Below are 288,358 nucleotides of genomic sequence, written 5' to 3' on the forward strand. Positions count from 1 at the left end.
ATTACGTAGCTATTCGAGCAGCCCCTATGGAGAATAAGTTTTTAAATTTAAAAAAAAGAATTGAGAAGGAAGAAGAGAGCAATGGACTGGACGTTGCGGTGACTCAAATCAGTGTCTCTGCCATCTGTGGGAAACTCGCCGGCCCTTTTAATCAAAATTGTTATTGGGGTCAGACACTTCCCGAGCTCCACTCCCGTTTGCACCCCAACATCGGCTTCTAACGACTTCATTTGTTAGATGGCGAACCTTCTCAAAATTAATGAACATAAGGTTGTCATGGTTGCCACAGCGACAACGCATCGCCTTGGCAACCGGAGCGATGCAGAGACGGCGTAGTTTTAATAAAGGGTCACGTTAGCAAACACGGGGAGAAGCGAGAAGAAAAAAGAGAGCGAGAAGAGGTGGGAGAGAGAAGGAGTCAGATCACTCCCACGGAAAAAGCGGCAGCAGCCGGCTCAAGGCCTGGAAATTGCCAACCGCCTCCCACATCCATCAGCCCTTCCGCGCCACGCCGAGAGAGTGGAGAGGAGGATGTGCACCTTGCTCTAAGCGATGGACTCTCTCCACATTCAATATATGTTTCCTTCTGGGGTCAGCTAATGGGTTCTGCCGTCCACAGAGATGAAGTAGAGGTGGGCATGGGTGTGTGGAGATGAATCTCGCTATTATTTTTTCTTCCTTCCCATTCTCTTTCTCTTTCTCTTTCTTTTTTTGCTGTAGCTCATCCCTGATTTTGCAAAGTGACTGCTACTAAGCCCTGCTGACTAAAACAAACCTCCATTTTCAGAGTCAGTCGACCTCAGAATAGCAGTGCTAGGAGGCATCATCAAAGAGAAGAAGAAGAAGAGGAAGAGGAGGAGTTTGGATTCATACCCCACCTTTCTCTGCTGTAAGGAGACTCAAAGTGGCCTACAAGCGCCTTTCCCTTCCTCTCCCCACAACAGACACGCTGTGAGGTAGGTGGAGCTGAGAGAGTTTCAAAGAACTGTGACTAGCCCAAGGCCACCCAGCAGGAATGAAGGAGTGCGGAAACACATCTGGTTCGCCAGATAAGCCTCTGCCACGCAGGTGGAGGAGTGGGGAATCAAACCTGGTTCTCCAGATTAGAATCCACCTGTTCTTAACTGCTACACCTTGAAGGCTCAAAGAAGACAGATCTGGGTTGGAGATCTTAGCTTTTGCTGGTGCATGAATGTGACTGGTTGGTGGGGCTGCCTACTTCCAAGTGATCGCTGAAGATCTGCTGGTGTTTCAACTGATCTCCAGGCAATAAGGATCTGATCCCCTGGGGAAAATGGCTGCCTTGGAAGGTGGAGCTTATTATATTATACCCTGCTGAAGTCCCACCCATCCCCAAACCACACCCACCATCTCCAGAAAATTTCCAACCCAGATCTGGCAACCCTACTGATTGTCCACTGTGTAAGACAAGATGCTAGTCCAGACTAGATGGACCACTGGTTGGATCCATCAGGGCTCTTGCAGGTGGTAGAAACTGCCTTCGAGTCACAGGTGACTTAGAGTGACCTGCAGGGCTTTTAAGACAAGAGACATTCAGAGGTGGTTTGCCATTGCCTGCTTTTGCATCATGACCCTGGTATTGCTTGGAGGTCTCCCACCAACATACTAAAGGTACCACTGCAACATACTAAAGGTACCACCGCAAGCAGTGATTTCATAGGCAAGCCGTTTTTGTGGGGTAGTTTGCCATTGCTTTCCCTGGCTATTCTTTACCCCCTAGCTATGAGCTAGGTACTCATTTACAGACCAAGGAATGGATGGATGGCTGAGTTGACCATGAGCCAGCTGCCAGGATATCTGACCCACAGGGGGCTCGAACTCCTGACCGTGTGAGTGGCAGTGCAAGCACTTAACCACTATGCCACGCGGCTCCACGCCACATACTAACCAGGGCCAACCCTCCTTAACTTCTGAGATCTGGTGAGATTGAGCTATTGAACTCTTATATTCTTAAAACTGCAAAGAATAAACGCTGATCTCTGGACCCTTCTGATATCATCTGCTCTCCAGATCCATGGACCCCATCCCTCATTAACCTGTCTGTCACATCATGCTGCAAAGGATTCTGGGGCATGTTCTGGAGTGTGTGACTGGTTCTTAGCAGATGTCAGCCACATGGGCACAGGGTAGCCAACCTCCAGGTAGCACCTGAAGATCTGCTATTACAATTGATCTTCAGACAACAAAGATCAATTCCACTGGAGAAAATGGCAACTTTGGAAAGTAGATTCTATTGCACTGTATGCTGCTGAGTCCCTCCCCTCCCCAGATTCCACCTCCCAGATCTCTGGGAGCCAGGGCGGTGTAGTGGTTAAGAGCAGATTGATTCTAATCTGGTATGATTCCCCACTCCTCCACCTGAGTGACGGAGGCTGATCTGGTGAACCAAATGTGTTTCCACACTCCTGCATTACTGCTGGGTGACCTTGGGCCAATCACAGTTCTTCGGAACTCTCTCAGCCCCACCTGCCTCACAAGGTGTCTGTTGTGGGGAGAGGAGGGGAAAGGAGCTTGTAAGCCACCTTGAGTCTCCTTACGGGAGAGAAAGATGGGATATAAATCCAAACTCCTCTTCTTCTGTTTCCCAACCCTGAGCTGGCAACCCTACATTCAATTTATTATTAGACTTGGGAATTATAGGTTACCTGGAAAAAACTTCACACTTTTCTGCAGTGGCACTTTGAGGGGAAATAATGGAGAAGCAATTTTCAGAGATGCTTGTCTGTTGTTTCTGACTTTTTTTGGCAGATTTTAATTGTTGTGCTGTCTGTTCTGCACCCTTTTCTTTACAAGATGTGTTTTATTTGTTTCACTTACGGGGCAGCTGAGATGTTGCCAGGAGCCCCTGGTAGCTTTGATGGAGCAGTTCCAGTTCAGGGACTGATTTTAGTAAGGAATTTCCTGCCCAATCCCGAGAAGGCAGACAGCAATTGGTAATAAAACAGCCTTCAATGAAAACCATTAGTCAAACATAAAAGTCATTAGCAATAACCATTAAAACAACAATTAACTCTCCCACCTCCCGGTAAAACAACTGGCAATTCACAGCCAAGAAATTAATGAACATACCACCGGATCAGCAAACAATGAAAACCGAAATCCAGTGGAGGAAACAGATCCCCACCAAAAATCTTCCCACTACCAACATAACCCATCTAAACCGATCAAAATCCAGAGTGAACGAAAACGTTTTCACCTGATCCCCCAAGTAGACACGCTAGATGCAGGTGAACAGCTGCGCGGGGAACAATTCAGAATATGGGTTGCAGTTAATGCCTGTGCAATTTTTGTTTTGGAGGGTAGTTTGATTGATCCGCAGTAGAACAGCTAGATACAAGTCCAGTAGTACCTTAGGGGCCAGCAAGATTTTTTTGGGGTAGGAGGTTTTTGAGAGTTAAATCTCCCTTCAGATACAACGACAATGTCAGATACAGTCTCATCACATGCAAACTCATATCTAACCAAGAGAGCTTTGATTCTCAAAAGCTCTCAAAATCTTGTTGAGTTCCTTAAGGTGCTACTGTATCTAGCTGTGGAGCTTAAGGAGGTTTTGGAGCAGCAGTGGCGTAGGAGGTTAAGAGCTCGTGTATCTAATCTAGAGGAACCAGGTGATTTCCCACCCTGCCGCTTGAGCTGTGGAGGCTTATCTGGGGAATTCAGATTAGCCTGTACACTCCCACACACGCCAGCTGGGTGACCTTGGGCTAGTCACAGCTTCTCGGAGCTCTCTCAGCCCCACCTACCTCACAGGGTGTTTGTTGTGAGGGGGGGAAGGGCAAGGAGATTGTAAGCCCCTTGTCTCTCCTGCAGGAGAGAAAGGGGGGGATATAAATCCAAACTCTTCTTCTTCTTCTAGGCTGGGATGAGGTTGTGCAGTTTTCCCAATGCTGCTGTAGCTTCCAAAATGGTGCACTGACAACAGGTTTTCTCAGTTTCTTTGACCCAGTATCTTGGCAGCAGTCATCTCTCCTCACCCAAACCACCAAGGATTGTCCAGGGTTTTTAAAAATCAGCAATTGAATATTGTTGTATAACCAGAGGTGGGATCCAACCAGTTCTCACCACTTCTCTAGAAGTGGTTACTAATTTTTTCTGAGTGCCGAGAAGGGGTTACTAAAGCAACCTCCCTGCCCAATAGGGACTGGAGGTGCGTGTGTGCAACGGCGCCACTGTTTGAATCCCACCACCATCAGAACCCGTTATTAAAAATTTTTGATCCCACCACTGTGTATAACGTTATAATAATCTGCATATCAGGTTGACCGAATTCCCAAATCTCATTTTTAAAAAAACCTCTAGCCATTTTTTGTTGCAGAGATGTGCCTTTCCCCTTCTATCTCCGCACTGAAAGGGGCTGGAAACTTTTCTACTCACATGGCAGCCACTCACAGTTTACTGTGATCTCTCTCAACACTTTGCAGCGATATGCACTTGAGAAAGATTGGAGAAAACTTTTTCAGATCTTTATATTTTCATCTGAAAATCTTCCAGTAAAAGAGGCGGGGCGGGGCGGGGGGGGGGGGAAAGAAAGAGAACGATTGGAGAAAACCTAAGGAGATGCACAAATGCTCCATGGTGCTGGGAGAGAGCAAGAAAACCCTCTGCTTCTCATCAGTACTAAACCCTGGGTAAATTACCTGTGTGGAAAAATGCATTCCTTGCTTATCTTTCACTTCTTCTATTAGACTGTTCTCCAATCAGGAGCGGACTGTGGAGGGAGAAACAGCACTGGATGAGAGCTGCCTCCAGCCTGCCCTGCCTCCCCAAAGGAAGGAGGGGAAACCTGCCTGGCCCAGGATGCACCTGACTGAATTGTGTGACTGGGTGGGATAAGTAGGAAGTTTCTGAAAATATTTAACAAGAAAATTCCCAGAAGTGACATCACATGGCTGCCATGACACAGAAACAACGCTCTAGGATTCAGCCAAAACTCTATGGTAATAGTATGGAGCAGTTCACCGACTCCTGGGCTGGGACCCAAAAGTGGGTCACAAAACCTCTGACAATGAATGGGTCGGGTCAGCCCTCCCTAATGGCAGCTCCTTCCCTTCCCTTCGCATCCTCTTCTTTCTTTCCTCCTCACCAGCTTCACACATTCTCATCTCCCCCTCCTTCTTTGTGACAATTATGAGGAGACAAACTGACAGGCAACTAGTAACTTCACTGCAGTTGCTGAATGAAGGAGTGGAAGGGTTGGCGAGTAAGTGGGAGCTCTTCATCACACCATGGAAAAACAGAGGAGGCTAGAAATACACACGGGCGTGCACTGGGCTCTGTCTTGGTGTCACTCTCTTTCCCAGCTCCCTGCAATGTTTTACAGTCCCTTACCTGCTGTGGAAGATGTACTGCACCAAGTCCTTTGCCTCCAACCTCTTCGCTGCTATTTGTCAACTTCGTGTATCACTTCAACCCCATGCCCCCCTACCCCCCTACCCCCCCATAGCTCCTCAAACTCCGGCACAGGAGAAGGGAGTTGGGTTCATCAAGGGGGCTGCAGCCCCCTTTTTGTGATGCATGTTGGCTTCTCAAAAACATCTGGTTGGGCACTGTAGAAAACAAAGTAGGTGAGTGCTAAGGACATAGGGCACCGAAAAACCATGGGCTTGATGGGTCACCATACAAAGTAAAATTGGACACAGGTCACCATCCGCAAAAGGGTGGGAACCACTGCCAAAGAGTTTGTCTGAATCCTAGAGAGGTGTATCTCTAAACAACATGAGGTTACTTCCTGGTATTTACCCTGCCCCACTCTCCCTGAACCTCGCCACTGCCCAACACTGCCAGCTGATTGGTAGCAACCCTAGAAGATGAGGCTGGATCTGGGCTGTTGTTGACAGGAGCCGGATGACATGTTCTTTGCCATGATGAGCCCAGGGCCAGGTGTATTTGCCCCTTGCTGCAGCGAGCACAGGGAATGACGGGTGTGTCAAAATAAGGTGCAGTGGAGGATGGGCTGGTCCAGTCCTTAGCCACACTGGGCGGGGTGAATCTGGGATGAGCACCTCCTTTTCTGTGCCTCTGGGTTACAGAAGCTCTCTTTGGGCTAGGGTGGCCACACTGGAGGGTGGCTCCAAGGCGGGAATAACCCTGGAGAGCCTCCCAGGTCATCAGTCTAAGGGGACTTTTCCCAGAGGCCTTAATGGTCGGTTTGCCCATCTCTAATTTTGCGTTCCAGCTTTATTCCACTGTTTATTGTATGAGTGGGAAGGTGCCCTGCAATCTTGTTGTCCTGTTTTTCAGCCTGTATTGTGCTTTGTTTTAGTCCACTGCTCTCTAATTTGGCTGGTTGTATGTATTATACTGTTCCTGTATTATACTGTTCTTGCTGCATTATTATTATGGTAGATTTCACAGCTGCCAGATCTTTAGCTGGTTGTTGGCCTTCATTACAATTCGAGCCTCACCCAGAGGCCTAGGAAGTTGTAATGTATTGGCGTAGTATTCGTGCGGATCCCAGCAGAAGGGCTGCCTTCTGAATTTGACCGATGTTAATTTTGTCAATTCGAAGATGTTTCAAGTGCTGCCCTAGTGTTTTCGGGATGGCGGCACCACCACCACCACCACCACCACCACCATTATTATCATTATCGTTATTGTTGTTGTTGTTTTGTAATCTGCCTTCAAATAGAGCTGCCAGGTCTCCCACTATAGCAGGAGGCATCCTGCTAGCAGCCCCTAACACCTGCCACTTCTGGGTAAAGTGGTGGAGGGGAAATGTGGGGATAATTGCTGTTGGTCCAGTGACGTAATGTCACCTGTGGGGCAAAACCAGAAGGGATGCCATTGCTCCAGGGAGTCACTAGGATTCAACTGAAACTATATGGTAAAGCACAGAGTTGTAGTGAAAGCCTAGCCTAGAACTTCACCCCAACACTATGACATTACTTCTGGGGTCATGCTGGAAGTGACATGGCACTGTTGGAATGATGGCGAATTGCATTCCCCCTCACCTCCGGCCAGTGGCCCGTGTGCAGCTGCCAATCTTAGCTTCAGTGAGAAGGGCCAACTATAAATGAAGTAGGAGTCACAGTCTGCCAACCCAGCACTGTGTGATGCTCTAGGAATTTCCAAAAACTCCACGCGAAAATCCATAGAAACTTGTGAATTCCTATAGCGTCACATGATCCCATGACATCACTTGGATATACACAACAGGAAGCGACATCACAATGTCAGCAACATTTGTTTTCCTAGTCTCCCCCAATACTGCTAAAATGAAGTAAATAAATAAAAAATGAACAAGGTACCACAACAGGAAAGGCATCTAGTTATCATGACCGTTAATCTAAGGGTTCACAGAGCAGGGCCTACACCAGAAGATCTTAACTGGAAGGCAGGTTTGTATGAAAGCAAGTTTATCATTTAGGATTGTGATTTTAACAATTGTGCAAACAAGCCAAGAACCTTTATGGGATACTTTGCTGGGATGTCGCAAGCCTAGCTCTGATAAAACTGAACTTAATGGCCAGTAATGGGGGGTTTAGAAAGAAGTCGTTTGAACGCCTGGGACATCATAGCTTTTTCTATCAAAGGCTGCTGGCAGGTCATTTTTTAAAGGTCTCTTGCACTCTGCTCTGGCAGGGGGGGTGGGAGGGAAGATTGGTGACTCTTATAGAAGGCAGACGTCCTGATGGACCGCTCCTGGGCGTTGACGGATCTTTCACCGTAATTAAGCCGGCAGGGAACCAAAAATAGCGCTGAGATCTACTGAATGTAGGCAGGATATTGAAGGGGAAAGAGCGGCTGGGGGGGGGGGGGGGGGAGAGACCATCTTCCTCTTTTTTCTCCCTTTTTTCTCCTTTCCTTGTCATGAATTAAAACAGCCTGTCATTTGAGAGGAAGTATATTTTTTTGCTAGGTTGCAGTTAAAACGAGTTGTGGCTTTTGGTTTGCTGCTGTTTTAAAAAATATGCAATTAGTTCCCGTTCAGGCTATCATTGGGAACGAAAACTACCAGACCACGGCCACCCAGTCTGGAAGACTCACAACAGCCAGTTGATTCCCCTCCCCACTCCCCCATGAAAGCCTTCAACAGTATATTTATCACTGACATCATTCACATTTCATGAACCATACTGTTATGGGGGGCTATTTGTTTATTAGGTAGATTTGCAGGTTAATAGCCTGGGACAGTAAGTTGGTGTATGTATGTGTGAGAAAGCAAGACAGCGACAGCTGTTAGTAAACTGGGAACAGACAGATGTAGGAAAGTTCCTGTCAACTCTGCGTTGGGAAATTCTGGGAGATTTGGAACCTGGGGAAGATGTGGTTTGGGGAGGAACATCAGTGAGGTATATTTCAATAGAGGTCGCCCTTCCAAGCAGCCATTTTCTCCAGGGGAACAGATCTCTGTGGCGTGGAGATTGGTTGTAGTTTTTTAGGCCCCACCTGGGGATTGGCAGCTCTAGATATAGGACCAATTCACCTCAGGTTAGGTATACCCATCACTTGCTCAGTCTGTGCCACTGGTGACTTGGCCCAAGACAAACCCTCAGACTAGACTAGAGCAATGCCATAAGAGCTTGCCTTGGACGAGGGCAGGCCAAGGAGGAAGAGAAGAAGAGTTTGGGTTTATACCCCACCTTTCTCTCCTGTAAGGAGACTCAAGGCAGCCTACAAACTCCTTTCCCTTCCTTTCCCCACAACAGACACCTTGTGAGGTAGGTGGGGCCCAGAGAGTTCTGAGAGAACTGGGACTGGCCCAAGGTCACCTAAGCAGGAATGCAGGAGCGGGGAAACACGTCTGGTTCACCAGATAAGAATCCGCCACTCATGCAGAGGAGCAGGGAATCAAACCTGGTTCTCCAGATTAGAGTCCGCCTGCTCTTAACCACTACACCAAGCAGGGATCCCACAATTTTAACTGGTCTCCAGGGATCAGTTCCCTGGAGAAAACGGCTAACTTGGAGAGTGGACTCGATGTGATACTCCACCGTGGTCCCTCCCCACCTCAAAACTCACACTTCCCAGGCTCCACCCCCAAATATTCAGGAATGAACCAACCTGAAATTTGTAACCCTGAGGCCAGTCACCTTTTCTGTTACTCCAGCGCTATAGCTGCTGCCCCACCCTGGCTTTCATTTGAGAATAAGACAAATATTACAAAGGTGCCCTAACTCTCCAGTGCCGCACCCATCCACTGCCACTGGTTTCAATATCAGCCATGGAAACTTGGTGGGTGACCTTGGGTCAGTCACACATTCTCATCCTAACCTACCTCACAGGTTCGTTGTGAGGATAAAAGGGAAGAGAGCAGTGGTGTAGCGCCCAGGGGACAGGGACGGGTGTCTTGCACCAAACGCGCGCCGGGGCAGGGGAGTGGCAGGGGCGAAGGGCACACATGTGCCCCGGCCGCAGTTCCCTCTCGTTGCAGCTCTGGAAGAGATCAGAATGATGTAAGCTACTCTGGGTCATATTTAAATAGTTGGTAGTGTGTTTCTTCAGACCTTTTGTCCATCTTGCTCTGTAATCCACACAGGTATAATCTCCTGGTTGCTAAACCTCTTTCGCTTCTAATACATTGCTGAGAAAACTATACCTCTGCCTCAGAAAAAGAAGTTAGCATAGTTGAGGTGGCAGCAGCCAGCAGTTGAGAAAATTGTACGTTTCTGCATTAGAATATAATGCTGAACAAATAGGAGAATTATCATTCATTTTTATGTGTTGCCTTTGTCAAAATCATTACTTTGTGCATTATTGAAGATGCTACTTTGATACAGGAGCATGTATTTTCACTTTCAAATGAATGCAGGGGCGAGGGGGGGGGGGAGTAGGGCTAGGTAGGCACTAGGACCCAGGTGGAGCATTCTACAACAAAGAAGGTCTGGCATATTGAGTTCTGTGCCGGAGGAATATACAACCCTACTAGCATCTTTTTCTGAGACAGACTATAAAACAAGTTAAGATCCTGAAAATGGTGTTCTATAACTGTTCACTTTCCCCAATGTAACTGATATAAGAAGAAGCAGAAGCAGTCTTGTCAATGCAGTCTTGTTAATGTAACTGCAGCAGCAGCAGCAGAAGAAGAAGAGTTGGATTTATATCCCCCTTTCTCTCCTATAAGGAGACCCAAAGGGGCTTACAAACTCCTTTCCCTTCCCACCCCCATCTCCCACAACAAACACCCTGTGAGGTGGATGGGGCTGAGAGAGCTCCAAAGAACAGTGACTAGCCGAAGATCACCCAGCTGGCATGTGTTGGAGTGCACAGGCTAATCTGAATTCCCCAGATAAGTCTCCACAGCTCAAGCGGCAGAGCGGGGAATCAAACCCGGTTCTCCAGATTAGCCTTGTATGTATTCTGCCCATTAGATGTAACCACTCTGTTAATGGAACGTTCTTGCTTTGTTCTTACTTTCAGTCTTTCTCATGCTTGGTAGATAAACAAGGCTTATCCCTGATACTTTCTACTCCCAAGAGAAACGTTGCTCTGTGGGGGCAGATGGCCAGGTGGCATTATCTCTATCTGTCGCAGACCTTGGGGTCTTCCAGGCTCCGCTGTAACTCTTTCTCACATTCTTTAAGAAAATGGGAGGGAGGATTCATTTGGAATAAAGAGGGGTGCAAAAGCCAGGTCGGGCAGAACTGGCTTCTCACAAGCTGGGTACTGTGTAACTATTTTGCCCCCCAAGTGAATCTATTTTTGGTGCCCTGTCCTTGGCTAGGACAGAGTGGAGGAGACACAAGCCAGGTTTAACAGTTCAACAATAAGTTTATTACTTGAGAGAATTAAGACCCTAACTCCTCCCTTGGGTCTATCTAAATCAGAGTACTTGCTTGTCTTTAGTAGGTTTGAAGATGTAGACTGTGTCTTCTCTTGGCTGCTTTCAAGAAAGTCCACTGTGTCTAGCTTCCTTTTAGTTCTTTCAGTCTTTGTCTAGTTCTAATTGTTGTTAGCCTTAACTTGTGCTCTATGGACCACCATATACTAATATGTACGTCACGAATATTCCAGTCTCCAACTACCCTTAGCACCTCACTCTGACTGACTGGGCTAGAACTAAAACAGGGGATAGCTGGGTAAAGAAAGGAAACTGCCTATTGGGAAATGTCTTAAAGGGACAGGGGCTAACTGAAATACCCTCCCTTAGAAGAATTAACAATGAACTAAAACCATGCTAACTATGGGGAAACTGAAGCTTAATGGGGAAATCACAAAAGCCTCTGTGGGGGCATGATAGTAACCTTTCCAATAAATGCTTTTGATCAACAATCCAGAGCCTGTTTATTGTTTCAAGGATCGAGACCTACCACGTACTTCATCCCTTTCATGGGAGATGCTCAGGACTGAACCTAGAACCCCCTGAGCCACAGCCCCACCCAAATGCTGGCATACGGCATCACGAACATATAAGACTACTAAGATGGCTAGCTGTAATGAGCATAGTAGTAGCTCAGCCTTGGAGGTCTGAGGAACTGGAAACGAGGTAGAAACCAACAGGGTGTCACGGACAAGCTGGGGGGGGCGGGAAGAGCCTCTGTCACCCAGAGCGAACCGGAATCCCTTGTCCCCGTCTCCCCTCCTGACCCAGCCTCCTCCTCTCCAGCCAAAGAGCTTAGCCACCATATTACATAATCGCGGAGCTGTTAATCAGTCTGAGAATGGCCACCAGCCAGTGTTTGGCATTAAGCTGGGGCAAAGGATGCCGGGAGAGGAGCTCGTGCAGCCGGTGGGGCAATCTCATATTGTCAAACGAGAAGTGGAGCAGACTGAACACGCAGGACGAATGCTTAAAAAGAGAAGCGAAGGGGTTTTTTGCCAGGCAGCAGAACCACACAGGTGCCCGTTCTGACTTTTGCGACCTCCCCACAGGGCCCCAATACTTTCAAAACCCATCTCAAGTGCTGGAAACTCTCCCCCCCCTCCCGCCCCTTTAAAACTGAACAAAATCTCTCCGTGCTGATTTCTGCCCCAATTTCTTGCCTTCTTGCATGATGTGATTGCAAAAATCACAAAGGGTACGGTGTCCAAACGGGTAATCTCAGGGGTCACCAAATGTGAAAGAGACACAGTAGAGATCCTATAGCTGCAATAGTTGAGAAAGAACTCTGGATAGTGCGATGGGGGGGTAAGAAAAATGAGGCAACCCCCCCCCCCCGGCTATTAAAAGGACAGCAGCTCTGTCTGGTTAATTCAAGTTTCTATAGGCCACCCTTTCATAGATTTTGCACTGGTACAAATTGAAATCACGTTTGTGCTGCAAAGAACAATACAAAATACATGTCGGAGAAGACGCACAGTCCTCAGTAAAGCCATTTTAAATCATATCCAGGCCTTGATAAAGCACGTTTTATCCAAGCCCTAAACAAAGGGCCGCCCCTCCTGAGTCAAATATCGTTTTTATGACTGGCGCAATGAAAGTTGGCAAATTGATTTGTTCCCCCGAAACGACGGTCTCTTTTGTTTATCCATTTTCTCCGTTTTAGGGCTGGTCGGAAAATAAACTCGAACAGGACTCTCCTCTCAAGACACCACCACAGCCTGGCATGCCTTGAGAAAGCCTGGGAGAGGTGAGACCCTTCAGACTGAGGGGAGGAAGAACATTCCAGAAAGGATGGAGCCGGGTCTCGGGCAAAACATGGCAGTACATACTGCATGCCATGAGGGGGCACTTCATTGGAAAAAAATGGTGTGTGGCAGGGTTCCTACAGGGAGAGGCAGCTCTGTTGCTCTTTCAGGGCAGCGGCAGAATTTTATGTCTTTAAATATTTCTCCCCCGCCTTGGCTCAAGGTGGCCAACAGTACACACACCACAGTAAACACAATTCATTTTAATCTTATACAAATGGCTTCTTCTCATTTTATCCTCAGAATAGCCCCGTGAGATACATTTGGCTGAGGTGAAAGTGTAACTAGGTCAAGGTCACCTAGATGTGGTTGCCAACTCTGCCCTGGGTAATTCCTGGAGATTTGGAGTGGAGCCAGTGGAGGAGGGAAATTGGCCATTTTCTCAGTGGTTGGGAGAGCAGTTGTAATTCTAGGAGATCGCCAGGCTCCACCTGGAGGTTGGCGACCTTGGAAAAACCTTCTCCAGCTGAATAGAGATCTGAACCTTGATCTCCATGTGTGAGTCCATCACTATAACCACTACATTGTCTGGTGGCAGTGGGAGGGGGTGGGGGAACATACGTCTTTCCTTGGGCCGTATCTACGCTTTCAGCATCATGCTGTTAAGGAGATATAAGAGGATGCCAAATATAAGTTATCTCCTGTCTGGACTGGACTGAAAACAGGTGCATCTTTTCTGCATTCAAATTTATTAAATTGCCTTTTAAAGAGATGACATCTGTCAAGTGTCTTGTGTCCCAGTGTTTGATTGGGACAGCTCCTTGCTTTGTTTTGTCTCACTGTAATGTTTTGTGTTGGAAAATAGGAAGATTTTTTTTTTTTACAATAAGAGTAGTCCAGCAGTGGAATTTTCCGTCTAGGGAGGCGGTGAGCTCCCCCTCACTGGCAGTCTTCAACAATGGCCGGATGGACACTTGTGTGGGATGCTTTAAGCTGATTCTGCATTGAGCAGGAGGTTGGACTAGATGGCCTGTGTGGCCCCTTCAACTCTATGATTCTACGAATATGAAGGAAGCTGCCCCAAAATCATTACTTATAGATTTACTTCATTTAAACTCCACGTCTTCCCAAAGAGAATGCAAAGAAGCTTACATCGTTCTCCACTCCACCATTTTATGCTCACAGCCCCTTGAGGTAGGTTAGATTGAGAGTGTGACTCACCCAAAGTCATACAGCAAACAAGCTGAATGAAGATTCAAACCTGCATTTCCCAGATCCCAAGCCATTATACCCTACACCACACTGACTCTCATCATGTTTATTATTTGATTTAAACTGTCTTGAGGATGCTCCTAAATAGAAAGGCAGGATGGTTAGGAGGTCAGACTAGTATATCTAAGAGAGCAGCAGTGGCATATTGGTTAAGAGCAGGTACACTTTAATCTGGAGAACTGGGTTTGATTCCCCGCTCAGCCACTGGAGCTGTGGAGGCTTATCTGGGGAACTAGATTAACCTGTGTACTCCAACACAAGCCATTTGGGTGACCTTGGGTTAGTCACAGTTCTTTGGAGCTCTATCAGCCCCGCCCACCTCACAGGGTGATTGGGGTTTTTTTTGGGGGGGGGAAGGGAACAGAGATTGTAAGCCCCTTTGGTCTCCTTACAGGAGAGAAAGGGGGTATAAATCCAAACTCCTGCTCTTCTTCTTCTTCTTCTTCTTCTTCTTCTTCTTCTTCTTCTTCTTCTTCTTCTTCTTCTTCTTCTTCTTCTTCTTCTTCTTCTTCTTCTTCTTCTTCTTCTTCTTCTTCTTCTTCTTCTTCTTCTTCCTCTTCCTCTTCCTCTTCCTCTCCTTCTCCTTCTCCTCCTCCTCCTTCTTCTTCTCCTCCTCCTCCTTGACCCAGGTTTGAATTCCTGCCATGGAAGTAGTGTGGCTAACCTCCTGGTGGGGACAGGATTTCTTCCAGGGTTACAACTGATCACCATAATACAGAGATTAGTCCTCCCAGAGAAAAAGGCAGCTTTAGAGAGTAGACCTTCAGGCATCACATCTCTGCCAGAGTTGGCATTACTACACAGAAACTTCCTGGGTGACCTTGGGCCAGTCACACACACTGAACCTAACCGACCTCATAGGCTGGTTGTGAGGATGAAATGGAGAAGAGGAATAGGATTGTCAGGCGAGCGGGGGAGAGAGTTGCCAGCCCCTGGTTGGGAAACTCCCGGACATTTGGGTTTGGAGCTTGGGGAGGACAGGGACCAAAGTGGGGCACAGGGCCCATAGGGTCCATTCTCCAAAGCACCCATTTTCTCCAGGTGAACTGATCTCTGTAGTCTGGAGACGAACTGCTATTCAGGGGGATCCCAGGGGCCCACCTGGAGGTAGGCAACCATAGAAGAGGATAGGATATTAATTCAGGTTTTATAGTTTTATATCGGGTTTGCATGTCGTATGTTCTTATGGAATTATGTATTGTATTGTTAGCTGCCCTGAGCTTGAGTTTTGTTGGGAAAGAATGGGATAAAAGCTGAATAAACAAAAAAGAATGATGTAAGCCACGTTGGGTCCCCATTGGGCAGAAAGTAGGATACAAATGAAACCAATAAATGAAATAAATCCGTGAATAGATTAAATCAATCAGTGAATGATATCCAACCATGTGCTTTACAGAAGAATAAGGTGGCCGGTCCCTATTCCAAAGAGCTTGTGATTTAAAAAGAAAAACTGGTGCAGGGAAAATAACAAAGAGGGGAGAATAACAGCGGAGGTGAAAACTGCCCAGAAAATGTTATGTCTTATTCTGCTTTTTGGCAGAATGCTTTATGGCACCTTTACAGCAATTTTGCAACACTGTGTTGCAACCGTCCACATTCTGTTGGCCACTTTTCACCTGGACACAGGGAGGAGTGAGGCCTAAAAAGGACAAGCCGGGGAATTTTGTTGTTTGTTTGCACAGTCTTAAGATCCCACCCGCCCGCTCGATCTTCCAGATCGTTTTGTAAATAAATAGTTAAGTGTGGCAAGAGTCTTTACTTGCACAATGCAACAAAACAATAAACAGTTATATGAATGTACGCGCCAGTGGGGGAGGGGGGAGGATGGAGAAAACTTTGCCAAGAGATGTTCAGAGAAGGCTCCCGGGGAGTGACATAGATGAGTGAGCAGGCAAGGCGAACGTCCCGGTGAAGCACTCTGCGCAACTCAAAAGTCTGCAGACTGTACCCCCAGCAGAGCCCGGCCCAGTCCACTGTACCGTCTTCAGTATTCTGTTAAGATTGTTACTTAAAAAAAAAACAAAAACATTGTTGCAGCAATGTTCTTAGATGGGATGGCGGTGGCTTCAGTGTGCTGGAAACACCCCCCTCCCCAATAGTTCAAGAAAAGCAGGAGAGGCGGAGAGTGGGAGAGACTTTGTTGCTCACCAAAAAAGGCAAACTCGGAGAGGCCAGACTGCAGGATGTAGGCAGCCGGAGGGGAGAGGGGAGAGAGAGCGAGAGCCGGTTCATTGGAGATTTAAGACACTGCACATTTTTATTCCGTGAGAGAGGCCTCTTTTGCAGCCCCGCTCGCTGATAAGCGGCACCAGCGCTGGGCCGATGTCCTCGAGAGTGGAACAAAACTTTCCGGGCCAATAAATACACCAGGGATAGGAATGGTGGGAAAAAACAAGCGGCGAGGCCTAGAAGAGCGGGGGAAAGGCACCAGCCGTTGTGTGGGGTTGCCAACTCTGGGTTGGGAAATTCCTGGAGATTTGGAGGTGGCGCTTGGGGAGGGGAGGGTTTGGAGGAAAACGTCAGCAGGGCATAAGGCCATAGAAGCCAGTGTGGTGTGGTGGTTAAGAGCGGGTGGATTCTAATCTGGAGAACCGGGTTTGATTTCCTCACTCCTCCACCTGAGTGGCAGAGGCTCATCTGGTGAACCAGATGTGTTTCCCCATTTCTACATTCCTGCTGGGTGACCTTGGGCTAGTCACAGATCTCTCAGGACTCTCTCAGCCCCACCTACCTCACAAGGTGTCTGTTGTTGTGGGGAGAGGAAGGGAAAGGAGGTTGTCAGCCACCTTGAGTCTCCTTACAGTCTCCTTATAAATCCAAAACTACTATTACTACTTTAGCCATTTTCTCCACGGGAAATTATCTCTGTCTTCTGGTGATAAATTGTAATTCTGGAAGATCTCCAGGCCCCGCCTGGAGGCTGGCATCTCTAGCCTGCTGATACTGGTACAGTGCAATGTGGAGCAGCTCTTGGGTGGCTGGGTGTGAATGAAAAGTCAGGCGTTCAGCCTTGAGCCCCAGATCATTTGAACCCCTCCGTCAATCGACATCAATTTGCTTAGTCATGCATCTCCCACCTTTCAGGGTTGTTCCAAAGTAGGCCTCACTGGACTGGCATCTAGAGCTGGGACAGATAATTGCTCACATATAAAGCTTCTGATATTTTTAGATAGAGTTGACCCTGACTATTAAAGTGAGGTTTCTGTGAGGGTTTAGAGATCCTTGCTTGGGAAAAGCACCCAAGATATTTCTATAAGAATGTCAAGAAGGGAAACACAAGGATATAATCTTGGGGGTTTTATATTTCCTTTCTTGCCCTCTTCATCCACTAGGAAATGCTCTCCAGTTGGGGCCTATTAACTCTAGATTGAGTCTATCACCTAATCTCCAGTTTTCCTGGCATTTGTCATGTCTGTCCGAGAGTTTGGTTAGAACTGGAGACAAATCCAAATTACTACTAGCTTTTCTATTTTCGAATGGAGAGGAATTATTCACAGGCCTATGCATAGGCTTGCTAACCTCCAATGGGACTGGGTGATCCTTTGGAATTGCAACTCCAAACAGAGATCAGTTCTCTTGGAGAAAATGGCTGCTTTGGAGAATAAACTCTATGGCATTATGCCCTGTTGAGGTCTCTCCTCTTGCCAAACCTAAGGTGACCAGATTGTCACCTTTGTAAACCGGAACCCGGGCGGGCGGGTGGCTGCGTGCATGCGAGCGCAGCCGCAGGAACACACTGCCTTCTGGGGTGCTCCCGTTTCCCGCCCTGTGACAGGGCAGGAAACCAGGGAGCGCCCCAGAAGGCACTGCGCTTCTGCGGCCACGTGTGCGGGAGGCTGCCGCACTGCCTTCTGGGGCGCGCCCCAGAAGGCAGTGCGGCAGCCTTCCAAAAATCGGGACGGTTCAAAAAACCCACGGGACGCAGGACAAATTGTTTTAAGGCGGGACTGTCCCGCCAAAAGCAGGACGTCTGGTCACCATAGGCAAACCCGCCCTTCCGTTGTAGTGTATTGGATAAGAGCAGGTGCACTTTAATCTGGAGAACCGGTTTTATTCCCTACTCTGCCACTTGAACTGTGGAGGCTTATCTGGTGAACCAGATTAGCTTGTGCACTCCACCACATGCCAGCTAGGGTGACCTAGGGCTAGTCACAGTTCTTCGGAGCTCTCTCAGCCTCACCCACCTCACAGGGTGTTTGTTGTGGGGAGGGGAAAGGGAAAGCCCCTTTGAGTCTCCTACAGGAGAGAAAGGGGGGATATAAATCCAAACTCTTCTTCTTCTTCTCCCTAGACACCATCTCCAAAGTCTCCAGGGAGTTTCCAACCCAGAATTGGCGACCCGACAGTATTTCTTGATGCAGGCTGCAGCCTCTGAACTTTTCCTTCATGCCCTGAAACAGCATTTATTTTGCCCACCCCTTTTTGTTTTTAGAGTTAAATATCACACCAGAAAAAGAGTTCTGTGAAACTCGAACGCTTGCCACTGCTCGGGAACATTTTAGTTGGTTTTAAGTGAAAGGCTTACCCTACGGCTATTTTTAGCAGGTGCTTTAAAAACTGCTTTATTGTGGGTTTTTTTCACTCGGGCAGAAAGCCAGGATATAAATATAATCCATCAAGAAGTTGGCAAGCTGAGCGTGGTGGCGTCTTCAGAATGTCAGAGTAGGGCTGGGAAGAAATTTAGGGTTCAGATTTCTGCTACTTAGAGTCAAACCACGCAACTCTGAAGTTGTGCGGTTGGAACTCCAGGTGGGTAAGCTGCTACTAAAAACTGCCAGCTCCCCCTGTGGATTGGGGAAGGGAAGGGAGGAGTTACTTCACTTGCCCCTTTGCTGCTCTCTTGAGTGAAAAGGAGCAGCAGTGGCGGAGTGGTTAAGAGCCGATGCATTCTAATCTGGATAACCGGGTTTGATTCCCCGCTCTGCCACTTGAGCTGCGTAGGCTTATCTGATTAACTAGATTATCTTGTGCACTCCAACACATGCCAGCTGGGTGACCTTGGGCTTGTCAGTTCTTCCGAGTTCTCTCAGCCCCACCCACCTCACAGGGTGTTTGTTGTGAGGGGGGGAAGAGTTTGTAAGCCCCGTTGAGTCTCCTTACAGGAGAGAAAGGGGAGATATAAATCCAGCTCTTTTTCTTCTTCTCAAGCTGCTTTAAGCCTGAGTAGGTAAGGAAAAAACCAAGCCCTCTAGAGGTAAATCCCTTCCCTCTCCATGGGGGCTTCACAGTATGGGGGAGGTATTTTTGGTTTCTGGTGAAGAGGAGGTGTGGCTCAGTGACAGAGCAACTGCCTGGCATGCAGGTTCAATCCCGGCACCTCCAGTCAAAAGCATCACTTGTAGATAATGTGAAGGACCCAGCCGGAGACGCCAGATAGCTGCTTCCAGGCTGAGCGGACAATACTGAATCTGATGAACCAGAAGCCCGCTTTGGTATGAGGCAGTTTAATGGAATAGTTAAGCCCCGCTCTCTTCCTCGGTGCTTAGGCCTGCCAACCTCCAGGTGGGGCCTGGAGATCTCCCCAAAATCTCCAAATTGCAGGGATCAGTTCCCCTGGAGAAAAATGGCAGCTTTGGAGGGCGAACTCTGTGGCATTATGAACATAAGAACATAAGAACAAGCCAGCTGGATCAGACCAGAGTCCATCTAGTCCAGCTCTCTGCTACTCGCAGTGGCCCACCAGGTGCCTTTGGGAGCTCACATGCAGGATGTGAAAGCAATGGCCTTCTGCTGCTGCTGCTCCTGAGCACCTCGTCTGCTAAGGCATTTGCAATCTGAGATCAAGGAGGATCAAGATTGGTAGCCATAGATTGACTTCTCCTCCATAAATCTGTCCAAGCCCTTTTTAAAGCTATCCAGGTTAGTGGCCATCACCACGTCCTGTGGCAGCATATTCCAAACACCAATCACACGTTGCGTGAAGAAGTGTTTCCTTTTATTAGTCCTAATTCTTCCCCCCAGCATTTTCAATGAATGCCCCCTGGTTCTAGTATTGTGAGAAAGAGAGAAAAATTCTCTCTGTCAACATTTTCTACCCCATGCATAATTTTATAGACTTCAATCATATCCCCCCTCAGCCATCTCCTCTCCAAACTAAAGAGTCCCAAACGCTGCAGCCTCTCCTGATAGGGAAGGTGCTCCAGTCCCTCAATCATCCTCGTTGCCCTTCTCTGCACTTTTTCTATCTCCTCAATATCGCTTTGAGATGCTGCTTTACCCAGAACTGGACACAGTACTCCAAGTGCGGTCGCACCACTGCTTTATATAAGGGCATGACAATCTTTGCAGTTTTATTCTCAATTCCTTTCCTAATTATCCCCAGCATAGAGTTTGCCTTTTTCACAGCTGCCATGCACTGAGTTGACATTCCCGTGGAACTATCAACTAAGACGCCCAAATCCCTTTCCTGGTCTGTGACTGATAGCACTGACCCCTGTAGCTTGTATGTGAAGTTTGGATTTTTTTTTTTATGCTCCGTCCTCAAACACCATATTACCCAGGTTTCACCCTTGAATCTCCAGGAATTTCCCAACCCGGAGCTGGCAACCCTACTTGCTGCCCATCACCCTGCAGCTTCTTGAAACCACCCTTTTGTGTTTTGACTCATGGAACTCCAGCATGGTGAGCTGTTTGCCCTAAGCAATGCAGCTCAGTTGGTGACCTCAGCCAACCCCTCTGTTTTCGCTTAGCCTACTTCAAAGGGTTGTTGGGGTCAGACGCAGCAGGAAAGAACCACAAGCACCACACCAAGTGCTTTGGAAGGCAAGGCTAAAATGTAAGGAAGGGACAGTCCTAAGTGAAACAACGCCACTGCCTCCACGTATCGCCAGATATTAGGTTATTGCTCTTGAGCGACCATCCATGTCTTGTCTTGGCTCGTCTGAACAGGAAGTCATCCTGGTGTAATGGTTAAAGTGCCAGACTAGGATCCAGGAGGCCTGGGTTCCAATCCCCATTCTGCCAGGGAAACTCATTTGGCGACTTTAAGCCAGTCACTGTCTATCAGACTAACCTTCCTTACTGGGTTGTCGTTGCAGGGATACAGTGAAGGGGAGGCTGTATGCCATTTTGGGTCCTGACTGGCATGGAAAGCAGGGCATAAATAAACATAATCTGTGTATTGTGCGGTTTCCGACTTCTGCAGACCCTATAATTTTATGACCTCCAAAATGTCCTGCCATTAACAGCCTTGCTCAGGTCTTGCAAACCGAGGGCAGCGGGTTTCTTCACTGAATCAACCCATCTCATGTTGGTTCTTCCTGTTCTGCTGAGGATGCCTTCAACTTATCCTAACATTTAAAAACAGGGGGAGGAAAACCCAGTCGGGAATTATTCTATAGGGCAACGATGGCACCACATCCAGTCTGGAAAAGGAAGCTTTCAGCATCGCTTGTGACAAAGCGGCCACCAAGCAAGCAAGCTCTCCCCCCACCCCTTCCCATTTGCAGCAGCAGCAACAGCAGCTGCTGGCCGGCGAAACAGCTGCCTGCCTCTTTAAATCTCTGCTTCCCACGTGCTGTCTGGTTGTGCTGGAGACGGTGACGCACTTGCGACGTCAATGGGAGCTATGGGAGAACTGAAAAGGGGGGGGGGACGAGGAAGAGGGAAACTTATTTGCAATTAAGGGCTGAGTCGGGGAGGCCTGGAGCTGGACCTGGCGGGGGAGGGCGTTGCACCCCAGCCGCCCTTTAAGCGGGCGAGAAGAGAAAAGAGCCCCAATTTGCACGATTTCTCCCCCCCCCCTTCAAGTTTAGATCCTTCCTCCAAACTCTGGTCAAACTCCATATTCCTTCTCCCTTGCCGTTTCTTCACCCCCTCCGACCTGCTGTAAACAGTGTGTCCCTCCGCCGGCAGGCTGAAATAATCCCCGGCTGTCACTCAGTCACATGCCCTGGTTGGCACCAGGAGAGGGAGGAGAAGAGAAACGTGGGGAGGGCGCGCTTAGCCTTGCCAAGCAGGCTAGCTGTGCCGTCCCTGGTTGCTGGGTCATCCCCATGCAAGGGGCACCAGTGTTTTTTTTCCTGGCTGTAGTTGTGTGCTGTGGGTTCCGGGTAGAGCATCTAAGTTGGCATGCACATTGCACAAGGTCCCGGGTTCAATCCCCTGCTTCTCCAGTTAAAAGAACTAGGGAGGAGGGGATGTGAAAGACCTCTGCAGGAAAACCTAGAGACCGCTGCCAGTCTGAGCAGGAAATTCTGACCTTGATTCGCCCATGGGCTGGTTCAGTATGAGGCATCTCCGTGCATTTGTGAGGTTTAGCCTTAGCGGCACCATCAAGATGCCCAGAAATGGAACAAAAATGCAACAGAAGACGTTTCTCTAGGCACAGAGCAGAGAAATGTCTGCTACTGCACTACTCCACATCTGTTAAAAAGGTTAGCTAAGGCTGTTTCCAAAATCTTCCTCGTCCAACTTTTCTCCTTGGATTTGCAGTCCCAGATGGTGGGATCTTGTTTCTGGTGAAACTAGCGTAGAATCTTCCATTGTTCCTTATTTCCAAATATTGTGCTGAGATCGGGCCGTGCGCATCATTGTCCTCTTCCTCATGTTCATTTGTGTATCACCCCGACACACACTTTGTATTCCTAATGAGCAGGTCTGCATTAATAAAATACTGTGAAAAAGTACTCTGAAAGTGAATACCTGGCTGTATATCATGGTTCTTTTGTGTGGAGTTTTGTCAACCCACAGAAGTGAGTGTCAGTACAGCCACATAAAAAGAATCCTAAGGTAGACATTGGCTCTATCATTAAAAAAAACTTTTGGGGATAATTGGTTCTGGTGAGTTTTCTGGGCTGTGTGGCCGTGGTCTGGTGGACCTTGTTCCTAACGTTTCGCCTGCATCTGTGGCTGGCATCTTCAGAGGCGTATCACAGGGAAGTCTGTTACATACTGTGTCCAGAGAGAAGGACAATGTTTTACCATCGTGTGCAAGGACATCAATAACAGAGAGGGGAAGAAGATGCAAATGAATGGAAAGCTAAAATCTGTGGCCATCTGTGCAGAATCCAATTCTGGAATTTGTTTAGAAATTATCCTAGTTAAACTACAATGCAGTGTACAGAGAAATCCCAGAACAATATAGGAGATCAACTAACTGTTGGTGTCAATTGCTTCTCATATCTAAAACCAGTAATCCTAACAACAACCCGTATGGTAGGTCATGGTTAACATTTCAAAATCATAACAGGATGTGTTCAGCATGCAGGGAAGAGAAAGCACCATTTCCAAGACCACCCAAGCGAATCTCCCAGGGTTTCAACTGGCCTCTGATGCTATGCCTAACAGTCATGAGAGCAACAAACCCAGCATGAGATCCACTATGGAATATTGGAAAGTCTTTGGAAAGCCATATTCATATCCTCATGTAGTCATGGAGCTCACTTGGTGACTATTTACTAAGTGGGGCAAAAGAGCTTGGGAGAGCAGTGGAGCATCACACTGGTATGTTTGCCCCCTTAGCTGGCGCAGGAGCAAATGCACTGATGTCTGGCCACCCTTCAACTCAGTGGTGGCGAAGCACAGAAATCAGGGCCGCTGCAGACCAACGCTGGCATCCAACCAGACACCAGTGCAGGGATGAGGGTGGACAGGGTCGTTCCAAGGGTTGGAGCTCATGTTAGTTGGTTTTCACCTGGGGTTTAGGGCCAGAAGTGCAGTGCCCAGATCCTCAGATTTAAGCCACCCCAAAGGCGGATTCTGCATGGGCCAAAACAGCGGTGTGAAAATGGTGTAAAATGGTTTAAAACAGTGTAAAAGGGTCTACACCCGTGGTTCTCAACCTTCCTAATGCCATGACCCTTTAATACAGCTCCTCATGTTGTGGTGACCCCCAATCCTAACATTTATCCATCTTACAGATGGAGAACACTGATGCAGAGAGTCTTAGGCGACCCCTGTGAAAGGGTTGTTCGACCCCCAAAGAGGTCCTGACCCCCAGGTTGAGAATCACTGGTCTACACCGTTTTCACATCGCTGTTTTTGGCCCATGCGGAATCCACCAAAGGGTGATGTTAAGTTCATTTAGCCCTATGGGGGGTTTTCAACAGTTTTTTTCCCTGCCTCCCCGCACTGCTGGATGGCCCTTTGGACGCAGCCGGGTGACATGGCAGTGGTGCCATCCCTGGCCACCTTGGGCTTTGGATGGGGCTGTCAATCAGGTATTCGTACTCTGCTTTTCTCCACACTAGAGACCCAAATCAGCTTATAACATTATTTCCTGCTCCATTTTATCCTCACTTTAGCCTACACCTCATACAGTTGCTGTGAGGATTAATTGGGGAGTGGGGAGCCTTTTGCCACTCCTCAAGGGGATGAGATGCAGATGGACAGAAACAAATAAACTGCAGATTCTGGTCCTTCAAGCACAAAAGCAGGATTATTTGGCAACCTCACCTAGATGGGGTTAGCAACGGACAGCCTCAGAGTTAAAAACTGGCCATGAAGTGGGATCCATATCTATGGGACTGCCTTACCCCATATGTCCCTGTGCGACCTCTGCGATCAGCAGAGGCCAATTTGTTGGTGGTCCCCGGCCCCTTGATGATGCAGCTGGCCTCCACTCGGGCCACGGCCTTTATGGCCCTGGCCCCTGCCTGGTGGAACATTCTTCCTCCATCTGTCCGGGCCCTGCGGGATCTTGGTGAGTTCTGCAGGGCCTGTAAGACTGAGTTGTTCCACCGGGCTTTTGGAGGGACCAGCCGCTGATTGGTGTGCGCCTCCCTCCGTCCCTCTGTCCCTCCCTCCTTCTTTCTTTCTTTCTTTCTTTCTTTCTTTCTTTCTTTCTTTCTTTCTTTCTTTCTTTCTTTCTTTCTTTCTTTCTTTCTTTCTTTCTTTCTTTCTTTTGGGTCCCTTTAACATCTATGGGACCAGCATTCCCCCTCTTTGAGCGGGATTTAATGTTGGATGCTGAAATAATTTTGTATTGTAATTTGTACTCTGTTTATGTGCTTCATTTGTTTGTGGCTTTATCTTATGCTGTGTAACACCCAGAGCCCTTCGGGGGAGGGGCGGTATAAAAAACTAATAAACAAACAAACAAATAAAACAAATCCACCACCAGCATTAAATCCATCAAGGGTTAGGATCCAGCCTTCAGCGGGGTTTTGGTACTTTTAGCAACCTCCTATATTTTATTTATTTATTTGTTTGTTTGTTTGTTTATTTAAAACATCCACCTAATTCACGGCCCTAAGGCCCCTTCCACACATGCAGAATAATGCACTTTCAATCCACTTTCACAATTGTTTGCAAGTGGATTTTGCTATTCTGCACAGTTGCAAAGTGGATTGAAAGTGGATTGAAAGTGCATTATTCTGCTTGTGCGGAAGGGGCTAGGGTGATGAACATTAAAACCTTTCAAATATTAAACAGCATTATATGAAATATTAAAAAAACATAAACATAAATGCGTAAAAATGAACTAACATAGAGGAGGGCTACTAGGACTTGTAGAACAGCGGGCATGGTGCCAAACCATTTTGGTGTATTGGTTAAGAGCAGGTGGACTCTAATCAGGAGGGCCAGGTTTGTTTCTCTGCTCCTCCACATGAAGCCTGCTGGATGATCTTGGGCTAGCCACAGTTCTCACAGAACTATCTCAGCCCCACCTACCTCACAAGGTATCTGTTGCAGGGAGAAGAAGGGAAGGAGTTTGTAAGCCACTTTGAGACTCCTTATGGTTGAGACAAGTGGGGTATAAATCCTAACTCTCCTTCCTCTTCTTCTAGTGTGGGAATGCCAAACAAAACAAAAACAAAAAACTCTTCACCAATGGCACAAAACAACGACAGAAGGAAAAAGAAGAAGAATCTGCTTGGGGAGGGAGCTCCAAAGGCTTGGGGCCGGTGCGTAAAGAGCAGAATGCTGGACTGGATGGATCCCATTAAATTAGAAAGATTCCATGGCAGTAGCACCTCAGAGACCCACAAGATTTTGGGTAGGTAGGTAGGTGACCAGATGGTCACCTTTGTGATCCGGGATGGGGAGATGGCCACGTGTGCAGGCTAGTCGTTGGCGAGGCCATTGGGAAGATTACGGGCTTCTGGGGCTCACCGGTTGTCAGCCTCTGTCAGCAGAGGCGGCAAACGGTAAGCTAACCTTAGAAGCCTGTGCGCTCCTGTGGCCGGGCGCATGGGAGGCTGCTGCAATGCCTTGCGCCCCCAAGGCAGTGCAGCAGCCTCCCCACAATTGGGACAATTTGTTTGACCTCAGCGTGGACGCAGGAGACAAATTCAGTCTCAAAGGCAGGACTTGGTCCCGGCCAAAAGCGGGGATCGGCTGAGATCAGCTTCTATGGTGATGTCCCAACCCAGAGTTGGCAACCCGACTGGCAGATTCTTTCCCCACCTGCTGAGCCCCATAGTTCCCTCCTTGACATGGGCCCCATAGTTCCCTCCTTGACAGTGAGCCAGGGCCCACCCAGGAAGTCAAGCCCATGAAGACTAGAGATGTAATGGTAATGTAATGGCTGGGGCTGGAGCCGATCCAAGAGATTGTGGAGCGCAAGAAAACAATTAGCCCAAAGGAGGGGAGTCTGGGGAATGCAACAGATTTGCTGGAGCTGCAGGTGTGTGTTTTGTTTTTAAATGCAGCCAAGGCTCGCATGGGTAGCAAGGCAGGGAGGTACACGCAGGGAGGGTAGGCAGGGAGGTACAGGCAGGCAGGTTTTCTTTGTAGGGCCAGTCATCTTGAGACCACTATGTGAAATAGGGCCACCTTCCTTCCCTGTGTCGCTGCGATCTGCCTCTCACAGCAACCCTAAACAAGGCTATGAGTGATTTCTGGTCCCAAGGAAGAGGAGGGTCAGAGGCCGTTCATGGCTGAAGTTTTTTTTAATGGTCAATTCTGCAGTGCGGTTCTCTGTTGCTCTAGGTTTTCACCATAAACTTTGGGAAATATGATCTTCCAGAAATGATGCACACAACTTGTTTTCCACACTGGGGGTAGTTCTTTTCTTTCAAGTTTACCTACCTCACAAGGTGTCTGTTGTGGGGAAAGGAAGGAGCTTGTAAGTCACCTTGAGTCTCCTTTCAGGAGAGAAGAGGGGGTATAAATCCAAACTTCTTCTTCTTCAACATCTTGTTTTCCATAGAGGCCGGCCTAATGCTCCATAAATCGCAAACCAGAGTTCACTCTAGAGTTGCCAACGTCCAGGAAATCTTCCAGAATTACAGTTGATCTCCAGATGTCAGGGATCAGAAATCCTTGGAGAAAACTACTGCTTTGGAGAGTGGACTCAATGGCATTATACCATACTGGGGTTTCACCCCACTCCACCCTTCCCAGGTTCTACTCCAGATCTCCAGGAATTTCCTTGCTTGGAGTTGGCCACCCTAATAGGATCAGAAATCATATGATCCAGCAGCTTTGCTGAAGAAAAACAGGATTGGGTCTGATCAGTGCCTGGATGAGAGATGTATTATATCACCTTGAGTTGCATAGGGGAAGACGGGCAGCTCTTTCCAGTAAATTACACTTCAAGGTACACTGCCTGTGGACATGGAGGCTCAAATGAGTCATCATGGTCAATAGCGAGTGACCCTGTTATCAGTACCTGTGTACTTGATTGCTTAATATTAAAAAGTCAGTCCGTGTATAGTAATGTACTGGCCACTGACATGGGTGTTCCTTGTGAAATAATTATATGGGACTGAAATACAGGGTTGCAACTGACTGAGGGAAGGCCTGGCTTGCTCTTATACGTTGCACGGCATCATTGTGGAGAAATCTGCCTGTGAAGCTTTTTGTGGCATGGGAGTCAACACAGATTGCTGTTTGCAGTTTGAGCAACTGTTAAAGATGGAGGACAGGGGCTGGCAATGAACCTGTGGGCCTTGCTTGAAATGCAGCAGCTACAAACAGAGGTGGGATCCAGCAGGTTCTCACAGGTTCCCGAGAATAGGTTACTAATTATTTGTGTGTGCCGAGAGGGGGTTACTAATGGGTGATTTTGCCACGTGATTTTTGCCTTAGTTACGCCCCTCCTCTCAGCAGTAGCGCGCAGAACTTGAAGCAGTCTAGCACAGGGGTAGGGAACCTTTAACACTCAAAGAGCCATTTGGACCCATTTTCCATGGGAAAAGAAAACACTTGGAGCTGCAAATAATTTTTGACATTTAAAATAAAGATAACACTGTATATATTGGGGTTTTTTACCTTTTACTCCACTCATTCTGAGAAGTGCATGGATGCATCCACCCTGCTGCCTGCAGGGCGGGCAAGGATGGGACCAGCGGCTCGGCCTCACCGGCCACTGGGAAAGCGCCCGCCCCGCTCCAAAGGGGCAGGTGAGAGGGGAAGCCTGCAGCGCAGCCCAGCTGGCCATGGGGAGTTGGTGTGCCCACCCTGTTGCCTGCAGGGCGGGCAAGGATGGGACCAGCGGCTTGGCTCATGGAGCCGCAGTTCAAGGGCAGAAGAGCCGCATTCGGCTCTCGAGCCGCAGGTTCCCTACCTCTGGTCTAGCAGGAGGTGCACCAGCATGTGTGGCAGCCTGCGCCTGCATGCATTTGTTTCCTGCCCAAAAACCGGCGCAGCGGCTGCATCCTTGCCACAGCCCCGCCCAGGAATGCCCCGCCCTGGAATGCCCGGCCACACCCCCTTGCCCAGCCCCATTGGCGCTATGCCACAGTTTGAATCCCACCACCATGAGAACCTGTTACTAAAAATTTTGGATCCCACCACTGGCTACAAACCCTCCAACACGACATCTCTCATAGGGTCAGAGTGCCTGTGAGTAATAAGCAGAGCTAGGCTATTCAGCTCTGGGTTGGGAAATTCCTGGAAGTTTGGGGGGTGGAGAGTGGGGGAGGCAGGATTTGGGGAAGGAAGGGAGTGGGGCCTCAGTTGAATATAGTGCCATACAGATACAGTCCATCCTCCAAAGGAGCTGTTTTCTCCAGGGAGCTGATCTCTGTCATCTGCAGATCACTTGGAATTCTGGGAGATTTCCAGGCCCCATCTGGAGGTTGGCAACCCTAGCTCTGACTGAAGCCTTGTTCTTACCAAAGAGGTAAGCCTGTGTGAAGACACAGCTGCTTCAGAGTATGGAGAGAGGGTAAAGCAATAGAATGCTCCTGCACAAAAAACAAGAATGTGAGGGAGAAGCGGAGGCCAAAACTCCTCTGCTTTTGTTTTCCTCACGCAGAGACCTCTCACCAATATCCTGCAAGCTTTTGCCTGCAGTACTAAGCGGTTCCCATTTACCACGTAAGAAAAATCACATAATCAAAGGGAATGACCAGAAGAACAAGGCAAAATAAGTGAATAACATTAAAAACACTACCTCTTGCCCCAGAGATACTGACCGAACTGGAAATCTGAATAGTGGAAGAATGCCAAAGAATACTGAAGGTAGCTTGTGACTTCCACATAGAAAGTTTTATTTTTAATCGAATGAAACAATCACAGCAGAACACACAAAGCCTTTTAAATTGTGGTTTCTATAAGACCGTAACATTTCATCGTAGTGAATTACACCAGGGTCTCCTGGTCCATGTTTATTGTTGAGAGAAATCATGTCACTGTTTTTTTTAAAGCAAGGTGGAAAATTTATTCTACCCTTTGCCGACCCTGCTGTGACATGTTTATCAGTATGCTGGTTTTCAGCAAGGAAGCACGCAACCTTTGTGCAGCACAGAGAACAGAGGATGGAGTGGCGAGTTTTTTGTCTTATTTCCCTCCAACCTTTCCAGAGGAACACTTTTCCCCAAATTAAAATGGGTACACTTTCCCTCATATACGTCAAAAGGTTTACTTTTTGCATGTGGAACACTAAAACACACCAGCCCCCTCTCTCGCCAGCCCCCTCTCCTCCCAGTTGCTCTGGTTTGTGCCCCCACAAAGTAGGCGATTTCCTTGCATCTCTAACACCAGAAATGACTGAATTATGTAAGCCCACCTGGGGAGAGGACTAGCCAGTTTATATACCCGTCCTAGTCAGTTTATACACCTGTACATACTTCTTTCAGTCAGCATTTGGAAGAAGGCCAGCCCAAACCAAATGACATTTCTGAGATACTGCGGGCATCCTCCTTGAAGGGGTTCACAGTTCTTACTGCATCTCTGCATCTGAGTTTAGAAGCATTAGGTCTCACCTAATGTAGCCACAAGATAAGAGTGGAAAGCTTGAACGGTCTCTCATGCAGAGAAACAACAAGCAGCCTCCTTTCAGCACAACAAATTCTACTGCTTCTGTGTTGGGAGTGATCCCATGTCACACCCAATTCAGAAAGACCCATTGAACGACTTCACTCCATGCTCACTATAAGGAGTTGTTAAAAATAATAAAAAGGACTTTTTTGGTTATGTCCATAGCAAAAGGAAGAAAAAGGATATGATGTGGAGTGTGTGGATGTGTGAAGAAGATGGTGAAATTCTAACAGGGGACAGGGGACCTCTGCCACTCAGGTGGAAGAGTGGGGAATCAAACCTGGTTCTCCAGATTAGAATCCACCTGCTCTTAACCACTACACCACGCTGTACAGGAATACCTGAATACTTTAAACAAATTCAAATCTCCAGGGCCTGATGAACTACATCCCAGGATATTAAAAGAACTGGCAGAAGTAATCTCAGAACTACTTGCTATAATATTTGAGAACTCCTGGAGAACAGGAGAAGTCCCAGTGGACTGGAGAAGAGCTAATGTTGTCCTCATCTTCAAAAAGGGGAGAAAAGACCCCCCAATCAGTCTGATACCAGGAAAGATTCTAGAGCAGATCATTTAGACAGTCTGTAAGCACTTGGAAGAGAATAATGTGATCACTGAATATTAACATGAGTTTCTCAAAAACAAGTCATGCCAGCCTAATTTTATCTTTTTTTTGATAGTGACAAACTTGGTGGATGAAGGGAATGCTGTGGACGTAGCATACCTTGATTTTTGTAAGGCCTTTGACAAGGTGACCCTTGATAGTCTTGGAAGTAATAGTCTTGCAAGTAAGATGGAAAGATGGGGACTAGACAATGCAACTGTTAGATGGATTTGTAATTGGTTGACTGGCCGAATACAAAAAGTGCTCATCAGTGGCTCATTTTCATCCTAGAGAGAAGTGAATAACGGGGTGTCACGGGGTTCTGTCCTGGGCCCAGTGCTGTTCAATATTTTTATCAATGACTTGGATAATGAAATAGAGGGCATATTACTCAAATTTGCAGGTGATACCAAATTAGGAGGGGTAGCTAATACCCTGGAGGACAGGGACAGGATTCAAAATTATCTGGACAGATTAGAGAGCTGGGCCAAAACTAACAACATGAATTTCAACAGAGATAAGTGTAAGATTCTACACATAGGCAGAAAAAATGAAATGCACAGATATAGGATGGGTGACACCTGGCTTGACAACAGTACATGTGAAAGGGATCTGGGAGTTTTAGTAGACCACAAACTGAACATGAGTCACCAGTGTGGTATGGCAGCCAAGAAAGCCAATGCAATTCTGGGATGCATCAATAAGAGTATAGTGTCTAGATTGGGGGAAGTAATTGTACCACTCTACTCTGCATTGGTCAGACCTCACCTGGAGTCCTGTGTTCAGTTCTGGGCACTGCAATTTAAGAAGGATATTGACAAGCTGGAATGTGTCCAGAGGAGGGCAACCAAAATGGTAAAAGGTCTGGAATCCATGTGCTAAGTAGAGCGATTTAGGGAGCTGTGGATGTTTAGTCTGGAGAAGTGAAGGTTAAGGGGGGACATGATAGCTGTGTTTAAATATTTAAAGGGACATCATTTTGAAGAGTGAGCAAGCTTGTTTTCTGCTGCCTCAGAGATTAGGACATGGAGTAGCGGCTTCAAGGTGCAGGAAAAGAGATTTCACCTAAACATTAGGAAGAACTTTCTGACTGTCAGGGCTGTTCAGGTGGACTTCACTGCTTTGGAGAGTGGTGGAGTGTCCTTCTTTGGAGGTTTTTAAACAGAAGCTAGATGAACATATGTCAGGAGTGCTTTGGTGGTCTGTTCCTGCATGGCAGGCGGTTGGACTTGGTGGCCCATGTGGTCTCTTCCAACTATGATTCTATGAGGCAAAGCCAGTGCAGGAATTCATTCGGAGATGCGATAGACAGCCTCCTCTGGGCTCCTTGTCACTATTTAGTATATGGCTTTTGTAGCTCCCCAGCATAACATCTGGGAACAACACAGGCGCTTCAAAGGGACCAAGAACAAGCCCCGTTTTAAAAGATGGCGATCCTGAAAAGGAAGGAGAGGCAACCCCCAAAAGCGTCGCTCCCCGCCAAAACAGCGGTTGGGCTTAAAAGTATTATGGAAAGGGAAAGAGTCCCTCGCTCGGTGCGTGTCTCTTTAAGCTCCGCTTCTGCTCGCTGATCCCAGTTCCTCCGGGCGGAAGGATATAGAGCAGGGTGCGCTGCAACCTAGCTTGGCGATCAAGAGGCGGAGGCGAGTTTTTATTTTTTGGGGGGGACCCTCTCTGGCCCCGCCCTCCCTTTGCATGGGCCCTGCGATTGGTCCTTGGGTACCATCTGCTGGCTTCCTCTCCCCCCCACCCCGCTCCACTTCCCAATAGCTGGGTTGCACTCAGATAACATTGTAGCTTTCCCTCCGGGTTGTGCAATATAGCTCACTGCCTGCCTGGCTCTCTCTATTAATTTATTTTTTTTTAATTGTATCCAGGAAAAAAAAAGAGGGGGGGAGAGAGTGGAAGAAATCAAAATAAGACAGCCCAGTGAGATTGCAACACACAGTTGCCAAAGGGGAAGAACTTTAGCTAAGAGAGACTGAGATTGTATCTTGGTTGCATTTTTTTTTGGAAGGTCCCCCCCTTCTTTTATTGGAGGGGGTTTATTATTCTTTTTAGGAGGCCATTAAGTTGCCCTACAAAAGCCTCCTTTCTTACGCACCCTTTTTCTCGGCGATCTGCTGGTTTGGGAGGGGGGAGCGCAGAAGGAGGAAAAGAGGCAAATAAAAACAAAGGTAAGTGAAACTTAATGGCTTGTTTGGGGTTGACAGTTTCTTGATGTTGATGTTTTTTTTCTTACCTCTGTCGCGGGTGGCGGCGGGGGGAGAGAAAAGCACAAAACAGGATGTTCCCAGCAAGATCTTTCCTGGGGAGGGGGGAGAATCGGATGCATCAAGATGTTGTGGCGTTGCGTGTGTGTTAGGTGGTGGGGGAGACTGGAGCCGAAAGGTTACAATCGCCAAGGACTCTTCGAGTTCCGCTTGTCATTGCTTTTTCCAAAACAAAACTAGTCACCAAAATGGTGCAGGAAGGGGGGAAATGGATCTGGAAGGCAGATAGGGCAAAAGGGGATCTAATTTTTTTGAGGGGGGGGCAGTTCACTGATTAGGAAGAGGAAAGACGAATGAGAGCAGATGAGCAGTTTCCAATGGAAAAAAAGCTATCCATCTAGATGGGGGGGGGGGGGGAATATTGAGAGAAAAATGTACTCTGGAGAGAAACGTGTGTGTGTGTGGGGTGGGGGATGAGAAATGTGTCCTGAAGAAGGAACACATCGACTCAAACGATGCTAAGTATTAGATGAAAGTGTATTGCTATGGGGAGGGGGGAGCCTGCAGGTTTGGGGTGGTTTAACTGGAGAGGGGAATCTTAATTTTAGGGCATCTAGGAAGAGAAGGGAACTTTGGAAGAAGTGGGAGATGGCGGGGTAAATGTCAAGGGCGGGTGGAGAATGGTTCCAGCCTCAGAGTTTTTCAGGTGACACATCTTGAGGGATCCCTGGAGGGGTCTTGGGTGACCCCAGGGGAGCAGAAAGTGTCTTTTGGAAGAACAGTTCCACCAACTCAGTGCGTGTGAACTGAGGATGAAGGACTCGGGTGCCTGTGATTTCGTCCCTGTAGAGAATGGTATTTATAGAGGAAGGAAGAATAAAACAAAAAAAATGATTTATGGACCTGCCTTGAGCCGTGAGAGAGGGAGAGGGGTTAAGAAAGGCTGGAGAAGGCATGAGAAAGAGGAAACAAACGAGTGGGTGGGAATTAGATGCTGGAGCTACTCTGTAAAATCAGTGCAAAATTCATGGGAAGCAAAACTTGGGGTTCAGCAGGGGGAAGGAGTTGATAGGAATAGGCCAGATGTGTGGGGTTTTGAGGATGTGTGTGCATGGGGAATTGTCAGAAGCAGCATTTGTGTCCTTACAGGCAGCACTCCTTTGATCTTGACCTTGGAAGGCATAGTTGTTCCCATTTGACAGGTGGGCAGCTGAGGCTAGAAAGAAACGTCTGAGGTTAGACAGGAGGTAAAACTTGAATCCAGATCTCATGGATCCATCCTGGTGTTCTGTTTTTTGCTGGCTCCTGGTAGGGATGTGGGCCAGGAGAAAGAGAGAGCTTGTTTGTGGCCAAGGAAGATGACTGTGGCAACCTGTTTGCTTTTAGATGTAAATAAAAGGTACCATCAGAGAAAGAGAGATGGGGAGAAAGGGGTTTCTGATGTTGGCACATCAGAACAACCCTTTCCAAATAGTGCATGGGGTAAGTTGGTGTGCGGCTGGTCCTTTGGAGCTGTTGGAATGGGTCAGGGAGTTAGCCAAGCAGGCCGAAGATCTTGCTGTCCGAGGCAGCCTGTCCTGGAGCACAATGGTAGCACAGCTGCAGAGGAAATACAAATTTGCCTGGACTTTATGTATCAGCAGAGACATGTGTATGTGTCTACATTTTATAGCTCTGTCCTGTGGTCTTTTATTTAAGAACTTTGCGAGTCCCTAACGTTTTATCTTGAGAGAATGTTGTGCGGTGGAAGACCAGAAACATCCAGTTCCAATCTCATTTTGTCAGATGACAAGATATTTGTTGTTAAATCAGAACCCCCCCAACATCTGTGCTATTTTTTTTTGATCTTTTGAATATTTTCAAAATGGAGCCAAACAGAGCCCCCATAATTCAAAGTAGCACATTCTCTGATTTCTGGGGAGGAAACCTAGCCAGGGGGATGTTGCCTTTTTAATTTATTTAGCACATCTAAGCCTTGGTTTCAGGAACTTTTATGCAACATCTACGCCTGTCATTGGAAACCAGTTACATTCCCAGCTGTATAACAACCTACTTTGATCCACAAAAGCAATTCTTAATATTGGTCTACCTTCCAGGGCTGTTGCAGTAATTACCAAAATAAGGGTTTTGAGCACTTAAGCTTTTTTCTATGTAAATAATCATGATTTTTAATGGAGAAGATCCTCCAGAGCTCCAGACAGATCCCTGACTTCTGTACAATAACACTGTGGGCTGTCTGTCAGATCTCTGACACTGTTGACCATCTCTTGGCTTAGTTTGTTGCTCTGAATTGATTCCCCACTCCCGTTTCTCTTGGTGTCCAACTATGCAGGTATCTGTTTTACACGGAACTCTTCACGGACTAGAGTGTAACCCTGCTGGTTTGCAGGTTCTTCCACTGTAATATGTCAGTTCTGTAAACGCTTTGTGTTACTTTAGTTGGTTTTTTAAAAAATTTTTTGGTAGTAACCCATCTGCTTGAATACAATAAAGACATTTTGATGAAGCCTGACTATTATGCCCAGGAGGCCACTGCTGCTCGCTCCCCAATGAACCTCTCACCTCCCCAAAATTTATTCTGAGAGCTGACAGGGCTGTTGGCTTGGTTCCTGGCATTTGAAAACCTAATAAAGAAACGTCGCCTGTGTGTAAGCAATATTGACAGCGGTGCCTGCTTTTGGTGAAGGCAACGCATATGGTTTATTCAGCTCGGATGGGGCCACGGACAGTCAAGACGACAATATTTAGTTGGCACCAACCAAATATCACTTGATAAACCAGGATTCTGGAGTGCAGCTGTCCTGCCTCAGCGTCTGTTGTGGAGACTGACGGCTCTGGTTGTTTGTTTCTTCTCTAGTTAGAGAGAAGGTGGTTGTGCGGGATTGTGGGTGGCTGTCAGAGATCCTTCTGCCATTTGCCAACAGCTGGAACCAGGCGCCAGGCTCAAGAGGACAGACGATAGCCGACAAGAGGGTGTTAGAAGGGGCCAGTTCTGACAGAGATCTCTGCCCAGGTGGCAAGTGTTTTCCCCTCCTGCTCTGAGGTGTCTTTGTCCCTCTGGGTGCCTTTATGGGAGGCAAGGATTGTTCGTGTTTTTTGACCAGGCTTCCCTGTTGGATGCTGGCATTGTTGTGGATAATAGCAGGGGGTAAAATAATATTTTGAACATTGCTTGTTGTAGCAACGGGATTTGCTGCGGAGGCCAGGCTTTGAAACGGGTGAGCAATTGTCTCGATGTCTTGGGAGCCGAATGATGGAAACTGAGGCCTGCCTTGTAGCCAATATGTCTACAGTTGTGCGCACAAACGCTCTGTTTCCCTTCTGCGTGGGGTTGTCGGCCCCCCTTTTCCGTCTGCTGTCTCGGTCATGTGCTTGCAAATACAGATACACACTCACACACTCCCTTTGGTCTGTTGTTGTCTGCATGTTTTTGTTTTCAAACTGTTTCCTCTCTGTCTCTCTCTCTGTGTTGTCTGTCTATACTCACTTCCCTTGGGTTTTTGGAACCCTCTTGCACACACAAACACACTTGACAAGCACAAATTGTTATCCAGTCAGCTGTTGTTCGTCTCTGGTGTTCAGTCCTGCTTTGGTTCTTATTAGCTGTCTCTCAACAATTACTGTGTTTCTGTACATGTATGGTATACCCCCACCCCCAACAGTAACCAGAGCTTGCCTTCTGCCCATTTACATACATGTCGCTGGCTGTAACTGCAGGTGCATTTGGCCAAACTGAAATGGAATCAGGTATGTGAAACGAGAAACAGTTTCCAGGTTGGCTTCGTGTGTCTGTCTGTATTTAAACACAGTAGCAACTTGAGCATTCTTTTTGCTTACATGCACATTCCTGACTGCTACTGACGATGCCCTTTCCAAAAAGCGATGCTCCGTTCAGGTGTAGGAATTCGCAACCGAGCTCCTACAGATCACCTTTCGGACCTGGCTTTTGTGCATTCTCACAAGAGAAAATTCATACCCTAAGTTTGAACTGGTCCAATGCTCCGCTTCCAGATTTATTTTGCAATCGTTTTGCGCCTCCCATGTACCGAATTTCATTTTCCTAGGAGGCCTGGAAGTCTTTTAACCATTTTGAAGCATGCTTCTTTCTAGAGAACATCTTTTTTTCTAGTTCTTGCAGCATTCTGGACTGTGTGAATGGACCAAAATTACAGATTTGTAGGCCATGTGGAAGTGTCCTAGCCAACTGAAGTATAGTTTGTGTTGCCTTTTCTGAGGGCACAGAGTTCTGTTGTCCCACTGTATCCTTCCTACAACCCCATGTAAGTTGGATGTATTCAGCTGTTATACCAAATTTCTGATCTCCATCTCAGCAGGAAGTGCAATAACAATGTTAAGACCTGAGGAACGGAAATTCGGCATCTTGTTTGCAGAATGACATCATAGAGTCCTTTACTGGTGGCATGATGAGAGGGATCACATTTTTGAATGTGTGTTTTGAAGGGCAACCTTTTGCAAACAGAAAACAAAGGCACCTACCCGGGAGAGATCCCCCAGCAAGTTTCTCCCAGTTGTTATTTGTGTATTTACTATACTTCACTTATATCCCGCCTTTCTCCCCAAAGCGACCCGAAGTGGCTCCTCCCTTTTATCCTCACAACATCCCTGTGAGGTAGGTTAGGCTGAGAATATGTGGCTGATCCAAAGTCATCCAGCAGAAGGTCCCAGGTTCAATTTTGGGAACGTTCAGTTGACATATGAGACAGTGTGGTGTAGTGGTTAAGAGTGGCGGACCCTAATCTGGAGAATTGAGTTTGATTTTCCACTCCTCCACATAAAGCCTGCTAGGCAAGCTTGGGCCAGTCACAGTTCTCTCAGAACTCTGTCAGCCCACACAGAATCAGGCAGCGGCGAGCTCCTTTTTATTATTTATTTATTTATATATCAGATTTAATATGCAGCCCCATCCCCAAAGGGCTCTGGGCGGTGCACAACCAATAAAAACATCACATTCAATCATGATCACTAAAACATCATTTTCAGTTACGCGCAATTAACAATCAGCTTCTACCTCCATCCTAAAATCAGATGGTGACATAAACAATAGACTCATTGGGCCGGCGGCAAGCCCCCAAGGTGGAATATGGGGCGCAGGGGATGGCACCTTCAACGACCAACCTCCCCAAAGGCCCAGCGGAACAACTCTGTCTTGCAGGCCCTGCAGAACTATTCTAGGTCCTACAGGGCCCGGATGGCTGGGGGGAGAGTGTTCCACTTTTGTGTATCTCATGCATTGAAAACCCTACAAGGTTGCCGTAAGTCAGCTGTGACTTGACAGGACTTTCCACCGCCATCAATTGAAGTGTCTCGGGGAGCAGAGTGGGGATAGGCTTCATCTTCTGCCAGAGACCCTGAGAGGAGCATTTGGCATTCAGAGTAGGCAAACAATACAGAGCTTAAGAGGAGAAGAAGAGTTTGGATTTATATCCGCCCTTTCTCTCCTGCAAGGAGACTCAAAGGGGCTTACAAACTCCTTTCCCTCCCCCCCCCCACAACAAACACCCTGTGAGGTGGGTGGGACTGAGAGAACTCACAAGAACTGTGACTAGCCCAAGGTCACCCAGCTGGCATGGGTTGGAGTGCACAAGCTAATCTGGTTCCCCAGATAAGCCTCCACAGCTCAAGTGGCAGAGCATGGATCTCCAGATTAGAGTGCACCTGCTCTTAACCACTGCACCACGCTGGCTCTCCTTAAGGGCACATAAACTGCCTTATTTTGAGCCAGATCTTTAGTCCATCTGGGTCGGTATTGTCTACTCTCTAACTGGCAGTAGCTGTATAGGGTTTCAGGAACATTGCCTACTACCTCAGTCGTTGAATTGGAGATACTGGGGATTGAACCCAGGACCTTCGGCAAGTGAAGCAGATGCCGTACCACTGAGCCACAGCTTCTTGACCAAGGGGGGGGGAGTGTTTCACATGCATGTAGCTGTGTGCCCAGATAAGAAGGTTCAATGTGATGTATAAATCATGCCAGTGACTTGCCAAGGGAGAAGAGCATCACAGCTGAGGGAGAGCGATTTGAATTTGGGTCTTTCCTTTCTGAGTCCTGTTATTCCCTATTGGTCAAATCCTTAGTGAAAGAATATAAACAGAGTCTGAACTCACTTTGTTCCTATTCTCGCTCTTGGAAGCAAGCGATCCATTTCTCCTCAAGGCAGGTAAGGCAATTTTGGCTGGCTCCTCTGTTCCTGCGAGAGTGCCGTTTTTGTTTATACAAGGGATGCTTTAGCTGCTAACGTGGTTTTAAACATATAAACTTGGTATAAACTCTAAATCTGGAGCGTCTGGATTTCCCGCTGGGACGTCTGTTGCAGTCTTTCTGTTTGTTCTTCTGTGTTAAATCTGTTGTCGTCTTTATCTCTCCATCCTTCCTTCCATCCGTGAGGTTGGACTGGTTGCCTGTCATCGTCTCTAACCCCGAGCGTTGCGCTCCAGCTTTCTCTCTGCTCTCCTCCTTGTTTCCTTTCCCCACTGTTTCATTGCCAGCATCAAAGTATTGTAAACTATACGCAGAAGCTCACTCGGTTTGGCAATGTTGTTGTGAAGACATTCATCCGACTGCTTTTGTTGAACGCTTTGGGAGTCTCACTTCCTGGTGTGGTTGTAGCCAGAACAGAATTCCTGTCCAAACAATGATGCATTGGGGAGGCTGCAGTAAGATTTGTTGGTGAAAGGTTGGTGCGAATGTCCCAATTGAGGGCCTTGTGGGAATAGTGAAAATAAATGAAGCTGTTTTTGGGGGTATCTTTGGCAAGATCTAGCAGATGATAACCCAGGTTGCCGCTATGGTTTGTTTGTCCGTCCACAAAGAATCTTGGGTTAGTGTATGTGGAATGTTCTCATGCTAGTCCTAAAAGATAAGTTATTGTGAGACTGTGGCTAAATTCAGATGTCATTATTAATGGGGTAGCCCTTAAAAGTTCCCATGCACCTCTAGAATGAAAGACTTTGACATCCCAAGCAAACCATAGTAGGAGTTGGAGCAACTGGCAAACTGTGATTAGTCCTTTTTAATCCTGTTTTGTATACAAGGGAACAAACCATAGTCTTTTATTAAAACAAACAAACCTCACGAAAGCCCCAGGTGTATCATTACATCGGACTTGGTTAAGGTATTCTACCAAATCTTCATTATAGGGTGCTTAACAATGGCGTTTTATTTCTCATATTTTACTTTTAGAAGTCTGTCCTTTCCTCCAAGTAGTTTGGGGCAGCGCATGCTGTCCTCCCCTGACACACAATTTGCAGTCTTACAACAACCCTGCAAGGTAGGTTAGAAAAAGTGACTTGCTGATGGATGCCCAGTGAATTTCATGAAATACTGCGGATTTGAACTAAGGCCTCTGTGGACATAGTCTAATATAAGAAGAGTCTTGCATGATCAGACCACTGGCCCATCTAGTCCAGCGTCCTGTTTCACACAGTGACCAGCCTGTTGCTCTGGAGGGCCAACAAACAGAGCACAGAGGCGAAGACCTTCCCTTTAAGTTGCCTTCTAGCATTATCAGTCAGAAGTAAACGGTCTGTATAACCACAAATGCTTTAACCACCACAACTCTGGCTCAGCACTGATCATAATGGTATGGTGTGATGTCTGAGGTGACAAATGGTAGTTTATGGCTGAGATTTCCAACTTCCAGACGGGGCCTGGAGATCTCTTGGAAATACAATTGATCTCCAGCATACAAAGATCAGGTCCCTGGAGAAAATGGCTGCTTTGGAGAATGTGGCGTTGTACCTCACTGAGATCCCTCCCCTTTCCAAATCCCATCCTCCTCAGCCTCCTATTTCTAAGAATTTCCTAACCCAGGACTGACAACCCTATTGGTGACTGACCCGAAAACCATGCCTGAAGCGTGTTTGCAAACTGCAGTTTGTACTAACTATGGCGTTGTTGAGGTGTCTGAATTGACAAGCCACACTATCACTGTCATTTCCCCTCAGGAGTAATATTGAGAAGGTGAGAATGTAGCAAATAAAAAAGCAGGTGAGCAGCTCCGAGCCAGGGTCTCCTTTGTCTATTTGGAAACTCAAACCATCGGTTTGGTGAGTGGATGTCTCAACTAGGCCAGTTAGCTTCATGGGGATTCAAACTCAGTCCTCCTCATGCCCAATTCACCGTTCCCTACCTAGTAATACTAGTGCATTTTTTGGTAAGGGAAATGTTACCCCCCCAAAGGGCCATGCTGTAATAGTAAATTCGTATGCCACTTGGCAAGTTAAATCATTGTGGTTTAAAAACAAAGTGCTGTCTTCTTTCTTTTGCTTTTTTTAAAAATTAAGGATTACCATTTATCCTTTTAGTACACTATTAATGGCTTAGAGCCTGTTTTTGATTGCCTTTATGAAATAGCATGTATTTCGAGGGGGGTAACCCAACAACAGGCAGGCCTGTAAGGGGGGAGAAGATAGACTTTATTTTACTAGCTTTTATTTTTAATTTGATCCTCCTTACAAATTGGGCATCCGTGTTCCTCTTCTTCCCTCTACTTTATCTTCACAGCAACTCCGTGGGGCAGATTAGGCTGAAAGATGATAACTGGCTCAGGGTCACCCTGTGGACTTTGTGATAGAGCTGAGATTTGAGGCCTAGCTGGGCCTGGCCTTAGTTTGACACTTGGACAGGGCATCCTGCTGCCTCTCCAAATGAGGTAGCTGCACGTCTGGAGCTTTCTGGCTAGGTAGTGATTTGGGGGAAGCGGGGTGCACATGGTGATGAGTTTGGTCTGCTGCCATTGTCAGGGGCCTGAAACACGTGGATGGTTCCGGATCTAAGCAACTTACTAACCAACTTCCCCCTAGTCTGTATGTTTCGCTTGTCCCTGCTTCTCAGGGCTGTCTCAGTTTCCAGTCTGCTTTGGGTCTATCTCAGAAGAAGAAGAGGAGTTTGGATTTATATCCTCTTATCTCTCCTGGAACGAGACTCAAAGGGGCCTCCAAACTCATTTGCCTTCTTCCTCCCACAACAGATACCTTGTGAAGCAGGTGGGGCTGAGAGAGTTCGGAGAGATCTGTGACTAGTCCAAGGTCACCCGGCAGGAATGTGTAGTCGTGGGGAAACAAATCTGGTTCGCCAGACAAGAGCTTGCTGCTTATGTGGAGGAGTGGGGAATCAAACCCAGTTCTCCAGATTGGAGTTGACCTGCTCTTAAACCACAATACCATACTGCTCTTAACCTTTACTGTGGAAAAACCACTGTCCTGAATTTGCCATTTGTTTATCATTTAGTATAAAGTCAAGGTTGCATTGTGGTTGGACGAGGAGCAGAGGGGCCCGGGTTCAAATTCCCTGCATGAATCTCACTGGGCGACCTTGAGCCAAACACTTGCTCTAGGCCTAAACATATCTCACAGGATTATTGTAAGGGTAGAAAGGAAAATGAGAATACACTGCCCCAAACTTTTTTGTTGAAAGGGTGAGGTAAAAATCTAATAGGTGACATTTGTTTACTGTGTCCTCTGGGGCTTTTAGTCTTCTGTGAACTGTTGGCTCTGATCCCTTAAAAACATCTCACCTGTTAGCCGTATCTTGTGGTGCTGAATTCCATAAGATAATGGCAAAGATAATGACACGCTGTGTGGAGAAGTTATTTTCTTTTGTCTTTCCTGAACGTGCCACCTACCAAATGTTCAGGTTTTAGGCCTTTCAAGAAGTCTCTGAAAGAGGGGTGGATGAGAGAAAGCTGGTACCCTGTTTTCCCTAAAATAAGACATCCCCTGAAAATAAGACAATAGTAGAGGTTTTGCTGAAGTGCTAAATATAAAGCATCCCCCAAAAGTAAGATGTAGCAAAGTTTTTGTTTGGAAGCATGCCCGTCGACCAGAGCATGCAGCTGTGGAGCGGAAAAATAAGACATCCCCTGAAAATAAGACATAGCTCATCTTTGGGAGCAAAACTTAATATAAGACACTGTCTTATTTTCGGGAAAACACGGTATCTTGTATCAAGAATACATGCACGACTCCTAAGGTGGTCATGTCCTAGATAGCCTACCCTTTTATATGCTGTAGCTGAAGAAATAAATTTTCAGCAGTCAGTAATATGAGTCAATTATGTTTGTTTTTTAAAGTATATCCTTGGGCAAAAAAAAAAATTCCCAAAACAAACACTGTCTTTGCTTTTAAATTAGAGCGAGGCGCAAGGACGTCGAGCGAGCCTGTCAGGTTTCCCAGCTGGAACACAGAATTTTCAACACAACAAGCTTTAATTGCCCAAATTAACATATTAACAACTTTACCAGCACCATTAATTTGATTATTTATTACACAAGTGGGGTTGCCAACCTCCAGGGAGTACCTGGGGATCTCCTGCTATTACAGTTCTTCTTACAGATATCGGAAGCTATTACAGTTCTTCTGGGGATCTCCTGCTATTACAGTGAAACATCAGTTTCACTGGAGAAAATAGTTTCTTTGGAGGGTGGGCTCTGAAGCATGATCCCCTGCTGAGAGCCAGTGTGGTGTAGTGGTTAAGAGCAGGTGGATTCTAATCTGGAGAACCGGGTTTGATTCCCCACTCCTCCACCTGAGTGGCAGAGGCTTATCTGGTGAACCAGATGTGTTTCTTCACTCTTATATTCCTGCTGGGTGAACCTGGGCTAGTCACAGTTCTGTCCGAACTTTCTCGGCCCCACCTACCTCACAAGGTGTCTGTTGTGAGGAGAGGAAGGGAAAGGAGCTTGTAAGCCACCTTGAGTCTCCTTACAGGAGAGAAAGGTGGGGTATAAATCCAAACTCCTCCTCCTCCTCCCCTGCCACCCTCTCAGGCTTTGTCCACTTAATTTCCAGATACTTCCCAGAACTGGCAAGTCATTACTTTCAGAGTGATTTACAGAGCTTAATTCATCCAGTTTTCCAGCATCCTCTGCACGGTAGGTTATGAATAATATTCCCATTTTACAGATCAGACCCTGAAGCTAGAAGACAGCTCCTTGTCCGTTGATTTTTTTTGTTTAAGATGTTATTTTAGCCCAAGGCCTGCGTTGTTTGTTGGGCCGCAGCTGGCTCTTGTGAGTAGTAAAGCTCGTAAACTGTTTCAAGCAGGTCTTGTAGAAATTCTAATATCAGAGGTTTGCCATATTCTAGTTACCTTAATCCAGGACAGTCTGCATTTGCACATGACATGGCTGCCATGCTAATTGTGCCAATTGCACACAATTTCTGCATTTCTATCTGTCTCTTTGGGTCTTCTCCTGGAAATTATCAGCATCATTCTTCTCAGAAATCGTCAAAGCCAATCGGGTTAGAAATCTAACGGGAGTGTCAATCATAGCGGTGTCTTTCCTTATTGGCTAGAACAATGGATGGCTTCATTTGGCTTATTTTGTAATCTGGAAGACTGCAATTTTATTTTGTATCATGGGATCCAAAAGGCCTAGAGACGGGATTTGAAAAGAAGAGGGGATGTGGAAATCTGGTCCGTCTTACCCAGAATCTGAACAAAACCGGTGCATTTGGTTCAAAAGGCAGCCCTACGTCTGTAGACTCTGTAGGGATTCTAATAACAGTGGTTGTCTTTTTCAAAGCAGCCTGAACTCTTTATACATGAACTTCTGAGTCCATTTTCACGCTGCTCCTTTCTGTTGTGGGGCCCTTTGAGGCAAAGGGAGCTGTAAAAGCATGCCAATCAGCCTTTTATTACAAGCGTGCATTATATAACTATCTTGGAATGGGTGTCTTGAATCTAAGCATCTAATAAAGGGTGTTTTGGATCTAAGCATCAGTCTGAATAGATAGTTATTATACGAACACCAGTAGTTATGAGTGACCTTTCAGCAATGGCTTGGCCATTTCATTAAACTGCCACCTAATCATTAATTTAACCCTTTTTATAAGCTGTGAAATGCTCCGTGACTGGAAGGCTTGGAGCGGCTGGTTTGGGCGGCCACATGAGCCGAAAAACCAAGCAACATATTAAAGGGGGTGCACTGAAATCACAAGATAGCTCTAAGATTCTAATTGCAATTTGATCTTCGAAATATTAGTAGCTGAAATAATAGCCATGCTGTACTTTTGATACGCGTGGAACTGCACAAAGGCATGCAATTCCTTGCCCTCAAGAAAAAAAATACATAAGAGCCATTTTTGGCATAATGATGATGTTAGTTTGCTAGAAGCTAAAGTATGTACTAGTTTTAAATTGACCAATTTAATCCTGTAAGTTGTGTTATGCCATTAAAGGTATTTGGAATTTTTGAAGCTAAAAGGTCAGTAGATGGACACTGCCTTTGTTCATGGAGGTTTCCTTTCATCTGTAACGCTAATTGCAGATTCTTTAGAAAAGGTCTAAATATGGCCAGATGGATCGACAACCTGTTTCTGAGAGCTGCCAGAATGCACCCTTGGAAAGCCCACAAGTACATCATTCAGGCCGTTGTTTTGCCCCTCCTAACAGCCGCCGATGCAGGAGGGATAACCGTATATGCTGCTAGGCTATCCTGGTGTTGAGTGTCAGAATTCGGGAACTGAAGCCCAGCACTTTAGGTTCTGTGCGTTGCCTCTGTGTGCTTCTTGGTTAGTCTTATCACTCCACGGTTTGAAGGCTAGGCTATGATATTCCCATCCGTAATTGCTCCTCCGCGTGTGTGTTGTTAGCCTGACTCAAGATGTGGCCTTGAGTTAAGAAACACAGCTCCACCTTCCAGGTTCTTGGAAAATGTCTGGTACTTGTTTGTCCTTTTCTGATTATACCGGTTCCTCCTGCTTAAGGGTGATGTCAAGAAGAGGAAAATTGGATTGCCTCTTGAGTAGCGAGGAGAGTTTGAAATGAAAGGATATGTTTTCCCCCCTAAAATATTTTCCAGTTTCCATCCCCTCCCCTAACCTAAGGGACATCGGGAATGACTTGACCGCAACCAGTCACGGTAGATTGGAGTCCGAGAATGAATTACAATTTAGTCCAGCCGTCCTGTGCAAACAGTGCCTTTGCGGGCTGTGTTCTAACGCTCCTTCCCCTTTGAAATTATGAGCCTGCTTGTGCTATAGCTAAATTTGGAACTGCCTGAAAGATTTGCTGGCAGGGAAGGCACACGCTCAGAATTTGGGTTCCCTTGACATTTCCGGCTGTCCTTCTTAACGCTACCGGGGATCACATTTTGTCGTTAGTCGCCATTACGGCAGCGGGCGTCAACGGGTCTGCGGCCACCAATCGGCTGCAGTGATGCTCAGAATCTAATGATTGCTCCCACGACTCTTGGGATTTCGCACAGGGGTCAGAAACAGGAGAGCCACCACTAAGAAGATCTGAAGATCAGCCTTCCAGAAAAAGACGGGGTAAAAATGTAATGCAATAAATAAATAATACGTTAACAATCGCACGGCTCCCTTAGCCTTTCACTTTAAACTCCAGTCTTAGGCGGGTTGTGGTGCTCTCTGTGCCAAATGTGGTTAGTGTGGGTGTCAGGGATTTGTACAGGTTTTTTGATTCCCTTCCCTTCCTCCTGCCCAGGCAAGCCAACTGTGAATGCCTTGCCCTCCCTCTATGCCCCAGCTGCAGCTTAAGCCAGGTTCTTGCTGAGGCGGTCCACTGGCATCAGAGCTGGGCTAGAATGCAGGGGCGGCCTCTCATTTGTCTGGTTGATCTTCTGTATAAACAGTGCCCTTCACAGAGAAATCTAGGTGCTAATGTTCTTGTTACTGACGCAGGCAAATGCCTGACTAGCATGTGGTTGTTTCTGTGCTTTTGAATTAGAAGAAGAAGAAGAGTTTGGATTTATATCCCCCCTTTCTCTCCAGCAGGAGACTCAAAGGGGCTTTCAATCTCCTTGCCCTTCCCTCCTCACGACAAACACCCTGTGAGGTAGGTGGGGCTGAGAGAGCTCCGAGAAGCTGTGACTAGCCCAAGGTCACCCAGCTGGCGTGTGTGGGAGTGTACAGGCTAATCTGAATTCCCCAGATAAGCCTCCACAGCTCAGGCGGCAGAGCTGGGAATCAAACCCGGTTCTTCCAGATTAGATACACGAGCTCTTAACCTCCTACGCCACTGCTGCATGATATTGTTGTAAGCCGTCCTGAGGTTTGGAAAGGTGACATTTGAGTGCAATACAGTGTCAGGGAGAAAGTTCTTGCTTAGTTTTCTCCCTGGCATTTATGCATGGGGATTTTTATTTTCTGCCGAGCGTCCGGCCACGTTGACTCAGCGAGGCCTAAGCCCTAGTGGTTAAATGAAAGCACTTTATGCACAGAGAGCGCTGAGCCAGTCGGGGGGCTTGAATATGTACTTGGTGGTGGGCATAGTAGCCGTTGTGCTATTTGGCAGTAGGCATACATGGATTGCCACTGCCACTGTGTGGACTTTTTTTAGAGACGTGGCCTTCACCCTTTGAGACCCAAAGCACATTGAACATGTGGCAGGGGGTTGTGGGCATCAGAACCACATGATAGAGGGAGTCAGACTTGTGACCTGTGACATCATTGACATTGGGGTGGGACCACGGGCAGCAGGCCAAGAGAGCCAAGGACAGGAAAGAGAAACCCAAACCAGGAAGTGTATTGTAGTGAGAAACATGCCAAGGGGCGGGGTCACAGAGAAGCCCTTCCCACCACAGAGTGACTGTGCCTTTCTGTCTTTCAGCTCCCTTGCTGGGCATGCAGAGACAGAAGAAATGACAACGTGTTCTCTATGCCTCAGTTCTAGTAGCTGATCCTGCCAACAGGTGTCAGAACAGGTGGCTCTGTAGGGGTTTTGGACATAGCAAGTCAGAGTTTTAGAGCAGGGGTCTGCAACCTGTGGCTCTCCAGATGTTCATGGACTACAATTCCCATCAGCCCCTGGCAGGGGCTGATGGGAATTGTAGTCCATGAACATCTGGAGAGCCACAGGTTGCAGACCCCTGTTTTAGAGTCTTCCTTTAAGGGAGGAGTCTAAATGATGAACTTGGTGCCTGGAAGGTCGGAGTGGAGTCTGGTAGAGTAGCAGACCGGAGAGCCAAGAAGTGGTTAGCGTGTTAGACTAGAACCTGGGAGACCCAGATTCTGTCCCCATTCTGCTGTGGTAGCTCACTGGGTGACCTTGTGCCAGCCACACACTCTCAGCCTAACCTCCCTTGCAGGGTTGTTGTGAGAAAAAAGAAGAAGAGAAAGGAATGATGCAAGATGCTTTGGGTCCCTATCAGGGAGAAAAGGCATGGTGTAAATTAATTAATAATAAATGAATAAAAAATGAATTCAGAATAAATAAATAGTTATGTGTAGTGGGAACACTTGCTGGTTGGAGAATGAACCTGGCTGAAGCCTCCTGGACAAAGACCCAAAGTTCTTCAGCCAAGTGTAGGATGGTGTTTTCTTTGTGATTCTGAACCCTCCCTGAGAAGTTTCACATTTTGTGCTAGAGGAGGCACTGAGAGGAGGCACTGAAAAGGTACTGAAGACACTGAAAAGAAAGCTACAATCCAGAGTGCTCAGGTCAGATTCTGTTCCCTGCCAGCCAGAAGGAATTACAGACCAATCCACAGGGAGGAAGGGAGAAAATGGTAGAATGGCATGCTGCAGGACTGTCCCCAAGTCTGTGCCACTGGAGGGCGACCCTGGTCTGAAACTCCTTTGGGGGCTGACTAAAATCAGCTCCACCTAGAGGCGGAGCGAGGGGAAACTGCGCCTGGGGGGCGCGCGCACCCTGAGCCCCTGCTGCAGCGTTGCCGGCTACGCCCCCTCGACGGCCCAGCCACGCCTTTGCCACTGCTCCACACAGAGCGTTGCGCCCTCCCGCCCTGTGGGCTCAACGCCACTGGCTCTGCCATTGGGAACGCCCCAGGGACACTCCCCTTCCACACCGGCACAGCCTCCTGTGGTGCAAAAGGGACAGAGGTGGGGGAGGGAATTTCTGGGTTCTGGCGCCGCAGCACAACCTGACTTTAGCCCCCTTTTGGATTGCACAGAGTCCATGTTGACCAAGTAGTACCAGTCGAGGTGAGGTCATTGCTGGTTTGCCGTTTTTATTTATGACATATCCCTCTTCCTGATTAAATGCTTTGAGGAATTTACAAATAATTACCAAAAAAAAAACTTGGTGCAGAAAGATCCAGCGGATTGTTCCGTACTTCAGAGAGCCTTTTGCTTTTCACCGGGAAAATTCTTGTACCAGAATCAACATATTACTTTACAATTCAGTTTTTATCCTGTCCTTTCCAGGAGCTCAGATTGGTTTATGTGGTTTCCCAGTCCCGTTTCCCATTCCCATAACAGCCCTGTTATAACATAACATCTTCGGTTCATGCAAGCATAATTCTGATCTGGACCACTCTATAAACTCCTTCATCCATTCTAGTTGGGGTGGCCAAACTCCATGGGAGACTTGGGGGGGTGGGGATTTCTAGAAATTAAAGCTGGTCTCCAGACTGAATTAAAGGCTGGTCTCCCCTGGAAGAGATGGTGGCTTCCGAGGGTGGGGTCTGCTCCCCAAACACTGTCCCCTCCAGACTCTGCCCCCAAAACTCCAGGATTTTCCTGAGCTGGAGTTGGCAACCCTGTTTCCAGTTTCCTGACATGGAATGCTGCCAGGAAGTCACAGTTTAGGGAAACTTACCTTTACCGATTGGCCATACGTAAGTTTTCTGAATGAGGAATTAAATTGCAGCCCTTTGGGTTGAGAAAACAGCACTGAGACCTAAGACCCTTTTCCTTGCACGGTTGCAATTGGAATCGGGCCCCAGTGTGCCTGTGAATGAAGATCTTCATATGTTCTGCATACAAAACTATTGATCCATCCAGCCTTGTATTTTCTATTTCTCCAAGAGGCAGAAACAGTTGTTTCTCATCAGGGGCTAGTTTCGATTCATTCTTCTCCCTCCCCCTAAAAATCCCCAAAGGTCCTGGGGATTGAATCTGGGACTTTATGGTCGATTCCGCACTTGCGTAATCGACCTAAGTTCAAGCTGTGTTCGACTGGTGCTCCGCATTTTCAACCACCTGGGACTTCACACTTGGATTTTGTACCATGTCACTTCCGGTAACGGCCACAAATTTCTCTGACTCCAGTTGGGAACTACTACCTTTTCAGGGAACCACGCTCAAACTCAGCTCGATTCCAGTAAAGTGCGGAATCTCTGAGGCGAGGAGTCCCCCATTCAGCCAATCACAGCTGAGTGTTTCGGGCATGCGTACAGCTGGCCAATCAAAAAAATGCCACCTTCATCCCTCCATTCCTGTGGCAGTTTTTTTTTATAACGTGTGTGGGGATAGACGGAACATGGCCGTAGAACAGTAGCTAATCGGAATGGAGTGGCAAAGAGGCACAGGATGATTCCGCCCTCCGAGCTGGGATCAAGCTGGTTGCAGTGGGGAACAACAATGGCTTCGACCTAGGTCAGTACCCTTCTCAGGGAACTAGGTTGAACCTATTTTACTCATGTGCGGAATCGCCCTATGTGTGCACAGCAAGTAATCTGCCTCTAATCCATAAAGGCAGAGGTGGAGCGCTCATGGGGACATGTGGGGTCACATGTCCCAGGGTGCACACCAGCTGGTCATGTGGGGAGTGGAGAATCACCCCTATGCCCCTCCCCTTGGCCCTGTCCTGCCAGGCTGCTCCTTCAGCCAGCGGAGCTTCCACTGGCCAAAGGAGCAGTCTGGGTGGGCCGCCGCTGGGTGCCCCTCAGTTTTTCCCCAGGTTTTGTCCCGAGTGCCATTTTCCCCCCCTTACGCCTCTGCATGAAGGCCATAATACCATGAACCTCAGATGGTGCAGGTGGTGACTCTGAAGATGTGACAGCAGCATGGTTATCTGAGAAACTGTTGTACATTTCAGTGCCTTTGGAGAGCAGCAAACGGCTTTCTGAAAATTCCGAATCGGTGCCGATTCTTGCTGGCTGAGAGTCTCTTGGGATCGCGAAGCTTTGCCGTTTTTGTGTTTTCTGCTCGCCAGGAATCTTTGACCCGCGTGCACAAGAAGGTTCTCTCACGGAGCTCTGCATATCATATCCATAATAACGGCTTCTCACAGGACCCTGGGTTGACTGGAAATTTTGAAGCATTAAATCACTAATTTACGTTACCAGTTGAGACCGTCTGTAAAATTCCCAGGCTGCCTAAAAGGGTGGGGGGACTTGGCACGAGGCTGTCGGCGAGTTCAGCCATCTCTGAGAATCGTGATCCCTTCCCCTGCTGGAAGCTTGCCCCGGCCATTTTTATTTAAAGAGAAAAAGAGTCAATGTTTGTTTTGGTTTTGGGTTGATCAGCAGACACAAATGAATCTGCAGCAATCTGTACTCTTGTTGAAATAAGATTTGGGGCACCTGGTTTTGAAATGTTTTCCTCCCCCCCCCCCTTTCCTTTAAAAGGCAGAAATGGAGATGCCTGCATGTTGCAGTGGGGCGAATTTGGCACAGTCGAAGCAGACGTTGCGGGAGCTTATAGGAAGGGCAGAGGGAAGGGAGATTGCCACTAACTTTTAGCCCATAAAGAACTGGCATTGCTGAGTCACCCGATGTAGGTGTGACATCCTGGACGGTCTTATTTTGGTTTCAGAAGGAGGGGGAGGCAGGATTGGATTTGTCATAGCGGCGTGGCTGAACCATCAATCAGGAAGTCCCCTGGTTCAAATCCCCCCCTCTTCTTACAAGGTGGCCTGTGTTTTATTTGATTATTTTAAATCAGATTTAATGTAAATAAAAAACCAGAAACAAAGACCAGAAGAGAACCAGCTGAATCTCCTGTGGCAAAGAGTTCCGCAGGTTGGGAGTAAGGCTGCCAAGTCCAGGTAGGGAAATTCTTGATGGGTGGAACCTGCGGTTTGGCAAGGGGAGGGACCACTCAGCACGGAATAATGCCATAGACTGCACCCTCCCAAGCAGTCCTATTCTCCAGGGAAAATTATCTCTATGAACTGGAGTTCAGTTGTAATTCCAGGAGATCTCCAGGCCCCACCTGGAGGTGCGCAACCCTCACTGGGGGCGCTGTTGAGAAGGCACTGACCCACCAGACCTCTGAGGACAGTGGAGGTACACAGCAGAGCCAGTGTGAACAGGTTGTTGGATGGGCTGGTTGATATGAATAGAGGTAAGCCTTATGCAAATAAGACCCTGTGTCCATCAAGGCCAGTATTGCCTACTCAGATTGGCAGCCGCTCTCCGAGGTCTCAAGCACTTTCACATCACCTGCTACCCAGTGGCTTACCACCTACGGGGACAGGTGGGGTCAAATTACTCCGGGAGCAACAGCACCCATCATCGCGAAATCACTTCCCCACCTCCCTCCTCCCATTGTCAACCCTCGCTGCAAAAGAGCTGGGTTGAAAGTGCAGCATGGCGGTGCTCTAAAGACAGAGCTTGGCTCTGCTGCCATGTATGCCTGGTCTGAGCCTCCTTGGGGCCGGGGCTCGGGAGCGCTGCCAGCCTGCTGCTGCTGCAGTGCCCGTCCGAACCGCTCCAGAGCCCCACCCCCAAGCCCTGCCCCGAGCCTCCCCAAGCATGGGGGGCACCCAGAGCAGGTGTTGTCCCCGTGTGCCATTTCCCCCCGATATGCCTCTGCTGCTACCTGATCTGTTCTGCTGAAGGTTGATCCTGGGGCCTTTTGCATGCCGAGCAGATGCTCTCCCACCAAGCCACAACCCCTTTCTGTCTCAGCTTTCCTTAGGGAATAAGGCCTACTTCACAGGATTGTTGTGAGGACTGGAACAAGGTGACGCTTGCGAAGGACTTTGACCGTTCTGCAGCATTACATGGACGCCAATGTACTGTTGTTACTGGTTGAGAGCCAGTGGCTGTCAGACCCTTCAGGGGTCTGCAACCTGCAGTTCTCCAGATGTTCACGGACTACAAATCCCATCAGCCCCTGCCAGCATGGCCATGGTGGAATATAAGTATAATTGGCCATGCTGGCAGGAGCTGATTTGAATTGTAGTCCATGAACATCTGGAGAGCTGCAGGTTGCAGACCCCTCTTTGCAAAGGGCTGGAATGCTCTGGAGATATTTGTGGACTCACACAATGATTACGGGAGTGTCTTGGGGGTATTTTAAAACTGTGCAAGGATAAGATGATGCACGAACTGAAACAGGAGAGGGGGAGAGGCAACTTTGTGGATGTCTAAGGCAGCGTCCCTTCAGTTAAAACATTTTTGGTTTTGGACTGAGATTGGGAGTGGGCTTCATTCTTCCAGCTGAAAAGCTTTCCTTTTTTTGGAGTTCGTAAGGGCCGGCATTGCCTGCCTTCAGACTATCCCGTGATTTGCTGTGTGAGTTCCTGTGCATGAACCAGTAGGAAGCTAATTTCGTGCTGCGGCTCATGAAGAGAAGTAATGCACCGTCTCCTGCCTTCCAGAAGCAATTTCCGCTGTCTTCGTGCACTGGGAGCAATTAGATCATTCAGTAGCATTGGAGACTGATCGGAGGGAGGTATGGCCCGAATAGTAAATCATTCAGGGGGGCAATGGCAGCCTCCTCTGTGTTTCTGCATGGTTCCCTGTACTGAGCGTGCTTCCGGACTGGAAGAGCCAGAACAGTGGCTCGCATTAAGACACCACAGGCCGCCTCTTCTGAGGGAAGATAATCCTCTCCCGCCTCTGCTATCAAAAGTGATTGACTCGATCATGGCTGTTGAAGAGATTGAATTGTTGGAGGCCTGCTTTCGAGATGGGTGCTTTGGGGTTTCTGGAGCCTTTAATTAGTTAACAAACTTATTCCTCATTGCTTGCAAACGGTTCTCGTGGGAATGAATTCCTGAGGAGAGCGGGGTGTGTGTGTTTGTCTCAGGAAGCTGTTGCAGCGCTGTGTGGGAACTTTCTTTCCCAGAGTGCTGGACATTTGTAAGCCCCAGACCTGGACAGTTCGGCTGTGGGAGCCCCAGGTTTTCCCACTCTGCAGATCTGGCAGACTCCGCGGACCGGAAACGTTCCCACACGGCCCTGCCGTCCGATATAGATTGCTCCTGGAGAAGGTTGACCTCTTTCAAGAGTGAGCCAACTTTGCCTGGTCTAAAATGCCCAGGGGTTGCACAGTTACCCTGGCTTCACCCTGGCATCTTTCGCAGTGAGCTCGAAGGCACCCTTTAAAGTCGAATATCATCAATAACAGGGAGTGCTGACGGACTTATGTAAGTGTTGTAGCCACGGGCCCCAGAGCAAAAAAAGAGGGAGGGAAGGTGAGCTCATTGGCCACGGTACACCTTGTCAACCGGGCCCGGAGGAAGGTGTGGATGACCTTTGGTAAGGTCACTCCCCCAATAGCTGTGGGAAGCTAGAATGAAAATCCTGAGGAAATCTAGGCTGCCGTTTGCCCGTCCGTTGAGGACTTTGCTTCCGTGGTACAGAAGAATGATTTTCTTATTCTACAGCCCTACGGATGGGTTGGGAAAAGAAAGCGGCGGAATCCACCCCTCTCCCGTTCCCTCATCTCCCTGGCAATTTCTGTCTTTTAGAAATTGCAATAGCTGTTTCCTTCCTTTTTGAGACGTTGGTAATTCAAGTAAAATTATCTGATTTCCACCCCCCACCCCCCCCCTCTCAGTTTACTGTCTTCCCCCTTTCCATCATCTTCAGCGCTAGAATTTCGGTGGCTGATTACTTAGCATCCTTACAGTTCCCATGGCAACTCTTTGGAAAAAAAAATCCAGAGAAATCATGGGATTTTGTTTTTTTTTAGTGGGTCATTTGGCAGTAAAAGTGCGAAGAGGGAAGGACGGGGCGCGGATTCCTAACACCGCGCTTTGCAAAAGCTATGAAAATAGTATCATTTCACACGCCAGGGATTTTATTTATATATATATAAAAGAATAAATACCCTTTTCTTCGGTTTCCTTGAGGGTGAAGGTATTACAGAAGTGGGTTTTCTCAAGTGTGTGTGTGTTTTTTTAGTTGACCTTGGAGACTTTTGGAAGGCTGAGACACAAAATGATTTGAATGTGTTTGCCTCCTGACCCCAGCCCACCCCTGCAATCCCCTGGCCTTGGTTTGCCTGGTAGTTGGCCAGTCCTAGTTTTTCATCTGTGGCTCTTCTCCTTTAGGAGGATTACAGGCAGGGTAATTAAAGTAAATGTGTGAAGATGGAATTATCCTGGGCACATCGCCTACATTCATGTGCCCTAATTTTGCACCCAGTGTTTTTTTTCCATCTTCCCAGTAAGATTCTCCTTTTCAGGAGATAGCGTAGAATCATAGAGTTGGAAGAGACCGCAAGAGCCATCCAGTCCAACCCCTTTCTGTGCAGGAACACACAATCAAAGCACCCCTGGCAGGCTATGCGGCCCCCGTTTAAAATTCTCCAAAGAAGGAGACTCCACCACCCTGTGAGATATTGTATTCCACTGATGAACAACATTTACCCTCAGGAAGTTCTTCCTAATATTTTGGTGGAACCTCTTTTCTTTTGGTTTGAATCCCTTTCTCTGCGTCCTAGTCTCTAGAGCAATGTTTCCCAACCTTTTTGACATCACGGTACCCTTGACCTCACTCTACATATCTGACGGTACCCCTGCCATCCTCCCACCTTCCCCTCCCAGTGCCCCTGCTTGCCACCCTCACCCCCACCTTCCCCTCCCAGGGTGAAGGGAAGCACTGGGCGGGGGACAGGACGGGAATTGGCTGCTGACCTTGCGGCAAGCCCTGCCTCCTGGGCCAGCTCCATGTCCTTGCTGGCACCGGCGGGAGACACCACAAAAGTGAGGGGGGGCGGTAGTGTTGCCGCGGTACCCCTGGGACATGCTCATGGCACCCCAGGGTACCACGGAACCCTGGTTGGGAATCACTGCTCTAGAGCCTCAGACAACAAGCTTGCTCCCTCTTCAACATGACATCCTTTCAAAAGCACGGCTATTATGTCACCCCTTAACCTTCTCTCCCTGTCCTCACAGAACATGGATTCCAGACCTTTTGCCATTTTGGTCACCCTCCTCTGGACATGCTGTAGCTCATAGGGGTCAAACTCGCGGCCCTCCAGATGTTATGGACTACACTTCCCATCATCCCCTGCCAGCATCATGTTGGCAGGGGATGATGGGAACTGTAGTCCATTACATCTGGAGGGCCATGAGTCTGAAACCAGTGCTGTAGCTTGTCAATATCCTAGTTGAACTGCGGTGCTTGGAACTGGGGTAGGGGAAAGCAACTTTTTTGACCCACGCGCTGACAAAAAATCGGTTCCACCTATGAATATGTTAACTCGCTGGCAAACAAAATGGGGTGCCGGGAGATGAGGGCTGGATTTGGCCAGACATGTTTGAAGCAAACAGAGCTCCGGAATGGCTTGTATTTCAGGATTCACCTTGATGCTCAACCAGGGCCACCCTTACGGTGTTTGGGAGATGAACACCTTGAAGCAAAGGGCTAAAATCAACAAGGGCATTTTGTTTCCTGTGACTTGGAGTTATCCCTGGGCTACAACTGAACTCCAGATTACAGCGGTCTGTTCCCCTGGAGCAGGGGTCTGCAACCTGCGGCTGTCCAGATGTTCGTGGACTACAATTCCCATCAGCCCCTGCCAGCATGGCCAATTGGCAGGGGTTGATGGGATTTGTTAGCCATGCTGGCAGGGCTGATGGGATTTGTAGTCCATGAACATCTGGAGAGCCGCAGGTTGCAGACCCCTGCCCTGGAGAAAATGGCAGCTTTGTGGGTTGTATTCTGTTGTCACATCCCCTCCGATCATCTCCCCCGCCCCGTTTTTTCCTCAGCTCCGTCCTCAGATCTTCAAGAGCTTCCCAATTTGGAGCCTAAACTTCATCCTATCCTACTAAACTCCACCCTGAATCAGACAGAGGCCACCATATTGTGTTCCCTGGCCTTCATCTGCTGATCTTGAGCCTGAGCAATTCAGAGGCACAGGGGCCAGTCGGTCTTGCAGGCCTCTGTTCCCTTCGGCAACTGAAAGGGTTTCGAGGCCCAAGGGTCTGCTTTCCCAGGCTAAATCCCAGGCTTGGATGGTGATGCTTGCAGTTCAGATCCTAGAGTCTTTTTTTTTTTTGCCCCCTTCCTAGTTGCACTTTCCACAACAAGTCAGCAGGGCTTTTTGTAAGTCAGGCATTTGATGTACAGGGTAATGATTAGAGTTGCCAGCTCTAGCCTGGAAGATACCTGGAGATTTGATGGTTGGAGAAGGGTGCAGTTTGGGGAGGGGGTCCATTGGTGTAATTTAATGCCATAGACTCCACCATCCAAAGCCGCCATCTTCTCCAGTTGAAATCTCCATTGTCTGAAGATGAGTTGTAATCCCAAGAGATCTCCAGCCACCACCTGGGGGTTGGCAACTTTGGGAATGATGTTTTCCGAGTTATGTCTGGATTCTGTGCATACCCTTTAGAGCCTGTTTGGGCCAATAGCAACCCTGGATTACCAGCTAGTGAATGTCTAACCTTGTAGGTCCAGAAATAAGCAGCAAAATGCACAGGCAGTATTAGGCCCATCTTTTAGCGAGAAATAAGGCCAACTTGCCTTCCATTTGTTCTAACCAATGAGTAGAATCACAGCTGTGATTGACTTGCTTGCTTTTGCCCCGTTCTGCCCTGAAAGGTTTTTTTCAGAAGCCAGCCTTCAAGGGGGGAGGGTGGGGCTCGGTGGCAAGCAACCGTGGTGCCCACCTGGGTTGCCCGCCGCAGCGCCCTGGCCTCCTGGCACGGGGGGGAGCTGGGCGGGGAGGGGGGTCGTCAGGAGGCGGTAATGCCCCCGGGTGCCATTTAGGCCCAGTACGCCCCTGTATATATGCCTTTTTGTGTGGCAAAGATATATAGTATTGACCGGAATTTTCAGTTGCCTCTCGGTTTTGTGGACTGCTCAAGTCCCCAAAATACATACTTTTATTTTTTGCTCCACGCCCTCAGAGCTGCTGTTGTGGATGGCAAGCGCCCAATTCTGTAGATTTGATTCCCTCTAATTCTGCTTGTGTTTATATTTGGCCCCCAGGGGAAATAAAATAGGAGAGGAAAATTTTAAATTAATCTTATTATTATTGTTTTTATAGTGGATTTTTTTCCCCCTTTCAGGAAACAGCAGGACAATCTAACCTCTCCAGTAGATTTCCATGTTATGGAAATTTTGCTAATCTCTTTTGACTGGGTGTTTAGTGTTGGATTAGAACACTTCACAGGGCATTAGTAATGGTGATATTTAGGAACAAGCACTTGCTGGTATTGTAAATACTCGTGGAGGTGATGTAGATCAGTGGTAGAAGATCTGTTAGCATGAAGGAAGCTCCAGGTTCAGTTTTGGGCATCTCTAGTTGAAAGGATCAACTAACAAGTGTTGTCAGTATCACAGCCCGATTAGCCCAGTTTGGCCTGAGCTTGTCAGGACTGGCCATGGTCAGTACTTGGATGGGAAATTATCAAGGATGACTGGGTTTGCTAGGCCGAGGAATGCAATGACAAACTACCTTTACTCAACTCATGCCTGGAATGCCTCATGGAAGGTGTCACTGTGGGAGGGTTGTGACTTAATGGCACCTTCTTAGTTGGTATTAGGCGGATTTGTGTGATGTGCTTCTTATGTGCAAACTTTACAGCAATTGGAAGAAGAAGAGGAGTTTGGATTTATACCCCACCTTTCTCTCCTGTAAGGAGACTCAAGGTGGCTTACAAACTCTTTTCCCTTCCCCTCCCCACAACAGACACCTTGTGAGGTAGGTGGGACTGAGAGAGTTCCGAAGAACTGTGACTAGCCCAAGGTCACCCAACAGGAAAGGAGGAGTGCGAAAACACATCTGGTTCACCAGAAGCCTCCGCCATTCAGGTGGAGGAGTGGGGAATCAAACCCGGTTCTCCAGATTAGAATCCACCTGCTCTTAACCACTACACCACACTGGCTCTAAGGGCAGGCCAGAGTTAGTATCTGCATTAAAGATGTGAGCTGAGGCAAAATGGCTTGCCCAAGACCTCCCAATGACCATGTGGCTGGAACAGAGATTTGACTATCTGCTGTGCTCTTAACTTCAATGCCATAGTGACACTACAGTAGTTTGGTGAGTTTGATTTCCAATGTGGATGTTTTCTATTCAGATGGTTATCCTGAGGCCACCTTCTGTCTGATTGGATCTGATTTATTTCCTATTGGGAAACCATCATTACTGGCAGCTCAGTGTGCTACCATTGCACAATCTAGCTAGAAATTTACCAATAGGGATGATTGTGCATCTCATTGAATGTGCGTGAGAGCGTCCACATTTGGTTGTGAGAAAGCACAGTGGAGCATCTGGAGGAAATAACTAAAAGGGATGGAGATCGGAAATTAGAACCTGGGATGCTTGTAACTCAGGTAACATATGTATGAGCATTAATAGCAGGACCCCCCCCCCCCTAGTTTCAGTCTCTGAATTTGGCAGATGCTCACCTGGATACAATTGTGGGTTAATTAATCTTGCGCATCCCGACAATCCCAATTTACTGGGTACAGTCCCTGTTTTTGGGTGCTTGTCCTTGATGAATTGTTGTCACGGCGCTTATACGGTGTGTATGTGTGTTTTTTCACAGCAATGCCTTCTTAAAACTATTACTAGGAATTGCTAGTGTCGCTGGTCTTCAAAGTTCAGTTGTCTCCTCAGGGTCTATAGAAGTTCTGACTGAATGACTCTTCTGGCTTGCACACATGCACATAAATCTGTGTGTGGGACCACTCATGCGCCATGGCAGGCACAGCCTTCTTCTACCGAGGTACATTTTAAACTGATCTTAACACGTTGAAGGATACAGATAAAGTCCCAGAACAGCATCCGTCTCTTGACTTTGAGATCGGCAGAAGGCTAGGCTGTTGTAGAGGAAACGAAGATAACTATTGTTGCTGTGATAATAGGGGTGTTTCACACTCACCTTGTTTTCATCTGTGGAAGGCTGAACATAAAAACTACCTTGCAGAATCTGAAGAAGACCCACCTACTCCAGAACGCCAAATCACTACCAGGCATTGCTACTAGAAGTTGCCTTGTGGTCCACTAAAGACTATCCTTTGTTCTCCACAGTAGAGGCTTCAAGAATCCTGACATTTTACTTCAAGTGGTGCTCATAAACCTGGCTTATTTTTCCCTTTCGCTATTTCCCCCAGCTCCTTTTGAGCTCGTGATTCTCTCTCCTTCCCCTCCTGCTAGTCAGAAAAGAAGTTGTGTTCTTTTTTTCTTTTCATCAATTTGATGCGGCCAGCAGTATTAACCCATAGGTTTTACCAAAAGAAACCTGTTATCTCTTGGATGACCCGCTGGGCTAGATTTTTAGCAGGATTCTTGGGGGGGAAAAAGTTAAAAACTTCTCAATGTCACCCATTAGCCAGCCCGAACAGTGCAAGAATCTGGGTTTCAGACGAGGCCTAATGGGTTGTCATGGCAACCAGGCCATTCCTCTAGTAGCCAAAAGGTTTTGGTTTTTTTTATTGCTCCTGCCCAAATGTAGGGCAAGTGAAGTACAAACATGCATTTATAGGCTTTGAGAGAAGCGATGAGTCTTCATGTTTTGTTTTGTTTTTTAAAAAAGTTTTAAAATAGCAACCTCAACCGGGCTGGCCAGATCGCCCTGTATGATCTCATGCTTGGAAGGATAAAATGGAATGGAGGGAGACAGGGGTGGGATCTTGTGACGAAGAGCTAAGAAAATGTAAATTCTCTGAGCAGGGCTGGGCTTCGACAGAGTCGGGGAACTTATAAATAAGTGTGTTCTCTGCGGAGGGCTAGAAGCTGGCGAACAATAGCTACATATCTCAAAAAATTGTTATGGCAGAACTGAGAAAGGCACAAGAAATTAATTAAAACAACCAAACTAATCAAAGGCTTCAAGCCTCTTCCCTTTGGTGACAGGCTAAAAAAATGTGAGGATTTTCAGTGTAGAAAAATGATACTGAGGAGGAGGATGTAAGAGGTTTGTTTTAATTTATGCATAATATGGGGAAAGTGGATGGAGAGAATATTTTCTCTTTTCCTTACAATCTGGGCGCTTATGGGAAACCAGTGAAATTGAGGAGCGACTATAGGTCAGTGGTCGATAGGGTTGCCGAACTCAGGGGGGGCCTGGGGATCTCCTGGAATTACAACTGATCTCCAGATTGTTTCTCCTGGAAAAAATGGTTGCTTTGGAAGATGGATTCTATGGCAATATACCCGTGATGGCGAACCTTTTTGAGACCGAGTGCCCAAATTGCAATCCAAAGCCCACTTATTTATTGCTAAGTGCCGACACGGCAATTTAACCTGAATACTGAGGTTTTAGTTTAGAAAAAATGGTTGGCTCCAAGGCACGTGTTACTCAGGAGTAAGCTTGGTGAAGCAACCGTGCAACGCTTCAAATGGGTGAATCACGATCCTAGGAGGGTTTACTCAGAAGCAAGCCCCAGCAACCGAGCTTACTCCCAGGCAAAGGATCATGCCCAGGCCAGCCTAGATATGTGTGTGTGGGGGGGTGATTTTCCACCCCCTCCCACATGATGAACTCTGTGCACGCGTGCCCACAGAGAGGGCTCTGAGTGCCACCTCTGGCACCCGTGCCATAGGTTCGCCACCACTGCAATATACTGTGCTGAGGATCCTTCTCTCCCCAAATCCTATCTTTCTCAGGCTCCACTCCAGATCTCCAGGATTTTCCTGGCCTGAGGTTAGTAACCCTAGTGGCAGAACATTTGTTTTGTATACAAACAGTCCCAATTCCACCCCCACCCCCAAATTCAAGCAGACAAATGTAGGGTTGCCAGTTTCCAGGGGCGTGGCTAGGGATCTCCTGCTGTTACAACTGATCTCAAGGGGGTAGGGTTCGGTTCACCTGCAGAAAATGGCCACTTTGAAAGGTGGATTCTATGGCGGTATACTCCACATGTCTCTTCTCTCCCCAAACTCTTTGAGCTCTAAACCCAAAATCTCCAGGCATTTCCCAACTTGGAGCTGGCAACCCTATCCCTGAGACACTTTGGGTATGGCCTGGTGAGGTCACGGAGTGAGACTTGGTGATGTCACTTTGCATTAGGGTTGCTACAAGTGATCTCCAGACTACAAAAATCAATTCCCCTTCAGGAAATGGAACAGAAAAGGGACTCTATGGCATCAGATCCCTGCTGAGTCTCTTTGCTTTTCCTATACCATACCCTTGATGGACACCAACTCCAGATCTCCAGGAATTTCCTAAACTGGAGGTGGAATAACGGTATTAATTATATACACTTATACGTGGAACACTAGGATGGAGGGTAATGGTTTGGTATGAAGAGCTGAAATAGATTTTACATGTGTACTAAGTACCACAAGAGGTGGGAAGAATTAGCCTAAAAAGAATCCGACAATGAGTGTTCCTCAAAACTAGAACCTCAAGGACAAAGTGTGAGTTCTGGCAATGCTGTTGATACAGCATAGCTGCCAGCTGAGGAATCTGAATGTGAGCCAAAAGAATTTAGAAAAGCTAGTGATATTCTAACGGAAAGTGCTGGATTTTACCTTCAAGAGAGATAGTATATATGGGACAAAATTGTCCCAGGCAAATCTCCAGAGGACCTTCAAGGAGAATTTCATCATAGTAGTGTTTGTCAGAGATGTTTTAATGTGTCTCCAAAGCACAAAAAAAAATCACACATTTATTTGTAGGGCTCGATTTTTTTTTGTCAACATGTTAATCTTTAAGGATTACTTTTCAGTAGTTTTTGTTTTGAATAAGCATACCATATCTCTCTCCAAGACTTTGTTCTAGGTGGATTAATTGCACCATATATTGCGCGCACACACACACACACACACACTCAGCAGAAAAAGCAAGCTTCTCCTGTAAAAGATAGTCCAGTCTTTTCCAACAGTGTACAAACATCCATCAGAAAACAATAGTTGTCCACCGGGGAACACCCTCTGAAATAAATCATCCCATTCCTTCTCCGTGGTGTCTGGAAGTGGAGTTTGAGTAGGGAATGCAAGCGTTTTTTTTCCTTCAGTGTGTAGCCTTGTCAAAGTATGTGTTCAAACATGGAGCCATTTCACACCCAGCAAATGTGGAGATGTATTTTCAACAGTTGATGACATACAGTAGAGCAATCCCCTGCCCCACAGTGTATAACAGTAGCCATAATTCCCTCACCTTTTAAATGGGCAGAACACACTGCAGTTCAGCTCAAGATGCAATACAAGGATAAGTGCAGAGTTCTACATCTGGGTAATAAAAATGAGAAGTGTGCATTCTGGATCATAGAATCATAGAGTTGGAAGAGGCCCCAAGGGCCATCAAGTCCAACCCCCTGCAATGCAGGAACACACAATCAAAGCACTCCTGACAGATGGCCATCCAGCCTCTCTTTAAAAAACAGAGAACAAGTTTGCTCCCTCACCAACATGACATCCCTTCAAATCACCTCTTAACCTTCTCTTCACCAAACTAAATATCCTCAGCTCCCTAAGTCTCTCCTCGTAGGGCATGGATTCTAGACCTTTTACCACTTTGGTTGCCCTCCTCTGGACCCTCTGGATGTGGGGATATACTTCTGGACATGATATTGTGGACTTGTGTGGGCGAACAAGATCTTGTCTGTAAGCTAAATATGAGCAATCAGTGTGATGCAGCGGTGAACAGGGCTAATGTGGTCTTGAGGGCTATCAGCAGAGGCATAACATCCAAACTGCAACGTGTCATAATCCCACATTTGCTCAGACTGCTCCTGCTGTACTATGCATTTCTGGAGGTCTCACTTCGAAAAGATTGTGAACAGAATGGAGCAGGTGCAGAGGAAAGTGATGAGGATGATCTGGGGCCTGGGAACCAAGCTCTACGACGAAAGGCTGAGGGACTTGGGAATGTTTAGTCTGGCAAGGAGGAGATTGAGGGGGGGGGGAGTGATTGATCTCCTGAGGTATTTGAAAATCTGTCACTTAGAGGAGGGCAGAGAGCTGTTCCTGTGGGCCGCAGAGGATAGGACTTGTAATAATGGGTCTCAATTGCAGGTGGAGAGGCACCATCTGGATATGAGGAAAAATTTATTTTACACTAAGGATAGTTCGGCAGTGGTAGTAAGATCTCAGGTTGCCAACTTCCAAATGAGACCTGGACATAGGGCTGCTAGTTCTGGGTTGGGCAATACCTGGAGATTTTGGAAGTAGAGCCTGAGGAGGAGGGAGTTTAGGGAGAGGAGAGACTTCAGTGGGGTATAATGCCACAGAGTCCATCTTCCAAAGCATAGGTGTCAAACTCGCGCCCCTCCAGATGGTGAGGACTACAGTTCCCATCACCCCCTGCCAGCAACATGCTGGCAGGGGATGATGGGAAGTGTAGTCCATAACATCTGGAGGACCGTAAATTTGACACCTATGTTCCAAAGTGAACTTTTTCTCCAGGTGAACTTATCCCTGTTGCCTGCAGATCAGTTATCATAGCAGACGATCTTCAGCTACCTCCTGGAGGTTGGCAACGATGTGTAGAGATCTCCTGCTGTTACAGCTTGTCTCCAGATGATAGAGATCAGTTCACCTGAATAAAATGGCTGCTTTGGAGGGTGGGCTCTATGCCATATTGTACACTACTGTGTTGTACATCCTCCAACCAGTAAGTAGCAACCATACCTGACACTGGAATAGTCCAATGAACAACAGAGTTGCAGGCAGAGGTGGGATCCAGCAGGTTCTCACAGGTTCCCGAGAGTAGGTTACAAATTATTTGTGTGTGCCGAGAGGGGGGGGTTACCCCAATGGTGGTGATTTTGCCAATGTGATTTTTTGCCTTTAGTTACTGCCCCTCCCTCCTCAGTGCGGCCAGTAGCTGCAGGAACTCTTGAAGCAGTCCTAGCAGGGAGGTGCACCGGCTGGCGTGGCAGCCTGGGCGTGCTGCAGACTCTAGCTTCCCCGCCTTCCAAGGATCTCCGGTGCAGCGGCTGCATCCTTGCCACAGCCCCGCCCAGGAATGCCCCGCCCAGGAATGCCCCGCCCCTGGAATGCCCGGCCACACCCCTGTCATGCCCCGCCCAGCCCCATTGGCGCTACGCCACAGTTTGAATCCCACCACCATGGGAACCTGTTACTAAAATTTTTGGATCCCACCACTGGTTACAGGCTTCTAAACCTTAAAGCAAGCAATTTTCCCCTCAGCTTCTATTACTGTCTGCACTATGAAGATGAGGATGAGACTGCCCTATCTTAAGGGGTGTTGTATGGGCCTCTGTGATTAATATGTGTGAAGCATGTTGAACACAAAGCGCGATATAAATTTTGACTCTCACAGATCTATGAGACGACAGGAACTGTGGAGTCTTCCAGCAGCCACAGAGTTCTAAACTTCTCCTCTTCTAGGGATCTGTCCCCCAGAGCTGATGTTGCTTTTGGTCTTTAATGCCTGTTGGTTGTCGAAGATTAGAATCTTAAAATTCCTAGCTGTTCGTATTTTGCATCTGGTGATCTGGAGCTTTTGTTTCTGCTTTTGTTTTGGGGATGGTGGGAGTAAAGGAGGAACAGGCTGTTCTGGATCTTGATTTGATAAAAAAAGAAGGGGAAAGATGCCTGCGTATAAAAAAACAACAGGCGAGATAATTATTTCTACACCCGTTTGCGTCTCCTGTAAACAGCTGGACGGTCTCCAGACGTCCTCGCTGGATTTGTTCTTCAAGGCAGATGCTTCTAACACCGTCTCCCTCCTCCACTTTGGTTGCACCTGTTTATTTTACAGCAGTGTGGGCTGGAGGGCTGTGGGGTGTGGATGTATGTTTTGAAGGGCTTGTGGGAGTTAGAGGTTCGGAGCAATCTATTTCTGCCTTGGGCGGGTTGCTCAGGTCCGTCTCTTTTTTAATAGTAAGAAAATGCATGCGAGTTTAATGGCCGAGATAGGGATCTGGCCAAACTGCTCTTCTTATGCTTGGTTTATATGGCCTCCTGTGTTCTTTATGATCCTCCACCCCCAGCTATACCTTTTAGAAAGCAATAAGGAGTGGGGTTTGGACACAATTGAGGGTGCCTCGTCTCTGCCCAGGGTTACCCGCCTCTAGGTGCAGCCTGAAGAGCTCTGGGAATTGCAGGTGATCTACAGCTGATCAGTTCCTCTAAAGCAGGGGTCTGCAACCTGCAGCTCTCCAGGTGTTCATGGACTACAAATCCCATCAGCCCCTGCCAGCATGGCTAATTGACCATGCTGGCAGGGGCTGATGGGAATTGTAGTCCATGAACATCTGGAGAGCCACAGGTTGCAGATCCCTGCTCTGAAGAAAATGGCTGCTTTGGAGGGTGGATTCTATGGCATTATACCCCACTGACTCAATGGCAGGGGTGTCCAACTCTGGCACTTCAGATGTTCATGGACTACAATTCCCATCAGCCCCTGCTGGCATGGCCAATTGGGGCTGATGGGAATTGTAGTCCATGAACATCTGAAGCGCCAGAGTTGGACGCCCCTGCTCTATGGCATTTTACCCCAAACTCCAGCCTCCCTAGAATCCACCCCCAAATCTCCAAGAATGTCTTGAACTCCTTATTGGAGTACTGTTTTTATCAAAGACAGTAGAAGTAAATCTGCAAACATCATAATGCAATTCTGTAAATCTGTGGAGCAGGTCCAGGTGGAATGTTGTGTACACTTTTGGCTGTGCTGTCTCAGAAACAATGGAATGGAGTTTTAGGGGTTTCCAGTTCAGGAGTGAGGACCTGAAAGGATAGGATAGAGAAAATGAGTGTAGTAGGGGAATACACTTTTAGGGATGATCATAGAATCATTGAGTTGGAAGGGACCCCAAGGACCATCAAGTCCAACCCCCTGCAATGCAGGAACACATAATCGAAGCACTCCTGACAGATGGCCATCCAGCCTCTGTTTAAAAACCTCCAAAGAAGGAGAGTCCACCACACTCCGAGGTAGTGAATTCCACTGTCGAACAGCCCTGATGGTCAGGAAGTTCTTCCTAATCTTTAGGTGGAATCTCTTTTCCTTCACCTTGAGCCCATTACTCCTGGCCCTAGTGTCTGGAGCCGCAGAAAGGAAGCTTGCTCCCTCACCAACATGAGGTAGTATATGTAAATGAGACTCTCTCCCCTCCCCGAGTTCTTGTTTGGTGCGGTGGGTTTAAGATGGTTTAAGAAAGCTGTTCCTCACACAAGATGGAATTGGATTACTCCCACAAGATGCTGCTAGCTTAGGTGGAATGTAAAAGTGGGCCAGGCTTCTTCAGGGGTGTTTGCTATGACAAGCTTCTGTGATCAGAGGCAGTGTATCTTTGATTTCTGGAGGCAAATAATGCAGATTGTTGCAGCTATGCCTTGTGATCACCTTTGAGCCGTTAAGCTGGCAGCTACTGGAAGCATTTTTTTTTCCTCTTGTGATTTTTGGTTTGGTATATGGGCAAAAGGTTTGGCGGATGTGGGTTTGTAACTGGAACTGCATCGGAATAATATTACACTCCATATTGCCCGGGTGACATGCTGTGTTGAGAACGTTCCACATGGATGATCTGTGCTGTAATCCCCACAATAGCCTTGTAAAGTGGATCTCTATTGTTATCCCCTGACGGCACATGTGGTGTGCGTGTGTGGGGCCGAGCTGAGGGTGAGCAGACAATGTGCCAATTAAGGGCAGTCCTTGACAGTCCGTGGCCGAGGCATCTTGAACCTGCAGCTGCCCCGCTCCAGAACTGTCTTTCAGGAGTGAAGGAAATACTTTTAATCATGGCGGTCACAGCAGGCTGTTATAAGCGAGGGGCTGCGGCTCTGGTACAGCCGCTCTGTTGTGTGCAGAAGGTCCCAGGTTCAATCCCTGGCATCGCCAGCTAGAAGGATCAGGATTTTAAAATGTTCCACCTGAGATCCTGCAAGTCTTTTGCCAGTCTTAATACTGACCTTAATGAACCAATTTGCCTGATTCAGACGTCTGAGGGGGGATATGATTGAAGTCTATAAAATTATGCATGGGATAGAAAATGTTGACAGAGAGAATTTTTTCTCTCTTTCTCACAATACTAGAACCAGGGGGCATACATACATTGAAAATGCTGGGGGTGGGGGGGTGGGGAGAATTAGGACTAATAAAAGGAAACATTTCTTCACGCAACGCATGATTGGTGTTTGGAATATGCTGCCACAGGGGGTGGTGACGGCCACTAACCTGGATAGCTTTAAAAGCGGCTTGGACAGATTTATGGAGGAGAAGTCGATCTATGGCTACCAATCTTGATCCTCCTTGATCTCAGATTGCAAATGCCTTAACAGACCAGGTGCTCAGGAGCAGCAGCAGCAGCAGGCCATTGCTTTCACATCCTGCATGTGAGCTCCCAAAGGTATCTGGTGGGCCACTGCGAGTAGCAGAGTGCTGGACTAGATGGACTCTGATCTGATCCAGCAGGCTCTTTCTTATGTTCTTAAGTTTTCCTATGTTCTTATCATATGTGTATCTTCTGATGCTGTCAGGATTCTGGCCTGGTCCCACCGTATTGAAAGAAGAAGAGTTTGGACTTACACCCTGCTTTTTTCAACCAAAGGAGTCTCAAAGCAGCTTACAAACTCCTTCCCTTCTTCTCCCCACAACAGACACCTTGTTGAGGCAGGTGGGGCTGAGAGAGTTCTGAGAGAACTGTGACTGGCCCGAGGCACCCAGCAGGCTTCATGTGGAGAAGTGAAGACGCAAACCACGTTCACCAAATTAGAGTGCTGCTCATGTGGAGGAGTGGAGAATCAAACCCGGTTCTCCACATTAGAGTCGACTGCTTGTAGCCGCTATACGACGCTGACTTGCAGAGTGTTTGAATGTCAGTGGCCGGCTGGTAATCTTTTAGATGGTGTGTGGCTAATCCCTCTTTAGCATCTTCTTGTAAATTTATTATCCTGTGGTGACCTTCACGTACCAGGAGTTAAAAGTTGGCAACTTGGTATATGAGTTCATAAACCCGAGAGATACGGGGAGATGTTCTGTAAGGATGGGGTGTTTGACTGGGTAAGAATTTTGAAAACTTTATTTTAGAACCCAAGCAGATTTTTTTTAAAAAAGCTTTCGTTTGGTACTGATGCAGACTGCAAAGACAAGTTTGTGAGCTGTTATTGTGGAGCACGAGGTCAGAGCCCATGGAATTTTATTTGTTTAGATATTTCTGCTCTACTTTTTTCCTCAGTGGGGACTCACACCGGTTTGTGATGTTCTTTCCTCCTCTGTTTTAGCCTCACAACAATCCTGTAAATTAGGCTGTGGGAAAGAGTGGCTAATCCCAAACTCGCCCACCCAGCAAGGTTTGAGCCCAGGAGCTCCTCAGAGACTAACAAGGTTTTATAAGCTTTTGAATGTCAAAGCTCCCTTTGGCAGATACCATCCAATTAATTCCCATGGCGTTGTGGGGATTTGAACTTGGGAAGCCCAGTTTGACCCTGTAACCACTACGAGGCATCGATGTCAAGGGAAGGTTTCTTGTTACCAGGGCGAAAACACTGCCGTTAGCAGAATGGATCCGTCCGCTCCATCCAACCCAATGAAATTAACGTTTTTTTTAAAAAAACTGTAATGAATTATAACTTTTAACAATGTTAGATAAGGTTTCAATCAATGTGAATGACATACTGGAGGATTTTGGCTTCTTGGCTTTTATCCTAGAACTCCAGGGTCAGCCGACAGTCACGGATCGTTAAAAGAGAGACGGAGAGAAAGTGATGCAGGAGTCCAACGGAGTAACATCGATGACGTTAAAAAAAAAATCACGTTTCGAGCGTGGTTGCGCTCAGCGGTCCTCAAAAGAACTGCAGCTTTTAAACCCGCTGGATTTAAAACGTGTCACTCTCTTTAGGATGCCTCTGCAAGGCTTCTTTTATTGGTCATGTTTGCAGGTACAGGAGGAAGCCAATTGGAGAAAGGTTGTTATTTCCCCCCACTATTGCAGGCCTGGGGGTGGAGTGGGAGCAAGAAGCCCTCACTCCTGACAGTACTACTAAATGGCAGCCTAATTAATTCTTAGATTTATGGAATAAAGAACTCCGAGGCACAGAGTGGTAAGTTGCAGTGCCGCGGTCAAAAGCTGTGCTCTTGACCTGAGTTTGATTGCAACAGAGACAGGTTTCAGGTAGCTGGCTCAGGGTTGACTTGGCCTTCCATCCTTCCAAGGTTGGTAAAATGAGTACCCAGCTTGCTGGGGGTAAAGTGTAGATGACTGGGGAAGGCACTGGCAAACCACCCCATGAAACATAGTCTGGCTAGTAAACATTGTGATGTGACATCACGCCATGGGTCAGTAATATCCTAGTGTGGTTGCACAGAGGACTACCTTTATTTTTTAAATGGAATATACAGTATAGCAATACTTGTTTGCAGTCAAATAATAGATGCTCCGTTTGCTAAGTTTGCCAGACCCAATCCAGAAAATAATAGATGCTCATAAGACCATAAGAAAGAGCCTGCTGGATCAGACCAGAGTCCATCTAGTCCAGCACTCTGCTACTCGCAGTGGCCCACCAGATACCTTTGGGAGCTCACATGCAGGATGTGAAAGCAATGGCCTGCTGCTGCTGCTGCTGCTCCAGAGCATCTGGTCTGCTAAAGCATTTACAATCTCCAAGGAAGATCAAGATTGGTAGCCATAGATCGACTTCTCCTCCATAAATCTGTTCAAGCCCCTTTTAAAGCTATCCAGGTTAGCGGCCATCACCACCTCCTGTGGCAGCATATTCCAAACACCAATCACGCGTTGTGTGAAGAAATGTTTCTTCAATATACAGTATAACAATACTTGTTTGTAGTCAGATAATAGATGCTCAGTTTGACAGGTTTGCCAGGCCTAATCCAGTTTTTCCAGAGAAGTAAATGGATCCTACGAACTGTTTGTTTTTTAACAGTCATGGCATTTCATGTTGGGAATTACGGCGTTGCTTTGCTTCTGATGGCATCTGTTAAGTGTGTAAACAGAAAAGACCGAAGGTCTAGAATGCACCTTCGCCTGACAAAGGTGTAATGTGACAAGATCCTTATTCACTTCTTCCAGGACCAGTGTGGTTTAGTGGTTAGAATTTTGGACTGGTATTTGGGTGACCTAGATTCGAATCCCAATTCTGAGATGAAGTTTGCTGGATTACCAGGGGCTGGCCACTGTAATCTCCCTCCCAGGGTTATTAGGGGCATAAAATGAGGAAAGGAGAATATATGCTGCTCTGAATTCATTGGAGGAAAGTTGGGATGAAAATGTACTACTCTGTCTCAGGTAAAAATGTTAGTATTGTCAGTTGAGATGCAGCGGTTGAGAAAATTGTATGCTTCTGCCTTAGAATATAGTCCCAAACAAATATGAGAATTATCATTCATTTTTACATGCTGTCTTTGTCAAAATAATTATTTTCTGCATTGTTGAACATGGTACTTTGATGCAAGAGCCTTTCTAGTCCATTGAACAACTGTCATCAAGCTTTCAAACAGATGGGGGAGCAGGGCTAGGTAGGCATTAGGACGCAGGTGGACTATTCTACAACAAGAAGGTCTGCCTTGTTGAGTTCCGTGGCAGAGGAATATACAATCTACTAACATCTTTTTGTGAGTAGAATGTTTCTGTGTGGGCTTATTTGCCTCAGGTTCAGTATTCTTGGGATTTTTTCGTAGTGCATCCATTTGCCTCCCAGAGTTTCCCTGTTTTGGGAAGGATCGTGGCAGGGTCTGCCTGCTTGCCTTCCATGTAGGTAGGAGAGTTCAGGTTTTCCCAGTTGTGCCCACACACGAGCCATTTTCCTCACTTTAACCATTTCTACCCCCTGCTGCTTAGGTTGCTTAAAAAAAAAAATCAGCAACTGAGTACCATTAAATTGAGGTAGCATTATAATAAACTGTGGGAAAGGTTCTCTGATTTATTGATTTATTAGATTTGGATGCTTCCCTTCCCCTCAGTGAGTTCAGGATGGCTCACAACGATCATAACATATAACAATAAAATCACATTATCATCACAATATACAGTGGAGCCTCGGTTTTCGTTGGTAATTCGTCCGAAAAGAATCGATGAAAACCGAAACCAATGAAAACCAAGGCAAACTTTTCCAGAGGAATCAATGTAAACCCAATTAATCTGTTCTAGGCACTCCAAAAAACCTACCAAAAACACATTTTTGGTGAATAAACATAGTGTTTAATGCTGAAAACAGTAACAAACAATAACACTAGGACCAGCTTCAGAGCCAGTGGACCAATGTCGCACCAGAAAGCTGTCCAAAGAGGTCTGTTTCTGACGCCTCTTTAAGATTTGTCTGAAATGGGGCAAGACATTGTCATTAAACAAGTTTTAGCCACGGCCTGCAACAGCTTTGTCCAGGTGATTTTTCTCCACAAACCCCTGCACCTTACTGCAAATTGATGAAAACCGAGGCAAATCAATGAAAACCGAGACAAATTGTTCACTGAAAAAATCAATGAAAACCGAAATTGATGAAAACTGAAGGCAATGAAAATTTGAGGTTCCACTGTATTACATAATCATATTTCTGTGCCCCAACTAATAGATAGGAGTCAATTGGGAAGGAATAAGCAAAAATCACAAGATATATTCAATACCCAAAGAAAAGAAATCAAAAGGGAGGGAGGATGGGAAAGGCAGGCCAGTCAAATTGGGAACCTGTTGCTGCCCTCAAACGATAGGTCTGGGGAAACTGCTCTGTTTTAACAGGCCCTGCAGAAACGAAGCTTTCATTTTAAAATAGCAAGTCTCTGGCTTGTTTTTGTTGTGGAGATTTAAGGGGAAAGGTGTGTCTCCATAACAAAAGGGGCCAGAGACTTACCAGTTGAAAGCAACAAACAGGAAAAACCCTAGTTATGTGTGTGTGTGGTGGGGAGTGGCTGTTTCTGAGGGATTGGGCCAGGGGATTTATGGGAAAACCTGCCATGTGGAAGCTCCATTTCTGCTGTGTTGGATTGGCAGCCATAACAGCAACAGGGAAACAACACAGGTATGTCTCCATGTCAAAAACATCCTAGATAGAAAGAGCCCACACGAGCAGCAGTGAATTTTGATTTGTCTGGCAATTGCTGCGCTGAAGCTCTAGCAAAGGAGGATCTTTTCCCAAGAAACAGGAGATGCCAATACTGATTTTGGCATCTTTTGCTTAAAAATTGTACCCTCTGCTGCCCCTGTGGATGTTGATACAGCTGCCTGGTTTTACCCAGATTCTATAAGGCTGTAAGCAAGACGAAGGAGTAAACCACAGCATTATCTGCAGGGAAGGCTTGGTTTTAGCAAAACAAATTAAGTGGCTCAAATCAGTGAGACAAGCTGCGTGCTAGAACAAAGAGGGAAATTAAATGATCTTAGGGTATGCTAAATAATTTAACTACCTAACCCCCCCCCCGCCCCCGCCAAATAGCAGGAAGAAATGAATGATTGTGGGTTTCTTTAACAGCTGCACTTGTACAATAATCTTTATGATCTTTCTTGACTCTCTTCATGTTGTTGCACGAAAGCTCTGGAAGTCTCTCCCCAGGAAATTCGTCTGTCCCTTTCTGTTGCCATCTTCTGCCAGCTTGGTGAAGACTTTCTGTTTTTGGTGTTTCCGCAACAATTCCTGCTTCCTAACCAGCGTCCACTTACAGTTTTTAGGTCTTAATCCTTTAGAGCTGTTTGTAACGATGCGTGTGTTGTAAAGTAATTTAAAACATGTGGTTTAAGTAGTTTTAAAATATGATTTTCTTATGTATGTTTTAGTCTGTGAGCTGCCTTGGTGGATCTTGAGAGGGCAGAAAGGCAGGATGCAAATCTCGTTAGATTAATAGTATGTTCCAGTTTGCAGACAGGAAGTTGAGGCACACTTGGGGAGTGGGTGGGTGGGTATAATTGTTGTAGTATAAGTCTGCATTCTGACAGGGAATTGGAATGCAGAATTCGCCCTCCCAACCTCTGCCTTCTGCTGTTCACTATCTATTCGGGAAATGCTGCTTGCTTGGAGCCCTGTTTTATGATTATTATAATGAATAATAGTTGTGTTAGACGATTCCGGGCTTTACCCAGCGAGGCGAATGCTGTGCCAGGTTTGATATAAATGGAGGAGGTGACGAAGAACACTGTTCCCTTGTGTGATGCCGATCTGGTGGCTGGATTGAGTTACCCGAGGGACCCAGCTTTCCAATTTCACACATGGAGCTTTTAATTGTACAAAGATACACAGGGGGGTTTCTGATTCAGCATCCCTGTTCCTTCAAGAGTCCTTGTAACCTTTTTTCCCCCCTCGCATAAATAAAAGGAGCTTTGCAGTAGCTGTAATCTGCCACGGCGGTGCAGCTCAAGATGGTCTAAATTAAGACGCTCTGGACAAAAATCCGAGAAATATGCCAGGCAGGAAAGAGATTCTCTTATCTTGGCTTTCTGCCGCTCTTTAATCAGATGATTTTTCAAAGGTGCTTCTCTCTCCCCCTCCTTTCCCTGGCATTCTGAGACTACAGATGTGTGTTAACAGATTCAGCCTCTTCATTTGCAGACTGGCATCTGTAGTTTGGCAAGTGAAGAGCTACTCCCAGGCTTATGAAGACTGTTGCTCGCTCACCAGCGGCGAGCAGATACACAATGTGGGTGACTAGGCAGGATAGCTTTTATAAATAGGAAGGAAGATTACCTGGTTTTCCCCAACCCTCACTAATCGATGTGACAAAAACTACAATTATAGTTGGGTCAGTAATTTTTTTTATTTATCTGCTAGTTACTTTTGCTGTGGATGTGTTTCGAGGGCTACTAGTTCATCAAGGTAGATTTAGGGCTTTTTATTACCTACTGTGTTTCCAGGTGTATGTTGAGGTTCCCCAACAATTTTGAGACTGCAAGTAGCTTAGGAATTCTGGGTGCAGCTGCAAAATTGGTGCTGAAGCTTTAGTCACGCCAGGAGGTCCTTGTGCTGTGGTGGAAACTGTGACCAAAGTTACATTTTAAAAAATCTGCAGAGCTAATTCAAATCTCCAATGGCCAATCAGAAGCCTTGCTGTTTAAAAGCCCCACCTGACCCCACCCACTGTCGAAAATCACGTGGCAGGTATTGTTGCCAGCTCCTGGTTGAGAAATGCTTAAGAGATTTTGGGTGTGGAGCCTGAGGAGGGCGGGGTTTGGAGAGGGGAAGGCCTTCAGTGGCGTATGATGCCATAGGGCTTACCTTCCAAAGTGGCCATTTTCTCCATGTGACCTGATCTCTGTCGCCTGGCGATCAGCTGGAATAGGGGGAGATCTCCTGCCACCACCTGGAGGTTGGCAACCTTAGTGGCAGATGCAGAAAAGTTGTTGGCAGGCATCATGCCATCCATAGCACCATTTGGGGACCCCTGGTCTACATTCAAAGGGTACAGGAAACAGTGCTGTAGCACATGTGGCACAGCACATGGTGTAGCTCAGTGATGTAGCTTATGTTTCCTTGGTTCAGTCTAGAACAGGGGTGTCCAACTCTGGCGCTTCAGATATTCATGGACTACAATTCCCATCAGCCACTGCATGATGGGAATTGTAGTCCATGAACATCTGAAGCGCCAGAGTTGGACACCCCTGGAAGATCTCCGGGAGCAGATGCTGGAGAGGACCATTCTTGGACAGGGAACTTCCTTTTCAGAGACAGTAAATGTCTGACTACCAGTTCTTGGAGGCAACTTAGGGAAAGGCCTTGACCTCTGTGTCCTGTTCGATGGTCTTCCAGAGCAACAGATGAGACAACTCTGTGAGCCAAGATGCAGGGTTAGATGGAAGGCAGCTTAGTTTGTATGTTCCTATCTCTTAGAAGAGAAGAAAAGAGTTTGGATTTATATCCCCCCTTTCTCTCCTGTAAGGAGACTCAAGGGGGCTTACAATCTCCTTTCCCTTCCCCCCCCTCACAACAAGCACCCTGTGAGGTAGGTGGGGCTGAGAGAGCTCCAAAGAACTGTGACTCACCCAAGGTCACCCAGCTGTGTTGGAGTGCACAAGCTAATCTAGTTCACCAGATAAGCCTCCACAGTTCAAGTAGCAGAGTGGGGGGGGGTCAAACCCGGTTCCCCAGATTAGAGTGCACTTGCCCTTAACCACTACGCCACGCTGGCTCGTAGTCAATTAAAGGAGAAAGGGGAATGTGTCTCTCCCCCCTTACCCTCCCCCCCCCGCCCCCAAAAGGAAGATTGAGTAACCTGTCCCTAGTTTCTTACTGCTTATCTCTGAAAGCCTCCGAAGGCCTGTCTGGTCTCTCCTCTCTCCTTCCCCCAGTTCTCTGGCTGAGAAAGTTTTGCTGCATTCCTGAGATTGGTGCATGCCTGCAGAAAGTTCTGACCCCTTTTCCAGGACTGTAGAGTATACGATGGCAGGGAGCCAAGGTTAAATATAGGAAAAAAGGAAGGAGGATGTGGGAAAAAAAAGTCTCATTTGGAAAGGCATCGCCCTGTAATTGCGGCTCAGGAGCAGGGGCCACGCAGGACAAGCGAAGCGGCTTGAAGCAGGACGATTCACAGTAAATACGCCTCCCCTTCACCACAGAAGTCTGCATCGGGCACATATAATACGGCATGTCACCTCCTGATGTTCCATCATGTTCCAAAATAACCGGCGTGATGTCTGGCTAGGACCTGGGACACCCAGGTTCAAATCCACACTCTACTGTGAAAGCTTCCTGGGTGACCTTGGGCCAGTCACATAGTCCTCCTGACCTACCTCACAGGGTTGTCGTGGGAATAAAAGGGGGGAAGGGAAAGCCAACTGTGCTTCCCTGAATTCCTTAGAGCAGGGGTAGGGAACCTGCGGCTCTCCAGATGTTCAGGAACTACAATTCCCAGCAGCCCCTACCAGCATGGCCAATTGGCCATGCTGGTAGGGGCTGATGGGAATTGTAGTTCCTGAACATCTGGAGAGCCGCAGGTTCCCTACCCCTGCCTTAGAGGAAGAAGGATGGGACAGAAATGTACTAGATCAGGAATCCCCAGCGTGGCCCCCAGGGATGCTGTGGAGCCCCAGGACATTCCTTGGTGTCACCACATGTTTCTAGAAAGCAGGTAGAGCCTAATAGGACCGTTGTCCACCAGGGATTACGGTTGGCCACGAAGATCGGACTAGCTATATAGAGTAAAATAGCATTGTCTCACTGGCTGCTGCCACCACAATGTACATTATTTTCTCTCATGTACTTTTAAAATTACCTCTCTTTACCCCACCCCCCTCACCCCTGTAGTTGGACTTTATCTCCGTTTGTACCTCTGCTTCCTGCGGCAGCCATTTTTTTTGGTCAATGCCATCTCCTATAATAGCCATTTTGTGGTTGCGCATGGGTCAGAATTCAAAAGCTGCCCACAGGCTGAAGAAATTTGGGGACCCCTACACTAGACAGATCAGAAAAGCAACGTTTGATATGGCAGAGCGGATATTCATGAACACGAGCAGCTGCCCCTCTACTGAGTCTGTTCGTTCGTTCGTTCGTTCGTTTGTTTGTTTGTTTGTTCGTTCGTTTGTTTGTTCGTTCACTCACTTATTTATTTCCCGCCCTATCCACGAAGGGCTCTGGGAGGGTTACAACATAATTCAAATAATCCGCATACATTAAAATACAAATCCACATTTAAAACGAACCAATTAACAATTTGGAAATGTAAAATAATTTAAACTAAACGCTGTCATGATAATAAACTGACATAGATCCCTCCCTCCCTCCCTCCCTCCCTCCCTCCCTCCCTCCCTCCCTCCCTCCCTCCATCCATCCATCCATCCATCCATCCATCCATCCATCCATCCATCCATCCATCCATCCATCCATCCATCCATCCATCCATCCATCCATCCATCCATCCATCCATCCATCCATCCATCCATCCATCCATCCATCCATCCATCCATCCATCCAGCTCCCCCCCCCGCCCCCCCGGGAGACCGAAAAGGTGTTATCATGTTTAGACAATCCGGCTGGCTAGTTGGGAAAGGCCTGGTGGAACAGCCATGTCTTGCAGCCCCTGTGGAATTGACATAATTCCCGCAGGGCCCTGACATCTCCAGGCAATTTGTTCCACCAGGCCAGAGCCTGGGCCATAAAAACCGTGAAGCCAGCCAGATATTCCTCAGGCCGGGGATCGCCAGGAGGTTCGGAGGGGCCTTCTAGGGCAATATGGGGAGATATGGTCCCGAAGCTATGCAGGTCCACTACCTCTCAAGGCCTTAAAGGTCAATATTGAAACTTTGAAAATGATCTGGAACTTGACCAGCAGCCAGTGTAGTTCTTTAAGAACTTTTGTTATATGATCACGACTGGCTGCCCCAGTAAGCAGCCCTGCGGCTGCATTCTGGACAAGCTTCAGTTTCCGGATCAGAGACAAAGGTAGGCCATAGTAGAGTGAGCTACAGTAGTCCATTCTTGAAGCGACCATTGCCTGGATTACTGAGGTAAGGTTGGGTTTAGAGAGATACTGTGGTCTGGCTAGGCAGCCATTTGATGCTGTGAACTTAGGCAGATCATGAGAGGGAAGGCAGGATGGGATCACTCAGTTCTTGGCTCTCCTGACCCTTTCTTATATGCCCAGGGTAATGCCTATGGCCACTTTGGAGTCAAGAAGACATTTTCCTCCAGGCTAGATTGGTCAGGGATCCTGGAGGGCTTTTGCCTTCCTCTGGGCATAGAGTAGGGGTCACTGAAGGAGGTGGGGGGGGGGGGGGAAGTAGTTGTGAATTTGGACTAGATGACCCTTGAGGTTCCTTCCAGATGATGATGATGATGATGATGATGATGATGATGATGATGATTGTAGATTTCACAGCTGCCAGATCTTTAGCTGGTTGTTGGCCTTCATTACAATTCGAGCCTCACTCAGAAGCCTAGGAAGTTGTAATGTATCGGCGTAGTATTCGTGCGGATCCCAGCAGAAGGGCTGCCTTCTGAATTTGACTGATGTTAATTTTGTCAATTCGAAGATGTTTCAAGTGCTGCCCTAGTGTTTTTGGGATGGCGCCCAGTGTGCCGATATTTTTATTATTATTATAAGAACATAAGAACATAAGAACAAGCCAGCTGGATCAGACCAGAGTCCATCTAGTCCAGCTCTCTGCTACTCGCAGTGGCCCACCAGGTGCCTTTGGGAGTTCACATGTAGGATGTGAAAGCAATGGCCTTCTGCGGCTGTTGCTCCCGAGCACCTGGACTGTTAAGGCATTTGCAATCTCAGATCAAAGAGGATCAAGATTGGTAGCCATAAATTGACTTCTCCTCCATAAATCTGTCCAAGCCCCTTTTAAAGCTATCCAGGTTAGTAGCCATCACCATCACCACCTCCTGTGGCAGCATATTCCAAACACCAATCACACGTTGCGTGAAGAAGTGTTTCCTTTTATTAGTTCTAATTCTTCCCCCCAGCATTTTCAATGAATGCCCCCTGGTTCTAGTATTGTGAGATAATTATTATTAGTATTGTTGTTGTTGTTGTTGTTGTTGTTGTTGTTGTTGTTATTATTATTATACTAATTATTATATTATATTATATTATTACTAATTATTATAATTAGTATTGTGAAATTATTATTATTATTATTATTATTATTATTATTATTATTATTATTATTATTATTGCTGCTGCTGCTGCTGCTGCTGCTACTACTACTATTATTAAATTTATAGACCCCCTCTTCCCCGAAGGGCTCAGGACGGTGAACAACCACATTAAACAACAAAACAGCACAGTACCCCAATATTTAAGACATATTAATATTAATATCAGGTGGTGTCGGACTCCCCCTCCCTCCCCCACCCTTGCGCCCATGGGAGGCCAGATGGAATGGTGGCAGATGTACGTAGCCAGGCTGGCCAAATGCCTGGCGGAACAGGTCCGTCTTACAGGCCCTGCGGAAACTCTGCAAGTCCCGCAGGGCCCTGATCTCCCTTGGGAGCCTGTTCTACCAGGTGGGGGCCCTGGCCCATGTAGAGGCCAGACTGATTGTCTTTGGGCCAGGGATCACCAGTAGGACCTCCTCCAAGGAGCAGAGGGGCCTAACGGGGCGATATGGGGAGAGGCGGTCCCTCAGGTATGCAGGTCTGAGGCCGTAAATAGCTTTGAAGGTCAAAACCAACACTTTAAACATGACCCAGTACTCGATCGGCAGCCGTTGCAGATGATATAGGACCGGCATAATCAGGTCCCTGCTTGAAGTCCCCGCGTAAAGTAGTCTAGTCTGGAGGTGACCGTTGCATGAATCACAGTGACCAGATCGGGTCGGGAAAGGTACTTTTATGCTTCCATGTCAAGGTCAGTATTGTCAGACTGGCAGCAGCCCTCCAGGGTCTTGGGGAGCCTTTCACATCACTGTCTACTTGATCTTTTTACATTGGCGACGCCAAGGATTGAACCTGGGACCTTCTGCAGACGCTGTACCACTGAGCAACATCCACACCCAAGGCTTCAGGATCTTGAATCCCCAAGGGATTCTGTCATGCAAGATTTCACACCATGTTTTCGTAAAGAGTGTGTAGCTTGCATTATTGTCCCTCTGTGTCGTCGGCTCAGTTCACAACAGTGCAGAAGAGCTCCCTGTGGTCAGCTGAGCCGAACCGGCTCAGTGCGATGCATATTTGCGACATGCTAGCAAACCAGAATTAGAAACTGTGGTTTGAAGTGGGTTTGCACACCTTGGCCTGTGATAACTGCGGTTTGCTATCGTGTCTGAACTGCCGGATTATAATTACGGCTTTCCCTTGACCTGCAGAGCCTGCGGTGCGGCGGAGGCAGGAATTAGGTCTAAGAGAAGCGTAAAAGGGAAGTTGAAGAATAACCTGAAGCCGAGGCCCATGACTGGAAACTCACCCAGTGGTCTGAATTCTGAACTTTGGTCAACGTATCAACTGTGGTTCGAGGGTTCTGTCTGAACTGAGCTGTAGTTGGTTTCTGGCCAGTTTAATTCTCTTGCTCGTGCTTCTGAAACCTCACATTGAAGCTCACTCAAAACATGGCACCAAATAGTGGCATGATGCTGGCAGGGGATGATGGGAACTGTAGTCCATAATATCCGGAGGGCCGCGAATTTGACACCTGTGGGCTAGGGAGAGATCCTTGCATGAGCCACTGGGACAGGAGAAGTCACAAATGGTTGGTTAGAAGAGGGCTAGAGAGGCCAAGAGAACTGTGACGGAGGAAGACCCTAATTGATTCTTTTGAACTAACCAGATGCATAGTGACCTTGTGATTTGGTAGTTTCTCTGTCTCACTATGAGAGGAGCAGCTGTAAATGGGGTTAACTAGAACTTACCCGAATGAGAGGAGCAGCAGTGGCATAGAGGTTAAGGGCAGGTGCACTCTAATCTGGAGAACTGGGTTTGATTCCCCGTTCTGCCACTTGAGCTGTGGAGGCTTATCTGGGGAACTAGATTATCCTGTGCACTCCCAACACACTCCAGCTGGGTGATCTTGGGATTGGCACAGCTCTACGGAGCTCTCTCAGCCCCACACACCTCACAGGATGTTTGTTGGGGGGAGGGAGGGAAGGGAAAGAAGATTGTAAGCCCCTTTGTGTCTCCTACAGGACAAAAAGGGGAGGGGGTATAAATCCAAACTCCTCCTCCTCTTCTTCTTCTTCTTCTTCTTCTTCATCATCATCTACTTGGTATGCTTCTTGTAGAAGTGTGGACACTTCTAAGTATTTCACAGAAAGACCACGGAAATGAATGTGTGACATGTTTGCATTGCCCTCCTGACCTGGATGGCCCAGGTTAGCCCAATCTTGGAAGATAAGCAGGGTTAGTCCTGGTTACTTTTTGGATAGGAGATCACCGAGGAAGTTGAGAGTTGGTGTGCAGAGGAAGGCAATCGCTAACCACCTCTGAATGTCTCTTGCTTTGGAAACACAGTGGGGCCAACATAAGCTGGCTGCAGTTTGGCAGCACTTTACATGTCAATGTTTGCATTGGCAGTTCAGTCGGGTTTAGAGGTGGAGTTCACTGCACTGCCCCAACAAATGCGGTGTGATTTTAGGGGGTGATAGAGTTTGGTGAAAATGTGATGTCACTACCAAGTGACTCTCTAGGCAGCCTCTCTGTCGTCTCTACGGTCTAGGGCAGGGGTAGGGAACCTGCGGCTCGAGAGCCGCATGCGGCTCTTCTGCCCTTGCACTGTGGCTCCACGAGCCGAGCCGCCGGCCCCATCCTTGCCCACCCTGCAGGCAGCAGGCCGGGCGCACCAACTGCCCACGGTCGGCTGGGCCACGCCGTGGGCTTCCCATCTCACCTGCCCCATTGGAGCGGGGCGGGTGCTTTCCCGGCGGCCAGTGAGGCCGAGCCGCCGGCTTCATCCTTGCCCGCCCTGCAGGCAGCAGGGCGGGCACATCCATGCGCTTCTCAGAATGAGCGGAGTAAAAGGTAAAAAAAACCCTATATATATAGTGTTATCTTTATTTTAAATGTCAAAAATTATTTGCGGCTCCAAGTGTTTTCTTTTCCCGTGGAAAACGGGTCCAAATGGCTCTTTGAGTGTTAAAGGTTCCCTACCCCTGGTCTAGGGGAGATTCCTCGATTTCTTAGTATGGGATTGAGACGTTGGGGCTGGTCCCTTGGCCAGGGAGGATAAATGGGAGTCCTCTTCAAGAGCACTTTAAGCACCTGGCCTGGGGAGCCATAAATTCTGTAACTGCCTGCTATGGTTTGTAGGATGTGCTGATGGGCCGCGTCAAAAGCCTGCTTCTGAATCAAAAAGTTTTTTTAAAAAATGATAGTAGCCTTGAGCTACATTTTAAAGGTATCTCATCTGTTGCCTTTGTTCTCCCCTTGATATTTAAAGAATGATATTAAATTTTTAAAGAGTGATATTAAACCGCACCGTTCTGTCCTTCCTCCCGCTTGCAGCGTGAGCACGTGATCCGAATAAGTAGGCTTACGCGGAGTCAGAATCTGACCACTGGCCTGTCTACCCTAATATTGCCCTCCTTGACTGTCAGTGGCTTTCACGGGTTTCTGGCAAAGGCCTTCTCTTTGCCAGCTCAGCTGCAAGATCAAACTCGTTTTAACCAGAGATGCCGGGGAGCGAAGCTGCATTCTCACGTATGTAAATCAGATGCTCCGCCGCTGCCTTGAATGAGGCAAATCTCATTGCAAGAATGATGTCAGCAGGAATCTGGGGGAAATTAATCCCCCCCCCCCCCGCAGGCCTTAGAAGTTGAGGAAGTGGGGATAAATATAACAAGGCAGCGACAGAAGGGACCAGAATAAACGGAGTGGGTTGTAATTCCTCCCTTCCGCTATGCCCAAGTTAGGGCGTTTGCACCAAAGCATATCTAAGGGGCTCGGGGTTTCTTCTCTCCTCTGCAGGCAGCATGAGCCCTTTATCATGGCTATGTAGATCTTATGTCTGGTCCTACAGTACAGAACCTTGTCCTTGCTGATACACACACATGTATTATTTTTTTTGCCAGCTCTGCCTGTTCATCCACTTATGCTATAAGGCAGGGGTGTCCAACTCCGGCGCTTCAGATGTTCATGGACTACAGTTCCCATCAGCCCCTGCTGGCACGGCTGATGGGAATTGTAGTCCATAAATATCTGACCGCCAGAGTTGGACACCCCTGCAATAAGGGATCTGAAAAATGGTCCAGAGCAGGGGTAGGGAACCTGCGGCTCTCCAGATGTTCAGGAACTACAATTCCCATCAGCCTCTGTCAGCATGGCCAATTGGCCATGCTGGTAGGGGCTGATGGGAATTGTAGTTCCTGAACATCTGGAGAGCCGCAGGTTCCCTACCCCTGGTCCAGAGGAATGATTTTCTGAGCCCGCACTCTGTTCTCTACTGCTGCTTGTTAGAGGCTGTTATCCCCCTACTATATGTCAGACTGTGAGAACTCTTGAAAGTCAAACCCTGAGACAGAGAGGGTGGTGTCGTGGTGTCGCGGTGGACTCTAATCTGGAGAACTGGATTTGATCTCCCACTCCTTCACATGAGCAGGGGACTCTCATCTGGTTAACCAGGTTTGTTTCTCCACTGCACCATATAAACCCTGCTGGGTGACCCTGGGCCAGTTTTCTCAGAACTCTCTGAGGCCAACCTGCTTCTTGAGGTGTGTGTTGGGGGGAGGGGGGAGAGAAGGGTAGGTGATTGTAAGCCTTTCGGCCGAGAAAAGCAGGGTATAAAAACAAACTATTTTTCAAATGCCCAACTGTCATTTTACTGATTCTCACATTTTTGCCCTACCCTTTTTCAGTGGGGCTCATGATGTTCATGGTTCACCCCCTTCTGTTTCATTCTTACAAAACACCCTGTGAGGTAGGTTTGGCTGAGAGAAAGAGGCCCTGACCCATAAGCTCACCCTATAAGCCAGTGGTTCTCAACCTGGGGGTCGGGACCAGAGGTGGGATCCAGCAGGTTCTCACAGGTTCCCGAGAGTAGGTTACTAATTATTTGTGTGTGCTGAGAGGGGGTTTCTAATTGGTGATTTTGCCACGTGATTGTTGCCTTAGTTACGCCCCTCCTCTCAGCAGTAGCGCGCAGAACTTGAAGCAGTCTAGCAGGAGGTGCACCGGCGTGTGTGGCAGCCTGCGCCTGTGTGCATTCGTTTCCCACCCAAGGACCGGCGCAGCAGCTGCATCCTTGCCACAGCCCCGCCCAGGAATGCCCCGCCCCTGAAATGCCTGGCCACGCCCCCATCGTGCCCCGCTCAGCCCCATTGGCGCTGCGCCACAGTTTGAATCCCACCACCATGGCAACCTGTTACTAAAATTTTTGGATCCCACCACTGGTCGGGACCCCTTTGGGGGTCGAACGACCCTTTCACGGGGGTCGCCTAAGACTCTCTGCAACCTGCATCTGTAAAATGGACAAATGTTAGGGTTGGGGGTCACCACAACATGAGGAACTGTATTAAAGAGTCGCTGCATTAGGAAGTTTGAGAACCACTGCTATAAGCTTTATGGCTTGGTGAGATTTGAACCCGGGTTTGTTTCCCAGCTCAGAATAAAGTTTCCCGTTTTGCCTTGGGATATTCCTGGGAGATTTGGGAGTGGTGCATGGCCTGGGAAGTAGCAATGTTTTGGGAGGTTGAGGGATCTTATTAAAGATGTGATGCCAAACAGTTCACCATAGTGCCGTGGTGGCGAACCTTTGGCACTCCAGATGTTATGGACTACAATTCCCATCAGCCCCTGCCAGCATGGCCAATACTCCAGATGTTATGAACTACAATTCCCATCAGCCCCTGCCAGCATGGCCAATTGGCCATGCTGGCAGGGGCTGATGGGAATTGTAGTCCATAACATCTGGAGTGCCAAAGGTTCGCCACCACTGCCATAGTGGTCACTTTCTCCAAAGGACCTGATCCATGTATACTGAAGATCAGGAGAAGTCTAGACCTCACCTTGAAGTTGGTAAATCCAGCTCATAGTCTGATACTCTGATATGTGTTTCTTTCATGGGATCTGTGGCCTCAGAGCAAATAGCAAAACTTCCAAGCCAAAAATAGCCTTCTCCTTTGTTCTGGTTGCCAACGGTGAGATTTCTTCTTTCCTCTGGAGACCCCCAAGAAGAAGGCTAAAAACTTGAACCAGGTCAAACCCAGAGGCCTAGCCACTGCCGATTGTATTTCCTTACTGTGTCATTGTTAATCCCCAACCAGCTTCCCAAAGCAGTGAGGTATGTAGGCAAATTGATCACACCATTCCTTTTAAAAAAGCTTAATAGTGACTCATGTAATGGTTGTCGCTGTAAAAGGTACACAGCTCGTTTACTAGCCAGTGTCTTACATAAAGTCACACTGGAGTCAGAAACATTTCAGGCGTACAGTGAGAGGCTGAAACCTAAATCTTTCTTGTGGATGTTGATGAGCGCAACTGCAGTTTGTATAAGTCCCTCCTTCCCATTTTCCTCAAAAGTCAAAATAGGGACAACCATTAAGGGGTCAGGAACCAGAAAACCCAGGTGGTCTTAGGGAAATAGGGACAGCTAGAACACTTGCGTGCTTACCCTTAACACAAAATCCAGAAGTACCTTTGGTGATGTGGAGAAAAAGGCCATGGCACTGTGTAAACAGCTTCTGTCCCGTCCCCCCAACTTTGTTTATACCCAGTAATGGCCGGTAATCACAAGTGTGCTTTGATGGCATGGTGTGGCGATGATTATAGAGTTGGTTGGGGAGTCGTGACCAGTTCATTTTTGAGGCCTCAGCTACCTTCCCCGGGGATGCCACATACCGCACAGCTGCCTTTGGGGCTAGGCTTTGAAATCTTTTGCTCCTGCCTTTAATAAACCCGCCCCCCAAAACCAGTAGCTGAAATGACCTCGGCACGTGAGGGGATGAATAAGCTGACTTGGGTGGTCCCCTCTGGCCATGTTTCAGCTGCCTGCCCCACCCGGGAGGTTAGAGGCCTCGTGCTTGATTCGCTGGGGCTTTAATTACCCGCTGGGAGGGTGACTTACAACCTACCACCGCGTCTTGTCAGAATCAGCAAAGTTACCACCACAGACTTGGGTTGTTGTTGTTTTTTAAAGGTGGGGGGGCAGACGAAAGAGTGTGTGTGTGTTTGGTTTCCATGGGAAGCCTGGCAGGCTGGGCCGTCAGTCAGCTCGCAAGCGGTGTGTTTGTGCAGGAGGCGTGGGGTGTGAGGCAGCCGTGTGGAAGTTTCAATGTAGGCCGAGGAGCTGCTGACTCATGAGAAAGACAGGTGTGCGCGCGCGCGGGAGAGAGCGAGAGCGAGAAGAGGGTTTTTGGCCTCGCTCTTCCCTTCTCTGTGGAAAAGGATCTGGCTTTCCCTCAGCTGGACCGGCGGCGGGGCTGCTGCTATCAGTTCCACATCAGTACCCCCGCTGGATATTTTGCACATCAGTAGTCTTAACACCTGGCCTGTTTGTTTCGAACAACACTGGCTCGATACTCTCACCTGCCGCCTCTCCCACTTTGAAAGCGAAAAGGGAGGGGAGGAAGACCAGGTGTTTCCTGCCCCAATAGGATTGTCAAATTAGTCTTGCCTGTATCTGTTGCGTTTCATTTGCAGAGCGGGTTTATTCAGGCAATGGTTGTGGCAGCCAAGGGAAGAAGTTTCCTGCAGAAACACAATACAGTTTGGCCGCCAAGGAATTTCCACTTTAACCTGAAACACGTGCAAGTTTCTAGCCCACATTGGGTTGAGAAGAAGTTTCAAAGTATATAAACAATGTCTGGTGAATTCTCTGAAGGTGGAGCAGGATGAGTAAAATTCCCAGTAGTAGGACCAGCTACCCTGTTTCCCCGAAAATAAGACCTAACATGATTTTTTTGGATTTTTGGAGGGTGTTTGAAATATGAGCCCTATTCCGTGCAAAATCATGGGGAAAAAAAGACATCCCCTGAAAATAAGCCCTAACGCATCTTTTGGAGCAAAAATTAATATAAGACCCTGTCTTATTTTTGGGGAAACACAGGTAGTTTTTATACCTTGCTTTTCTCAACCTTCACGGAGTCTCAGAGTGGCTTGCCATCACTTTCCCCTCTCCGCAACAGACACCCTGTGAGGTAGGCGTAGCTGAGAGAGTTCTGAGAGAACTGTGACTTGCCTGAGGTCACCCATCCGCCTTTGTGTGGGTGAGTGGGGAAACAGACCTGGTTCTCCAGATTAAAATCTACCACTCTTAATCACTAACACCTTGCTGTCTGTGGGGGAATCGCACAGTTCTTTGTGACTCTCCCTCCACCTGTGGTTTGGCGCAAATGACAAGCCGCCTTGTTCTCTTTTATCGAGCTTGCAAAATCCACACGTTTGGGTCTTTTTGCGCAGAGGTTTTCCTGTGGTTTGGGCGCCTCCTTGCAGAAGTCTCTCAGTGAGAGTCCTGATGTTCTTTTGCTCTGTTTGTTGTTCTCCTGTGGTTTTTTGCCGTCTCCCCCCCCCCCCCATGTTTTCTCAACTTGGAGGCGGTTTGAGGGAGCCCAGAGAAAGGACCAGGAAAACAAGGAAAAACAGCGAATGGAAAAACAACCGAAGTGAAGAAATGTGGGAAGGAACTGCATAGAAAACCGCTGTGTGAAAAGGCCCTTTGTTTTTCAGAACGCAGGCCGTCTTCCTATATTGTTTTGATTTACACTGCTGCCCTGTCGGTATTTGAGACCCCGGACGCTGTTAGGCATTTTTCACCTGATAAAATAAGCAGAGGAAAAAGGGGTTTTCTTCAGGTGCCTTCAGACCTCTTGGGCATCGCTTTCAATTTAGCACACTGGCCATCTGTAAGCCAAGTGGCCGTGGAACCAGCAACCAGAGACCCGTGACGGCTGCGCGTGCTCTCCTCTTTCCTGTAGGTGCCGTTGCGTGGTGGATAACAACTGTATTATATAACACTGCAGCCTACCTTGGCATGCGATTAGCCAGAGGCTCCTAAATCATTAATGCCTTTGCAATCTTGCCGGTAAGTAGGTCAGGATTTTTAGCCGAGAATTCAGAGGGTAACGCTAAGCGGGGTGTGAGCCTGGCCTGCGAATGATCTGGAGCTGCCTCCTTCCTTCTAACACGCTTGGGCCTGGTTTGCCTATCCAAATGCAGGCTTGGGAGATGCCGCTTCCAAGGTTAGGATCTCTGTTCTTTTGTAGGGCAGCTGCAGCGGGGAAGGAGGGGTGAGCTTGAAGGAACATGTAGATGGAAGGAACTACTTGGCGCAGGTTACTAGGCAAAATTGGAAGGCTGTCTACCAGGCCGGGCTAATCCGGATATTTCATAGTGCTGGCTAATCGTGGGCACAGATAATGTGTCCTCCCAGCCTTTCAGTGTGTGGGGTGTATAGTCCTTGATAGATCACTGGATTGCAGCCTCTGCTTAGCTCTTGAGGTTTCTGCTTTAAATCCTGGATAGAAATGGATGACTTCATATGTTTCCAGATGGATGGCTTTTGTGTGTGTGTGTGATAAAGTTGCCAACCTCTGAATGGGTCCTGCAGATCTCCCAGCATTCCAAGTAATCTCCAGATGCCAGGGATCATTTCCCAACAGCAGGTCTACTTGGACTCCTACTCAAGTTTTTTCTATGGGGTTTGCTTCCAGGAAAGCATCCTTAGGATTGCACCGTAAAGAGATAGCATCTAAAGCAGGGGTGTCCAACTCTGGTGCTTCAGATGTTCATGGACTACAATTCCCATCAGCCCCTGCTGGCATGGCCAATTGGCCCCTGCTGATGGGAATTGTAGTCCAAGAGCATCTGAAGTGCCGGAGTTGGACACCCCTGGTTTAACTCAACTCTTAATCCACAGAATGATCGATCATCCTATTAAACTAGATGCCAGGTCTCCCCTGGCCATTGGGTGGGTGGGGGATTGGAGTGGGGTTGCCAGATCCTTATTGGGAAACTCCCTGGAGATTTGGGAATGGAGCTTGGGGAGGACCAGAACCTCGGGGTTCAATGCCATAGAGTCTATCCTCTAAAGCAGGGGTGTCCAACTGGTGCTTCAGATGTTCATGGACTACAGTTCCCATCAGCCCTTGCTGGCATGGCGAATTGTAGCCCATGAACTTCTGAAGCAACAGAGTTAGACCCATCTGATCTAAAGAGATAACAAATTGAAGATGCTGTCCTGTTCCGTAACCCATTGCCAAACTCTGCTGACATAAACTGCCAGGATTACCAACTCTGGGCTCAGAAAATCCTGGAGATTTGGCAGGCAGTGCCTTGGTGGGTGCAGGTTGGGGAGAGGAGAGAGCTCAGTGGGGTATAACACAATAGAATCCATCCTCTAAAGCAGCCGTTTTGTCTAGGGAACTGATCTGTGTTTAGTGATCAGTTGTAATTCTGGGAGATTTCTGGGCATCAACTTGCCCTTGGAGAAAATGGAGAACTTAGAGGGTGGACTGTGTAGTATCGTAACTACTGAGGTTCCTCCTTAAACTCCACCCTCAAATCCCCAGGAATTTCCCAACTAGCAACCCTAGAACATGGAACACTTTTGGAATTAGCCTGGAGCCGGGAGTGATCTACTACCCAGGAATATTTGGTTTTTTTTTCTAGGAATCACCTTATGAACTCTTCCCCAAATTATCTCCATGTACAAAAACAATTTAATTGGTCAATTACGACTCTGTAGCACACAAAATGATGATGTCTTCTCTCATGTTACAGGCTACAGGTGATGCACCAGCCCATTTTATTATTCATAAAGTGTCCTGAGTCCCAGTTGGGGTAAAATGACTGCAGGCAGGATGGATTGTAGGTGGGTCTGGGCCTCTTCCGTGATTTTGTAGAAATGCTGAAAAAAAACCAGTATGTGTTACAGGGCGTAGACTTCTGCTGCCTAGCAAAATCCTAGCAATTAAAAAAGTATATTTTTCTAGCTCTTATGGTTTAGAGAAGCTTGAATTTGTGTGGCTAGTGGCCAGAGAAGCAGAGCTATATGAGATTTATCTTCTGCAAGCAGTCTCAAAGTGACTTACAACTCTTCCCAACACCATAGCCAACACCTTGTGAGGAAGGTGGGCTGAGAGAGTTTGGAGAGAACTGTGACTAGCCCAAGGTCACCCGGCAGGCCTCCTGCGGAGAAGCAGGGAAACAAATCCAGTTCACCAGATTAGAGTCCACCACTCATGTGGAAGAGTGGGGAATCGAACCCGGTTCTCCAGATGGATTTGCGCTCCCACGCATCTGATAAAGTGAACTATGACGCCTGAAATCTTATCCTGGGATACATTTTGTTATTTTGTACGACTCTGCTGTTCTCCTGCTTTGCTCTGCAGTTACACACTGACACAGCTGCCCACCTGGGAGTGAAGAACTGGGAAGTCACTCATTTGAATCTTGTCTCTACCATGAACTCTCACTAGGTTGTGGTAGGCCGGATATTTGCTGTCAGGCCTCCCATCGACATTACAGAAATGATAATGTGTACAGTGTCTTTCTAAAATGTTAAAAATGGTGTGGTTTAAAATGGTGTGGTTTGCTGTGACCTTTGACCTGGCGGCTTTAAGGCTTCCTGTGAAGTTTGCTGACCTCCCACGCCTTCCTCTTGTGGACCTCCCACGCCTTGGTGAAGTGACCAGATGCTAAGCAAAGGAAGGCACTCCTGTTCTTCATTTCTTACTTCTACCTCGAACAGAGAATTTGGGCCTGTGCAGTTTCCCGCACTCCGACAGCCCTGAAATACTGTTATTTAAAGCTGTGAGAGGCCTGACTGCTGTTGCTTTGTTGCCACCTCAAATGTTGATCATTCCTGCCCCCCTCAACCAGTGTCACCTCTCAGCCTTCCAGCATCGTTCCATCTGTTGGTTTCACTTCTCTCTTTCCCAAAGCAATAAGGAAGTTGATCAGTGAGAGCGAAACTGGTGGTTCTAACAGTCGCAGCCCCGAGTTGCCGGGTCAGGCCAGGCCTCATCTCTGTTGTGGCCCTGAGTTGCTGGGTCAGGCCGGGCCTGAACTCTGTTGCAACACAACTCTGTTGCAACGTTTGCTGCGTCCCCTTTTTGTTTTGCGTCCCACCCACCCACTCTTTCTCCAGCTCTCCTGACCAGACGGGCTACATGCAAGCGTGAAGTCGAAGCCTGTGGTGGAATAACAGAAGGGATGTTGTGTGTGAATTCAAGTCTCCACGCCACCCGATCTTTCAATAATGAACCTACGAGTCCTGCAGCATCAAATCAGTGGTCCATCTTGCCCTGCATTGTATTGTATATTGTGGCTAACCTAGAGGGCCAAAACACAAGGCATAGAGGGGAAATGCAGGGCCCTTTCCTGAGGTAAAATTTTGCTGGGTAAAATTGGGTAAGCGTGAATGCCCTTGCAATGTTCCCACAGCAGGACAAATCTAGAGGCTCCCATTACAAACTGATAAAAAATCAGTCTCTGCCTGTGACGTTCATGTTATTCTTCCATAGCTGGTCCGGTTCTGTTTTTGAAGATGCAAACTAGCAGGAAGCGATGCTCGGAAACACAGTTTCTCTTGGCATAAGAAAAACCGGGCGGTGCATTTTTAGGTGACAAAGTATTTGATTCCGCTGTTGTGCTCTGTCTATCTCCCGAATGGCTGTTCGTTAACGATTTATTAATTTTAATGTTTTTAATGCTGGTTTTTATCATTTTGTCATGTTGTAGCTTGTGAACCTCCCAAGCAAGTCTGTGGAGGGGGTGGTGTTTGTGTTTTTTTTTTTAAAAAACAAGCCGTTTGAATTACAAAATTGACTTTTTTTTTGAAGCCAGGAATGTTATTGGTTTGTTTCCCTTCTCAACCCCCCCTCCCATCGGTAAACACATTTTAGACATCAAGATTGCTTTTGGATGTGAGAAATGTTTTGCACAGTAGATTGTGATTTGGGGGTTGGAGTGGCGGAAGGTGAAATTTTGTTGCTTTAAAAATTCCCATGGGCTCTTGCATAACCATACGTAGCCCTTTAGAACCTGAGCAATATGTTCAGGCAAATGAAGTCAGAATTCTTCTTGTTGTGCCTGAAGGATTGTCAGTTCTGGATTGGGAAGGTCCTGAAGATTTGGGAATGGAGGCTGAGGGGGGGGCTGGGGGGGGGAGCTCAGCTCGGTATAACGACACTCGGTCCACTTTCCAAAGCAGCCATTTTCTCCATTTTCTCTGTCATCTGGAGATCAGTTGTGATTCTGAGGGATCTCCAGGCCCCACCTGGAGATTGGCAACCCGTGTGCCTCGGACTGAGTCAAACTGGCACCAGGCAGTGTACAGGCAGGAAAAGAGGTGGGCTCTGGGGATTTAACCTGCCATTTTAATTGGCTATCTGCCGAGATAAGCATGTTAATTGGTTTCCCCTTGGTCAGAGCCTATCTTCTCCTGTCCCCCTCCCCCCCTCTCCGCCATGACCTAGTGTGACCTGATTTGTACCTAGTTGGGGGGGGGGGGGCTGTGAAAGAGGCTGGGTGTGTGAGAATGGGCAGGTTTATGGAATGGCTGTCACATCGGGGCTTTGCAGATGCCTCGCTTCTCCCCCTGTCCCCCCAGCTTGCTGTTGTGAAGAACTGTTTGAAATTTATTTTGAAAAGTATTGAACCGTGTTGGATTTGTACTGTAAACCAGCAAACCACACACAGACTCTCTCACACACGCTGGGCCATGTGGAGTTGATTCTCTGTCACCTTCTACTTGACAAGTCGGATTAGAGTTGTCACTTCACCTTCCCCTGCCTTATCAATTAGAGCTAAGCAGATTACTTGTTTGCTTCGGAAGCCGGGGAAACTGCAGCTAAGCCATCTGTGGGAATAGAGCCCGAACACTTCCAAGACTGACGCCGCACACATTGTTGGTTGCTGTATTAGGGTGTGTGTGTGTGTGTGCGCGCGCGTGTGCAGTTAACAAAATCCACTGAGGGCCGTTTCAACCAAGGAACTGGCGATCGCACAAAAACAGGGAAGGGTCTTGCGCCATCCGAAAGGGCTAAGCAGATCTATGGTGGAACGAGCTTTTTGTGGCCCAGGGCATGCTGATGGATTGTTGTTAAGTGTCAGGATGCATGTTTTGTGTGCCAGAGGTCCTGGTTTCAGTCACGTGTGTCTCCTGTTAACATGAGGCGGGGAAAGACCTGACTCTGCCAGGGACTTGGCAAAAAAAATAATAATTCACCTTCTCTCCACCAAGACGAAGTTCTGAATGGGGGTTTAAATCCAGGTTTAGAATTCTGGGTTGGTTGGGATGGTGGAAAACAAACTCGGAATGATCGAGTGCGTCTACATGGAAACCTTGTGGAAAACGGGACTATGTTTCTAACTGGAATTCCTTGCGCAAGGAGGGAGCGCAGCCACGAGCCACGTTCATGGCCACAGTGGCTTGCAAACTGCATTCAGATGTCTCGTGATGCCTGAGCATCAGCTGCGTCTCGGAGAGACACTGCGTGGGCGTTTCATTTGTTTCTCTTGTACCCTGGCGTTAGCACTTCCCTCTGTGTTTGTAAAATAGAGTAGGACAAGACGTAATGATTCATGTCATCTGGGGCGGTCATGAATTGAATTGGGGATTATGGAAAAAAATGCTGAACCACGTGGATCTGGGTCTGATGAATGCAAACTTGGAATGTCTTAAGGTATTACTAACATGTGTGAGTTAGAGGGTCCACTTTCCCCCCTCAGTCTTTCAGAATACCCCATTATATTATGGGGGATTTTGTTGAAAGCAGTAGCAGTAGTTTGTGCCAAGTCAGGTCACTCCACTGTACTTGATCCCCCTTGCTTGAAATAAAGGATTCCATTTTATCCAGCAAGGTACAGAATGGGGGACCCCAAACGGTCACAATTGGGTTTTTCTGAACATAGGAGGCTGCCTGTTGAAGCTGGACTGCTGGCTATATCTGGTTTGGTCCTCTTGTTTGCTCTGTCTGGCAGCAGCTCTCAAGAACCTCCAGCTGAGAAAGGTCTTACTTTTATTACGCACGATCCTAGGGAAGAAGAAGAGTTTTGGATTTATATCCCCCCTTTCTCTCCTGCAGGAGACTCAAAGGGCCTTACAATCTCCTTGCCCTTCCCCCCTCACAACAAACACCCTGTGAGGTGGGTGGGGCTGAGAGAGCTCCGAAAAGCTGTGACTAGCCCAAGGTCACCCAGCTGGTGTGTGTGGGAGCGCACAGGCTAATCTGAATTCCCCAGATAAGCCTCCACAGCTCAGGCGGCAGAGCTGGGAATCAAACCCGGTTCCTCCAGATTAGATACACGAGCTCTTAACCGCCTATGCCACTGCTGCTCCTGACCCTGAGAACTTTTGTAGGCAAAGCAGGCATCGTACCACAGATCTAAAGCATTTCTTCACAAGTCACCATCTAAATTACTTTGAGGGTAAAAGTTAAAACTCTCTTCTTGTAGGATGATCCCAGAAGTAAATGTGATCAGTCTTATTTTTTTTCCTCATTTTCTCTTTCCTAGTTTGACTGACAGCACTTGTGTACTAATTGCCTGATAACAAGACCGAAGATGCAGTGACCCGGCACACAGGTAAGAGGACATGTAAATCCTTCTTTCTTTGCAAAGAAAAGAGTGGTGTTGCTTTAAAAAAGATGGGCACAGGTATCATCCTGAGCTTTGTAAGTGCAAGGGAGATGCTGTTTTGGGTGACGAGAAGAGGACGGGGTGGGGGTGGGGGGGTGGGGAGGGGGAGGGTCTTTTATTTCTTTTTTTAGATGAAGGGAAGGATCTTTTCTGTAGAGATACTCTTGGGATCAGATCTGATAAAATGCTGAACGATCCCTGACTGGATCTCTGGGCCATTTTTTTAAAAAAAGCTGTTAAATAGCAGCTATGGGAGCCATTGATTTAGTAGAAAATGAGCCATTTTCCTGACCTTAAACCCACATCCCTTCCTTCCTTTGGGGAAATAAACTGGTGATGTTTGGACTACTTCTGTGGTCTCACCCCACCACTGCAGAGTAGGAGGCACTTTGGGGGGTGGATCCACTGAAGCTCAGTCCCAACAAGATGGAAGTGCTATTGGGAAGCGAAAGGTCTGACCCGGGAATTAAGAGGTCACCTGTTCTGGATGGGATGGCACTCCCCTGGAAGGAACAGGTCCATAATTTGTGGGCGCTCCTTGGTGAAATCGTACTGCTGAAAAAGAAGGTTGCATCTGCAGCTACGGATACCTTTGACCTATGCCAGCTTCAGTCTTTCCTGGAACGTGACCTGGCAACATCTATATGGGGGTGGGAAGTTGGAGCTGACTTCTGGCGACCCCTTGCAGTGTTCAGAGGTAGTTTGCAATTGCCTCCCTCTGCGTAGCAACCCTGGACTTTCTTAGTTGATCTCCCATCCGAATACTAACAAGGACTGACTTTGCTCAGCTCCCATGGTCTGATGAGATCGGCCTCGCCTGGCCTATCTAGGTCAGGAAAACACATAGAACAGATTACTCCAGTGGGCTCCACACATGGCTGCCCTAGAAAAGTGCTCAGAAGCTTCAGTTGATATGGAACATGCAGCCAAGATGCTGGCTGGAGTGGGTGATAGGGACCATATCACTCCAGTTTGGGTTTTCTACGCTGGCTCCCCTTTCTTTCCAAATCCTATTTAAAGTGCTGATGTTGACCTTTAGAGCCATAGAGCTTGGAACCAGCATACCCAATGGACCACCCACTCCTGTATGAAGCTACCTGACTTCTAAGGTCGTCTTCTGTAACCTGCTTCTGTTTCCATGTGTGTTTGGGTGGGTGAGAACCTGAGGGAGGCATGGCACCAAAACGATAGAACTCTTCCTGAAGGATATCTGCCTCCTCCTTAACCAGCATGGTGTAGTGGTTAAGAGCCGGTATACTCTAATCTGGGGAACTGGGTTTGATTCCCTGCTCTGCCACTTGAGCGGTGGAGGCTTTATCTGGTGAACCAGATTAGCTTGTGCACTCCAACACATGCCAGCGGGGTGACCTTGGGCTAGTCACAGTTCTTTGGAGTTCTCTCAGCCCCACCCACCTCACAGGGTGTTTGTTGTGGGAGGTGGGGGGAAAGGAACAGAGATTTTAATCCCCTTTGAGTCTCCTTACAGGAGAGAAAGGGGGGATATACGTCCAAACTCTTCTTCTTCTGTCTTCTGCCAGTGGGTGAAGATGTGTGTGTGTGTGCGTGTGTGTGCGCGCGTGCACGCTTTTATCTGGTAATCCGTCAATGATCCCTCCTTCTTGCCCAACGTTTTAATTGCTGTTTTTAAATGCGTATGTAAGTTTTGGTTTTTATGGTAAGTTTTTGTAATCTTTTAACTGCTAGCTGCCTTGGTGGCCCTGACTGGGCAGACAGGTAGCATTACTAATTTAGTATATAAATCAAGGAGCAGTACTGGGGGGCAAATCTGATTTCCCTATAGTGTGACTCTAATCTGAATTGGGGCTCCACGAAGCTGCTGTTTACCAAGAAAGAATGCAGTGCAGACCTGATCACAGAACTTCTTCTAAATCCTCTTATTTTTACCTTATAAAATGAGTGGGTCAAGGATTGAAACTCACCTTGATAAACCACTGATTTTAGCCAAAGCAACAGGCACATTCTTCCTTTATTACAAGTGAATTGATCTTTATTACAGATCTGCTTTCTGCTCCTTTGCCTTTAAGAACAGCTTGATGCAGAAATCAAACAGGTAAAGATTATTCCCCATCGCTCATCTTCCATCCTAGGAAAAGCATGTCCCGCTAGCAGAGGGAGGAAGCAGGTTTCAGAGAGTGAGACCATGAAACTGAGAGGCTGTCGAAGCATTTGATCCTCCCTACCTTCCCCTTTTAGGGGTTTCAAGTCAAATTAAGACTGCGGGAGCTTGCTATTTTCATTTCATGGGCAGAAGATGAACAGAGCCCTTGAGCGTTCTGAATGGCAGAGGTGCAAAACCAACAGATAAAGTTGTTTACCCTCTCTATGGTTTGAAGCATTGGTTACTTTAAGACAGATGAGAGAAAATGCCATCCCTCCTCATGCCCATTGAGATAAGAGACCATGGAGAGACAGGGCATACCCTGGCCAAATTTTAAGGAAGTGAAATATCCTTAGGCTTCCAGGATCCCTGTTTTTCACATATGTATGTTCATGCAGAGCCAAGTGAGAATATGATGGGGATGGGATGAGTTTGCAATTGTACTCTTTTCCGCCAAAAGATAAAAGTAGAAGACAGACGCAGGCTGGATTGTCTTTGTACTAGAATGCCTCGCTTGAGTCCTTGGAGACAGTACTAGGTAGAATTCTATTTTTATCTTTTGGTGGAAAAGAGTACAGATGGGGACACAAGCCATGGAGTCAGACTGGAAAGGTGTGGGGATGTGCATGTGTGTTGTCCACGTACACATGCAGACTCACTCAGTAATACGTCAGGGACTAATCACAGAGACTGGCTGGGATCTGTTGCCTGACTCATTAGATTTTTGTGTAGTCTGTTTCACAAAACACGGTTTTGTTGTCCAAACTGGTAAAATACTGGCTTGGTTATCATTCTGTGTATTTATTCCGTACTTTGCCACTACTCAGGAGCAGCAGTGGCGTAGTGATTAAGAGCAGGTGCATTCTAATCTGAAGGAACCGGGTTTGATTCCCCGCTCTGCCGCTTGAGCTGTGGTGGCTTATCTGGGGAATTCAGATTAGCCTGTGCACTCCCACACACGCCAGCTGGGTGACCTTGGGCTAGTCACAGCTTCTCAGAGCTCTCTCAGCCCCACCCACCTCACAGGGTGTTTGTTGTGAGGGGGGAAGGGCAAGGAGATTGTAAACCCCTTTGAGTCTCCTACAGGAGAGAAAGGGGGGATATAAATCCAAACTCTTCTTCTTCTACTGTCCAGTGTTGTCTTATATACAGTAGGCTGGAAAGCGCGGGTGGTGGTGGGGTTGGAGAACACAACAAAATAGTGTCCAATTTGGCTTGGTCGAGATCGCCCTAAAATTATGTTTAGCTGTTTATTTCCTTTATTGACTGTCTTTCATGTGGAAACTCAGGGCAGATGTTCACTATGGCAATGAGGAATAAAAGCAAGCAAGTAAAGGAAGAACATTAGATGCACGAACCGGATAATTTCATGTCAGTATATTCTTTGCCTCACAATTTATATCTGGGTTTCATTTCTCTTACTATACAGCGATTGCCTCATTGCTGTCTGTAGTGACGTTATGGCATGTGGAATGCTAGGAAGGCTGTCCCCCCCCCCCCCTTTTTAATTTAGTAAAGATTCTTGGTTTTGTGTAATGTACATTCTGCCATTCAAAAAATTAATCCGAGGAAAGATAATTTTTAAAAAATGACTCTGGCACTAGAAGTACGGGCAATCAGGTTAATTTTGGAGAAACGGGGTCGCAGTAATTTTGTAGGTAGGTGCAATGTGAAAGGTATTTGGATTTGAAGAGCAAATTGGTCTGCGGAAACAATGCATTTAATTTGACCCTGACCTGGCAGGAGGAAAAGGCTGAAGCAGAGAGAGACTGTGTGTGTGTGTGAGAGAGAGAGAGAGAGAGGGAGAGAGAGGGAGGGAGAGGGAGGGGGGGCCCAATCTTGCTCTGGGAACATCTTGGCTGAGTGGGGATTTGAACCCAAATTTCCCTGGTCTTTCTCACACACACTGGTGATGGATTGTTACTCTGCAGTTAATTATTTTTTATCACTTACATATTTCTCTCACTGTGCAAGAGGGGCTCACGGTTTTGATTCAACCTGTGGGAATGGATCAGAAGCAGGAGGGTCATTGGGTAGAACAGTGCTGGCGAACCTATGGCACGCATGCCAGAGGTGGCACTCAGAGCCCTCTCGGTGGGCGCGCTCGCACAGAATTCGTCATGTAGGGGGAGCGGAAATTCACCCCCCCACACACACACATCTAGGCTGGCCTTGCTTCTGAGTAAACCCTCCTAGCGTCGTGATTCACCCATTTAAAGTGTTGCACGGTTGCTTCACCAATCTTACTCCCGAGTAATGCGCACTTTGGAGCCAACCGTTTTTTCCTAAACTAAAACCTCACTTCAGGTTAAATTGCTGTGTTGCCGCTTTGTGATAAATAAGTGGGTTTTGGGTTGCAATTTGGGCACTCGGTCTCGAAAAGGTTCGCCATCCCTGGGGTAGAACAACAGCCACATATCCCGTTCTAGCTTGTCAATATCCTTCTGGCCACCACAATTCATGAAGGATATTGACAAGCCGGAACAGGTCCAGAGGAGGGCAACCAAAATGGTTAAAGGTCTGGATTCCATGCCCTATAAGGAGCGGCTCAGGGAGCTAGGTATGTTTAGTCTGGAGAAGAGAAGGTTAATGGGTGACTTAATAGCCATGTTTAAATATTTGAAGGGCTGTCATGTTGAAGATGAAACAAGTTTGTTTTCTGCTGCTCCAGAGACTAGGATGTTACCTGAAGTGGTGGGAGCAGGGGCTGATGGGATTTGTAGTCTATGAACATCTGGAGAGCCACAGGTTGCAGACCCCTGTTCTAAAGCATCCGTTGTCTCCAGGGGAAACTGATCTCCGTAATCTGGTGATGCTCTGTAATTCCAAGGGATCTCCAAGTCCCACCTGAAGGCTGGCATCCCTAGTGGAAACTGCAAGCTGAACGCAGCCCAGGTTGTTACTGTTAGGACAGAAATAATCAAGGTAGAAAAAATTTGTGAAATAAGGCAAAAGAAATCATTTTTAATCATTTTACCATTTTTATTTATGTTTCATAAGGATCAAAACATTTTTAATTGATTGTTTGTCTTACAAGATTGATCTGTAGCGTTATTTATTTAGAGAATGTGTGGTCTCTAAGTGAGTTGGCCGAATGGATAGAGTAAAAAACAACGCGCATGCCCTTCTTGGGAAAAGTCTCCTCTTCTGGGCTGTTTTGCCAGAGGCTCACCGAAAGAAGGTGCGGTCTGCCTCGAAAGTATGAACTGGGGCCAGCGATCCAGTGGCACCAAATCCAGTGGAAGACTTGGGCTCTCATGCTTGCATTCGGTACAAGATCTATATTGGTCTCCCTTGATCAATGCAATGGGCATCTTGTATTCCTGGGCTGCTGCCTTCTAAGAGACTACCTAGCGGGCTTGTTCAGACTGCCCACATCTAAGAGAGGTTCCTGGGAAGAGACCGCTGGTCATGTCGTGGTATGCTAGCTTCCCTTTGACAGCGACGACTTGCAGTAATGATTGGCTTCCCTTTTTTCGGGCTGTCATTCCTCCCAAATAGGCGTTTGTGCACCTTCAGGCCAAAGGCTTTAGTAGCTGTAGTGTACTGGGATTCTCTGGGAATGTTGGAAAAAACAGGATGTTGCATTGTGCACATGGGACCAAGCTTCCTGCGTATCTCTGCTTTCATTTAAAATAAGGGGTGGGGGTGGGGTGGGGAGAAAGGCAGAAGTTTCTAGATCTTACGGGTGTTTTCATGAGCTAAGAACTGTGTGGATGATTCCTGATGAAATTGCAGCAGAGGAGGGCAGAACAGAATTCCTAGGGGTTGGATGTAGCACTTCGGAGCACACGGGGTTAGTCATACCAGCCGACTTTACAGTGTTATTGTTATACACTTTTTCACTGAAAGAATTGTGTATCTTTTTGCCACATGCTGGACCTTCTTTGTCATTGAATGCTCCCCCTGGGTTCTGGTGCCCACCTAGTTCTGTTCCCCCTCCCCTGTTCGAATAATAACATAAAAAAACTCGCCCTTGTGACTTTGTCAGTGGTTGAGAATTAACCTGAAGAAGGGCACGGAAAGTTACGTTTTATTTTTCCTGCCTCCTTCCCCCCCACACCTTAGAGCTCTTTCTTTCCCATTTTCACAACACCCACTATTTTCTGCCAGCTTCAGGAGCAGAGGTGGGATCCAGCAGGTTCTCACAGGTTCCTGAGAGTAGGTTACTAATTATTTGTGTGTGCCAAGAGGGGGTTACTGATTGGTGATTTTGCCACGTGATTTTTGCCTTAGTTATGCCCCTCCTCTCAGCAGTAGCGTGCAGAACTTGAAGCAGTCTAGCAGGAGGCTATGCAAGCGCATATGCGTGGCGAGAAACCTGGCGCTCATGCGTATCTGCTTCCCAGCCCAAGGGATCGGCACAGCATGGCTACAGCGTCCTTGCCACAGCCCCGCTACCTAGGGAATGCTCCCGCTACTCCAGGAATGCCTGGCCACGCCCCCGTCATGCCCCACCCAGCCCCATTAGCGCTACGCCACAGTTTGAATCCCACCACCATGGGAACCTGTTACTAACATTTTTGGATCCCACCACTGTTCAGGAGCCTCCATTCTGCAGCTGCCATTTACAGAATGTACCCGAGAGTTTCGTTTGCTTGCAGCTCATCTGATGAACATTTCACTAAAAAAAAAGTAGATGAAGAAAAAGTTTGTCTTGCCCGACAATCCCGTACATGCGTTGTTTTTCCTTTTTTAATTTTAACAGAGATATCTTCACAGCTTCACGGAGTAGATATGGGAATTACAGCTGTTCAGCGGGCTGGTCTAACCTTGGTGAAGAATCAGTGAGGCCAGGTCTACCCATTACTTTCAATTGTGGATTGACCAGGCTTCCAGAGAGCAGGTCTATCCCCCCCACAATTGAAGGTAATTAGTAGACCTGGCCTCATTGCTTCTTAATAGGGGGTAGACCACCCCTCCTAATGGCTGCAATTGTCATATCGACTCTGCGGAACTTCGAAGATACCTCATTACAATTTTAAAGAAGGAAAAATAACACGTGCACTTTGTCAGCCATTTTGCAAAAGAAAAGTATGATGCTGTTTAAAAAAGGCAAGTTTTGCTGATAGTCTGTTGCATTATTAATATTCTTTTATCAAAATACAGTGTATAATACTATACAGAATAATGGTTTTGACAAAGCCTGTGCTTAAAAACAAGTTTAAATGTTCATAGTCATTAGGGACTATTTTCTACTGCGGAGGCACACTGCTTTCTCTTCTTCCGTACCACACCTGACCACACTTTCATCATTCCAAGAAAAAAAGTGTGGGTTTTGTCGAAGGCTTTCATGGCTGGACTCAACTGGTTGTCGTGGGCTTTCCGGGCTGTGTGGCCCATGGACTGGTAGATCTTGTTCCTAACGTTTCGTCTGCAGGTGAAACGTTAGGAACAAGATCTACCAAACTATGGCCACACAGTGCAGAAAGCCCACAACAACCTGTATAGCATTTGTTTGTTTTTGGTGCTTTCGAGTCACAGCTGACTTACGATATTCCCATAGGATTTTCAAGACACGAGAGGTTGTGGAGACGGTTTGCCATCGTCTGCCTCCCATCCAACTGCTCACCTGAGCTGACCCTGCTTAGTTTATGAGATCTGATGAGCTCAGGAAGTTTGTGGCTATACAGGTCAGGGCATTGCTAGGAGTACAACACAGTAATGTGTGGAGCACTTTGAACATCAAAAATACTTATAAACCATATAAATACTTGTAACAGGTAGACCAACCCAATGATCCATCTAAGTCCAGTATCCAATTCTCCCTTTTTGCAGCTGGATGGATACACTTGATAGGCACTATGTTACACGATAGGAAAACATGTACATGCACTTTCTGTACTCGATGAGATTCATAGGTTCCCTTCTGCCTCTTGTTCGCAGCAACAGACTATTTTTCTGGTCTCCATCTCCGGTAAATCACTATCCTTATCTTTGCCTTTGGGGGACGTCTTATTAAGACTTTGTTAATGTAAGTTGTTAGCGCTGATATTCTTACGGATTCACGTCTCTCCCTGGGGAAGCTGGAAGGCGAATCTCTGAGACAGATGGATGCATCTTGTCTCTCTCGCACACATTCGTGTCGACGCGTGTGCAGGGACATGGGGTGTTTTTTCACACGATTCGGCTGCTGAGAAGCATTTCCAACATATTGTAGCGCAGAGGTGTCCCACTGGGGCCTTCAGATGTTCATGGACTACAATTCCCAGCAGAGGTTGATGGAAATTGTAGTCTATGAACATCTGAAGTGCCAGAGTTGGACACCCCTGTTGTAGCGAATGCGGGTTGTCGAAATATACCTCAGACCCAAAGAAGCAGACAGCCGCAGCAGCCTTCTGACTCAGAGAGTTTCTTGCCAAGTCATTTGTGTAGACTAAGTGCAGCGTTTAGTATAAGAGTGTGGGAGGAGGTGAAAAGTCTTGGGCATAGTCCTACTTCCCTCTGAAATATTGGATGGTGTGGACATGGTTGCCACCCTCCAGGTGAGACCTGGAGATCTCCTGGAATTACAACTTCTTTCCAGACCAAAGAAGTGGAGAAAATGGCATCTTGGTTTCCGTGGAGAAAATGGTATCTTGGAGGGTGGATTGGATGGCAGGAGGTTCACTAAGTCCCTCCCCTCCCCAGGCTCCACCCCTTCACGAATTTCCCAACCCAGAGTTGGCAGCCTCAGTTACTCAGGTATATGGGTATATTTGTCCACGTTGAACCATAGTAATAGTGGAGGATAGAAGAAGAAGAAGAAGTGTTTGGATTTATATCCCCCCTTTCTCTCCTGTAAGGAGACCCAAAGGGGCTTACAATCTCCTTTCCCTCCCCCCCCCACAACAAACACCCTGTGAGGTAGGTGGGACTGAGAGAGCTCTGAAGAACTGTGACTAGCCCAAGGTTACCCAGCTGGCGTGTGTTGGAGTTCACAAGCTAATCTAGTTCACCAGATAAACCTCTACAGCTCAAGTGGCAGAGTGGAGAATCAAACCCGGTTCTCCAGATTAGAGTGCACCTGCTCTTAACCACTACAAACCTATTAACCTCTACAGGAAGAATAATTCCCCTTTCTGACAATTTCTGGCTATCATTTGAAACTCAAAGCAAGTTTCTAGTCCTTGAGTTGTAGCTATGTGCTTCTATTCAAATATCTGGGGGATTCCTGCTTTAAGTCCGTGGACCCTCCCCTTGGGGGTGTGCGTGTGTGTTGTTTGGGTAAAATGTTGAGCAGTTACAGGCCGAGTAACTTCTTAGTCTCTCCCCATGTTTGGATCCCTACTGGAAAGCCTGTTTAAAAGTTTCCAACTGAACTAGATCAAATGCGACAGACCGTGCTAGCGAGCTGAAATGTGCACGGTTTTTGCCGCTCGCAGAATCCCAGCGTTTTCGTGGTACAGAACGGCAGTGCCGAAAGCCCAGAGTTTGTGCGTCAGAGCACAGAGCGCTCCATAAGACTCACTCCCAAGGGGACTCGTGCCAAAGGATTTTCCATCCTGAAATGTCAAGATCACTTCTGTGTCTGTCCTGCCAGAGCGGCGGCGTTGGCCAGATTCCTCAAACCCCCTCCCTTGCGTGTAAAAAACCCCCTCCCGCCTCTCTTTCCAGAGATGGCCTCGGCTTCTTTTGGCCACAAAGGAAGTGAACCCATGCGGCTGGCTCTGGGGCAGCTGTTTCTGAGCAGCCACCCAGCCCTCCCGCCCCCCCGCCACTGCCACCACACACTTTTAACACCCCCCTCCCCTCCCCGGTGAGTTTTGCATCTGTTCCTGCCCTTTAGCCAGGCCGACGATTTCTGCTTGTCATCCTGGGATAGTGTTTGGGGAAAGGAACTGATCGGCTGGACAACGGTGAACGGGGATATACTCTGGGGGTGAGGTGGGGGGAAGTGTGTCGTGATCCTGGGGGGAGGACGCTTCGCTGCCAGTGACATTTTAGGGACATTTGTTCAGGCAGTGGCTTGGAGAGGAAACAGGGAGTCGTGGGGAAGGGGGCACAGTGTCTTTCTCTCTCCCTCCGGCCTCTCGCCCTCCCAGTTTCCTCTCCGACATCCAGGGCCCCGTAGACGTGGACTAGGACGCGGCCATCCCGTCTCCCGTAAGTACAGCTTCACTCTTTCCACCGGAGAGTTAAAATTAGCAACTCTTCGTCTTTTTTTCCCCCCTCCCGCTTCTAAAGGACAGGCGTCTTGAACGTAACCCAACAACTGGAGCAGGGCTTGTTTCTTTTTAAAGAAGCGGATGGCGTTATGGTTTTTGGATCCGGTACCAAAACAGCCCAGCCTGGCTTCCCAGATTAGATCGTGGAGGGGAAAACCTTGGAATGCGACCAGGGACTTGAGCCTCTCGTTGGCCGGGCTTCTTTATTGTACTGTTTTCCTGTTGGTATTAATACTTGTTCCGTTTTTTTTTTTTTTGGAATTCCCAAAATAGATTCCGGAGGCGTGTGGGTGGGGGTAGGGTTTGTTTTCCTTCATGTGCTATTCTGAGATGGTTGTTAGATCAGGGGAAACTCCTTGAGGAGAGCTTTCTGCGGACTTTTTAAACTTGCGGGGCTGCGTCTCGATTCAGATCCCTGACCCAGATCTTGCCTCGCTAGATCCAGACCGGTTGTCTGTCCAATCCATGGCCGTTTCTAGCGGCTGCTTCTGGAAAGCCCTCAAAGGAAAGCAAGCAAAAGCTTCACATGGTTATTTGCCACTTAGCACCCGGCATGCTGAGATGAACTGCCTCTAAACACGGAGGTTCCATTTATCCAGCGTCATTGACAGACCTCTCAATTTTCGTGATTTTGTCTACTTCCCTTAAACGCTGTTCAAACTTTTGCCCGTCGCTCGTTGCTGTGGCAACGGATTCCATATGTTGCTTGAGCATCGCTTGAAGAAGTATTTTCGTCTGTCCTAGATCTATTCTCTTGCAAAATCAGCCAAAACATCTTGAGCCACTTTAAAGACTAGTAAATGTTTTGCGGGATAAACTTTCATTGGGCAGATTGCTTTTTGTTGCAACATGCTTGGCTATTCAGGGAGACTTTGTTTCAGATCCCCACGTTCTGGGTGACCTTGGACTAGGCATTCCTTCTCAGCCTAATCTACCCCCGCAGGGTGGTTGTTGTAATGGTAAAATGGAGGTGGAGGAACGTTGTGAGGTGCTTTGTGTCTCCATTGAGGAGAGAAGCAGGGTTTAAATATCTAAATACAGCTCTTCCAGAGTAAATGAGTAAAATGTGCAGGAGACAGAGAAGAGGCCAGAAGTGTGTGTGTGTGTGTGTGTGTGTGTGTGTGTGAAGTCTTCAGAGTAACAATGTCATTGGCATGAGAATGGCAGTGGTGGTGCAGAGTGCTTTCAAGTCCCAGCTGAGCTGTGGGGACCCTATAGCAGTGGTGGCGAACCTATGGCACGGGTGCCAGAGGCGGCACTCAGAGCCCTCTCTGTGGGCACGCGTGCACAGAGTCCCCCCTCTCCATCTAGGCTGGCCTGGGCCACTGGGCTCGATTATTAGCATTAAACCTAAGACCTAGTTTTGCGGAAGCAGTGTAGATAACCCTGTTAAGCGCTGTTGAACCCCTAACTCGATTTTCCATGGGAAGAACTAAAAGCAGCAACATCGCTTTACCTGTGTGGAGTAAAGTGCCTGGGTTGCTGGCAATGGGAGAAACTTTGCTTCCTGGAAGTAAACCCTCCTAGGGTCGTGATTCACCATTTGAAAGAGTTGCACGGTTGCTTCAAAGCAAAGCCATTGACTAGCACCAAGCTTACTCCCGAGTAATGCACGCCTCAGAGACAAACCTCAATATTCAGGTTAAATTGCCGTGTTGGGCAATTTGCGATAAAGTGCACAGGCAACCAGTGGCAAACCACCTCTGCTATCTCTTGCCTCAAAAATCCTACTGGGTATTTACAGAAGTGTTGCTCTCTGGGGCAACCAAATGAAAGAGCTGGGTTTTGGGTTGCAGTTTGGGCACTCGGTCTCGAAAAGGTTTGCCATCACTGCCTTATAGGGTTTCCAGAGCAAGAAATTAACAGCCAAGGTTTGCCACTGCGAAGGACTTCCCTGGTGGTCTCCCATCCCAGCAGTAACCAGATCCAACCTTGCTTCACTTCCGTGATCTGATGAGATAAGGCTAGCTTAGTGGGATGTTCCGAACATGTTCCTGTTTTTCATCTCTGAAGTAATGGGGAGGGCTTACATTTTCATTTAAAAAACAAAACAAATGCAAGCTGATAGAAGTTTGTTCTAAATGGTGTCTGTGTCTGTAAGGAGGAAACGAGACCGTAAAACGTCATGCTTAGATACACGCCTTTCGCTCATCTGTGTGTCGTCAACAGGTGAGATTTAACCCGGATCTGAGTTTTATCCCAATTTAGGCCGACTTGCGCAGCTGGCGCTGTGATCGTCTGGAAGACGTTTTAATGGTGCAGTCCTACATAGAGTTATCACTCCAAAGTTAGTGGACTTAGAAAGGTGTGATTCTGCAGGGTGGAGCCTGAAATTGCAGGGTGGAGCCTGAAATTGATAAAAATGAGCTCTGAGGCAGCGGAGGATCCTGACTACCGGGGCCAAAGCAACTTATCTGCTTGCCCCCCCCCTCCCCCATGCAGATTTTGCTGGGTTGCTCTGTATTGCTGCCGCAAAACAACTCAAAACTATCTGCACAAGCAAGCAGGAAGTAAACCTTTGCTGTGACCCACCTTGTTATTGCGAGCACTTTAATGGAGCTGTTTACCAGGATTCCTTTGCGGTCGTCTTCCTCTTCACACTTCTTTGCTTCTTCTGTCAAAAACGGGCTTGTGTTTCATTTGGGTGTTTGGGGTTGGGGGTTTGCTGAGAGGAAACAGATGCATCGAGGGAAGGATTTTTTGGTGGTTTTTGTTTTTTTATTTATGTTTTTGTGAACCGAGGAGACATGATTTTGTGAGGGGCGGGGTTGTCGAAAGCGGCTGTGGCATCTTCAAGACTCTGTGCCCAAGATTATTTTATTTGGGGTGCTGTGTGGTTTCCGGGCTGTATGGCCGTGTTTGAGCAGCATTTTCTCCTGACGTTTCGCCTGCATCTGTGGCTGGCATCTATCAGATCCTCTGAAGGTGCCAGCCACAGATGCAGGCGAAACGTCAGGAGCGAATGCTGCTAGAACACGGCCATACAGCCCGGAAACCACACAGCACCCCAGTGATTCCGGCCGTGAAAGCCTTCGACAGTACATTATTTTATTTATTTGTTTGCTTATTTTAGTCAACTCATAGGCTGCCCTTCCTCTTGTGGGCTCGGGGCGGCTTCCAACATGAAGCAATGTCAGCAACATCTGTAATGATGCATCATTACAGCCTATAAAGAGGAGGAGGAGGAAGATTCTGTGTTCCTGCATTGCAGCGGGTTGGACTTGATGGCCCTTGGGGTCTCTTCCAGCTCTGTGATTCTATGATATTAAGGCATCAGGCAGAGAGGGGTATTTCCCAGGTCTGAAGCCCACTAAGTGGAGACTGAATTTGAGCTTTCTGGTTGCAATTTTTAAAAATAAAATGTTCTACCATTGACCTCTGTTGTGGAGTCAGACCTTTTGGGATGCTCCGTACAAGGTGAAAATGGTTGTATGCGAGTGGAGAACATTAGACTCCTATAATGTCAAATTGAGAATCCTTTGGCACTCAGAAGGTTAGGTGGACTACAATTCTCTATCAGCCCCTGCCTGCATTTGGGCCACTCGACCACTTCTGGGCATGTGAGCTGATGGGAATCTCAGTATGTCCATAACTTCTACCTGGATGAGTGCCAAAGGTTCGCCACCACGGATATATGTTGTCAGAACCTCTAGAGCAAGCCCAGTTGGTGTGGAATCGTGACATATACACAACCGGACATACACAAAAACAGAAGCATGTACCAAGGGAGTCCTAACCTATGATAGTTGCTTTGACTTCTGGGTCATTTGCAGGCTTGTGGGGGTGGTGTTTGGTCTCCCCCACCTCAGATTTTCGGCAGAACCTTGTCTTGCGATGAGCTCTAGGCAGGCCTCTGAGAAGCCCCCCCCCTTCTCTCCCTCCCCTCTCTCTAAAACATTGCATTTGTGTCTGTGCAGAATTTGTTCCTTGTGAGTGAGCGGCTGCAGCTGATCACCAGCTGTCCTGATTTTTGTTTTTGCATTTTCAGCTGCTGTTTAAGAGCCAGCAACAGATTTTGCCGTGTACACAAAAGGCTGCTTTGCTGCCCGTCTGGTGGCGAGGGATCGCACAGGCCCCAGGAGGGATAGGTGTCCTGATTAGCCAAGGAGCCCCTTCTTCCCTGCTGCCCCCCCCCCCCCCCCCCCCCGCTTCCTCGCCAACCCTCCTTCATCCCTGTGGGCTGCCTTTAACTTGCAGATGAAAGCTGCTTCCTCCTTTTCAAACAGGATGTGACTGGAGAAGATCAGTTAGCCGGGTTGAGCCGTAACCATAGCAAGAGGATGAAGTGGGGACGGTCAGCAGGCCCTGTGGTCTCAGCCGTGCCCTGATTTATGGGTTTGAGTCTCTTCTGGTTGCTTGGCTACATGTCTCTTATATTCTCTTTTCATTTCTGCCCTTTAGAATAAGCTTGTGTTTCATTTTGCTAAAACCACCTTAATACAGGCTGTCCCTCTGCCCTCGGGAGTGCCCGGAACATGACAGAGGTGTCATTCTATTCAGGGTTGGGAGACGCTGTGCCCAACTGTGCTTGTGTTATTGATTCCCGCTTCAGTCTCTGGCTGATGGAAGACAATTTTACCCTGCTTTGAGACTCCTTCTTAACTCTTGGGCTGTATCTTACACTAGCTAGCTTCATTCTTCCAGGCCCAATCCAGCATGCTGGTTATTCCCGTTAAAGCCCATCATAGCCTACGTAGAGCACAGAATTTACTACCTTTTCATTGGATCTAGAAAAGATCCAATGTAAAGTTTCTGGAAGTTTTGAAGCTTAGGGAGGGGAAGTGCCCGATGGGTTTCTTAAAAGTGAGATCTTGAAGACACAATTTCAAACCGTTCCACTGAGGAGGAAAAAGGGGAGATGTCTAAAGAAACCAGCATGGATGTCTAAAGAACTTTCAACTGAGATGATATTTAAAAGGGACACGTACCAGAAATGGAAAAAAGGGGGAAATCGTCAAAGAGCAATTCAAACAAATAGCCAGGATATGTAGGGAGAAAGTAAGAGAAGTGCAGAACAACCTCATGCTTGCCAGAGAGGTTACAAACAATTAATAAGGAAGGAAAAGGATATGGTAGGGTCAGTGCATGGAGAAGATGGCAAAATGCTAACAGGTGATGGAGAGAAGGCAGAGCTACCAAACACCTTCTTTGCCTAGGTCAGCAGTGGCGAACCTATGGCATGGGTGCCAGAGGTGGCACTCACAGCCCTTTCTGTGGGCACGCATGCACAGAGTTCATCATGTGAGGGGGCAGAACATCACCCTCCCACACACACACCTAGGCTGGCCTGGGCATGATCCTTTGCCTGGGAGTAAGCTCAGTTGCTGGCAGTGGGGCTTGCTTCTGAGTAAACCCTTCTAGGGTCATGATTCACCCATTTGAAGCGTTGCACAGTTGCTTCACCAAGCGTACTCCCGAGTAATATGTGCCTCGGAACCTACTGTTTTTTTCTAAACCTCAGTATTCAGGTTAAATTGCCGTGTTGGCACTTTTGATAAATAAGTGGGTTTTGGGTTGCCATTTGGGCACTCAGTCTCGAAAAGGTTCGCCATCACTGGCCTAGGTCTTCTCCCAAAAGGAAAACAGTTCTCAACCAGGGGGAAATGGAATAGAAGATGCAGTAGGGGAAATTCAGGACAAAATAAATAAAGGGGTAGTACAGGGATACCTGGTTACTTTAAATGAATTCAGATCTCCAGGGCCTGGTGAACTGCACCCCATGATATTAAAAGAACTAGCAGAAGTAATCTCAGGGCCACTTGCAATAATCTTTGAGAACTCCTGGAGAACAGGAGAAGTCCCGGCTGACTGGAGGACAGCTAACATCGCTCCCATCTTTTAAAAAAATAGAGAACCCACACAGTGACCGCTCAGTCAGCCTGACATCAGTTCCTGACACTGATCACAAATGGCTTCAACCTGTAGGCACCCTGGTGCTGAATGCCATCATCGCCAAAGTCAGTATGGAGTTGGTCATAAACAAGTCATGCCAGACTAATCTTATCTCCTCTCTGAGAACCCAGACAGATGAAGAGAATGCTCGCAACTTAGTACACCTTGACCTTCAGTATAGTCTTTGGATGAAAGTCCCCTGATGACTCTTCTTAAAAAAGTAAAGCTTGTAAAATGTAATCTAATGTGGCGCTACTATTAGATGGATTTGGAATTTGGCTGGACTAACTTTGAACCCTAAATGGGGCCTCACCAGAATGGCTCCATCTCCCACCTGGAGAGGCTTAATTAGTGGGGTGCCACAGAGTTTCAGTCCCAGCCTAGTGCTAAGCAATTGGCATTTTTTACCAAATTGGCATTTGAAATTAGAGGGAATGCTAATTCAACTGTGCAGATGACATACCAGGATTAGGGAGGGCAGTTAATACCCCAGAATGGACAGGGTGATAATGTAACTCCAAGACCTGGAAATAGATTGGAGAGCTGGGCCAAAACCAACTTAAATGAATTCTGAATAGAGATAAATGTAAGATTCCTGCACATGAAGTAGAAAAAATGAACCATGACATGTAGAGAGATAAGACAGATTACTTAATTTCATTTTAATAAATGCAGCAATATGTGAAAGGACCCAGGGAGTCCTTTAGTGAATCAGCAAACCAACATGAGTCAGGCAGGTATGTTGCTGTTTTAATTCTTAGTTCTCAAATTAATAGGTATCATGATCAGGGGTCTGCAACTCCAAGAGTTCTTGAGCTACATGCGGCTTTTTCTAGCCTCATACTGCTATTCATAGGCTCCTGGAAGTCTGAGGGCGGCAATGGGCACAAGTCCCTCCCAGGGAAAAGTGAGCTGATTGGCTAAACCTGAGTGTGTCTGCATGGGAAGCCGCCTTTCCTCCTGCTTGATCTTTAGGGCTTTTAAAAACGTGGGTCTAAATGGCTCTTTGGGTAGTAGAGGTTGCTGAATCCTCCTGGACTACATGGGTCTTCAATGGACATATGAAATACCATTGTGTCCTGCAGATGGTCTGCACCATATATAGGCTCATCAGTCCAGCTCCTGGGCACTGCACACCAAGCATGATAATGGACCAGCTTGGGAAAGGGTCTGGGAGGAGGGGCTACCCAAATGCTAAGCTGGCCCTGGAGTCCCAGCGTCCATTTATGGCGGCCAGTGGGCTAGGTATGTTTACTGTGGAGAAGAGAAGGTTAAGGGGTGACATGATAGCCCTGTTTAAATATTTGAAGAGATGTCATGCTGAAGAGGGGGAAAGCTTGTTTTCTGCTGCTCCAGATAATTTCAGGGCCAGGAGGCCGGGGTTCTGAGAGTAATGGTGAGAGATTCCAACTCCCAAACATTGTGAAGATCTCTTCCCGACAGTAAAGGCTGTTTGACAGTAGAATACACTGTCTCGAGTGTGGTGGAGTCTCCTTCTTTGGAGGTTTTTAAACATAGACTGGGTGGCCATTTGTCAAAAGTGCTGAATTTATGGATTTCTGGATGGTAGGAAGTTGGACCCAGTTCACCTGTATCCCTCCTAACTTTATGGATCTCACTTTACCACTGCTAGTTTTACCACCAGAGCTTTAATAGTAAAAAGCTTTTAAGTGGGGATTTGACAGTTTCATGGAGGATAAGTCTATCAGTGGCTACTAACCAGGGTGACTAAAGGGGATCTCCATTTTCATAACTCTGCATCCCAGTGCTAGGAGGCTATGCCAGGTGTAATACCTGTTTGTTGGCCCTTCAGGACAACTGCTTGGGAACTGCGTGAGACAGGAACATATTTCCCAGGTAGCCATGTCCACCAAAGGCACCTAACGAGGGTTTTTTGTGCCAGTTATATACTGGACACTGTTCAACTCTGTCCAAATCCACAGCACGTGGACATGTGGAAAATGTTTTGCCTGGATTAAAAAAACTGGCACACGTGGAGGTATAGTTTGACAGGCCTCACAGGTCTGGGTGGCTCCGGTGATGTTCATGGACTTCAATGGCCATGAGTTCTTCTGCCAGTATTTAATTCAACTCAGTCATGCCATGGTGAGGGGTCGATGGGAATTGTACTCTGTGAACATCTGGAGAGCTGGTGCAGGCTAGGACCCCTGGCCTCAACAGGATGCAGGGCTGTTTCTGGCCAAGCATGTTCATACCGGTGTGCATTGACCCAATCTCCATCATGCTTATATGTCGCTTTTTCCAAGAGACCCCACCAGAGGCGTTGGGGGGGGGGGATGGTGCCTGGAAAAAAGCCATATCTGGGCACCCCCCCCCCCGCGCCCCCTCACCTTCCCTCCCCATTTACCTGACTGGGCCACCGGGCGCCCCTTGGCCCTGCCCTGCCAGGCTGCTCCTTTGGCCAGTGGAGCCTGCACCAGCCGAAGGAGCAGTCTGACTGGGCAAGGTCGAGGGGAGGGGTGGGGGGTGATTCTCCGCCCCCCACGTGACCAGCGTGTGTGCGCCCAGGGACATGAGGCCCCACATGTCTCCATGATCGCTCCGCCTCTAGAGACCCCGCACGTTTGCTTGCCTCAATCCAGCCCTCTTGTGTCTTTTTCTCTTCTTGTTTGTTTTGCTCCCCCTCCCCTCTTATCTGAACCCGTTCCCCATTCTGGGGGGAGTGAGTCGCCCTTCACCTTGCTATGTGGCTCATAGCTAACCATTCTTTCTTCTCCTCAAGTCCAAACCCCAAGCGGGCCAGCCAGCTGGCCCCTAAATCTGCCTGGCTTCCAAGGACTGGGTCCGCCAGATGTGGCTTGTTTATCCTCAGTATAGCTTTCCCAGTGAAAAGCCCCACTGAAAATCCCTCACTTCTGGATAGGGAAATGAGCTCTCAGATACATTACAGCTACCCACCATGTGCTGTTTGGCAATGGAATGCCAACCAGTTCTTAGGACCTAGAAAGGTTCCAGGGGGAGCTACAGGTAGCCCATTTTCTTTTGGGTAATTTCTTTTTAATGAGGATAGCTCTCATCTGTCACACTGAACCCCCTCATTACCAGGAATCTGAATTTTCACAATGACAATAATGACAGGGAGGTAACTGATGGTTCCACCTTCGTGCTGAGAGCGGTTGCTTGGTTATTTCATGCCCTGCAGGGTGCTGAGAGGGGTGTGGGATGGGAGCTTAAGGCTCTCTCTCTCTCTCTCTCTCTCTCTTTCTCACTTCTCTACATTTGGATGGAAAGTCAGATTTAGCGTGGGTTGGTTGTGGGGAAGGGTGTCACCTGGCGCCGATACTTTTGATGGACAGGGAGGAAGAAGGTGTTGACTTCTCAGGAGCAAGAAGCAAATAAGCTCCCTTGTGTGCCCGCTCTGTTCCCTGTAAACGTTGCTTGATTTCATTCTCAATTTGTTTGCCGTAGCAAAAGCGGAGAAGAGATTAAGTTGTCCTCCAGGTGGTCTCCAGCTCAGACTAGGCTAGAGTTGCTAGGCTGCGTGGGAGCTTGGAGGGGCGGGAACCGGGGGGGTGGGGTGCAGATACAGCCGTGCGTGTGCCATGACATCATTTCCTGAAAAACCTGGAAGTGACATCATGTAACTCTAGGAAGTGCCAGAAACTGTACGGCAAAACTGTAGCTTTTCTGGCTTCCTACAGAAACATGATATCATGTCTGGTTTTCCCCCAAACGTGACATTATGCTGTGTGCTACTCAGGCAATTCAAGTGCAAAAATGTACTGTCACCAGCTTGCAGCAGGCAACAGAGGCCAGTGGAGGATGGCTTGCCCCATGTAGTAGGAGGGCCCAGCTGTCCTAGAGGGTAGGCTAGGTGTGCTGATATCAAGCAAGCCATGCTATGCCTTAGATTCCTAGGGAGCAATCCAGGCCCACCATTTTATTTAATGGGGGCTTACTCCCAAGAAAGAGAATAACCTCTGTAACGGGTTTTATTCAATGGGGCTTACTCCTAGGAAGACTAGAGGTATTAGCTTGGCCATACTGTCTCCTAGAAAAGACTCTGCATCTCCCCCCCCCCCCTGCTGCATCTCTGCCTCAGCCCTGAGAGTGTATTGGAAAAAGCGGGCTCAAGACCACTTGAGGCCTAAAACAGTCTTAGGTGGGAACTACACTTTTTTGATTGGTTAGATTTAATTGAAAGCCAGAATGATGCATTGGTTAGAATGTCCGACTAGCAACTATGAGATCGAAGTTTGATTCCCTTCGCTTCCATGGAAGCTCACTGGGTAATCTTGGGACAATCACTGTTAGACTGGCTGACTTCAGGGGACTGTTGTTGAGTGAATAACAACCCTGTGAGGTAGGTTAGGCCGAGAGTGCGTGAGTGGCTCAAGATTACCCAGCAAGCTTCCATGGCAGAGTGGGGATCTGAACTCGGGTCTCCTAGATCCGAGCCCAACACATGAACCACTGCACCACACTAGCTCTTCATACCTGTTATCTTGCCTCAGTTGTTACGACTATACTTGATAGGCTAGGGCTGGAATCCTAAAAACACCTTCCTACAGAGGCGGAGCTACAAGCGGGCGGTGTGTGTGCATTGCACCGGGTGTGCGCCCCGCGCCCCCGTCCTGCCCCCCACACACTTACCTTAGTTCAGCTTGAAAGTGGAGGCTGGAAAAGCAGCCTGTTCACTTGAGGCTGAAAACGGCCTGGTGGGAACTACACTTCCCAGAAGACCTTGCGAGCCCCAAGGTCTCCTGGGAAAAGCAAACCTCTGTAGTTTATAGCAAGAATAGCTTTGTATTGGAAGTTGTAGCTTTAGAATTTAGGTACATTTTTTGTGAGTCCCATCGACAAAAGCGTATAGTGGGACTGGCTGGGAAAGATGTGAGACAGAGTGATCAAAATGATTGGTGGTGAGTGTCTTCCCTACAAAGAAAGAATAAAGTAATTGGGGCTTTTTAATTTAGAAAAAGAAGAGTTTGGATTTATATCTCACCTTTCTCTCCTGTAAGGAGACTCAAGGTGGCTTACAAGCTCCTTTCCCTTCCTCTCCCCACAACAGACACCTTGTGAGGTAAGTGGGGCTGAGAGAGTTCTGAGAGAACCGTGGCTAGTCCAAGGTCACCCAGCAGGAATGTAGGAATGCGGAAACATATCTGGTGAACCAGATAAGCCTCCGCCACTCAGGTGGAGGAGTGGGGAATCAAACCTGGTTCTCCAGATTAGGATCCACCCGCTCTTAAGGACTACACCACGCTCGCTTTCAAGACCACATATGCTGCCCCTCTTGAACGATTTGGGGTGAAAACCATTATGAAGAGGAGCCAGATGTTAAAACTAGAGTCACCTAGAAGAAATTAGCAGGCTGTAGAGGGACAGGTAACAAAAATCATTTGGTAATAATTTGCATCATGCACACTGCTAGCTTCACTATATGCATACTCTGCCAGCTTTGTGGAACTTGATCAATTCCACTGGACGCCTCCTACAGCGTTAGCCACTGGCACAGACGTCTTGAAAAAGTATGAGACCAATCCATGTAGAAGAGATCAATGCCCAGCTGTTAGTCAACAGAGAAGAAACTCCACATTCAGAGGCAGTGTACCTTCTTGGTTATCAAGAGCTGGGGATAAAAAACCAGGGGAGGGCTATTGTTTTGTCATCCTGATTGTATGCCTAGCCACTATTGCGAAACGAATGATGGTCCGGATGGACCCAGCAGGTTTTTTTCATGGTTCCATTCTGGTTTTTCTGCGTTCCAAGAGGCGTTGTCGTGATTCGGCCTTTTCTGTGTCGGAGCTGGAGGGAGAAAAACGCTTCCACGGGCCAACTGACCCAGCTCTGTAATAAGGCTTGATAGTTTCCTTACTTTCTGTCGCGATCAGGTCTTCCCTTTGAAGGAGTTTTGAAAGCCCTCGTTTCCTTGGGAAATTACTTCTCATAATTACTTGCAGGCCTTTGTTAGCCTGGAGACTATAAACTATTTTTCCCTCTCCCCCCCCCCTTCTGCTGCTCCCTCTGGCCTGCTTTTACATTTTCCTGGACTAGCGCAGGGCTGAGAAAATCCACTCTCTCAGCCCTGCCTCACCTCGGGTGCATGCACGTCCTGTCATCCTGGTCCCAGAATCAGCTGGATGCCATGTAATTCGGCGCTAACGGGCCAAGCAGCTGCCACATGATGCGAAGGATGGAGGAGCGGTGGGAAGTACGCCTGGGTTTCTCAGAGACCTTTCGCCTCACGAGAGCCCACTTCCAGTAAAAGCCCCTCGCAGGTCACACCAGTGCAATCTGAAAGTGGGCGTGTTTTTGAGGGGTTTGAAATTAACTTAGGTTTTGCAATGTGAAAGCACTCCTCACCCAGGTTTGAGTGCTCTGTGTGGGGTAGAGATTAGGGTGTCAGACCGAGACCGAAAAGATCTGATTTGAATCATCTTGCATCCTAGACCTTGGAGCCACTCTCTCTATATTTATTTATTTAATTGAATTTGTATACCGCCCTCCCCTTGAGGGCTCAGGGCAGTGTCCGACAATCAAATACTGACATTTAAAATCCATTAAAAGCAATCAATCCCCACTAAAATAAGGAACCAAAAACACCTAATTTACATAATTTCAGACGGCATTTAAAAGCCCCCTCCCCTTCCTTGCGCTCACAGGAGGCCAGGTGTTCATTATAGCAGATTTTCGATGTTATCCTGGCTGGCCAAATGCCTGGTGGAACAGGTCCATTTTGCAGGCCCTGCGGAAACTCTGTATGTCCTGGGTGAGGGGTCTCCCTGACCACACCTGGGCTCCTTGTTCCACCAGGTAGGGGCCAGGGCTGTGTGCTCTGGCCCTGGTGTGTAGAGGCTAAAATGATCACTGGGGGGCCAGGGATCACCAGGAGGTCCGCCTTCGAGGAGCGGAGGGGTCTAGCATGCATGGCGGTGGGGAGAGATCCGCCCCAGAAGATATTATGGTCCAAGGCCGCGAATGGCATGAAGGTAAAATGATGGTGGAAGTGACCTCCTGGGAAAGCAATAAGCCGGGTTGCCAACCTGTGGGTCAGGAAATTCCTGGAGATTTGGGAGTGGAGTCTGGAAGGGCCAAGTTTGCGTAGAGAAGAGAAGAAGAAGGATTTATATCCCCCCTTTCTCTCCTATAGGAGATTCAAAGAGGCTTACAAACTCCTTTCCCTTCCCCCCTTACAACAAACACCCTGTGAGGTGGGTGGGGCTGAGAGAGCTCCGAAGAACTGTGACTAGCCCAAGGTCACCCAGCTGGCATGTGTTGGAGTGCACAAGCTGACCTACTTCACCAGATACGCCTCCGCAGCTCAAGTGGCAGAGTGGCGCATCCAACCCGGTTCCTCCAGATTAGAGTGCCCCTCCTCTTAACCACTACATCATGCTATAACTCAGTCAGGATGTGATGCAATAGAATCCATCCTCTGAAACGGCTATTTTCTCTGTGTCGATAGTCTGGAGATCAGCCATAATTCTGGGAGAACTCCAGGCCCCGCTACACAACCCTATTGAGCAGCTGTGTTATGATGGCTGTTAACTAAGGCCTTATTTGTACCTGCAATAGAATAAAGTGATACAGCTTTTCCTGGACTGTATTACTTCAGGCTTCACATGTGGAAGAGGGATGTTCACGTGGGAAGGCCTGTTGTATGTAAGGAAATCGCTTGTCAGGAGAAAACTAGATTTAAAACCATTTGATATTCCTTGCATGAAGATTCCTTTTTGACAGGGGAGCATTTAGAAGAAGAAGAGTTGGATTTATAGGAGACTCAAAGGGGCTTACAAACTCCTTTCCCTTCCCCCCTCACAACAAACAACCTGTGAGGTAGGTGGGGCTGTGAGAGCTCAGAAGAATGGTGACTAGCCCAAGGTCACCCAGCTGGTGTGTGTTGGAGTATACAGGCTAATCTGAATTCCCCAGATAAGCCTCCACAGCTCAAGTGGCAGAGTGGGGAATCAAACCCGTGTCTCCTAGAGATTAGAATACACTCTGTTTTGAATCCACTATGCAACTTCTGTTTGTTTGTGTGGCATGCAGTTTCTCTCATGTAGGTAGAGGAAACCTTGATTTTTATTTGGATCCTCTCAGGCTTTTCGAGGGCTCTTTTATGGGCCTGGACAAATTCATTTAGGAGGACAGGCCTGCCAACAGCTGTTATCTGTACATGAGAATGCGCAGCAAGCGAACTTCCTTGGGAAGGCAAAATCTCCCAGCTCCCCTGCAGAGGGATGGTGCTATCGGTTTCTTAGCCTGCCCTGCTTTCCAGCAGGCTTGCAGCACTGCACTCCAGAGCAGGCAAGCCTGAGCAAAGCCCTCTCAAGGTGCCACCCTGCAAGCGGGTAAGATCGGCAGCTTCCCATTCACGCACGTTCTCTGTTTGTGGCTTGCTGCCTTGTGGAACATTCTGCCTGAGGGAGGGCTGTGGAAAGGCACTCCCGTGGCTCTGGGCTTTGGCCTTGGTAGAAACCCAAATGTTCAGGAGGGTACTTGCTTACTGAGGTACCTAGGGATTCAGTGGTAGAACAGCCTAGGAGGTTGTTAGCTGGGGCTGGAATAATAATATCAGCAGTCTGTTGCAGTGTTTATTGTACACACGGCCTCTTTTAAATGCAATGTCCTCTGCCTTAATAACCACTTTTCTTCATGATGATATGTCATGCCTCAAACAGGTTTTGTTGCTTTAGACCTGGGGTCCCCAACCTGGGGCCCGTAGGTGCTATGGTATCTGCTGACACCTTTTCTGATGCCCACCAAATGTTTTTAAGAAGTGGGTGGGGCCAAGTAGGGCTTTTGCCCAGCAAGGCTTCCGATTGGCTATTGGAGGTTGGATTGGCTGTGCAGATTTTTTTTTAAATGTTGCGTCGGCAGCGCCTACCACAGCAGCACAAGGATCTGCACCGGGTTACTTAAGTTAAGCGGCGGCAGCCATTTTGTGGATGGCCCTGCCTCCTGCAGAAGCCATTTTGTGGCAGCCGTTTTGTTGCCACACCCACCACACTGTGTCAGAATTCCAAATGCGCCTACAGGCTCAAAAAGGTTGGAGACTCCTCAGACTCCTGCTTTTGACTATTTAGACTATTTTTTTTTTTGGTTTGCATTATTTTTAAATTCTGTAGTACTCTTCCTGTTGCATTGTTTCTTGAAGGACTTTGCCATCTGTGATTTAATTGCTGTTCATATTCTGTAATCCACCTTGAGTCTCAGTGAGGGAGGTGGACTATAAATTAAGTTAGAGTCCAGTACTACCTTAGAGACCAACATGACTTTCAGGATTTCCAGAGTCAAAGCCCCCGTTGTCGTACACTAAAGGGAACTTTGACTCTCGAAATCGTATCTCCTGAAAGTCTTGTTAATCTTGAAGGTGCTCCCAGATTCAAATCTCAGTCTTCCACAGCAGACCAACACGGCTACCCTCTAAAATAATAAATAAATAAAGTAGTAGTAGTAGTTGTTGTTGCTGTGAGCTACAGAGAGCCGCCATTCTCAAAAGTACAGTTACCCCTTCCAACATTACGACTTTCCCCATTGCGTTTTTGATATATCGCGTTGGCATACGAAATTAAATGGGAATTTTGGGGGAGATTTGCAGAGAAGCCGCAGATGACCAGAAAAAGTTTAGAAACTAAGAAATGCCTGAAATATATGTATAGTATTGTATCTTCTTGTTCTTGGGCTATATTCCCCTTGAGGGGGTTAGCACTGACATTTTCTTCGCCAAATAGCTCCAATTTGGGGTACTTCCTGGTAAGGTTGATAGTAATACATGTCCTCAGTGCAATTTTATTCATTCCACCCATTTCTTTGGTCTTCCACATGGGTCAAAGTTTACGGCCGTTTTTGCAACAGAAGTCTCCTCCAGTCGCGTAATGTGCCTGTACCACCGGAGTCGTGCTTCCCTCATTTTCTTTGTTATAGTATAGTATTGTGTAATATCAACATATTTTATCTTTTAATTCCGCAACAAGTCAATTTCTTTGAAAAGGTGCTATATGAAAAGTTTTTGCAATCTGGGACTTCTTCACCGGCAACGGGCGAGAGGGCTAAACATTTTTTTGCGTGGATTTTAGATTGTGGGAGGCTACTTTCAAATCTCTAACCCCGTGAATAATGTGGAAGGGGATAACTGTCGCATACCTTTGAATACCAGGTTCTGGGGGAAGGTTGGCATTCTGCTGCAGATGGTGCGTGCAGCGCTGAGAGCTCTTTGGACGATGCTGAGTGTTTATTAAAAACCACAAATTCACAGAAAATGGTCCTGAAGGGGAAAAAACCCCCAAATGACTTTGTCCCTTTTCTTGTACATCCTCAGAATTACCGCGCGAGTACAGACACCCCTGCCCAGTTTCTTGTTGATGCAGTTAGTTAAGTAAAAGTGGTAAAAGGTTCACTTCCCCTAGTTTCCTTTTTGTGTGTGTGGTGAGCCATTGTGAAGTTGACAATATCCTTGGTTACTGTCGGAGGCTTTCATGGCCAGATTCAACTGGTTGTGGTGAGTTTTCTGGGCTGTGTGTAGGTCTGGTAGATCTTGTTCCTAACGTCTCACCTGCATCTGTTACTTCACTCTGCGATACACCTCTGAAGATGCCAGCCACAGATGCAGTCGAAACGTTAGGAACAAGATCCGCCAGACCACGGCCACACAGCCCGGAAAACCCACCACAACCAACTCATTGGTCACTGTTTCCCATCAAATAACCTGATTTAGTTTTCCCAAGGAAACCAGATGAAGGGAAGGGGAAAGTGTAGTAGAAAAGATTGCCCTGTTCATCTCTGTTTCTCCCCCACCTTGTCCCAAAACATGAATTGGGAGGGAATACCCCCCCCCCCCGATATATGCAGTGATGTGAGCTTTCCAGCATGTCTCGAACAACTCAAACATTCTCTACATATACAGGCGTATATTTTCTACATGCCGTAATTCTCTACATACCAACTCGTTGCTATGGTACCTGGCTTTTCATATACGCTCCAGTGAAATGTTCCGTGTTTAAACTGACCCCCTCCTTGGGTACTAGGGTATGGGTTAATCATCATCATCTTTTGCTTGAAAAGGGGGGAAATTAGGGATGGTAGATGGAGAGACCTAAACCTGCCCCCCACCCTTGGTTCTGAGGGTTGCAGGCTACTGTCAGGAGAAATCCTTTAGTTAATATTGCGCTTCACACAGAAGCTGCTGGAATACTGGAGTTTCAGCTCCATTGGTTTATTCATATTAAAAGGTCCACTCTGGCTGGCAGCGGTTGTCGTGGCCCTTAGATTAATGGTCTTCTCATTAGCTATTATTTGATCCTTTTAACTGGAGGTGCCAGGGATTGAACCTGGGGACCTGTTGTATGCCGAGTGGATGCCATAGCAGTGAACTATTCACCACGCAAAGAAGTAAAAATAAACAAACCCTGCTTTAGGCTATTCAAAATAATACCTTCACCACTCTCCTTTGGTACTGGTTATCTGCTCACCAGTGTATAAATTCTGCTCCCCATAGATGAGCGGACAGGTGACAGAGTGCATCTCTGCACCAAAAATCATTGATTTCTGAGAGCGGCCGGTCAGAAACTCACAAGGAGGGCAAGATGGAGAGTTGAACTTGTTTGAACAAGCAGACGGCTGGCAGCAGGTGGCCAATCCAGAAGTCCACCTACTGCTTGCCAGTCACAGAGTCATCCCTTCTGCACAGCTTGGTGGTTAGCGAGTGGTGTGTGGGTTTGGATTAAAATACAGAAATCCAGAGGGGATGGATGTGAAAGGGGAAAGTGCTGAAGAGGTATGTGGTGGCAGCTGTTCAAAACATGCGGATGGAAAAGGGGGAAAGGCAGGAGATTGTGCAGAGCTGAAAGTGCGGGAAGAGGGGGACCGGGAGGAAGTAAGAGGTCCTTTCTTCCAGCTGCCCAATTTTATTCCTCTTTCCTATTTTTTCCCAAACAAATTGCATTATGGATTGCTCCCCGCCCCAGATGGTGTCTAACTTGGCAAGGTTTGTGGAACTGCAGCTGGCATCCGATATTCTCCAGGGAATGCTTCAATCTGGGACAGGAGAATATTATATATGTATCTCGACTCTTGTCTCTTTCTCTGTCTCTTAACAGAAATCCTCAGGGGACCTGATGGAATCCATCCTCATTTTTTAAAATCATTTTGGATTCCTGCTGGCTGTACCTGCCTGCTGACGGCAGGGTGACTCGGGCTGCCTTCTCCCAGTGGACAGGTCGAGCTGACAATCCTCAGAGTCGAGGGCTAAGATTGCTGTCTTAAAATGGCGAGTTTGTCTCTAGATAAGAAGGCAGGAACCAGATCAGACAGCGGTACCAAAGACTCAGGGGCAGAATAGAAGAATTTCCCAGTCACAAAGTGTCTGGGACAGGGTAGCAGAATCTCCCAGCCGCGAAGCATCCGGGACAGGGTAGCAGAATCTCCCAGTCGCGAAGCATCCAGGACAGGGTAGCAGAATCTCCCAGTCGCGAAGCATCCGGGACAGGGTAGGAGAATCTCCCAGTCGCGAAGCATCCGGGACAGGCTAGGAGAATCTCCCAGTCACGAAGCATCCGGGACAGGGTAGCAGAATCTCCCAGCCGCGAAGCATCCGGGACAGGGTAGCAGAATCTCCCAGTCGCGAAGCATCCGGGACAGGGTAGCAGAATCTCCCAGTCGCGAAGCACCCGGGACAGGGTAGGAGAATCTTCCAGTCGCGAAGCATCCGGGACAGGGGAGGAGAATCTCCCAGTCGCAAAGTAGGACAGGATAGATCAATTTTACCGAATGGATTTTTGCTCCTGGTCTGAATGGTCCCAGTGAAGGGAGTTTCCTTCCTTACTTTTGGTTGGCCAGGGGTGCATTCTGGACAATTCTTTCAGACCAGTTGCTGTGAGAACCAGGAATTCAGTTTCAAACATCCCTCTGGCTTTTGCAAAACATTCTTCCAGCCCAAGGTACCCCCCCCCCCCCGCATTTAATTCTCTCTTCTTCTTTAATTTTTTTTTCACCCTGCCGAAAGCAAACCCCTTTTTCTCCCCCTCTTCAATTTGAGGCAATTTATTGGGAGTTGGGTATGAATTACAAGGCACAGCGCTAACAAGCACCTGCTTGTATGCAATTGACTTGCCTGCTAATTGCTGGGATAATCATACTTTCTGCATAATAGTTTTCGGGGAGAGAATTCTTTGCTGTTTGCCAGCAAGTCGCTTGCCTGGCTCTCAAAGGAGTCTCTCAGCCTGCTTTTTCCCCCGCTGCAAGCCAACCACTGTGCCGGTTGCAAGTGCCACATTGAAAGCCACGGTAATGGCTGCCGGCTTGCATTCCGCAGGCAACGCCTTCCCCTGCAAGAGCCCAGTGGTAGAGAAACTGCTTGCCTGGTTGCTAACCAGCCAGTGTTTTATTGGCTTGGCCGCTCAAACCGTGTCAAAACAGCCAGATTTAGGGTTTGAAAAGGCGATAAACAGCAGTTGGGAGACTCAGCCAAAGAGTTTGCCAATGTCAAGGTGGGGCCTGTAGTTCTGTCAGAGTTACAGCTCATTTCCAGTCTACAGAGATCTGTTCCCCTGATCTCTCTCTTCTCCCCAGGCACAGCCTCTGGATCTCCAGGAATGTCCCAAGCTGGAGTTGGCAACCCTGCTGAGCTTGGTTCAGTCAAGAGCCTTACTGCCCTACCAATGACATAGCGCCAAGGGGCGTGGCGTGGCATGGCATGGCGGGGGTGTTCCGGGGCATGGTGGAGGCGTGCCCTGGGCACAGTTCCCCCTCGCTCCGGCCCTGTGCCCTACTCCTAATCTTTCAGGTTGCAACTCTCTGCAGATTTTGAGACACCAGGTCTGCCATGCTTACCATGTGACTTGACAGATCCCGAAGGGTAGGGTGCCGCCCCCTAGGTTTCATGTTGCTCCTCCTCCTGAGACCCTTCCCTTAATCCTGCCTGTCTGTTTCCCCTCTCTCCCATCTGTATTTTTGAAACCCAGGTTGGCATTTTTCAACCACACCTACTTTGGATTCTGTTAGAACCAGGAGGTGAGGGTGGTGGAGGTGGTGGAGGTGTGGAGGAAGAATTATTTCTCTCTGGAGGAAGCCCCACCACGGGGAGAGCCATTGCCTGGCCAGATTTACTTGTTTGGTAGGCTGTGGTTATTTAAGATGTGGTGACAAAAGCAATTCTTCACTTGGTGGACCTTTTAATATTTAATTTCTCGTTTTGGTTTCAGTACTGGCTGCCCTTCGGTTGTTTTAAGCTTCCGCTGTAACGGGAAGTCTCATGTGCTATAGAGAGAAACACGTCTTACTGTGACATGCCTCTGAAAATGCCAACCATAGATGCAGGTGAAATGTTAGGAGCAAAAACGACCATCCCATGGCCTCAAAGCCCAGGAAACCCACAACAGCCGATCTGGTGGTGATTTAACATTAACATAAGTACATAAGAACATAAGAAAGAGCCTGCTGGATCAGACCAGAGTCCATCTAGTCCAGCACTCTGCTACTCACAGTGGCCCACCAGGTGCCTTTGGGAGCTCACATGCAGGATGTGAAAGCAATGGCCTTCTGCTGCTGCTCCCCCCGAGCACCTGGTCTGCTAAGGCATTTGCAACCTCAGATTGAGGAGGATCAAGGTTGGTAGCCATAGATCAACTTCCCCTCCATAAATCTGTCCAAGCCCCTTTACATTATTTTAAAGTCTCTGTGTTTCCAAAAATTTTTATGGATATAGTGCTGATGCTTCACCAGGGAAAGCTAGATTCTGTGTACATATGTGCCTTTAATCAGAACTGCATTTCTTTCTTGTGAAGTTTTGGATCTGGGAAGGAAGCCAGTTCGGAGCCTGAAAACCCTCTTCTCTGGAAACATCGTTCAGTCCCTGTTGTGTACAACTTCACAAGGTTGTCGCCTGCTGGTTTCCAAACCTGTCATTGCCACATTAAGGACTAGAAAGAATCCTGAGAGCAAGCAGAGGTTCCTTGGAGGCGAAACTTGTGTCACGCAACCACATAGCCTTCCTGCTTGCATTGTGCAATTGCAGAATACCCACAAAAGGCCTTGAGGTCCTTCCCGGAGGGTTTAGGACCGTGGTGGTGAACCTTTGGCACTCCAGAGGTATGGACTACAATTCCCATCAGCCCCTTCCAGCATGGCCAATTGGCCATGCTGGAAGGGGCTGATGGGAATTGTGGTCCATAACATCTGGAGTGCCAAAGGTTCGCCATCACTGGTTTAGGACATCACTTCAGTGCTACCTGAGAAGTAGCTTTTGACCTGAAGTAACTTTTGCCCTCCTTTCTCTTCTCTCCCCACCCCCCAAACACTTCTCATCCTCCAATTCTTTCTCTGCTAGTGAACTGAGGGGGAAAGGGAGGAGGGAATCCAAGGAACTGTTGCATGGTAATAGTTACCATGGAGACCACTCCATCTGTATCCATGCAACCAGGATGCTAGCATCCTATTCTTTTTTGGCACCTCCTGTCTCTCTGTGAATCTGTGAGTGAGCTAGAGGGGGGGAGGGGGAGAGAGGGACATTGCCGGCTGGGCTGCAAAGACCAGATTCTTCACTGGTGGAAGCACTGGAGTTCATTGGTTGTTGCAGCCTGTTGGATAAAATCATTTGGGCTCCGGATCCCACTATGCAGTTTCACTGGAGCACTTGACAGGTGAAGGGTAGGAGAGGAGACCTCAGTAAAGTGTGCAGGAGAATTTCTTTTTGTGGCAGGTGACAGGTGAAGTTGAATGCAAAAGGGAACCTCTGGATCAGGGGTCTGCAACCTGCAGCTCTCCAGATGTTCATGGACTAAAATTTCCATCAGCCCCTGCCACCATGGCCAATTGGCCATGGTGGCAGGGGCTGATGGGAATTGTAGTCCTTGAACATCTGGAGAGCTGCAGGTTGCAGACCCCTGGTCCAGAGGTTCCCTTTTGGCATTTGTATTGAGACTGCTCATCTAACTCTCTAATGAACATCTGAAGCACCAGAGTTGGACACCCCTGCTCTAGTGGATACCTGTCCCCACTCTTTTTAAACTCCTCCCCTGGATGCACCACAAATCGCACATTCCTGCAATTTTAACCAATAACACAGTCTGTATGGTAGTTAAAGTGCTGGCCAGACAGGCCCAGCCTTCAAATGCCAACTCTGCCCTGAAGCTTACTGGGTGACCTTGGGCAGGTTGCGCTCACTGTCAGACAGACCTCCCTTGCAAGATGGTTGTGTGGGTAAAATGAGGCAGAGGAGGACAGCACGTGCTCCCTTGAATTCCTCGGAGGAAACAATGGGATGGAAATGGACCAAATAATAATTTTAAAAAGACATTGCAGAGGTGGGGAAAGAAAAGAAGAAGGCAGCCAAGATGATCGGGGATTGGAGCCCCTTCACATAAGAATGAGCATTTTATTGTCATTGTGCACGCACAACGAAATTTACAGCAGCATTCCTCGATGCACACAATTTCAGACTCATACCCCATTCTCACTTTCCCCTTCCTCCACCCATCCCTACACAGCCCCAAACATATCAACACGAAGCCACGGAGTTCAGCATAGCCACAGCTCTAGAGTAGAAGCTGTCTCTAAGCCTCTTTGTCCTAGTTTTTATAGACTATGAAGAGGGGCTGAAGAGTTTGGAACTTTGCAGTTTAGAAAAGAGATGAATAAGGGGGGACGTGGGTCAGACCTGTAGAATTATGTACTGGATGAGGATGATGAAGGAGGAGGAGGAGAAGAAGGAGAAGAGTTTGGCTTTACATCCCCCCTTTCTCTCCTATAGGAGACTCAAAGGGGCTTACAAACTCCTTGCCCTTCCCCCCCACAACAAACACTCTGTGAGGTAGGTGGGGCTGAGAGAGCTCAGAAGAACTGTGACTAGCCCAGGGTCACCCAGCTGGCATGTGTGGGAGTGCACAAGCTATTCTGGTTCCCCAGATAAGCCTCCACAGCTCAGGCGGCAGAGTGGGAAATCAAACCCGGTTCCTCCAGATTAGCGTGCACCTGCTCTTAACCACTACGCCACTGCTGAAGAGTTGATAATGAATTTTTTTTGTCTCCGAAAATACTAACCCTTGAGAATGAAGCTGTTGGGTAATAGATTTGGGCAGAAAAAATGCTTCTTTACACAATAAAATGAGTGATTAAGATGTGGAATTTGTAATGGTCGCCGACATAGACGGCATTAAAAGGGAATTAGATTTGTGGAGGAGAGGTCTATCAATGGCTATTAGCCATGGGGCGACCAAAAGGAACCTCCACGTTCAGAGGCAGTCGGATTTCTCGGGGCCCCATTGTTAGGAGGTACCGTTTATGCCTCGGCCTCCGTGCCCAGCGCTGGATCTCCTGATAACCAGTTCGTCAGTTCCGTATGTGAAGCAGGATGCTGGCTTAGATGGACCGCTGGTCTGATCCAGTGGGGCTCTTCTGACGTTATTATTGGTAACACTCGGCTGCCCTTATAATGCCTGCCGTACTTAATGGATCTTTCCTTTGTAGCTGAAGGATTTTCAACTCTTTTCCCCGCCTGCACCGCCCAACCAATGCTCGAAGTTCGCATGTTACATTTATTGCACATACCAAAAGCGGAATGCTGCTTTCAGTTTTCCTTTAAAAGCCAGTGTTCTATTACAGACCCATGAACAGCCCCGAAACTGCTTTAAGGGTCCCAAAACTGAAATTTCCGAATGTTCATATCGGACTGTCCCATCAGCGCCCGGTGGAACTGGTAAAGTACTCCGTGGTCTCTGGCAAAGGTCTTTCGCATTGTCCGCCTACCGTTCGGTAAAAATGTATTACCCTGGGGACATGTGGGATGCAGCCATTTGTTCATGTGTGTGAGTGGGGGAAATTGCCCCCACACCTCTCTTCCTTCCCCCTGGGTCCATACACTGACTTCACAAAGAACTGGCGCCTTTTGCTCAGGGCAGCTGCCCATACTGGGGGCTTCAGCCTGCGACGGCAACGGCCCATGTTTTCCTTCCGATATGCCTCTGCTACCTGGTCCTTTGAATGTGAGATGCCAGGGATGGAACCTTACATCCTCTGCAAGCAAAGCTGAGGGCAGCCTCTCACCACGCCATAGCCTTCCCGAAGTGTCTGGAGGAAAGCAAGTCGGTACCTGTGCGCAGCTGCGCTGGTTTGAGTCATTGATTCCCGGTTTCTTTCATCTCCTTTAAGGCGGTTTCCAAAGCGAAGCTTACAAACTCCTTCCCTTCCTCTCCCCAGCGTACCTCTAATGCGGCTAGGGCTGCGAGTATTCTGCGAGGACCGTGTATGGGCCCCAGATCACCCAACAGGCTTCATGTGGAGGAACAGGGAATCAAACCCGGTGCTGTAGATTAGAGTCCCACTGCTCTTAACTACTACACCACAGCAGGCTTGTGTGGTCTTTATAAGTCACCGCAAAAGTTGTGCCTACCTGACAGGTAGTTCCTGTAGGGTAGTGGTGGCGAACCTATGGCACGGGTGTCCCCCCACATCTAGGCTGGCCTGGGCCGCTGGGCTCGATTATTGGTATTAAACCTAAGACCTAGTTTTGGGGAAGCAGTGTAGGTAACCCTGTTAAGCGCTGTTAAACTCCACTGATTTTCATGTGAAGAACTAAAGCATGATCCTTTACCTGGGAGGAAGCTCAGTTGCTGGCAATGGGGCCTGCTTCTAAGTAAACCCTCCTAGGGTCGTGATTCACCAGTTGGAAGACTTGCATGGTTGCTTCAAAGCAAAGCCACCGACTACCACTAAGCTTACTCCTGAGTAACGCACACCTCGGAGCCAACCATTTTTTTCAAAACTAAAACTTCAGTATTCAAGTTAAATTGCCGTGTTGGCACTTTGCGATAAATAAGTGGGTTTTGGGTAGCAATTTGGGCACTCAGTCTCGAAAAGGTTCGCCATCACTGCTGTAGGGGAAAGTGAATCTCTAAAAACCTGGCTACTTCAACACTCTGGAATATGCTCCCACTCCCCACAGTGGCCGGCTAGATGTCCCTGGGAAGCCCATGGGCAAAGGATGTAGACAACTGCCCTTCACTGTTGCTTCCTTGTCCTCATCATTTGCCATTCAGTGATATATTACCTCTCAACATGGAGGTTCTATTTTGCCTTTACAGAGTTTTCCCTCTGTAAGAAACTAGTTGGGAATGCCAGAAAGTTTTAACAGGTTTTTTTTTTTAGCTCATTAGTAGACATTGGCTGAGTTCTGGCATAACATGAAACTGCCATTTATTTTAACTCTGGTTAGTTTTTGCAACCAGGAGTTGGGTCTCTCGAATTCAGGCTGGCCTCTGCAAATGCTGGTCTCACGATCCTCTCTGTCCCCACCACCTTCCCTGCAGAACCCTGGCTGGTTTCCCATGGCATCAGGGTACAAGTCAAGAGGCCTGCCTTTGTATGTTGCATGAAACCTGAGTTAAGAGTACTGGAGGTTAATAAACCAAACAATGGTTCGAGATCCTGACTTGACATACCCTGCCGACCAAAGCTAACGTAGTTGTCTGCATTCGAGCTCTCATAATACAACCATAGTTAACTAAGCTGTGGCTTTGTGCGATTCCTACTGAACTGTTTTTGCTGTAAAAAAAAAGGTTTCTTAACATCCTGCCAGTACCCGTCTGCCTGTAATTTAGGCCCATTATTGCGAGTCCTGTCTTCTGCTGCCAACAGGAACAGCTCCCTGTCCCCCTTCTGAGTGACAGCCTTTCAAATACTTCAAGAAAGCAATCACATCCCCCCCTCAACCGCCGCTTTTCCAGGCTGAACGTTCCCAAGTGCCTCAGCCTTTCCTCCAGGGGTTGGTCTCCAGCCCCCCCTTCATCTCCAAGCATCTGCACTCCCCTCCCCCCCCCCACAGAAGCTCTGTATTCCCCCACTCCTCCTCTTTCTATTGGTGATCCAAAATCACTGCACATTATCTGTCCTCCATGCAAAATCCTCAAAGAGCACCGGTGGGACTGCCAGCGCCTGAAACTCCTTGTCTGTTTCACCTCTACATTGATGAAGCGTTTTGTGGTCCCATCTCTATCGGTTTCACAGCTGTGCTTGGTAGCTCTTGTAGCGGATAAACTAAATGAAGGTTTGTATGCCAATGCTGTGAAAGAGCAGCTGTAAAACCCATAACCCACCCCCCCAAACGCCCCACCTGCTGAAAGTCCCCCTTCTGTGAGCCAGCATGGTGTAGTGGTTAAGAGCAGGTGCACTCTAATCTGGAGAACCGGGTTTGATTCCCCGCTCTGCCACTTGAGCTGTGGAGACTTATCTGGGGAACTAGAATAGCCTGTGCACTGCAACAGATGCCAGCTGGGGGACCTTGGACTAGTCACAGCTCTCCTGAGCTCTCTCAGTCCCACCCACCTCACAGGGTGTTTGTTGTGGGGGGGGGAGGGAAAGGAGATTGTAAGCCCCTTTAAGTCTCCTTGCAAGAGAGAAAGAGGGGATATAAATCCAAACTCCTCCTCCTCCTCCTCCTCCTTCCTCTTCCTCTTCACCTCCTAGCAGTAGAAGTGAAACGAACGCAGTTTTAAAGCCCCAGAATTTCTCCAATTTGCTTTCCAGGGTGTGTTTGTTTTCTGTAGGGGGCAAATTCCATCACTGCATTTTGCTTTGTTTATATGTATGTTATCAAGGATGTTAGAGATGTGCAGGATGTTTGTGCATCTAACAGCATTTGTATTTTTTTTTTTGTCCTGTCCTGAGTCCCTTGGGCAAAAATAGGCTCAACCTACTGCTATTAATTCCCCTCCTCCTAAATAAACATCAAATCTGATAGAATAGGGTATAAGAGAAGATTGAGATTCTGGTCTTCGTCAGCAGAATACAATATCCACATCAGAAATAAAAGATGGCTGTGGCATTCCTATCTGTTTTTTTAATCTTAAAAGCAACCACAGGGGCATCTGATTTGGATAATTACTCTTTCACTGGTGGTGATGGGATTAACTTTTCCAAGCCCTTTTTCTCCATGACGGACAAATTGTGTGGTTTCTCCCCAGTTTCTCTCTCCCTGAGGCCAAGTAACTTTGTGGGAATGATTTCGTTTCAGGGAGATAGTCCAGGGAGATATAATTTACCCCCTCCTCTCCTGCTGCCCCAGCTGTAAGCTCTGCCCCAGATCTAGGAAGCATGCAAAGAGATTCCTGGATCTCATGCTCTCCTGAGAAATCTTTCTCTGACCCAGTTCCCAGTGTCTAAACTATGGCATCTTAAATCTAACCTGAGAGACAGAAACGCCCAAGTGCTCTAGCCCCGTCCCGGGCAGGCAGGGTATGATGCCCGTTCCAGTGGCTTGAGGTAGCCACCAGCCCTTAAGGGGTTATGAAATAAGACTCCGCACATGCAGAATAATGCACTTTCAATCCACTTTGCAGCTGGATTTTATTGTGCGGAATAGCAAAATCCATTTCCAAACCATTGTGAAAGTGGATTGAAAGTGCATTATTCTGCATGTGCGGAAGGGGCCTCGGAGAGGCAGAGACCTTGTATGTGAGATGACTGAAAACAGAGTTTATGCAGGAAGAGCGTCAAGATGGAACTCCATTCCTTATTCCAGGCTAAAGTCAGCCACTTAATCACCCTCACCGTTTACTGCTATTACTGTTTTTTTTAATCTGCTTTTCCTGAAGAATTGCAAAAAAGGGAAAATGAGTCAGTTGTTTGTTAATGACTCTTTTGTTTCTACTCAGGTGTAGAATGAGTTCTTCCTGTTTCAGAGGCCTCTGCTGTTTTGGAGGCCATTCTGAGAGTAGGAACTTTTCCTTAAGATATCTGCGTGTGTGTGTTTTGCGGCGGCGGGTGGGATTTTTGTGTGCTTCCGATGAGTTGGCTTCTAGCCCTTGGCTTCACACTGCTGAAGAGATGGCATTGTGATGCCCCTTTGCTGCCTTTCCATTTTTTGGGGGGGGAAAAAGCATTTTGCATTTTAATGACCTTTTGCTTATTTATAGGTTGCCTTCTGCATTTGTTGGAATGCAGTAGTCATTTTTCAAAATTAACCCCCACTACGCCTGGCGCCGGGCCAGACGCGCGCGACGCGACGCGACGCGACGCGACGCATTAATGCAGTGTACACACACACACACACACACACACACACACACACACACACACACAGAGTGATTGGTATGTGTGTGTTTGTGGCTGTGTGGTGGCATCAAAAACAAATAGTGATACCTTAAAGTTTTATTTTGGTGCCCGCATCTTTTAAGAACTGGGGTTAAAGTGACATGTCGCACTAATACTCTGGTGCTGGGTGAGTGAATAATTTGGGGCAAACTGTATATACTGTGGGCTCATGTAAATTGGTTTAGCAGCCATGTCCTCCTGCAGTTGTGATTCAAAGTCCGAGGAGCACACTTAGCTGAAATGCTTCAGAGACTGGAGACAGGATCTTCCAAGTGTTCTAAAAGATAAATTTCAGCGGTGCCAATTCGGATCCAGGCAGCGCAAAAAGGCAAAATGGGACTTTGTCCCTCTCCATCTGTATCCTTGGGCCTGACAAAATCACCTGCCTCATTTTAGCCCTGGAAGGAAAACAGACGGGCACCCAGATGGAAGAGGGATGAGAACAGGGAATTTCTGTGCCAGCTGAATTAGAGCTGGGATGAACGTTTGCCTCTGTCCTTTCTGCAGGTAACCAGAGGAGCCAAGCTAAAAAACTCTAGCTCTGGCTCATGGCTTGCAGCTTGTGGTCCTTTGCATGCCATGCTGGCAGAACCACCACCAGCCTGGGACAACCTAGGGGCCCTCCAGCTTCAAAGATGTAGTGTGGGAGGTGTTTCCACTGAAACTGAATTGAACATGTTTCATATTGTAAGAATCCTCAGGGTGAGCGAGAGAAAAGTAGAGTGTGAATGTTTTTTAAAAAGTGGGGTTTTTTGTTCCAAAGCTGATGGGTGTGTGTGTGTGTGTGTGTGTGTGTGTGTGTGTGTGTGTGTGTGTGTGTGTGTGTGTGTGTGTGTGTGTGTGTGTTTGGAGTGGAGGTGGGTCATTTTAGGGGCAATTGTGTGGTGATGTGAAAGCTTCGAATCTGCATTTTCTGCATTGTCCTGGTCTGATTTGGGACTGTATAAACAGCTGCTAATGATCGTTTCTGGATTTGTTTGTTTTTTTACAAGATACTTGAGTGAGTTTCTGTTTCTGGATCTCCCAGAATCGGTTAATCTGGTTTGACTGTAAACTATTTCTAACGGGTCTCTCAGCCCCTTCAATGGACTTTGGATTGGAAGCAACCAGTCTTTCCCACTGGGGCTAAAGAGAGAGTGGAGTCCCCTTTGGGTATCAAAAAGTCATGGGAGCGTGGAGAAAGGTCTTGAGGGACAGGGCTGTAATAAGGAGAGTAATTGGACAAGCTTGAGCCAAAGGGTTGACACGATGTAATCCTATATATTATAGGATTCTTTTGAAGGAAGCTATAATGGTAAAATTGGTATAAAACGGATATAGAAATATAGCCCCTTGCTGTACATTAAATAAAAGGAGGTTATAGCTCTTTCATATTACTGGGATATCTTGAGAACATGTGGCAAGTGGACGATTTCTGCAGTATATGAAATGGCCACTCTTTTCACAAAAACACATCTCTGTGAATTAAATAGTCACAGTTCTGTGAATTTAAAAACGTCTTCCCCAGTGTTGTGTTCCTCATGAAGTATCTCTACATTTCATTAACCTCTCAAGAGGTGAGAAAGGATAACGTGAAGAAAAGTTCCTTGAGGCAGAGATAAATGCCCACAGAAAACTGGCACAGTAGGTGGAAAGGGTCTATCATAGTCTTCATCTTGATCCACTAGATTTATGTGTGAATGGAACTCCCCCCTCTTTTTTTTTTGCTATTGAAGTCTGTCTTCAACTGACTGCCTCATACGAGCTGAAATAATACAGTCTAAGTTGGTCACTTCAGTGAGAATGAGACCTTGTGTGTCAATTGTCACCAGGAATGCACATTTTTAATATCAACAATGAACGAAAAGCTTTAATAGTGGGCACAGATGTGGTGGATTAACAAAGGCAGTGTGGTGAAGTGGTTGGAGGCCCAGGTTTGAAATTCCACTTCCATGGTAGCTTGTTGAATGATTTTGGGCCAGTCATTTTCAGTGTAATTTACCTCACAAGGTGAGTCAGGTTGAAGTTCAACTGCACCTTAGACGCCAACAAGGTTTTCGGGGAATAAGCTTTTGAGAGTCAAAACCCCATTTGTCAGATATCTCATAAACTTATACTCCATAAATCTTGTCGTTTTCTAAAGTGTTACTAGACTTGAACCTAACTGTTCTACTGAACACCAACATCTACCTCACAAATTTGTTGTCAGGAGGATAAAATGAAGGATGGGAGAACAATGTTATAAGTTGCTTTGGGTACGCTTCGGGGGAAAGCAGGCTATAAATAAGAAATAAATAATTAGGATCCCCTGGATACATGTTGTAAGAATAACAATTCTGTGCTTAGCAATTCTATATTTCATTTGCCTCCTTTTTCCTTTTCCACAGGCTTTTTGACCCTCACAAAATTCTGACGCTGTTGGACTGACACGGACGAAGCAGGATATCATGAACTGAAGAAGAGACACCAGACTTTTTTTGTTTTTTTGTTTTTGTAATTTTCTATCTTTTTTTTTTTTTAAGAGAGAACTTTTAATGACAGCGCTTTGAAAAACAAGGGTTTCCTTTTTTAATTTTTGGAAATTTAAAGAAAACATTCTCCTCGTACCGTGAGGATCTTTGCAGAACATGGGGAGGAAAAAGATCCAGATCCAGAGGATCACGGATGAAAGGAACCGTCAGGTAAGCTGCTCGAAAAAGGCCGTCATTTGTACCTTATGGTTCTTTCCCCTTGCCTTGCTCTGAACTCCTTTGCCGTTTCCATGAAAGCCTCAACTTAACATCTTTCGCTTGGTTTTAAATATCTGTGTTTGTGCCTGTAAAATGAAGTCTGTTCTTTTCAAGGGATGCCAATGATCCCCAAAGACTTTTGTGGAAGGCTGGAATATACCAAAAGACGTAGTTTGGACATGGCATAGATTTTAAGAACGTTGATGCGATTCTACTTCGAATCTCATTCCTTCTGACCGTCAGGTTCCATTGGGCATAGAAGTAAAGAGCTTTTATTAAAATACAGGACACTTTGCCAACCCCGGGGGACCGTGCAGTGAGTGTTTAAGGGCTTCCGAAGTCTAGCTACTAAACAGTATAATGAGCGGAACGAGAGGAAGAAGGTCAAGTATCTAGAGAGACTTATTTTGTGAGTCACCAACCAGGTAACTTGGACATATGCCAGCATCTGGGCTCTAGAACAGAGGAAACTAGGACACACACTCTCGCTTGGTATAAGACAGCCACCCCTCACCCCCACCACTCAATATGGGTGCAGGTAATTGGGTTCAGCTTCTTGTGGATTGATTTTGCCACTTCTCTGGGGGAAATCTGTCTCCATTTCTCAACTGCTCCATCCAGGCAATCGTTCCAGAGGGCCAAAATGAAATAATCATTGCTGTAATCTAAACCAGCAGACATTCCTTGTATTTCTCTGGATGGTTCATGGAGGTGTATTATTTATTTGCTGCCCACTTTTCTCCCAACAAGGATTCAACTCTATGAGTTATGCTGAGAGAAAGCAACTGGCCAGGTTCCGTGACAGAATGGGGTTTCGAACCTGGGTCTCCCAGACACCAATCTAATCACTATATAGCACTGGCTTTTTGTAATGTTTTTCTTCTTCTCCTTTCACATAAAAAAGAGACTCAGCATATCAGAGTGAGAGTGATTGGTTTAATATACATTGCCCTGATTTGCTCGCTTTTTATAAGGGGAGGGTTTAAAATAAAGTGACCCTGCTCCGCCTCCCTACCTGCAGACTGTAATAGGATTCTTTCTATCCCTCTACCTGTTGCCTTGTTGTGTGTAATGTGAGCTTTGTGTCATGACCCAAGGGCTGTTTTTCATCTCCTACTTTAAGAAATATAGGGAGATGAATAAACTCTGGCAGAATTCTTAAGGTGGAGGCAGATAGTTTAAAATTACTCTTAAGAGCCAGCGTGGTGTAGTGGTTAAGAGCAGATACACTCTAATCTGGAGAACCGGGTTTGATTTCCCGCTCTGCCACTTGAGCTGTGGAGGCTTATCTGGTGAACTAGGTTAGCTTGTGCACTCCAACACGTGCCAGCCGGGTGATCTTGGGCTAGTCACAGTTCTTCGGAGCTCTTTCAGCCCAGCCCAACTCATAGGGTGTTTGTTGTGGGGGGGGGAAGGGAAAGGAGATTGTAAGCCCCTTTGAGTCTCCTTACAGGAGAGAAAGGAGGCATATAAATCCAACAACAACAACAACTTCTTCTTCCATCATCATCATCATCATCATCATCATCATCTTGTGAAAGAGTCTTCATCAGATCTCAAAACAATGTAAAATCCACTGCAGACTTTGGTGGAAAAGTGCTGTCGAGTCACAGCTGACTCACGGCTGATGAACCCCGGCCAGAGGATTAAGAGCAATAAGCATCATAGCTGAAACTTGCAGAACCAAAAAAAGAATCTTGTGGCACCTTTGAAAGGTTTAACAGATTTGTGGCAGAAAGTTGTGAACTGGAGTCTACTCCATGAGATGTGTGAAGTGTGTACTTAGCTGGCAGGTGCACATGCACAAAATAATCACAAGTAGTGGCGTCAAAGCCATTGATATCAAGAGATCCGGTGCGTGACGTTTCTATGTAAAGCTCAGATGTAGACAAGAGCGACCGTGGCCGTTCACAATGCCGCAATGGGGACATTATGCAATCATGCTAGATTCACTAAGCTAATTCAATACCTGTCATGTGATAGGAGTCCAGCAACTCAGTTGGGCCCTAATAGGATAATATCCGGCTTCGTGATTCAGCGATTTCATGTGGAATTCTCCCTTTTGAAAGTCGTTCCTTGGAAGAATGGGGATATTTAGTTAGGCTGACTTGGGAGACCGGAACGTTTCCCCACCAGGTTCTGAATGCTGCCGTTTTTGATGTCTCGTTGGTGCCGTTCTTCCCTTTGCATAGAGATTTTAAAAGAGCAGCACAACCTAATAGAAAACCACTGCCTAGAATATGCCTCAAATACATCCAATGCCCTCTGGAATAGAACCAGCCAAGCCTGGCTTCTGAAGGCCGTCAGGGAAATGTCTGAGCAAACTTCCCCGGGGTGCAAGTTCCATTTGAGCTGCTGCTGCCGAAAAGACCTGTCATGTATAACCACCCACTGCCTTTCAGTTTAAGAATTTAATCTCTGTTGAGTTTCTGTAGACTTCCATATAGCACCGCATTTCATGAGCCTATGAAGCTGCTCTGCACTGAACCGAACCGCTGGGCCATCCAGGTCCATACTGTAGACTCAGACTGGCGGAGGTTTCAGATGGAGGTCTTCCATATTACCTACTGCACGGTTCTTTAAACTGGAGGTGCCAGGGATTCAGAGGCGTATCTAGGGAAAATGTAGCCTGGTTCAAAAACTGAGTTTTCCACCCTCCCACCCCTGTGTGGGCGGCCCTCTCCCCCACAACGACCAAACAACATTTTTTTTTGCACCAGGTCTTGAAGTCTTGTATGGACCCAGGAGGGGCGTGGGGGTGATTTTCTGCCCCCATCGTGACTAAATGGCTGCAGCCCGGGGACATTTGACCCCATATGTTCCCCTGTGCAGTATGCCCCTGCATGAATTGAACCTGGGATCTTAGACGTGCCCTTCCCCTTGGTGAAATTGGCCCTCACCCCTGCTTTATTTCTGCCATTTTCTGTCTGTCCCTGCCTTCAGTATCCGTTCACTACCAATGCTCTGTTCCTCATGGGGAAGAGTGGAGACCGTATCATACATTTGTGTGCATAGAGACTGCTGCTGATCTGGCCACCTGGATCCAAGCCACAGTAGCATCGAGACTGGACTGCTGTAACGTACTTGATCTTGTGCTGCCATCAAAATCAATTTGGAAACTCGGGTGGCTCAGAAGGCTGTGGCTCAGTTGTTATTGAGGACAAGATGGAGCATGCATATTAATCCCGTCCTGCGGGCACTTCACTGGGTGCCCATCAGTTACCAGGGTCAATTTAAGGAATTGCCTGTCACACATAGAGCCAACATGGTGTAGTGGTTAAAAGCAGGGTTTGATTCCCCTGCTCTGCCACTTGAGCTGTGGAGGCTTATCTGGTGAACTAGATTAGCTCGTGCACTCCAACACATGCTGGCTGGGTGATCTTGGGCTAGTCACAGTTCTTTGGAGCTCTCTCAGCCTCACCTACCACACAGGGTGTTTGTTGTGAGGGGGGAAGGGCAAGGAGATTGTAAGCCCCTTTGAGTCTCCTTACAGGAGAGAATGAGGGATATAAATCCAAACTGTTCCTCTTCTTTCATAGTTTTGGTCCATCATCTGCTGGACAGCCTCTCTCCCCACCCCCCCACCCCCCGTTCCACCACAACTGCTGAAGGTTTCAACCTGCATATGGGCAAAATCAGCAACTGCCTGAATCTGTGCCTTCTGTGTGGTAGCCCCCGTATTATTGGACAGCCTGCCTAGAGCGGTCAGGAAGGCTCTCACTCTCCTGGCTGTCTGCAAACTATGCAAAACTGAATTATTCAAGAGGGCTTTTCTATGAAGGCAATAGAGTTGTACTGTACTGATTCACACAGTTACTTGGGAAAATTGTTAGGGGCCGTGGTCTAAACTGCTGTGTACAGCTAACTTAACCTAGTATCCAGCTATGGAATATTTGCGTCATTTAATGTGTCATGTTAGTTCTCGTGCTTTGCTTCAGTAGGTTGTAGACTTCCTGTTGGTTCTACAGTTCTAATTCCCATTGCACTGTTTTAGGGTGTCCCTTCCTGTTGATTGCATTGACTCAGCCTGTGTAATTGGCCTCAAGACCCAGTGAGAAAGGTGGACAATAAATAATGTAAACGAAACAAATATTGGGCTTATAGATTGGGGCGGTCATAAGAACCTAAGAAAGAGCTTTGCTGGATCAGACCAGAGTCCATCTAGTCCAGCACTCTGCTACTCGCAGTGGCCTACCAGGTGCCTTTGGGAGCTCACATGCAGGATGTGAAAGCAATGGCTTTCTGCTGCACCTGAGCACACTAGTAGTATATATAACAGGTATATATACTCCAACAGGTATATACTCCACTTGCTTTCCAACTATCAGATCCTCTGAAGATGCCAGCCACAGATGCAGGCGAAACGTCAGGAGAGACTGCTGCTAGAACACAGCCATACAGCCCGGAAACCATACAGCATCCCACACTAGTCGTCATCTACTAGTGCAGGGGTCTGCAACCTGCGGCTCTCCAGATGTTCATGAAAATCTGGAGAGCCGCAGGTTGCAGACCCCTGTACTAGTGGGATCAGAGTACAACAGGATACCTCTAATTTCCATACAAATGGGAAAATGAGAACATGCCCGGCCTGCTTCAAGGGTCTGCAAGCCATATTCTTACTCCTTGTTGACAAATCGAAGTTTGCCGTGACACCCACGTGCAGCCAAAACCTTTACTGAAGCTGGCTTTTGGATGGCTAGGGACAGGGCTGCACGAGGGTTTAGTCCATGTAATTGGGATCTAATGATTAGAATGACTCACCAGAGTCACTCGGGACAGGCAGATTATAAATCAAGGATTCTAAATTAATTGGCTACAACCATCGGCTAAAGGCAGGGTGGGGAGACAATATAGCCGAGACCTTAACTTCCCACCCCCTGCCCTGCGAGGTAGCTTCCTGATCTATTACTTCTGCCGTCATGAGGACTTGCAACTTGCATGTCTTTTTTTGTGCTTCTCCCTGGCTTTCGGTAGGAGCAGAGCCTGGTAGATATTTTTTTTGGGAAAGCAGAAGTCCAACTTCTCTTCAAGCATAAGAACGCCCTCCCTCCCTCCCTCCCTCCCTCCCTCCCTCCCTCTCCTGCCTGCTCTTAATTCCTTTAGTATGGTCCCAGGTCCCCACCGTTTTGTTGCTAGCAAAGGGATCGTTCTGGCAAGTGGGCGAATTTGCTGCAGCAAATATTTTCCTACCCTTCAGGGAACCACCCTCAAGGTTGCGAGGTCTTAAAATTAACCCATCGTGACAGATGGCCTAGTTAGGATTTCCAGCTACCCAGAAGGTCTGTTCTCTTGGCAACGGCCTCTTGCCGCAGACTGAGGTTCCTTCAATAAACACCTGAGAGAGGGGGGGCGGGAAGGAGGGGGAGAGTGAGCGAGCTGTGAATCCCGTTATGAGAAATTAAAATTCCCTCCCTCTAAAATCATCCCTCCGCCCCATGTTAGCAAAAGCTGAAGGAGGGAGAGAAGGAAGTGGGGAAGGAAACTAGCGACCGGTGCTGCATTTCCATGAACAAATGCCGGTGTTCTTGTCGGGCGCTTTGTTTAAGTTTATCCCCAGCAGATCATAGAACTGGATCTTTTCTGTGACTTCTGTTTTTGGAAGAATGTTTTATCCACTGTTGGCCCACACTCTCCTCCTGTCAACTTTTAAAATTTTTGCATATCCCATCTTTCAATTAGGTAGTTTAGAAACAAGTTTATTTATTCCACCAATGAACATGCTTCCTTTCCAGAATTCTGTTTGAAGGGGCTTGCAGGTAAAACAATATCATAAAACGTCATACATTTTAGATAAAAATGAAACCAGTCAGGGGCATAAACACAGTCCTAAGACAATAGTTGACCACTGTATTGTCGAAGGCTTTCTAATGCCGGAGTTCAGCGTTGGTTGTTGGCGAAGGCTTTCGAGACTTCAGTTGTGGCTGCGTGGTTCGGTAGATCTTGTTCCTAACATTTCTCCAGCCACAGATGCAGGCGGAACGTTAGGAACAAGATTTACCAGACCACGGCCATACAACCTGGAAAACCCACCACAACCAGTAGCTGACCACCCTTGAAAGATCAACAGTACACTCCCCAGAGAGAGATCAGAGATGGTGGCTGGTGAAAGTGTGAGGGAATGCCCCGCTTGAGTAACCCCAGCTGTCAGCCCTGGTAAGCTCCGAGCTGAGCGAGCTGAGCATCCCTGTGGCACGGCCAGCTGCTGGGACTTGGCTTGACTTGCTCCTGTCTGCCAGTGGCCTTCCAGAGCGGTGGTCCACCAGGTACTTTCCTGGTAAGTTGAAGAGCTGGTCTGACCCTGTCCTCACATTGCCAGTTTCTGGGCAGCTTTCTGGTAAGGGAGCTTGAACCGTGCAGTTTTTCCTTCTCTGGATGGTGCCTGAGGGCAGGCAAGTGTGGCGGGTGCTCTTACAGAGTGGCCCCTTCCTGGAGAGCCAACGTGGTGGAAGAGCAGGTCGATTCTAATCTGGAGAATGGGTTTGATTCCCCACTCTCCCACCTGAATGTTGGAGCTTCCCATTCAGAACCAGACCTGTTTCTCAAGGCGCACGCATTCCTTCTGAGTGACCTTAAGCAATACACTTTGGAACTCTTCTCAGCCTCAATTTTACCTCCCCAGGTGTCTGTTGAGGGGAAAGGAGTTTGTAAGCCACCTCGAGTCTTCTTCTACTTCTACTCCTCCTCCTCCTCCTCCTCCTCCTTTCTCTTCTTCATATATAGTAGGTGAGAGTTCCCCTCCTTCTTCCGTATCTGGGGTACCTTCCTTGCTTTTTTTCTGCAAGGATATGAACTTCTGGTTAACTTGGAAATCTTTAAACTATTTTGCACAATTGTAAGAATAGGGGAGCTGCTGGATGATTTTTCTCACTGTGAGTCTCTTTCTCTTCATAGCAAAATGTCCTCAACAGTTGGGAAGGGGACAGTTTGCCTCCATTTACGCTGGGACAAAACATGTGCCCCTACCCTCCAGTCTCTTGGCTGCCATTTCCCCACTGAGTAATATGTAATAAGCTTCTGATGGAGATCTGTTTTATCCATCCTGTTTTCTAAAGGAGCAGTCTTCTTTGGCCTTCTTACTGGGCTGGCTCAAAATGAGAAGGGAAAATATTTTTAAGAGTGTTCGAAGCATGGTGTAGCGGTTAAGAGCGAGTGGATTCTAATCTGGAGAACCAGGTTTGATTCCTCTCTCCTACACATGAAGCCTTGGGCTAGTGCTAGTCAGAGTTTTCACAGAACTCTCTCAGCCCCACCAACCTCACTAGGTGTCTGTTGTGGGGAGAGGAAGGGAACGGAGTTTGTAAGCCGCCTTGAGACGCTTTATGGTTGAGAAAAGCAAGTATAAATCCAAATTCTTCTCTTCTCTTCTCTTCTCTTCTCTTCTCTTCTCTTCTCTTCTCTTCTCTTCTCTTCTCTTCTCTTCTCTTCTCTTCTCTTCTCTTCTCTTCTCTTCTCTTCTCTTCTCTTCTCTTCTCTTCTCTTCTCTTCTCTTCTCTCTCACCTGGTTACAGCATTTTACAACAGCCCGTTAAGGTATATTATGCTGTATTATGTTCACATATTGCTAATCAATATTCACTGTCCCCCAGTTTCTTTAAAGGATAAATTCCCACCCAGCCCATTCAATGCACTGGCCTTTGAGTATGGCACTGACCCAGCACTGGATATAATGAACAATGCTGCGCAAGCTCTATGGGATTATTTCCCTGACCTTTATGGGAACAACAAAAGAACTTGCAGGTTTTCCTTATTAAAATATCCACTGGTGAAGGAGACTAAGGGCGGGGGGTGGGGGGAAGAAATCAATTGAAAGCATCCCCATTGTTCAAAGTGTTGTTTGTTTCTGAAACTAGCGGAAAAGGTCCCATTAATGATTATTAAGAAAGCTCGAGGGACTTTTATTGGGGCTGTGGGGTGCTGCAATGCGCCAATGCTGGTGCTGAGTGCCAGAGACAGGTTTTAATGTATATCTTTCCACAATTATTTGGAGTTGTAAAAAGTGGATGGAAAATATTTTGCAACCCATATTACTTTTTGGTTTGATTGAGCCCAGGTTCAAGAATCCTTCGGGAAAGGAAAAAAAGGCAGCCGTGCTTCAACGCCAGCCAGGAACCAAGTTCCGCTTTTATGGGGTGAAATGCAGGGAGTAATGGATTCTTTCTGTCGAACTGCTCTTTCTCACCTTTAGTAAAACCTTAGGAACATTTGAATGAAGGATGGTGTGAAGGAGAGATTTTTGTCAGGAAGTTGAAGAACACGAATCCTGTTGTGCAAATCTCTGAAGTCTGTTTTCGGTGCAGTGTTTGGAGCATGAGATTTTTCAACTGGCCTGGAAGTGTTCTGCCTTGCTGCTGCTGCTGCTGCTGCTGCTGCTGCTGCTGCTGCTGCTGCTGCTTCTTCTTCTTCTTCTTCTTCTTCTTCTTCTTTCTTTCTTTCTTCTTTCTTCTTTCTTCTTCCTTTTTTCTTTTCTTTTTCTTTTCTTTTTCTTCTTTTTCTTCTTCTTCTCCTCCTCCTCCTCCTCCTCCTCCTCCTCCTCCTCCTCCTCCTCCCTCCCCCCCCTCCTCCCCCCCTCCTCCCTCCTCCTTCTTCTCTTCTTTCCTCCTTCTTCTCTCTCCTTCTTCTTCTCCTCTTCTTCTTCTTCTCTTCTTCTTCTTCTTCTTCTTCTTCTTCTTCTTCTTCTTCTTCTTCTCTCCTCCTTCTCCTTCTCCTCCTTCTCCTTCTCCTCCTTCTCCTCCTCCTTCTCCTCCTCCTCCTCCCCTGCTCCTCCTTCTTCTCCTTCTTCTCCTTCTTCTCCTCCTCCTCCTCCTCCTCCTCCTCCTCTCCCCCTCCCTCTCCTCCTCCTCCTCCTCCCTCCTCCTCATCCTCCCTCTCCTCCTCCTCCTCTCCTCCTCCTCCTTCTTCTTCTTCTTCTTCTTCTTCTTCTTCTTCTTCTTCTTATTTTATTTTATTTTGGTAGAATCTTTAGGAAACTGGTACGGACAATTTGGATCAGATGAGAAGTTACATAAACATATCTACCTGCCATGTGCATTGTATTCATTAGCCCTGAAGTAACTGGTCCTGTACTGGTTTAAAAGCAAATAGGATATCTTATCTTTTGGATAAAGCATAATTTTGAGAAAATACCCCTATCAGCACAACATCTTGTATTTTTATGATGCACCTCCCTACCCAACTTCAAAAATTCATTGAAAACGTCAGTATGGTATATAGTATCTTAGTGTTCATGAGCAGGTTCCAAGCATGGTCTTTTTGAGCTTAGTACAAAATTGTACCCCTCCCCTTCTAAATCCCATGCATAAACCTTGTGGGTCATGAAAGAAAGGATTCTGCTTGCTCTGAAATGAGCCCTGCCAAAGTGCACCTTTTTCCCTCGGACACCATGCTCAAGGTCTGTTCATATGCCAAAGTTTAAATGCGTATGAGATTGAGTCCAGATAAATCTGTTCCTCCTTCTCAGCCCAAACCAGCCTGGAGACAACTTCTAGAGATACACTTCGCGAGTGTTTCACATTTTGAGACTGACAACTCCAGTACATTTTTTTTCTTGGTTGAATGGCATATACAGAATCTCTCTGAAAGGTGAACGTGGTGAATAGCGATTTATATGGCACAGGTCTTGGAAAACCAGGACTGCCACACATAGATACACAGGGCCTGAAAGAACGTGTGCCCTGACCTGGGTTAACCCAGTCTCGTCAGATTCTGTGAACCTCGGGAGCACAGGTCAGTCTCTCATTAGTAATTTCTACGGGAGGCCACCAAGGAAATCTGTGGGTTGCTATGCAAAGGGAAGGTACGATAAACTCCACCTCTGTTGGTCTCTTCAGCTTTGAGAAACTCTACGCAGTGTTTCCTAACCTTTTCGCATGTCACGGTACCCTTTGACCTCACTCTTCTTCATATCTCATGGTGGTACCTCTTGCCCCGCCTCGTTATCCTGTTGCCACTCCGCCAAATTTCCACCTTCCAGGGTGAAGGGAAGCACCGTGGTGGGGGGGGTGGAGAGTGGGAAGAACAAACTGCTGACCTTTGCAGTGCTCCCGCCTCTGGGCCAGCTCAATGCCTTTGCTTTCGAAGCTGCAGTGGGGAGACACACTCGCAAAACTGCAGGGGGGGGGCCATTATGCATTAAGCGTAAAAAATTCTGGGACATGCTTCACGCACCCCAGGGTACCGCAGAAAACTGGTTGGGGAATCTCTACGTCTCTACGGGGTTATATACCTTGGCTAGAACTTGATGGCACTTTACACACATACAGAGATAAATGTGTGCTTCGGCAGAACAAAGTTCGAGTCCAGTCACTGTGAAGACCAGCCAAATTTTCCAGGTATAAGCTTTTGTGAGCCAACATTCAACATAGTCAGATAATTCTATGTGGGCATTGATTCACGAATGGAAGAATTATGTTAGCCTTTAAAGTCCTGCCAGACTTGGATTTTGTTCCCCCGCTCCAGACTTAACATGGCTGCCCACCTGAAACTGTGCTCCAGTATGACGCTGGATGACGCCCTTTCCGCAAGGCGTACAAACAGCTGGCGCCCAGCGAAGTTGGGAAGGAAGAACTGCTGTTACTTAAAGTCGAACTTCAGACCCAACGCTTTAGCGATGCTGAGCCAGTAATAGTTCCTAATGACATTACAGGGATTTGAGGAGAGGATTTGCCCAGCAGATCAGGCCGCTGTTCTGTCGAGGCCTGGCCGAGCCACTCGGGAAGCAGCTGGTACCTCGATGCATCCGAAGAGAGTCAGAAGTCCTCCCTGGGCCGCACCGTGCCACACCGCACAGTAATTCCCGACCCCTGAAGCAAACGGCTTACACCCTGGTACAGGAGATTTGATTACCCACTTAGTCTTAAAAGGTTAATGCTTCCAGATGAGGGTGAGGAGGCCCGGCTAAATCCGATCCTGGCCCCAAACTGAAGAAAGCCTTTTAGCTGTCTCTTTGCTTGATGCTCCCCACCCCCCAGTTGGGATAGACTTTGGTGCAGAGATGAAGTTGACATGTTGACTGAGGGCAAAGGGACACCCCTAGGTTCACGTGAGGCTACGCTGCATTGGGGCAGATATTCCAGGGACGTATCTAGGGAAAATGTAGCCCAGTACATTGGGATAGGGAACATGTAGCCCGGTACAAAATCTGAGCTTTTCCCCTGCTCCTTGCCCTCTCGCATGGCACTGCCCTCCCCCCACCACATCAAACAAAACCCCCCTTATGACCTTTAAATGGCCACAGCCCGGGGACATTTGATCCCATATGTCCCTCTGGGCAGTATGCCCCTGGGTCCGTCGAGCCCAATTAGCAGAGCATTACCTATTTTGATTGACTGCCACTCAGACACCAAAGGGGCCATCCTGTTGTGTGCTACTTGAGGGAGATGCTGGAAATTTGAACCTGCAGCCTTCCACACGGAAAGGAGATGTGGTGCCTCTGAGCTCTGGCTTTATGCTGCATCGAACTATTGATTCACCTAGACCACTGGAAGGGGCTGTGATTGGTAGGCAAGTCTTACAAAGGTCACAAGCGGGATTGTGCTAGTTACTCGTTCGGTGGTGTTTTAACTAGAACTGAGGCCGGGACCTTTTCTACATGTGAAGCATCTGTTTTACGGCAGAGTCTTGGCCCCTCCCAAAGTGAACAGGCACCATCAAATGTGATAAGATGTTGAAAGTCTGTGATTGGATTTCCTGTCTCATTTAAAATTCTTTTAAAGGCATCCTAAGGGGAGGAGGTTGAATCGGGACTGTGGTGCTTTCCGGAAAGATGTGAGAACATCTTCCCCTCTGATGCGTTCAGTCCTGCCGCTGTAAATCTTTATTGTAAGGAGACAGATTTTGCAAAGAACAGGGTGAGATATTTCCTTTCAATCCCCCATTATGTACATCCTCCTCATTGTTCTGAATCGTAAGAACTGTATAGAAAGCACAACAGGTAACTTGAAATGGCTATAGGAGTAAATGGTCACATTGCTTTTTGTTATTGGCGCCATTCCCTTTATCTCTCAAACTCTGCCCCACCCCTACCTGCTCGGTATTACACCTGCCTGATATCACTGGAGTCTGTTTCTAGCCTCACTAGGCGTGTTGTCCCAAATATTTCCAGGCTCTACCCCTTATATGGTGGAAGTGGAAAGGGCAATAAAATCCTAGCCAATTTATGGAGATCCTGTAGAGGTTTTTTTGTGGAAAAGCCCTCTTGTACAATTCTGCTGTACCCAGTTTGCGGAATGGCAGAAGCAGCCCAGTGTGGACCATCAATGGAACATTGTTTTCATAGTGGCTTTATTGAAAATGTCTGGTCTACAACGGATGCACCTCTATTCATACTTTTACATTCTTTAAGAGCGTAAGAAATGAGTGTCAGTGTGGCGCAGCAGTAAAACGTCAAACTAGAACAGGGGTCTGCAACCTGCAGCTCTCCAGATGTTCATGGACTACAATTCCCATCAGCCCATGGGGCAAAAAGAGGGATATAATTGGCCATGCTGGCAGGGGCTGATGGGATTGTAGTCTAGAATCTGGGAAACCAAGGTTTGAATCCCCTTTCATGCCATGGAAGCTTGCTTGGTGACCTTGGTCCAGTCATGCACTCTCAGACTAACCTACCCCACAGGGTTGTTGTGCGGAGGAGGGGAGAATGATGTAGACAGCTTTGGGCCCCTATTGGGGCAAAAAAGAGGGATATAATAAAAGAAGTAAATAAATAAGGGTCTGTTGCTAATGCTAGAGCCAGCTTAGTGGTTAAGAGTTGTGGTCTCTAATATAGATAGCCAGGTTCAATACTCCACTCCTCCACCTGAGGGCTTCTGGGGGACCTTGGGCCAATCACAGTTCTTTTAGAACTCTCTCAGCCCACATGGAAGCAGGCAATGGTAAACCCTACCTCTGAACGCCCTTTGTCTTGAAAACCTTACAAGGTCCCCATAAGTCAACTGTGACTTCACATGGCGTTTTCCACCACCCCATTGCTAATTCTCACAGAGACCAGCATCTTTTTTCTAGCTCTGGTCACCCAGGTGCTTCCAGGAAGCCCAAAAGTGATTTTGGGGATCCCTCGCATATCCAGTGGAAGCAAGAGGTAGTTTGTGTTGTGGATGGGGTTTTGAATGCATAATCTCCCCCGTGGGAGACTTCTCTCTTTCTCACAAGAAGTTTTCTCTCTTTCTCACAATACTAAAACCAGGGGGCATATGTTGAAAAAGCTGGGGAGAAGAATTAGGACTAATAAAAGGAAACATTTCTTCATGCAACATGTGATTGGTGTTTGGAATATGCTTCCATAGGAGGTGGTGATGGCCTGGATAGCTTTAAAAGGGGCTTGGACAGATTTATGGAGAAGTCGATCTATGGCTACCAATCTTAATTCTGCTCGATCTGAGATTGTAAATGCCTTAGCAGACCAGGTGCTCAGGAGCAGCAGCAGAAAGCCATTGCTTTCACCTCCTGCATGTGAGCTCCCAAAGGCACCTGGTGGGCCACTGCGAGTAGCAGAGTGCTGGACTAGGATGTGGTCTCCCTGGTCTGATCCCAGCTGGCTTGTTCTTAAGTTCTTATGGAATTATGCCATTGAATTTTTGATGGATTCTTAGCAAAACTACAGAGCGGCCAAGGCTCCCGTCTCCAAGATTGCCTTACTGATCACTGCATTGTCTGCTCTGACTGGCAGCATCTCTACAGTGTATCTGGCCGAGAAAGGTCTTTGCCTGACACCAGATAACCATGAACTGGAGATGCCAGGAATTGAAACAGGTGCCTTCAGCATACAAAATACCCACTTTACCGCTGGGCCATGAACTGGGGGAGGGAGTGTAAGAGGTGTCTTATGGCAACTACAGAAGCCTGCCCCCCCCCCAACTCCCCTCTCCTCTCCTCTTCTGGCTCTTAACAAGGTCTGTGAAAGAGCTAGTGGTCAGAACAGGTGATGGGGACTTGTGCCAGGGCAAAGGTTGCCGGTTTTTGACAGCTGAAGAAATGAAATTGGATGAAGCAAGGTGGTAATTGAGAAATGGGGCACAGATGAGTCAGGGAGAGAGCATGCCTGCGTGCACTCCCAGCTGAAGAAAGGAGACACTGACTACCTCCCTGCCGAGAAAACAACTTATATTAATTATGCGGACAAATTAGGGTTTGAGTCCAGACTTAATTGTCCATCACCAGAATGGAACTATCCTGCTTTACCCCTTCTTCTCTACAAGGTCGGGGGGGCAGGGTACCCTGAGAAACAAGTGTGGGTTTTGCTGTGTGGGATGGGCACATGGCCCTTTGTGGAAAATCTAGTCTGAATCCAACCCAGGGTTTGAAAAGATGGGCAGGTCAAATCAGTATTTGCTTCAATTGTGCGCTGTACTGGCTTCTTGCACGGCCTTATTTTTGCAGACGGTCCACCTATGGCATTGGGGCCAGATTGCAATGGCAACCCTTCTCCATTCCTAAATAGGAGTTGGAGGGCCTCGCTATGGAGCAGAGTCAGAGCCAGCGTGGTGTAGTGGTTAAGAGCAGGTGGATTCTAATCTGGAGAACTCGGTTTGATTCCCAACTCCTCCACCTGAGCGGCAGAGGCTTATCTGGTGAACCAGATGTGTTTCTGCACACCTACATTCCTGCTGGGTGCCCTTGGGCTAGTCATAGTTCTCTCTGAACTCTCTCAGCCCCAACTACCTCACAAGGTGTCTGTTGTGGGGAGAGGAAGGGAAAGGAGTTTGTAGGCCACCTTGAGTCTCCTTATGGGAGAGAAAGGTGGGGTTTAAATCCAAACTCTTCTTCTTTTTGACTCCTCAGTGTGTGACTTTTGTCTGGTTCCCCCATCACTTGTTATAAGGAGGACTGAGAGGATCTCGTAGTTTGCTACGTCCTTCTAGAGATGCAAAAAAGGGACCTGCTTGCCACATTTCCTGTTCTCATGCTGGCATCACTTTGCGAGCCTCCTCCTTCTCTGCTGTGACCCAGAGGACCAAACTGCAAGTGATGGCCAGCACAATGTTAGAAGCACTGTTTTTTTTTTTTTTAAACCCTGCTGCTGGAAAACCAGAGCTCGCGGGGCAGTGGCGCCGTGCACCTGATCCATATTGGGGCCTGGTGGCAATTTTTAAAGAACAACAACTGCTTCAAAATGGTATTGATGGTGACGTAATGGACTTGTGGCCGCTGTTGCTTGTATTTGGTTAAATGCTGACAGCTCGCTTCTCTGTCCATTGCATACAGTGGCTCTTTAATGGCCCACCCTTCACTGAATTCAAAACCTGTGAAAGTGATACATAGATATAGATAACATTTAATGGCATAAGTTGCAAAGAATAAAATAAAATACAAAAATTAAAAGATAAAGTGCAAAAGCAAAATTGCTGGCAGGGGATGATGGGAACTGTAGTCTATAACATCTGGAGGGCTGCGAGTTTGACACCTGTGCTCTAGAGCATCCCTGGATTTGTCGTTGAACAGATAAACAGTCTTCTGCTGCTCTGTCCAACACTCTAAGCCCACCAATAAGGTTGAGAGAAACTTTGTCCTGGCCCGATTATGAAGGGGCCAATAATACAGATGTACATCTTTTCAATTGTGCAGATACAAAAACGTTCATTATGACGTGTTTTGGAGCCTCTTCCATCCTTCAAAGCAGAAGGAAGCACATTGCTGGTTGTGGTGGTTTTTCCGGGCTGTGTGGCCATGGTCTGGTGGATCTTGTTCCTAATGTTAGGAACCAGATCCACCAGACCACGGCCACACAGCCCGGAAAAACCACCACAACCAGCTGAATCCGGCCGTGAAAGCCTTCAGCAATACATTGAAGCACATCGCATCTGTGAAAGTGATGCTATTGAAGATATATTAGGGGAAAACCCATGATTGTCATACAAAATATCAACAACCACAGGGTATGAAATGGTAGACTGTGCGTCATGGTGCATAAGCATTTGTGCAAGTTGCATTAACAGACATGCACGCTTAAAACAAAATGCACCCCTCCCACCCACCCCAGTTTGGAGATTTACCTTTTAGAGACCCTGTGTGGGCGCTTAACCCTGAAGGATGAGCATTCTACCAACTCACAAAATTTCATAAACAAGGATGCTTGTTGTGCTCCAGTTCATATCTTGGACTGCTTTTCTCCCTCTCTGCCCACTGTTACGCATTGAAGACTCTGCCTGGCTGCGTGCCGTATTTTGTTTACTCCACAATAGTCTGTTCCTCCACTGATCCAAAAGTCAAGAGGATGGGATGGTTCTGTTGGTTTAAACCTACACTTGGAAAGCAGGAAAGTCCTGTATTATCAAATGTTTAAAAAATGGCAGGCTGTGAGTTGTCTGGTTTCTTAGGGTTCATGTGTATGCAGCAGCATGGATATGTGCCTCGCACACCTGATGTATCCATTCCCTGCCCCGAGATTTAACTTCAGGAGAGCCTGGGGAAGGAGGCAAAACCTAGTTGGTGACAGCTCATGCTATGGCAATTTTAATAAACATCCCCAAAAGACAAAAATAGAGGCAATAATTTACCAAGGGCAGGGCCTGGAAAACAGGGACTGCCCCAGGGCCAGCATATGTTGTGTACTACACTGGCCCTCTCTTATATCTCAAAATTTGATTTGGGGTACATTGTGTTAGCTCCCCCCAATCTTTCTTCTGCACAAAACCGGGGGGGGGGGGGGCTGATTGTCCCTCCTGCTTGTAAACCTTTGTTTCTTCCTTCATGCTGTTGTGGGGCCGGGGAGGAGGAAGATCCTGTGTTCCAGGGGACCTTTTGGGCTTCAGTGGGAAGGGAGAGATAAGAAGAAGAAGAGTTTGGATTTATATCCCGCCTCCCTTCTCTCCTGTAGGAGACTCAAAGGGGCTGACAATCTCCTTGCCCTTCCTCCCTCACAACAAACACCCTGTGAGGTAGGTGGGGCGGAGAGAGCTCCGAAAAGCTGTGACTAGCCCAAGGTCACCCAGCCGGCGTGTGTGGGAGTGCACAGGCTCATCTGATTTTTTCCAGATAAGCCTCCACGGCTCAGGTGGCAGAGCATGGAATCTTCCAGATTAGAATGCAGCTGCTCATAACCACTACACCACTGCTGCTCTAGTAGCATTCAGCTGACAGGAATTTGTCAATAGTAATTTTTGGCCATTGCATAGGTTTGTTTCCCCTCTCCTCCACATGAAGTCTGCTAAACTCTTTCAGCCCCACCTACCCCACAAGGTGACTGATGTGGGGAGGGGAAGGGTCGGAGTTTGTAAGCTGCTTTGAGACTCCCTGTGCTTGAGAAAAGCGGGGTATAAATTCAAACTCCTCCTTTTCTTCTCCCCCCCCCCTCTTTTTCCCAGCCTAAGCTACATCACAGGGTAGTGGTTGAGCATAATTGTGGTTAATAATCCAACATTCAAACCACAGTTTGGGATCTTTTTTGACGTCTGACTGTAGTTAGTAGAGCGATCTGCTTTCAGGTGATCATCGTAATCCTAGTTAAACGAAGCCACAATTTTTTATGATGCCTGAATGGAACCTCTGAGTCAGTACAAGACAGGTTTGGGTATATTTTGTTTAGGTTTGTGACTGGGGAAAAACGGCTGCTATAGTTACCCAGAAAGCTTCCACGTCTGAGTGAGGATTCAAACCTGGGTCTTCCAGATCCTAGCCCACACTTGAACCACTAAACCACATAGGGTTGTGTCATGTGAGTTAGCCTGCTGGTTTGTCCAATTCAGTATTTTCCTGTTGTGTCTGGCTGTCTCTCTAAGGCAGCGGTGGCGAAACTATGGCACTCCAGATGTTCATGGACTACAATTCCCATCCCATCCCAATTGGCCATGCTGGCAGGGGCTGATGGGAATTGTAGTCTGTGAACATCTGGAGTGCCATAGGTTTGCCACCACGGCTCTACAGCATTGTACCCCATCGAGGTTTCTCTCCTCCCCAAACCCTCACCTTCTCAGAGCCTATTCCCCAAATCTCCAGATGTTTCCAACCCAGAGCTGGCAGTCTTGGAGGCATGTGCCTGGCAAGTGTTAGAGGCCTATAGGAATTTTTGGTCTGATTCAGTTTGGGTCGGGTTGGCAACTTACCAGCTCCAGCTTGAGAAATTCCTGGTGCTTTGGGGATGGAGCCGAGTGGGGGCAGTGTTTGGGGTGGGCAGGGGATAATGCCATGCCCTCCAAAGTATCTATTTATCAAGAGGAACTGATCTCTGTTGTCTGGAGATTGGTTTTAATTCTGGGAGTTTTCCAGGACCTTCCTGTAAGCTGGCAATCCTAAATGTATTTTTTTTTTTAATGGAGCGTCTTGCATTAAAAACTTTGGTGTTACAATTGTAGCCCGACACCAAAAAGCACCCTTCCCTCTCCTCTGGGTGTTGCTCAGGAGAGCATATGCTATCCCAGCCAGTTAACTTAATCCGGCCACTTGGGCTGATGGTGGGTGGCCAAGATGGCAGGGCAGGGGGCGAGTACAGAGATGCGCCATGTGTGACTGGCACAGCAGGACACAATGCTATAGAGTCTACCCGCCAAAGCGTCCATTTCTCCATGGAAACTGATCTCTGTTGTCCGGAGATCGGCTTTAATTTTGGGAGTTTTCCTGAAAATTGACAACCCTAAGTGTATTTTCGAAAATATCATGTGTTAAAATCTTTTCAAATCAAATTGTAAAATCTGGAGGGTTGTGGGGTTTCTGGGCTGCACGGCTGTGTTCCAGTAGGTCTTTCTCCTGACGTTTCGCCTGCATCTGCGGCTGGCATCTTCAGAGGATTACCCCAAATCTGAAGATGCCAGCCACAGATGCAGGCGAAACGTCAGGAGAACGTGCTACTGGAACACGGCCATACAGCCTGGAGACCCCACAACGCTCCAGGGAGTCTGGCCGTGAAAGACTTCGACAATGAACTGTAAAATCTTTTGAAATCAATTGCGAAATATTTTAAAATCAGTTGTAGCCCCAACACAAGAACACAGTTGTAGCCCCTTCCCTCTCCTCCAGGCCCTGATAAGGGGCCGGGGTGCCACATTCCATCCTGGCCAGTTCACCTAATCTGGCCACTCGGCCTGCCGGTGGGTGGCCAAGATGGCAGGGGTGAGGGCGAGTGTGGGACTGACTGGCAGTCGCTGGCTGCCCTGGCCCGACAGCTGACTCGATGCCCTTCCTTCTGCCGGAGAGACCCCCTTTCTCCCCGGGGCGGCTCAGCTTAATCCCGCGCCTTGCAAAGGAGCCAGCCCGGAGAACCACCAGAGGCGGCTTAAGGCTTCTCTCTCTGCAGCCGGGGAACATCACGCAGCGCGGCTCAGCGGCCTTTCGCCGTCTGTCGCCAGGCCGGGGAGGGAGGGAGGAGGCCGGAGCCCGCCGCTGACCCCGGCCTCGCTGCGGAGATCATGCCATGGAGGGCCGGAGACCCCGGCAACGTGACAGCCGCCGGCTCCGAGGCAGCCGGCCCAGAAGACCGAGGAGGAGCGGCGGCTTAGCCCCCCTCACGTGGCGGGGAACAGCTGCGTCGTGTGCCGGCCCCGCGCGCCGGAGGGCTGAGGCGATTAGAGCCCGATCTTGTTAGCTGCTTTGGGCCTGGCGGGGTGGGCCGAAGGCGCCTCAGCTGAGCTGAACTGGGGGGGAAGGAGGCCTCGCTGGCCGGGACGCAGGGAGGGCAGCGCGCCTTCCCCGCTCCCCTCCCTCCCTCGGTCGTCTTCTTTTCGGTTTAAAATTGACATTAACCGAAGTTAATGTCATGGTATATTCACTCTCTCTCTCTCTCTCTCTGTGTGTGTGTGTGTATGTAATGGGACAGTCTGCCCCCTCTCAGCCCCACCTGCCTCACAGGGTGTGTGTTGTGGGAACTGGAAGGGGAAAGGAGTTTGTAAGCTGCTTTGAGACTCCTTACGACTGAGAAAAGCAGGTTTAAATCCAAACTCTTCTTTTCTTCTCTCCTCCCTTCTCTCTCACTTGGTTGCAATGTTTTGCAATAGCCCTTTCAAGTGTATTATGCTGCACAGTTGCTGAGCAATATTCGTTGCCCTCCACTTTCTCTTTCTTTAAAGGATAAGTCCCCCACCCCACCTTTCCAGTGGATTGGAAGTTAATATTATGGCATATTCGCTGGGTGTGTATATGCGTATAATGGGACAGTCTGCCTCTCTCTCAGCCCCACCTACCACACTGGGTGTCAGTTGTGGGGAGAGGAAGGGAAAATATGTTTCTGAGCTGCTTTGAGACACTTTATGGTTGAGAAAAGCAGGTATAAATCCAAACTCTTCCCCACAGCAAACACTCCCCACAACAGACACCTTGTGAGTTAGATGGGAGAGTTCCGAAGAACTGTGACTAGCTGGCCCAAAGTCACCCAGCAGGAGCGTAGGGGTGCAGAAACACAGATAAGCCTCTGCCACTCAGGTGGAGGAATGGGGAATCAATTCCAGTTCTCCAGATTAGAATCCACCTGCTCTTAACCACTACACCACGCAGGAAAAGAAGTGAGAAGAAAAGCAGATCCTGGGATAGTTGTATGTTTAAATATTAAATAAGGCAGCAACGTTTAAATGTTTAATATTGTGTAAAAATCTTCAATCAGTTACCGGTTTTGGCTGTTTTTAAGATAGATTCTGATACCCCCAAATAAATAGATAAATAGATAAAACCACCAATATTTGATTGCTATTATCATATTTCCAGAAAATTTCTCACAAAATAAAACTCCTTTTGTCAAATTATAACTGCCTTAGTGTAATTATGACGAGCTAGATCAGGGGTAGGGAACCTGCGGCTCTCCAGATGTTCAGGAACTACAATTCCCATCAGCCTCTATCAGCATGGCCAATTGGCCATGCTGGTAGGGGCTGATGGGAATTGTAGTTCCTGAACATCTGGAGAGCCGCAGGTTCCCTAGCCCTGAGCTAGATTGTGCTGGATCTTGGAAGATCTGAAAACTGCTTTTTCCAAGGCTGGCTGATGGATAAAGTTGCCACTCCTGGAGGTCTTCCACTAGTACAGTAGATCTCGAGACAACCAAAAAGAAGAAAATGTATCCTTTGGAGGGTGGACTTTATAGCATTTTACCCAGCTGAGGTCTGTCCTCTCTAGATACCCTGCCAACCCTAGACTCCACCCTCAAATCTTCAGGTATTTCCCCAGCCCAGAGCTGGCAGTTAGAGTTGCCAATCTCCAGGTGGTGGCTGGAGACGTCCTGCTATTACAACTGATCTCCAGGCAACAGAGATGAGTTCACCTGAAGAATATGGCCGCTTTGGGAGGTGGACAGTATGGCAATTATACCCCATTGAAGTTCCTCACCTCCTCAAACCCTGCCCTAGTCAGGCTCCATCCCCAAAATCTCCAGATATTTCCCAACACGGAGCTAGCAGCCCTAGTGCTAATTCTACTGAAGGAACTTCTGAAAAGTGTGTCTTTGAGATAGGGCACTCTGGGATTTTCTGGCATGCAAAACCCCAGGGTTTGGTGGTACGTGAAGGATCAAAGGATCATGGAAGGAGCCTGGAGCTTGTTTGTGTGATTCTCTGTGTCTTCCACCTGCATGCTGGAAGCAGTTTTGCTACTCTCAGTGTTTTGGCAAGCCATAGTTCATTAAATCTCGGAGTTGGAATCACTGACATTTGAATGGCCAAACTAGTATGTTTCTTGCTTGCCAGCATGGTGTAATGGTGAAGAGCAGTGTACTCTAATCTGGAAAACCAAGTTTGATTCCCCACTCCTCCACATGAGTGGTGACCTCTGATCTGGTAAACCAGGCTTATTTCCCCTGCTCCTCTACATGAAGGCTGCTGGGTGACTTTGGGATAGTCTCAGTTCTCTCAGAACTCTGTCATCCCCACCTACCTCACAACGTGTCTGTCATGGGAAGGGAAAAAGGAGGAGTTTGTAAACCACTTTGAGACTAATTAAAAGTAGAGAAAAGTGGGCAACTCTTCTTTGCCCTGCAAACTAGGAACACACGCGCACGCACGCATGCACGCACACACACAAGAGAGAGAGAGAGCATTGCAGGGAGTTAGACTTGATGGCCCTTGGGGTCTCTTCCAACTCTTAGGATTCTATGATTCCATATCCTGCCGTTACTCCAAGGCACACAGTCCGCCATACCTTGTTCTCTATTTCTCATTGTATTCTCACAACAGCTTTGCAAGATGGGTTAGGTTACAAGAGAACAGTTAGGTTAAACTTACCAAGCCAGCTTCATGACAGAGAAGTGATTTCAACTCTGGTGTCCCAGGTCCTAGTCCAACACACTCTTAACTACCATGCCATGTTAACTGCCTCACTGTGTTCTTAGTTTGCAGTCTTGCTTTGTGGGGCAAGTTTAAATGAAACATTAAGCTGCAGTTTGCAGAAAACCAGGGATACGTCTAATTAGTTTGTGGTGTGCTTGGAAGAGGAGGTCTTCTGGAAAAGTTTCTTCTAAGCTTCTTTTCACCGTAGTTGGTGTTGTGTCTGTACCAGCTTTTCTTTTGACGTGGGTGGTTTTCCCCTGTAACAGTACCAGCTTCATAAATATCGCCATATTTAGATATTTGAAGGGATGTCATGTTGGTGAGGGAGCAAGTTTGTTTTCTGCTGCTCCAGAGACTAGGACCAGGAGGAATGGGTTCAAGGTGAAGGAAAAGAGATTCCACCTAAACATCAGGAAAAACATCCTGATAGTGAGGGCTGTTGGACAGTGGAATGCACTACCTCAGGGTGTGGTGGAGTCTCCTTCTTTGGAGGTTTTTAAATGGTGGCTGGATGGCCATCTGTCAGGAGTGTTTTGATTATGTGTTCCTGCATTGCAGGGGGTTGGACTTGACGGCCCTTGGGGTCTCTTACAACTCCTATGATTGTATATCACTTCATTTTTCTACCTGTTACTGAGTAGCGTAACTAGTACAGAACAATAGGACCCGTTCAGCTCGGCCAGGGCTACACACAGGAAGTTTTGCTGTACCTTTTAATCCGATTGATATGAAATGATGCCAGGGTTTGTTTGTTTGGGGGTGGGGGGTGCCTTCCCCCACTTATGAATAATTTGGAAAGCTTTTCAAGTGGTAGATGAACAGCCGGAGACTGGTTTTCCTTGGAGGCGCCGGCTCATACATCCAGTAGAATCAAGTGGTTTTGCTTTGCTTGGACTGTGCTGCTTGAAACTGCAGGTAGGAGTCTGGGTGAGTCATCTCTGCATTTGGTGAAGGGAGCTCTGACTCATGGAACCTCACGCTGGAATAGCTCTTGTTGGTCTTTCGGCTTGCCTGCCGCCGGACTCCTGTGTTTTGTTTTGTACATTTCAGGGTTGCTCTGCGAAAGAGCTCCATGCCCATTTTAAAACAAACCTATTGTTTTTTTTAAATAGCATGCCACTGAGAAACCTTGGGCTGAGACTTCTCCCTGGCATTCTAGCTTTCCACGTGTTTGTGAGTTTCTTTTCAGCAGGGATTAGTTCCGACATGCAAACTTCTGCCTGCAGTCTGGAGCAGAACGGCCCTGGGAGTGCCTTGATCGTGCTGCCCTGCACAAACTAGGCCCCTGTGTGGTCCGCGGAGCAGGCTTAGTGATATCCTCCAATAACCTGGGAGCATTTCTCTCCCTTTCTTCCTGAGCCACCCTGTTGATCCATTATGTTTAAAAATATATAGTTGCTTTGAATGGTTTTTTTCAGCTGTCGCTGTGCAAACCTCTCGCTGGGAATTCATTATCTGGACATTTAATCAGCAGCGAGGCTTCTCTTTCTGTCTCTCTCTGCCAGCACCTCTCAGTCCAATAAGGAGCGAATCCTCTTGAGTATTCTCAGGTTTCCGTTCGCTGTGCCCTCTGCAGAAGAAAGTGGGCCCTGTCACGGATCGAGTGGCCTGTGACCGTAGATAATGGCAGCTAAGCCTGTCCCTGTGTTGTCAGGAGCCAAAGAGGGAGAAAGGATCTGTCCTGGGAAGAACGGATGACTAGAGATGACATTGGCCAAGGACGGAAAGGAGAAAGGGGTCACCGCTCGAGGGTGACCCCCTCTATTTGTGGGTAGAGAGGTAGGAAAATGCTCAGACAAGGCTATGAACACAGCAGCATGTTATTACTTGACAATGTTGCCCTGGAGAATGTAGTAAGGAGGGGAGTCCAGATGATATTCTCAGGTATTTCAGCATACCTCCCTGCGGGTCAAGCATGGCTTTCTTGTGTTGGCAGCAGCGGGGGAGGGGGGAAGGGGTGTTGCAGGTTGGAGGACATAAGAACATAAGAACATAAGAACTAGCCTGCTGGATCAGACCAGAGTCCATCTAGTCCAGCATTCTGCTACTCGCAGTGGCCCACCAGGACAGAACAGCATGTTGCTTAGACCGGCCATCGTTACTTGCTCTGGTCTTGGGAATCTGGTAATTAAAAAGGGCCAGTCCTACTCCTCTTTCTGTGTTTACACAATTCCCAAATTGGTTCTTTTCTGCAGTTCTGAGCGAAGCCCAAGAATATATCCCTTCTGTACTGACAGGCTACCTGCCCTGCCTGCCGTTTGCCTGTTTGCTCTGGGTACTTGTCAGTATTTGAATCTGAGCACTTGGCAGGAGTACATGGGATCTAGCTGGTCACAGCATCCCTGCAGGTCTTGAAACATCCGTGGCAGAAAGCATGTGCCTTCCAACATTCCACAGGAGAAAACTGGGACATACATGCAGTACCCCTGTTGCTGTACCATTGCTTGACTGTCTCTCCTCCTCCCCAGCCCAGTTATTGAACACTCTACTCTGTTCCCGTGCACTCTGTACTCATTTACTCTGCAATATCTGGATACAGTGGATAGCCCCCCCGCCCCAAAATAATAATGATAAGTGAGTTCTAGATCAAATCAAGCTTGAACTGTCCCTGGAAGCTAGAATGACTAAACTGAGGCTGTCATACTTTGGTCACATAATGACAAGAGTCACTGGAAAAGACAATTACGCTTGGAAAGGTTGAGTCACTGAAAAAGACAATAATGCTAGGAAAGCAAGCAAAGAGGAAAACTCAACATGAAATGGATTGACTCCATCAAGGAAGCCACGGCCCTTAGTCTGCAAGACCTGAGCAAGGCTGTTAATGATAGGATGTTTTTTGGATGACGTTGATTCATAGAGTCGCCATGGGTTGGAAGCGATTTGATGGTGCTTACCGCACATCCAGTCCTTTATTAATTTAAAAGCAAGGAAGATATGACTGTTTTTGCGGATATACTAGCAGATCATGTGTCCTAGAACTTGCAACCAACAGCTCACATTATATCTTGGAACCCTGTAGCGATGGAGAAGAAGAAGAGGAGAAGGAGGAAGAGGAGTTGTTGTTGTTGTTTGGATTTATACCCACCTTTCTCTCCTGTAAGGAGGCTTACAAGCTCCTTTCCCTTCCTCTCCCCACAACAGACACCTTGTGAGGCAGGTGGGGCTGAGAGGGTTGTAAAGAAGTGTGACTAGGCCAAGGTCACCCAGCAGGAATGTAGGAGTGCGGAAACACATCTGGTTCACCAGATAAGCCTGTGCCACTCAGGTGGAGGAGTGCGGAATCATACCTGGTTCTCCAGATTAGAATCCACTGCTCTTAACCACTACACCATGCTGGGTGGCTGGGTGCTTCAGGGAGCTTTAGTGTTCACGCGCCTGAGGGGAATTCCACCCCTTCCTACATAGATGCTGCTTTTGTCCTGGAAGAGGGAGATTAATCCTGGAGAATAACCATGTTAACAAGTAATACAGCATTAAAGAGATAGTGGGCCTCCCCCTGATTTCTCCTACACGATTGTCAGTGATTTCTTATCCACCAAACTCTTTGATTTCTACAGTGCGCAGATGCTACAAAAACAGGCTCTTATCGTTCTTGGAAGCTGCATACTGCAGAATCAAAGGGAGATAAATTTCACCTGAGTCCCCAGCCGAGTTTCCATCTGTCTCCTATGCGGCACAAGAGGCCTCTTCGCCTCTGCACAGGCCAGTGAGCTGCGTTGCCTTGGAAGTGGGAGAAACAAAGCTCTTGGGCAGAACAGGGGAAAATAGATGAGAACGGTTCCGGTCTTGGATATGCCAGGGTCCCTCTTGGCAGCCTGGAAACAGTATGTGGCTGACAGCTGAGCCCAAGGGAGCCGGCTGGGGAGATGTCTCCTATGTTCCGAGGCTGCCTGTTCAAGGACCTTTGGATGTCAGGCCTTGCTCGAATCTACTTCTGAGTGTCAAATGAATTCCAAAATCTTCCTTGCAGTAAGCTCATGGCTCTGGGATACGAATGCAGAAGATAGTTTCAGAGGGTAGCCTTATCGGTCGGCTGTAGAACAGCTGCATTCGAGTCTAGCTGCGCTTTCGAGACCAACAAGAATGTAGGGGCAGGAGCTGGCTTTCAAGAGTTAAAGGTGTCTTTGTCCGAAGGCTAAAGGTCTCATACATCTGGAGTCTTTGGTGAGGTTGGGTTGGGGCTTTCCTGCTTCCACTGACTGAGGGCATTCCAATTCTGCCCCCACCCCCAGATCAAACTCAAATCTTGGGGCCAATGTCTGGATAGTTTTACATCTAAGAATACTTTTTGGCAAAATGGCTGTATGGACATTCCAAATCCTACACATGACTTGTCTTTGGGTGGGTGTCAGTGAAAGGGGGTGCGGTTGCTCTCTATAGTTTCTAATTTATTTTTTTTACTTTAAAAGCATTCATGTAGAATTGGAGTCAGCACCTGTGGAAACGGTTGATGCCCAGCACAATAACATCAAGGCAGTCATAACAAATATAAAGACGGTGGTACCCTGTACCAGGGCAATCCCAAGCAAAATCTCATCCTTCGAAGTCCACTGAAATCAGTGGGTTTCAAAAGGTATAACTGTGGTTAGGGCTTCTCTTTCAGGGTGGCTACAAAAGCATGCATACACAGGTCGGACTTTCCCTGGTGCCTAACAAAAGATCCGGTGTAGCCAGAGAGATATAGCCGTTAGGATGTGTGCCTATAATCACAGAGTGCCCCTGCTTGGCCATGAAACTCACAAGTGACTTTGGGGGCAGCCCCCCTTTCTCTAACCTACCTTACAGGCTTGTTGTGAGAGTAAGATGGAGGAGAGGAGAAATACGCCACCCTGAGAGACTTGGAGCAACAGAGGGATAAAACTATTCTAGAAAGGTAGTAGCGAAGCCACCAAGCTACAGAATGAAATATCTGGCTTTAATTTCACCTTTGCTTTACATGGGTTCCCCTGGCCCGGATGGCCCAGCTAGCCTGTTCGCGTCAGATCTCAGACGTTAAACAGAGTTGGTCCTGGTGAGTACTGGGGTGGGAAACCACCTGAGAATTCTGGGGTTCCTTTGCAGAGGAAGGCAATGGCCAGCCACTTCTGTTAGCCTCTTACCTTGAAAACCCTACAGGGTTGCCATAAAACAGTACTTTACACACATACAAGCATGCATTAGTACATAGGGGTCAACCTTGCGGCCCTCCAGATGTTATGGACTACAGTTCCCATCACCCCCTGCCAGCATCATGCTGGCAGGGAATGATGGGAACTGTAGTCCATAACATCTGGAGGGCTGCGAGTTTGACCCCTGTGCATTAGTGGGTTTTGGCCAGGCGTTCTCTGTAGCCTCAGCGCCTCCCCCATCCGTAAGGAATACTCATTCTGACCTTACCTTATAAGGTGACTGCAACAATGGCAAGCCGAGAGATGGGAGGCGTTTTGAATACATGAAAGCACTGTGCAAATACTCAGCATTGTTTTAAAATTGTGGGTGTAGCTGAATCCAAGTAGCTAGGAAGTTCTGTAGTTGCAGAACTGGCAAATGGAAAGACCCTACATCCAGTAGCCTCGTGCTTCATTCCAGAAAGCAGAGGCTCAAACGAAGGGCATTCAGTGGTTATTTTAATTGATGGGCAGATAGTCCAGTGATGGTGAAGGGTGACACTCTGCAATGTTTTGGGTGACACGCCGGTGTTCATGTACACCCGACAGCGACTGTTCTCCCTGTTTGAGTTGTTTTTGTAATTGGGGTGCTGCGTGGTTTCTGGGCTGTATGGCCATGTTCTGGCAGCATTCTCCTGATGTTTCGCCTGCATCTGTGGCTTGCATCTTCAGAGGATCTGATAGTAGGAAAGGAAAGCAAGTGGAGTATATATACCTGTGAGTAAAGGTCAATAGGTGAGGGCATCTGAATAGGAGTGGCCTGGCAAGTGAGTAACAATGAAGTGTAGCATGTAAGTAACAATGGAGATAACAACAACAACAACATCATCATCAACAACAATAATAATCTTGTACCGGTAATTATTTGACAGCTCTTTATACATACATAGCACTATACACGATTGGACTGTTTTTAAAAAACTGAATTTGTAAATTATTGTTTCTCTTTGATTCAGGAGTGTGTGTGTTTGTAGGGGGGACGGGTGACACACCAGCAAGAGTCAAGTTAGGTATTTTCTGAATTTTTGACTTGCCGAGGCCGAAAGGTTCTCCATCACTGCACTAGTCTGTAACTGGTACCCTGTGACATCCATGCCAACCAGCATTTCCTAGGCACAACAGGGATTGTGTAGGCTTGTTCGTGTGCATTTGTACAAGAGTCCTCTACGGTGCTGTTTAGTGTTGCCGTCTTCTTCTTGGCAGGCCTACTCCTCCATCTTTTAGCAACTGCCTGACAGGTAGGAATTCAAGTTGGTGTAACTTACCCAGATGTAAAAGTTTACTAATAGGTCACAGGTCACCTTTTACTACATTTCTACAGGTTGAACAGCTGCTAAAGGTGGTGAAGCGCATGCAGGGACATATATGTGGCACTTCCCATAGTCCGAGCAGTAAAGGGGGGGGGGGCAACCTGAAACCAGAAGATGGCTATCACAGGGCTTCCCGTAATGGACCTCAACACAATTAACACAGTGGCCGGTTTCACCATAGACTTACAACAGTCTGAGAGTTTAATTCTTTCAAAATATGTTGGAACCTAAAAACAAACAAACAAAGAATTTGGTACAGCAGTCTATGCTTTTTGTACAGGAGAAATCAGATAATTCCAGATAATGGGTGCTTTGATATCTCTCCCACCCCCCATATTGCATCTGGTAATTCAGAGGCTTTTTTTGTAAGTAATAATGTATCCACTGACATTTCTATTTATTCTTTTCTGAAAAAAAATTCTATCCCCCTTCCTGTATGGCCTAGGGTGGTTTACAAGCCTCACCACAGGTTCTATAACATAATGAAAAATAGTACAACACAAATTAGATCACACAGCTTTGCAGAGCCAGGGAAAAAACACGCACAATTATTGCTTGCCAGTGAAGATACTGGAAAAGACAATAACGCTAGGAAAGGTTGAAGGTGGCAGGAAAAGAGGAAGACCCAACATGAGATAGATTGACTCAATGAAGGAAGCCATGATTTGCATGACCTGAGCGAGGCTGTTCACAGTAGGACATTTTGGAGGTCATCGATTCATAGGGTCGCCGTTAAGTCAGGAGCGACTCGACGGCACTTCACACATGCAAAGATGCATTTCAGTGTGAAAATTGCCCTTCTAGAATAGCCCAACGAAAAAGAGCAGTTTATCAGCCTTATGAGAAGCCAGCAGACTTGTCATTTGCTGCACTGTCTGCGGAAACGTGTTGTACAACTGTGAAATCAAGAAAACAACGCTGGGGAGCATCTCATCTGGTCTGAGAGAAGGAACTACTGCGAGCATCCCAGCAGGTGTACTGAGGCCTGACAGTAGGGAGATTAATTTTGTTATTTTTCTATCCTGCTTTTCTTGCTTCGAAATAGAGGTGGTATCCCAGCCAGACACTGGTCGCACCCTGCCTGCCTGGCTTTCACAAGGTGGGTCGTACCTTCTGCCATAGATCCTGTCTTGGGACTCCAGGCTCTGCCGCCTGAGTTGTGGAGGCTTATCTGGGGAATTCAGATTAGCCTGTGCACTCCCACACACGCCAGCTGGGTGACCTTGGGCTAGTCACAGTTCTTCGGAGCTCTCTCAGCCCCACCCACCTCACAGGGTGTTTGTTGTGAGGGAGGAAGGGCAAGGAGATTGTAAACCCCTTTGAGTAAACCCCTTTGAGAAAGGGGGGATATAAATCCAAACTCCTCCTCCTCCTCCTTCTGTGTCACATGCTGAGAATAGGAATGTGTTTATAACTCTCCTTTCCGATCCCAAATACTACTCATTGCCAAAGGGTGTTTGCTACCTGCTGCCGGTGAAATAGTTCACTCTGCCACTGATTTATAAGCCAATTTCTCAAGGATTGCGAGAAACAACAAAAACAATGTACCTGTCTCAGCAGTCAGCAGTTCAAAACCAGCGGGGTGTGAAATGGTACGCTCCGAGCTGCATGACATCTTTAAATGTTCACGTTCACGTTGTGTGGAGATGCCTCCATTCACCATTTGGAGTTTGTTTTTTTTAAAAAAAACCACGCTTCTCGCTGTGACTTGAAGGCAGATTATGTAATGTAGGTCAATACAGTCACTAGGATGAGACATCTAATAAGCACTGTAATGGGGCTGGAATTGCCAGAGTCTGAAACAAATCAGAAATTTGAACAAAGGCTTAAGTACTGAACAAGATTTTGGGAAGGGGGCCTGAATAGCCCAGCTTAATCTGAGCTTGTCATAGTTTAGAAGCTAAGCAGGGTCAGCCATAGTCAATGCTCGGATAGGAGACCACCGTTGAAGTCCAGGGTTGCTATGCAGAGGAAGGCAATGGCAAACCACCCCTGTCCATCCTTTGTCTGGAATGCCCCAAGGATGGCTTTCCTGTGACTTGGTTGTGACTCGATGGCACATTCTTCTAGGGAAGCAGCTGAGCGTGATTCTTTGGAGGAAGAATAAGAATGCTTGCAGCTCATATTTAGGACTTTTTGATATCCTTGGAATGCAAGAGGGGAGAGATTAAAGAAAATAAAATTAAAGAAAATATTGTCTCTGTCAATAGAGGTATAAAGATGTGGACCTCGGATCTGGCTTGGGGGGGCGGGGGAAGGATAAGGAGTTTGTAAACCCCTTTGAGTCTCCTACAGGAGAGAAAGGGGGCATATTAATCCAACTCTGCTGCTGCTGCTGCTGCTGCTGCTGCTGCTGCTGCTGCTGCTGCTCCTCCTCCTCCTCCTCCTCCTCCTCCTCCTCCTCCTCCTCCTCCTCCTCCTCCTCCTCCTCCTCCTCCTTCTTCTTCTTCTTCTTCTTCTTCTTCTTCTTCTTCTTCTTCTTCTTCTTCTTCTTCTTCTTCTTCTTCTTCTTCTTCTTCTTCTTCTTCTTCTTCTTCTTCTTCTTCTTCTTGTGAAAGAGTCTCAGTTCAGCTATGACCTGTGTCACCCAGATGTGATGTCAGTGGTAAGCAGCAGGGAGACCACAAGCCAATTCGGAATGGGAGGAGGGAGTGGATGAGCCCTGAAGCAGGGAAGAGAGTCTGGGAGAAGAAACAAGGGAGGGAGGAGCCGATCGCCATTACTTTTATAGCTCAGGATTGCAGCGGCTGTCCAGGGTCCGTAGCAGAGAAAAGCCTGTACCACTGAGCCACAGACCTTTTGCTGGGGCAGTGCATGTCAATGTGGGGAGCATGCTAGAGATCTGTGGCCATGGCTGTGACAGAGCTTATGCTTAGGAGTAAGCTTTGGATAGGGTTACTGACTCCAGGTTTGGAAATATCTGGAGATTTGGGGGTGGAGCCTGTGAGGTTTAGGAAGGGGAGGGACCTTGGTTGGGGATAATGCCATAGAGCCCACCTTCCGAAGCAGCCATTTTCTCCAGGAGATGCATTTATTCCAGGAGAAGTGGAATAAATGCTTTAAAGAAATACACAAGTGATCTATGTAATTTGAAACTCAGTTGTAATTCTCTAGGAGATCTCCAGCTCCTTCCTGGAGGTTGGCTATTCCACCTTTGGAGGGCAGTCCTGTGGTTTCAAACCACAACCCTGTGGTTTCAAACCCTGTCACCAAGGTTTTAGAAGGCTCCCCTTGAACATTAAGTTTTCGGTTTGGCCCAAATTGAAAATCTTTGTTATTACTTATTTTACTGTTCTGTTCAGGAGACTGGGGTTCAGATCTTCACTCTGCTGTGGAGCTCCCTGGGTAATCTTGGATCCACTCACTGTCTCTGCGTTCAACCTTTTGTGAGGATAAAAATAGGGGCGGGAGAGGAAGGTGCTCAGAGAGGAAGGGTGGGATTAAACATGGAAGAATTTACGGTTTGCCCTGGAAAGGTGTTCTCACAAGTTGTTCTGATATTTCTAATATGTTGAGAGTGACCAGATTTCTATGTACGGAAACTTCAGAAGGTGTTTTCTGGCGTCTTGCGTGGTTGACTGTCAAACTGATGATCTGCGTTTAGGGTTTTTTATGATTGGCATGATATTCTGTGTTAGCATTTCATGTTTTGTTGTTGTAAATTGGTACAAACTAAAGATGAGCCAATACAGCCATCACTGTTTCTTTTTTTGGTTTTGTATGTGGTTGATTTTGTTTAGTTTCTTTTTACACCGTTTTTATGCCATCAGTGGAGAAATTCAGCGTGCAGAAAAGAGAAACTGGTGCCAATCTAAAGACTTGTGGATTTATTTCTAAGGGAGAAAACAAAGTTGTAATTGAAAGGGGAAGGGGGATTAAAATTGAACCAGATGGCTTTGGAAATTCGATCTCGCCCCTCATGCGACCTTCTTTGGGTTGACCCATAAACCACATTGACTGGTTTAATGAAGAGCCATATCAAACTGACAGTGTCTTTTGCTTCTTTGGCTGCCCTCCTGCAGGTGACGTTCACCAAACGGAAGTTTGGGTTGATGAAGAAAGCCTACGAACTCAGCGTCCTGTGTGACTGCGAGATTGCCCTGATCATTTTCAACCATTCGAACAAACTGTTCCAGTACGCCAGCACTGACATGGACAAGGTTCTTCTGAAGTATACGGAGTACAACGAACCCCATGAGAGCCGGACCAACGCAGATATCATTGAGGTAAACAGCATTTCCCTCCCTGCATCTTCCTCTGACCCTTGTACCGGCAAGCCATGTGGTATTAGAGCATTCCAAACCGTAGTGCTGTGTCTAGATCACATGCAACAATCCCCAGCGAATCCAGGATGTATATGACCGTGGGACACTTGAACATCCCGTTTTGTGGTAAAGCTTGGTAGGTTATCTGATTGTCTAACTTTATATAAGAAGGCCGAGCTTTCTGTTCTCCCCTAAGTAGGAGGACATCTTTATTATTGGGTGATTCCCACCTCATGACGGAGTGGCAGGACTTCCTGTTCCTGTGGGAGTCGCCCCTCCTCCTCAGTTTCTTTCCTGCCTCAGATAGAGAAGCAGTAGCCTGTTGCCTGTCTGCTATTTTCTGTTTTCTTTAGTCCCCTAAATCTCATTCTAGCCTTGATTCTTCTGTTTCTATTTCTCACTTCCCTGACTCTCTGGGAATTGTCGCACATGCAGAATATTTCACTTTCAATCCACTTCGGTGGATTTTACTGTGCAAATCCACTTTTAATGCACTTTGCTGGATTTTACTGTGTGGAATAACAAAATCTACCTGCAAACAATTCTGAAAGTGGATTGAAAATGCATTATTCTGCATGTGTGGAAGTGCCCAGAGTCTTGCAGCCCCTTGCTGCACCCAGCTTTATTGAAGTCTTTGTAGGCATGGGCATAGCTCTATCTTGGCTCTCTGTTTCCTATCAAAGAAGTCCATGGTTGGGGTGTGAGGCCAACAGAATCAAAAGGCTTGTCTCCCACAGAGTGACAGAGGAATGGGGGGCGGGGTTTCCCCCGCCATCCTTGAACTTCCAATTGTCCCTGAGGTTGCGGGACCCCTGTGAACGAAAAGCCCTGTGAGGGTACTGCAGGAAGGAGCAGGGAAGGGGGGCATTGATGAAAGGAGAAGAAGAGTTTGGATTTATACCCCACCTTTCTCTCCTGTAAGGAGACTCAAGGTGGCCTACAAGCTCCTCTCCCTTCCTCTCCCCACAACAGACACCTTGGGAGGTAGGTGGGGCTGAGAGAGTTCTGAAGAACTGTGACTAGCCCAAGGTCAGAATTACTGGATGAGCCAAATACAGTATCTAGCTTACAAAAGGAAAAAGAATGTGCCTGGCTCTAGTGTGAAGTTAAAAACTTTATTTTTAATGAAAATAACTAAAGCATTCATATAACAGACCCACAACTCTTAATCAACAATGAAGTATACATATTATAGATAAGACCAACAAGGCAATGAATAATACAAATACAGGGGATCCCAAAGACAATGCTAAGATATCAAGTCTCTGTAATTAAGGTATAACTTTCAAAGAGATCCATTAATGGTATAGATGCGAAAGATGCCAGTAAGTATTCAACTTCAGCAGATAAGCGTCATGTTCTCATAGGTGGACGCACAAAACGTCAGGATGATGATGAAGAAATTCTTGGCTGTTGGCTGTTGCCAGCCCAAGGTCACCCAGCAGGAATGTAGGAGTGCGGAAACACATCTGGTTCACCAGATAAGCCTCTGCCACTCAGGTGGAAGAGTGGGGAATCAAACCCAGTTCTCCAGATTAGAATTTACCTGCTCTTAACCACTACACCACACTAGAAGTAGAGCAATTTTACCTGTTATTCCCTGCAGCCCTCCTCCATGAACTTTGCAGCCGCTTGTCCCTGTGAGTCCACAACTCCTTAAGTGATGTTTCTGGGGACCAAAAGTGGCTACTGGGGTGTTGAATGTGGGCGAAATCAGCTCACAGTTTGGAGGCTAGAAGCCAGATTCTTTAAAGAAGTGATCCTTTTGATTCTTCTGAAGATGCCAGTCATAGATGCTGGTGAAATGTTAGGAGCAAAATCTACCATGCCGCCTGGAGAACCTACCACAGCCAGATCCTCTTGGTTTTTCCCAACCAGAAATAGACACCCTTCGAATTGCGACATTCCATACCGCAATCACATCTGATAGGTAATGATGCACTTATTGTGAGGGGAGAAGGACAAGGAGATTGTAAGCCCCTTTGAGTCTCCTGCAGGAGAGAAAGGGGGGATATAAATCCAAACTCCTCCTCCTCCTCCTCCTCCTTCTCCTCCTTCTCCTTCTCCTTCTCCTTCTCCTCCTCCTCCTCCTCCTCCTCCTCCTCCTCCTCCTCCTCCTCCTCCTCCTCCTCCTTCTTCTGATTTGGAAATGAAGCTCCACCCCAGTGATAATGAAAGTAACAATTTCACCGGGAAGGAGAAATTTTGGCAGGTGCACCTTCTGGCATCAGTACACCACTATGCACTGTAACAGCTGAAGAAACTAGATCAGATGAAGTTAAGGGGTGGTGGTAATTCACATGTCATGATTGAGCCTGTCCAAGGATCTTAGATTGTTGTGTACAGGGAAATGCCACCACAAGGGGAGAAATGTCATTCCACCCCCACTCCCTGTGGTTCTGACAAGTGCTCATCCGATGCAGAGATGAGTAAAACGTTAGGATTACATCATGACTCCCCTGACCTCCAGTGGTAACTTAATCGGGTTTAATTTCTGGTGGGAGTGTGGATCTTTTAGTGAAAAGGAGACTTCCAAGAGCACTTCTGGAAACAGGCCAGAGAGCAATCAGGACTATAAGCGCAGCCCGAGATGGAGGTGAGCCAATCTTGGTCTTCAGCCTCCCAGGTATCCGTCCACCCCCAACTCCCTCCCTCTGTTTCCCTCCTCTCCTTTCAGCAGCCACTTTGCCAGCCACAAAAGGCCGCGCTTCCTGCGCGTGTGCCACGTTCCAGAGAGTGGGACAGAGCTTCGTCTGTAACAGCCGCTTTGTCACCTTTCAATGAAAGACTGTGTGTGGGCAGTTCCCTTTTATGCTTGGGGAAATTTAGACAAATGAAAGGGTTGGCTGGGTAATTATTGACATTACAAGAACATAAATTAAGGCACGCAGAACCTTTAGTCATTCAATTTATCTGCTCAGACGGTGTGGAAGACAAGGCCAGTGGAGGGGTGCAGGGGGGGAAAATGTGGTAAGGAGGAAGTGCATTTTTTCGCACATGGTACGCTCTTTTCACTCAGGTTCCCTCAGTGTATTTTTTTTCCTGTTTGCAACATTTAAAAAAAACACCATGTGTAATTATGTTGTCATTGATTTGCCGCAGACCTGATGGCTAAATCATTTCTAGCTTTCTGAGTTCAAAGCGAAGGGTGGAGGAATGTGTCAGAGGTTTGTCAAATGAGGGATGGGCAGACATATTGCAAAGCCTTGGTTTGAGTGACTGATTTACTTCATTTATCCCATTGGGACCCAGTGGGAACCCAAAATAGCTTACATCAGGGGTGATCAGCTCTGCCCCTCCAGATGTTCATAGACTACGATTCCCATCAGCCTCTAGTGCTGGCAGGGGCTGATGGGGATTGTAGTCCATGAACATCTGGAGGGGCAGAGTTGGACTCAGAAAGCTAGAAATGATCTAGCCATCAGATCTGTGGCAAATCAATGACAACATAATTATACACGGTGTTCTTTAAATTTTGCAAACAGAAAAAATACATTGAGTGAAAAGACTGTGCCCTGTGTAAAAAAATGCACTTCCTCCTTACCACATTTTGAGGAGCATCTTTGAGGAGCCAGCATAGTATAGTGGTTAAGAACTGCTCGCTCTAATTTGGAGAGTTGGGTTTAATTCCTCATTCCTCCACCAACTGGTTTTCCTGATAGGCAAAGGTGGAGATAGTGGCTTAATCGTGACTCCATCATGGTGTCGTCCTCGTAGACTCCTCAACTACAGAAATGCCCGATCCGAACAAAGGTGATGAAATGTGGTTCTCCTGGAGGCCACTGAGGGCATCCTGGATGGGTGATTTCCCACCCCTTCCTCAGGAAGGCAGGAACGGAAAATTGCTACTTCCTGTGGAAGGCCAGGCATCCATCTTGAGCGCCAGTATTTTTCCTGCCTCAGCAGGGAGAGCAGGTTTTTTACTGGGCTCTAGAGCCAGTATAGGTTTTTGCTTCAAATTTTTTGCTGTTTTTTTGGTCTGATTTGTCATGAATGTTCTTGTAGTTTGTCTTCTTTGTGTGTTTTATGGTTTTGCAGAATGTCTGAACCGAACCATAATGTTGAAAGAGTGGGAGAAGGGTACTTTTTCTCCCACTATACGAGTATTTGGGGGAAAGGTGTCACCAAGCGAAGTTAATGAACAGGAGATTAAGGAAAGATTAAACAAAGTGTTTTTCACGATTAAGCAATTTGCCATTGTTAGATGTGACCACCAGCCTTAAAAGATGATTCGACCAATTCATGAAAAAGCAGAGGTTTTTTTTTCAATGGCTGTTAGCTGTGATGCCGTGACCTGCATATCCTACGCTAGTCCGATCTCATCAAATCTCAGAAAATAATAAAGATCGGCTCTGGTTAGTACTTGGGTGGGAGACCACTGAGGGAGTCCAGAAGCAGGCAATGGTAAATCACTGTATTGTTGAAGGCTTTCATGGCCAGAATCACTGGGGTTCTTTGTGGTTTCCGGGCTGTGTGGCCGTGTTGTAGCAGCATTCTCTCCTGACATTTCTCCTGCATCTGTGGCTGGCATCTTCAGAGGATCCTCTGTCAGGAGAAAAATGCTACTAGAACACAGCCATACAGCCCGGAAACCACACAGCACCCCAATGATAAATCACCTTTGAAAGTCTGTTGTCTTACAGGAAAATCTCTTGCAGGAAAAGAAAAGCAGTAAAGGCAAAATAGAACCTCCATGTTGAGAGGTAGTATACCATTGAATGGCAAATGCTGGGGGCAAGGAACCAACAGTGAAGGGCAGTTTTCTTCATCCTTTGCTTATGGGCTTCCCAAGGCCATCTAGCAAGCCACTTTGGGGAGCAGGATGGTAGAGTGGAGTTCGTTCTAGAGTGTGGAAGCAGTCAGTCTTTTACGGATTCACTTTGGCCTGTGGGAACTACCTGTCAGGTAGGCACAACTTTTGTGGAGACCTATGAAGACCACTCAAGTCTGCTGTGGTGTAGTGGTTAAGAACGGCAGACTTGATTCTCCACTCCTCCACATGAGCAGCAGTCTTTTATTTGGTGAGCTGGCTTTGTTTCCCCACTCCCACACATGGAGCCTGCTGGGTGACCCTGGGCTAGTCACAGTTCTCTCAGAACTCTCTCAGCTCCAACTACCTACCGCAGAAGGTGTCCGTTGTGGGCAGAGAAAGGGAAGGAGTTCATAAGCTACTCCTTTAGAGAAAGTGGGGTATAAAAACCAACTCTTCCTCTTCTGTCCATTACTGATGTTTGTAGCTACAAAGAGGAGGAGGAAGAAGAGGAGTTTGGATTTATATTCCACCTTTATCTCCTGTGAGGAGACTCAAAGGGGCTTACAAGCTCCTTTCCCTTTCTCTCCATGAGGTAGATGGGACTGAGAGAGTTCTGAGAGAACTGTAACTAGCCCACGGTCACCCAGCAGGAATGTAGGAGTTCGGAAATAAATCTGGTTCCCCAGATAAGCCTCTGCCACTCAGGTGGAGGAGTGGGGAATCAAACCCGGTTCTCCAGTGTGAACTCAAAAACACCCAAGACTCATGGTGAGATCTGTCAGATTCCTTTCTTGGAAGCTCAACTGCCAGGTGCCTTCCCATTGAGGAACTTCTGAGAAGTTTCCAAGGAACCTTGAGCATGTCTTCGGAAAGCCTTTGGAAAGTCTTCAGAAATCCCATCCATCTACCTGTTGTTGGGTACTGAGATAGTTCAAAACGTTGTTTTGCTAAATAACGTAGGCTTTATTTAAGGAGCTGGGGTACTTGGCTATGAATTGGGAAGAATCTATTTGAATCTTAAGAACATAAGAACATAAGAACAAGCCAGCTGGATCAGACCAGAGTCCATCTAGTCCAGCTCTCTGCTACTCGCAGTGGCCCACCAGGTGCCTTTGGGAGTTCACATGTAGGATGTGAAAGCAATGGCCTTCTGTGGCTGTTGCTCGAGCACCCTCAGGACGCTGCTGTGATCTTGAAGGATGGCCGTAGGCAAGCTGCTCTCCCAGCTTCTGGGCTGTGGCTTTTATGGATCCCTTGGTCTCATGGGACACTGTGATTCTTAGCTGTGGGGGCTAAGAGAAGGTGGAGGAAGAGGCCTTTGTTTAGCAGCCATTGTATCATAGTAACAAAGAGAGAGAATGTCCCCGATTCGTCTCCCTAGGCCCTTCTCTCTGACGAAAGGTTAACAATGTGAGGGATAAATAAGGTTGGGAAAGAACCTGTGATGTCTGTCAGAGTAAATTGCCTAGCGCTTGGGGCTGGTAAATTGCCTAGTGCTCTGCATAAGCCAGCTTCAAATGAATTCTGACCCTGGAGGGGGACCATCGCTCAGCGATAGAACAACTGTTTGCGTGCAGAAGATCTTTGATTCAGTCCCAGACACCTCCAGTTAAAAGAGGTCTCAACTAGCGGGCATGAAGAAAGTCCTCTCTGTATTTGAGTTCTTGCGGAATCAACGGCAGTCAGATTAGACTGTACAATGCATGACGGTCTCACTTGTTATAAGGCAGCATCTAATGTTCTGTGCAGACAATTGGGGAAGGCAGTGGCAAACCACACCATAAACATAGTCTGCCTTGTAAACATCATGATGCGACGTCACCCCATGTGACCCGTTGCATGAGAGACCCAGCAGTGGTGTAGAGCCAGTGTGGTGTAGTGGTTAAGAGTGGGTGCACTCTAATCTGGAGAATCGGGTTTGATTCCCCACTTTGCCGCTTGAACTGTGGAGGCTAAACTGGTGAACGAGATTAGCTTGTGCACTCTAACACATGTCAGCTGGGTGACCTTGGGCTAGTCCAGGGGTAGGGAACCTGCGGCTCTCCAGATGTTCAGGAACTACAATTCCCATCAGCCTCTGTCAGCATGGCCAATTGGCCATGCTGGTAGGGGCTGATGGAATCAGTTCCTGAATTTTATCTGAGAGCCGGAGGTTCCTACCCTGGGCTAGTCACAATTCTCTCAGAACTCTCTCAGCACCTCTGAACATACCTTACCTTTAAGACCACATGGGGTTGCTATAAACGTTCTGTGACTTGATGGCACTTTTCACAATTAGCGTTCTGTGATTAATCTCTACCCTTTCCTGTGAAACTGAACTAGATGGACCTGTGATCTAATTTTGGTGAGCCCTAGCCAGCTAAACAAGAGGATATCTAGGGAAAATGTAGCCTGGTGCAAAATCTGAGTGTGTGCCCCCCCTCCCAGTATGAGCAGCTGCCCTCCACCACCACAACCAAACAATGTTTTTTCATGGACCAGGGGGAAGGAGGAAGGGTATCGGGGGCAATTTTCTGCCCCCTCATAACTAAATGGCTGCAGCCTGGGGACATTGGACCCCAAATGTCCCCCCGGATGGTACACCCCTGTTTCTAGATGAACCTCCATATCCAGAGTCATGCTAGCTGCTAGAGGGTAGGGACTAGACTGGCACTGGGGTGACCCAGGTTTGGATCCCAGCTTGTGATGCCATACTAATATGACCTTGCACCTGTTCCCTCTCTCAGGGTTACCCATATCACATTGCTTGGTGTAAGGATAAAATAGAGTTGGGGAGGTGCATAGTGCCTTGAGCTAGTTGGGAAATGGGTGGGAGTTAGACTCCCCCCACCGAAGGTCAGTTTGCATGCCACTGCTGAGCTTCCCAGGTAATGGGGACAGCAGCAGCAGAAGGCCATTGCTTTCACATCCTGCAGGTGAGTTCCCAAAGGGACCTGGTGGGCCACTGCGAGTAGCAGAGTGCTGGACTAGATGGACTCTGGTCTGATCCAGCAAGGCTCTTTCTTATGTTCTTGTTCCCTTGCAGTAACTATTGGGTTGTTCCAGGGCGCAGCCCTAGACACAGACAGCTAATAATACATTTCAGTATTTCACAGATGCAAACAGGGAAATCCTTGGAAACATCCTCATTCTTAAACCGAGGATGATCGCCTGAGCCACACGCCCTTTCCGTTTATTGCACACCATTGAAGGGTGTTGTCCTCCTGGATTTGTTGTTTTTAAAGTAGCCCACAGTCCACTGGTATAAATTTGGGTGTTATGCGCTGTCCAGTTGCCTCTGACCTATGGCAACCCTACAAATTAATGACTTCCAAAATGTCCCATCTTTAACAGTGTTGCTTGGGTCTTTCAGACTGAAGGCCGTGGCCAAAATAATAATAATTGCATTGGCTGAAAATCCATTAGAAAAACCAAAGTCAGCCTACATCAATTTTAAATATGCAGTGTGCAAAATGATAGACTTCCCTGACGCTTGAATGTTGACGCACAAACTCTCGCAACTTGTACTAACCATATTGTAACAAGGTAGCCCCAATAAACAATAACAGGGACTGTGCTTTACCAGAAAACAGGGTACGTCCAAGGTCGTGGTTGGTACCCTACATGACCTGTAAGTGTGCACGATGCACAGATGATGGTATTAAGAGGGCATTCTTGGTCAATCTAGGGATGTAGGTAAGGGCTGGGGTAGATTTTTCTACAGCCCACAGATCCAAAGCTGCTTAGGGGTTTTTTTAAGGTCAAAACCAACATCTGGAATGTGTTTGCCCGGAAAAGCTGTGGAAGCCGGCGTAGACTTGGGAGCAGTGGCAGAACGTGCTGCCAGTGATCCGCAGCCATTGGGAGACGCGCAGTCTTGTTCCACACCAGCTGTTTGTGTAATACTCCTCAAAGGCCACCTTGCATCGAGCGCATGACAGGCAGCCCATCCTTGTGGCTAGCAGCTCATAAACAACCGGATCCAGATGGAAAAAGTGAGCCCAGGGCAGCTTTTAAGTTCTTACGAAACAGCCTTGCACTGGGTCAGCCTATTGGCCCACCTTGCCCAGGGTGACCTGCTATGACTGATGACAATTCTCCAGGGTCTTTCTGCCGAACAAAATGCTTTTACCTGAAAGTGGAGGGGATTGAAGTTGGGGCTTTCAGCACACGGTGGCCAAGTGCTAAGCTGCAGATCTTCCATGATAGTGTATGTCGCTGCTGCTGCTGTCGAACTGCTGGTCTAGATACCCTGTTTTAGTCAGACGCACATTGGCTCTCCGGCTTCCAGCAGCAAAGGCCTTTCTTCAGGGCCAAGAATGGCCTGTGAACAGGGGCGTACCGCCCAGGGGGACATGTGGGGTCAAATGTCCCTGGGTTGCGACCATTTAGTCACGTGGGGGGGGGGCAGAAAATCGCCTCCCACACCCCTCCTCCTTCCCTGATGACCTGGTGCAAAATAATGTTGTTTGGTCATGGTGGAGGAGGGTGGCTGCCCATATGGGGGGCGGGGTGTGGAAAACTCAGATTTTGCAGCAGGCTATATTTTCCCTAGATACGCATCTGCCTGTGAATGCTATTATCCTTGCAACAGGTTTGAAGAAAAGTACACAGGGAGGCCTTGCAGAGCGATCTGCAAAAGCAGTGGATCTCGGTATCACAGGCCGACACATCACCAGGCAGCCCAGGTTGTGGGTGATCCCCCTGTTTGTTCGGACATGCCTCGGATGGAACCTACAGTCATCTACATGCAAAGTGTGTACTCTGCCACAGAACTCTGTGTGTGTGTGTGTGTGTGTGTGTGTGTAAAGTGCCCCCAAGTCCAGCTGACTTAACAGCGATTCCAGCAAGGGGCTGTCGAGGCAAGTGAGAAGCGGAGGTGGTTTGCCATTGCCTTCCTCTGCAGAGTCTTCCCGGGAGGCCTCTCTTCCAAGTACTGGCCTTGCTTAGCTTCCAGGATCTGGCAAGGTTGGGCTGTCCCATGCTTCCTGCCCCGCCCTCTGCCAAGCTGTGGACTCTCTCAGAATTTCAGAAGTCCCACGAAACCACCTTTATAAGGCATCAGCCTACTGGTGCTGGCTCTTCTGGCGCTCTTTCCAACCTTTCTAGCTGAGACCCAAAGTGATTGGTGCCAGAGTTCAAAACTGGAACCTCCAGCACGGGTCCCACAAGCTCTGCCACTAAAGTAAACCCCTTCCCCTGCCCAGCTGAACGCACAGTGTAAGCAAGCCTCAGATTCTCTGGTTCTTTTTGGAAAGAATTCTTGGCCTGGTTTGTAACTGTGACCTTTTGCCCTTGACTTCCCGCATGGTTGCCCATTGTGATCATCTCTCCCCCCCCCCCCCCCAACAGTGTTCGTCAGCATGCAAACGTCAGCGACAGCAAGGAGGAGATCTCTCCGGGAGCAGAGACCGCAGCCTCGTTTGCATGGCACGTGAAAAGGTTGAGACTGCCTCCTGTTCTCCATAGATAATTTACAGAGATTCGCTCTGGCCCATTTTTCCGTTCTGAGATGCAGGGCTGGCAGGAGGGAGGGAGGAAAGAAAATCCACCGACAGGGTAAAGCTTTTCTTTTTTGTGCTGAGTGCCAAGCAAATGGAAGGCTGATAAAAAATGAATGCACTTCCAAAGCGCAGGAGATTGCAAGCTTTGCCGTTTTAACTCTTTGTTTTCCGGGCGCTGGAGGACAAACGCTGGCCAATTCCTGTTTTTCGCTTCAGGGAGTCTTAAGACTTAGACTTCAGTAGTTCAGACAATTATTCCTTGCAGCCTGCTGTTGTATATGATTAATTATCTTGAGGATAATGAGCGCTTTCCCGGCTTCAGCGTCTCATTTGCTTACATTGGTGTTTCTCGAACTTTTGTGAAAACCGGGCGCTTCTTTCTCTACCAGCACAAGGTCTGTCTTCTTGTCTTCACACATTTCAGCTCAAAGAAATGAAGTCCAATGATAGCTGTTCTATTTGTTGGCTGTGTGGCTGCGGTCTGGTAGTGTTTTCTCCTAGTATTTCGCCCACAACTATGGCTGGCATCTTCAGAGGCATGTCACAGCAAGGGTGTTTCGTGACACATCTCACTGTGACATGCCTCTGAAAATGCCAGCCATGAATGCCAGCAAAACGGTGAAGGAAAAACTAGCTGACCACAGCCAAACAGCCTAGAAAACTAGCCGTGAAAGCCTTTGACGATACATTTTATTTTTGTTCTCCAGACTTCGACCTCAGTGATGTTATGATCCTCTGCTTCTGTTGAAGTTCATCTAGTTAAGGGGTAGGGAACCTGCGGCTCTCCAGATGTTCAGGAACTACAATTCCCATCAGCCTCTGTCAGCATGACCAATTGGCCATGCTGGTAGGGGCTGATGGGAATTGTAGTTCCTGAATATCTGGAGAGCCGCAGGTTCCCTACCCCTAGTGAGAGCTAGCGTGGTGCAGTGGTTAAGAGCAGGTGGATTCTAATCTGGGTTTGATTCCCCACTCCTCCACCTGAGTGGCAGAGACTTATCTGGTAAACCAGATGTGTTTCCGCACTCCTACATTCCTGCTGAATGACCTTAGGTTAGTCACAGTTCTCTCAGAACTCTCTCAGCCCCACCTACCTCACCAGGTGGCTGTTGTGGGGAGAGGAAGGGAAAGGAGCTTGTAAGCTACGTGTTAAATACCTATTTGATAAGTTCCCTGGAGCACAACTAGTGGGAAAGCGGATTTTAAACATTTATTTTATCATATTTCTACCCTGCCTTTCCTGGCGAAAGCCGGGCTCAGGGTGGTTTATAAAAATTCCGATATTATATAACTTCTTACCAAAAATTAAAATACCTATAGATAACTACCCAATAGGAGTCCAAGGACCTCAATGCTGGAAATTGGGAGGCTGTCAAGATGTACAATCAGAACTAACAGATGGCCTCAACCAAATGTCTGGTGGAACATCTTTGTCTTACAGGGCCTGCAAAACTGGTAAGGTCCTACAGAGCCCTGGTGTCGGTCAACAGAGAATTCCACCAGGCTGGTGCCAAGGCCCTGCCACTGGTCGAGGTCAACCTAACTTCCTTGGGGCCAGAGATCACCAAGAGGTGACTGCTGGAGGTCTGAAGCGCCCCCCATAGGGAATATGGGGAGATGCAGTTTCGAAGGTATGAGGGTCCCAGACTTCTCAAGGCCTTAAAGGTCAAAACCAAAACCTTGAACACAACCCGGAATTCTTTTAACAACCATTGCACCTGGCGCAGTACAGGTGTAATATGCACCCTCACCTGTCCCGCTGAACACTCTCACTGCTGTGTTCTGGACCAATTTTAGCTTCGGGATCAATCTCAAAGGCATGCCTGCATGGAGTGAGTTACAGCCATCTAGGCTGAAGGTCACTGCCCTTGTTCTGATGCTCCTTTGCCACCTGCAGTTTGCTTATTTCACACTTGACAGCAGAAGCTTCCAGGCTTCGAATTCCAAGAGTCTCAAGTAACCAGTGCAGGGGTCTGCAACCTGTGGCTCTCCAGATGTTCATGGACTACAAATCCCATGGCCAATTGGCAGTGCTGGCAGGGGCTGATGGGAATTGTAGTCCATGAACACCTGGAGAGCCACAGGCTGCAGACCCCTGAACTAGTGGAATGATCTTTCTCTGATCTGAGGCCCGGGCATATCTGTAAACCACAGGACAATGCCGGCTAGGGAAGTTAAACACAAGCCTAATGGCCCCTTCAAGATAAACAAGATGAATTTAAGAGGGAGCTTTTGTGAGTCCTTTCATCAGATGCATGCCCGTGCACCCATAGCAGATAAGGTTTATCTTTTAAAGTTAGCCAGGGACAGAAGGGCAGGAGTGGAGTTTCACAGAGAAGCCAGTTTTGAGACCGTAACCAATGAAATGAGTCCAGCAATTCAGAAACTGATCCATCAACTGCTCAAGGAAGTAATCCTGGTTGCCTTTCCACTATTACAGGTGAGGAATAAAGATAGAGAGATCAGACTGATGTCTTGCTGTTCCATCAAGTTCAAAGTGGTTTGCCTAAAGCCATGCAACGAATTCAGGTCTAAGGGGATTTTCTGCAACCTCTCTCATAATAACCCTCACAGAACATAAAAATAAAAGTTTGGATTTGTACCTCACCTTTCCCTCCTGTAAGGAGACTCAAGGTGTATTGTCGAAGGCTTTCACAGCCGGAATCACTGGGGTGTTGTGTGGTTTCCGGGCTGTATGGCTGTGTTCTAGAAGCATTTTATCCTGACATTTCGCCTGCATCTGTGGCTGGCATCTTCAGAGGATCCTCATAAGAACATAAGAAAGAGCCTGCTGGATCAGACCAGAGTCCATCTAGTCCAGCACTCTGCTACTCGCAGTGGCCCACCAGGTGCCTTTGGGAGCTCAAACGCAGGATGTGAAAGCAATGGCCTGCTGCTGCTGCTGCTGCTGCTGCTGCTGCTGCTGCTGCTGCTCCTGAGCATCTGGTCTGCTAAGGCATTTGCAATCTCAGATCCTCTGAAGATGCCAGCCACAGATGCAGGTGAAATGTCAGGAGAAAATGCTACTAGAACACAGCCATACAGCCCAGAAGCCACACAACACCCCAGACTCAAGGTGGCTTACAAGCTTCTTTCCCTTCCTCTCCCCACAACAGACACCTTGTGAGGCAGGTGGGGCTGAGATAGTTCTGAGAGAACTGTGACTAGTCCAAGGTCACCCAACAGGAGTGGGATGCCAATTTGGAGATGTCATCACCCACTGCTGTTTACACAGGTTTTAAATCAGTCCACTATATTGTATGCTTATCGTACTCTTCCTCATTTTATCCTCACATCAGACTCATTTTTATCCACACATCAGACCTTTATCTTCACATCAGATCTTTGAGTTCGATTGAGCAGAAAGAGAAATGACCAGCTCAAGCATGTTGCTCACTGAGCATTGGGGCAGAACATGGATTTGAACTCAGGTCTTGTCAGTACACCATGGAAAATTACATAAGCACATGCTTGTAGGTGTTTTCAGGCCTGTGTTTCCATTTAGAACTGGTTTTATGGGACCCGGAGCCGCTTGCACGCTGGCAGGCTGCTTGGGAAGAGAGTGGTTTTATCCCTGGTAAAACTCGTTAGTGCTGATGGAATCAAACCACCGGGTCTTGTGCAAAACAGATTGTGTGCCTCAGTTTATCTGAGCTGTGTTTTGTCTTGAGTGTTCTTGCAATCTAAAACCAATTAGAATGTCTGAGTATTGGCGTCTTGTCTGTGGCAGCAGAGAAACCCTGTGAAAGTCTGTTAACAGTGTGCCGAACGGAGGTTGCTTTCATACAGAGTGGGTTTTTAACCCTTGACATGTTCTCTCCCAGAACTGCAAAGGCCTGCTCGCTCCATAAGTTTTAAAACAGTTAATCCAAAGCATTTTTCCTTCCCTTAATTAGGTGAGGAAGGATATGTCCCCTCAGAGAGGCCGTGCCAGTGCCCACGTGTTTTCTAGTTATGGGCAGCTCGTGCCATATATGCATTTTGCTGGTACTTCTGATTTCACTGAGGCCCAGCCAATGTGTCAGATTCTGCTAAGTGATATTAGTAGCTATCCCGACAGACCCCGATTGTCTGTGAACTTTATTTACTTAAGACTGTTGTGACACTCCTCAGAGTTCTGTATGCTTCATAAGACAGATTCTTGCCCCAAAGAACTTGTGGTCTCAGTAATTGGGTCCGTTGAACTCTGGTTTTGGAAATCAGACTCCCAACACTGTGGAGAACTGGGGGCGGGGAAGGGGAGTTCGGATGGGACACGCCAAAATTGGAAAGTGTTCAGTGGCCCCAGATGTCATACACCAGCTCCTGTCTGAATCGATGAGGTTTCATTAATCTAGTATTGTATGACCGGGATCTTGAGATTTCCCCAACAGATCTTTACAGTGCCAGAGGATCTCCACTAGAAACGTTTCAAACATTTCGGTTTCCTTATATGTCTCTCTGGCTTTCCTATGACAGGTTGAAAGAGAATTGTGCTAAGTTCTTTTCGCCCCCCCCCCCCGCCCCCCGCTTCTGAGAGAGCTTAAGCTGAAGAACTTTCTCTGTAGACTTGTAGATCTTCCCCATGTAGACCTGTATCTTCTCCACCGGGCAAGCTAGAATCATGGAATCATAGAGTTGGGACCCCAAGGGCCATCAAGTCCAACCCCCTGCCATGCAGGAAGACACCATCAAAGCACTCCTAATAAATGGCCATCCAGCCTCTGTTTGAAAACCACCAAAGAAGGAGACTTCACCACACTCTGAGGTAGTGCATTTCACTGTCCAACAGCCCTTACTGTCAGGATGTTTTTCCTGATGTTTAGGTGGAATCTCTTTTCCTTCACCTTGAACCCACTACTCCTGGTCCTAGTCTCTGGAGCAGCAGAAAACAAGCTTGCTCCCTCACCAACAGGACTTCCCTTCAAATATCTAAACACGCCTATCCTGTCACCTCTTAACCTTCTCTTCACCAAACTCAACATCCCCAGCTCCCTAAGTCTCTCCTCGTAGGGCATGGATTCCAAACCTTTTACCATTTTGGTTTCCCTCCTCTGGACCCGTTCTAGCTTGTCAATACCAAGTCTCCCCAAAAATAAGACAGGGAATAGGGCTTATATTTTTGGAGCAGGGCTTATATTTCAAGCATCCTCCAAAAATTCCGAAAAATCACGCTAGGGCTTATTTTCAGGAAAACGGGTATCCTTCTGGAACGGGCCCAGAGGAGGGCAACCAAAATGGTTGTAGTTTTTGCAGATCCAAGGCCTCTAAATCTCAGAATTCCTCCTGTGCGTTGGGAGGCAGGAAATGCATGCCATCCCGGCATTTTTAATTTATTTTTTGCTTCTGTCGACACTCGGCTCGGGTTACCGACATAAAAGTACTTTGTGTTTTTTTCTGTAGTTGAAGCATGTTGTTTGTAGTGGCTGCCAGCTGGAAAGGACTGGATCAGCCCAGCCCAGACTCCCTTCCCCCGCCTCCAAGCAAGCTGCCCAGAGACCCAGCAGGCCTGTGTGTATGATTAGCAAGGTCTCAGGAATCTGCAACCCACATTGCACACGGAGGTGGTGTTATCTGTTGCCCGAGGCTCGCTTTTTGAAAGGTTGGGCGTTCTGTATGCCCAAAGGAGGACAGTGGAGAAAGTTGCGTTAAGTTTATTAATACATGTACAGTCACGGATGCAAACAGTTCTTATGAGAACAGAAGCAATCTCTCCCCCTCCCCGGAAGGAAGGGTCACTGCTCTGAAGAGTTTGCAATATAAATTTCAGTTGGGGAGGGTGAGATGGCCAAGGCGAGCCTGGTCTCCTCAGACCTTGAAAGCTAATGAAGAAGAAGAGTTTGGATTTGTACCCCACCTTTCTCTCCCGTAAGGAGACTCAAGATGGCTTACAAGCTTCCTCTCCCCACTACGGACACCTTGTGAGGTCCTTGGGGCTGAGAGAGTTCAGAGAGAACTGTGACTAGCCCAAGGTCACCCAGCAGGAATGTCGGAGTGCAGAAACACATCTGGTTCACCAAATAAGCCTCTGCCTCTCAGGTGTAGGAGTGGGGAATCAAACCCGGTTCTCCAGATTAGAATCCACCTGCTCTTAACCACTACACCACACTGGGTTGGCCCTGGTTAGTACTTGGATGGGAAGTTGCCAAAGAAGTCCAGGGTCGCTCCGCAGAGGCAGGCAATGGTAAACCACCTGTTTGCCTCTTGCCTTGAAAACCCTATGAGGTCACCATCAGTCAGCTGCAGCTTGACAGCACCTTACACACATGGGGAGGTGGCAAAAGAAGGGGGTTCAAGGGTAGCGAAGGATGGGCACTGACCAGGCACAATGCATGGGTGTCAGAATCCCAAAAACTGAAACAAACTCATGTATAAGAACAGTAGTTTATTGAGTGTTGAGGATCTTCTCTGGTCATGCCAGAACTGAGGTTTGCCTGCGCAAAACCCAGTAGTTAAAGTGATTCGCGCCCCCCATCCTGGGAAAGCGCGCCCAAAAGGAACTGTGAAAGAGATAACAGTAGAGATGGCCAGGCACTGACCTTCAGCAGCACCTGGTACAGTATAACATCATTCAAAAGACAGTTGCAAATCAGTTAGAAATGCCATTAACCCATTCCACCCCCACCCCAGCATACAGAAAGCAGCAATAGAAGAATCCCCATAATGGCAGGCCTCCTGACAATAGGCTTTGTTGGGTTCCTGGGCAAAGGGAGGTCTTTCCCACCATCTGTGACACAAGACCTTTTACGTATAAACCTGCTGATGGGTTCCAGACCCTACACTTCAAACTGTCTTGTCTATGTTTTGGTGGTTTGAGTGACGGGTGGCACTGTGGTGAGACCTGGGGGAGCATTTAGTGACTCACCAGATATTGCTGGTTCTGATACTGGCTCAGTGCTCTTGTCGTTCCACATAAGAGAGGAGGACTGGTTCTCTGGTCAAGTCTTTGAAACGACTACTTGGGTCTACAGAATAAGGTGGATAGTTTCAGGTGGGTAGCCGTGTTGGTGTAGTGGTGGAGAGCCACATGTTGTTATGATTAAGAGTGGCAGACTGTAATCTGGAGGACCAGGTTTGATTCCCCACTCCTCCACATGAGTGGCTCTGATGAACCGGATTTGTTTCCTTGCTCCTCCACATGAGGCCTGCTGGGCGACCTTGGGCCAGTCACAGTTCCCTCAGAACTCTCTCAGCCCCACCTACCTCACAAGGTACCTGTTGTGGGGAGGGGCAGAGAAGGCAATTGAGAGTCCTTAAAGGTAGAGAAAAGTGGGGTATAAAAACCAACTCTCCTTCTTCAGTAGAGGAAGAAGAGGAGGAGTTTGGATTTATACCCCACCTTTCTCTCCTGCAACTCCTTTCCCTTCCTCTCCCCACAACAGGCACCTTGTGAGGTAGGTGGGGCTGATTGAGGTCCGAAGAACTGTGACTAGCCCAAGGTCACCCAGCAGGAATGTAGGAGTGCAGAAACACATCTGGTTTGGGTCCAGTAGCACCTTAAAGACCAACAAGATTGCAAGAATAGGAAGTTTGAGAGTCCAACACTCCCTTCCTTGATATGGGGGGGGGGGATGTTGTTGTTGTTCAGGGTCTTGGCTTGCTCTTGGCCATCAGCAGAATGAGCAGGTAACTGGCATTGCCTCCTTGGGCTTGTGTTGCTGAGGCTACTTGGGTGCCAGTGTGGACCCAGCCAGTGATGGTCTAGTAGGGGTGCGTGGGTGTACCTTAATTACCCTTATTTATTGTTGCTGCTGTCGAGGCAAGGTGACTTAAGGCGATCCTTTAGGGCAGTGGTGGCGAACCTATGGCATGGGTGCAGAAGGCCGCAGAAGGCCATTGCTTTCACATCCTGCATGTGAGCTCCCAAAGGCACCTGATGGGCCACTGCGAGTAGCAGAGAGCTGGACTAGATGGACTCTGGTCTGATCCAGCTGGCTTGTTCTTATGTTCTTATGTTCTTAGGTGGCACTCAGAGCCCTCTTTGTGGGCACGTGCGCCATCACCCCATTTTGGGCACTTGGCAGTGGCATAGTGTCAGGGGGGCGAGGGGTGCACAATGCACTTCATGCGTGACCTGGGGGGGCGTGGCAAGGACATTCCAGGGGTTCTACGGGGGTGTTTTGGGGTGTTCCAGGGCAGGGCGGGGGCAGGCAGGTGTGCAGGAACACACGTGCCCTGGACGCAGGTTTCCCTTGCTCCGCTCCTGGCACTCAATCTCTAAAAGTTTCGCCATCACTGCTTGAGGGTTTTCAAGGGAAGAGATGTTCAGGAAGTGTCTTTGCCTGCCTTTGCTCATCAACCATGACATTTCTTGGTGGGCTCCCATCCAGATACTAACCAGCTCGAGTTCTGATGACATCAGGCTAGCCTAGGATATCCAGGCTGGGGCTGATCACACCCTAGCAGCGGGTCGTCCTTTGCCAGCAGAGCCTGTGTGGACTGCCTGTTTTGAGGCCGTCTGGTTTTGTTCTCTCTGGCGATGCATATTGTTAGCCACGGTTGGGCAATTACTCTTGCTCTGATGCTCAGGCCCCCTTGAAATTGGCCACAGATTGGTCTTGGGCTGAAGACACCTTTTACAAGGAAGGACGCACACCTCCTTTGAGGCCCAGCTTTCAAAGAAAAGATGTTTTTTGAGCACCACACTTTTCCTTTCGCGCTCCTGTTCTTTGTCGTCGTGGTACGAGCAGTGGGTGGCACTTTGCCCTCTCGGCAGCGAGTCGCCCGCTGGATCTCTGCTGGGGGGTAGTTGAAACGCTTGGAGAAAAGTGCCTTGCCTTGTGAAGAAAAGAAGAGGTTTCCAGCCAAGCCTAAGGTTCGCCACTTTGAAACATTCCCTATAAAAGTGTTGTGGGAAGAATGAACATAGCCTCATTTCTGAGATCAGTCCCTGCCCCCTATCTCTCTCCCACCCTCCTCCCCCAAAAGCATATTAGAAACGGAAAAGCAGCTTGTGTCTCAAATCGGATACCGTTCATTTGGAAGCGGCTGGTGCCTTTATGTCCGTGAGAGGCGAATGCGGTTTGGGGTCTTTGGAACAGCCGGGCTGAGAACTGCTCATGCTTATTTCCAATTTCATCTTTCCATAAGCTGAAAAATGGCTTTTTCCAGCCGATTTTGTCACCCCACCCCTGGTTATGTTTCCAACACCCTTGTTCTGAACTGTGCATCGCTGTGCACGGGTTTGTCTGTGACATGTTATCAAAACGTAATGACTTGATATCTGATTGGCCACGTTGGCTGCTGTAAATTTTATTTACTGTTGTGCCGCTATTCCGCTTTGGGCACGATGTTCAGTTGGCAGCGCACCGCTCTATGGAAATCCGTTTGCTGAAAACGGAGACGGCTGCAGGAAAGAGGGGGGAAAGCTTATAAAAATCCCTTTCCCAAACAATTTGAGTATGCTGAGTGCTGAAAAATTCCATCTCATCAAAACGGCCGGTTTTTAAGGTTCATGACAAAAAGTCAATTCCCTAGTTGTCCCTCTTTGATTTCCACACACCAAGAATCTCCGGCTTGGCGTCTTGAGTTAGAATGGTTAACCCTGTTTGGAAAAGACCAATTTCCTCCTCCTGCTGCCCCCTTTTTTTAAACACACACCCCTTTCAATTTCTCGTTGGCACAAAAAGCGCTGAAGACTTCCAGGAAATGTTGCAGCTTTGACTTTTAAAAAGAAATTGGCAAGTGATGATCCCATAATACAGGCTAATTGCTTCTGGTATTTTGAAAATACAATGATTAAGTGTGGATGAGGAAGGCAGACTTCAAATTGGCTGCCGCACGTGGAACAGAAATTTCATAGACATAGTATTTGACGGGAGAGAGGGTTTTTTTGGGTGGCGGGGCGGGCTTGATGATATGCGTCCGGCATGCATTTGAAATGTGTAATTGCTCTTTTTCATAAGTAGTAGGCGACCTGAAAGAGGGTAGAGTGTTCTCTGAACATTTGTTAGTGTAGTAGTTACACTGGAAATGTAAGATCAGACTCCACTAGCATGATTATTGGACCTTTCAGTTACATCTTGTGTAGAAATTTATGGCTACATTATATCCCTTAATTTGAGCTGGCTTTGCCAGTAGCAGTTTTGGAAACCAGTGGTGGTCCACAGAATCAGAGTGGACCAGTTGAGGTGTTATGTCAAACCACGGTTTGCTGTGGCTTGGCCTGGAATTGAAAAAAAGCTCATGGTTTTTTCTTAGCTGTCAAGCCAGACTTGAAAACCATGGTTTTAAGTGGATCTGCAAATGGTGCTTTTCACAAGTGATAGCTTGGTATAATGTCTGTATTGACAAACCAGGGTTACAGTTGTGGTTCTGCTTCTAGAAGCCACTTCATCTAGGAACAGGAGTTCTGGGCAGATGGTGGGAGAGCAGAGAAGCAGCTGTGAACCACGGTTGTCTGTTTAGGAGCTCAACTGTGGGCTTGGGTTTTAAAGTATGGCTTGATGCAGACACAACAGTCCATCATGACATGCTGCTGTGTGAATAATTTTTGAACAGGCACAGATTTGCTTGCACAATCCTTCACTCCCTCTTGCGGGTCAAAACAATGATTTCTGGGTTGGCAGCAAACTGCAGTTGGCTGTTATATCTGAACTGGCAAATTACGGCTTGTGCTTGCTCTGCAAACCAGGATCCTAAACTGAAATAAACAATTGGAAGATGTAACAACAAACTATGACTTGTGATAAGCTTGGAAGTAACTAATTATCTTGACACCTCAGTAGGGAAAGAGAGATCGAGAAAATCAAGGGATTCCTTACACGTACTCATGGAGTGGGAAACCATGCCTTTCCTTTATGTCTGAACCAAGCCTGTGGTCAGTGCCAGCTATACTTTGACATGACTGTGCTTAGTCACAGAGATGCTCTGCATTCCCAAGTCTGAACAAGAGTTGGTACGGGCTGGTGTAGATAAACAAGTGCCTGAAATGGACCTTCCATCTTCTCTTCTGTGTCCCCTGAAACAGACAGTCCCTGTAAGAAATTTAAGTTACAGTGGAACCTCAGTTTTCGTTGGTAATCTGTCTGAAAAGAATAGATGAAAACCGAAACCGATGAAAGCCGAGGCAAACTTTTCCATAGGAATCAATGTAAATCCAATTAATCCGCTCTAGGCACTCCCAAAAACCTACCAAAAACACATTTTAGGTGAGTAAGCGTAGTGTTTAATGCTGAAAACAGAAACAAACAATAACACTAGGACCAGCTTCAGAGCCAGTGGACCAATGTCGCACCAGAAAGCTGTCCCAAGAGGTCTGTTTCTGACGCCTCTTTAAGATTGGTCTGAAATGGGGCAAGACGTTGTCATTAAATAAGTTGCAGACATGGCCCGCAACAGCTTTGTCCGGGTGATTTTTCTCCACAAATCCCTGCACCTTACTGCAAATCGATGAAAACCAAAGCAAATCGATGAAAACGAGACAATTTTTTCACTGAAAAAATTGATGAAAACTGAATGAAAACCAAGGTTCCGCTGTACTTTTCCACTCTGTGCATCCCAGGGGGGTGGGTGTGGGTGGGTGTTGCTATATGTGCGCTCTTGCGCAATGTACATACTCATGTGGTTGTAACGCAGTGTCTATTGCAGGTAATCACGCTCTTCCTTTCTCAGCCTTCTCTTCCTCTTGAACTCTGGGTTTAGCTTCAGACCTGAACCTCTCCTGGTTGTGCTTTCAGACATTGAGAAAGAAAGGTTTTAACGGCTGTGACAGCCCAGAACCCGATGGCGACGACTCCATTGACCAGAGCCCGCTGATGGAGGACAAATACCGCAAATCCAGCGAGGATCTTGATATTCTGTTCAAGCGCTACGGCGTAAGTAAACGTGCTACCCCAGGCCGAAAATCCTTCATTGTCTGTTTTTTTTCCTTTTCCTTTTCCTTTTTTTGTTTTGTTTGATTTCTCCCCTCCCGATCCAAACTACCTTCCCCTTCCTCTCCCCCCGTCCCCGGCCACATAACAGGCGCTGAACAAGAAGCATAGAGAGTGTGAAAGCCCCGACGGGGATGACGTCTTTACATTGACGCCTCAGACGGAAGAGAAATATAAAAAGATTGATGAGGAGTTTGATAAAATGATGCAGACTTACAGGCTCGCAGTGAGTAGCGACTGGTGGCCTGCGAACCCTCCTCCCTCTCCGTGGCCAGGGTTGCCAACCTGCCCCAAATTAATAAATAAATAAATAAATAATAATAATATCAAAACACCCAGAGTTGAGCCAGTAGGTTGACTGGAATTTCTTGCTTGGGACTGTTTGGTGGTAGGACGGAAAGGTCGAAAGCTCAGGGATTTGAGGCGCTTGGATTTATTCCCCCTCTTTGTTTAACGACGTGTGTGTGTGTGTGTTTTAGATAGAAAATAAAAAAGGGGGGGCGCTTCCCAAGAAGGCATTCTGCACGCGTTCAGAAGCACTCCGCCTTGCAGCAAATTCGTTTTGAAATCTGCCGCTCAGACGCAAGGTGCCCGTGTTTTAAAACGGTTCTCCCTTCGCAAAGGGAAGTCAGCCTGCGCCCCTTCCCAAAGCACTCTGAATTGTTTCTGTTAAAACAGAAAGTTGGCAATCCTATCCACGGCGGGGCAGACATTGCGGAGGGGGGAATTTTTGCATGGTTTGCTTTCATGGAGCCTCAGCTAATTTGCACCCTTAAGGCAAAGGCTATGAAACAGTCCTCTGACAATCAGGAGGCAGAGCGAGCCCAGTTGCTAAGGAACAGAGCTGGCAGGAGCGAGGCCTAGTTATGCCAAGGCCTTGTTAGGCCACACTGGGAGCATGCGCCGAACTGGGCCTTTGATTTATGAGGACCTTTCCCTGGTATTGGACTGTGCTTGGTTTTGCTCCCGTCCCCCTAACGTAGGAATGGGGTCGAGACACATCTGACAGACCTTGCCGTTCTTGTGGAAAAAAGAAGGGGGGAAATCCCTCAGAATTTCTTTTAGCGTTTTTTTTCCCTCCTCAGGGTAGCGACAGTTTTAAGGCCTCACAAGGCTGTGCACAGGCTTTAAGACATTAAGTCTTTGAGCCTGTTTGAAAAAAAGAAAAGGCCAGGAGCTGCTAGTGTTAAACAGGCCTAGTGTCAGTAGGTGGGCAATGTATAAGAGGTGCATGTGTGGGGAAGCGAATTGCTTTTCCTCCCCAGCGGGGACCCAAAACATTTTTTTCAGCATCATTTGCTCCTCTGTTTTATCTTCACAATAACAAACGTGGAGGTAGGTGAGGCTGACAGAGATTGTCCAGCCTCCAGTGTGCTCCCGTGGCAGAGTGGGCATTGCCCCAGATCCGTGTCCTAATGAGCCTTGAAGCCACATTCCTCTGGGAAATGTCTGTGGGGAGAGAGCGGAAATGCTTTACAAAAATTGTCCATTAAATTTGTTAGATAAGACTAGCAACAAACAGCCCCAGTAGTCACATGGTATAAACAAGAATTGATAGTCAAAGTGGTAGATGCAGAATTGAAATAACTTTGCTTCCTGAAATGAGCATGCACAACCCAGCCATAGTTGAATAAGTAAATTTTGAGTCCCTCTGGTTTCACCTGGAAAGTTCAGCATGTGCTTCTTTTGTGGCAGTGGGGAAGGGGGGAGGGTAATGAAAATTACCAGCCGAACTAACTCATAACCAAAAGCTACCCTTCTGTGCCCCCCACCACCAAGTGGAGCACTGGCATTCTAAAACGTCTTCGTTTTGTACTGCTGATTAGTTTTGCCCTGGCTGATGAAATTAATTCCTAACTTTTTGGGTGACGGCTGACAAACTGGGACTTATTTGGATCAGATCTGATTTCTGGGTCAGTGAAGAATGAAGTGTGGGATTGTCAGGTTGTTCAGCTGGAGATTTCATACTGAGCAAAGAGACAGAAGCTCTTCTGAAGGGCTTATTTGGTGTGAAAGAACACACGGAAGGGTTCAGTCAGGGTCAAGCTACTGTCCCTACCTTTGATCTCTGTGGAGTTTTGTGCCTGGAGCTCAAGCAGAGTCTAGAGCTGTCTGCTTTTTTCAGGGCACCAGATCACATATTCTACCTGTGCTTAAGCTCTGTGCAAAGTATACATCAGCAAATGGAGGTTGGGAACAGGGGTCAGTGGGCACACTTCCAGCCGCCCCTCTTTGCCAGCGGGGTGTAGTGGTTAAAAGCAGGTGCACTCTAATCTGGAGAACTGGGTTTGATTCCCTGCTCTGCCACTTGAGCTGTGGAGGCTTATCTGGTGAACCAGATTAGCTTGTGCATTCCAACACCCGCCAGCTGGGTGACCTTGGACTAGTCACAGTTCTTTGGAGCATTCTCAGCCGCACCCACCTCACAGTGTGTTTGTTGTTGGGGGGGGGGGGGGAGAAAGAGGGATATAAATCCAAACTCTTCCTCTTCTTCCCTGTTGCACCCAAATAAATCCTGAATAGTTAAAGGAATAGAGGTGGTGCCACCCTTGAATGATATGTGGCTGACATATCCAGGGAGACTTTGTTCATGTGGCCTAGAATTTATCACTATTTCTTGAAACCGGTATTTCTTGGTTGTACATGGACTTGTCTTGAGGAACTTGTCTTGAATTAGTTTCACTGTGAAATGGTATCAGCCCATCACCCCTTTTCAGCCCATCACCCCTTTTCACTCCAGGTCTCTTTCATTTTCCCCTTTAGCTCACCCTCTTCTTTGACTTCAGTAAAGTCAGGCAAACTTAAGTGGTCCAGGAAGAAAACTGTCCCCATTCTTGAAGTGATCGGAATTTTCAGGCCTCCTGGGTGGCGGAGGGGGGAGTCTGACTGCCCCCCTCCCGAGGTGGTCTAAGTGAGCTGAAGCTGTAGATTTTGGGAGATCAAGGCCTTGACCCCTGAAGCTGCTGGATTCTTAGCGTTCAAAAGTTTGTCTTGTTTATCACTTCCAACCTTCTGCCTGAAGCCTTTTTGATGCTTAAACCCATTCCCAGCCAGCTTGTGGCGAACCTTTTAAAAGTAACCCAGATCCGTTCTGTACGAGAAGCAGCCGAATAGCCATCCACCATCATTTGAGGGTGGGGAATCTCTTTGCCGTTGGCCAGGAGAAGATTTAGGAATTATAGGCCTGATCCACAGCTAGGACCACCATGAGCAGGGGGGAGGGTCAGCATCTTGACCCCACCCCTTTCAAGTAGCCAGGGGCTGTGGCTGTGCCAGTTCTTCATACTGGTTTTGCGCTAAGTCTAAAAGCATATAGCAGCCAGGTCCCTTCAGATACTGGAATGTTCCTCCCCAAATGAACAAATAACAAAGCCTTGGATCCTGTGACATTGTTCCCCTTACAGGTTTTCTGCAGCTGCTGTGAAGCTTTTCCTGTGCTGTGGCGCTCGCTTCCTCTGCTGCTAGCTCTTCCGTCGGCGTGAGGATTCCTCAAAGAACATGGATCTTGTGCACACGGAAGTTCTAGTGGCCGAGGAAGTGACCACTGTGGCTGAGGAAACAAACCCCCCCAGAGGCAGGAGAGGAATGCAAGGGGAACAGTGTCATAAGATCCAAGCCAATATCGCCATGCGCGCAAAACTTGTTATGAAGACTCCCTACCTACAATCCAAAGTGGTACATCCCTGATAGAATTCATCTGCCTGTGTGAGCATTAGACCTAAGTTGGAAATTGGGGGGGAATGGAGAGCAGGCAGCATTGGTCAGCGGGCCAGAGGCAGTTTGGGGCTTCTAGTTGCTGATCCTCTGGTCTGGACATTTATTTACATATTTTCACATTTATATGCTGACCTTCTTTCCAGGAATTCAGGGTGCTCTTTGTGTGTTTCCCCAATCACGCTTTTCTCACAACAGGAAGCCTGTAAAAAGACTCAGTTCAGAAACTCCCTCCACCCCCACCCTGAACAAAACCTGAGGACGCTCCCTTTGTGCTACCAGAAAATGGGAGGGCTGGTAGAGCTCTTTAAATTAAAAAATCAAATAGGGTTTGTGTCCGTGTCTCAAGAGAGAGAGGAAAAACCAGCAAGGCTGCCTGCAACATTGGATTAACTTTTTTCCCCCTTTAATTGATTTTTTTTCACCAGAAATATTCAATTTCCAAAGAATGGTTACAAACCTGTTCTCCCAGGTATTTTGTATACCATCTTCTGTTTTGTATTGAGGGTGGGAACCTTTGAGCAAGGCCTGTCTTCCTTTATGTTGTAAGCCACCCTGAACTTTTTGGAGGTAGGGTGGGGTATAAATGTAAAAATAAATAAATAAGTGTTTCTCCCCTGGGTTTAACGTGTTTTAAGCTTTAAGGGGCTTGGACAGATTTATGGAGGAGAAGTCAATTTATGGCTATCAATCTTGATCCTCTTTGATCTGAGATTGCAAATGCCTTAACAGTCCAGCAGCAGCAGAAGGCCATTGCTTTCACATCCTGCACGTGAGCTCCCAAAGGCACCTGGTGGGCCACTGCAAGTAGCAGCAGCAGAAGGCCATTGCTTTCACATCCTGCACGTGAGCTGCCAAAGGCACCTGGTGGGCCACTGCAAGTAGCAGAGAGCTGAACTAGATGGAGTCTGGTCTGATCCAGCTGGCTTTTTCTAAAAAAAAACCAAAAAACCCCCGTTTCCCCTGGTGCTGTGGCCATGTGCGTTTGGCCACGCAGGCATGAGAGAGGAAGCAGGGTGGTCCACTAGGTTTGCTGCAGGTCTTGAGCCACAGAAAAGACACCTGTCCCTCTCACCAAGTAACCTTTCCTCCCAGGACCTCAATACATATTTTGACTGAGAGAGCTGTACATGCACACTGCCTTCTGAATGCCAGGGAATGTCCCTGGCAGCAGAGAACATTGGATTGGCTGGAAGTGACAGGTTTGGGATTGAAAGCAGATAATCTTACTCCACCCCACCCCCCACACCTTCCACCAACAGATCCATCACAGGAAGCGGCACATCTCTGACTTGAAATGAACTCGGCTCTATGCCTTCATCCCCTGAGCCCAAGGGGAGAAAACATCCCATACTAGTCCTGGGGCTGAAGGAGAGAGAGGGCAAGCTCATAACTCTCTGTCTTGGGCTCCTGAACCTATTGCAGGGTCCAGGCGAAGAATCCTTGAGAAAGTGCAATTTCTGAGACAGAAAATCCTAGATTGCCTTATCTCAACTTCCTTTCCTCACTGCTTTGCATAGAACAGAGGTTCTCAACCTGGGGGTCGAACGACCCTTTCACAGGGGTCGCCTACGACTCTCTACATCAGTGTTCTCCATCTGTAAAATGGATAAATGTTAGGGTTGGGGGTCACTACAACATGAGGGACTATATTAAAGAGTCGTGGCATTAGGAAGGTTGAGAAACTGGCATAGAAACTGTCTTGAAGGTTCTTGCTTATAACACCCTTTGCTTCGGGAAGGACAAAAAGAATTAAACATCATCTCTCTGCTAACCTTCCCCCTATCCAAAGGTCTTATGGGTCCTCACCTGTCTCCATAGCAAGCTTGCATTTCCTGTCTCCGGTCCTGCAGACGATAAATCTCTTTTTACAAAAGCACAAGATGGCCCAATTCAGACATACAAGATCAACCAACCAGGGTTTAATGATACGAACCATGGTTAGCATTCTTATCTGGATGTGGCCACTTTAAAATTTAATTGCATCAGGATCAGAAAGCATGGTTTTGAAGCTGGCTTATTAACAACAGTCATAGTTAGGGTTTTGTGTAATGTACGGAACGGACATCCTGGCTTATTCATATCCTGGTGCTGTCCTCACAAGCTTTTCAACTGCAGACATCTTCCTGGATTGAGCTGAAGGTGATAAAGCCAGCATTTGTTGAGGCAAGTCAAGGTTTGAATGTGTGACTTCCCAGTGGGGGAAGAGATTTGACTCTCCATTCAAACCCAGTGCGAAACCACTGTGCAGTTAGGTTGTGAAACCAGGATAACAAGCCACTCTTTCATGTAAGATCTGAACAGAGCCATATATGTCTGTCCGAAAAGCCCGCGTCTCCACAGATGAGCCACTTCCTTTTCTGTTACATCTGGAACTGATGAAAGTTCCTAAAACTGAGCGTAGTTCAAAGAGAAAAATGGAGCTTTTTATAAAAAAAAAAATTCTGGAAGGGTCCTGCTGACTGATGTTAGAAAGCATCCAAATTGTATTGATGTGTTGGTGTGTACCTATGATAGTGTGATTTCTGCCTGGCAAAGCTAATCCCGGTTGTCTTCTTGTTTACCACGCACAGTCGTGATCCTCTCCCGTGGGCCTCCTGCGGTTTTTCAGTGTCTAACCTTGCTTCTCTCCCTCTTCTCAGTCTGCAGTTCCAGCTCCCAACTTTGCCATGCCCGTGACGGTTCCAGTGACCAACCAGAACACGCTGCAGTTCAGCAACCCCGGAGGCTCCTTAGTGACTCAGTCTCTGGTGACCTCTTCATTAACTGACCCACGGCTCCTGTCACCGCAGCAACCGGCCCTCCAGCGGAACACCGTTTCCCCAGGCCTGCCACAGCGGCCAGCCAGTGCTGGTAATCTGTTTTGCTGCTGACTTTTTAAAAAAAAAATTGCGAACTTAAAAATAAAAGAATGCATTTTTTTTAAAGTGTGAAGCCTATATTATGAGAGATGGCATATTATTTGTAGGCAGGTTAATCATATGGTTCAGAAATATGCTTTCTAGCCTTCCAGATTAATGTTTTGGAGGGTTTTTGTTCTGAGGAGAGTTCTGTCCATCTCCTGAGAGCATATTTGCTGGTCTTCAAGGAGCATAAGCCAATGTCCATAGATAGGACTCCTTTCTCCCATGTTATCCTCACACCAACCCTGTGAGGTAGGTTAAGCCGAGAGAGAAATGATTGAATCAAGATGATCCAGTGAGCTTCGTGGTAGTGTGGGGATTTGAAGCTGGGTCTCTCAGCTCCCAGTTCAACCACCTAGCCCAGGGGTCTGCAACCTGCGGCTCTCCAGATGTTCATGGACTACAATTCCCATCAGCCCCTGCCAGCATGACCAATTGACCATGCTGGCAGGGGCTGATGGGAATTGCAGTACATGAACATCTGGAGAGCTGCAGGTCCCTGATCTAGCCGAGGAGTGGCCAACTCTAGCGTCCCAGATGTTCATGGACTACGATTCCCAGTCTCAGTTGGCCATGCTGGCAGGGACTGATGCTAGAGTTGGACACCCCTGATCTAGCCATTCTACTACATTTGCTCTCTTAATTCTATTTATAGTTTCATATTTTAGGATTTCGGCTGCTGTTAGTTTGTTTTATTGGTGCAGTTTTATTTTATTTTATTTTGATTTATTAAACTGTAGGCCAACGTGTACTTTTGAGAGAAACCACACAGCTGTTTTGCCCAGAATCCTACTGAGGTCTGTTCAGTGGGACCTCTTTCCAGGAAAATGTGTTTTTAGGATCGCAGAACAATGGGGGTGCAAGTCCTGTATAATAAACAGTATTGTAATTTTGACTGTAACGTTTAGTTTATTAGCCAAATTAATTGATTGCCTTTATTTTGATGGACTAAAAATATATATTCGATAGGCAGCAGGCTTTAAAAAACAAATTTATTATACCATTTTAATGCTGGTACTTCCCAGAAAGATGCAACTGGCAAGAGAAAGGGGAATGACTCTTCTAAGATGATGTCAGGTGTATACTTAATCTAAAAGATCATGCTTTTTTGCTACAGACTTTGAGTTTTTATTCATATACACATTCATGCAAAACTAACTAATTGACAAATGAGCTAAAACTTTCATGGCTGCTCGACTAAGATTTTTTTAAAATTAACATTCTAGTGAGATGCCTCATCAAAGAATGTTAATGTTAAGCTGGTCCAGTAAATAACCTTTTACAAGAGATTCCTTCTTTCGAGGCAGACTTCCTCGCTTTGCAGATCCATGTAGTCTTCACAACAGCCTAGCGAGGTGGTCCACTTCTTTTTCTTAGGTGATAGATGGAGAAGTGAAACAAGAGACGCTAGCCTCCATCCTCCAGCACACTCCGCATGCCTGGAATAAAGGCAAGGCCACAATTCTGGGCTCCACCCATAACTTATACTGGAAAATGCACATGTAGGATCTAGGCACACAAGCATTTGCACCTGTGCTCATCACTGCGCAATCAGAAACCCAGAAAAGGCTGGACTCCTGATTGCAGGGAGAAAGCCCTGGGTGTGTAAGGCAAATGCAGACCTTCCAGTAAATCAGCATAGTTCAGGGGTATGGCCCAGTGGTGTGATCAAGGCCCCCTGCCGCAGTTCTCTCTGCAGTGTTTTCTGAAAAGGGATTAAGTTCCCTAGTGAGATCCCAACTGCATGAAATATCCTGCAGACTGCAAGGCAGCGAAAGACAATATAAAAACACATTTTTAAACACCAGAAGAATAAACCAGATGGCTGCCAGGTAGTTTAAATGGATAAAATCTCACAGGCAAAGCACCCTTGGAGCTTCCTCAGCTGAGAACTTGGTCAACGACAAGTTTTAAATTGGTGCTGGAGTGAAAACAGGGAAGCTGGAAGCCACGACGAAGAAGACCCCCCCCCCCCTTCATATTTGCCTATTTGACCTCCAGAGATAGTGTCCCCCGGAGTAGATCCTCCAGTAATAACTTCAGTGAAGAGGAAGGCTCTTATTGATCAGGGCAGTCTTGCAGATGTCTTGGCCCAGTGCCATTTGCCCTCGGTACTATGAATTGTGCTGGGAACAAACTGGAAAAATCACGTGGTGTAGGACTTGCACCCCTTTCTGGTTTGGGATGTAGAAGGTGATATGTCTGGATGCCACCCCATATGAAACCTAATTCCCTCCGCCAATCGTTTCTTCCTAGGGGCAATGCTCGGAGGAGACTTGAATAACACAAACGGCGCCTGCCCAAGCCCCGTGGGTAAGTCAGTGAGAAAAAGCCAACCTTGTCATTTTTGGCAGCTAGACTGTGGAATATAAAGAACATTGATTTGCGTCTTCAGAAGGGGGTTCTTCTACGAGGTTTCTGAAGAGTGCTGTTTTTAGGATGCGGACTGTTAAGTCCACTCAGCCCCCAGAAGGGGTGTGTGCTTGGAGCGCTGCTGTGGCTGTTCTGAGCTACCCGGCTGCTCAGGCAGAAATCAAGCGGCTGCTGGCCTAGGTCTGACTCCAGCATCTTTGGGTGCCCTTGGCCGATTGCCCCATCTGGCTATCATAGAGGTACAACTAATAAGGGTGGAAGTGAGTGGAGCATGTGAATTGTCCTAGAGACGTTTGCATTGTTTGAGAATACTCCACTGGGTTATCCTCTGTCCAGGGCCACTGGACAGTTAGAAGCGAGTGTGTACTGCCTGTGATGAGGTTGGATCTGTGCGAAGGCGGAGGCAAGTTGCCCATGCTGGGGCCCTTTCCGCACATGCAGAATAATGCACTTTCAGTCCACTTTCAATGCACTTTGAAGCTGGATTTTACTGTGTGAAATAGCAAAATCCACTTGTAAACCATTGTGAAAGTGGATTGAATGTGCATTATTCTGCATGTGCGGAAGGGGCTGGAGTCCCACTCAATATGTTCTGGGGCTCAATATGTTCTGTGGCTGAGGCCTAAGACTGGGCAGGTGAGGCTTCTTCCGCACATGCAGAATAATGCATTTTCAATCCACTTTCAATGCACTTTGAAGCTGGATTTTACTGTGCAGAATAGCAAAATCCACTTGCAAACAATTGTGAAAGTGGATTGAATGTGCATTATTCTGCATGTGCGGAAGGGGCCTCGGTCTTGGTGGGCCTTTTTCGTCAGTCTGGGGCCTGGCAGCTGCCCCACCTGTGCTAGCTTTTGATGATGCCTTCTGTTGATCTGACCAGTGGCATAAGGGTGATTGACAAGTGCGTGGCTATTGAGTACTTACTATTTCAAATGTGACTTATGTTATTTATAATGGGTATAAATTACAGGAGGAAGGGTACTGTCTGAACATTAGGAACAATTATTTTTTAACAGTAAGAGTAAATCAAACCAAATTTATTGGTAAGCAGTCAGTGACCAGTGTAAAATTCACAAATACCTTGAGCTGTCAATCACCCTTTATAACTCCTAAAATAATATCCACAACATATAGGAAAAAATTTAATAGAAGTATAAAAGATTTTAAAATTCCAGTAGCTAAACGTAACCCAACAGCATCTGGTGAATTTTTCTAGCAACATCACAAAACTTTGCAGTACACCTCAAGATACAACAAGCAGCGGCTGGATGAACACCTGCCAGGGATGCTTTAGAATGATCCTGCATTGAGCAGAGGCCTTGGACTAGATGGCCTGTATGGCCCCTTCCAACTCTATGATTCTGTTATTCTGTTTGGTGCATTAAGTGGCTTTTAAAGTAAATGCATTAGGCATAGACTGTTGTTTTTTTTGGGTTTTACTGTTTGGCCCTTCGGCCCCACCTGTCTTGAAAAGCTCCACTATGAACGTATTGTTTCTAATATGGCAATTATGCTGTCCAGATGTCAAGGGGGAACACCTGGATCCCTGGTTGTTGTTTTTATGCCAGTGTTGAGAGAAGAAATTTTTGCCGTTGCGGTTTCTGCTACAAGACGGATACTCTTAAAAGCATCTTAACGGTGCCCTGATTTCCCTTGCACTTGCCCTGTGAGGAGAGACGTAGGGAAGTCAGGAAGTTTAGTTTGGTGAAGAGAAGGTTAAGAGGTGACATGATAGCCATGTTTAGATATTTGAAGGGATGTCATGTTGGTGAGGGAGCAAGCTTGTTTTCTGCTGCTCCAGAGACTAGGACCAGGAGGAATGGGTTCAAGGTGAAGGAAAAGAGATTCCACCTAAACATCAGGAAAAATTTCCTGTCAGTCCGGGCTGTTGGACAGTGGAATGCACTACCTCGGAGTGTGGTGGAATCTTCTTCTTCGGAGGTTTTTAAAGAGAGGCTGGATGGCCATCTGTCAGGAGTACTTTGATTGTGTGTTCCTGCATTGCAGGGGGTTGGACTTGATGGCCCTTGTGGTCTCTTCCAACTCTATGATTCTTTGATTTTTTGGCTTCATGTGTTTATTCTTTTGATCCGAAGGTGTCAGATGGACAGATTCAGACAAGCTATGCAAAGACCTCTGTTGTTCCACTTTATAGGATGGTAAAGCAATCCCTTGGTTACAGTGACTCCCATCCAAATCCCGAAGTTGTTTGCCTTCTTTGCAGGTTTTTGAGTTCAACAGAACTCTTTGTAAGGCTGGTGTAAAGGAAAGGAAAATAAAGGAGAGGGGAGAGGGAAAAAGAGTTGCTGGGCACAACAGAAGCCCCCAACTGCGGGCAGCCAAGCACAGACTCCGTGCATACATGTTCTTCTTTTCCTGTGAAACACACAAAAGCAACTTACGAAAAGAATTCTCAGTAATGTGGCTAAAACAATGTTTAAAAACATTAAAACAGCAGCTGAAAATACAGCAAAGAAACAGCTGCACCATGGATGTCTGGGATCTACTCTCTGAGAAGGCAAAAGACTTATCTGGAAGGCTGACATAATTGCACACTTTAAAAAGCTGCCCCTACAGAGAAGGAGAGTGGAACCCATGTTGTAGGGCCAAGACTGGAGAGTCCCAGATGAGCCGGTTTTTCTGCCCCGATTTTAATTAGAGGCTGAGCTTCTCCCAAGGTTGGTTCCTCAACCTTGTCAGTTGTCGAACCAACCCCTATTGTTTTGTTTTCTAAGCCCTTGTTAAAATTCATAGTTTGGGGTGGCTTCAGAAATGTTGCCCGAATCCTTTTTCGTTCTTTTTTTTAAACAGCTCTTTGATTTGTGTAATTACTGCGTGGCGATGGGTGGTTATGGTTCTCATTTGACTGCTGAGACATCCTGGCCATGAGCTGAGATGCTGGAGAAGTCAGGCCTCTGGTAGCTTTTTAATAACTGTGTGCAAGGGGGAATTTGGGGGGGGGTGCAGCTTTTCCTGTCCCGGCAGCACTGTGATGGGACAAGCCATGTCTGCCCCCGAGTTCCATCTCCTTCTGCTGTTTCCCGGGTTTTCATTCTTTGAAATCAGGAGGCAAGGGAGAGGGGTGTGTTTGCCACAGCTGACCATGATCTGGGGGGCTGAAGACTTGAGTGGGGTTGGCTCGAGCCTCCGGGGGCCCTGGCCTGGCAGGCATCCGTGCGCCAAGGGCAGGAGAGACCCCTTTTGCGTTTCACTTAAGGTGCTGAAATACCGAGGACCAGCCCTGCCCGAGACTCTCATGCCCACTTGCTGTCCCTGTCAATCACACGCACACGCAGCCTCCACCGTTCCCCACACTCGGCTTCTCTCCCGTCTCCAAAGCAGCCCCCATGTCAGCTGTTGTGAGCGGCTGTTCCAGCTTGTAACTTGGCAGGGTCCGTGAATGTCAGCATTGACGTCACCGAAACATTCCCCTCATTCCAGGAAACAGGAGCAGGGAAGCGAGAGGAGGGGGGGGGGGCAGACCCTCACAGGGACTTTGGACATTCTCAGGACCTCGGCTCCTTCGCCTTGGCCTCTTTTCCCCCCCATCTTACGAGTCGGTCTTGAAAGACTTGCTGGAGCCGGGTTGGTCACCTGGAGCGTGGAAACTGGGGCTAAATTGCCTTGTTGACGCCCTTCAGCGTAATTGTAATGTTACATCTCCCACATTCGACTGCTGAGGACCAATTGGGAGATTTGCTAGAGATGAACAATCATAGAATCATAAGAGTTGGAAGAGAGCCCAAGGGCCATCAAGTCCAACCCCCTGCAATGCAGGAACACACAATCAAAGCACTCCTGACAGAGGGACAGTCAGCAAGGACGTAGCAACAGTTCTATCCAGTCCAGTATTCGGTCTCCCACAGTGGCCAGTCTGGCCTCCGGGAGGGTCTACAAGAGTGCATGGAGGCCAAGGCCTTTCCCTGAAGTTGCTTCCTAGCACTGGTATTCAGAAGTTTACTACCTCTGAATGTGGCTACTAGTTACTGATAGACCTATCCTCCATGTATCTGTCCAGTCTTCTTTTAAAGCTGCCTGTGCTTGTGCCTTCCCCCCCACTTTAACTCAGGGGTGTCCAACTCTGGCCCTCCAGATGTTCATGGACCACGATCGTAGTCCATGAACATCTGGAGGGCCAGAGTTGGACACCCCTTCTATAACTTCTCAGTTGTTGAGTAAAAGCTACGAAAGCAACTGGTACCTGACTTGGAATAAATGTTTTTAGGATGTTGTAGCAGAACACAAACAAGAATTTGTGGCCCCTTAAAGAGCACCAAACATGAACCGTGGCAGATATTTTAATGAGGCAGAACTGCCTTCTTCATAAGCGTGACCTGTGCCCTTAGTTGGCGGAAGTGTGTGTGTATGGCGATTGGATCCAGCTAACATTTCCACTGGTGGAAATAGAAGACAGGAGCCCCCCCTTTACTGCCAAAAAAGCTCTGCTGGGGGACAGGGGTGGCCAAAAGCCATGTAAAACAGCGGTTGCATAAAGAAGGGAATTGGAGACGTTTGAGAGAAAAAGCAGGCTGGTTCCAATTCAAGTGCGTGTGTATGCGCATATGTATGTGTGTGCGCGTGCGCAAAGACCGGGGCAGTGTTATTTATTGTTGTAAAGTGAAGCTGAAAGATCTGGTCATCCCAGATAGATAGTGCTAGGGTAATCACATTACTGCACAGAACACAGCAGAAAATGGATAGTCTAAAGGAGGCCAGTTCCTAACTCCGATGAGCTAATCACTCCCAGACTATTTTGCTGAACCTGCCAGTGAGCCCCAACTCAGTAGCTCCAAGCTGGAAACCCTTTTCAAACATTTTTTTCTTTTTTTTTTTGCAAAACATGTTGACTTTCCAATTTGAATGTCCAGGAGATCAAAATATATTAAACCATCAAATATTGATCAACTATATTAAAACATCTTTCGTTCTCCCGGGGGAGGCGGAGGGGGGACGGAAATGGCGTGAGTCAATTATATCATCTAGTGACCAGCGTGATTGTAACACTTTTGTAATTGGTTTTAAAGTTGTAAATTAGGATTTGTATTTTTAGTGGTAGGGTGTTTTAAATTATGCACGTTTGAACTGTGTTGTAACCCGGTCTGAGCCCTTCGGGGATGGGGCAGGATATAAAACGAATGAAGGAAAGTAAAATTCCTGGGGGAGATGCTACATTACAGAGCCAGCTTAGCCGTGGCCAATGTGGGCTGCCTCCCTGGACACTGTAGCATGTCCCTGACTTGCATTGGCAAGGTGGAAGGGGAAGAGAGGTATTCCAAATGCAATAGGTCTGACCTTTTCATTGTAATTGATTAGTATCAGATCCTGTCCAGTAAATGGCTGGATCCTGAGCTATCTCTCCTGGACATCCTGTTTCTGTGTTGTGACATATGGGACTACATGATACAGTATACTATATACAAGTTACAGCATAACTTCGAACACATTTTCTCTGTCCTTTCCCTTTAGGGAATGGCTATGTCAGTGCCAGAGCTTCCCCTGGCCTCCTCCCTGTGTCCAACGGTAACAGCATGGGCAAGGTCATCCCTGCGAAGTCACCACCTCCGCCGCCGCCGCCCTCCCACGGCGGCCAGCTGACCGCCAACAACCGCAAACCAGACTTGCGCGTCATCACTTCACAGAGCGGGAAGGGACTCATGCATCATTTGGTGAGTTGCGCCTGTGATGAAGGAATGCGAACGTGGCTCTGTAGTTGATGTTTCCGATGTTAACAGGTGGACGTGGGTCAAGAGCAGTCTGCGTGGGTCCTCCCCCCCGCCTTCTAGTTGAGAAAGGCCACTGGGTACATCTTAACCTGTATGAAAGTCTTCCCCAAGTGAGATCAGCATGATGACCCATCTTTTCAGCTCTTGCAGATAAGAATCCCGAACATACAGTGTGTGCAGTCATAAATAGAAGGTTTTGCTCATCCAGGGATGGAAGAGCCCTTAAGCTTATCAAGAAGGCTCCTAATGGACCTTTGATGGCCAAGTGGAAGCCAAACCAAGCACTGATAGTGCTTTGAGATCTGACTCATCCTGGTGGTGGTGGTGATGATGGACAAAATTTCATCTGATGCCTCCTTCCTTTCCTGGAGGGGGAACGGGCAGTCTTTGGCCTGCTGTTGCTGGCACTCAGCTCGGCTTGCTTGTTGCCTTTTATCTTTCCCAATCTACCTCTAATGTGACACCTCTGATTTCAACCCTGGTGAGAAATAACTCCTGAGATGTCACACAGCCACAGACTTTCTGAAGATTTCACTGGTCTGAGACTCCAAAGCGGGGGAGGGCACCGTTAGACAAGGCTCTGTTTACACGTAATGGGTATGCAGAAAAGTTTCAAAGATGGCTCTTATCTGATAGTGTGGCAGCCATGAAGACAACAGACACATCGTATCACTGATGTTTTCCTACAGTTCGAATACACTCTGTCCCTTTACGGTTGTTTTTAAAGTTGTTCAACCGATGTCACAACAGGCCTTTTCATGCGTCCTGTCTTCCCTATGTGGTAGCGAGGGGGATTCTTAGCTAAGGCTAGGAGTGGTGTCAACAGTAGGGGTTAAATTTAATTGTCTCCCTTGGTTTCATTTCTGTTCCGCCCCCAGACGGAGGATCACTTGGATTTGGTGAGTTTCCTTCCTTCTGTTCACGTGTGTGTTTGCGTGTGCTCCTGTTTGAAACATTTTGTCCCGTTTTAACAACGTGCGTTTGGAAGCGGTGAGGCAGACCTCTCGAAAGGGAAACCGTGAGGGGATTTGCTAGGGGAATTTGAACCTCCTTTCTGCCCAGGTTTTGTAAACCCTGGTGGGACCAGGAGATGGGTTGGCAACTTGCCTTCTGGCCAGTTGGTGTAATTCTGGCAGCTGTGTCGACTTTGAGTCCTCTTGCACGCTGACCAAATCGGTCTGTATGTGGGGGGGAGGGCAGCTCCTAAATTTTCAAGGATTTTTAGCTTTCCTCTTTCCTTTCTGAGGAGGAGGGGTTGCCTTTTTTGAACCAGGCCAGAAATCTGAAAGTTTTATAATTTCCCCCCCTTTTTAGCAATGATTACTGTAGGCTGGGCCTTATTTGCAGACGCCCTCCTCATCCACCCCCTTTTCTGTCTTCACATGTATTTATTTATTTTGCCGCATAAAAACTCTCAACCCACAATAAATAAATAAGTAAATGAAAGGCTTGGGAGGCAGATTGCACTCAACAGCAGTCACTGAAACATCCGGTATTATTCATCAATTATTAATAGCGACTAGCCACATTTTTAAAAAAAATCAATTAAAATGTCGTTAATCAGCAAAAGCAACAGCTAGCAGTGAAAACAAATCATATTAGGTTAATCAAGGAATATGAGCTGCCTCCCCCCACCCCTCCTGGCCAAAACACACGCTACAATTCTCAACTAAAAACCTGCACGGACAGAAACATTTTCTCCTGATGTCAAAGACTGACCAAACTTGAGTGCTGAGTGAGCAGCTGTAGGGAGAGAGTTTTGGAGTTAAGGTGCTACCACAGAGAAGGCCCTTCAATGATCGTCCATTTCACTTTTGAATGTAAGCAGGAGCTCTACAGAAGATTAGCTGATCTTTTTCACTTTGTGTTCCTCCTGCTGCATTGGGCTATCCTTGAAACAGGCATTCCCATGCAGAGGCGTAGCTGGGCCAAACTGCATCCGGTGCGCAGTCTATATTTTCTGCCCCCCATGGTGCCCCCCTGTGGCACGCCCTCCCCCCATGACTGCTGTCCTTTCCCCCTTCCCATACTTACCTTAGTTCCTTTCCTTTTCCTAGAACTTTTTCAGGCTGAAAAAAAAGGCCTATTCACAGTTCAGGCTTAAAAACGGCCTGATGGGGAACTATTATCATTTCCAGGTCATAGACATAGGCAGGGGGTAGTGGTAGGGGCCTGGGGGTGATTTTCCAACCCCCAGGTGTGTGCCCGGTGCACGGTCCACCCCCATCCCCTTGTAGCTCCACCACTGTTCCCATGGCACTTTTAAGTGGCTGTTTCAAATCATGGGGGAAAACTAGTACTGGGCATGATGCATCAGCTTAATCACTGCAATTCTGTATGTGATTTGACACATCTGCACTTTGGAAATCGTGGGCCAAGACCTGCTGATGTTTTGTGGTGGGGTCTGCTGACATCTTACTTTCACAATACAGTCCGTTTAATTAAAACTGAGATTGATTTGGATTCAAGTAGGATTGTCAGGCTGAGCCAGCAGGAGGGAGGAAGGGGGGGGGGCATTTAGGGGCTGGATGCAGTGTTGCTGTGTCACTTCTGTCTATGACCCGGAAATGATAATGGGTAGCTCTAGGAATCAGCAGAAACTCTATGATAAAATCATAGAGTGCCCGTGATTCCTAGAGCTACACTTTATCACTTCCAGGTTGTACCTGAAAGTGATGTTGCAAACTGCGCTGGTGCTGGCGTCTCTTGCTGCCACTCCCAGACAAAAACAACCAAAACCAACTACAGTACAAGGCAGCTTCAGAAGTCAGGTAGAGCAGAAGTTGCAGAAGTTTCCAGTTTCAGTCTGCATCACAATCACGGCCTGCAGAAGATGGCACCGACTGGCCATTTTGTGGAAAGCGTAAACAGCGCCGACTGGTTGACAGTGAGATGTTCAGTCCTGGCAGCTTCAGGCCTTGTGATGAGCTGCGTCCCCACCTGTTTTTCAGTAGCCTCCTTCTAAATTCTACCCGAGGTAGCTATCCAGTATGCCCAACATGATGGCCAGTCTTGTTTCACGCGTACATAAGCCTTGATGTGGGAATGCAATTTACTAACCAGATTGCATGAACAAAAAGGTCACCCTTGTGTGCTTCATCCTGCATGCTCCAAGTGGCCCATGTTTCGAACTCTTCTTCTTTTCGTGCTCTTCAAGGCTCTCCTCCCGTCCTTGTTAGTGTGGGCTGCTGTGTGACTCCTGTGCTTAGAAGGGGGAAAAAAGATTCTCAAGAAAAACACTCAGTTTATAAAAAGATGCCTCATGCCACGAGTAAAGTCTGAAAACACTCGTTGACAAATGAGAAAGCGGATGAGAATGGCAGCCAAGAAGGCTCCCTGGAAGCCCAGGACAAAGCCGGAGCAAACGGCTCAAGACAAGAGAATCAGCTGACTCTGGGGGACCGAATTCAAGACCTCACACTGCCAAGATGCTTGCTGGGTGTGGCTGCTAACCAATCGTATTTTCTCAGCTTAACCTACCACCCAGGGTTATTGTTAAGATAAAAAGGGGAAATTCTTAAAGTTACTCGTGGAGGAGTGGCCGGGCAGGATACCAGAAAGGAGGGGCGAGTCTCCCCACTAATGATGGGTGCAGCATCAAACCATCCCTTCTTCCACTTGCGAATAGGCTATCGAAGTTCAGACAAACTTTGGGTAGATCTTCTTATCACCTAAAACATCATTTTTTTCAACTGAGATAGTTCCGTACAGTCAGCTCAGGCCCCTTCTGCTCATGCAGAATAATCCACTTTCAATCCACTGTCAATGCATTTTGAAGCTGGACTTTACGGTGCAGAGTAGTCAAATCCACTTGCAAACCATTGTGAAAGTGGACTGAAAGTGCATTATTCTGAATGTGAGGAAGGGGCCTAAAATAAACAGGAGCGTGGCAACATCTTAAAAGACAACCAAATCTTATTCCAGCACCGGCTTTTGTTAACTGGAACCTGTTCCTTCAGATGCAGTGTCCTTACGTACGAATTATGCACAAGCCCAAGATATCCTCGCAGTAACGATCCATTCATTGCATCTGAGGAAGTGGGCTGTATTCCATGAAAGCTGATGCTGGAACAAAATTTTGTTAAGTTTCTAAAGTGCCACAGGAACCCTGTTTGCTGCAACAGACTAATGTGGCCGCCCTTCTGGAGCTGTGGTTTGGATGAGCGCTTGCTTTTGCACGCAGCGACTCCAGGGTGTCATCATTTGCAGCTCTCCAGGTGGAAGGATCTCACAGAAACAGGTGTTTGGGAAAGACCTATGTCTGCCTGAGAGCCAGAGGCGTATCTAGGAAAAAATGAAGTCTGGTGCAAAATCTGAGGGTTTTGCCCCTCTGCCTTGTATGGGCAGCCGCCCTGCCCCCATGACCGAACAACGTTTTTTGCACCAGATCTTGACGTCAGTGTATAGACCCAGGGGGAAGGAGGAGGGGTGTGACTAAATGGCCGTAGCCCGGGACATTTGACCCCATGTGTCCCCCTGGGCGGTACGCCCGTGCTGAGAGCAGCTTCCAATTAGAGTAGACAATAGTGGGCTTGGCAGATCAGGGATCTGACTCTGTATCAGGCAGTTTAGCATTTTTTCCAGGTGTGTATTTGGCTGCTAGTTCTCATGCTTTGACAGCATCACATTCAAGCTTTAGGCAGCAGGAGAAGACCTTCTCCCTGTAGCCTTGCCTGTCAGATCCAGTGAAACTTGACTAGGTGGACCAGTGGTTAAATGGCCTCAGTACAAGGTGGCTTCACCTGATGGGTCCATAGCTCACAGGTTTAGTCCCCAGCGTATGCAATTAAAAGGTTCTCAGATACCAAGACTGGGAGAACCTTCTGAGACTATGGAGAACCACCAGCATTCAGAGGTGGCAAACTTGCCTGCAGTGGTGCAGGCCACTCTATCCCTTCAGGATTCCGCCACTCTATGTATAGGCAAAGCATGAGGCCTGATCAGGGAATGGACGCCCACTGTCTCATCTCTCCAGTTCTCCCTTGGGAGAGAGGCATTCCTTGCCAGAGTAGCAACATAGTGAGCTTCGACGCATAAGCTCCTACCTGGAAAATTTTTGTTGGTCTTTAAGATGCAACTGGACTCGAATTTTGTTCCCTCTGAATCATTCCCGAATGAATCAAGGGGTGGAGGAAGAAGGAGAGAGCAGTGAATTTTGAGAACCTGTAGGGGCTCAAAAATGTGCAGGGGCTTGAGAATTTGTTTCCTCCAGAGTCCCCGGTCAGTGTCTGTCCCCCGCCCCTCCCTCCTGCCATTTAAAGGACCTGAGGTGACCTTCTGAGTGAAGAAAAAGGAGGGAGCGGACATCCCAGCCTCACCACGAAAAGAATTTGGTCTCATATTCTCTGCAGAGGATGAGGACAGTGGTCACAATCCCAGCGAATGTCAGCCACAGGCACCTGCCAGGAAAAACCTGCTTCCCCCAGCTCGGCGCTTAATAATGGTTTAGGCGGGACTCGTGATTCGGAGTCAATTCGTGTTTTGGAGGGGCACAACCACAGCTTGTTGCCTACACCCTTGCCTTGGGAAATACAGCATGAGTCTCGAATTCTCTCAGGACTGCTGTGGCGTCATAGAATCATAGAGTTCGAAGGGGCCATACAGGCCGTCTAGTTCAACCCCTGCTTAATGCAGGATCAGCCTAGAGCAGGGGTAGGGAACCTGCGGCTCTCCACATGTTCAGGAACTACAATTCCCATCAGCCTCTGTCAGCATAGCCAATTGGCCATGCTGGTAGGGGCTGATGGAATTAGAAGTTCCTGGACATCTGAGAATTGCTAGGTTCCTACAGACCTAACCTAGAAACATCCCCAAAGGCTTGGCTAGGCCATGCTGCGCCGGTCGCGCGCTCTGTCGTTTTCGCCCACCTCGCAGCGCCTGGTTTCATGCCATTGACACACTTACCTTAGTACAGCTTGAAAATGCAGGCTGGAAAAAAAGCGGCCTGTTCACTTGAGGCTGAAAGTGGCCTGGTGGGAACTACGCTTCCCAGGAGACCTTGGGGCTCACAAGGTCTCCTGGGAAGTGTAGTTCCCACCAAGCCGTTTTCAGCCTCAAGTGAACAGGCCGCTTTTCCAGCCTCTGCTTTCAGGCTGAACTAAGGTAAGTATGTGTGTGGGCGGGGTGGGTGGCAATTCCCCACCCCCAGGCACGAGCCCGGTGCAATATGCCCCCCCCTCCCGCCGTCCCCCTGGTAGCTCCACCTCTGAGCATCCCTGACAAGTGTTTGTCCAGCCTCTGCTTGAAGACTGGCAAAGAGGCGGAGTTCACCACCACCCTAGGCAGCCGATACCGCTGCTGAACTATTCTGAATATAATTTTTTTGTCCTGATATCCAGCCTGTACCTCTCTTCCCCTAATTTTTACCCGTTATTGTGAGTCCTGTCCTCTTCTGCCAACAGGAACAGCTCCCTGCCCCCCTCCAAATGACAAATACTTAAAGAGAGCAATTGCGTCCAGGCAGCGAGGTTTTGCATTACTTCGGCATTATTTTTACCTCTTCTTCATAGAGTGGTTTCCAAATCCCTAAAATTGGGGTGTGTTCCCCCTACTCATGCTTTTTCCCTCCTAAGGTTTGTCATACACTTATGTCATACACTTGTCATACTTAAGAAAAAAATCTGAGCAGAATTTATGTGGCTTGTATAATTTATGCAAATGAAGCATCTTGGCATCTATTTGCATGCGTGTGTCCATGTTTGGTATTCCTGCCAAAGGGCTGTAAAAGGTGCTGAAGTTAATCTCCTGATTATAGGGAAAATATAAATTTGGGTGAGAAGAATACGCTGGCTGACTTCAGGCAATAACACAAAACCAGGGGTAGCTGGTGAAACCAAGGTTCGACTCCCAGATAATGATTCAAATCCTGGTTTGCCTAGACAGATTCTGGTTTTGCTGCTTCCATTTTTTCCATCGCAGAGACCCACTTGGTCTCCTTGCCCTGCCTTGTGGCAAAGTGATCGGCCGGGATTAAACCACGATATCTGTAGGCAGGTTGGGTCTAACCATGGTTAACAAAACAATTTCAACCCACACTTTGAAATTCTGATTTGACAAAGGAAATTTGAACCCTTCTTGCTCTCAAACCGAGGCTGGAGAGCCTGCCACCGCATTTCCTGCTATAACCCCCTTCCTTTGCTCCCGTTTGCTTTCCCCAGCAGAACACTCAGCGGCTTGTCGTGTCTCAAGCAACACATTCTTTGACCACACCAGTCGTTTCTGTGGCTACTCCGAGTCTCCTGACACAGGGCTTGCCCTTCTCGGCTATGCCTACGGCATACAACACAGGTAAGCCACAAGATGCTTGGAAAACTGGGGGACTCTCAGCAAGACTTGGGTCCAGGCTGGAGGGAGGGATGTCTGGATACTTTCCCCCCCACCAGTCTCTGATGGGGCCTATTGATGGTCATCAGAGCTCAGGACAGAAGGGTTTCTCTGAGCCAGATCCTGGTGGGATGTCTCCTTCTGAACCCACTCTGAGGACCCCATTAATGGGATTTCTGACGGCTCCTTGGCAGAGAAAAGCAGAGAAGGCAGCAGAGGAAGGATGCTTTTTTACTCAGAGAAGCGATCAAAACATGGCATTGATGTGTTATCGAAGGCTTTCATGGCCGGACTCAATTGGTTGTTGCGGACTTTCACAGTCCTAATAGCCAGCCTGTACCTCTCTGCCCGTGCAGCACAAAGTGTGTAACACACTTCTCTCTGTGATGCACCTCTGAAGATGCCAGCCGCGGATGCAGACGAAACGTTAGGAACAAGATCTACCAGACCACGACCACACAGCCCGGAAAGCCCACAACAACCAAAACATGTAATCCACTGCTGGAGAATATAGTGTTGGCCTCAGGCACAGATGGCTTTTAAAAAGGGATTAGACAGATTTATGGAGGTCTATCAGTGGCTTCTAACCGTGGCCACTAAAGGAAAACTTCACATTCAGAGACAGTAATCTTCTGAATACCGTTGCAGGGGGCAGCATCAGAGGAAGTTCTCTATGCCCTGTTATTGGACTTTTAGAGTAACTGATTGACCAGTGTGTGAGATCTGATAGACCTGAACTCGATGGACCACTGGCCTGATCCAGCAGGGCTCTTTGGCAATGAGAATTAGGTAGAATTGGGCTATTTTTCTCCCTCACCTGTCCATCTTTTCTTATCAACTTATCCCCCCCACCCACCCACTTCTGAGCCTGCGTGGTGTAGTGGCTAAGAGCAGGTGCACTCTAATCTGGAGAACCGGGTTTGATTCCCTGCTCTGCCACTTGAGGTGTGGAGGCTTATCTGGTGAACTAGATTAGCTTGTGCACTCCCAACATATGCCAGCTGGGAGATCTTGGTCAAGTCACAGTTCTTTGGAGCTCTCTCAGTCCTACCTACCTCACAGGGTGTTTGTTGTGGGCAGCGGGGGGGGGGGAGTGAAAGGAGTTTGTAAACCCCTTTGAGTCTCCTTACAGGAGAGAAAGGGGGATATAAATTCAACTCCTACTCCTCTCTGCCCCCGAATCGGCTATTCCCCTTCAGAGTTCTGCTGTTGACAGCTGGAATGGTTGGTTGCCTTTCCATACTGCGTTCTTTCTGCCCATGGACCCTGTTTCACTGTGAGACCAAATTGAGCTGATCCACACGATTTGTCTGCTGCTGTGGGCTGACTTGGGGAAGAAGAAGAATTTGGATCTATGCACATTTCTCTCCTGTCAGGTAGCCTACAAAGCTTACAAACTCCTTTCCCTTCGGCTCCCCTGGTGAGGTTGGCGTGGCTGAGAGAGCTCCGAGAGAACCGTGACTGGCCCAAGGTCACCTAGCTGGATTGTAGGAGTGTGGAAGCAAATCCAGTTCACCAGACAGAGTCCACTGCTCATGTGGAGGAGTTGGAAATCAAACCCAGTTCTCCCAATTAAAGTCCACCTGCTAGGAGCAGCAGTGGTGTAGTGGTTAAGAGCAGGTGCATTCAATCTGGAGGAACCGGGTGTGATTCCCCGCTCTGCTGCTTGAGCTGTGGAGGCTTATCTGGGGAATTCAGATTAGCCTGTGCAGAGTCCCACACACGCCAGCTGGGTGACCTTGGGCTCTCTCAGCCCCACCCACCTCACAGGGTGTTTGTTGTGAGGGGGGAAGGGCAAGGAGATTGTCAGCCCCTTTGAGTCTCCTGCAGGAGAGAGGAAGGGGGGATATAAATCTTCTTCTTCTCTTAACTACCACACCACGCTCTCATAATCACTACCCCATGCTGGTAGAGCTTTCTCTGCTTTATGCCCTGGAGAGCTGCTGCCAGTCAGAATATAAGTGGGCTTGATAGATGTTTGCTTGACGTCTGGGACGCTCCCTAAAGTGCCGTTCTAATGAGATGCAGATCTAATGAGAAACTTATACAATTCTGAGTCAGTAGTTGGGGAACGAAAGTGACCAGTTAGGAAAACTAGGAAGTCTTCTGACTTTGAGCATAGGGCAGCTTCGTAAATGTGTGGCTTTGGGGTTCTAGGTAAACAATTCAGGCTGCAAGGCACGTCTGAGTGGCAGCGCAAATGTTTTGTATTCAGAAAATCCAGGCTTTAACTGTGGTTAAAAAGGATCTTCGAGAGCAGGGCTGGAAAAGAAACAGTTGCCAGCTGGAGCAGACAGTATTGTGCGAGAGAGACTAGCGGTCTAAGACTGCTCCATATGTTGTGTGGAGCACTTGTCGGGCTTGCAGACGACCCTGGTTCAATGCTGGCACCTCTAGGATCTCAGAGCCTAACAGCATAGGTCTCTGTCCATAAGAGGCAAATTGCATATGCAGCTGCAATTTGAATTAGGTTCTGGGCAGAGGGAATGAAGGGATTTAACCCTTCACAGTCTGCTTGGTTCCACTAATCAGAAACAGGTTCCCTGTGGAGAACTGTTGTTTGAAACCTGTCCCCCCTTAAAATATGCAAGGAACACACGAAGTTAGTGCAGTGGTTCTCAACCTTCCTAACGCTGCGACCCTTTAATACAGTTCCTCATGTTGTGGTGACCCCCAACGCTAACATTTATCCATTTTACAGATGGAGAACACTGATGCAGAGAGTCTTAGGCGACCCCTGTGAAAGGGTTGTTCCACCCTCAAAGGGGTCCCGACCCCCAGGTTGAGAACCGCTGGGTTAGTGGAACTGAGCGGGTACGAAACGGTTAAATCTCTCCTCTTCTCCAGCGTGGTGGCGATCCAAATCCTAGTCACACACTTCCCTTCTGTAGACTGATGGAGATCCTGGATCCTTTTTATCACAGTCTCATTCGGCCTTCAGATACCAGGACTTCGAAGGACCTTGAGATCTGCGGCCGTTCAGAGCAGCCTGAGAGCCAGCAGAGTACAGAGCGGTGGACTCTAATCTGGGGAACTGGGTTTGATTCCCCGCTCCTCCACATGAAGCCTGCTGGATGACCTTGGCCTAGTCACAGTTCACCCAGACCTCTCTCAGCCCCACCTCCCTCACAAGGGGCCTGTTATGGGAAGGGGAAGGAGTTTGTAAGCTATTCTGGGACTTTTTACGACTGAGAAAAGAAGGGGGAAATCCAGACTCCGCCTCCTGCTGCTGCTGCTGTTGTTGATGTTGTTTTGGACCACCGGTTTGACTCTGCCCAGGGCTGCTTCATATAGAACTGGCTTAGCAGAAAGCCCAACATTTTTGTGGGGGAGAGGAGGAAGCACGTTAGGTTACTTTATCCTAAGTGGAGGAGAGAGGAAAGGGCGTAATGATGGGTGGGAGTAGGGAATAGCCTAGACCCATGGTGGCGAACCTATGGCACCCCAGATGCTCATGGACTACAATTCCCATCAGCCCCTGCCAGCATGGCCAATTGGAATTGTAGTCCATGAACATCTGGAGTGCCATAGGTTCGTCACCACTGGCCTAGACAAACAAAATCCTCCTAATACTAGATCTAGGTGACTGATCAAAATTGATCAGTTGTTTGCGTCTTTCTATGTTCTGAACAGTATTGGAGAGCCAGATTACGGTGTCTGCGTAGAGTTTGGGAGACCCAGGTTCGAATCCTTGCTCTGCCGTGGAAGCTTGCTCAGGTGACCAGGGTCCAGTCAGACACTCCCAGTCTCGACTGCCTCACAGGGTTAGCCTGAAGGTCACATGGAGTGGAGGAGGATGCTTACACTTTAGGTCCCTATTGAGGAGAAAGGAAATAAATGTATGATCTCCTAGATCTGGGCTAGACACCCCTGTCCTAGATCCATGGTCTCCAGCCCCACCAATCATGTGTCCTAATCATCAGCGAGCGTGTTACAGAATTTCACAAAGCATTGGAGCCATGTGACCAGAAGGGGGAGAGCCAGAATGATGACCTCAGTAGTGTCAAGGACAGGACTGATGGCAGCAGGCTTTAGAGAGCAGAGACAGGAAATGCAAGCAGGGCACCAGGAGCAAGAAACCGAGGGCCAGAGCCAGGGACAGAGCTGTCACTCAGGGACTTCTCCCCACAATTGCATTCCCAGCATGTGTGCAAAGAGGGGCAGAAGGCATGACCCCCTTGCTCTCTAGAATCATAGAGCTGGAAGAAACCACAAGGGCCATCATGTCCAACCTGCTGCAATGCAGGAACACAGAATGCAGAATGCCATCCAGCCTCTCTTTGAAAACCTCCAAAGGAAGAGACTCCACTACCCTCCAAGGCAGTGTATTCCACTATCGAACAGCCTTTATTGTCAGGATGTTTTTCCTGATGTTGAGGTGGAATCTCTTTTCCTTCACCTTGAACCCATTCCTCCTGGTCCTAGTCTCTGGAACAGCAGAAAACAAGCTTGTTCCCTCACCAACATGACAACCCTTCAAATATCTAAACGTGGCTATCGTGTCACCTCTTAACCTTCTCTTCACCAAACTAAACATACCCAGCTCCCTACGTCTCTTCTTGTAGGGCATGGATTCCAGGCCTTTTACCATTTTGGTCGCCCTCCTCTGGACCCATTCCAGTTGGTCAATATCCTTCTTGAATTGCTGTGCCCAGAACTGTACACAATAGCAGGTGTACTCTAATCTGGAGAACCAGGTTTGATTCCCTGCTCTGCCATCTGAGCTGTGGAGGCTTATGCGGTGAACTAGATTAGCTTGTGTACTCCAACACATGCCTGCTGAGTGACCTTGGGCTAGTCACAGTTCTTTGGAGACTCCTCCTCCTCCTCTTCTTCTTCTTCTTCAACATTTTTAAAAAATCTGTGCAACTACTGAATTCTCTCGTAGTCAGTCAGAGGCCTTGCTGGGCAAAAGCCTTACTTGGCCCCGTCCACTTAAAAAAAAACTTGATGGGTGCCAGAAAAGGTGTTGGTGGACACTGGCACCCTTGGGCACCACAATGGGGACACTGGTGTTGTGTCTCGCAACCCTGTGGAAGGGGTTCTATGACCTACCAGAAGGTCCAGACCTTAGATGACTTTGAAATGCATTTGTCACATTCATTTAGCTCTAACAGCTCAGCGAAACCTCCATTTACAATGGCGGTCTACCTGCAAGCTCATGACGGACGAGGGAATGGTTCTCAGTGGTGTCATATCCTTGCTTGTCATTTTTTCAAAAGCTGGAAACAAGGTAGACAACTGAGCCTTTGTCTGATCCAGTATAAGGGCTGAGTATTTTGAAGGCAAGGAGGAAGAGAGGAGAGTCTTTAGAATTAAGGACTAGGAGCCTGAAGTGGGCATGACAGAGATCCAGCGAAAGGTCTTAAGAGAACAGGCTGAAGTTGCAGAATGGAATGAGGTGTGAGGACACATACGCCTTGGTTAATTATGGGATGCAGCCCGGCCTCTGTCTGCTTGAGTGGTGTCTTGCTTGGGGTGGTGGCAGATCACGCTGGTGCTGTTGGTCACAGTTGCTCTAATTTGCAGATAGATTCTTAAAAGGGAGGGGTGGGGGGGATGTAGGTTCCTTTTCTTTACAAGGGAGCCACCTGCCCAAACAGGCACCTGGAGATCATAAGAACATAAGAACAAGCCAGCTGGATCAGACCAGAGTCCATCTAGTCCAGCTCTCTGCTACTCACAGTGGCCCACTAGGTGCCTTTGGAATCTCACATGCAGGATGTGAAAGCAATGGCCTTCTGCGGCTGTTGCTCCCGAGCACCTGGTCTGTTAAGGCATTTGCAATCTCAGATCAAAGAGGATCAAGATTGGTAGCCATACATCGACTTCGCCTCCATAAATCTGTCCAAGCCCCTTTTAAAGCTATCCAGGTTAGTGGCCATCACCACCTCCTGTGGCAGCATATTCCAAACACCAATCACACGTTGCGTGAAAAAATGTTTCCTTTTTTTAGTCCTTATTCTTCCCCCCAGCATTTTCAATGGGTGCCCCCTGGTTCTAGTATTGTGAGAAAGAGAGAAAGATGTCTCTCTGTCAACATTTTCTACCCCATGCATAATTTTATAGACTTCAATCATATCCCCCCTCAGATGTCTCCTCTCCAAACTAAAGAGTCCCAAACGCTGCAGCCTCTCTTCATAAGGAAAGTGCTCCAATCTCTCAATCATCTTTGTTGCCCTTCTCTGCACTTTTTCTATCTCTTCAATATCCTTTTTGAGATGTGGCGACCAGAACTGAACACAGTACTCCAAGTTCGGTCGCACCACGGCTTTATATAAGGGAATGACAATCTTTGCAGTTTTATTATCAATTCCTTTCCTAATCATCCCCAGCATAGAGTTTGCCTTTTTCACAGCTGCCATGCATTGAGTTGACATTCCCATGGAACTATCAACTAAGACGCCCAAATCCCTTTCCTGGTCTGTGACTGATAGCACTGACCCCTGTAGCGTGTATGTGAAGTTTGGATGTTTTGCCCCTATGTGCATCACTTTACATTTTGCTACATTGAACTGCATTTGCCATTTCTTAGCCCACTCACCTAATTTATCAAGGTCTGCTTGGAGCTCTTTGCAATCCTTTGCGGTTCTCACCACCCTACATAATTTGGTATCATCTGCAAACTTGGCCACCACGCTACCCACCCCTACTTCCAGGTACTTTCTACTTCTACTTTCTAGAAGTCACGCCAATTCAAGGCATTCTAGTGCCCTGATTAAGGTCCCTTGTTCTCATATGCCGTAGCCACCTGGGTCTGGGCAGAGCCCCAGAGAAGCTTGCCAGGAGCAATTCTGGTCCAGCAGGCGATGCTCCATTGCTTCCTGCATCCCTAATGGCTGGGAACTGGTTAAGCCCCTATGGGAAACTGGTACCATCTTCACTTAGAAGAAAAAGAAGAGTTTGGATTTATACCCCACGCTAGCCATACCTTTCAACCCTCCCCCACCACAAGCCTCATCTTGCCACCCTCCTCCCACCACAATCCCCACTTTGCCAACCTCCTCCCCCAATCCTCACCTTGTCACCCTCCTCCCATCCCAATACTCACCTTGCCACCCTCCTCTCACAATCCTCACCTTGTCACCCTCCTCCCATCCCAATACTCACCTTGCCACCCTCCTCCAGTGACATAGGTATAGATTTTTTATGGGGGGGTTGTGGGTGAGGCCATGCTCCCACCCACCCCTGGGGGTGTGGCCACACCTCCCAAAGCCCCACCCCTGGCCTCAGTGCTGATAAAAACAGCTCTCCGAGGCCAGGGACATTAGACTCCCCTGCCCTGCCCCCCTGCCCCCCACCAGCTGGTAGCCGACAGTCCCTTCTCCCTCCCCTCCAGGCAGAGGGGTAGCTAGGAAAAATGGAGCCTGGTGCAAAATCTGAGGTTTGCGCCCCCCTCCCCCCATGGGCGGCTGCTGTGATGCTGGAATCCACCCCCAAACAGCATCACTTTCATTGGTGTTTAAATTAGGGAGCCCAGATTCTCCTTTTAAATCCATCTTAAAGGGAGAATCTTGGGTCCCCAGTTTAAACAACATTGAAAGTGATGCTGTTCAATGTTTAAACTGGGGACCTCAGATTCTCCCTTTAAATCCATGCCAAAGGGGGGGATTTAAAAGGAAAATCTGGGGAAATTTGGGGGGTGCCTGCTGTCAGGGGTGCAATTGTTAAGCTAGCAGCACCAAACTGTCAGGGTATCTTTAAGAGACTCTCCTAATGATACCACCCAGGTTTGGTGAAATTTGGTTCAGGGGGTTCAAAGTGATGGACCCTCAAAGGTGTAGCCCCCATTTTCTATTAGCTCCCATTGGAAACAATGGGGATGGGACACCCCCTTTGGGAGTCCATAACTTTGGACTCCCTGAACCAAACCTCACCAAACCTGGATGATAGCATCAGGAGAGTCTCCAGAAACATCCCTGAATTTTTGGTGCTGCTAGCCCAGGGGTAGGGAACCTGCGGCTCTCCAGATGTTCAGGAACTACAATTCCCATCAGCCTCTGTAAGCATGGCCAATTGGCCATGCTGGTTGAGGCTGATGGGAATTGTAGTTCCTGAACATCTGGAGAGCCGCAGGTTCCCTACCCCTGTGCTAGCCTAAAACCTGCGCCCCCTGCAGGCCAAAAACAGAAATAAACACTGAAAATTTTTAAAAATCCCACAAACGAACCTGCATTTCTGGCGCCCCCCACAAGGTGGCGCCCTGGGCAACTGCCCACTTTGCCCAATGGGAGGAACGCCTCTGTTCTTCTTCTTCTTCATACTGAGTCAGACCATTGGTTGGTCTGACAAGGTCAGTAGTATCCATTCAGACTGGCAGCTGCTCTCCAGGGTCTCAAGCAGAGGTCTTTCACCTTCTGCATCCAAAGTATATGCTGTACTTTGGCCACTGCAAAACACCAGGCTTTCCCCCACACCCCATCCCCTTCCCTGCTTTGCTTGACTTTGCATCCTTGATGAATATGTTGATTCAATTACCACACACATCTTTATTCTCAGAAGAGCTTCGAGTGGCTTGCAGAGATCCCTTCCCCTGCTCTTCGTCATCATGATGGCACTGTGAGGCGGGTTAGGCTAAGGGAGAGCCCAAGAAGCTGGTCCTATGTCACTAAGGGAGGCTTGTGGCTGAATTTGAACCTGGGTCTCCCACCCCTAAGCTAACACCGCTGCCCAGTATACTCAGACGGGTTATTGTGACTCGGGGGCTCTTTGTATCTCTCATGACTCGTTAGTCGTGCCAAAGCTAGGTCTGCCAATGACTTATTACTTACGATTGCTGAACTAAACCCCCTTTTTCAATGGCAGTCTACCTCTGATTGACAGTTGTTGGCAATTCTGATGGGAGAACTATGACCTCATGTTCCGCTTATGGGCTTCCTAGAAGCCTCTGATACCTTTCTGTGTGAAAAAAGGATTCTGGACTAGATGGACCTTTGATCTGATCCCACAGGGCTCTTCTGAAGTGGGTCTGTTTTTCTTCCAGCCATCTGGGGGGATGTGACCCACATTTTCCCAGAGAATTTTGCAGCTGTTCAGTCATCACTTTTGAGCATATGGGGTGGGGCATTGTGTGTGTGTGTGTGTGTGTGTGTGTGTGACAGAAACTGCAGACACCCAAAGCAAGAATGGGACAGGACCGGACAGCTGAGGGGCCCACCAAATATTTGGGTTTCATTGTGTTCATGTCAAACCCCAAGAGACAATATGATGGAACCGCCTTTAGGGAAGGGGGAAAAAATACCTTGTTTGGAGGCAGACGGTTTCTGGTGGAAAGAATCCCCTCCTCCGTCAGAAATGCAGAGCTTTGTCTTCTGAGATTTTTATTTCAAATGTTCAGGGGGTTTCCATTCCTTCCTTTGGGACATCCCACATGAGAAGACGTCAGCCCGGTTTCTGTTGCACAAAAGCTCTTCTTTAATTTTAAGGTGGTAGAGAGAGAGAGAGACTTTCGGTGTCGAAACATGTCTGGTGAGAGCGCCAGAAACTCTTATGGTTGATACCCCTTTCCCACCCTCAAGAAGGGGGGGGGGTGTACAAGCAACAATTAAAATAAATTATGCAGAAAAACTGGCTTGAACCTTAGAAATCCAGAGATTTTTTTTATTATTTTATCACGGGAGAGCACTCTTTTCTCCACCAAAGTCTGTTTAAACTAACCAACAAATGGCTTCCAAGAAGCCCCTAAGCAGGACTTGGCAGAGATGGCAATTTTATGTACAGTGGAACCTCGGTTTTCGTTGGTAATCCGTCCGAAAAGAATCGATGAAATTTGAAACCGATGAAAACCGGGGCAAACTTTTCCATAGGAATCAATGTAAATCCAATTAATGCGTTCCAGGCACTCCAAAAAACATATCAAAAACACGTTTTTTGGTGAATAAACATAGTGTTTAATGCTGAAAACAGTAACAAACAATAACACTAGGACCAGCTTCAGAGCCAGTGGACCAATGTCGCACCAGAAAGCTGTCCAAAGAGGTCTGCTTCTGACGCCTCTTTAATATTTGTCTGAAATGGGGCAAGACATTGTCATTAAACAAGTTGCAGATACGGCCTGCAACAGCTTTGTCCGGGTGATTTTTCTCCACAAACCCCTGCACCTTACTGCAAATCGATGAAAACCGAGGCAAATCGATGAAAACTGAGACAAATTTTTCACTGAAAAAATCGATGAAAACTGAAACGATAAAAACCGAAGGCAACGAAAATCAAGGTTCCACTGTATGTACTTACTTCATTTACACCCAACTTTTCTGCCTCGCAGGGATCCAAAGTGGATGACAGCATTCTCCCATCCTTCATTTTACCCTCACAACAACCCTGTGAGGTCGCCTAAGCTGAGAATAGGTGGCTGGCTCAAGGTCACCCGGCACACTTCCATGGCAGAAGTGGGGATCTGAGCCTAGTCTAGCACGCTGCCACGCTCTGCTGCTGCTCTCCTACCGATTGGCTCTCAGCAATACCCTGCCTTTGTGGGAAAGAAGGCAGCATGGGAAAGCCCGAACTCACCAGATCTCAGAAGCTAAGCAAGATTGGTACTCAGATGGGAGGCCATCAAGGAAGGTCTACAGAGGAAGGCAAGGGGCAAACCACCTCTGCTTGCCTTGAAAGCCCCTTGGCAGTGGCTTGTCAGTACTTTACGCACACAGTGCCCTGCCTTTATACATGGAAGTTTTATTTACCCAGACCTATCTGTTTTTATCCTACCTTTCCTCCAAGGTTAGCCTCAGAGAGAGAGAGAGGGAGAGAGAGAATGTCTTGTCCAAGGTTATCCAGTGAGGCCCCTTCCGCACATGCAGAATAATGCACTTTCAATCCACTTTCACAATTGTTTGCAAGTGGATTTTGCTATTCCGCACGGTAAAATCCAGCTTCGAAGTGCATGGAAAGTGGATTGAAAGTGCATTATTCTGCATGTGCGGAAGGGGCCTGAGCTTCAGGGCAAATGGGGATTTGAATCTAGATTTCATTGATTTTTATCTACTAGACCATCGCGCACACACACACCCCCTTTACTCTTATTAGTTATCATGTCATGAGAGCCCTGATGAATTAGACCAATTAGACCTATCTTGTTCAGTTTCCTATTTCTCACAGTGGCCATCAAAGAGACCCCCTCCCAAAAAAAGCCCACCAGCAGAGCCTTGAAGGTAATAGCCCTTTCCCATTGTTGCACCCCAGCAACTGAACTGCATTAGACTATCAGTCCATTAGACCGTCAGACCATCAGTATTGGCCACTGTGACTGGCATCTGCTCTCCAGGGTCTCAGAAAGGGGTCTTTCACATCACCTACTGTCTGGCCCTTTTAACTGGAGATGCCAGGGATTGAACCTTGGACCTTCTGCATGCAAATCAGAGGCTCTTCCACTGAGCCGCGTCCCCTCCTGCTGACATGCTATCTTCGAACATGGAGGATCTATTCAGCCATCGTAGGTAGTAGCTGTCGTCCAACCTCATCTGTGAATTTGTGCAGTCCCTTTTTAACATCATCTGTCACTGCTGCTAGTTGCTGTGGGGGCTGTCAGCTCTCTTGTGGTCATGGTGGGGTGGAGAAGCCATTTTCAGTGGGGAAGGGTTGAGCCCATGCTGAATTGCACATTTCATCCTGGAAATGTATGAACACACACACGATCTTCGGAAAGATCCACAAGTGTGTTTTCAGGAAATAAAAGTGCCAAGCCAGATGCAGGAGGCTGTGGCTGCCAGATGCAGGAGAAAATACTACTGGAACTTCAGGAGAAAATACTACTGGAATACGGCCATACAACCTGGAAAACCCACAACATTTACCCTATATACCCTCAAACTACTACACTTCTTCATCTACTTCTTCATCTACTTCTTCATCTACTTCTTCATCTTCATCTTCATCTTCTTCTTCATCATCATCATCTTCTTCTTCTTCTTCTTCTTCTTCTTCTTCTTCTTCTTCTTCTTCTTCTTCTTCTTCTTCTTCTTCTTCTTCATTATTATTATTATTATTTGATGGTATGCATTTGACGGAATGCATTGCAGGGTTAACTTTTAGCATGTTTTCCCACTTTCTTCCAAAACCGTTTGCTTAAAAAGTGAATCTGGCCAACTGCTACTGCAGGAAACAGATCGCTGAGTGAGGTGGATCCCTGGTCTGATCCAGTAGGGCAGTTTCCTTCACACTTATTAACCTTGATCTCAGAAGGGAACTTGCATGGACAGAGACAGCGTACCTCTGTTGTGGACCAATAATAGGAAAAAGCCATAATCAGTCCTGTCCTGCTGAGGATTTTTCAGCAGCATCTGAAACTGAGCGCTTTTGGTCTGATGCAGCAGGGCAGCTTGCTGTATTTTTATGCATGCGATGTTGCAGGCACATGACTGTCTCACCATCGCAGCCCTGGGGGTGGCAATGTGCAGGTTTCTTTGGTGGCAGTCATGTGAGTGGGCCCTAAGGAACATTTCCCCTGCCTCCAATTCAGTATGAACCAGAGCTTATTTTTCTGTCTGTGTGTGTCACAGCCCCATCTAGTGGTACCTAATTTTATAAGCATGTCTCCTATGGTTTTCCCCGCATCAAGACGAAAACCTATTGGGCTTTCTTTGTGTCTGTATTCATGCAGTATGGTTAATTTGGCAACAGCAGTTACGACTCTTGGGAATGGGCATGTTTGTTTGTAAGTGCTTGTTGTGCACACAAGCCATTTGAGGTGTTGTGGACCCAGAGTTCAACTTTGCTTCACTTCCCTACTTTGCCTCGAAACTGGTGAACTGATGCAAATGAAGTTTCTCTCTCTCTCTCTGCGGGTTTGTTTCCAAAATAACAGAAGAGTCTGATGGCATCAGACTAAGATGCTTGTTAGAAACATGGTGCTGGAAGAGACCTCAAAGGTCATCTAGTTCAACCCGCTGCACAACGCAGGAAATTCACAATTATCTCCCACTCCCTTAGGGACTTCTTTGCCCTGTGTGTTTGTGTGTGTGTGAGTGTGTATGGTACTGTCAAGTTGCAGCTGTCCTCTGTTGATCCCAGCAAGGGGCTTTCAAAGCAAGTGAGAAGTAGAAGAAGAGGAGTTTGGATTTATACCCCACTTTTCTCTCCTATAAGGGGACTCATGGTGACTTACAAGCTCATTTCTCTTCCTCTCCCCACAACAGACAGCATTTGAGGTAGGTGGGGCTGAGAGAGTTCTGAGAGAACTGTGACTAGGCCAAAGTCACCCAGCTGAGATGTAGCAGTGTGGAAACACATCTGGTTTACCAGATAAGCCTGTGCTACTCAGGTGGAGGAGTGGGGAATCAAACCCAGTTATTCAAATTAGAATCCACCTGCTATTCACTGACACCACACTGGCTTAGTAGAGGTGGTTTGCTGTTGTCTTCCTTTGCAGAGCCTTCCTTGGAAGTCTCCCTTCCAAGTACACTGTGCCTAAAAGAAGGCAGAAACCCTCCAGGATCCCTGGCAAATCTGGCCTGGAGCAAAATTCCTTCCTTGCCCCAAAGTGGTGATCAGCATTACCCTGGGGCGTGTAAGAGAGGGCTACGAGGGCCAATAACCAGCTCATCCCTTCCTTCTCACCATCTGCCTAAGTTCTCCGAAACCTTTCATGACACAGAGGCCACTTTGTCAGATGCGCGAAGCATTTCGTAGAGTCTAAAAAAACCTGTTTCCCTTTCAGACTATCAGCTGACCAGCGCAGATCTGTCGTCCCTCCCAGCTTTCAGCTCACCGGGAGGATTGTCTCTTGGCAACATCTCTGCTTGGCAACAGCAGCAGCAGCAGCAACAACAGCAGCAGCAGCAGCAGCAGCAGCAGCAGCATCTTGTTCCCGTATCGCTAAGTAACCTAATGTAAGTGCATCGCAACAGATTTTTAAGGGCTCCGAGTGGTACGAATTAACCTGTGCCAGGCTTCAGAGAAGCTTTGGGATCGTGACTCAACCCAAGAATCAGAGCCAAGATCCTGTTCCCAGAGAAAGCTGGCCAGATCTGTCAGAGGAGCTCTTCCTCCTTCCAAGCAGGGATTGTTACTGCGAGCCTCCCCGCCCCCCCCCCCCCACACACACATTGTTTTCTCCCAGGCAAGTGGTCAGAGGCGTAGGAAGGAGGAAAAGAGCCCGATACACTGGTGCTTCCTCCGCCCCTGTCCCGCCCTGGAACACCCCCGCCACACCCCAAAACGCCCCCGCCACACCCCCGGAATGCCCTTGCCACACCCCCATAGGGAGCGTGCCTGGTGCGTCGCGCAGCCCTTCCCCCCGCCCCCTTGGAGTGGTATTCTGAGGGACACTGCCTCTATCTAACATGCAGGTTTCCATTTCACATTTGTGACTAATCATGACATGAAGAGTGCCCTGTGGTGTGCAAGCAAGGGACTCTCTATCTAGCTCAGGATCCTGCTTGCAAATTGTCCAGACAGGTTATGTTGGCAGGCTCACAGGATAGGGCTTGAAGGTAACAGATCTCCCTTTCGCCTGCTATTCAGTGGTACACTGCCTTTGGATGTGGAAGTTCTATTTATCTTTTCTTCTCCTGTTCTTGGGAGGTCTGTCCATCTGAATCCTAGTTGCAGGGAGACAAGTAATCAGATAGGGCTTTTGCGTCTTTCTTTCTGGGCTTCCCATCAGCATCCACCGGGCGGGGGCAAGGCGGTCCGGACACCGGACTTGAGTGGACCATTGGGTGGGCCTGAGCTTTGTTTTTCTGGTGTTCTTCTCAGCAGGGGCGTATCTAGCTACAATCTAGCAACCCCCCACCCCCACCCCGCCACAACTGTAGGAGAGATCCAGGAAGAAAGCTCCCCCCGTCCCCAGGGCATGTGGATTCTGAAAAAGAGTGCTAAAGGGCTTAGACAGGAGAGGCAGGAATGGGGGTGATCTGGCATGCTGGGCTGAGAAGCATGCCCCCCCCCCCCCGGCCTCTCCTGTCCCAGCCTGAAAGGGCTCAGACAGAAGAGGCGGGGTGGGGGGGAGTGAAAGGGCAGCAGTTGGACAGATGCAGACAAAGCTTTCCTTCCCGGGCTTGCTTCTGCCGCCCTCTGCTTGCTTCTGATGGGGAGGCTGTGGGGAGACTGGCCAAACACGTGACACTGGAAAGTGGCGCTTGGGTTGTCTGTCCCCCCCTAGATACGCCACTGCTTCTCAGCTACGGTAGCTGAGTGAAACCTTCCTGTTCCCATGCGGTTTACCTTTATTTATTTATTTATTTATTTATTTATTTATTTATTTATTTATTTATTTACTTACTTACTTACTTACTTACTTACTTACTTACTTACTTACTTATTTATTACATTTATATACCGCCCTCCCCCGAAGGGCTCAGGGCGGTGAACATGAATATACAAATAGAGCACAAAATAAAATCAATAAATCTCAGATCATTAAATAAATCATAGTAAATGGCTCTATAGTCTTTGAATCATTAAAACCCCATTAAAAGCAGCGTATTAATATCAAATACAATAAATAATACAATACTTTGAACGTCAGTGACTACAAACAGTGGAGGTGGGGTTGCCTTTATGCACTTTGGCAATACCTGGGTGGTTCCAGTGGGGGACCAGGTGTGGAAAGCCAGACAGATCCTCAGCCTGATCCAGCAGGGCTCTCATTTCCAAACGTGTGTCCTGAAATCCCCCAGTGAAACTGCACAGATTTCTCCTGAAGTTACAAAACGGCTTCTGGCTTCACACTCCCATCATGCAAAGAACACTTGTGCTGAGCGACAAGAGGCCAAAGGGGGACCTTCTGTGGCTTGGAAGGGATTTTCAAATGTCGACATTTGGACCCCTTTAGTTGAGACATTCACATTTCCAGACCCTCTAACATTTTACAGAAGAAAACTGGGGCTCCGCTTGCCGTGAGTCCTGCTTCTGCTCCCTAAAGCCTCCTTTTTCTCAGCTGGCAAAGGATTTATTCTGCTTCCTGTATTGATTTACACATGCAAATCCTGCCTCCGGTTGATTTAAAAGCCAGGAGGGCAATTGTGGCCAAGCAGTACTAGGAAAATGGAAACTGCTGGCAGTATATTACCAGCTTCTAGAGAGCCCAAGGAACCCTCAAAAGGCCCTCACATTTTATCCTGCGCTTCTTCTTAGGTATCAAACTTGCGGCCCTCCAGATGTTATGGACTACAGTTCCCATCATCTGCCAGCATGATGCTGGCAGGGGATGATGGGAACTGTAGTCCATAACATCTGGAGGGGCGCGAGCTTGACACCTGTGTTCTAAGGTATTTAGGGTGGCATTCATTACTCTCCTCTTCTCTGTGTTATCATCCCCAAAAACCTATGAGATACATTGGCCCCAAAATCTTCCAGTGAGCAGAGCCTGTGTCTTCCAAATCCTAGAGCGACCCTCCAGCCATTACACCATACCAGCAACTGATACCTGCAGCTTATCAGCAGGCTGTCTCCCCAAAAGGGCAAAAATAGAGACTAAGACTACAGACTCATAAGGTGGAACACTTAAAAACATAGAAACAAAGAGCTGGGAGGGACCTCAAGGATCATCTAATCCAATTCCCCCCCTCCCTCCCCTGCATACAACACAGGAAATTCACAACAGTCTCCCCACACCCCACTCCTTCTGCAGTGACTTCTGCTTTACACCAAGAGGAAGGCCAAAAAACCCCAAACACCCCCCCTTCCCTAGGATCCATGGCCAGTCTGGCCTAGAGGGAAATTCCCTCCTGACCCCAAAGTGGTGATCCGCATGGAAGAAAGGGCCATGAGAGCCAACCCCCTGACTCGCCTCTTCCATCCCTCCTTCTCACAGTCTGCCCAAGTGCACAGAATCAGCCTTGCTGTCCCCTTCCAAAGAAGCAGAGCCCTCTACCTCCCGAGGAAGCCCGTTCCATGGAGGAGCTGCTCTGACTGTCAGGATGCCCAGATCTCTTGCCGTGCTCAGATTCCAAGTCGTCTCATTTGGGTTGAGAAAGAGAGTCTGGGATTCCTGGGGACAGAGCAACTTCTTCTGGTTTGGAGGGGGAGGCGGCAGAAGAAAGGCCTGACCAAGGAGAAATGTCCGAGTCGTGCTGCCCTTCTGCACTCACCCAGCCGCAACCTGTCCCCTGTCATGGTTTGTGCTGTCACCAGCAGACATTTCCGAACATGCCCCTGGCGGAAGGAGGTGACACGAAGCTGTCGCTGCAGCGAACTGGCCACCAGGCCTGACTTCTGACCTGCAAAGGGAAAAAGGATCGGGCACTTACATAAGCGGCGCAGCAAAACTACCAGGCTGACTTTAACTTTGTGGCAAAGGCACCCCTTGTTGTCCTTCACAAACCGAGTGGGGCTGATTTGTTCATCACCAGGAGCCGAGTCAGAAGTTCAGCTGTAGCCAGAGGGATTGCAGGCTGTTTGTGGGTTCCATAACTCTGTGGCAGAATGCACTGTTTGCAGACAGAGGATCCCGGGTTCATCCCCGGTATCTCCAACTGATGGGGCTGATAAAGGCCTTTGATAACTTTTATCCATTAGAATAGGCTGTATGGTGCTGGGTAGACCGGGAGGCTGACTCAGGGTAGACACAGTGTGTAACAGGCTTTTCTCTGTGATACACCTCTGAAGATGCCAGCCACAGATGCAGGTGAAACGTCAGGAATAAGATCCACCAAACTACGGCCACACAGCCCAGAAAACCCACAACAGCCAGTTCAATCCGACCGTGAAAGCCTTCGACAATACACTGAAGGGAAAAAGGAGTGTGTAAGCCCCTCTGAGTCTCCTTACAGGAGAGAAAGGGGGGGGGGGGTAGTATAAATCCAAACTCTTCTTGTGATCTTCACAGATTTTGGGCCCCAAAAGGAGACGGCTGTCTGAGGAACATCACTAGCAAATGGGGAGTGTTGTGGGAAGAGCTGCCGTTGGACAATAATGCCTAGCATTGAGGCCGTGTGAGTCACCACTGGCCCCTTGAGCTAGAAGGCCAGTCGGAAAACCTATTATGACAGAGTTTGACCTCATTCTAACAGCCCTTCTCTGTGTGTCTGTGTGCGTGTCCCTTTTGTGTCCCCCCTCAGACAAGGAAGTCACTTGTCTCATGCCACCACATTGACCGTCAACACCAACCCAAACATCAGTATCAAGTCGGAGCCTGTTTCGCCCAACCGGGAACGCAACACGGCCACGCCGCTCTCCTCCTTTCCTCACCAGGCCCGCCACGAGCCCACGGGACGTTCGCCTGTCGACAGCCTCAGCAGCAACGCCAGCTCCTATGAGGGCAACGAGCGGGAAGACCAGTCCCGGGCCGACTTTGGCTCCTCTCTCGGCCTCTTGAGACCCACCACCGAGGCCGAGGGGGAGAACCAGTCCGTAAAGCGCATGCGCCTGGACGCTTGGGTAACATAACTGCCTCCCCCTGCGCCCCAGCTCCCTCTTCCCCCAGGGCTGCTTTTGGCTCTCACGTTATATTGTGTGCGTGGGGGAGGAGGGAGCGGGAGTCGGGGAAAATGAGGAGGGGGGTTGGGAGGGGGAGGCACAGGGAGGCGTGGGTGGGGGTGGGAAGGGGGCTTATTATAAACTGCCTGAGAAATAGCTTTAGGATTTTGTAGGCGTCCGTTCTAGCGCAGCAGGTGACATTATGCAGTACAAAGAGACTCCGGAGGATCGTCCGGGTGTCCCTAAAAATCGGATATAAATCCCTCACCGGTAACCAGACTCTCAAAGGCACTGGGCCCTGTTTGACACACTGGCTCACACTGGCCCTGTGCTAGCCCGAAACCAATAAGATAAAAACTTCTAGCATGGAAGGGAGAAGGGGATTGGGGGTGGCAGACGGACTGCAGTGGCGGCTGGGGGAGGGTGTTGCACAGAGAAAGGGGGGTTAGGTGAGAGACTTGACTAGAACATGCCAGTTATACAGTTAGTCCTAATGTTGCAAGAAGAGTGCCTTTGGATGTCAGAGTGGTTTAAAAGAACCGGAAGGGAGTTTTTCTCCAGAGGCTTTTTTGGGGTGGGTGGGACTATGCCAGGGCTGCCTCCAGATCGGGGAGCTCATGTAGCACTGCTTTAAGCTGGGGAAAGAGGGAGGGGAGGTCTTCTTCTAGTTCAGGGGTCTGCAACCTGCGGCTCTCCAGATGTTCATGGACTACAAATCCCATCAGCCCCTGCCAGCATGGTGCTGGCAGGGGCTGATGGGATTTGTAGTCCATGAACATCTGGAGAGCCGCAGGTTGCAGACCCCTGTTCTAGTTCAACCCTGCGTGGTGGGAGGGACGGTCGAAACCCTCAGTGGAATTAACCTAACATGCTTTGTATTTCACCCAGCGGCGCGTCTGGGGCGGGTGGGGGAAAGTAGAGGTCCGAATTCGTTTATCCAGGTCAGCCCAGGCTGAAGACATGCAATAGCTTTAAGAGAGTTGAATCTCTAACACAGCATTTCCCAAACCTTTCATACCTGGGGCACAGGGTTTTTTGTTTTTTTCTTCTGGATTACAGTCGGAGGCCACAGTTCATTTGGACGCTCCAAAAGGCACGCCTGTGTTTTCATGATCAGCTCCCCACCTGGCGGACGGGCAGGTCTTCGCTTTTCCGGCTTCAAGATAGCCCGGTTGATGTTGCTTCATGACATTTTACGCTCCCGCTTTCCCCCAATCAGTCAGGGCTCAGGGATTGAATCGTGGCTTCTGGGTGACGGGACTGTTCCTGGGATCTGTTTTCCCTTGCATCTGTCCGCTGTGGTTTGCGCTGCCTCGGGGGACTCCTGGTCCATCTTACCACCATAGGGAACGCAGCCCTATGTTGTCAGGGATGGAATGTGCTGGGCCAGCCCTCTTGCTGTTAGGGGCAGCATTTGGGGGGCCTCCAGCACGGCAGCTTAATTCTTCAAGGTACTCTTGTGCCTTTCTTCTAGCACACTAGCCTGCTTTGGCCCGCTTTGGCCCGCAGAGTGAGAGCTGTTGATCTCCTTCGGTAGTTTGAATCCAGTTGTCTCTGGGCAAGGGAGAGAGGGCTGCGCAGTGAAGAAACTACCAATGGATGAATGGGAACAGGCAACAAGTTGGCTAGAATAGCTGAGGAATCATTTTGAGAGTCCAGGCTGATTCCTGTGACATTCACGGGGTGGGTTTTTCCTCCTTTGCCTTGGAGCCGTTAACCAGGATTGCGAGGTTTAGTGGTGTGTCCCCCCCGCGTCCCCTTCACAAGCTAGCATCTCCTCAGAAGTTTCCAAAGCTCAGATCAAGGAGGAATGTGGCAACTTGTGTCTTGGAAGAGTTGCCCTGCGGAGACACGGACCTCTTTAGCCCATGGAGATCTTTGCTTGAGGCTGACTTGCTGACATTGTACGGTGACAAATCTGGGCTTGCCACTGAGTGTGCTTGTTAGAAAGCTGCAGTGGATCCTGGCGCTCTGTATCATATGCGTTTTAAGTCATGGAACTGTTTGTGACATTATGTTTTCTGTAGGGCTGTGATCCAGTTAAGGGAATATTAGTCAGTCGTGTGTGGTTTAGTCAATTAATTTGTCGATTAATTGATTCAATATGCATAAATTTGCGTGTGAGCAATAGTTCTGAAGGGAAAAAAAAGGTATGCTTCCTTAATTTTTAGATGAAGCAGAGGTGGGTTGCCGCAGGCATCAGCTTAGAAGAGGCATTCTCCTTTCTGTAAGAAGAGACATACCTTGTCATAAGGGGGCGTCTCCCCTACCGTCTCCCTCTGTCTGTTACAAAAGAAGAGGCATCTTAGAAGAGGTATTCTGCTTCTGATTTCTACTGAGGAGAATACGTCCTCTAAGACTGTTGACTTGCCTTCTGCAGGTCTTGTAAGTACTTGTAATTAATTAAAAAAATACCTTAAATTGCTGATTGGGAGTACCCCTCTAAGTCGATCAAAATGTGCTTTTGGTCAGTCTTGCAAACTGACTGAACGCCATTTTTTGTTTAGAGATGTAAAAAGTCCATCATGTTTGGAAAGCCTTTTGTGACATAAAAGCCGGAAATGGATGAGTCAGTTTGAGCATAATTGCACAGTCTCCAGGGCTATTTTTTTTTCAGTTTGCAAAGGAAGAGAACACTAGCTTGCAGGTTTCTTTCTACCACTGATCAGCCATATAAGATTATACCCTCGTGTAGTGGGCTTGCCTGTCCATCCAATCTCGCTTTTATCGGGCTGTTCCTTGAAGGCGCTTTCGGCAGGATACGCAGTCCTCCTTTCCTCTGTGATGCGAGGGTGGCTTTTGTGCGATCTCCTGTTCTTCTAATGCCGTCCAGCTTTTTGCTTTTGCAGAATCTTGCTTGCCTTGACCCCCTTTTCTGCCCGTTTGCTCACGGCGCTTGTGGGGTTTAGCCGAAACACATCACGACTTAGGAGCTCTTGAGAATCTAAGATACGCTGATCAAATTAACCAGCACTGGCAAAACCTATAGGAAAGGGTGTCTTAACGCCTTGGCCACCTCCCTGACCACTGAAAAATCCTGTGTTCCATCGAGGGTAATTTAAGAAAATAAGAAAGGAGGCATTCATAGTTAGCTCAGGAATCTTGTACTGAAGGGCTGCGTGGGAGCTCTGTGGGGCTTTGTGGGGCATCGAAGGACAGGTCGGTTCCTCCACCCAAGAGCTGCCAGGCCAGAGCGTCAGGGCTCGGTTTGTAAATTTTATGGGGCTCGTTTTGTTTACATTCATTATCGGCAAGAGTTCTGTGGGTTTTCAAGTGACGTGCACCTTCACGCTTGCTTCTTCAGCCGTGTTCACTGGACTCCCGCCCCTCGGTGCGGAAGACCATGGGTATCCCCAGAATTTCCCTGTCACCTTAGATGTAATCACGGTTGGAATTCTTGTAGCGTTCTTTTTTGGGGTGGGTGGGTGGGTGGGTGGGGGAGAATCCGTTGCTCCCAGCTACCAAATCGTCGGTCGGGGAAGGACCGAGGGGCAAGGTGGAAATGAAAGTCACGTTCGGAGTTGTAGCAACTTTCCGGGCAGAACTGGGTCAGCAGGAAAGGGAGAGGAGGGGGCGTTCTCAGCGACGAAGGGGTCGAGCCAGACCAGCTCTGCACCTCTTGCCGAGACGTGCGCTTCGACTTCCGTCAGGCACAAATGGTTGACTGTCACAAATTGTTGCCACTCTTTGCTGCCCTTTCTGGACTTCACACGTCTGCCACGTTGGCTCTGTCCCCGTCGGCCTGCCCTGACCAAAGCAATGAAGGACTCTCCTTTTTACATGGCCCGTCCAACCCTTTCCCACTCTGCCCAGCCTTGCATTGAAATACTTCTCACCAATGTGGTGGCCGTTTTCCTTGACATCCAAGCAAAGAAATGGCTTCTCTCCCTTCCTGGTAGGAGACATTAATGGCAGTAATGATGGACATGTACCTCCGTTCATCCTTCCCAGGAGGCATTTCTCCAGTCTCTCCCAAACAGTAGTTCACAGGTATAACCAAGGATACCTTGTAATCATATAAATGCTGCATGAACATTGCTGTAGACAAACTTTGGGCGGGGAAGAAAGGCTGTGACCTTCTCCTTTGGGTCCTTCAGAAACAAAACAATTGACTTGGTTGCTCTGCAGAAGAAAATCAGCCAGGATTTGGGGGACAGGAATTGACCAAGGAAAGGCTTGAGAACTGGGTTCCAAATGTCATGCACAGTTCAAGGGTGAATCTGGTACAGAGACAACTTCTATCGACCGGTTGGGCTTTCAGTGTGGCTGACATACCGTTGGGGGTGGTGAGGGCAGAAACGAAATGCCCGTTTGCATCGCTGTTTACTCAGATGAGGTCTCTGTTGTGTTTCTCACCATCTTGGTTAATACTGTCCGTTGTTCCGCACTGGGACTTATATATATATATACTTCTCCCCCACCCGTCTTCTTCCACCTCCTCGTTTTTGAGCGACAAGCAGAAAAATGACAATCTATGAAATCAACACCCTTGTTTGTATTTCTATAAATATATTTCTTGAGATCTTTTTAATTTTATTTCTCGTGTTCATCCGTACTGTTGACAGTTACATTGTGTATAATTTTTTTTTTATTTGGAAAAAAAATTTTTTTTGGCGTTTGTATAGGGTTTTAGTTTTAAAAAAGTTATCTATATATAAATATAAATATATATATTATATATATTTTCCATTTTTAAAAAGGGGTGTTGCAAAGAAACACAAAATTGCACGATTTAAAATGACTTTAGTTGAAAATGCTGCAGTTTTTAGAGATGTGGGGGGAGGGAAATGGAGCTTATTTATTCTCAAAGGCTACAAAGTGTACAATTGCATGAAGAGACGACAAAAAAAAAACATTTACAAAAAAGACAAAAAAAGACAAAAAAGTGTAACCTGAACAAAGTGTAGCGTTTAAAAAACACACAAAAAAATTTAAACAACAACAGAAATGGCTAATATATTGTGTTTTTGGCTGGTTCGCTTTTGTTTTTAAATGTTTTCCTTTTTTTTCTTTGAGAATGAAATACAATAGTGTATATTTTCATATAAGAAGTATGCACTGATATGTTTTAAAAATGATATATTACTTTCTAAAAGCGTGGTTAATTAACCAAAGTCTGTTTCTGCTCTTTTCCTTTAAAACAAAAAGACTTTTAGAGATCCTCCAACACTGGACATTGTTGTGGTGGTCAAACTCCTGCAGCGTATACTGACCAGAAATTACAGAGGTGACTTACTGCCTTTAAAAAAAAATGCGTCTCCACTCCTCAGGGTGAACAAAATCTTGCAAATATGCTGCCTAGAGCTAAAAGGGGAAAAAAGGTGAAGGTGCACCTCTCCATTTGCTTCTGAGCCTGTTCTTTAACCCTGCTTGGTATTCTGATGCCCCTGTACAAGAGATGCAGGAAAGAAGAAGAGGAGTTTGGATTTATACCCCACCTTTCTGTCCTGTAATGGAGACTCAAGGTGGCTTACAAGCTCCTTTCCCTTCCTCTCCCCACAACAGACACCTTGTGAGGCAGGTGGGGCTGAGAGGGTTGTAAAGAAGTGTGACTAGGCCAGGGTCACCCAGCAGGAATGAAGGAGTGCAGAAACACATCTGGTTCACCGGATAAGCCTCTGCCAATCAGATGGAGGAGTGGGGAATCAAACCCGGTTCTCCAGATTAGAATCCACCTATTCTTAGCCACTACACTACATTGGCTCTCATATATTGAAAAGCATGTAGTACAATGCCCTTTCAGTCGGTCACCATCTTGGCTGCTCCCAATCCCCAACCCTTTTGAACCTGTGGACGCTTTTAGAATTCTGACACGAAGCAGTTCGTGCTCCCCCCAAAGTGTCCACCTGACACAAAATGGCTGCCACAGGAAGCAGAGCCAGCTGCAAAAGGTTGGGGAGCAAAGTTATATGTAACTGTGACAGTAACTCTTTGACATTTCAGACAGAAGATCTTTTCATCTGCACAGTCAGAAGCCCAGCTACCCTCACTCATTTTCTACGAACAGTTGGTTGGCACCAGGAAAGATGTTCTCAGGTGCCACGACACTCATGGGCCCCATGTTGAGGATCGCTAAACTAGATGATTCCTTCTCCCTCCACCCCCTTACATTCTCCCACAAGAGACTATAGGCTGAAGGATCTTCCCAGACGCTGAACTCTCTAATCTTCTCTGATAATGCAGCAAAGGAAGCTGCTGGCTTTTGCTGGCTGTATAATCATCTGCTCCAAGGTGTTAATTTACAAGTCGACGAAAATAAAGAATGTGAAATGTGATATAATATACAATATTTATACGGGAGAGTTAAACAGCTTGCAATATACTTATTACACAATACGTGAAGATTAAGTACACATCACAGGTACTGTCATTCCATATAGAAACAATACGTTTTTGTGGCAGTCGGGAGACACGCCGTCACACGCTTTTGAGGAGCAAAATCCTCTTCATCCGATGCAGGATGTGTATCCTTCGTTGGCAGACGTGTAGATGAAGATGGTTTGAGTCCTCCTGGTGGGGAGAAAAGGGGGATGTAAATATTGCAGGTCATAGAATGAGAGAAACATTGTGAACAGTGGGCTCAAAACACACCGGAATGAATGGTCTAATGTGTATCTCCTTTTTTTAAAAAAACTGATTTCAACATATAAATCCTGCCTTAACAGATTTTTAAAAAAGTAAAGTTTCCCCTTCAGTCGTGTCCGACCCTGGGGTACCACTGTGAGCAGTGATTTTATAGGCAAGCCTCTTTTGTGGGGTAGTTTGCCATTTCTTTCCCCGGCTATTCTGCACCCCCTAGCTATGAGCTAGGTACTCATTTACCAACCAAGAAATGGATGGATGGCTGAGTTGACCATGAGCCAGCTGCCAGGATATCTGACCCACAGGGGGCTCAAACTCCTGACCGTGTGAGTAGCAGTGCAATCACTTAACCACTACGCCACACGGCTCCTTAATAGCGTTACACTTCCACATAAAGCCCAGTTGCCCAAGAAGAGTGACCTGATTGTGGCCCAAAGGAAAAGTATAGATTTTCCTGTTTGTCTCTAACGTGACTCCGGACTTGCATGCCCTGACCTGGATGGCCAAGGCTAGCTTGATTTTGGAAACCAAGAAAGATCAGTGCTAGTCAGTACTTGGATGGAAGACCCACGAGAAAGAAGAAAAAGACGAGTTTGGATTTATACCCCAGAACCTGCGGCTCTCCAGATGTTCAGGAACTTCAATTCCCATCAGCCAATTGGCCATGCTGGTAGGGGCTGATGGGAATTGTAGTTCCTGAACATCTGGAGAGCCGCAGGTTCCCTACCCCTGGTATAAACGCTGCAGGGCTCTCTGCTGGTTACAGCTGCTGGGTGAAATTCCAGTAAGAAGAAGAAAGAAGAAGAGTTTGGATTTATATCCCCCCTTTCTCTCCTGCAGGAGACTCAAAGGGGCTTACAATCTCCTTGCCCTTCCCCCCTCACAACAAACACCCTGTGAGGCGGGTGGGGCTGAGAGAGCTCCGAGAAGCTGTGACTAGCCCAAGGTCACCCAGCTGGCATGTGTGGGAGTGAACAGGCTAATCTGAATTCCCCAGATAAGCCTCCACAGCTCAGGTGGCAGAGCTGGGAATCAAACCCGGTTCCTCCAGATTGGATACATGAGCTCTTAACCTCCTACGCCACTGCTGCTTTTAACTGGAGGCAAAACAGATGCTGCACCATCAGCTACAGGGGAAGGGGCTTTAGCTCTGTGACAGAGTGTTCAATCTCTAGCTGAAGGAGAGCAAATGGTAGGACGCCCCCTTTTAGGCTGAGATTCTGGAGAGCACCTTCCAGTCAGAAAACTGGGGAGGCCTGGAGGTATAGGATGTCTACACGTGATGCAAAGAGGAAACTTTGCTTGGTGGGGGAGCAGCTGCTTGACGTGCACAAATTCAGTTTCCAGTTCTTGAAAAAGGAGCTGAGGCAGCCTTTGCTGGAGAAAGGCCTTTCTCTGCCTCTGGCCCAGGAGAATCATTACCAGTCAGAAGAGGGGTGAGAAACTGAACCTGATCGGTCAAGAGAAGAATTGGTTTTTATAGCCCACTTTCCGCTCTTGCAAGGAAAGGAGAGGAGGAGTTTGGATTTATACCCTGCTTTTCTCAATTGTAAGACATCTCAAAGGGGCTTACAAATTCCTTTTGCTTCCTCTCCCTGCAACAGACGCCTTGTAAGGCGGGTGGGGCTGAGAGAGTTCTGAGAGAACTGTGACTGGCTCAAGGTCGCCCAGCAGGCTTCATGTGGAGGAGTGGGGGAACAAATCCAGTCCACTGGTCTATCGTGGGGAATTGAACCTGGTTTTTCCAGATGACAGTCCACGGCTGTTAACCACTATGCTACATTGCCTCAACGGTTTGACTAGGGATAAAACTACCAAATGTGAGTGCTGTAGCATTGTGTTCATTACATATTTTAAGTACAAATACTTTACATATTCTACTTCGGCAGAAAGGTTTTGAGGGTGGGTTTGGGTAACCTGGGGACCATATCAGCTCAAATCACAGCTTGAGTTCCTCCTCTCTGCAAACATACGAAGATATCGTATACCAAAACTTGACTGTTGGTCTGGGAAGAGTAAGATGCTCCCCACAGTCTAGTGATTTTTTTAAAATTTCAGTCTAGTGATTTTTTTTAAAAAAATTCCTCCATTCCTTTAAGATGCTCGGAACAGCCTGTGTGATTTTACTGAAAGAATAGCATCCTGCTTCACATTGTGGGAGGAGGAGGAGTTGCTTTTTACACCTCCCTTTTCTCGACGGTGAGGAGTCTCAAAATGGCTTACAAGCTCCTTCCCTTCCTTTCCTCACATCAGACGCCCTGTGAGTTGAGAGGAAAACGTGACTGGCTCAAGGTCGCCCAGCAGGCTTCATGTGGAGGAGTGAGGCATCAAACCTGGTTCTCCAGATTAGAGTCCTCCGCTCTGAACTGCTACACCATGCTGGCTGTCATCCAGTTGACCGGGACAGCCCACCAATGGCATCAACACCACAGCCTCCCCAGGTGGGACCTTGTAGCAGTAGACGTCAGAGACATCCTGACTTTAAATATGCAGTTTCCATGAGTAGGCACTGATGGACCTTTCCTCTATGAGTTTCATCCACATTTAAAGACGATTATGCTCTTGATTATCACTACATCCACTGGCAGTGAACCATACCGTTCCCCTCCTTCATTTGATTCTCACAACAGCCTTCTGAGGTAGGCTAGGCTGAGAGAAAGTGGCTGGCCCAAGGTCAGGCAGGCAGCTTCATGGTGTTTGGACCCAGACTTCCCCTGTCTTGCATCACTCTTAACCATTGCACCCATGTTGGCTGTTTTAACTGGAGATGCCTAACTTTTCATACAGCTAGCAGACCGAGGCTTCCTGCGCACGAGATTGAAGACTCTTGGCGTTTGTGACTGGCTGCTTTGGCAAAGGGCACTGAAGTTCAGTTGGGCCTGGAAATCTGGGCCTTCAATGGTCCCTCATGAAAAATTTTCACTGGGGCCTTGGCCTCAGAACATTCTCCCCTGATAAACCCCAAGGAGGCGAAGCAATCCACGAGGTTGACATATATGTAGCTGGGTCTTGCAAATCTATTCTAATGTAACTTTTGCTTGAGGAAACGTCCCTAGTACAAGAGGTTCATATCTCAGGGAAAGCTCCACCGTTAGCAGAAGAGATCCACGGGCTGCAACTTTTAGAAGTGGTACCTCATGGAGAAAAGTGTGGAGTAGGTCACACAATTATCAAAACACACAGAGAGGTTTGTGCCTCTGCATAGAAAACTCCATTCTTGAAATGGCCATTTTTGGGGGAGAAATGGGCCTGAGGTTTGGGTTGAGGTGAAGGTGGCCCAGAAGTATCAGAAGCAGGTACTGTTGCTCTGCTCAGTATGCAACTTTTCTCTTTTAAGGAAAGAAGAGGAGGAGTTTGGATTTATACCCTGCTTTTCTCACTTGTGAGGAGTCTCAAAGCGGCTTACACAGTCCTGAGAGAATTGTGACTGGCTCAAGGTCACCCAGCAGGCAAAGGGTACTGAAGTTCAGTTGGCAAAGGGCACTGAAGCTCAGTTGCACCCAGCCTGAAGAGCAGCATGGAACTGAGAATGTGAGAATTCAATTCAATTTCAAATACCTTTAATGGCATATAAATATATTGTCGAAGGCTTTCACGGCCGGAATCACTGGGGTGCTGTGTGGTTTCCGGGCTGTATGGCCGTGTTCTAGCAGCATTCTCTCCTGACGTTTCACCTGCGTCTGTGGCTGGCATCTTCAGAGGATCCTCTGAAGATGCCAGCCACAGACGCAGGCGAAACGTCAGGAGAGAATGCTGCTAGAACATGGCCATACAGCCCGGAAACCACACAGCACCCAAGGCATATAAATAGTTTAACATTAACATTGCAAGATAACAACAGCCTCTACAACTTCTGACGAGTTAAAATAACACCATTAAAAAATTTAGCCACCCCTTCCAACAGCTCGTAGTTGTGGCTGTTTAAAATATATATCTGTAATGCCTTCACTTCCATGCAGTGTATTATGTGCTTCTTCCTAACTATCTCATAAAAAGGACAATTCAACAGCACATGAGATACTGTTTCCACAGAACCCATGCCACACGGGCATTTCCTTCCTTTATGTGGAATTCCAAGGTGCCGTCCAAGGCTAAAGGAAGAAGGCAGGGCATTACACCTAGCTAAGGTGATTGCTCTACACCACTGGGCCTCAACCAGGAGATAAAGGTACTGGGCTACAATTAATCCATCCACGGGTATTCCCAGAGAGATCGGGGAGAATGTGAGAATTCTGGGCCTTCAATGATTCCTCATGAAACGTTTTCACGGGCCCCAAGGAGGCAAAGCAGGGTGCCTCAACTGACTGGCCCCAGTGAAAATTGACTGACTCAGGCCACTAGGCCCAAGAAGGCTTCAACACCTGTCAGTGCCCGTTCCAGGTCAAAGAAGGCCCGCGAGGCTCTCTTACCCTCCTAAGGGTGGAGACTCGGAGTCCCACTATGTGTTCAATAAGGTTGGGTAAGCAAATGGCAATTGGTGTCCCTCATATCCGTGCTCTGTCCCTCTCAGAAGAGAACAAGCAAGAGGCTGCAGAGCTACCAACCAACGGGCAGCTGGAGATCTTTAATTACAACTGATCTCGAGGGGACAGATCAGCTCCCCAGGAGAAGATGGCTACTTTAGTAATGTGGAAATTACACCTTTCTCTCTTTGAGCCCGGTCCTCCTCAGACTCCACCTACAAAAAGCCGAAGCCTGAGAACCCCAGGTGGCATGATGTTCCTTCCTGCTGTCTGCTGGTTCCCTTCCCTTCCCTTCCCTGCCCGATCCTTCCCTCTAAGGGAGAAGATAAGTGCACAAGTGAGCAGGTGGGGTGGGCGGGTTGCTGAGGGCCCAAGCGAGGGACAAAACTCTGCCTGTCCCGGTCAACCAGGGAATTGGGCAAGTGATGCTTCCTTGGGTCGGGGCAATGTGACGGGGTTTTGGGACATCCACGGGTTCCTTTCCAACGCCCCCTTTTTCTTGTCACCATCCTCAACAGCTGTGACCAATTTCTCTTTCCAAGTTGTGAGGGCTGCTCAGCGATCCTAATCCCAGAGCCTGGACCAATTGAGAGAGCCGATCAAGGGCAAACCAACAGTAGATCCTTCACAGCCCCCTCCCCCCCCTTAAACATTTTCCTCAGTACAGCTACAGAATCCCAAGTCCCCATGATGGACTAGGGAAATTTTTTGTTGAGTAGTCACTATGGTTAATTTTATTTTAAAAAGTGAATTAGCCAGTTCTTCCACTAGATGGCAGAGTTGTGCTTGCCTGAGCTAAGTACTTTTGGGCACAAAGGGCTGTTGACTCTATATTTTCTTTTGGGCTGACCAAGTCAGAATTTGTTTTCTCAAACTGTTGTATACAACCAATGCAGCGAGGCTATTGCATTTTCTCTTTGAAGAGCTCCTTGATCCCACCTCCTTTTTGCTGCTTCGTATGAGGATATAGGCTCCCATTGGCAAAATCACATGTAGTTTGCATTTTTAATTGTTTTGGAGGGTGGGAAAGAGACACAATGAAGTTGTCTTACTTATTGAGCCTGCATTCATCTAGCCAGCTCAGCCTAATCTCTTCAGCCTGGCAGTAGTTCTCCAAGGAAGGAAAATAATGGCCCTGCTCTCCCACTGAGATTCTTTTACCAATCTTTCTAATCCATACAATAACCCTGCAAGGTAGACAGTGCTCTTGTGGGAGGGGAGTTGTACCTCAGACTCTTGTCTAAGGCCCCCTGGTGGATTCCTAGAGAGGTTAACTTTAACCGCCTTTACCACAATGCTGCATCCTTTAAGGATGTTCCCAAATGACCTGGAGGCCATAGAATTCTGTCAGCCTGAGCTACTCAGATGGAGTATTCTCCTTTTGATAATATATTATCAAAATATATTTGATAATATATTATCAAAACGGAAACATATTGGCCGGTCCACAATTTGAAGAGATATATATCCCATCTTTTTTGGTCCAACTTCCACAGATTGCAGGAAATTCATTTTTAATTTGGGATACTCTTTAAATGTGGTGCCCCCCCCCCCTTAGAATGTGCTGTCAAACATGAACTAACAGAGAACCAATCCCAAAATACCACATTCTTTAATACTAAGTCTGAAGTGAAAAATTAACACAAGTCAGTAACAAGGAAAGATATTAACCCTCAGTATTCTGGAGCAACACAGATATTGTTTCAGTTCAGGAAGACCAGTGGATAGGTAGAAGAGGAAGAAGAAGTAGAAGAGTTTGGATTTATATCCCCCCTTTCTCTCCCGTAGGAGACTCAAAGGGGCTTACAATCTCCTTGCCCTTCCCCCCTCACAACAAACACCCTGTGAGGTGGGTGGGGCTGAGAGAGCTCTGAGAAGCTGTGACTAGCCCAAGGTCACCCAGCTGGCGTATGTGGGAGTGTACAGGCAAATCTGAATTCCCCAGATAAGCCTCCACAGCTCAGACAGCAGAGCAGGGAATCAAACCCGGTTCCTCCAGATTAGTTACACGAGCTCTTAACCTCCTACGCGCGACACAGATGCTGTCCAACCAACAGACGTCGTCCAACCAACAAGGTATATCAATCTTGCTACCCAAATAGGATTGTGCTAATTGGTCGAGATGCCTCTCATGACCGCCTCAGTGGCCTAGGGAGGGTTTTTCTGTATGAGGAAAAGCAGCGTTACCCAACCTAACATGATCTCATCAGGCTGAGCAAGGATAATGGATACACTCAGTCCACTTACCACTTACCTGATTTTTTTTTAATAAACAAAAGATGAAGCATTTTATATTTCAGGAATAGGAAAACGAAAGGCGAGGGGGAGAAAAGGAAAACACGGAAACTGGATGAGCTACCTCCAGAAAAACACTCGCCCAAAACGGGGAAGTACAACAAACTGATTTATGACATGAATAACAAGTCTAAACGCATTAATAGTATTATAAATACATTCTTATACATAGATAGAATAGCACTGGAATCAAATTCATTCATAAATCCCACAGATAGGAGACCATTCGTGAAAAGAGACAATGTTTCAAAAGTCAGTTTGTGATGGTGTAGATAAATCACAGTTTCCATATTTCAGGAATATCCAGGAACCAATCTGCAATGAATCTGGCACATCTCAGGAACATGAATCAGCATTAATTACAAATCCAAATGGAAAAATATGGGCCATTCCCAGCCATATATCCTTGAAGGTCTCCTGGACTGGCCTAGATGTCCCACTAAAGCCTGGCTCAGTTCCAGACTTCCAATCTGTGACAGGGGGACAGGGCTAACACTCTGGGTTTATAAAGCCCCATCTGATCCGTGAGGAGGCCGGGGGGATAGTGCGGCTTCTATCGACTCCCCGCCCCACTTTTTTACACCCACAGAGAGAGCCCGGCATTAGGTGCCAGGCAGCAAGCCATGTGGAAGGGACCGCCATCTTCTTAATCACAAATGCTGTTGATGAGCCCCGGGGAGCAGGTGCTGGTGAAGGGCTGGTCAGGAAGATGGCTGCCGTCATTCGCCAGGAACAGCTGAAGAATTTCAGGCCTCCCCCTCGGCCCCCTTTGGGCATGGAGGAAAGCGAGTGGAGGGGGAGCGGAGGGGGCCTAATTAGCAATTAGCCAACATTCGCAGCTCCAGGAGCTGTCTTAACGTGGGGGTGGCGAGCCTGTGAACGTGAGAGACGAACAATGGCAGCCGGGAAATGACATCGGCAGATGTCCCCCGTCGCTTTTCCCTTGCCTGCCCCATCCTCTCCTTAACACTTGATTCTCATGGCTAATACCAACAACAGTCTCCCATGAACAACACTGTCCCCTCCCACTTATTATCACAGGCTTCGTGTGTCTACTATGCTTTAGTCCTTGGTAGCTCTACCAAGACCTCGGGATGGCGTCTACCTCCAGTGGGCCTCAAAGAAGAAGAAGAAGAAGAGTTTGGATTTATATCCCCCCTTTCTCTCCTGCAGGAGACTCAAAGGGGCTGACAATCTCCTTGCCCTTCCCCCCTCACAACAAACACCCTGTGAGGTAGGTGGGGCTGAGAGAGCTCCGAGAAGCTGTGACTAGCCCAAGATCACCCAGCTGGCGTGTGTGGGAGTGTACAGGCTAATCTGAATTCCCCAGATAAGCCTCCACAGCTCAGGCGGCAGAGCTGGGAATCAAACCCGGTTCCTCCAGATCAGATACACGAGCTCTTAACCTCCTACGCCACTGCTGCTCCTGGATCCCTCTGCTTGGTCAAGTGCAATTCAGGGCCTTCCACGGGAGTGTGGTGTGGGGGGAAAACATTTTGCCTGGCCTTCACACTCCTGGGGGGCCCTCAGATTCAGACTTTTGACATTATCTCCAAATGAGGTTATAGAAACAGTCACAACGATACCCCAACAGGACTCAAAGAAAAGGCAACTTAACACTTGTGCCTTGAACCTCAAAATATGGAAGTGGTCCAGCAGGTCTCTCTGGGCCTCTGAAAGGACCTGCTACAAAGCTTTCCTCCAATGGAAGTGGCTCTGCTGAGTCTGAGGGAAATTTCATACTTGGTCAAATGGAATACAAGCCGTTAATTCTATGCCCAGGCTTCTTTGGGTCTGCAAACCTGCTTACCACTCCTGAATGGGATTCTGGGCTGGGTGATGTAATAACGGAGAAATTCAGTGTGTGCATTGAGGGATTTCTACCCCCCCAAGGGGTTTATAAACTCCTTTCCCCCCACCAACAACAAACACTCTGTGAGGTGGGTGGGGCTGAGAGAGCTCCGAAGAACTGTGACTAGCCCAAGGTCACCCAGCTGGCATGTGTTGGAGTGCACAAGCTAATCTGGTCCCCCAGATAAGCCTCCACAGCTCAAGTGGCAGAGCGGAGAATCAAACCCGGTTCTCCAGATTAGAGTGCACCTGCTCTTAACCACTACACCATTACACCACTACACAAGATGCCCTTGTCTTTATATTTTTGTTCAAAGTTTAAACTGAATGCCATGTCAAACAGCTTTGCGCTTGTACAGACAGCAGGTTCTAGAGGCTTCCTTGCGCAATATGTTTCATGAAAACAGTCATAAGAACATAAGAACATAAGAACTAGCCTGCTGGATCAGACCAGAGTCCATCTAGTCCAGCATTCTGCTACTCGCAGTGGCCCATCAGGTGCCCTTGGGAGCTCACATGCAGGATGTGAAAGCAATGGCCTTCTGCTGCTGCTGCTGCTCCTGAGCACCTGGTCTGCTAAGGCATTTGCCATCTGAGATCAAGGAGGATCAAGATTGGTAGCCATACATCGACTTCTCCTCCATAAATCTGTCCAAGCCCTTTTTAAAGCTATCCAGGTTAGTGGCCATCACCACCTCCTGTGGCAGCATATTCCAAACACCAATCACACATTAGCATTAGAAGAAGTGTTTCCTTTTATTAGTCCTAATTCCTTCCCCCCAGCATTTTCAATGATGAAATGCCCCCTGGTTCTAGTATTGTGAGAAAGAGAGAAAAATTTCTCTCTGTCAACATTTTCTACCCCATGCATAATTTTATAGACTTCAATCATATCCCCCCTCAGCCGCCTCCTCTCCAAACTAAAGAGTCCCAAACGCTGCAGCCCTCCTCATAAGGAAGGTGCTCCAATCCTTCAATCATCCTCGTTGCCCTTCTCTGCACTTTTTCTATCTATTGGATATCCTTTTGAGATGTGGCTGCACCAGAACTGAACACAATTACTCCAAAGTGCGGTTGCACCACTGCTTTATATAAGGGCATGACAATCTTTGCAGTTTTATTATCAACTCCTTTCCTAATGATCCCCAGCATAGAGTTTGCCTTTTTCACAGCTGCCATGCATTGAGTTGACATTCCCATGGAACTATCAACTAAGACGCCCAAATTCCTTTCCTGGTCTGTGACTGATAGCACTGACCCCTGTAGCGTGTATGTGAAGTTTGGATTTTTTGCCCCTATGTGCATCACTTTACATTTAGCTACATTGAACTGCATTTGCCATTTCTTAGCCCACTCACCTAATTTATCAAGGTCCGCTTGGAGCTCTTCGCAATCCTTTGTGGTTCTTACCACCCTACATAATTTGGTATCATCTGCAAACTTAGCCACCACACTACCCACCCCTACTTCCAGTCAACTGGAATACCTCATTGTTATGACACAGGACAAAACCTAGCCAGGTGCCTCCCTAGAAAATCATTCACCACCCTTCAAAAGACACTACAGCTCCCATAAGGTAGTATGAAAACACACAAGCACAATGTATTGTCGAAGGCTTTCACAGCCGGATTCAACTGGTTGTGGTGGGTTTTCCGGGCTATGTGGCCATGGTCTGGTGGATCTTGTTCCTAACGTTTCACCTGCATCTGTGGCTGGCATCTTCAGAGGTGTATCACAGAGAGAAGTTTGTTACACACTGTGATACACCTCTGAAGATGCCAGCCACAGATGCAGGCGAAATGTTAGGAACAAGATCTACCAGACCACGGCCACACAGCCCGGAAAAACCAACACAACCAACACACTGGGAAAGACTGTGGCTTAGTGGAAGAGGCTCTGCTTTGCATGCGGAAGGTCACAGGTTGAATCCCCAGCATCTCCAGTTAAAAAAACCCTGGAGAACTGCAACCAGTCAGAATAGATAATACTGAACTTGATGGACCAATGAATGGGTTCAATTTAAGGCAGCTTTATGTGTGTCCTGTATGCCTCTCCATGGCATCAATGCACACTGGGACCCCAGCCAGGAAAGACACAGACCTCCAAGCTGTAAATCACTGCAAAAAGAGTTTTCCTTTTTGTCTTTCTGAATGTAGAGAACAGGGACTAGAAGTAACAAATGGTGGAATCTGGGAGAAAGCAGATTGGACGTGTACTATGGAATATGCTCAAACTGTCCAAACACCAGCAAACAATTTGGATAACATTTGAGTGTGCTGATCACAACTCACAAACAGATTGCAAGCCCAACCAGATTTTGGATTTTCTTTCCAGAAATGAAGCACGGTCTCTGGTCAGAAGTGCTCCCAAATCAGACTAGGTGGGCCAGCCTTGAGGTGGGACCTGAGGATTTCTCGGAATTACGGCTTACCTCCAGACTACGCATCAGTTCACCAGGAAAAAAAGGATGCTTTGGAGGGTGAACTCTGGAGAATTGGACCAGTGGCGTAGCTAACAGGGGTACAAGGGGGGTGGTGGTGAGTGCTCCCCTTGAGCACAGTTTTGAAAAGTGGCACCATTTGTCTCTGGAGGGCAGAAGCCTTGTGAAGGGAGTCCCTTTGCCAGAGAAGGGACAGAGGCCTGCCATAAAGCACGGGAGAACTATTTGCTCGGTCTGAGCACCGGGGAATAGGTTTGGCCATTTATAATTCCCAGCTTCTGTGCTCTGGCATTTGGCAAATTAACAGCCACTCTCCTCTGCTAAGGCATCCTTTTGCCACCTTTTGCTGTCTGATGTACAGGACCACTTTTGTCTTGACCGCTTTTCTCTTCCTCACCGCCTCTGTGGGTGAATGTGCAGTGCAGAGGCTCGTGAGCTCAGTGGAAATTCCTGCCCAATTTAGGATCTGGCTGCGTGGCTTTGTAAGCCTGGCTGTCCATTCCCCCTTCCCTGTAAAACTGGAAGGTTTTGATCAGTCCGAAACCTTGATGAGAATCCCCTTTGGTGCTCTTTCATGCCTCCAGGCCTGGCTGTGACATTTGCCAGGTGATTTGGCACCAGGTGAACAACCCAAGCCTAACTAAGGAAGGCAGGCACCTTCCTTAGTTCAGCTTGGGTGATTCACAAATCACAGAGACTCCCTTCATTCTGAGCAAGAAACCTCGTGTCAACGGGCACCTGCAAGTTGACTTCAAACACTGGCAATTCTGTTTTCCCTCTCAGCAGTTGTGACCCTTATACTTTGGCTAGCCTCCTTTTCTCTATAGCCACATGCACTAAGAATGCAAGCCAGATAACACTTTTTGGGGAGTTCCCCCCCGAATGAAAATGAAGAAGAAGAAGAAGAAGAAGGAGGAGGAGGAGGAGGAGGAGGAGGAGGAGGAAGAGGGGAAGAAGAAGAGTTACATTTATATCCCCCTTTATCTCCTGTAAGGAGACTTAAAGGGGCTTAAAAACTCCTTTCCCTTCCCCCCTTACAACAAACACCCTGTGAGGTGGATGGGGCTGAGAGAGCTCCAAAGAACTGTGAGTAGCCCAAGGTCACCCAGCCGGCATGTGTTGGAACACATAAGCGAATCTAGTTCCCCAGATAAGCCTCCACAGCTCAAGTGGCAGAGTGGAGAATCAAACCCAGTTCTCCAGATTAGAGTGCAACTGCTCTTAACCATTACACCATGCTGTAGAAGTTACTCTTGAGTGAACTTGCCAAAAGTCGCCTTGCATGTCCTGCGGGGAGGATTTTCTGCCAAATGTCCTTATCCCTTCCCACTTTTCTTTCCTCTTTTATAACACAGAAGTTAGATCCCAGCCTTGGCTTCCTTCTGACTTCCCAGACTGAAAACTAACCATTGGGAAGTGCCTGCAATTCAAGTGAGCAATTGAGAACAGGGCCACCTGTTACCTTGTGGGGACCAACCGAGACTCACAAGGCACTCAACAGGCTTTGGAGTTCCACATAACTCTTTGCCTAGCTGGATATTGGGGAGAAAAGCAGGAAGCGCTGGGAAACGGTGCCCACGAGGAAGTCCAGGTTGGTGGTTTGGAGGGCAAATCTCAGCTGGTCTTCTCAGAGTCCTACTCTGGACTTACTTCCAGGAGAGTGTCCTTCAGGATCGTCTGGCTGGCTTGGTTTGTTTGTACGGCTGGTGCCTTTTTTATGCGGTCGCTCCCTCTAACTTTAAAACCTGCCTACGCCCCTGAGCTGAACTCCACCGAGATCATTGTCCTTATCAGGCTCCATATCCAAATCTTGAGGGATTTCCCTGGAGTTTGAAACCTTTGACCCCTACTTCCCACAGGTGGCTAGGAAGGCCCTTGCAATCCTAAATCAGACCAACGACTAAAGTTAGAAAAGGGCCGGAATCCCCAGTTAAGCCACCCTCAGTAGAAAGCACATTTTTACTGGATCAAGTGCTATGTTTTCAGTTTGCTATTTGAGCGTCTGCCCTCCAAAATCCGCATTTGTTGGGGCTGCGTAAACCCGGTCGACAGCTTCACTCCCAAGTCCAGCTCAGCGAAGCAGTTTCAGGACCGTGGCATTCTCCTCCTGCTCCAATTAATAACCTCTTCCCCCTTACAAGGATTTTCCCTCCCAGCCTCTGCCAGCCCAGACCTCCTTTTCCCCTTTGATCTCCGCTCAGCAGGTTTCAAAACCTACCTGCCGCGCCTGGAAGAAAAGGTTTTCCCATTGAGATCATGTCTCAGCTCCCACCGTCAAAGGTTTCATGTGTAACCGACCTATTTGCCCCCTTCCCCCTGTTCCACCCTCTTGCGGTTCCCAGCCTGTTATATTTAATCGGATTAAGAGAGTCTTTCTCTCCCCCCCCCACCCCCCTTCCCCTCTCTCTTCTTGTCCCCTAACCTCACCGACTTGAGGCAACCTGCTTTGTATGAAGCTAGTTTTGAGGGAGCTGGCCGCTACCAGAAAGAGGGGAGGCTGCCCCTCTCGGAGCGGTGAATTGGTGCTTTGCGAGGCCTGGAAGGTCTCAGACAGTGAACAAATTGCTTCACCATAGGGGCCTCTATTCTTCCCAGGCTGAACATAATGATGGCAGTTCAGGCAAACAGATGGTGCGGTTAACCAAGACCGCCTTTCCTGCAGCAAGGAAACACTGGCTCCTACCCACTGCTTCAAAGCAGCGCCTGGGAATCAGCGTCTCGGTACTGGGGCAACTGGGAAATTGCTTCAAGCCTTAGAACTGCCACTGGAGCTCAGTTGTCCTCTGAAATGTCCATCTAATTTTTATCCACCTTTCCTCCAAGGAACTCAGAGTGACATGGGTGGTTTCCGGGCTGTATGGCCGTGTTCTAGCAGCATTCTCTCCTGACGTTTCACCTGCATCTGTGGCTGGCATCTTCAGAGGATCTTCTGAAGATGATGGTGATCCTCTGAAGATGCCAGCCACAGATGCAGGCTGTAAGGAATTCCATAGACGCAGAAATAAAAGGCTTTGGGAGTAAAAGTCCATTTATTAAGACATCTTAGAAAGCTCAAGTACACGCAGTGGCAGGAATGACACTTCCCGCCAGAAGCACAGGTTATAATACCAGTCACCCCATCCCCCCTTCCTGCTTCCCATGGGAACAGAGGCTTCATCTCCCGCGCAAAGATAAAGTCTCCGCCGATGCATCTGGCCCATCGCCCGGGCTGTGGAATGCACTCAAGGTTACTTCACCATCAACACTACTGAATCCCTTTACACTCTGCCTCCCTTAAAGCAGAAGACCCTTCCCCCCCAGGTTTGTGTGGAAAGGCGCCGTGGAAAGCAGCATATGTGGGTGGGGGCTTCAATGTTTTCGGAATAAACCCATTGATTATACCCAGAGAAATATCCCACCCAAGAAACTATCATATTGCAAGCTTTTGGCGATTAAAGCGCAGAGTCCAGGATAGCGCCAATTTCGTAGTGCTTGTGGCCAATAATAGTCGGGGCCTCTCCGGTCGTAAGCAGGCATCGGAAGCTGGAGCCTCGGAGCAAGCTGGAATGGAAGACAGGATGGATGTTACTAAGAGAGTTAGGCGTACCCTAAGCTGGCAGTGACATCATTAATTACGGCAATTTGAAAAGGTCCCACAAATCTCTTGCCGCTAACGCCTTTGATTTTGTAGATAAATACACCCAGGAGCCCACACGCCAAGGCAAATCCGAAAGCGGCATCCGTACTGCAGTTTTGTGGAGTCCTTTGCTTGCCAGGCGGTACTGGACCGACTTCCATCCCTCGGCTAGGGATGAAATCCATTGTTGAAATTCTGGGGGGTCCAAGGCAGCTGCATGGTAGTTGTGGCAACGGGCGTGGAAGCGAGCCATCGCACACAATTTCAAAGCGGGGTTTTAAAATTACTATGAACCGCATTGTTGCCAGCTTTTATCTCCGCAGAAATGAATAAGCTCGCGACCAATTGTCTTTGGTGGGCAGTTTGGTGCAACAAACGTAAATACCGCTCTAGGGTTCTCAGTTCGTTCTCTCCGCCGTACCACTCTGAATCAACGCGGTAGGGCGATTTACCGGGCGGTCCCCAACAACCCCAAAAACGCTTTCCAGAACTTTGAGATGAATCAGCCGCGGTCGGAGACCACCGGGCTGAAATGACGGTGGAACATGTTGAATAAACAGCCGCGCCAAATCTCAGGAGCTGAGGGGATGGAAGCACAAGGGAATAAAATGGGCTTGCTTAAGCCAGGAGAACAAGTCCAACACCAACGGCAAAACCGTGTTGCCACGGACTTTCGGGCAAATCTGTAATGAAATCCATGGAGATGACTTCCCAAGGGCTGGAAGCTAATTGAAGGGGCTGCAATAGTCCATGGGGCTTTCCCGGGATGGTTTTGGCTTCTGCACAAACCGAAAGCAGCCTTTAATGTAAGGTATGCCTTCAATGTCTTTTGAGTACATTGCGCGCCACCAGAACTGCGGGCGGGCCAAGTGCAGAGTTTAAAAAAAGCCAAAAATGCCCAGCCGAACGGGCATCGTGGCAAGCTGCAAGAACCTGTTTGCGGAGGGGAGGCACGTACCACCACCGCCAAACTCCATTCTTCAAACGCATTAGGGAGTCCCCTTCCGTCGCTGGAGGTTGGTGGCAGCCCCGCCTCCAATTCCCGCAGGTGCTGGTATACTGCGACTGGGAACGGGGTAAGTGGAGGAGAAGTGGACGCTTTGAGATCGGGTGACAGCCAACCCCAACTGAGAGGGGGAAAGAACAGTGCGTTGAATGTCTCGTAAGGCAGCCCCACCCTCCCTCGGTAGGCGCGAAAGCGCCACAGCCAGTTTGTTGGTTTTCCCCAGGGAAAAAATGGACTGTAAAGAGAGAAACGAGAAAAGCAAAACGGCCCAACGAAGTTGCTTTGGCGACATCTTGAGGGGGGGGGGGGTGGAAAGAGCTGCCAGGTTTTTATGATCCGACCAAACTTGAAAGGGATGTTTAGCCCCCTCCAGCCAGTGGCGCCAAGCGGAGAGTGCTGCTTTGATGGCCGCGAAATCTCTTTGTCACCTGCCAGTCCAGCCGGTGCTCGGCACCAGAAAATTTTATCAAATAAGCACACGGAACCAGTCTACCATCTTTACTTTTCTTGCAACAGGGCTGCCCCAAGTGCTTTGTCCGAAGGCGTCCACGCGAACCACAAACGGGAGATCTGGGTCAGGGCGTGCTTTTAGGATAGGTTCGGTGGTAAACGATTTTAATAGAAGTTCAAAGGCTGCTTGCGGCTTCTCAGACCAGGAAAGTGTTAAAATCCTCGGGCCTGGCGGACAGTGGATCTCCACCCTTAAAAGCGTAAGAGGTCTGTGAGAGGGAGAGTCAGTTCAGCAAATTGGGGTATAAAATCAATGATAAAAATTAGCAAAACCAAGAAACTACTGGAGTTCTTTATAGTTGGTGGGGGCAGGCCATTGGAGGACTGGCGGCCACCTTTAGCAGGATCCATTTTTAAGCCCTCGGCTTAGATCCGGGTAACCTAACCAGTCAATGGGAGGTCTGGTGAAAACAGCATTTGGAGAGTTTGGCAAAGAGAGAGCCGTCAAGCTGCGTTTCAGCACCTCTCGAACCAATATTTCATGCTCTTCTATCGCTTAAGTAGTAAATTAAAACGCCATCTAAGTATACAACAACTCCCTTGTACAGTAACGCATGGAGAACTTCGCTAATAAGGGCCATGAAAGCCCCGGGGGCCCCACTTAACCCGAATGGCATTATTAAGTATTCAAACTGTCCAAACTTTGTGTTAAACGCAGTCAGGCGTTCGCGGTCCTTCTGGACTTCCTGTAGTAAGCTTCTCTCAAGTCCACCGTAGTAAAAATGCGTCCTTCGCCGAGTGCATCTAAGAGGTCCTTTATCAAAGGCAAAGGATATTTATTGGACAGGGAGACCGCATTGAGACCTCGACATAATCTGTGCAAAGCCAGCAAAAGACCCATCTTTGACAAAACAAAACGGGAGCAGCGTGTTTGGTAGCCCCGCCGCATGAAACCGCTAAAGCAAGGTTTCTTGTGGTCTAAGAAGGCACGAAGCTCCTTCTCTTCATTGGGACTCTCATGCGGTAGGATTCTACCCTTTGGTAGCGCATACTCTGGTTGTATGACAATTTTACAGTCAGTGTCTCGGTGGCAACTGATCGCATTCCTGCTTCTGAAAAACTCTGGCTAGATCTTGATATGCAGGTGGGATGTCAATAGAATCGGGAGCAATCACCGAGGAAGCCAGAGAGGTAAAAAAGCCAGGAGACGTCGGGTTTTCTTTCCAATTCATGTGTTCACCCGCAAGGAGGGTCAGTGAATTCTAGGATCCTTTCTTTCCAAAATGAATTTTGGTTCATGTAACAACAAACTTCGCTGCATGCCCAAAACTATGGAGGCTTCAGTCACCGGCGCCAAAATGAAATCCACTTTCTCCCAATGGTCCGGCGCTAAACGGAGGAGAACCGGCTGTGTTTTGAATCCGGGCCGGTCCTTCATTTCCGAGTGGGCTGCCGTCCATTTGGGTGAATGGTAGCGGCTTAGCCAGGGGAATTCGGTCCAGACCTAGCTCCTCTGCCACCTCGGGGCCGCGATTAAGCAGTGGGAGCAGCCGGAATCTACTGTGCTGGGCTGAGGCTATAATGCGAAAAGCGCTTAGCGGGGTTGGCCAGAAATTTCTGAATAGTACGCTGCCTTCACCTCAATCGCCAGCCAGGGAGCCTGGCCCATGTCCATGGGGGGCTGAAGAAAGACAAACAGCTAAGCCTCCTTCTGCTGTCGCCTTCGGTCACCGCTGACGATTTTGTTATGCGAGGCGGCCCTGACCCGCGGTGGTGGTTTGGCAGACGGAAGCGGAGCTGGGGGGTCATTGGTTTTTGCTTCTTGGGACAAAGCATGGCTAGATGACCTGGCCCTCTGCAGTAAAAGCATACAACCCCAAGCTCGGCGACGGGCGGTCGGAGGTGGTTTCGGTGGGAGCGGGTTGGCTTGACTTTGGTGGACACAGTAGTGGTTTTAGGGCGTACGGGCAGCCTCCCTTGATCTTAGCCGCCAGATTCCAAACGCAGATCACCCCCTGAGACCCCAACTGGATCCAATTCCGTACCGCACGAGGAACTCGAATTAAAAACACCGGTTATCGAAGTTTTGCTGTCCACAGCATCCGAGAAGTATTCTCGCAGATTTCATGCGTTCAGGCCACTCAGGAGGAGAAACGGTTATCACGCACGAAATCGGACAAATTCTGCAAACCGGCGGTTGCCTTATTGGATGGTTTTGATGGTGCGGATAGCTTCATTCCTCGGCTTCTGGATCTTGAAAAGCCATTTTAAAGCAGGAGGAATGCGGGTACCAAAGGAAGAGTCCTCATCTTGTAAATCTAAAACAGTCATCAACCAGTCGGCTGCTGCCCCATCTGTGGACTGAGCCGCATGTCCCTCGCATTTTTTTCTTTCCAACCAGTGCAGATCATCATAGTCTTCCAAGTGGGCATTGAGTTGCAAGATGAAGCGGAAGTTTAAAGCGGTCCCATCAAAAACGGCTGGTATCAGCTTATAGTAGCCCCAGTTCGACGTTTGTGCCTGCTGGTGGCGCTGTTGAGCAGGTTAGCGGCTTCCGAAGGCGTTTTTTTTTTCCAGGTACGTCGGCCCCCCTGGTACCGGCATGATCAGTAACAGCATAGACTCCAACTTCAGCCGCCCGGTCTGCTGCCTCCTTAGTTCCCTTTCCAACGCAGCGCCAGATCCCTCTCCTTGCGAGCCAACGCATCCTGGTGCGCATGCAAAGCAGCTTTTTCTCGCTCCAACTTAGCCAGTTCGTCCCGCTTAAGGGCTTCAGTGAGCTCATTCCTTATGTATAGAGCCTCGAACGCCACGTCGCCGCTTGTAAATCCAGTCTGAATCGTTGTTCCAGGACTTTATCATGGACTGACCGATTCTGGGCATATTGTCGTTGGAGCGCCAGTCTTTAGCACGGTCCAATCTCCCGAAGCTGGACTTCTTTGCGTTGTTGTTCCCGGTCCCTCTGCAGGTTTCATTTGCTGCAACTGTGCCCGCTCCTCCTATAGCTGGCGCTTCACGGTTCCATGCCGCTTGGGCTTCAGTCGTCCCAATTCCTCATCCCAGTCCCTTCTCGATGGGAGAGGAAACCGCAGTCCGGCTGGGAAGGCAGACTTTTTTTCGACTCGCCTGGAAGTTTGTGGTGTCGGAGGCACCGTGAAGCCGCCGTAGCCACCGGTGGTTCCTCGAGGCACCTCCTATGCGGTTGCTGGCCCGGGATTAGGGAGGTCTCGACGGGGTGCCGCGCCGATATTCCCTCCCACCTGGCATTTAGTCCCGGAGTCCTTTGGACGGGCCCCAGTGTTGTGCCACGGTGGTTCTTTTGGGAGCATCACCAAAATACGAAGTCCTGGTGGAATCGCGTTCAATGGATTCCCTTGCCGTCGCGATGAAAGGTGGTCAAGCCCGCCTCCCCCATGACAGGTTGCATCTGAGGTTTGTAATCCACACGAGAACGGGTAGAGATCCCATCCACAGCTCAATCCATAGACAGCGCCCCAAACGACCTTCCATGGAGGTCCCCTATCGTCGCTGTCACGTCCCTCGTTCCAACGGAGTAAAGGAAGACTCGTGCTGATACGAGGACGGGAAAGAGCCACCAGCGAGGCCCGTTCTCCTGCCGGTTCCTCCAAATCAAGAAGGGAAAGGTCGGAGCCCTCTTTGGGGGCTACCGCACCTTCCGCAGTAACATTCAACCTCTCCATCGCAAAACAAGAGGTCCACTACACAGGAATATAGATGATTTTTAGATTCCTGCCACAATGTAAGGAATTCCATAGACGCAGAAATAAAAGGCTTTGGGAGTAAAAGTCCATTTATTAAGACATCTTAGAAAGCTCAAGTACACGCAGTGGCAGGAATGACACTTCCCGCCAGAAGCACAGGTTATAATACGAGTCACCCCATCCCCCCTTCCTGCTTCCCATGGGAACAGAGGCTTCATCTCCCGCGCAAAGATAAAGTCTCCGCCGATGCATCTGGCCCATCGCCCGGGCTGTGGAATGCACTCAAGGTTACTTCACCATCAACACTACTGAATCCCTTACACAGGCAAAACATCAGGAGAGAATGCTGCTAGAACACGGCCTTACAGCCCGGAAACCACACAGTACCCTAGTGATTCTGGCCGTGAAAGCCTTCGACAATACATTCAGAGTGACATGTTTGTATCTTCCTTCTCCCCTGTTTTATTCTCACAACAACTGGAGAGGTAGGCCAGGCTTAGAGCACAGGTGTCAAACTCGCAGCCCTCCAGATGTTATGCACTACAATTCCCATCATCCCATGCCAGCATGACGCTGGCAGGGGATGATGGGAACTGTAGTCCATATCATCTGGAGGGCCGCGAGTTTGACACCTGTGGCTTAGAGTAACTGGCCCAAGGTCACCTGGTACATTTTGTGGCCACCCCCTGATTTATACCTGAGTTTCCCCTGTCCCAGTCTGATACTCTGAAGAGGGGTCCTCAGTCTTGTTGAGCTTGTTAGCCCTACTGGGATTTTTGAGAACACGATGTTTACACCATCACAAAATGGCTACCACTGAGGTCCATGACTAGCCCAAAATGGCTGCCATGGGGTACTGGAGCCAATCACAAAATGAGAAGTGGCAAGCCAAGTATCCTCCTACAATGGATGTTCCTTGTAGATTAAAAAGTGATTTGACATCAGCCGCTTGCTCCAGTGAGGTAAAGGAAATCCGGGGTTGGCTATTTGCTATGACTATACTGGGAGACACCCCACTGGCTGCCCCCCAACTCCTATCACAGACTGGTAGAAAAATGCTGGGGAAAATTTGTGGGAAAAAATGCTGAGAAAATCACCGTCACTTCAACGGCATAACGGCACAGCATGAGCCTGGAAGTGACATCAACATGTCATCCCAGCATGACGACGTCACTTCCAGGTTTGGACCAGAAGTTACTTTGCACCATCGAAGTGTTGCATTTATATGTGATCCCGATTCTACTGAGTTTCAATTATTTATCAGAAGTGGGCCTCTAAAAGGCATAATTTATTCTCCTGGCCAGTTGTAAAAAAGAGGGTGTAAAAGGAGGAAAGGGTTCAGTATTTCCTCTGCCTGTGTGTGATTCATGGATGGATGGATGGATGGATGGATGGATAGATAGATAAGAACATAAGAACTAGCCTGCTGGATCAGACCAGAGTCCATCTACTCCAGCTCTCTGCTACTTACAGTGGCCCACCAGGTGCCATTGGGAGCTCACATGCAGGATGTGAAAGCAATGGCCTTCTGCTGCTGCTGCTCCCGAGCACCTGGACTGTTAAGGCATTTGCAATCTCAGATCAAAGAGGATCAAGATCGGTAGCCATAAATCAACTTCTCCTCCATAAATCTGTCCAAGCCCCTTTTAAAGCTATCAAGGTTAGTGGCCATCACCACCTCCTGTGGCAGCATATTCCAAACACCAATCACACGTTGCGTGAAGAAGTGTTTCCTTTTATTAGTCCTAATTCTTCCCCCCAGCATTTTCAATGAATGCCCCCTGGTTCTAGTATTGTGAGAAAGAGAGAAAATTTTCTCTCTGTCAACATTTTCTACCCCATGCATAATTTTATTAGTCCTAATTCTTCCCCCCAGCATTTTCAATGAATGCCCCCTGGTTCTAGTATTGTGAGAAAGAGAGAAAAAATTCTCTCTGTCAACATTTTCTACCCCATGCATAATTTTATAGACTTCAATCATATCCCCCCTCAAACGTCTCCTCTCCAAACTAAAGAGTCCCAAATGCTGCAGCCTCTCCTCATAAGGAAGGTGCTCCCATCCTTCAATCATCCTTGTTGCCCTTCTCTGCACTTTTTCTATCTCTTTGATATCCTTTTTGAGATGCGGCGACCAGAACTGAACACAGTACTCCAAGTGCGGTCGCACCACGGCTTTATATAAGGGCATGACAATATTTGTCAGATAGATAGATAGATAGATAGATAGATAGATAGATAGATAGATAGATAGATAGATAGATAGATAGATAGATAGATAGATAGATAGATAGATAGATAGATAGATAGATATTGTGACCTTTCCCCAAAATAAAATCCCTACCAATAACAACCACCACCACAACAGTCTGACAAAATGGTTTCAGGTTCAGAATGCAGTGAAAAGAAATCCAGTAGCAGGTGCTGGGAAAGTTACTACTGGCCAGAATAGACAACACGGAGTCAGGTGGACCTGTGCTACACAGCAGTGTCATGTGTTCAAATTTTCTAGGGAGGGGTCTTGGGATGTAGTTCAGCGGCATTGTGGTGCAGCATCTCCTTTGTATGCACAAGGTCCCAGTTCCAGCCTCTGGCATCTCCAATGGAAAGGATAGCAGATGCTGGTAAAGATTTTTCTCTGCTTGAGACGCTGGAGTAGACACTGCTGACCTCAATAGTTTGTCTCCACAAGGCAACTTCCTATGTTTGTACATCCATCCATCCGTGGGAACAACATCTTTGCACCTTCGAGCGTTTAATTGGAAGAAGCGCTGATCCGTCTGGACCTTTGCACACCATTTTCTTTCATTTCTAAATTATTTTTCTTTTTCTTTTAAATTGGGCGGTGCTTTGAGACAATTCCTTCTTAGATCTGTGGGGCAGGTTCCCCCCTCCCCCCCAAATGAAGAAGCTCATTTGCTCCATAAAGGTAATCTGTACATGCTTTGAAACACCGTTGTTTTGGGAAGGGGGCGTTAAAAAAAAGGAATCGATTTCTTTCACAGCGGTATGATCACTTTCAAATGCTTCTGATCTGTCCTAGTCGAGCCAGTCATCCATTCTGAGCGTTATTTGCGAGGGAAGTCGAGGTCTCCTGTCTGGGCCGCTGACAAGCAATCAAATCTCTGAATGAGGAAAGCGAAATTATCCCCTTGTTTCTGGAGTTTTATCTTGCAAAAACAAAATTAGAACATCAAAGGGTCCCTCCCCAGCCCCATGAAATTACAAGCCTTAGAATGCCCCTAGGATGTGCTTTGTACTCGCCAATTTAATTTCAGTTCGGCTTTTCTGTGCCTCTGGATTCCTCTGTTCCCTTCGCCTGTCCTTTTCTCTTTCCCAGCTCCCCATTGACTCCTTCTGTTCTCTGCCCTTTCGCTACCAAAATGGCTGCCTCCATGCCGCTCCTCTGCCTGGCAGGGAAAGGTCACATGTATTGAGGAAGCATGGTCTTTCCCTGGGGCCATGGATCGATGGAAGAGGCTTCTGACAGACACTCCTGGCATCTCCGGTTAAAAGGACCAGGTCAAAGACGGTGTGAAAGACTTTTACTCGTGAAGGTGGAAAGCCACTGCGGGTCAACATAGGAAATAGTCACCTTGACAGATCAAGGATCTGACTCGGTATAAGGCAGTGTTGTGCTTTCTGTTTATTGCTCCCTATGCCTCCATTTTCAGTTTTCCTTATGTCAAATCTTAGGTGGAACCTACCTTCTTACACGTGCGTGATGGATAGAAATGTTGCTGGTTGGTCTGAGAGTTTCAGAAGCCCTATCGGGCCACTCTGGGTGACCAACTTCCAGGTGGGGCCAGGAGATCGCCTGACGTTACAGTTTCCAGACTGCTTTCCAGTTCCCCTGGAAAAAAATGGCTGCTTTGGAGAGTGGACTTTATGGTATTATGTCCTGCTGAGGTCCCTCCCTTGGCTCCGTACCCCATCTCTCCAGGAATCCCCCAACCTGGAATTGGCAACCCCCAAGCATGTTTCCCTTACTGCACTGTGTTTCAAGACACTGAGGAGAGAGGAAGAACATGAGTGCTTCTGGAAGAGTAGTAGTAGTAGTAGTAGTAGTAGTAGTAGTAGTAGTAGTAGTAGTAGTAGTAGTAGTAGTAGTAGTAGTAGTAGTAGTAGTAGTAGTAGTAGTAGTTTGGATTTATATCCCCCCTTTCTCTCCTGCAGGAGACTCAAAGGGGCTTACAATCTCCTTGCCCTTCCCCCTTACAACAAACACCCTGTGAGGTAGGTGGGGCTGAGAGAGCTCCGAGAAGCTGTGACTAGCCCAAGGTCACCCAGCTGGCGTGTGTGGGAGTGTACAGGCTAATCTGAATTCCGCAGATAAGCCTCCACAGCTCAAGCGGCAGAGCTGAGAATCAAACCCGGTTCCTCCAGATTAGATACATGAGCTCTTAACCTCCTACGCCACTGCTGCTCCTTAGTAGTAGTAGTAGTTTGGATTTATACTCCACCTTTCTCTCCCGTACAGAGATTCAAGGTGGCTTACAAGCTCCTTTCCCTTCCTCTCCCCACAACAGACACCTTGTGAGGCAGGTAGGACTGAGAGAGTTCAGAGAGGACTGTGACTAGGCCAAGGTCACCCAGCAGGAATGCAGGAGTGCGGAAACACATTTGGTTCACCAGATAAGCCTCTGCCACTCAGGTGGAGGAGTGGGGAATCAAACCTGGTCCTCCAGATTAGAATCCACCTGCTCTTAACCATGACATCATGCTGGCTCTCAAGGGGTCAGGCAAGCTGGGCAGTGGTGGGCAAGAGGGCAGTTGATGAGGCAATCACAGGGGGCAGCCCCCACTGAGTGGCCACTGAACTTGGAGCACCCCTGTACTGAATGCAGAGTTGCAAACTGAGGACTGGACGTAGAATGGAAGTGCAGATTTGAGCTTCCATCTCTTTTCCTCCCTCCTTGACACCTCCCCACTTCAGAAAGCTACTGATGTCACAGGGCTCCTTCTCAAGGAAATGACAGCTGATCTCCCTTTCTCACCTTCCTGTGGGTGCGAATGGTGAACGTGAATGGCACCTGCAATGCTCCTCATTAGGCAGAGCTCCTGAGATATGGTGGTAACATATGGGGACCTGCCAGGAAGCAGGGATGGGGGAGGGGGTCTATTGGACAAAACTCCACCATCCCCTTTGGACTGGGGAGCCCTGCTGAAGAAGAGCATTCACATTTAAAAAAAAGATTCAAGTTTATCAAACATGGACATTTTCAGAAAAGCTGGAAAAAGCCAAATTCCCATACCAGTAAAATGTTTCTTTCCGGCTTTTTTGGATATCCCAAAATGTTCAGCTCCATTAAGATTTATGGGGAATTTTTTGGAGGCTCTGGGAGAGGGAGTTGTTTTTCAAGGTAGAGGAGTTTGCAACATGGCAGCAGGTGACTCTCCTTAGAAGAACCCCCTAAGTTTGATGAAGTGTGGATCAGGGGGTTCAGTTTTATGGACCCCCTAAGGGGAGCGTCTCCATCTATCCAATTGAGTTGCCGATTGTTTCCAAAGAAACTGAGGCACTCTCTTTGAGGGTTCATAAAACTGGAACCCCTGACCCACACCTCATCAAAATGTGGGGGTTCTTCTAAGGAGAGTTACCTACTTCTATGCTGCAAATTTGGTCCCTCTAGCTTGAAAAACAGCCTCCCAGAGTGCCCCCACAATTTCCCTATAGGTTTTAATGGGCTAATGTCACACTCAAGCATCTTGTGGAAAAAGTTCCCTCCATTGACATCAATTCGAGGAAGCGGGGGAATGAGTTACTATTTTGATCCAATTGCATTCATTGGGAGATCTTTATGGGCACCAGCCAAGGGAAGTTTAAGGAGCGAGTTAAAATTTAAAGCCCCAATCTCCAGCCTAATGAACGGACTGTGGTTTGTTTTTAGTATTTTAATCCCTCCCCCCAGCTTTTTGGCTCTATTTGGTTAGTTGTTTTTTTTCCCCAGTTTGGGATATCCCAATGCATATCCCTACTACTGGATCCATTTCAACATCCAACATCCCGTTTCCAACAGCTGCCAGCCAGATAACCTGGGAAACAGGGCTTGAAGGCAAACAGCCTTCCACATCTCGTTGTCTTCAGCTTATAACGTACACAGGTAGACTGCCTCTGAACATGGAGCATCATTTAGTGATCACAGCTAAGAACCACTGGTCTGTTTTCAGTTATCTATGGGTTAAGAAAAGATTGTCATTTTGAGATGACATGTTGCTACTGGAGAGTCTCAATATACCTTCTGCCGGAGTCACTGTTAAAGGCTGCTGAACTATCCAGAGCTGCATCAAATCATATATATGCACTTTTTGCACTGCCCTATGGGAACTGTAGTGTCTGCATACTCCCTCCCGCTCCCCATACAAAAAGGCTTGTTTTCAAATACTAAAACACATGTCACTCAGGGCAGGTTGCTATGGACTATTCCTAGCACCCATAACTAAACTAAAAGGAAAGGTAGCCTAATTCTCCTGATCAGAAAAAAAAATCAGAGCTTGAGTGGTCTCGTACTGCCTCATGGGAATTGTAGTTAATTTTTGAGGAAAGATCTACCATTCGGTGAACTATTTATTGCATCTTGAGGAGCAAAATAAAGCTGCTCTACACAGTATTGGAATTTAAGAAGAAGAAGAAGAAGAAGAAGAAGAAGAAGAAGAAGAAGAAGAAGAAGAAGAAGAAGAAGAAGAAGAAGAAGAAGAGGAGGAGGAGGAGGAGGAGGAGGAGGAGGAGGAGGAGGAGGAGGAGGAGGAGGAGTTTGGATTTATATCCCCCCTTTCTCTCCTGTAGGAGGCTCAAAGGGGCTTACAATCTCCTTGCCCTTCCCCCCTCACAACAAACACCCTGTGAGGTAGGTGGGGCTGAGAGAGCTCCGAAAAGCTGTGACTAGCCCAAGGTCACCCATCTGGCATGTGTGGGAGTGCACAGGCTAATCTGAATTCCCCAGATAAGCCTCCACAACTCAAGCGACAGAGCTGGGAATCAAACCCAGTTCCTCCAGATCAGAGTGCACCTGCTCTTAGCCACTGCTCTTAGCCACTACACCACTGCTGCTCAAACAACAACACTGAGACTGGGTGGTGATGGGTCTACTCACATGTAAGAGGAGATGATTGGTCAATATTGGCTCAGGTGACAAAGATTAGTTCCCCTGAAGAAAATGGCTGCTTTGGAGGATGGAGTCAGTGGCATTGAACCCTCCTGAAGTCTCTTCTCTGTCCCAACCCTCCAGGCTCCACCCAGGACATCTCCAGGAATTTCCCATCCCAGAGTTGGCAACCCTTATGGCTGCAGCCAGGGATCAGATTAGGAGAAACTGGCAGCCTCAGAGCAAGCTGGGAAGCACCCACTCCCTCCCATCTGCACACTTCTCCCTAGTCTGCTTTGCAACCCAAAGCTAGGAGCCACACAGCCTCCATTTTGTGGAACTGGAGAGGGAGATACCTGTAGGCGTGCCAGCCTCCAGTTGGGATCTTGGAGTACTGTGTCCAGTTCTGGTCGCCGCATCTCAAAAAGGATATTGAGGAGATAGAAAAAGTGCAGAGAAGGGCAACAAGGATGATTGAGGGACTGGAGCACCTTCCCTATGAGGAGAGGCTGCAGCGTTTGGGACTCTTTAGTTTTGAGAGGAGGCGGCTGAGGGGGGATATGATTGAAGTCTACAAAATTATGCATGGGGTAGAAAATGTGGACAGAGAGAAATTTTTCTCAGGCTTTCTCCACGCAATACCTAGAATCCCAGGGGCATCCCATTATGAAAAATGCTGGGGAAGAATTAGGACTAATAAAAGGAAACACTTCTTCACACAACGTGTGATTGGTGTTTGGAATATGCTGCCACAGGAGGTGGTGATGGCCACTCACCTGGATAGCTTTAAAAGGGGCTTGGACAGATTTATGGAGGAGAAGTCGATGTATGGCTACCAATCTTGATCCTCTTTGATCCGAGATTGCAAATGCCTTAACAGACCAGGTGATCAGGAGCAACAGCTGCAGAAGGCCATTGCTTTCACATCCTGCATGTGAGCTCCCAAAGGCACCTGGTGGGCCACTGCGAGTAGCAGAGAGCTGGACTAGATGGACTCTGGTCTGATCCAGCTGGCTTGTTCTTATGTTCTTATGATCTGAAGATGCCCTGGAATTACAGCTCACTGCCAGACTATAGAGATCAGCTCACCTGGAGAAAACGACTGCTTTGGAGGATGGACTCTATGACATTGTACCCCACTGAGGTCTGGGGGTGGGGGGTCCTGGCCACTCTAAATACTACTTGTCTTCATCCCCTGAAAGAAAAGTACCATAAGATCTTTCATGTTGCCACACTGAGAGAATGATCTGGAACATCCCTGTTCTGAATCTCAGACACTTCACTTACACAAGTTACGTTCTCTCAGTATCAGCCACCCCTCTGCCATGTGGGGATAACGGTGGGCTTTCTTACAGGAGTGTTGTGAAAATTCTTCACCCTGCTTCCTGTAAGGACTATTCTTCCTGCTTCAGCTTTTGCCCTTTTCAGCCAAAAGACTCACACTCGTTGGAAGCATCTTAACTCAGATATTCAAGGTAATCAAAACCCACTGTGATAAACATACTAAAGGACTCACTCCAAAGATGAGCTTCTCAGAAAGATCTCCGTTTCCAGGTATAGTGTAGGAGAAACTGATCGTGGCCATTTCTCTCTCTGTCCAGAGGTGGGATCCAGCAGGTTCTCACAGGTTCCCGAGAGTAGGTTGCTAATTATTTGTGTGTGCCGAGAGGGGGTTACTAATTGGTGATTTTGCCATGTGATTTTTGCCTTACTTACGCCCCTCCTCTCAGCAGTAGCGCGCAGAACTTGAAGCAGTCTAGCAGGAGGTGCACTGGCGTGCATGGCAGCCTGCACCTGCATGGATTCGTTTCCCGCCCAAGGACAGGCGCAGCGGCTGCGTCCTTGCCACAGCCCCGCCCAGGAATGCCCCGCCCCTGGAATGCTCAGCCACACCCCCGTCATGCCCCACCCAACCCCATTGGTGCTACGCCACCGTTTGAATCCCACCACCATGGGAACCTGTTACTAAAATTTTTGGATCCCACCACTGCCTCTGTCCCTGCTGGTGGCTGTTAGTACCTGGGAGGAGGGTGTTTTTTTGGTCAGAGTTGGATCTTAGCGAGATAAGGGAGACATAAAAATGCTAAATGTTACATCTCCTTGGGGAGGCTGAAGAGCTAACAGCAATCTTAGAAACCAGAGGGCAGAGTCCAGCTTTGCTCACTAGGTGGGGCTGCCACAAAACAAATGAGGAGATGTCTTCATAACCAGTAGAAACTTCTAAAACTCTCTCGCCAAAAAAGCACCAGTCTCCGTTGCCAGCATCAGAAACGTGCTGTAGAGGGGAACCAAGGCGGTTAAGGGGCTTTTTAAAAAACATGCAACTGGAGGGGTGGGTGGGTAAAGACATGACAGAGGTTTATAAAACCATGAAGGGGGAAATTTCTCACCTGTCCCATAATAATAGAACTCAGGCCAATGAAATGAGTGGACAATAGGTTCGGAACAAAAAAAAGGGAAATATTTCCTCAGCAAGTAATTAAAGTATGCAGCCTGCATATTTGTGTCCTGGCACTGCAGCTGGGGTCTAAGGCTGCCCACGAACCTCATGAAGTTCTTCCTGGTCTTGTGGAAGTTTCTCAGCCGTTCCTCATTGTCCCAACAAGCCATGACACAGTTGTGCGACCAGTCCCTGCTCCTGTGTGTATAAATGAGGGTGCTGGGGGGGCAATCGCTAGGGCAAACCATGCCCACCATGCCCTTAACCCCAGCAATGTGGAAGGGATAACTATACATATTATATATATATAGCACAAGGTCTATATATATATATTCACAGGTCTGATAAACACCTTCAAGGTTGCCACTCAGTGGCATCTCTAGGGGGGCAGGAGGGAGCATATGACCCAGGCGCCAAAGCCTACCATGGTACTGCCAACAAGCTGTCCTTGAAAGGGGGGTGAGACAAGGACCTGGAAGATCCTGCAGGTAGAAGAGCAGAGGCTGGCTTGGTTGGGGGACGAGGGAGATTAGCAAGGCCCAGAAAAGTTACCTGGGGGATCTATGCCTCTCCTATGTTGGGAAACAGCTCCCCCTCCTCTTCGCTTGCTCTAGTCTCCCCGCACTAACAGCTGTAGCTTTTGCCTTACTAAGGTCTGCAACTCCCCTCTGAGGCTGTGGTCTCCCTCTCTCTTCCCATGACCTCCAAGTAGCAGGAAAACAGAGTGCAGGCAATTCAAAAATGAACCATCTCTGCTGGGCAATTTTGTCTCCCCCACCTCCTAGCACAGCGGTTCTCAACCTGTGGGTCATGATCAGTGGTGGGATCCAAACATTTTAGTAACAGGTTCCCATGGTGGTGGGATTCAAACGGTGGCGTAGAGCCAATGGGGATGGACAGGGCACGATGGGGGCGTGGCCTGGCATTCCAGGAGCAGGGCATTCCTGGGCAGGGCTGTGGCAAGGACGCAGCTGCTGCACTGGTCCTTGGGCGGGAAACTAATGCATGCAGGTGCAGGCTGCCACGCCCGCCCGTGCACCTCCTGCTAGACTGCTTCAAGTTCTGTGCGCTACTGCTGAGAGGAGGGGCGTAAGTAAGGCAAAAATCACATGGCAAAATCACTAATTAGTAACCCCCTCTCGGCACACACAAATAATTAGTAACCTACTCTCAGGAACCTGTTGGATCCCACCTCTGGTCATGATTCCTTTGCGGGTCGAACTACCCTTTCACAGGGGTCACCTAAGACCATCAGAAAACAATCTTTTTATATTTTTTATATACCAATGTTATGGTTGGGGGTCACCACAACATGAGGAACTGTATTAAAGAGTCATGGCATTAGGAAGGTTGAGAACCACTGTCCTAGCAGCAACCTTATTGGGGGAACAGAACCCCTGCAATGCAGAATGGGGCAAATGCAACCTTCCCCAGCATCTGGTCCCAAATCTCTGGGAATTCCCCCAGTTCAGAATTGGGAACCCTACCCCCCCTCACTATTTTTTTCAGTAATAATAAGAGGGGTTTTTTGCATATGGACATAGACCTTTACAAGACATCGAAAACTAATTTGACACTTTATAAAATATATACAAACATTAAAATTAGAATTACAGTAGCATAAACGACCTTAAAACAATAAATAGCAATAATACAGCTGGGATGTCCAATCAATCAATTAAATCAATGTTGGGTAACTACTTTCAAGGACGCTACATCGACTCTTATTTTCCTTGCTGCCAGAGCGTATGTGGACATTGTCTGTCAGAGCGTTGCTCTTATGTACCAGTCGGTATGTTGAAGAGTATCTACTGAGGGACCTAAAAGATCATCAGGGATGGCATATCGTAAGAGTATACTATTGATCCCAGCCTCAATATGTGGGCTAAACCTATTCTTTCCAATAGGCTTATTGAACCAATATTACGTATGGGAAAGAGAAACAAATACCTTGGCTCTCGCACGCATTTATACATGCACTCCCACCCAATGGGAAGACTTTGCAATGAATATAGGCCCTTGTGATCTGACCTTGGATTCTAGAGCAATTATATTTCTTTCTCTCCCCCCCCCTTTCCCTCTTTATTGACCCTTTAACAGTGTTTGACGAGCATTTAGGAGTGCAAGCAAGGCCCGAGAGAGGATGTGTGTTTGTGTTCGTCGGAAACGAGACGGCATAATAAACCGAGAGGAAGGCGGTTGAAATGTTTGTGGTACCTTTTGTCGATAAAGGACGGCTGTGAAGAGGGCCCAACAGAAGGTTAGGCCTTTTCTTAAACCAACATCGCCTCGATCAAAACTGACAATGGTCTTCTCCGTTCGCCGGGTTAAAATTAAAAGCTGCACACAGACACACACAAATGCCCGCCACAGCCCCCTCTCCCCCGATCGAGCAGAGTCAAGTTTATTTCTAAATGGGAAAAGGCGACAGAAAAGGAACAAAGAGGGTTATGTGAGGGAAAGCCAGCGCAGGCCCGATAATGGACCCTTGGCGGACGCTAATTGCCACTAACGGTCTTGGCACCGTTTGTTAGGTGCTGTGCGCCTGAAATGGCTTCTCTGCTTTGACACAGGGGTTTGTTAGGACTGGAGGGGGAAAGCTGCCCGGACTAATTAGCCAGAAAGAAGGGAAGAATTCCACTTGTACGCGCTCTTTGAGGGGAAGAAGAAGAAAAAAAGGGGGAAACGGCCGTGTTCTTCACGGCCTCGGATTTGGGGAGCTCGGTTTTGGGTTGGGGGTTCCTCTCCGCATCTGCAAGCTCTTTGGAGAGAGGAGGGAGAAATGACTTGGCCGTTGAGGGCCGGCAGATTTTACACCGAGGTTGCGTCCCCTTAAATAGCATCAGCACTGAGCACTTCCTTGAAGAGGATTAAGAGTTACCTTTGGGGTATCTGGGCAGACATTTGCAAAGGACAGGAGTACACTTTCCCCACAAGGGGGGTCAAACCCTGTTCTCCAGATTAGAATCCACTGCTCTTAACCACTACACCACTCTGGCTCTTGATAAACCAGGCCATTGGTCTAACAAGAGCAGTCTTCTCTCTTAAGGTCTGGGTGTCTGTCCAGTCTTAGGCAGAACTCTTTCATATCACCTACTATCTGATTCTTAACTGGAGATGCCAGGGGTTGAGCCTTCGACCTTCTGTATGCCCAGCAGATGCCCCACCACTGAATCCCATCCTTAATTCCCACAGTAAGAAGGCCAGGAAAACACAAATAGCAGCTGCAAGGAGCAGGTCTTGATTTGGACTGAACAACAAGGGTGGTTTCTGGTGTATCCCTGCCTGGGAGGACCGTGGGCAGATAGGAGCTTTTCTGCACAACTCATTTAAAACATTTTGAGTCAGGAAGTAAAGCATTTCCTCCATGGAGTTCTGCATCGTTTTTTAAATCCCAAAACATTTTATTTCCAGCCTCAAAACGTTTTAAATGAATCCCCTTTGAAAACGATTCTCTGGTGAAAACGTTTTGAAAATGTCTTCGGTTGCTGTGCCCTCCATTGACTGCGTTTCCCACGCTTCTCTGCTTCCCTGAACGTTCTCCTCAGCGCCATTTTCTGAGCTCACTCAGTTCTCCCTCGCCTGTTTGTTTGCAGCACTTCTTGGTTGGTTCTTTTGTTTTTGCGGAGGGGGGGGGGTTGCAATCTTTGCAGCATCGAGTATACAAGGAGGATAGAATGCAGCACAAGGGTGAGAAGCACCGAAGCACCGATTCAAAACAGAAGTCAAAAAAGCGAGTGGAAGGAGAATCATGCAATGGCAGCCAGGAATCATTTTGAGGGGATGAGTGCAAACAAAATGGGGGGGGGGGGACTGAAAATGCTTTACAAACATTTTAGGAGATTTGTGCAGAGAGGGTCTAGGAATCCCCTTTTAAAATGATTCTCCGGTTGAAACGTTTTGAAAATGTCTTCAGTTGTTGTGCAATCTATTGACTACGTTTCCCACACTCCTCTGCTTCCCTGCTTGAATGCAGCTATCTCGTTGTCACTTCCCACACTAATTCCAACTACGACCCAACTGAGTGACCGCTGTAGTGCTGCCCTGCAGAGGCAACTCAGCTCAGACCAAGACAGTAGTGGTGTAGGAAAAGGGAATAGGCAAGATGCCCCCTCCTGGATCCCAGGCAACCAAGTAAGAACTGGCTGACAACAGGATTCCATAACCTGAAATCTACAAATGGCATCTTCATCATCTTCCAGTGCTGCTACTGAAAAGCATTCCTCTAGCACAATCCTGTACACAAAAACCATCACTAGAATTTTTCATTTTTACTAACAGTTTTTTGGGTGGGTGGGTGGGTGGGTGGGGGCACTGCCAGTGGTTTCAGTGCTTTTCAGTGTGGTGTAGTGGTTAAGAGCAGGTGCACTCTATCTGGAGAACTGGAATGATTCCCTGCTCTGCCACTTGAGCTGTGGAGTCTTATCTGGTGAACTAGATTACCTTGTGCACTCCAACACATGCCAGCTGGGCGACCTTCGGCTAGTCACAGTTCTTTGGAACTCTCTCAGCCCCACCCACCTCACAGGGTGCTTGTTGTGGGGGTGGGTGGGTGGAAGGAGATTGGAAGCTCCTTTGAGTCTTCTTACAGGAGAGAAAGGGGGGGGGGATATAAATCCAAACTCTTCTTCTTCTCTCTTCTTTCCAGATAGCAAACAAGAAAGGGGATCCCTGCCCTGAGGAATTCGCAAACTGAAATTCAATATTTGGGAGATGTTAAGGGAAAAGCAGTGGAGGTGGGGATCAAAAAGGTAGCAAATAGTTCCATTATGGGAATCTGGGCATAATTTCAGTAGGGGAGGGAGCTTTAGGGCATGCACCACACATTTCCTGGAAAAGTTATACTTTGAGGCGGCATTTGAAGATGGCAAGGAAGGTCATTTCATGCCAGCGTTGAGGGAAGTTAAACGGTTGAGTTCTGATGCTGCATTTTTAAAAAATGATACGGTTGTCAGAGTACATTTATGTGTATTATATATTTTTGCAGCTTCCTTTGAAAAAGAGATTTGATATTGCACCTCATTTGTCTCTGCCTTTGCATTTCCCTGTTTAGTTCACATGAACAAAATTGCTTGACATTACAATTGGCACAAGACCAAGGAGCATGGCTGGATTCAAAGAATTTAACCTTCGTCTACACTACAGCAACCTGGCCTGTAGGAAGATTTTCAGGACCACGGACAGCAATGGAGGGTAACTCAGATGTTGTTCCTACTGTGTCTTGCATTGGAATCAATCTCCTGGGCACGTGAAAAACAGTATCGATAGCTGGTACAGTCACGGCATAATGGACAGGATGCTGCGTTCAAATCTCTGCATGACCGTGAACCTCGTGGGGTGGCTTTGGGCCACTATCTCTCAGCATAGCCTACTTTTATAGCTGAGATGAAGCTAGAATTGCAGTGTGCACAACATATACTGGCCTGAGCTCTTTAGAAGGAAGGTCGAACAGAAATATAATCTGGTAATGCCTGGTGGAGTTCTTCCTGAGAGCTCCCTTTAAGAATTTGAAAAACTGTTACTTAGAGGAAGGCAAGGAGCTGTTCCTGTTGGTGGCACAGCCTGGGACTCAGGATAGGGTTATGGGCAGAAAGGTACCGTCTTGACATTAGGAAGGTGTTTTTTTTGTTTTGCAGTGAGATTAGTTCAGGAATCGACTGCCTAGGGAGGTGGTGATCTCTTTCTTTCTGGTAGTCTTCAAGCAGAAACCGGATAAAGATTTGTCAGTGTTGCTTTAGGCTGATCTTGCTTTGAGCAGGGAGTTGGACTAGACAGCTAGTATAGGCCCTTCTAAGATTCCATTAGCTGAGACCAGAATTGCAAAAACACAACGAAACTATACACACCTATAAAATTATGCCCGGGGTAGAAAATGTTAACAGAGAGACATTTTTCTCTCTTTCTCACAATATTAAAACCAGGGATTGAAAATGCTGTTGGGGAGGGGGGGGGGGTTAGGACTAATAAAAGGAAACATTTCTTCATGCAACACATGATTGGTGTTTGGAATATGCTGCCACAAGAGGTGGTGATGGCCACTCACCTGGATAGCTTTAAAAGGGGCTTGGACAGATTTATGGAGAAGTTGATCTATGGCTCCCAATCTTGATACTCGATCTGAGATTGCAAAGGCCTTAGCAGACCAGGTGCTCAGGAGCAGCAGCAGCAGCAGAAGGCCATTGCTTTCACATCCTGCATGTGAGCTCTCAAAGGCACCTGGTGGGCCACTGCAAGAAGCAGAGTGCTGGACTGGATGGACTCTGGTCTGATCCAGCAGGCTCTTTCTTATGTTCTTATGTTCTTAACTCTGAACTCTCTTACTTCAGCATATAACTGGGGGGGGGGGAGGGGGAGACCTTGCAGCAGCACAAATATATCGTGGCATAAGATTTCCTTTCCTTGGCAAGCATGATTTGTCAAGCACAGGAAATGGACATTCAGGGCAGACAGAGGGAGCTACTTGCATTCATTGAGACCGAGCGATTAAGACTGGCAGGCAAACCTTTGTGAGCCGAATGATTTCAATGCACTTGGTGGGGGGCAGACCAGTTGCGGTACCTAAGGACGTGATCCAAACCCCAAATGCAACACACTGAAGTTCCTTTGGTTCAATGGCAAGAGACAAGAATGAGTTCAATTCTGCCAGTGACATCAAGGTACTTAACTCAGTATGGTCATTCCCAGCACATTTTACTCCCCTAAAGGAAGTGCTTCCGGGCTCAGCAACAGAGCGTGCAAAAGGTCCAAGATCCAATCCCCAGTATTGGATAGGAGGTGATGTGAAAGTCCTCTTCCTAGTAACCCTAGGCAGTTCCTACCTGTCCTATGCTATGTAGGATTCCCACACTGCCTCTGTGAATTTGGAAAGGGCAGTGAATGGGGAGGTCAGAGTTTGGGGAGGTGATACCACTTGGAGGTGACGCTCCAGATTCCTAGAGCATCAAACCACGGAGGGAGTGGGGAAATGGGCTGGGAGCTGGTGATTTCCCACCTTGGGCTGTTAAATGGAAGGCAGCTTCATGCGTTGGTTCTCCATTCCTTTTCTGTTCTGTGGTTTTGCTCTGTACCACATTCCATTCTAGCGGGAGAGTCTAAAATTAAGTCCAGAACTGGAGCACGTGCTGCTTGCCTCAGCTCTCGTTTCTTTTAGTTCATTCTGCATTACAAATGCGCAAGTGTGCATTAAGGATACACAGCCAAAAGCCAGCTTGGTGTGATCGCACTTGTGACTGATTTTTCGTGCAGCAGATTACCTGCCTTCCTGCTCATTGGGGAAAACGCCACATGGAAACAGCACTGATATTATCGTACATCCTGTCCTGTCAAACTCTGCAATTTTTTTTTATCAGTGAGGGTGTGTACATCAACAACACGGGGCATGCACGTGAGCAGGAGGAGCCGAAAGCCACAATAAATTGAACAGGCACACAACGTTCTGTGCAGAATTCAGAAATAGAAAACCCTAAACAATCAGAATGTCTAGTGCAGTGATGGCGAACCTTTTCGAGACCGAGTGCCCAAATTGCAACCCAAAACCCACTTATTTATTGCAAAGTGCCAATATGCTAATTTAACCTAAATACTGAGGTCTTAGTTTAGAAAAAACGGTTGGCTCCAAGGCACCTATTACTCGGGAGTAAGCTTAGTGAAGCAACCATGCAACGCTTCGAATGGGTGAATCACGACCCCAGGAGGGTTTACTCAGAAGCAAGCCCTATTACCAGCAACCGAGCTTACTCCCTGGTAAAGGATCATGCCCAGGCTAGCCTAGATATATGTGTGTGTGGGGGTGTGTGTGTGATTTTCCATCCCACTCCCACATGATGAACTCTGTGCACGCGTTCCCACAGAAAGGGCTCTGAGTGCCACCTCTGGCACCCGTGCCATAGGTTCGCCATCACTGGTCTAGTGCATCAGTTCCACTCCAGCAACAAGACCAGGTACTTTGAAACTCCAAAATCAGGGTGTGTGGGGAGCAGATGTGGATAATTTCAGATGCACTCTCTTACTCTTTACCCATTGATGACATCCATGTTCTTGGACCATAAAATTCTTAGAAGTTCTTCTCCTGTCTCAAGTTGGCTCTTAAGCAAAGAACGCAGACACCTATTCCCAGTGTTCCAATCGTGCTTCTGGATGCCATCTCAATACCCCCACCCCAGTCCCTTCTGTAAAATCATAGAATCATAGAGTTGGAAAAGACCCCAAGGTCTGTCAAGTCCAACCGCCTGCAATGCAGGAACACACAATCAAAGCACTCCTGACAGATGGCCATCCAGCCTCTGTTTAAAAACCTCCAAAGAAGGAGACTCCACCACACTCCCAGGTAGTGCATTCCACTGTCGAACACCCCTTACTGTCAGGAGGTTTTTCCTGATGTTTTTTTCCCTTCACCTTGAACCCATTACTCCTGGCCCTAGTCTCTGGAGCCGCAGAAAACAAGTTTGTTCCCTCACCAACATGGCATCCCTTCAAATATCTAAACATGGCTATCATGTCCCCCCTTAACCTTCACTTCTCCAGACTAAACATCCTCAGCTCTTTAAGATTATGGACTTCATCCCTATGACATCCTTTCAACTGTATGTTCTTGCAGGCCAGGAACTGTGGGATGTGGCAATGTCTAGTGTGCAAAGGAACTGAGAAGACGACCAGGCAGGAGCGGAGCAAGTGGTCTGCTAGAGAGGGCTGTAAAGTTAGTGACCCCTCCGTCCCTTATTGTCGCCTCTTGTCTGCTCTTCGACTGATACTCTCAGGTCTAATGTCCTGCTGCTTCTCCAAAGTTAGTTGTGGAGACTCTTCCTAGCTAGTCAGATAGCAGCATGCTACCCTTCCCTTGTTCCTATCCTAAATGAACTTCCTAATAAACATTTGCCTTTCCCCCTTTTAATCAGCGTGGTAGCCGCTTCTCTGTGCAGTAAACGTCAACTGGAGCTGCCTTTTGAATTATACTATTTCGTAAAGGGCAACGCACACTTCAGGTATGAGCAGAAGCATGAATTAAGATGCCCAGGGTTCTCAACACATCAGACCGAATCCTGTGCGTAAGGCCTTTAAAAGAATTTGGAAAGGATGGAAATCAGCAGAAAACTAGTTGCGAGATTGCCCCCAAAGGACCCATCTTTGTTGGGAAGGAGTTGGCCGTATTGGGTGTTTTCTCTCTCTCTCTCTCTCTCTTTCACCCCCCTTAATATGTCCTCCTTTTCATCCACCTCTTCTTTTTCTCGGGCACTCTCCTGGTCTTTTTCCCACACACTTGGCCTTCAGTCCCTTTCACTCTCCTCCCTGTGTCCTCTGCAATTCTCTCCCTATTTTTCTCCGCCGTCCTCTATAAACAATGCACCTCAGTGTCTGGAGGAAGGAACACTGCATTATGTAAATAGGGGGGAAATTGTGTCGGAGGTTTCCCACTCCTCCCGATCACACTGGTTCTCCCCCACCTTCCCCCCCCCCCCCACCCGCCCTGTTCTCACCAAGCACTTTGGTTTCCATGGTATGTCCAAGGCTGTCTGGATCCATTTTGCATGCGGATGAGAGAAAGAAAGATGCAAAGAGGGGAGGATAATGTGTGAGGCGTCCATCACCCCCACTGGAGAACTCTGTTGTTTTCCGAGACTGTTGTGGAGTCTGATGGAATGCCATAAAACAAAACACACTCAATGCACGTCTGCAAAGGACTGACTTTAGCTTTTATTTTATTTTTTAAAAACTGAATATGTCAATGGGGTACTGTCTGTGTGGCTTCGCTGTAGGCGCTCCAGAATGAAATCGACAAAGGCGACTGGTTTTTTTGCAGGCTTGGCGCAGGGGGTCGTTGAGACAGGAGGGGGTGCTATAAGCAGAGCGTTTGGCCTCGTCCTGGGAAACAGAAACACAAAGTCCTAGAAGGATGGGGTAGTAGCAGAAAGCCCGTTTACCCACCTTCATCCCCATGAAGCAACTTGAACAGTGGGAAGAGACTGAACCGAAACTCTTAAGATTTATGCCCATATACAGAAAGTTCCTTACTTCCTTTGGCTTTGTGTTCACGTGAGAATCTTCATTTCCCTCCCCCCACCCCATAATGTGACACATAAGGCACTTCGGCACATACAGAATAATGCATTTTCAACCCACTTTCAATGCACTTTGCAGTTGGATTTTACAGTGCAGAATAGCAAAATCCACTTGCAAACAATTGTGAAAGTGGATTGGAAAGTGCATTATTCTGAATGTGCAGAAGTGCCCTTAGAATGCTCAAGCCCAGCTTTTGGCTTTGAAAAAGGACTTTTAATGTTGAAATTACATAGAACGCTGTGCCCACCTGAAACTCGAAGAAGAAGAAGAATCAGAATAAGAAGAAGAAGAAGAAGAAGAGTTGGATTTATACCCTCCTTTCTCTCCTGTAAGGAGACCCGAAGGGGCTTAGAAACCCATTTCCCTCCCCCCCCCCACAACAAACACCCTGTGAGGTGGGTGGGACTGAGAGAGCTCCAAAGAACTGTGACTAGCCCAAGGTCACCTACCTGGCATGTGCTGGACTGCACAAGCTAATCTAGTTCACCAGATAAGCCTCCACAGCTCAAGTGGCAGAGCAGGGAATCAAACCTGTTTCCTCCAGATTACAATGCACCTGCTCTTAACCACTACACCATGCAGGCTGTTAGTCTGTATACTTACGAATAATACAGTGCTGTCTTAAGCAATTATTCTTGTCAATGCCAACTGACTCCAGTGGACTTAGAAGGGTATAACTATGCTTAGGACAGTATCGATTGTAACAAAGCGTCATCCGTGTGTCTCAGTAATCTCTTTGTAGACTGGCACAAGGAAAAGGAAGAAAGGGGAAAAAGCCACGTTTCTAAGCAATCTGCTGCTGTTATCGAGCTTAATGGAACTTCCACCCCCAGAAGCAGCCTACCTCTGAAAAACAGTTGCTGGGTTTAGGGGACAGGGACGTGCGGTTGCCTTCCTGCCCTACTGGTCTGTTTTCCAGAGGTATCTCATTGGTGTCTGCTGACAAACAGGATGTTGGGATGGTCACTGAGCAGATGCTGCAGTTTGGCTCTTGTTTTAATATTGTCAGCAGCCGTATTTCCTGGGTTTTAGTGGGTTTTCTGGGCTGTTTGGCCTGGGTCTGGTACTTTTTGCTGCTAACATTTCAACTGCATCTGCAGCTGGCATCTTCTAGGCATGTCATGGTGAGATGCTTTTCTCTCCGTGCCACAGATCTATGGCTGGCATCTTCAGAGGCATGTCACAGTAAGAGCATCTTCAGAGGCATGTCACAGGAAGAGCTGTCCCTGAAGATGTTAGCCATAGGCGCAGGTGACATTTTAGGAGCAAAAACTACCAGACCACGGCCACACAGCCCAAAAAACCCCACAACAGCCAGTTGATTCCGGCAGTGAAAGCCTTCGGCAAGCCACGTTTCTCTTAGCCAAAGGCCCCTTCCGCACATGCAAAATAATGCGTTTTCAAACCACTTCCACAACTGTTTTCAAGTGGATTTTGCCGTTCTGCACAGCTTCTAAGAGCACTGAAAGCAGTTTGAAAGTGCATTATTCTGCATGTGCAGAAGGAGCCTAAGTTACCAGCTTCTGAAAAGGTCTCGCGCTTAGGGATCGGTGGCTGGCTGCCTCTTTGAACAACCGGACACATGAGGTTTCTGACTGGCAAAAGCAGATGGTCCGAATATGGAATAGACGGCTACTCAGCAAGATTCCCCATGTCTGAACTTTTCCCATTTTGAGAGTTAGAAAAAGGATCCAAGTGGCATTTTTATTCCAATGGGTGGCTCTGGCCATCTTTTCCAGCTCTGATTTATTTAGCTTCAAAACTGTTTGATGAGACTCAATCCCATGAATCCCAATCCCTGCCCAGACCTTTTCCGCCCTTTCTGATTTGTAATTTGCAACAGCTGTTAAGCACCCAAAGACCAGGAAAAGGCTCAAGAAATGTAGCCACTGCCCTTATCTGGCCAGTAGACTCAGTGTCCTTCGGAGGTCTTATGGGTGGCCCATCCCCGCCCACCCTGCTCTGCTGGTCACGCCAATTTGTCACCAAAATCCACACAACGCTAGAAACACAATAGGGAGAGGTCAGGCTATGTAAACACAGGGGCTCAGGCCTCTAACCTCGGAGGGGAGACAGAGGGCATTGGCGATGCTTTCTATCCATGCAACACGCTCAGTGGGTTGTGGATGGAGAGGTGGGGGGCAGAGGGAGAAAAAAGCAAATAAACTGGTTGCTGTGGGTTTTTCCCTCGTGTGGCCATTTTGGTTCCAGCCATAAAAGCCTGTGACAAAACCAAACTGAAATAACCTCTTGTGAGGGCCTGAGGCCACCCTTTTCCATTTAGACAAAGGAGAAATTTATAAATATAGGAGGAGGAGGAGGAGGAGGAGGAGGAGGAGGAGGAGGAGGAGGAGGAAGAAGAAGAAGAAGAAGAAGAAGAGGAGGAGGAGGAGGAGGAGGAGTAGTAGTTTGGATTTATATCCCCCTTTCTCTCCTGCAGGAGACTCAAAGGGGCTTACAATCTCCTTGCCCTTCCCCCCTCACAACAAACACCCTGTGAGGTAGGTGGGGCTGAGAGAGCTCCGAGAAGCTGTGACTAGCCCAAGGTCACCCAACTGGCGTGCGTGGGAGTGCACAGGCTAATCTGAATTCCCCAGATAAGCCTCCACAGCTCAGGCGGCAGAGCGGGGAATCAAACCCGGTTCCTCCAGATTAGAGTACACCTGCTCTTAACCACTACGCCACTGTTCACCCCGAGGCCCCTTCTGCACATGCTGAATAATGCACTTTCAATGCACTTTGCAGCTGTGCGGAATAGCAAAAAACACTTTCTAACAATTGTGAAAGTGGATTGAAAGTGCATTGTTCTGCATGTGCAGAAGGGGCCTGAGTCTTACCATCCATCTCAATATGAGAAAAATCCATTTCCCAGGCCAATTGCTACAGTTGCCAGCCCCGAGTCAGGAAATTCCTGGAGATTTTGGGGGTGGAATCTTTTGGAGAGGTGGACTGGGGAGGGGACCACAGAGGGCACCCCCAAGCATCCATTTTCTCCAGGGGAACTGATCTCTGTAACCTGGACATCGATTGTAAATGCAAGAAATCTCCAGCTGCTACCTGGAGGCCGGCAACCCTAGAAATTGCAGGTTAGTAACTGGCAGTGGTGGAGCTACAAGGGGAAGGGGGGTGCACCATGCACCAGGCGCACGCCAGGGGGGGCGGCGGCAGAAAATTTGTTATTTGGCACATCATTCAGTCTTTCAAGAATTTCCATAAATCTTATTTTTTTTTAAATCAAGTCACTGGTCCTCAAGACAATGAAGATAAACGTCCAGTGAAATGTCAGCGTAAGAGGTAGGACTAACCTGGTAGACTGTTGGTAGACTAAGTGCTAAATTGAGTGAGGACTGAGAAGTGGGAGCTTTGAAGGTCAACATTACCTTATAGGCAGTCAGATCATTGGCTCCCTTCAAGTCAGTATAGTCCTTGCTGATTGGCTGTCTCTCCTTGGCAGTTCTCAGCTATCTGAGGTCCTCAAAGTCGAAATGCTGGGGACTAAACCTGGGATCTTCCTCATGTTAAAATGGGGTGTAATTCTACCACAGGGCCACAGGCCCTCCCTAAGGAGTGTGCGGTGGTGTCAGATTGTCATACATAAACAGAAGGAGGTGGTAGAGGCCTCTTGAGGTTGTAGACCAGCATCGATTACACGAGCTGTGGCGAATTGCAGCATAAAGCACTGAAGCATTCATAGGATCCAATCCCATGTTATTAACAATTTTGCAATATCAAGGATGTTAGGGGCATCTATTATGGTTCGGTGTTGTGTGGTTTAAGGGTTGTATGGTTAGAGTTCTAGCAGTATTATTCTCCTGATTTGTTTCCCAGCATTCTTGTGGCTGGCAATTCCTTCTAGGTATCCTCTGAATATGCCAAACCACTAGAAGATGGTGCGAAAACCAGCGTCAGGAGAGAATGCTGCTAGAACACGGCCATACAGCCCGGAAGCCACACAGCACCCCAGTGATTCCGGCCGTGAAAACCTTCGACAATACAATAATAGCAACATTTCTCTGGCAAATTTTACATCTTCCTAACCCACAGGTCTTCATTTCTCTGCTTGTGTTTCCTTCCCCAGCTTATGTAACCCTTCCAAACCGAGTATACCAAAACCCCAAGAGGTATGCAGAGATGCCATATCACCAGATGACCCCATGGAATCAAGAATGGTTCCTAGCACTCTGGGTGTCCTATAGACAAGCCAACCCCTCCATGCTCTTTTCGCCTAAATTTGCTACATGTGATTTCCTGAATGCTTTAGATACCACCAGCTGTTGGCATGTCAACTCATGCTGAAATTAAGCACCAGACATCCATTGAAATCAGAAAGGAGCCAAGGGTAGAATCATAGAATCATAAGAGTTGGAAGAGACCACAAGGGCCATCAAGTCCAACCACCTGCCATGCAGGAACACACAACCAAAGCACTCCTGACAAACGATAATCCAGCCCCTGTTTAAAAACCTCCAAAGAAGGAGACTCCACCACTCTCTGAGGCGGTGGATTCCACTGTTGAACAGCTCTGACAGTCAGGAAGTTCTTCCTAATGTTTAGGTGGGTCAGACTCCACAGTAGGGAATTCTCCAACACATGTCAGCTGGGTGACCTTGGGCTAGTCACAGTTCTTCTGAGCCCTCTCAGCCCCACCTACCTCACAGGGTGTTTGTTGTGAGGAGGGAAGGGTAAGGAGTTTGTAAGCTCCTATGAGTCTCTTATAGGAGAGAAAGGGGGATATAAATCCAACTCTTCTTCTTCTTCTTCTTCTTCTTCTTCTTCTTCTTCTTCTTCTTCTTCTTCTCCTTCTTCTTCTCCTCCTCCTCCTCCTCCTTCTCCTCCTCCTCCTCCTCCTCCTCCTTCTCCTCCTCCTCCTCCTCCTCCTCCTTCTTCATTTCTAGCCTCAACTGATATCTGGTGGGCATTAAACAGGTACATTAAATCTCACTGACTTGGGTGTGGCTTGCGCACATGCATGACCTCAGCCCTGTATGTGTCTGTGTGAGTACCTAAGAGTGTGTTGCCGCTATTTCAACCAGTGGTAGGATTTGTGCTCCACTCATCAACATCAACGGCACAGTGGGTACGAGGCTCGCAAACAGCTAGCCAAAAGCAGTCACGTAACCTCCCCAAAACGAGTTTTAATTATAATCCTTTAATCCTTCTCAGATGGCCTTTCTGTACACTGGAGTGGTTCATAATTACGCTTGGCCAGAGGTTGTTGTTTTTTGGTCCGCCCCCGCCCCCGCCCCCCCACCAGCCCTCAAGAAGTGACTTCTAGAAACCATTGGAAGAGGTGTTCTTTTGGGTGGGGGTGTGCAAAGGGAACGGCTCTTAAAACAGGAACGGCTCTTAAAACAATCAGACAAACTCAAGCAAATTAAGCCTTGAATAGAGAAAAAAACCACCCCTAGAACTGGTCAATGGCTAGGCAAGGGAAGAGCAAATGAATAGGGATTATTACTCCAACCCCCCCCCCCCCACACACACTGAAACACACCCCCCCCCGAAATTTTGTCCTTTTCTTCCCTCTCCCACCACTTAATTTTTTCCCCAGTCCATCATGAATCAAAGCATGTTTTCTTTTTACTACAACCCCATTCAGGAGCGCCACAATGAGATAAAGGAAGCCCAGGTGCAGCTGTGTTTAAGGTTGCTCATAGAGAGAAAACTGCCAACACTCAAGGGATAAATAAATATCATTCAGACTCAACAGTCATTAGCTTGGGTCAAGTTGGTGGAGGTGAAATCCCCCCCCCCCCAAATGCCATTCTTTCCAAAGATCTTGGCAATTGGCTCATTATTGTGGCGGTATGTGTGCGTTCGCTTCCCTATCCAGCAAAGGAAGGTGATTTAACTGGGAAAGTTGAACACTGTGGGATAAAACATAAACTATCTTCAAGTCTAAGCCAGTGTCCCGTCCCCAGCCATAGTCAGTCAGATGCCTCTGGGCAGTTCATAAAGATGATGGGCCCCTCAGCCCTTTGTCTCTAGTACCAGCTATTCATAGATTGAGTGCTGCTGAACATGGAGGTTCCACTTATCTCTTCTGGTTGACTGTTGATTACCTTAGTCTTCTCCAGTTTGACTGATCTTTTTCAAATCCATCTAAGCCGGCAGCTGGCAACACATCCGGTGCGGTGGCAACGAGCTTCATAAGTTGATATGTCTGCTGAACAAATACTTCCTTTATAATATGCCAAATCTTTTGCGGGGTGGCTGTTTTCTTACTGTTTTTTTTTTAAATCCATCCACTCTTTTTCCCTGCCAAATGACAGTGAGGACACCCCCAAAACACCTGGAAGAGAACATTCGAGCAAGAGCTGAATATTGCATGGGAAGAGGCTGAAACCCAGTTCTCTGGATTAGAATCCACCTGCTCTTAACCACTACACCACACTGGCTAAAGCAAAAGATTCCCCTTCCTCCACCTCAGTGGCAGAGGCTTATCTGGTGAACCAGATGTGTTTCTGCATTCCTACATTCCTACATTCCTGGGTGACCTTGGGCTAGTCACAGTTCTTTGGAACTCTCTCAGCCCCACCTACCTCACAAGGTGTCTGTTGTGGGGAGAGGAAGTGAAAGGCGCTTGTCAGCCATCTTGAGTCTCCTTACAGGAGAGAAAGGTGGGGTATAAATCCAAATTCTTCTTCTTCTTCTTAACTGTCTGTGGCTATTCTGGTTAAAAGAGGAAGACCAAACAGATGGATTGACTCAATCAAGAAAGCCACGGTCCCCACTTTGCAAGATCTGAGCAAGGTCATTAATGAGTGACTTGATGGCGTTTCACACATGTACAATTTTGGTTGCCCTCTGGATGTGTCTTGTCCAGGTGTTCTCAAGAACCCCTCCAAATGATTTCAGCGCTTTTTCTAACGCTTCATTTTATGGGGTTGTCCTTATTACGGCCATCCTTTTATTCAGTTTGTCAGCCATGCTCAGGAAAAGCATGCAAAGGATATTCCAAGGACGTAGGTAAGCGGGGGGGGGGGGGGGGGGGGGTTCTCGGGTTCAACCCTTCCATTCATGTCTGAAGCTCCGCCCACCCGTTTGTGGGTTTTTAAAACATTTTTAGTGTTTTTCGGTTTTTGGCCTGCAGGGGCGCATTGTTTAGACTAGCAGCACCAACTTTTCAGGGATTGTTTGGGGGAATCTCCTGATGATATTACCCAGGTTTTGTGAGGTTTGGTTCAGGGGGTCAGGGTAGGGCAGGGCGGGGGAGTCTGCCGTCCTCCGCCTTGGAGAGCTGCTTTTATAAGCGCTAGGCCGGGGGTGGGGCTTGGGGAGGTGTGGCCATGCCCTAGGGGCGGGTGGGGGTGTGGCCCCCCAAACCCCCCCATAAAAATCTACACCTACGTCCCTGGGATATTCCAAATAAAGGAAGAATCTTAACAGGTCCTGAATGTTAAAAACTCAATGGTGGCTAATCAAATTCCCAACCCCCATAGCTGTCAAATAGTAATAATGGACACAACAAAGTTTATACAGGCAACTGGGTATTAAACACTGCATGCCAGACTTTATTTCAAACATGCCATGAAATAAAAGGGGGAACCATGAAGTCCTGCTAGGGGCGGGGAGAGAGGCAGGAAATAATGCTATCTCAGCAAAACAACTGACTTGAAGCCGAGGTCAGCTTCCCCTATGAAGTGTAAACTGCAGCCCCCCCCCCCCCACCCAACGCCTACAACCGAGCAGATTTACACGTCAATGAACTATCGCTTAATCTTCACACCACCTTCGCCCAATTGTGATTGGCCTTAATCCACTCGTAAGGTCCCTTCCCCCTTTTTGTCACCCTGCCATTCGGGCCTTTTGGGAGGAACTTGGTAATAAGTTGCTAATAGCTGATTTGCTCCAAGGAGGCTGACCCCTGGGAACTCTAATGATGCCGATGGGCCTGTCACCCCCCATGGCAGCTTTCTTGCCGTAGCAACCAGCCCTGCCCCGCAACTCCGCAAGGCTTTGCAAATGAAATTGACATTCATGGAGGAGGGCCGGACCCTCCGGGGACAGGGGGTCATAGCCACGGCGACCTTAAAGGTCAAGTGATTCTTGGGCGGACAAAAGGGCCCTGTGTGCCGACCGGCAGGGATCCGTGTGCAATTAACTCTGTCGAAACCAAACAGACTCTGGCCTTTGGAAGTGGTTGGAGTTTTATAGACTCCTCTCCCCTCAGATCTTTACCAGGAGGAGAGAGCAAAACCGCAGCTTTTATTCCCTTGGGAAAAATGGAAGGGGAGGGGTTTTTTCTTTAAAAAAACAACCAACCAGGCACGACCGACAAGTTCCGACGCACAAGACAAAATGGGATTAGGGCAATGGTGTGGCTAACAAATTAAGTTGCCACCCACACCAGGAGGGCGAGGCCTGACCCTCCGCAATGAAAAGATGGCCATAATAGAAAACAGTGGGGGGAAAGGCACGTGGGGATTGGTCAGCAGGTGCACGTGAACGTACAAAGCTAGGCATTTTGGGAAGAAGGGGGTCAAGTCCGATTGAGCGTTACCCTCAGCCCGGCCTTTGGCTGGGGTAGGGTGGGATAGAAATGAAAGAAAAGTAAAAGTAAAGAAAAGGGACGGCCCGTCCTTCGTACATGCGGTGTGCTAGACTTGCCATCAATCACAAGTGATCCATATGCACACGGGAATTGAAATCCAATGACTGAACAAACAATTTAACTATAACCTGCAGAAATCACTGGCCACCGGTTGTATGTTACCTATCTCCTAGTGCAGTTTGAAACCTTGCTCGGAAGGGGGTCTGGTTGGAATGGGGCAGCAACCACCCACCCTGAGATAAATAGGGAAGAGAGGTGTGCATGGATTTCATCTGGTGATTTTTCTCTAGCAGAACCAGTGGTAAAACTGCGGTGAGAGGGGACACTTCAACCAAGAAAATGGCAAAGCACCGTGGCCTGGATCTGTACCCCGCACTCCCTCCTGCCCCTGGCTGCATGTTGAGTTTTAAAAAATAGGACCACAACTACTGTTGCACTCTGGCTATAACTAATTTTTCAAATGCGTATATCTCTATACATGAGTTTATATCAGGGGTCTTCAAACTATGGCCCTCCAGATGTTCATGGACTACAATTCCCATCAGCCCCTGCCAGCATGGCCAAGTGGTAGGGCTCATGGGAACTGTAGTCTCTGAACATCTGAAAGGCCATAGTTTGAAGACCCCTGGTTTATATCATTATTCATATTTTTTATATTTCATTAGCTATCAATACAATCATTTCTTGTGAACACCATCCAACAGGTAAGTTCAACTTATTTTTAACAGTTATAACAAATAGATTCAGGGTCATCCATATTAGTTCAGGTAAGTATTTCGTTCATACTCTCCCGTCAGTTCAACATCCAAAAGGTAAGTATTCAATCAATGCGAAAACATATATAATTGTTAAAAATAAGTTAACTTACCTGTTGGGTGGTGTTGACAAAAAATGATTGTATTTATAGCTAATGAAATATAAAAAATGTGAATAATGATATAAACTCATGTATATATACGCATTTGAAAAATTAGTTATAGCCAGAGTGCAACAGTAGTTGTGGTCCTATTACTAATATTTATTGCTGCACCCCTTTTCTTATGTGAGTTTTAAAAAAATAACATTTGGGGGGACCCATTCCTATGCAGTTGGTTTCTGAGACAAGGTTAGCTTTTCTAACCTTGTATTTCCACAACTTCCTAAACTAGAGTAAACCAGCATAGACATTATTATTAAATGGGGCTAGGCAGATTCATGGTGGGTAAGTCGATCAATGGCTACTATTGTGGCTGAAGAGAAGTAAACCTCTGAATATCAATATTAGAAGACGCCACTGAGGGAAAACCTTGATCCCTGCGCCATGCTGACCCTCCAAGGCAACTGGTTGGCCAGTGTGTGAAACAGGATGCTGGGCAAGATGGATCACTGGTCTGATCCAACAGAACTCTTCCTATGTTCTTATGTAGAATCTTAGAGTTGGAAGAGACCAGAAGGGCCATCAAGTTCAACCCCCTGCCATGCAGGAACACACGATCAAAGCACTCCCGACATATGATCATCCAGCCTTTCCCCACTTACCTTAAGCCCCGCGCTACTCTCTTCAAGTAGCGTGGGGTCCTTGGGCACTCCCCACGACAGAGGCGGCCACAGCAAAGCCGCCCCGACGCTGCCATGGTCGCGCCCCCTCAGCGCGCGGCATCCCTGGCGCTGGAGAAAACAGTGCCTGTTGATGACCCCGCGCAGAGCACGGGGTTGTGGGGACGCCCAGGTGCACACCAAGGATGCCACGCGCTGAGAGCAGTGCGCGGCATAGGGGGGATCGCTTCGAGTGGGGAAAGGCCCTCTGTTTCAAAATCTCCAAAGAAGGAGACTCCACCACTCTCCAAGGGAGTGAATTCCACTTTCGAACAGCCCTGACAGTCAGAGAGTTCTTCCTAATGTTTAGGTGGGTCAGACTCCACAGAGGGGAATTCTTTGTTTCTAACCTCAACTGATATCTGGTGGGCATTAAAGAGGGGGGGGGGCTGGGGCCAGTCACCATTTTGTGCCCTGGGTGCCATTTTGCCCTTCTGTGCCTCTGTTGACATGTTAAGAGTATGTTCCTATGAAATATATTATTCTCTGTTCCCGGAGAGAAAATGAGTCTTTCTTTGACCACTCCTATTATCTAGAAAGGTGCAGTTCCAAATTATCCCTGTTATAGGGGTGGAAATAATAAGGGTGAGCTATTACCGTTTTATCTGGCTTGTTGGCTTCCCAGGTTTATCTGGTTGGCCTCTATCAGAAATTTCACTCAAGACATTTCACTCGTATCCAGTAGGGCTCTTCTTGTGTTCTTAAATCTCTCTGGTGGAACTGAAGTAGATCCCATGAACACATGAAGTTGTCTTATATTGAACCATTCCAGTCAGTATCATCTAATCCAGGGGTTGCCCATGGTGGCAGGGGCTAATGGGAATTGTACTCTATGAACATCTGGAGAGCCGCAGGTTGCAGACCCCTGAATTTTCTAATCAGATGAGCAGGGGCTCTCCAAGGTCTCGGGTGGAGGTCTTTTACACCACCTACCTTCTGATCCTTTTAGCTGGAGATGCCGGGAATTGAACCTGGGACCTCCCACATGCCAAGTAGATGCTCAGTTATTGAGCTGTGTGTGTGTGTGTGTTATCAAGTCACTCCTGACTCATGGTGACACCATGAATCAATGGCCATTTATGCATGCGGTATTTACCCCAAGGCTGTTTGCTCCACTCTCTGCTTTTCTTGTGAGGAAGTGCCCTGCTGATTCCTCCAAGCCTAGCTACCATTTTGCCTGCCCCCAGCCTACATTTTGGGTGGCTGCATACTGCCTTTTGTTAGGGTTTGTGTGTGTGTTTCAATGTTCTATCACTCCTGCAATACACCTAAAGTGTTAAAAAAAAGTAGAACCCTTGATCCCTGGAAAATGGTACGGGCAGGGAAGGCAGAGAGGAGCAGAAAACTCATAGCAAGCAAAACGGAAGCTGGTCTACTTCGCTTTCCCTGTGCAGGCAGGGAAAAAGTCACACTTTCCCTGCTTTCATAGCTGCAGGGGTTATCTGATCTGCTGCGCAGTGAGCTCAGGAGGGGAGAAAATGTGCGCACGCCAAGAATCTGACCCAA

At 47.7% G+C, this 288,358-nt stretch overlaps 1 protein-coding gene across 9 annotated transcripts; it reads left to right on the top strand.

Moving 5' to 3' along the window:
- The first annotated feature begins 32,328 nt into the window (after positions 1–32,328).
- MEF2D (myocyte enhancer factor 2D) lies at positions 32,329–231,355 on the top strand. 9 transcript variants are annotated; one of them, XM_048513202.1, is made up of 12 exons: positions 32,329–32,731; positions 94,304–94,372; positions 134,998–135,291; positions 167,994–168,197; positions 190,130–190,267; positions 190,416–190,550; positions 196,681–196,891; positions 199,198–199,254; positions 204,784–204,983; positions 212,201–212,327; positions 226,018–226,189; positions 230,363–231,355. In XM_048513202.1, the coding sequence occupies exons 3-12, from the start codon at positions 135,238–135,240 to the stop codon at positions 230,688–230,690; spliced, it is 1,626 nt and encodes a 541-aa protein (XP_048369159.1). In that variant the 5' UTR covers positions 32,329–32,731; positions 94,304–94,372; positions 134,998–135,237; the 3' UTR covers positions 230,691–231,355. The 9 variants fall into 9 exon arrangements, with proteins under 9 accessions (XP_048369159.1, XP_048369100.1, XP_048369115.1 ...); XM_048513143.1 differs by lacking the exon at positions 190,416–190,550 and adding an exon at positions 205,919–205,939 and having other exon boundaries at positions 212,198–212,327; XM_048513158.1 differs by lacking the exon at positions 190,416–190,550 and adding an exon at positions 205,919–205,939.
- Positions 231,356–288,358: the final 57,003 nt, after the last annotated feature.

The sequence above is a fragment of the Sphaerodactylus townsendi genome, linkage group LG01 (assembly GCF_021028975.2).
Source record: "Sphaerodactylus townsendi isolate TG3544 linkage group LG01, MPM_Stown_v2.3, whole genome shotgun sequence".
NCBI lineage: Eukaryota > Metazoa > Chordata > Lepidosauria > Squamata > Sphaerodactylidae > Sphaerodactylus > Sphaerodactylus townsendi.

Excerpts from the sequence above, each read along its gene's own strand:
- MEF2D (XM_048513202.1), top strand. The coding sequence starts at position 135,238 with ATGGGGAGGAAAAAGATCCAGATCCAGAGGATCACGGATGAAAGGAAC. Across the intron at positions 168,198-190,129 it reads CCAACGCAGATATCATTGAG|ACATTGAGAAAGAAAGGTTT; the intron begins GTAAACAGCATT and ends TTGTGCTTTCAG. Across the intron at positions 190,551-196,680 it reads TGCAGACTTACAGGCTCGCA|TCTGCAGTTCCAGCTCCCAA; the intron begins GTGAGTAGCGAC and ends CCCTCTTCTCAG.